This window comes from Mustela erminea, chromosome 11, assembly GCF_009829155.1.
Source record: "Mustela erminea isolate mMusErm1 chromosome 11, mMusErm1.Pri, whole genome shotgun sequence".
In the NCBI taxonomy this organism is placed as follows: Eukaryota; Metazoa; Chordata; class Mammalia; order Carnivora; family Mustelidae; genus Mustela; species Mustela erminea.
Genome location: NC_045624.1, coordinates 70277933 through 70566290, shown reverse-complemented (window position 1 = coordinate 70566290; position 288358 = coordinate 70277933). Strand labels below are relative to the sequence as shown.

The 288358-nt window shown below is 37.1% G+C and overlaps 4 protein-coding genes and 1 pseudogene across 15 annotated transcripts; 2 read left to right on the top strand and 3 right to left on the bottom strand.

Moving 5' to 3' along the window:
- Positions 1-18954: 18954 nt before the first annotated feature.
- On the bottom strand, positions 18955-19522 carry LOC116568914 (multifunctional methyltransferase subunit TRM112-like protein). Its single transcript, XM_032304743.1, has one exon. The coding sequence runs from the start codon at positions 19500-19502 to the stop codon at positions 19125-19127; it is 378 nt and encodes a 125-aa protein (XP_032160634.1). The 5' UTR covers positions 19503-19522; the 3' UTR covers positions 18955-19124.
- A 31776-nt stretch (positions 19523-51298) lies between these two features.
- Positions 51299-71655, bottom strand: LOC116568843 (sterile alpha motif domain-containing protein 9-like). Of its 3 annotated transcripts, none has more exons than XM_032304546.1 (3): positions 71414-71655; positions 67314-67511; positions 51299-56369 (listed from the first exon to the last, which is right to left on the bottom strand). In XM_032304546.1, the coding sequence occupies exon 3, from the start codon at positions 56351-56353 to the stop codon at positions 51596-51598; it is 4758 nt and encodes a 1585-aa protein (XP_032160437.1). In that variant the 5' UTR covers positions 56354-56369; positions 67314-67511; positions 71414-71655; the 3' UTR covers positions 51299-51595. The 3 variants fall into 3 exon arrangements, with proteins under 3 accessions (XP_032160437.1, XP_032160436.1, XP_032160438.1); XM_032304545.1 differs by having other exon boundaries at positions 51299-56373; positions 71414-71654; XM_032304547.1 differs by lacking the exon at positions 67314-67511 and having other exon boundaries at positions 51299-56373.
- A 14970-nt stretch (positions 71656-86625) lies between these two features.
- LOC116569241 lies at positions 86626-88080 on the top strand (annotated as a pseudogene).
- Positions 88081-97010: 8930 nt separating this feature from the next.
- Positions 97011-158760, bottom strand: HEPACAM2 (HEPACAM family member 2). Of its 9 annotated transcripts, XM_032304439.1 has the most exons (11): positions 152286-152577; positions 144200-144553; positions 140180-140464; positions 129458-129754; positions 117542-117667; positions 117430-117454; positions 117301-117338; positions 115925-115998; positions 112556-112665; positions 111370-111403; positions 108628-109259 (listed from the first exon to the last, which is right to left on the bottom strand). In XM_032304439.1, the coding sequence occupies exons 1-10, from the start codon at positions 152362-152364 to the stop codon at positions 111397-111399; spliced, it is 1395 nt and encodes a 464-aa protein (XP_032160330.1). In that variant the 5' UTR covers positions 152365-152577; the 3' UTR covers positions 108628-109259; positions 111370-111396. The 9 variants fall into 9 exon arrangements, with proteins under 9 accessions (XP_032160329.1, XP_032160336.1, XP_032160335.1 ...); XM_032304438.1 differs by lacking the exons at positions 108628-109259; positions 111370-111403 and adding an exon at positions 97011-97215 and having other exon boundaries at positions 144200-144550; positions 152286-152578; XM_032304445.1 differs by lacking the exons at positions 108628-109259; positions 111370-111403; positions 152286-152577 and adding exons at positions 97015-97215; positions 158711-158760.
- Positions 158761-158805: 45 nt separating this feature from the next.
- VPS50 (VPS50 subunit of EARP/GARPII complex) lies at positions 158806-287770 on the top strand. Of its 2 annotated transcripts, XM_032304436.1 has the most exons (28): positions 158806-158950; positions 165203-165271; positions 177532-177654; positions 178798-178869; positions 180858-180911; positions 181742-181812; positions 182479-182596; positions 182686-182721; positions 184053-184135; positions 195700-195742; positions 197177-197275; positions 198636-198776; positions 216956-217088; positions 220347-220435; positions 228543-228637; positions 228960-229058; positions 241248-241338; positions 244717-244893; positions 247674-247792; positions 249756-249862; positions 260633-260754; positions 269237-269317; positions 276029-276177; positions 277190-277286; positions 278276-278434; positions 282245-282366; positions 284400-284589; positions 287052-287770. In XM_032304436.1, the coding sequence occupies exons 1-28, from the start codon at positions 158918-158920 to the stop codon at positions 287169-287171; spliced, it is 2892 nt and encodes a 963-aa protein (XP_032160327.1). In that variant the 5' UTR covers positions 158806-158917; the 3' UTR covers positions 287172-287770. The 2 variants fall into 2 exon arrangements, with proteins under 2 accessions (XP_032160327.1, XP_032160328.1); XM_032304437.1 differs by lacking the exon at positions 177532-177654.
- The last annotated feature ends 588 nt before the right edge of the window (positions 287771-288358 follow it).

Genomic DNA, 288358 nt, shown 5'->3' with positions numbered 1-288358 from the left:
TAAGTGTCATAACCGTTAATGTCACAGACCCTTTCAAGAAACTGTAGGAAGCTGTAGACAATCTCCTTAGGGAAATGCATATGTACATATGCACAGAAAATCTTCACACACTATCTCAAGCATTTTATGGAATCAGCGAAGCCCATCCACGAAGCCCTTGTTAAGGATTCTGCATTAGGTTACAATTACTTCCAAAGGCAGAAAAGAAGGGACTAGATCTGGCTTGGCTAATGGCCAGTGCCTTCAGAGTCTTTTTCTCAGAGAAGTTCAGGGGTAAACAGGGTCACCTGGGTAGTCATGGTCTTTCCTGGAGCCTTTTATAAGAGCAACCTGAATCTTTTGGGTTTGGAGCTGGACGGTGAGACCATCTGGTACAGGAGAAATCAGATGCCACTCTGAAGCCCAGCAGGTCCCCTAGGACCAAGGAACAGGTCAGACCTTTACAGGGAGCTTCAAAGAACTTTTGAAGCTAGCTGTAGTCCAAGGTGAAATAAAGAAACAAACAAATAAACAAGCTAATTCATTCTGCAAACCCAAGCAAAGTATGCTGGAAAGGGCTTTGTGACTGAATGTGAACCATCTTCGGTTCTTGGTCACTGGATGTTAGCAGAGTTTGAATAGTTTCATGGGACTTTGTATGTTTGTGGGACACACTGACAAGACATTCTGAACAGTTGGTTGGTTAACGAAAATGTAACAAGATATTTTACTTATAGAGCAGCTGTTCCAATGTTTGGGCATTCCATGTCAAGCTGCTATGAGCTAATCTAGTCCAAAGAGGCTTTACTGAAAGTATGTTGTAATAAACAGTGTCCACTGGGTAAGTTTGCCTAAATAGTTTTTTGTGTATTATGTCTGTGGGAAAAGACATATGATATTTTGAAAGCTGTTTTACTTTGATTTCCCAGTGAAGTAATCCTTCTCTCACAAATTCTAATTGTATGACACCATAAGAACAGGCTTAATCTGGGTTGTAAAAATGTGTAGGTCCTACTGTATTAATCCCACTTTGGAGGACATGTACAATTCATTTCCTTAGATCTTTGTCATACATACTTTCCTCTTTAACTATTTGCATATCTTTCACTCCTTAAAAAACAACAACAGCAAAACTTCACAAACAAAACAACAAATATCCTGATTCTATTCATTTCAACCTCTACAATTCTATGAAGAACATAGTAACATGTTGTTTGCGGAGCATTTTCTCATATTTTAATAGCGAACTAGAATATTCTGGGGCAGTTGTTCTCGAATCCAGTGTGCAAAAAAATACCCATGGAGTATGTTAAAATGCAGATTCCAAGCCCCTCGGGGCTCCCATTCAGAGGACCCGCGGTAGAGTTGGTAGCTGTTGTGCTTTAAGACAGCTGTAGTTTGTATTATAGGGCCAAAGTCCCTTCGGATGAGAGGGTGAGATTATGGGCTTCGTTTATTTGATTCTTTCCACTGGAAGACCTTGGAACGCGATGCAAAAGCTTTGAAATAATCTTGTGCCAGACAATAATGGAAAGAGCGACATCAGGGAAAAACTAGGAGGGAAAAGTTTGGTTCTCATAACTGTTTTGCCTCTGTTGGGTACAGGGTGACATTTGACAGCACATGGGAGGATGTGTATGCCAGGAACGTAACTGATGCTCAACCACTGGGGTGAATCCTGAAGTACTCCATTATTGCTGCAGTGCCTCCTCAATACCAGGTCACCTGGGGATTTGAGAACACCCTTCTCAGACCACTCAAGTTATGACTGACTTGATGACAATATCAAGAACAGAAACTTAAGCCCTTCTCAGATACTGTCCCATCTGCTTCACGTCATAAACCCACAGATGGTCTCTTCTCTCTTTAGGGGACTTTAACATTCTTGTTTTACAATGCTAGGAATTCTAATATATACAATATGCTTTTCTGAAAGTGTCATTTATGTTTGTAATACACTGTCCTTTAACCTAGAAGCATGTATCATGTAAACTACAGATGTCTGTTTTTTTGCTTTTATGTGGAGGGTCTCAATTACTTGCTGTCTGCTTTCACTAAATCTTAGCATGGGAAGTTTTTCTCTATATGTCTGATTTCCCTTGTGAGAGGCAGGATGAAGTGAGAGAGAGGAATGGTGTTCCTTCGGAGAGGGGCCAGAGTAATCGTGGGGAGGGATGGAGTAATCCATAGTCAACAGTGTTCAAGAAAACGAAAGATCAAATTGGGAGAAGCCCAGTGCATCCATCATCAGGGAAGGACAGAGTAAGGACGGCCCAGGACAAGAAGGGCTGGGATGATGAATTTAACAAACCAAAAAACAAGCAGGTGGGATTTCAAACACTGGCGATGGGACAGGATGTGAAGTACAAAGCATCCCCTCTCACAAATCACTACACTTTATTTCATGGTTTGGTAGGGATGGTGGAGGAGAGAGCTTTAGGGGGAATTAGGAACAAAGATGGTGAATAATGGATTAAAAGAAAAAAACTAAATGAACAGTTTGAATTCTAAGTAAAAGATCATTCTGACAGGATGAAATAATCACATAATAAGCCACACTAATTTCATATCCTCTCTTGACCGAGATTCAAGATTGCACACTAGCTCTCCCAAAGTAGGTGGGTCTCAAATTCAGTCAAACACACCTTTATGACCTGCCTAAAGACTAGAGTCATTCCATAAAAATGAATATTCTGGAAAAATGGAAATTGGCTTGTAAGAACTTAACTGAAAAATTCTCTTCTCTGTCAGTAATCAAATGAATGCACTTCCTTTTTCCTCTCTTATATTTTAAAAAGATTTTATTTATTTATTTATTTATTTATTTGACAGAATGAGAAGGAGAGCAAAGGGGAGTAGGAGAGGGAGAAGCAGACTCTCCGCTGAGCAGAGAGCCTGATGCGGGGCTTGATCCCAGGACCCTAGGATCAGGACCTGAGCTGAAGGCAGGTCCTGATCCTAGGTTATATAAATATCTAGATAGATTTTTATGCTCATTTTATTGATAGGAAACTGAGGCTTAGAGAGGTTAAGAGAATGGCCCAAGGGGGTGTGTGGGTGGCTCAGTCAATTAAGCATCTGCCTTTGGCTAAGGTCATGATCCCAGAGTCCTGGGATTGACCCCATGTCAGCCTCCCCACTCAGTGAAGGGTCTGCTTCTCTCTCTCTTCCTCCCCCAACTCATGCTTGTTCACTCTCTCTCTCTTTCCCCCGCTCTTAAATAAATAAAATCTTTAAAAGAGAGAGAGAGAGAGAGAGAGAGAGAGTGGCCCAAGGCCATCTGCCTAGTAGGTGGGAGAACCAGCATCAGACCTCTAGCCTAGAGTTTTGTTCACTAGATCAAATGCTAGTACACAAGTCTCTGTAGCTAACAACTCTGGCAGTTTAGATTTTCCCTTCTATCTGAAAATGGCTTGTAGTTTATCCTCTGATGATTTATAATCTGCAAAGGATGTGGATGAAGTTATTCCATGGAAGCAATCAGTCCAGTTGTAAAGGGAGTTTGAACCACCTCTGTATGGCAAAACCATAAAATCCATTATGATATGAATCTTGGGTTGTAAGAAAAAAAAGAGGGAAAGCATAGGCAAAGAGCAACAGGTAAGGAGAATTCTGGTATAGCAGCAAGGAGTACGGTTCTCTGATTCCCATGAGAAATTCCCAAATGAATGAGTGAGAGACCTGTGCTTGGTCCTTCAGGACCTGGTTACTGGCCTAGTGTAGGCTCCGAAAGGCCCTATAAATTTTTACACTGAGTATCAGGACCCTTCACTGGGGAAAGAGTGGCATTAGAATTCAGGTACTTCCCACAGCAGGAGGCTCACTGAAATTTAATACTTTGTATTCATACTCCTACACAAACTAAAACTGCTAAACACACTAAGATTCTGGAAGAGTCCTGGAAACATATTTAACCTGTTAGTAGGTGCAAACTATTAGGTGCAAACTATTTAACCTGTTAATATCCGTATCTATCCAGTGCAGAAACTAATGTGACAGACCAATTTTATCTTAGATATATGTACAGACCTGTTTGGCATTTTGATAATGCCAAACACAACACAAACCAGGAATAATGATAAGCTAAAACCTACTAGGGAGGTATTTGAAGTCCTGTATCAGTATTTATAGTATAGAAATGATCCAGACTCCTGCATGACAGGTGATGGACAGTTAGCTAAATTTTAAAGATACTACCCTTTTGGGGCATGCATACTTTCAAATGGAGAAAAATATTAAATAAAAAATTGAATTTTTTCTGTTTAAATTTTTATTAAGATTTCAAACAAAATCTTTTTTTTTTAAGGTTTTTTAAAAAATTTATTTGACAGAGCACAAGAAGGCAGAGGGAGAGGGAGAAGCAGACTCTCCACTGAGCAATGGGCCTGATCCCAGGACCCTGGGATCATGACCTGCGGTGGAGGCAGACCTTTAAAGACTGAACCGGGCACCTGGGTGGCTCAGTGAGTTAAGCCGCTGCCTTCGGCTCAGGTCATGATCTCAGGGTCCTGGGATCGAGTCCCGCATCGGGCTCTCTGCTCAGCAGGGAGCCTGCTTCCTTCTCTCTCTCTCTCTGCCTGCCTCTCAGTGTACTTGTAATTTCTCTCTGTCAAATAAATAAATAAAATCTTTAAAAAAAAAAATAAAGACTGAACCACCCAGGCACCCCCCAAATCTTTTTTTTTTTAAACTATCCCTTTATTTCTATAAATTATTTGTAAATCATTTAAAAATATAAAAAAATAAATGAGGAAAAAAGATTCATTGGCTCAGATGGTGAATGGTGACAGCTTTTTCCTGGAGATTATTGAGCTCTATTATAACCTGATGTATATCAATCATTGAATGAATGAATTCAAATCGCTGAATAAAGGAATAAAGGAATGACTCTTGGCCCAATTAATAACGATGTGAGGAACTTTCAAAAAGAATACAAATTAAAAAAGGGTGGAATAGAGAGGATATGAAACTGGAGGAAAAGTAAATTGTAATTTTCAAGTCCTGGCCTTGAGAAATGGAGACAAATACACCTGCAGGTTGTAGAAAACGCTGGTTTTTTCAGCTGCAGAGAACGCTACGACTATTCTTGTCCTTCTCATTATCTCAAAGTTCTCTGGGGGAGCTGGTTCCACACCTCTGTTAGTTACAACTTTGGAGAAGAGCTCTGCATACCTACACCTACGTTATCTTGTGAAGATATGGTGAGAACAAAAAGCCTCATGACTATGAAGAATAATACCTTCCCCACCCAAATGCAACTTTCAGTGAATCTACTGTTTCTATAAGCCCTAGGCAACTCACTGCTCAACAGTGTCCAGATTTAAACCCGATACGATACCCATACTTCACTTCTTGTAGTTTCTTCTGCCCAGCTGACAGTTTGCTAGCACAGCCCAAGTGCATCCAAATATGCTATGCTTAAAACTGATGATGTATATGCAAGAACGCTTACGACAGCATTTTTGTGTTACTGAAAAAATCAGGATAACTTAAATAACCATAAATATAGGAAGGACTAAATAAACCACAGCACATTGATCTTCTGGAATATTACAGACCCATTTAAAAACGTATTTACTGATAAGAAAAGCTGCCCTGATATACATTTTTGAGTAAAAAGAAGGAAGTGACAGAATAATATGTTTAATAAAATCACATTGAAGAGAATAGATCCTCTCTATGTAGACATATTACATACCTATTTCACTTTACATGTAGATGTAACACATATACATTGTATATACATGTACATCATATATGTTCATGTATGAAAAGACTGGAAGGATACTCATAGATTTGTCATGATCATTTCTGGGGAGAAGGAATGAGGGTAAATTAATAGTGCACTTTCTATTTTAAACATTTCTATACTGTATTTTTTTTTACAAGAAAGTAATACATTTATAATTTAAATTCTTTTAAAAGTTAGAGCATATCTGCTGGCAAGATAGTACATTATGAGTGGATATCCACCTATACGTGCCTTCTCCAAAAGCACATTGTGTGTGAAACTGGGTCTGCAGTGTCTGACTTTCTATCGCTCGCTCGGCTGTTTCCTAGCATCTGGAATCTGCCACTGTCATTTCTATGGGAAGTGTAGAAAAGGCAAAAAAGAGGTAGAATGATTTTTTAAAATCATCATGCAAGCTCTTGTTCATACTTCAATATTCCAAAGGGCTATGCTGGCAGGCAGGAGTAGCTTTGGACTAACTTGCCAATGGATGATGTGATGCAATGACATGATAGCAAACATTATTACATATGAAGAGCCAGGACCTCATGTGGGACACAGACACGTACTACAGACCACCAGCCAGACTTCAGGGTCACTTCTGAGAGGTGCAGCACTAAGACCAGTGGGTTTTTCCACTGTCACTCTCATCCCCCAGTTACTGGGAACCCACTTACAAAGAAATATGCAAAGCTGAATTTAAAATTATTTCACAGGGACAATTTTTCTCCTTTTTTTTTCTCTCCTCACTTTCAAGCCCATCAAGGAGAGCTTTTGGGTTTACAGGTGGCTCGACAGCAAGATATCTTTATGTGAATTCCCCAAGAATGCAATCATGGACAGTCAGCTTATAAAAACACATCTGGGGCTGCTGCACTTCCCCAGATACTTGCCTTTTTCAGAAACGCGTCCATTCTTCCACCCTCTTTTGAAAAATTCACTCACTCCCAGGAATGAGAGGCACGGCACAGGGAAGAGAGTTGATGCGGTAGTAGTGCGCATGGGACAGTTGCAGTGATGCCTGTGACCAGCACCGTATCAAACACAGTTGGTGAATCACGGTCGCACACCTGAAGCTGATGTAACATTACGTGTCCACAGTACTTAAAAAAATCCATTAATTCATCCATTCATTCATTTCTGCCAAGAATGAGCCCCTTTATGTATGTATACACATGAGCTCACATATGCACACATGCATGTGCAAGCACACACAACTGGGCACATGCACACACGCACACTCACACACACACGCACACACATTCTCTCTCTCTGGTACTGGGATGGTGCGATAGGCCATGCAGTTAGCCACTTATTACAGACACCTCGCCAAGGAGAACCATGATCCTGTAGATCTATGGAGGAGCTCAGTGTGCCCCTGCTCAGAATCTGTGCAGGCAAACTGCTCTGTGAGAGTGAAAGGCCCATCTGTAAACTGATCTCCCCCCCAGTCCTCTTGCAACCGCAGCCCAGCCCTGGAGCCAGTGAGGCCAGGGAAGTGCCCTCCCCCGAAGCTAGTCAGGCAGAGGCTCAGGAACCTAAAACACATTCCAGTGGTTGGCATCTGGGAGCACAGCTGCCAGGAACAGCCAGTGTGTGGCCTTGCGGCCTTGGGGTGGGCCGGGGTTGGGATGGGGGAGGGCAGGTCCCAGACCAAGGCCTGCAGAAAGCTGCCTGTGGGCCAGTTTGACCCTGCAGGCTCCCGCCTTGTTACTGAGAGCGATAGTTTTATCTAGAAAGTGTGTTGTGGGAGGCTGGAATCCCCCCAGTAGGACAAGGGCATAGGGAGTAACTTTGGCAGGCCTGGGGCTGTGGAGCGGGGGAGGACTCCACGTATCTCTGTGCTCTTGACTCACGCCAAAGGGAAACCCCAGAATTACCACAAAGCCATCCCAGTTCTGGCTTGGCATCACCAATAAGCTCAAAGCAATTTTTGGAAGAAGGTTTCATCTAGCACTTAGGAGTGTATGTTTGTGTCCAAGGACGTGTGTACACTGTAGGCCTATTTTTAAGAATGAACTCTCTTGATTTTCATTTTTACAAACAGATGGAGGGGGATGTCCTAATGTCTGTTGGAACTTCAAGGGAGTTGGTTTTCAAACAAGAGAGTTTCAGAAATGAGAAATTGTTGAAATTATCTGGTATCAGCTTTTGAGGGACATTTACCATGTATTTACTTTTAAAATTTCAGTTCACTTGAAAGCTGGTATAGTTAAACTAACCAAAATCTAAATTAAAAAAAAAAAAATTCCTCGATTCTTCCAGACCTACTTCACATCATCAAACTAGGCCCCCGCTGGAGGCCCCATTAAAATGGCAGCTCCCACTGAGAGAGAGACAAAAGCCCCCTCTCTGAATGGGGATGCTGAAACAGTGATGGGCTCTCAGAACTGCTTTTTTTTTTTTTAATCCATTAAAAAAAAAAGTTACCTCTGCAATGACTGTGAGAGAGTATTTATTTAGCTCTCCACACTGTGGGAAACAGGGGCATTCTCCCTTATAAGGACCCCCAGACCTTCTTGGGAGAGGAGAGAAATATGAATCCGTAACATGGCTGAACAAATTCCTCCTCGCAACTGAATTCATGGAATGTTTTGGATGTGAACAGCTTAATTTTGGTGTGGTCTGGGACAAATTAATATGACTTAAATCCCACCTCACACAGGAAGCTTCTCCTGATGATGTGGGTGGAGTTAGCATTCTCAAGTCCCTCAGAATTCTGCCTAACAGTCCTCTCTATTACGTTTAAATGTGGCTCCCCATTTGCCCCAGAAAGAAAAACTTTAGGAATAGAGAAATCAAAAAGGAATGGAGAAATTAAGAACAAACCAAAAACGTATCTAAAAAACCTAACTGTGCAAAATGTTCAGGATATGACTGTGGTATTTTAGGTTACGTGAATGTTACGCGTCTTCATGCAACAGAATAAAAGCTCCTAGAGGGTGGTCCAGCACCTTTGTATCTGGGGAGTAAAGATATTAAACACAAGGACTGCCCTTCCAGCATTTCTCATGAAGCCCTGGGAATGGTTATTCCAGTCACAAAGGCTTAGGGACTAACAAGGAAGTATCATCCTCTTCTTCCAGAAGATGAACAAGGCTTTCATCTTAACCCTTAATCAGACACTTCTCTCATAGATAATTCAAGTCTCTTCAGCAGGAGGATGATTGCCTGCATCTTAAAAGGAACTTTGATGTCACCCTTTCCAGAACTAAATTTCTTCACTTTTGCACATTGGGAATAAAAAGAATTTCTACCTCATATGGGAGTAGGTTCTCAGGTGAAAGCTGCTGTAAATATTAGCTACGTGCTTTGGATTTGGGAACCCACTTGCAGATTGCTCAAACGCTTTACCTCCTTAGTTACCTTGTATTTGTTAAAGGGAGTAGTAAGAAAGATTACTTCTTGATTAGCAATAGAAATCACTTATATTTGGCTTTGAAACGCATCACATGCTTGTCTTTTCTGGAGGCATAGGCACAGGCACATAAAGTCTGGGTTCAGTTAGTGTTAAAAGTAGATTACTTTCCCCGAATAACTGATCATGGAGAGACGTTCTCCAAGTAGCAAGATGGGATGTTAGGCACTCATGGGTGGAAGCCCAGGCAAGATGCCATTTTTGAGATGCTCTTAGGCTAATGTAACCAGATGAGGGTGGTGAGACCTAGAGTCCCGGGAATGTTGAGCAGCTGAGACCACCATTGGATGGGACCAGTCTCTGTAGTGGCGAGGGGTGTAAAAGCCATCTAGGACAGGGCTCCTATGCCAGACTGGGCTTCTCAGAATGCATGTCTCTCTCCATATGCATCTATAATACATCATTTTTCTATCAGAGTAGTATTTTGCCCAAGAATAGTAGAAGACTAGTAGAGCCAAATAATTAATTATCACTGATAGATGCCTCCAAAAAATGCTTATCAATAAAAGGTACACATTTCTGCATTCCTTTTTTACTACAGGAATTACAGGCCTTTGGAAATAGAGCATCCTTGAGAATGGGTTTTTAGATGCCTTTTCCCCTACCAGGAGACTCCTTTAAAAAATAAGATAAAAAGGGGCACCTGGGTGGCTCAGTGGGTTAAAGCCTCTGCCTTTGGCTCAGGTCATGATCCCAGGGTCCTGGGATCGAGCCCCACATCGGGCTCTCTGCTCAGCAGGGAGCCTGCTTCCTCCTCTCTCTCTCTCTGCCTGCCTCTCTGCCTGCTTGTGATCTCTGTCTGTCAAATAAATAAATAAAATCTTAAAAAAAAAAGATAAAAATAAATGCAGGCCTACATGGAATTCTAATATGTAAAATAACACCAGGGCATCTTATTGAATGAGAAAAACTTTAGCGTTCCCGAAGCTTGTTTCAAAAACCACCATGTTAACATGGTTTTCAAAGTTTCTGAACAGGAAGCTGTACAAATCACCTAGAATGCAAAAGGACAGTAGCAAACAGATGCCTTCAAATATTAGGGAAATGTGGTCATTGTACTGTAAGAGAAATTAATACAGAGATGGAGAATGAGGGTTTGTAGCAAGTCACCAAAGGTTACACAACTACTTTGTGACAAGCTCAGGAACCAAATTCATTTTTTTCTTCCACTTGCAAGCCACCGTATGATGCTGTCTTTGGAGTCTGGAATGTCTTTGAAATCAGGCTCTATGACACTCTAATCAATTTTAATGATCTACAGCTTTTAGAAGTTGCTAAAAAAATTTTATAGCAAAGAACAACTTTCTACATTTTTCTTTGCTGCCGCAAAGCTGATCATGATTCTCAGAGATCTATTTATATTAATAATCATTTCTTATATTTCTTTGGCCTGATGTGCACAGTTTAAACACCGTCACTTGCATTCTGGAATTGGACATAGGACATGACATCTCTGACCAGTAAATCCCTTGAATGAGTGCATTTTCCCCCTCTGTGCATGTCTCCTTCTCGTCCATTGTCTGTCTTCTTTTCATGCCTGTCAGGCAGTGGCCATGACTGTGCACTTATAAAGGTCAGTGACCCAGCAGAGAGGGCAGGCCCTGCAGAAGGCCTGTTGATGAAGCATTTCAATGCACACTGAATTTGTTAGCTCTCTGGCTTACTCCCAGGGCCAGGGTACAATTGTTTCCTGTGTGGCATGGCACCCACCCGGAACTCTTATGGTATGGGCCATTCCAACCAGGAATCTCTAAACTACATCCTACAAAAGAAACACCCGACATTTACCAGCTTACTGGCTCTCCTTCCCCTAATTTGTCTAGTATACCCAGTAAAACAAATTAAAACAAAGGCTTTCCTTATTTACATAAATGGTCAGTCATAGAGATGTTTTCAAAGGATTATTTGTAAAACGGAGAGGCCACATGGACAGTTAAACACCCAACTTCCAGGCTGAGGAGTTTTAGAAGGCTACTGTCCTCAACTTCTCCCTATTACAAATACTAAATTAAACAAAAACAGACTTGGTATTTCTTTTGAGAGTGTCTCGAGGAAGGCAAGCATTTGTTTCTCTGTTTGGAGCATCTACCTTTTAATAAAGCAATGATGATATACAGGCGGAAATCACTGAAGGAAAAATGAAAGGCTCATCCCAAATTTCAAACTGCTGCAATCTTTGATGCAAGTGAAGAAGGCAGCTCTTACCTGGGTGAAATCAAATGAAAAAGTTATGGGTGTATGTTCTGGTTCTGGTCATAATGAGTACCATGTACTAGACTATCCTTCCTACAGATAGCAATTAGAAAGGCTAGACAAAAATATTGAAGAACAGCTATTTAAATGTATTAGATAGACACCAAAACAGGCAGAAACTGGAGAGAATTTTATCCTTGAAGTAAGAAACCATACTGGATAAGATTGATATGTTTATGGATTTCCCTGAGGATGCTCTAGAGCCCACTTTGTACAAGACAACTAAAGCTCATGCAGAAAGTCATAGTCTTATTGGCCTGAAGATTTGGAGAATACAGTTTGGGAGCTATCACAGTGACTGGAAATTGAGGATGTGAAAATCCCAGAAGGAGAGACCACAGAGGGAGTAGGCCCTAAAGCTACTTATAGCATCCTCTCAAATCCTTGGCTGACCCTTGAACTACACACATGCAGGGGAGATTCCAAGTTGCCCCATGAAAAACTACAGCTGGGAGGCTGAAAAAATAGAACAGAGATTTCAGCTCCTGTCCACTGCATGGAGACAGAGTAGAATCTGAATCATGCCAAGTTTGAGGAGCTTCGTAATTTTTCAAGGTTTTTACTTAAAACCATAGAAAGTCATACCCTAGATAAAAAGACTAGATATTATATTTCAGGGATTTGCACTAAGTGTAATGACAAAACTGAAATAGAAGCCATCAAAGCCTCAAACCAAGTCTCTCCAAGTTCAGGATGATTAGCCAGTAATGTAATTACCAACTAGAACAAAACTCAGTACTGTCCAGAGGAAAATAACAGAAACCAGAGTCTATAATGCATCCTCTACAAAGTCCAGTATATAATAAAAAAAATTACTAGACATATCAAGAAACAAACAAAAAAATGTGGTCAAATAGTAAATGACACGAGATGTTACAAAGACTTCAATGTAGCTATTATATATTTGTAAAAGGACTTAAAGAATAAGATAATAAAAATGGCCAGACATATTGGAAATTACAGTAAAGATATGAAAACTATAAAAATGAACCAAATGGAAATTCTATAACTGAAAAGATAATATTTAAAATAAAATTCAACAGATAGGCTTAAAAGTAATAACAAGGGTCAGAAAGTATGAAGATATCAATAGAAACTATCCAATCTGATGATTAGAGAAAAAAATGTTTTTCAAGTATATGGAAAGAAGTTCAGGGTCCTGTGGGAAAATATCAGTCTAAAAATCATTTTCACTGGGTTCCCAAAAGAAGAGAAGAAAGAGAAAAAAAAAGAGAAATAGAGGAAAATCACCCAAATTTGGTAGAAAACATCAGGTTATAGATCCAAGCAGCTAGGGAAACCCATGCAAGTAAGTTAAAAAAAAAAAAACCCACATCTAGGTGCATTTAGCCAACTTTCTGAAAACCAACGATAAAGAGAAAATCCTGAAAAGCTGTCAGAGGAAAAAGACATCACATAAAGGGACAGCGATAGAGATGATCACTGACTTTTCAACAGAAACAAACGTCTTTAAAGTGCTGAATGATAAATTCATGTAAATTTTACATCCAGCGAAACTTCAGAAATGAAGATAATGTCTGGCTTCTCTCTCTCTTTTTTTAAGATACTAATTTATTTAGTTGACACATACATAGAGAGAGAGACAGTGAGAGAGGGAACACACGCAGGGGAGAGGGAGAAGAAGCAGGCTCCCCACTGAGCAGGGAACAGGATGTGGACTCGATCCCAGAACCCTGGGATCGTGACCTGAGCCGAAGGCAGAGGCTTAACAACTGAGCCACCCAGGCACCTGAATATTTGACTTCCTGAGGATACACTGAAGAAAACTTTTCAGGCTCAATGGAAATTATAGCAGGTACAAACTCAGATCAATGGAAGCAAGAAAGAATACCAGAAATAGTTACACAAAAGTGGATAAATGTAAAATATTTTGTTTTCCAATTTAAAAAAGAGCTCACTGTTTAAAACAAAGTTTGTAATTTTGTATTTTGGTATTTATAGTACACACATATGTAATATATAACTTGGCATTAATGGAATTTTACTGTTGCTGGATTTTTACATTTTACATGTAAGAGTAAAATACTCATTCTAAGGCCTTGGTAAGTTAAGATTGCATAGTATAATTCCTAGAGCAATAACTTAAACAACACAAAAAGTTTAAATCCATAGAGAAATTAAAATGAATATTCTAAAAATGTGATTAACCCAAGTAGTGTAAGGAAGGAGAAACAAAGGGAAAAAGATGAGGCAAATAGAAAACAAATAGAAAAATGGTAAGCCTAAATTCAACTATATGAATATTAAATATAAATAAACTCAACACCAATTAAAAGATAGATATTGCCAAATAGCATAAAAAAGCAAGATTCAACCATATGCAGTCTATAAGAGCCATAAAAAGACCAGCAGGTTGAGAATAAAAGTGAAGAGACATTCATGCAAACTGTAAGCAAAAGAAATATGGTGTGGCTATGTTAACCCAAGCAAATGTGGACTTTGCACAAAGGGTATTATTAGAATTTAAAGGCATTCCATAATGATAATATGCTCAAATCAATGGGAAGACATAATAATCATAAATGTTTATTCAGTTAATAATATAGCTTTAATATACAAAGCAAAAACTGACAGAACTAAGAAGAAATAAACAAATCCACAATCACAGTTAGAGACCTGAACTTCATGGTTTCAGTAAACTGATAGAAAAACTAGGTGAAAAGTCAAGAGTATAGAAGATTTGAACATTATCAACTAGTTTGACCTAATGGACATTTAAAAATGTTACACCCCAAAACTTCAGAGTACATGTTCTTTTCAAGTACACATAGAATATTCATCAGGATAGACCATATGCTAGGCCATAAAGTAAGTCAAATTTCAAAGGATTGAAATTTTTTCCAAATTATTTTCTCACACAGTGGAGTTAAAGTAGAACTTAACAACAGTAAGATACCCTGAAGACTGCAAAAGGAACTGTGGGTCAAAGGAGAAATAAAAAAGGAAAATAGAAACTATTTCAAAATAAATGATAGTGAACATATATCGAAATGTGTGGAATGTAGCTAAATCCGTGTTCATTACATTAAATGTAATAAACATTACACTTATAACATGTATAAATGTTATACACAAATGTTATAAATAAACATTAAATGATTATATTTTAATAAAAGAGATAAACCAATGATGCAAGATTTCACTTTAAATTGCTCTGAAAGAAATTAAGACATATATATAATTTCCATATATAAAAATTTTTTAAAAGAGCAAAAATCGATAAAATAGAAAACAATAGAGAAATGTTAACAAAAGACAAAAGATGATACTTTGAAAAGATTAAACAAAATTTATAAACTCCTAGAAAAGCTGATCAAGAAAAAAAGAGAAACTCAAATGACCAATATTGCGAATGGAATAGAGAAGAAAACTATTGATCCTATAGATATTAAAATTATAATAAAACAAAGTAAGGGAGTTTTATGCCTTTATGCCAATGAGTAGTACTGGAACAACTGGATAAACATTGAAACCATAGGAATCTCAGCTCCCACCTCACACAGAAATTAATTGATATGGATTTTAGATCTAAACCTAGAATCTAAAACTTGAAAGTTTCTAGAAGAAAACATAGGAGGATATCCCTGAGACCATGAGTTGGCAAAGATTTCTTATGAGGAGACAAAAACATTAAACACAAAAGGGTAATTTATAAATTGAACTTTGTCAGAATGTTTAAACTTCTGCTTATCTAGAAGAGCCATTAATAAAATAAAACAATATGCCACAGACTATGAGAAAATACAATGCACATACCTGAGAAAAGACTTATATAGGAAGCACATAAAGAGCTTCCTATACAAGTCAACAATCAAAAACCAAACAAGAATTTAAAAATTGATAAACTACTAGAACAGATACTTCACAAAAGAAAAGATATGTGTAAGAATAAATACTCAAACAACACTGTCAGAGAATTGCATACTAAAGCCATAATAATATATAATTTCATATTTAATCTTGGTGAGACTGTGGAATACCTACAACTCTCAGACTGTGTTAGTGGGAATATAAATTAGTACCGATCTATACGGTATTATTTTAAGAAGTTGAATATACAACACTGCATCATTCAGTAATTCTATTCCTAGGTACTTACTCAAAGGAATTGAAAATATGTCCACAAAAAGATGTTATGAGAATATTCATGGAGTTTGGGATTTACTAGAAGTGGCCAATATGGAATTTTCTGAGGTGATACAAATATTCTCTATTGCAATTATCAAAATTCACTGAATTGTATACTTTAGATGTATGAGCTTCATTGTATATGAATTTAACTTCAAAACTTTTGTTAAAAAGCCAACAACATTGTCAAAATGTCAGTTCTTCCCCAACTTGATCTACAGATACTGTGTAATCCCCAAAGACTCCAGCAAGTTATTTTGTGGACACTGAAAAACTGATTACAAAGTTTTTATGGAGATGCATAAGATCCAGAATAGCCCACACAACATGGAAGAACAAATTGGAGGATGGACACTACCTGGCTTTAATACTCACTGTAAAAACTATAGTAATCACCATAGCGTACTATTAGTGAGAAAACATACAGACCTCTGGAACAGAATAGAGAGGCCAGGAGTAGATTCACATAAACAGAGTGAACTGATTTTTGATATAGGAGCAAAGGCAATACAATGTAGAAAAAAATAATCTCCTCAACCAATGGTGTTAGGACAACTGGACATCCACATTTAAAAAAAAAAAAAGAATCTAGATACACCCTTCACAAAAATTAACTCAAAATGGGTCAAAAACCTAAATGTAAAATGTGAAACTGTAAGACTGAAATTATAAAAGATAATACAGGAGAAAACCTGGATGACCTTGGGTATGAAGATGAATTTTTAGATACAATACCAAAAGCATAATCTATGAGAGAAATAACAGATAAGCTAAACTTTACAAAAATTAAAAACTTTTGCTCTGAAAAATTGAATTTTATTGAAAAATTTCATATTTATTTCAAATTATTTCATTTTATTGAAAAATAATGTCAAGAGAATGAGAAGACCAGCCAGAGATGGGGAGAAAATATTTGCAAAAGACACATCTGATAAAGAAATGCAAAATATGCATTATATATAACATATATGCAAAATATGCAAAGAACACTTAAAACTCAATAATAACGAAATAACCTGATTAAAAGATGGGATAATACTTGACACCTCACCAGAGAAGACATACAGATGGCAAAGAGGCACATGAAAAGATGCTCTACATCACTTGTCATTAGGGAACTGCAAATTGAAACAACGAGCTAGCATTACACACCTATTAGAATGGCTAAAATCCAGAACATGGACAACACCAAATGCAGACGAGGATGTGGAACAGCAGGAACTCTCACTGATCACTGGTGGGAATGCAAAATGATCCAGGTACTGCGGAAGACATTTTGGTGCTCTCTTAAGAAACTAAACATACTCTTAGCCTATGATCCAGCCGTTGCACTCCCTGGTAGTTACCCAAAGGAGCTGAAAACTTATTCTCACACAAAATCCTGCACAAAGATGTTTTATTCATAAGTGCTCGAACCTAGAAGAAACCGAGGTGTCTTTCAGTAGGTGGATGGATAAATAAACTATGGTACACCCAGATAATAGAGAATTACTCAGCACTAAAAATAAATGAGCTATCAAGCCATGAAAAGACACCGAAGAACCTTGAACGTATACTCCTCAGTGAAAGAAAGAGTCTGCAATCGACTGCACGCTATACGATTCCGACCAGATGGTATTCTGGAAAGGGCAAAACTATGCAGGCAATAAAAAGATTGCTGGTTGCCAGAGATTGGGGAGGGGGGAAATGATAATGGCGGTTATTTATCATTTGCTGAAGCCCATAGAATATACAATACTAAGAGTGAACCCCAATGTCAACTATGGACTTTGGGTAATTATAATGTGTCAATGTGGGTTTATCAATTTTAACAAATGTATATAATGCAGGAATCTATAGAGCCGGGAATATATAGGAAATCTATGTACTTTCCCCTTGATTTTGCAGAGAACCTGAAATTGCTCTGGGGGGAAAAAAGTATTTTTTTAAAAAGCCAAGAAACAAACCAATTTCATTCTTGCCACTCTTTTTCTATGAGATAACGTAACAATTTCATAAAATATTGAAAGAAGGATGTAAAAGGATTCTTAAATGATGATCCTTAAGCCTTATATATATATATAGAGAGAGAGAGAGAGAGAGAAAGAATATATTCTCTATTCATCACTTCTATTTGCTTGTTTTGTGGAAGAATTGTTTCTATTACACAGAAAGAATTAAAAAGATAAAAACTCCTAAACTAGTAATTGGTGGACCCATAACTTCTTAGAGACTTGGGAGGACACTTTGGCAGGGTCTGTCAAAACTGGAACAGCTGTACCTTTGAATCAGCTATTCCCCTTGTAAAAACCTGTCCCTAGAAATAGTCATATCAAGTGCAAAATGATATATTGGCAATGACCTCACCGTAGCATGGCTTGAAATAAGAACAAACTGGAGACAGTTAAATGTCTACCAGTAGGGCTATGGTTAACAAATTATGGCCATGTAGGTTAATAAATACTGTGCAGCTGCTACAAGAAAGTATAACTATTAGATGTGTATGAGATAGTTTCATGAGAAAGAACCAGGCTATAGAACAACATGAATAATATTATCTCGGTTTTGTAAAAATAACTCCCTTCTTTCTTTTTCTTTTCTCCTTCCTTTTTCTTTTTAAATGCATAGGAAATGCCATAAAGGATACCCATCAAACTATTATCAGTGGTTACCACCTGGAGAAAGGGAGTGGAAAGATGGCAGGTGAGATCTTTAATCTTTTTTTGCTTTCTGTATGCCTACATAGCTTAATTTTTCTTCTCAATGAATATATGGTTGTTTTGTAATTAACATTTTTTTTCTAATTTCTTGAGATGTAATTGCCATATAACATTGTATTAGTTTAAGGTGTAGAACATAATGATTTGATATATGTATGGACTGCAAAATGATTCCCACAGTAAGCTTAGTTAACACCCATCAACTCACATAGTTACAAACTTTTTTCCCCTCCTGATGAGAACTTTTAAGATCTGTTCTTTTAGGAACTTAACACATATACAACACAGTATTATTTACTATAGTCACCACATTGTACATTATATCCCCAGAACTTAATTTATCTTATAACTAGAAGTTCATACCTTTTGGCCACTTTCATTCATTTCTCTATCACCCCCTCCTCTTCCTGGCCCCACCTCACCTCTGGTTGTTTCAAAAAGAAAAGAGGAAAAGGAAAGGAAGGAAGAAAGGAAAGAAGGGAAGGAGGGAGGAGGGAGAGGAGGGAGGGAGGAAGAAGGGGGAGGGAGGGACGGACAGAGGGAAGAAGGAAGGAAGGAACGAGGGAGGGACACAACAGTTATCTGAGAGCCAAAGGACCCCGATGGTCAATGTTCATGACTGACCAGGACTTGGAAAGAATGATTTCAGGTAGGGGCAGATTCAATTCCAATTGCAAATATTTCTTATTTTTATTTTTATTTATATTTATTTATTTATTTATTTATTTTTGGTTTTGAACCTTTAATGAGAAAAAGAAATATATCGAGCTCAAGAACACTGTGTTTCGTGTGTCACTGGGTCAAGGTTGGGGGATACAAGACAGACCTAACAAACATATTATACATAAACAAAACCATTCGTGGTTACGGACTGAAAAACTAATGCCTGGCGCGGTTAAGTCTCGGTTTCCTCATCACTCGGCAGCGTGTTAGGGATTCCGCGACTGGTGGGGAACAGATGTCCCGACTCTGGGCACTGCAAAGTGCCCTCCAGCACATCCACCTCCAGCAGCACGTGGTGCATCTGCCTCAGGAATTTCTCATCATGCTCAAACCCTTCAATCGGCCCCTTGGGCACCTCGACCAGATGCAAGGTATCCGCCACCTCCAGAAGCGCCGCACATTCCACCTTGGGTATCACACGCGCCACGAAATCGGGGTTGAACTCCACCGGGTTGATGCGGACCTCGGTGGCCTGGAGGCGCAGTGGGAAGCCACCGGGCCCCACCCCCCGCACATGCGAGCTCAGCAGGTTGTGGGTGAGCAGCTTCATGTCGCCGCAAGCGTTCGCCGCAAGCCGGAACCGGAAGGAGGCAGAAAGTCCGTGGCCAATATTTCTTATTTTTAAAGACAGAATGGTAGATCCCACAACTTCACTTGCTAACCATTTTCATTTTTTAAAAAAATTTCATATATTTATTTATTTCAGAGTGAGAGAGAGAGATGGGACAGGAGGACAGAGGGAAAGAATCTTTCAGCAGACTCTGCTGAGCAGGGAGCACAGCTTGATCTCGCAAGCCTGAGATCATGACCTGAGCCGAAACCAAGAATCAGATGCCTAACTGACTGAGCCACCCAGGCGCCCTGCTCCCCATTTTCATTTGTAATGATCTTTATAATGAGAAATTACTTTCTTATATCTGATACCACTGTCCCTGATATAGAAACAGAACAGCCGATCATCACATATTAACACACACTGTTAATTTTCGATTACCCCTATTCAGGTCAAGGGAGGAGCAGGGACTCAGATAAGGAACCCCACCTCCACTTCCTATTTTCATGCATCCTTTTTAAGAGCCCAACACTGTAAGGTGTAAGGTCTTTAAGAATGGACGTGCAGTGGGGCACCTGGGTGGCTCAGTGGGTTAAGCCGCTGCCTTCGGCTCAGGTCATGATCTCAGGGTCCTGGGATCGAGTCCCGCATCCGGCTCTCTGCTCAGCGGGGAGCCTGTTTCCCTCTCTCTCTCTCTCTCTCTGCCTACTTGTGATCTCTGTCTGTCAAATAAATAAATAAAATCTTTAAAAAAGGAAAAAAAAAAAAAGAATGGACGTGCATTGCCGAGGCACTGCCTTGGAGTCCCCCACAACGGAAAGTCCGCACTCGGTCTCTTACTACCTGCGTGCCCTTGGGCAAAGTAATTAACCTTCCTAAACCCCAGTCTCCTCACGTGGAAGCGGCTATAATCATCATGGTACCGGGGATGGCGATCATAATCCCTCCTACCGCACAGGCCCGTTTTGAGAACTACCAGAATTAATGACAGCCTCTCACTCGCAGGAGGTGCTCAATCAGGATTATATCGAATCCAACCCTCTAAGGGAACCGAGACGGCTGGCGGAGTCGAGTGGAGATAGAAGCACACATCTCTTGAGGTCGAGGATAGGTCTCCTCAGGACAGGGTTTCTGGTAGCGTCTTTGGACCGCGTAACTTTCCGGCTACGTCTACCTTACCTGCCCGCCGCTCTCTGCAGCCTGCCGTCTGGACATCCACTCCGTGGTTCAGGAGAGCCTTACACACGCGAGTCCTGGCTTCTCCGCCGCTTGGCTTCTGTGCTTCGTTTCCCCAGGAATCCCCGCGACCACGGAGGGGAAGCAAACCATCCTCGGTCCGAGTCGCCGCGTCGCGGTGCCTACGTCATTCCCCCCGCTTCATCTCCTTACGTAGGCGTTTTACCATCTCACGTCATCCGGGGCAGAAGGGCAAGGACGGTATGATGAGATATTTTGAGAAAAGGACACATTTACTTAACTTTTATGACAATGTATTGTTATGATTGTTCTATTTTATTATTAGTTATTCTTTTTTAAAGATTTTTTTTTAATTTGACAGAGAGAGATCACAAGTAGGCAAAGAGGCAGGCAGAGAGAGAGAGAGAGAGGAGGAAGCAGGCTCCCTGCTGAGCAGACAGCCTGATGCGGGACTCGATCCCAGGACCCTGAGATCATGACCTGAGCCGAAGGCAGCGGCTTAACCCACTGAGCCACCCAGACGCCCCTTAGTTATTCTTTTAAATCTTTTACTGTGCCTAATTTATAAATTAAGCGTTACCATGGAAATGTACCTACAGGAAAAAACTGTATAAAGGTTCAGTGGTATCCCCAGTTTGTGGTGGCGGGGGTGGGGGATATGTGTCTTAGAACGTATCCTGCATGGTTAAGGAGTGGGAGAACTAATGTACACATGTTCCAGAATGTAAAGGGTTATTCTCCCCATGAGGATGGTGGGCAGTTTATTCCTTCAACCTCATTAGAAAGGTTCACGCTAAAGGAAATGGGATGATTTTCACCAGGAGGGATTTAGATTAGACGGAAGAAGAACTTCCTGACTGATGATTTCCTTCCCTGCAGTCCTTAAAAATAGAATAGTTGACCATTTTTTTCAGTTTTTAAGATGCAGGCAGTTAGAATAGATGGTTTTTCAAAATCTCTTTTAATATTAATATTAGTTTTGCCACAGGTTATTTCTCAGAGGGACTCATTTTCTGCACATCTATGAATGAAAGACTATAGAGAGGTATGTTTGTTCCCAAAGCAGTAGGAAATACTTTTTGTCTTGACTTTGTCTCTTTAAAGGCCTTAAAATTATACAAAACAGCTTTAGCAAGCCAAAAAATAATCCATGGGAAATACACAGGGATTTAGGAAGGTGTTGTGTGATAAAAATTTACTTTCGTATGGAACATTAGAATTATTTACTATAAATATTATTATTTATAGATATTTGAATGAAACCTTGAAGGGCTTTAGGCTGGGTCTGAAGCAAATCTTTGGACTGGGTGGTCTAGCTTGAAATTTGACGCCCCCATGAGGGCAAATGAAAACAAATATAAAGTAACACTGACATCTAGTGGGAGCCTCGTGTTACTGCCATTGTTCGAGGTGGAGCTTAAACTCCAATTTAGCTCTTGGAAACAGGACTGGGTAGGAGCGGAGACTTCTTTCTCCTTATTTTAAGACTACATTAAAAAAAAAAGTTTAGGGGTGCCTGGGTGGCTCAGCGGGCTAAGCCTCTGTCTTCAGCTCAGATCATAATGTCAGAGTGCTGGGATCTAGCCCCGCATCAGGCTCTCTGCTCAGTAGGGAGCCTGCATCCCGCCTGGCCAAGCCACACCTCTCTGCCTGCCCCTCTGCCTCCTTGTGATCTCTCTCCCTGTGTCAAATAAATAAATAAAATCTTTTTAAAAAGTTTCCAAACATATTAGTACTTAAGAAGTGTTATTTTATTAATTTGTAACTTAATTTTATTGTGGGAACAAAATGTGATCTGTGTGATGGTGACTTGGAATCTGTTGAGACTTCTTTTGAAAGCTAACCTGTGCTAGCTTTTTGTCATTGCTCTGTGTGCCCTTCAAAGAAAATATACTTTTATTTTGTTTGTTTGCATTTTCTGGGAGTTCTTATATATAACCATGCAGTCTATATACTAATTTGATTGTCCATGTTTTCTATACCCTAAGGATGAGGTATGGGGGGAGGTGAGGGAAGTTACTAAAATTATTTTATTGATACAAATAAGATAAAAATCTCCCTCCACGATTGTGATTTATCCAAATCCCATTACACTTTTGTCAGGTTTTTTGCTTTTTGTATGTACATTGTTAAGTGCACAATAAATTCATGGCTTTTAAACCTTAGTGAGGTGGTCTTTTAAATTATGTAGTGTATTTCTTTATCCCCATTATTGCCTTTTGCCTTAAATTCCACTTTATATATTGTTAGTATTGCTACAACAGCTTCCCTTGGGAAAGGGAAATAATTTGCTTGGTATTTCTTAAGTCCTTTTTTCATTATTGACCTTTCCATGTCCTTTTATCTAAGTTGTGCCTCTTGCAAGCCTTACGTGGCTGGCTTTAAAAAAAAAAATCTGAGGATTTTTGTCTTTCAACAGTGACCTTATTCTCTTTTTAAATACTGTGATTTCAATAGTGAGTTTCTTCTCTTTATGAATACTGATCCCTGATACAATTTAACTTACTTCCACCACCTTATTTTGTATTTTTCTAATTCACTGTTTTTTCTTTGTACTTTATTTTTCTTTTTCCAATGAATATATATATATATATATATATATATATATATATATATATATTAGGTATTATCTATCTATCTATCTATCTATCTATCTATTTTTTATTTTCTCTACCCTTTAGGATACATTGTACTATTAGTTTTCTTTTAGCTAGCTTTCTTTCTTTTCTTTTTTTAAAGATTTTATTTATTTATTTGACAGAGAGAGACAGCGAGAGAGGGAATACAAGGAGGGGAAGTGGGGGAAGGAGAAGCAGCTTCCCGCCTAGCAGGAAGCCCAACTTGGGACTCCATCCCAGGACCCCAGAATCATGACCTGAGCTGAAGACACTGCTCAATGACTGAGCCACCCAGGCACCCATCTTTCTTTCTTTCTTTCTTTCTTTTAAGTAGGCTCCATCCCCACCGTGTAACCCAGTTTGGGGCTTTAACTCATAACTCTAAGATCGGGACCTGAGCTGAGATCAAGAGTCAGGCACTGAACTGACCGAGCCACCCAGGTGCCCCTCTTTTAGCTCCTTTTATCATGAAATCGTTCAACTATAAAGATAAGTATATGACACCCCACATGCTCTCCTCCCAGGTTTAATAAGTTGTTTTTTTTTTTTTTTAAGATTTTATTTATTTATTTGACAGACAGAGATCACATGCAGGCAGAGAGGCGGGGAAGGGGAAGCAGGCTCACTACCGAGCATAAAGCTGGATGAGGGGCTCCATCCCAGGACCCTGGGATCATGACCTGAGCCGAAAGCAAAGGCTTTAACCCGCTGAGCCACCCAGGTACCCCAGGGTTTAAGAAGTTTTAATAACCCTAGCATTTGATTGTAACTGCATCAGGTTTATTAAATAAGAAAAAAATTACAGATTCAGTTAAAATCTTTGTGTATCCCTCTTCAATCTCATTTTTCCTTCTCTTTCAGGGATTCACCTCTATTATGAATTTGATGTTTATTAATTTCACATTTGCTTTAAAATTTTATTTTGTATTTTCTAGTTTTTTTTTATTTATTTTTATTTTTTTTAAATTTTATTTATTTATTTGACAGAGAGAAATCACAAGTAGAGAGAGAGAGAGGGAAGCAGGCTCTCCGCCGAGCAGAGAGCCCGATGCGGGACTCGATCCCAGGACTCTGAGATCATGACCTGAGCCGAAGGCAGCGGCTTAACCCACTGAGCCACCCAGGCGCCCTGTATTTTCTAGTTTTAAATGTTTTTTTAAAATCTCGTTTAAGCATCTATTTGAGTATCTTTCTTATCAACATTATTGTTTGGACATCCGTTGTGTTCATTGATATGCATCTGTTTCACCCCTTTAATTCCTATGTAGTAGTATTTCATTTGTTATATACACATTTTTGTTCTACCTATTCTCCTTTTGATGGATAGTTTTGCCCTAAGTTTTTCTTATTTGGAGCAATGTTAGAATGATGTTTTTTCACCTTTCTCCATGTGCACATGTGTGAGAATTTCTTTAAAGCAACTTTTTTGGTCTATTTACCCCTAAAATAGTTTTAGCAAACTATGTAATTTCTTGCACATTTTATTTTATTTTTTTCTAAATATTTTATTTATTTGACAGGGAGAGAGATAGAGTAAGAGAGAGAACACAAGCAGAGGGAGTAGGAGAGGGAGAAACAGACTTCCTGCTGAGCAGGGAGCCTGATGTGGGGCTCGATCCCAAGACCCCAGGATCACACCTGAGCTGAAGGCAGATGCCTAACGACTGAGCCACCCAGGCGCCCTTCTTGCTCATTTTAAAGATAGTATTTATACATTTTCATTCAAAATTTGAATAGTGGCAAATGATGTGATTTTCAGTTTACTGTAAATATCAATATTTTAAAATAAAACCGTTCAAAACATTCAGATGTCAAAGCAGGTTGATAAGCATCATCACCACCAAAATAAAGAAACATAAGAAGCTGTATATATAATCTGAAATTTCACATTGCTCCTTTTCCAACTTCAACTCAGGTGTCCAATGCACTCTACAGAGTCTTATTCTAATACATTTTTTGATGTTTGAAAATATTTTCTCTATTGCCCTATCATATTTCTCTACAACAAAAATACACATCAAAAACTTTTAAATTTTTTTCTCTGTGACTGAAAGACTCTGAATATTAAAACATTTGACTCTGAGTTGAGTTATTAGGACCATTATAAGCAGTACAAAATTGGTCAAGGCAACATAATAATTATTTTGGTCAATGGTTATGAAGCATAGATATTACAATTTTACTAAAAGCATATTTGATAAAATATATTTGAGTGGTTTTTAAATTAATTTATGTATCTATGAAAAAATAATTATTATTGCTAGAAAGTTATGAGTTCAGCATCAATCCTATTCATGCTTTTTATTTTTATAGCTGAAGCTGCTAAGAATCTTGTTCATATAAAAAGGTGGGGGAGAATGGAGTATTTTGCTAAAACTATTTCAATTATGTGAACTTCTGATGAGTTATACTGTAAAAATGAATATAATTATCTGTCGTAAATGTTAATGTCATATCAGCTGACAACTCAATTAGATTTGCCTTCAATTCTATTGAAAGCAAAGATTTGGAAATACCCTGACTTACAAAACATTTTGTCATACAGATATTATAGTCATTTATATTCTCAGATTCCAAGAAATATACAAGCAAGACTTCAGTGATCCTACGGAAAAATCATACCTGTTGCTGTTTTACCTAGAGACATCTTGTTTAAACCAATATAATCAGAAAGTTTGGAGAAAATAAATACATTGTTAATTTCAATACAGCTTCACTAATATGATAACTTTTTATAAACAGCTATAATTTCATGTTTTAAAGAAATTTTCATCAAAATCTTAGAAATGTAGATTTATCTAATTCAATTCATTGAAAATGGCAACCTGAAATATAATTTGCAAAGCTAATCAGTCCATTAAAGTTTCTGTTAGAAAAAATGTGACTTCATTTTTAAAAATTTATATGTGTGTTAATACACTTTTCAAGGTCTATTATAACAGCCAATGAGAACTAAAAATTCATCTCATAAAATAGACTAATAGAAGAAAAGGAGGTTAATGTGATATATATATATAGAGAGAGAGCGAGAGAGAGAGCTCTAATATAAATTATTCTTTTCATAAGTCATAATATAAGGTAGGACAGTATGTTTCTCATTATTTAATTTGAAATAACACAATATAATGTGTAGGCAAAATAACATGATATATGTGAAAAGGAGTAAGCAAAGACATGAGACTTCTTTAGGTAAGAAAGTATGTGTATATTGTGTTTGTGTGTTTGTGTGTGTATTGAAACTCCCATTTTTATCTTCTAGAAATAATTAGGAATCATGTGAAAAATTAGAAATAATTTTAATACTTCCAATAGACATCATATCTTTTCTCTCTATTTAAAAAATAAGGGTTGGGGACGCCTGGGTGGCTCAGTGGGTTGGGCCGCTGCCTTCGGCTCGGGTCATGATCTCAGGGTCCGGGGATCGAGTCCTGCATCGGGCTCTCTGCTCAGCGGGGAGCCTGCTTCTCTCTCTCTCTCTCTCTGCCTGCCTCTCCATCTACTTGTGATTTCTCTCTGTCAAATAAATACATAAAATCTTAAAAAAAAAAAATAAGGGTTGGGGTGCCTGGGCGGCTTAGTTGGTTAGTGTCTGATTCTTGGTTTCATCTCCACACTCAGTGGAGAGCCTGTTTAAGATTCTTTCCCTCTCCTTCTGCCTCTCCCCCTGCTCGCTCCCTCTCAAATAAACAAAATAATTTTTTTAAAAAAAGGGTATATTTGCTGTAAATACATTGAACCATAATTTAATAGGAGCAAAAAACATTTTATAGGGTGAAATCAGATCATTTTATATAATCTTACATAATTATCTTATAATTATGTAAGTGGTATACATACTTCATAATACGATTTGGCAAATATGCTTTAACTATCTTATGGAATAATTATTTACTAATTTATTTGTTGTTTAATAGAAAATAGTGTTTATTCTGTTCCAAGTGCTCTGTAAATGATAACTGATCGATCTCTCATAACAATCTTATGAGAGAGCTCTTGTATTTATCACCATTTTATAGCCAAGGAGACTAAGACACAGAGAATACTTTGAACACTTACACATAGTGAGAGTCACAGTAAGTTTATATCGAAGAATGTACACTGAATCTGAAAGATAGCCATTCAATTGTCATTCCTCATTCCATGCAGTATATTTTGAAATATTAGGTAGTTTAAATAACTTTCCAGTTTCTTGTAAATGAAGCAACATCACTAACTTGTTCTGCTTTAGTTATTCGAAGACTTATTTCTTTTCAGATGAAGGCATTTTAAGGATTTGAGGATTTTGAGGATTTTGAGACCAGCTGATGAGAGTTAATATGCGAGGCTCCTGGTGGCTCAGTCCATTAAACATCTGACTCTTGGTTTCTGCTCAGGTCATGCTCCCAGGGTCCCGAGATGGAGCCCTACTTTGGTCAGCATGCAATCTGCTTAAGATTCTCTCCCTCTCCTTCTACCCACCCTCCCACATGTTACACATGTGCATGCATGCTCTCTCAAATAAAATAAATAAAATCTTTTAAAAAAGAAAGTTAACTTCATGTAAATATGTGAGAAAACCCCTCTCGGCATTCACTATTTCTTACTAACGTTCTCCTTGCACTGCTCTTGTGGGACTTCCCTCAAGAAGGCTTGTGTGGTAAGGAGAGCGTGACTGAAGAGATGAAGTGGTCAAATGAATGTCATTTCTCCTGTCTTCCTCCACCACAATTTAAGTTCACAATAACCCAGCATGGGCCAAAATATCCTGTTCTTTACACTCCACTTCTCTATCTTAAGACAAATATTTATAAAGCACCGAAAGACCTTTGGGTTATGGTACATTAGTCAATCATTAAGGAAGAAAACTGTAATTCAAATTGCTTCTTTGTTTGGTGTCCCTGAGGTTTTTACACTGGGGGCCAGACACCATAATAAAGTTTAGAATGAGAAGAGGCATGCCTCTGTATCAGTCAGGATAGTCAATTTATGCTGCAGTAACAACCAACCCCCATATTTCAGTGGCTTAGAACAACAAAGTTTCATTATTTCTCCTCCCACATTCCATGTTGAAGGTTTGTTGGGCTCTGCTCCTTATTATCCCCAGTCTGGGCCCCAGGCTGATAGAGCTGCTTCCTTCTGGAGTGTTACCAGTTATTGCTGCAAAGGAAAAATTGCTCTGGAGTGGTTTACTCTGGTGAGTCAATGCTCCAGGCATTTTAAAATGGGAAGGGTTTTGTAAAAGGGTTGGAAGAACAGGAAAAATTAAAGGAGCCTTAGAGTGAATGAAATGGGCATTGTTTTTAGGTAGATCACTTTTAGGAAAGAATAGATATGAAATTGAAAGTCTAAACCTAATTTCTTTCCCATGCCCTGGTAGGCATTGAAAGGCTTCCATATACCCTCAAAAAACACAAGTACCCTGGATTGAAGGTCTACCGTTCAAGGGAATATAATTAGACATTGAATTGCTGGATTAGAACAGGCACATCTTCAACTTTGTAGTATATTGCTAAATGATTGCACTAGTGTTTGTTCCAATTTTCACTTCCATTGGCAGTGAACCAGTGTTCCCTTTGTCCTACATGCCTGCCAACACCTATTCTTGGCAGCCTTTCAAAATTTCTGCCAATCTGATAGGTGTGATTTATTCTCTCTTTGTTATAGGAAGATTCACATTTTTCTCCTTGCTACCGATTTGGAGCATCTATTCATGTGTTTATTGGACATTCAGATTTCTTCTGTAAATTGTTTCTTTTGTCTCTTTTTCTCCTGGATTTTTTTGGGGGAGGGGGTCTTTTTTCTTGTCAGTGTGTAAAATATTCTTGTGTTATACCTTTACATTCATACAAACTTATATATGGCTCATTTATCTCCTGCTTACCAGCATCTTCACTTGGATGTCTTTCTTTTATATGCATCTTAGACCTTCTATGGCCAACATGGAATTCCTGGTCTTCCTTCAATATCCCCTCCATCTGCAGTCTTTCCCATTTCAGTTCCTGGAAGCTCCATCTTTCCAATTTGGCTGAAACTCTTAGAATCATCATTTACTGTTCTTATTCTCTCCCAACCTGTATTGTATCTGGCAACAAATTCTCTTAACTATACTTTTAAAAAACACCAGAATCTGACTACATTTAGTTGCCATCATCTCTGGCCTGGATGATCACAATAGCCCATAGGCCATAGCTTGCCTCCTGTCTCTCTCCCTCCTTGTTCCTGCACACCCTCTCCTCTAATTCCAGTCTACTCTCCAAATAAAGGTTTGGGGAAATAAAAAAGATGGCTAATTTCAACAAAGGTTTGCTAATATGATAATTTTTTTTAAAAAAGATTTTATTTATTTATTTGACAGAGAAAGATCACAAGTAGGTAGAGAAGCAGGCAGAGAGAGAGAGAGAGGGAAGCAGGCTTCCCGCTGAGCGGAGAGCCCGATGCGGGACTCGATCCCAGGACCCTGAGATCATGACCTGAGCCGAAGGCAGTGGCTTAACCCACTGAGCCACCCAGGTGCCCCTAATATGATAATTTTTGCTAAAAGCAACCAGAGACTCTCAATGGTTTCCATCTTACCCAGAGTAAAATCCAATGTCCTGTTGTGGCTTATGCAAACTCCTCAGGTCTGGCCTCTGTCTACCATCCAACTTCATGCCCTGTCACTTTCCCACTTGCTTATTCTGCTCCAAATATGCTGGCTTCCTTTTTGTTCTTCAAATATGCCTGGTCTCTTCCCACTTCATGGCCTTTGCACTTATTGTCTCTTCTGCTTGGTAGATTCCACATGACCTGCTCTCTTACTTCCCTCAAAGCTTGGGTTCAGTTTATGTTAATCACCTTCTCAGTGATGCCTTTCCTGGACACCTTGTTTTAAATTGTAATAAACCTTCCACCCACACTGGCCTGCCATTCCTTATATCCTTTCTCTGCTTTAGTTTTCTCCTTAGGCTTACATTAGGTAATACTAAATAATTAACTTGTTTTTTTTCAGACTCCTTCTACTAAAACCCAGTCACTAAGTGGGTGGACAAGTTTGTGAGGGTTTTTTTGTTTGTTTTGTTGGTGTTTTTTTTTTTTTTTTGGAGATGACAGTGGTAGTGGTATCACAAGTGTATGCATATATCCAAATTCATCAAATTGTATACATTAAATCAATGTAGTGTTTCATGTACTAATTATGCTTCAAAAAGCTATAAAAAGACAAATATAATAAATAAGTTAGATTATATATATAGCAAACTATAAACCATAATAACAAAAAATAAAATCTTTATTTTTTAAGTGTTTTTAAAAATTTTTTTCTCCAACTTGGTTCTTTTTTAAAAGATTTATTTATATTTTAAAATTTAAATTCAATTAGTTAACATATAATGTATTATTAGTTTCATATGTAGAGTTTAATGATTCATCAGTCTTATATAGTATCCAGTGCTCCTTATATCATGTGCCCTCCTTAATGCCCATCACCCAGTTACCCCCATCCCTCCAACCACCTTGCCCTCTAGAAACCCTCAGTTTGTTCCCTATGACTAGGAGTCCCTTATGGTTTGTACCCCTCTCTGATTTCATTTTGTTTTATTTTTTCCTCCCTTCCTCTGTGATCCGCCTTTTTGTTTCTTAAATTCCACTTATGAGTGAGATCATATGATGACTGTCTTTCTCTGACTGACTTATTTTCTTAGCATAATACCATCTAGTTCCATTCATGTTGTTGCAAAAGGAAAGATGTCATCTTTTTGGCGGTTGAGTAATATTCCATTCTATATATACCACATCTTCTTTATCCACTAGTTTATCAATGGATATCTGGGCTTTTTCCACAGTTTGGCTATTATGAACATTGCTGCTATAAACACTGGAGAGAAGGTGCCCCTTTGGGTCACTACATTTTTATCTTTGGGGTAAATCCCTAGTAGTGCAATTGCTGGGTTGTAGGGTAGCTCTATTTTCAACTTTTTGAGGAACCTCCATACTGTTTTCCAGAGTGACTGCACCAGCTTGTATTCCCACCAACAGTGTAAGGGTTTCCCCTTTCTCTGCATCCTTGCCAACATCTGTCACCTCCTGACTTGTTAATTTTAGCCATTCTGACCAATGTGAGGTGGTATCTCATTATAGTTTTGATTTATATTTCCCTGATGCCCAGTGATGCTGAGCATTTTTTCATGAGTCTGTTGGACATTTGGATTTTTCTTTAGAGAAATGTCTGTTCATATCTTATGCCCATTTCTTTTCTTTTTTTTTTAAATTTTAATTAATTTTTTCCAGCGTAACAGTATTCATTGTTTTTGCACCACACCCAATGCTCCATGCAATCCGTGCCCTCTCTAATACCCACCACCTGGTTCACCAAACCTCCCATCTCCCACCGCTTCAGAACCCTCAGATTGTTTTTCAGAGTCCATAGTCTCTCGCGGTTCACCTCCCCTTCCAATTTCCCTCAACTCCCTTCTTCTCTCCATCTCCCCTTGTCCTCCATGCTATTTGTTATGCTCCACAAATAAGGGAAACCATATGATAATTGACTCTCTCTGTCTGACTTATTTCACTCAACATAATCTCTTCCAGTCCCGTCCATGTTGCTACAAAAGTTGAGTATTCATCCTTTCTGTTGGAGGCATAATACTCCATAGTGTATATGGACCACATCTTCCTTATCCATTCGTCCGTTGAAGGGCATCTTGGTTCTTACCAGTTTGGCGACCGTGGCCATTGCTGCTATAAACATTGGGGTACAGATGGCCCTTCTTTTCACGACATCTGTATCTTTGGGGTAAATACCCAGGAGTGCAATTGCAGGGTCATAGGGAAGCTCTATTTTTAATTTCTTGAGGAATCTCCACACTTTTTCCAAAGTGGCTGCACATTTCTTGATTGGATTATTTGTTCTTTGGGTGTTGAGTTTGATAAGTTCTTTATAGATTTTGGATATTAGCCCTTTATCTAACTTGTCATTTGCAGATATCTTCTCCCATTCTGTTTGCTGACTTTTGGGTTTGTCAACTGTTTCCTTTGCTGTGCAAGAACTTTTTATATTGATGAAGTCCCAATAGTTCATTTTTGCCTCTGTTTCCCTTGCCTTTTGTATCTAGGAAGAAGTTGCTGTGGCTGAGGTCGAAGAGGTTGCTGCTTGCTTTCTTCTCTAGGATTTTGATGGATTCCTGTCTCACATTGAGGTCTTTCATCCATTCAGTGTTTATTTTTGTGTGTGGTGTAAGGAAATGGTCCAGTTCCATTCTTCTGCATGTGGCTGGCCAATTTTCCCAAAACCATTTGTTTTTTTCCATTGGATATTCTTTCTTCTTCTTCTTTTTTAAAAGGATTTTTTTAAAGATCTTATTTATTTATTTGACAGAGAGAGATCACAAGTAGATGGAGAGGCAGGCAGAGAGAGAGAGAGAGAGAGAGAGGGAAGCAGGCTCCCTGCTGAGCAGAGAGCCCAATGCGGGACTTGATCCCAGGACCCTGAGATCATGACCTGAGCCGAAGGCAGCGGCTCAACCCACTGAACCACTCAGGCGTCCCTTAAAAGGATTTTTTTTTTAAGATTTTTTATTTTATTTATTTGGCAGAGAGAGAAATCACAAGTAGACAGATAGGCAGGCAGAGAGAGAGGGAGAAGCAGGCTCCCCACTGAGCAGAGAGCCCGATGCGGGGCTCGATCCCAGGACCCTGAGATCATGACCTGAACCGAAGGCAAAGGCTTAATCCACTGAGCCACCCAGGCGCCCCTAAAAAGATTTTATTTGTCAGAGAGAGAGAGGCAGAGAGGGGGGGGATACAAACAGGGAGAGCAGCAGGCAAAGGGAGAAGCAGGCTCCCCAGTGAGCAAGGAGCCCGATGTGAGACTTGATCCCAAGACCCTGGGATCATGACCTGAGCTGAAGGCAGGAACTTAACCAACTGAGCCACCCAGGACTCCCTTCCATTGGATATTCTTTCCTGTTTTATCAAAGATAAGTTGACCGTAGAGTTGAGGGTCCATTTCTGGGTTCTCTATTCCACTCATCTGATAATTTTGTGTTTTGTTCACTGTTATAATCCTAGCATCTAGAAGTAATGTAGAATAGGAACACAACAACCTTAGAATGAGTAAATTAAAAATACGTTGCTTTTATACAAGCAAATGTATAGACATTTTTCTTTTATAGCTTCTAGCTTCCTGTCTTAAGATTTTTCCCCCTAAAATCATTTTACCCTCATAATTTTTTACAAACATTTTTATTATTTTGAAATTCATTTTCCTAAATATACACCTACCATCAGAACACCTAAAGATACTAAGCAAATACTAATAGATCTGAAGGGAGAAATAATACAATGATAGTAAGGGACTTCAACACATCACTTTCAACAATCGACAGATCATACAGAGCATATGCTATATACTACTCAGCCATTTCTGAGAAGAAAATCCTGCCTTTGTGACAACATGGATGACCCTGGAAGATATTTTGCTAGGAGAAATAAACCAGAAAGAGAAACTCAAGTACTATATGATCTCACCTTTGTGTGGAATCTAAAAACAAAACAAAACAAAGTTAAACTCATAACAGTGGATATCAGAGGCTGGAGGAGGAAGGGATGGACAGAGGTAGGTCAAAGAGTATAAATCTGTGGTTCTGTAGGAGGAATAAGCTAGAGATCTAATGTACGAGCATGACAATTGTATCTAATAATACTGTGTTAAACACTGGAAATATGCTGAGAGTAGATTTTAATTACATTTATCACACACAATAAATGGTAACCATGAAAAGATGCTATGTTATTAGCTTGACTATCGTAATCATTTCACTATGTATATATACATCAACTCATCACGTTGATCACTTTAAATATATACAATACTTATTTATTTATTTACTTGAGAGAGAGAGAGAGATCATAAGTAGGCAGGTAGGGGCCGGGGAGCAGGCTCCCTGCTGAGCAGAGAGCCCAGTGTGGGCTCGATCCCAGGACTCTGAGATCATGACCAGAGCCAAAGGCAGAGAACCCACTGAGCTACCCAGGTGCCGCTACAGCTTTTATTTAAAATGATGCATTTGAAAACTTGTAAGCTACAGTGTCAACAATACTTGGAGAGAATTTATGGTCTAAATGCTTTTATAAATTTAGAAGAATTACTGAAAAGCCATTCAACTGAATGAACTAAATGTCAATTTAGTTGAATAAATAAATTTATTCTCTGAATAAATTCAGAGAAGAATAGAATAAACCCGAAGGAAGTAGAGAAAAGAGAAAATAAAGATTAGAATAGAAATCTATAAAAAGAAAAGCTACAATAGAACCAAAAGAAGCCCAAAAGTAGTTCTTGATAAAGTCTAATAAAATTGGCACATCTGTGGAAAGAGTAACCAAAAAATATAAATGACACAGCTAACCAGTATCACATGCTGTAAAAATTCCAAGGGTTAGAGGATATTGCAAACAACTTTAAAAACAAATTTGAAGACCGAGGATGAACTGAAAACATTCCTTGAAAAACAGAACTTACCAAAACTGACCAAAGAAGAAACGGAGAAGTTCCCACTTCCCTTCGTGATATCATAGGTCACAGCAGGCCACCAACACTCCCACTGCAAAAACTAGAAAAAAATCAGATAAATTACTTATTTTTGAAGTTATCATAAGTTGTAGCTGGACTTGATGACAAGGACTGCATGAGCTAAAATTCCAGAGAGGGGAGATCTCCACCTAGATAAGCTTCAGAGCTTTTGTTGACTCTGGGCTAGTGTTCAGGACTGGACTTGGCATACTGGGAGAGAGAGAAACCAGTGGGGGTTAGACAGTCACACGAGTGGATATAATGGATTGGAATCTAAAAGTGCTCCAAAATCTTTAACTACTATGGGAATGCAGAGTAAAACTATAATGAGGTAATACCACATACCCAGAAGAATAGCTGAAATTATAGACTGACAGTACCAAATGTTGGTAACAATATGAGTCAGTGGAACTGTCACATTGCTGGTGGGAATATAAATTGTTTCAGCCAATCTGAGAAATGAGTTGGCAGTTTTAATAAAGTTAAACGTACACTGACCCTATTTGAAATGTATCCTGACCCTACCAGCAATTAAAAAGATAAAGGTTAGAGCACAACAACATCTCACACAAATGATGTTGAGCGAAAGAAGCCAGTAACAATAGAAAACATATTGTAGGACTCCAGTTTTATGAAGACCAAGAATAGGCGAAATAAGTCTATTGTAGCAGAAATCAGAATACTGGCTACCTATTAGGAGGGAGATACTTTCTGGGAAGGGACACAAGGAAAATTGATATAAAAATATTTGTCTTGATCGGGTCAACACTGATGAAGACATACAAGTTTTGTAGAGCAGTACCCTTCAGATTTGTTCTTCTCATACACATTATACTTCATTGCAATAATACGTCCAAAATACATGATAAAATAAACAGATGAATAAATTACAAGAGATGTTTGCATAGAAAAAAAATGCTTGTGTATTAGCAATCAAGGATCATGATTAATGCAATTCTGGGCATCTGAAGGTTAAAGGTTTCCCTGGAGATTTGTAATCGCAGCCTCAGATTATACGCAGATATAATTGCAGAAAGATTTTGGTTTCACATGCCACTGTTGATTCATACCAGTCTTACAGTTGTCTTTTTACCCAGCCCTCCTCCAGTTGCTCTGCTATCTAAGTCGTTTTCATGGGTCCATCTGCGAAGTGCCTTCTCCTCCAGCCCATCAAGCACAGCTCACTTCAGTTGCACTCACACCACTCGCGGTAACACCTAAACCAGGGGCCTGACCCCTCTGCTGCCTGATCAGGCTCCTGCATTTGGAATGCCTCACCTCTTGACCCATCCCACCAGTACACATCTCATGGAGTTTCCCCAAGTTTCTTGCATGAGAAATAATATGAGCTCAGCCCTTATGCAGGAGTAGCATACCACCCACATGGAAAAATAAAAAGCCAGGTTCTCAAATAAGGGTTGGGCATTGGGGAGCTAGGCCTGAATGTTTGGTTGGGAATGTGAGCAAATGAAAAAGGAATGGCTTTCTACAATTTTCTCTACCAGATTAAGAATCTTTATATTCTGATCGAGCAGCTTTCACTCTCACGCTGCTTCCCCTATAGCCTTTGTCAGAGTCTTGATAGCCGTATGTTTCAATAATTTAACTTTTCAAAAAATTGTTTTCAAAAAAATTGTTGACCCTAGAAGAATGGCTGCTTTCTAACATCTGGGTTTTCTCCATTTATGCCACAGTTCATAGGTATTTCACATAGTCGTGATCTCTTTATCCCCTCCCTTGTCCCAAAAGGAGTTTTTATGTAATTTAGGAAGTCATATGGGATTGCACATATATGAAAACCCTTGGGTAATGAGATCAGGGGAAAGCTAAAGGGGGAAAGTAGGAAAGGAAAGAAAGCCATGGAGTAAAGTGAGTGCCTAAAATAACTGTTTTCAATTCTATATACTTTACTAGAAGGGGACTGAAATCTTGGGTCTGAACTCAGCAAACAGTATCAAAACAGGAAACAAAATTTGTTACACAACTGAACCCACATACATTTCTTAATTCTAGTGTTATTTGTAGGGTTTGCTGGCTTTTCTAAAGACAGTTGTAGATTGGGCGTTTATTCAGAAATGTAATCTTTTCACCCCCTTGCATTACCTTGTTCCTTGCTTTGGGGGAAGTTAGGCAGAAACCTAGGATTTTTTTTTTTTTTTTTTTTTTAAGCCGGGAAGAGGAAGCTGCCATAATTTCAAGGACTTGCTGTGGTAGTCTGTCTGTCTCTGCTTCTGCCTGTCTGTCCTTCTCTATATATTGTCTGATCCTAACATCTGAGAAGCTATTGGGGAGTTTTATTTTCTGGCAGCTGCCTACTCCTTAGAGTAGATGGTGGAAGATACATTTGATCAATGTGAAGTACATCTTTAAATTTTCATCAGATGTTTTTTCTGAAGATGCTGTTAATCCTTGGGCGATTTCATCAATAAAAGTGTCTCTAGTTTTCAATGACATCTTTTATGGAATGTTATGACTCATTTTTCAGCTAATGCAAAGCAGACTCCTGTCACAGTAATGAACAGTCTAGAATTTCGAGGCTTAAAATACTATTTTTTGTTTTGGGGTGTCTTTTAATCTTCTAGTTGAGAAGTGAACACCTTCCTATTCAATGAAATGTTGTAATAATAACAATAATATTAATAGTAGACATTATACTCATCCAAATTGTCATTAATTTCTTCTGCATACGTAAGGGGAAAACTATGTATGTCAGTGCAGAAAACATACCACATCTGTGTTTTCTTCCTCCTACAATGTTAGAGGAAAATATTTTCTTCATTTGAGTTTCTGCGAAAGTTTATTTATCCTCTGCTCCTACGTCAGTTGGCTTAGAAACTAGAGGGTGTGTCTCAGAAGTGAGTGTGCTGAAAACTGGCAGGTGGGGGAAAGGAAGCCTGCATCTGATTTCAGTTTTGGTTTCCTAGATCTGAGTTTACGGAAGTGACTTTTCTCTATGAAATGCTTTTTTAGTAAGTCATTAATTACTCTGTCACAGTCCGGTCTGTTTGGTCAACATCCTAAAGTTTAAAAATCTGTTCTTCGTGTGAGAGTTCTCAGGATCACAGAGAGCCATATTGCCTTGCCTGCAGACAAACTCCCAGATATTCTGAGTGGATCCCTTTGCAGATGGTGATTTTCCTTGCTGTTGGGAGCCTGCAGAGCTCCGGGTAGGGAACAGTAGATGTTGGTTTATCATTGGCCTTCCAGACTGGACTCATCATTCATCTCCGTTTTCAAGTGTAAAGGAATGTAAATGTAGAGGCTTTTGGGGAATCTTCGAGGTCCATGTACGTGCTGGAGGCCTCTGGGTTAGTTCTGTTGGGCAGACCAGGGTCAGATGGCCACACTGCAGGGATTTCTCTCTCTCTCTCTTTTTTTTTTTTTTTTTTTAAAGATTTTATTTATTTATTTGACAGACAGAGATCACAGGTAGGCAGAGAGGCAAGCAGAAAGAGAGGAGGAAACAGGCTCCCTGCCGAGCAGAGAGCCTGATGCCAGGCTCGATCCCAGGACCCTGGGATCATGACCCAAGCTGAAGGCAGAGGCTTTAACCCACTGAGACACCCAGGTGCCCCGGGATTTCTCTTTTTAAGGTCAGTCTCAGGCCAGGTAGAGAATGGCCTGAGAGAGAGTAATAAAACTAGTCAGCGTTTTAAAGACCAACATCAGGTGCTAGTGTTTATTGAGAATAGTCTTTTGATTTCCACCTTCCACTGTTGATTCATACTAGTGTTATATGTTTTTTAAACATTTATCTTGCACTTACTATGTACCAGGTACTGTTCCAGGTGTTTTATATTACCTTATTCGCTGTAACAGTTCTCTGAGGTAGGAGCTACTTTTATCTCCATTTTAGAGCAGAGGAAACTGAGGCGCGGCGATGTTAAGTAATGTGATTCTCTCTCTCTCTCTCTCTCTATATATATATATATGTTTAAATGTTTATCTATTTGTGTATGTATATACACATATATTTATATTTGTATTTATATTTATGTATCCTATGGGTTCTGTTTCTCTGAAGAACCCTAATACAATCAAAATTATAAAAATTAACATCTGCTCTGCTCTCCATACTGAGTTTTATTCCAGTAGCTTATTTAGTGGCTCAGGCTCCCTGTGAGGCCAGATTGTAGACCTTTATTACAAGTGAGCCACTTCTTCTGTCCTGTGATCTCTTTCCCGATGCTGCCTCTCTGACCACCAGACCAGTTCTCAATTTCTTTTTCTTTTTTTTTTTTTTAAGATTTTATTTATTTATTTGACACAGAGAGAGCACAAGCAGGGGGAGTAGCAGGCAGAGGGAGAGGGAGAAGCAGGCTCCCCAAAGAGCAGGGGAGTCGGATGTAGGACTTGATCCCAGGACCCCAGGATCATGACCTGAGCCGAAGGCAGTCTTGTAACCAACTGATCCACCCCAGGTGCCCCAACTAGTTCTCAATTTCTTAAAAATTCCATTAGTGCCCCTTTAAGGAACAATCTAGTGGTTCCCCTACTCCCTTGAAATTTTAATGCTACAGATACACTATATATCTGTGCTTTATACATAGAAAGGGCAACAACATATGTCACCAGAGAATAGCAAATTAAAACAAGATACCACTACACATCTATTAAAATGGCCAAAATCCAGAACACTGAAAACACCAAATGATGACAAGTATGTGTGGCAATGGAAAATTTCATTCATTGCTGGTGGGAAAGCAAACTGGTACAGACACTTGGGAAGGCAGTTTCGTGGTTTCTTACAAAACTAAATGTACTCTTAACCATAAAACCCAGTAATTGTACTTCTCAGTATTTAGCCAGAAAAGTTGAAAACCTATGTCCACACAAAACTTGTACACTGATGTGTATAGCAGCTTTATTTATAAGTGCCCAAACCTGGGAGCAACCAAGATGTCCTTCAGTAGGTGAATGAAGTAATAAATAAAATGTGGTGCAGCCAGACCATGAGACATTATTCGGTACTGAAAAGAATTGATCTGTCAAGCCATGAAAAGACATGGAAGGATACCAAGTGCATATTATTAAGTGGAAGAAGCCAATCTGAAAAGGCTGCTTACTATATGATTCCAATTATATGGTATTCTGGAAAAGACGGAACTATGTACAGCAAAAAGCTCAGTGGTTCCCAGGAGTTAGGGAGGAAGGGAAGGATGTATTGATGGAACACAGAGGATTTTTAAGATAATGAGATTATCCTGTGTGATACTATAATGGTGGATGCCCGTCTGTACATACACACACATACATATATACCTATATGTATGGTATATATTTGCCAAACCCATCGAATATACAACACTGACAGTGAACCCTAATGTAAAATATGGACGTTGGGTGTTGATAATGTGCCGTGGATGTTCCTCAGCTATAACAAGCATGCTGCTCTGGTGCTGGATGTTGATAATGGAGAAGGTTGTGTGTGGGGGTGGCGGGGGTGGGCAGACAGAGGGTATATGAAATCTCTGTACCTGCCTTTCAGTTTTGCTGTGGATATAAAACTGCTCTAAGAAGTAAGTATTTCCTTTATTATGACCGAGTGATATTCCTGTGTGTGTGTGTGTGTGTGTGTGTGTGTGTGTGTGTGTGTACATGACGTCTCCTTTATCCATTTGTCTATTGATGGATATTTGGTTGTTTCCACATCTTGACTGTTATAAATAATGCTGCCATAAACATAGGGGTGCATATGTCTTTTTGAATTTGTGTTTCTGTTTTCTTTGGGTAGATACCCAGTAGTGGAATTATTGGATCATATCATATTTATATTTTTAATTTTTTGATGAAACTTTATATTATTTTCCACAGTAGCTGTACTAATTTACATTCCACCAACATGTGGGTTCTTTTTTTCCCCCACATTCTTGTCAACACTTGTTGTTTCTCGTGTTTTTGGTACTAGCAGTTCTCACGGGTGTAAGGGGATTCTCACTATGGTTTGATTGGCGTTTCCCTGATGACTAGTGATGTTGAGTATCTTTTCATGTGTCTGTTGGCCCTCTGTATGACTTTTTTGGAAAAATGTCTATTCAAGTCCTCTGCCCATTTTTCAATAAACAAACAAAAAGCAGAGTCAGACTTATAAATACAGAGAACAAACTGATGGTTGCCAGAGGCGGGGTGGGGTGGGGGTGAGAGAATGTGAAAAATGGGCAAAGGCGTGTGGGAGATCAGGCTTCAATTATGGAATTAATAAGTCACTGGAATAAAAGGCAGAACATAGAGAATGTAGTCAGTGGTATTATAATAGCATTCATTGCATGGTAGCAGATGGTGGCTCTGCTGTGAGTATGGCATAAGCTATAGTTGTGGAATCACTATGCTGTGTACCTGAAACTAATGTAACACGGTGTGTCAACTATATTTAAAAAATAGTGGGATCCTTGGGTGGCTCAGAGGGTTAATCCTCTGCCTTCGGCTCAGGTCATGATCTCAGGGTCCTGGAATCGAGCCCCACATTGGGCTCTCTGCTCGGCAAGAGACCTGTTTCCCCTTCTCTCTCTGCCTGCCTTTCTGCCTACTTGTAGTCTCTCTCTCTGTCAAATACATAAAATCTTTTTTAAAAAAGTCTATGAAGAAAGGTACAATATTTTTTTGCTCCCAAGAACCAATTTTAACCCCCGTGAAGGTAATGGTACCCCAGTTGAGAATGGATGATCTAGACTTGCATATATCAACTGTTGGGATTTCTTATTATTTCGCCCACCCTGTTGGCTCAGTCCTGCTATTGCATATAAATTTCTTTTGGGCAATTGTTTCCTGAAACAATCCTGCAGAATATGGAAACCAGTGATAAAAGACATGTTCAACTTTTAATGTTTGTGGGCCCTGTCCTTGGGCTTCCAGGGAAGCTATACTTTAACATTTACCAAGGTTGGGATGACCCAGCAAAGCCTCAAATCATGGGCTCTTAATTCTGCCCCCAGCACACATTGAACATCTGCTTTATTAAAGAAAATAACCAAAAAGGATTATTCTGAAAACAAAAGATAAGAAAAAGGAATAAACATCCCTCCTTCCCATAAGATTAAATTCATACAGCTCTGAATATGCTAGAAACTTCAGATATGAACTGCAACTTTCTGAAATGTCCTTTTCTTATTATTTGCAACCTTTAATGTAAAACTGCATGTAACCTACACCAAATGTTCCCTTACCAGAGCACTCTCCTCTTTTTAAAAAAATTTTTTAAAGTTTAAATTCAATTAATTAACATATAATATATTATAAGTTTCAGAAGTAGTGATTCACCAGTCTCATGTAACACCCAGGGCTCATTACATCACATTCCCTCCTTAATGTCCATCACCCAGTTACCCCATCCCTCCACCCCCTTACTCTCCAGCAACCCTCAGTTTGTTTCCTATGATTCAGAGTCTCTTAGTCTCTTAGAGTCTCCTTCTCTGATTTCATAGAACATTTCTGTATTAGCATGCCCCTCCCCAGTTACTACTAACCCCCTGCAGAAGAAATTGGTCTTCTGATTTTTTTTTTCCCCACCATAGTTTAGTTTCCAGGTGTTCATATACATGGAAGCACATAGTATGACTTCTGTGACTGGCTTCTTTTACTCAATATAATGTCCCTGTGATTGGGCCTACTGTTGCATGAATCAGTAGTTTGCTTCTTTTTACTGTTGAGTATTATTGTGTTATATCAATATATCACAATTTGTTTATCAAATTGTCTTTAAATAGACATTTGAATTATTTCCATTTTTGGCAGTCATGCGTAAACAAGCTGTGACTGTTTTTGTACGAGTCTCTTTGTGGATGTGTCTTCCTTCTCTTATGTAAATACTTTGGCATGGGATTGCTGGACAAAATAGGCAAAGGTTTAACTTTATAATACACTGTCAAGCCTTTGTCTAAATTTGTACCAGGAGCAAGACTCTTTAAGACATGGTTTCTTTGTGTCAGTCTTTTGTATAAGTCAAAATGAAACAAGGAACTGAGGTCATCTCACCTGACAAATTTAGAAATAAAGAAATAATGATACTCGGCACATCTACACCAAGAGTCTAAAGCTGCCAAACATCACAATTTTAGCCCACCACATCTGTGAGTAACAGATGTTTTAGTTTAATTGGTACTCATAATACCTGGCCTGGTGTTAGAATTGTCTCTTACATTCTTACCATCTTACGAGTAGTAAGATCCGGCACCCATTAGCAAATGTTTATATTTTTACAGTATCTGTAGTGAGTATCATTTCAGAACTCCCAAGATGAGCCAGTGAAACGAATGTGTTTTAAACATGTTGAGTGGGCAGTTAGAAATTTAATATAATTGGTTGAAAGAACAAGGTAAAGTGATGTTATGAGGGTCATATATGGTATCCTTATATGACATCTATCTATCTATCTATCTATCTATATCCTTATATGATCCTTAAATGCTTGGTATCCTATCAAGCAGATATTATTCCTTTACACACAGTTGATACTTTTTAAATAATAGCAGATGACATGGATAGTGCCCATTCATTCTCTACCTATTACTAATTAGCCTTTCTAGATGGAACTATAAATTGTATGCCATGACCCATTTGTAATGCTTTCCACTTTTCTAAGACTGTAAGAACAAGTTGAATTTCCTGGTAGCTACTTATGGCCAAGAGACACCTTCAGTCTTTCAGACACATGAGGCTCCTTGAGGAGCTGACTCCTTTTAGGAACTGGCTTGTGCCCTGTGAGAGTCAGATTCAACATTGCCAACTGTCCACCTAGGAAGGCCAATTTTCCCATGGGGACAGGCATTTTTGGACAACAGAGTCTCTATTTTACAGAATGTTAAAAGAAAAAAAAATATTAGTTAGACCAGAGCATATAGGTATGGTTTTATTTGCCCAAAGGTTACTCAGCTTTAAGCAGAAAACTTCGACATGTGACATTGCTTTAAAAATTTCCTCCTGCTTATAACATTTCTCTTTGTTAAGAGTCAGTTTGGTAACTTTAAGTACTATTCACATGATTATAAATCCCACATTGGTTGTGTATTTCATAGCATAGGTGTTTCCAAGCTAATATACCAGTAATCCCTTCAGAGTGATACCAAGCTTAGTGTAAGTTTAATTTTCTCTAATCCGGCCTCTTTGTTTATCAAGTCACGTGTCCTGAGGAAATATGGAAAGTATTGCTTTTCATATTATTGCTTTCCATGTTACTGGAGAATAGAATGATTGTACCCCAAGGGATTTGGTGATCTGAAGGGTCAGCATTTATTGGCCCCTCGTGAGATAGTGTAGTGTGGCTTCACAGTGCTCAGTACAAGCCAAGCCAACCATGTTTAAAGACATTCTGCCTCTCAGATTACTCATATGTTTTTGATACTCAGGAATAGTATTTTCTCTCTCAAATAAAAATGAAAAAATAAAACATTTTAAATAGTCCAGGAGCACCTGGGTGGCTCGGTCGTTAAGCATCCGCCTTCAGCTCAGGTCAGGATCCCAGGGTCCTGGGATCAAGCCCCACACAATTCTCCCTGCTCAGCAGGAAACCTGCTTCTCCCTCTCCCACTCACCCTACTTGTGTTCCCTCTCTTGCTTTGTCTCTGTCAAATGAATAAATACAATCTTTTTAAAAACTCCAACATTTTAAATAGTCTGAAGAAACATCTGATGTATAATTTTTTTTTTCGTTCATACTTAACCTGGGTATGGGTAATGAACTATAGGCTTTTTTTTTTTCTGTTTTGTTTTCATCTAACTACTCAGTTCTTTGTTCCCAATGTGACAGCCTTTCCACTATTGGGGAAATGTTTTTATTTAAAATTATATCAACTAATATCCTGCAACGTACCTACTTGTGAAGGTGAGTATTGGAAAAGAGGTAAACAATACAATGTGAAAATACACGGGTTTTATGATTAGGGGAAAGGGCTCAGATTAGAGTGTCCTTGGATAAGCTCCATTAACCAAAGACAGACACAGATTGACAAAGATGGTTAGTATTTAAACTCAAGATGGGCTGGGGCCCCTGGGTGGCTCAATCTATTAAGCACCCAACTCTTGGTTTTGGCTCAGGTCATGATCTCAGGGTTGTGAGATCAAGTCCTGCATTGGGATTCATGCTGGGTATGGAGCCTGCTTAAGATTCTCTCTCCCTGAAGATATTTGCAAATGACATATCAGAAAAAGGGCTGGTATCCAAAATCTATAAAGAACTTATCAAACTCAACACCCAAAGAACAAATAATCCAATCAAGAAATGGGCAGAAGACATGAAAGACACTTCTGCAAAGAAGACATCCAGATGGCCAACAGACACATGAAAAAGTGCTCCACATCACTTGGCATCAGGGAAATACAAATCAAAACCACAGTGAGATACCACCTCACACTGGTCAGAATGGCTAAAACTAACAAGTCAGGAAATGACAGATGCTGGTGAGGATGCGAGAAAGGGAAACCCTCCTACACTGTTAATGGGAATGCAAGCTCGTGCAGCCACTCTGGAAAACAGCATGGAGGTTCCTCAAAAAGTTGAAATAAAGCTACCCTATGACCCAGCAATTGCACTAGTGGGTATTTACCCTAAAGATACAAACATAGTGATCCAAAGGGGCACGTGCACCTGAATGTTTACAGCAGCAATGTCCACAATAGCCAAACTATGGAAAGAACCTAGATGTCCATCAACAGAAGAATGGATAAAGAAGAAGTGGTGTATATACACCACTTCTTTATATATATATATATATATATATAATGGAATACTATGCAGCCATCAAAAGAAATGAAATCTTGCCATTCACAACAATGTGGATGGAACTAGAGGGTATTATGTTTAGTGAAATAAGTCAGTCAGAGAAAGACAATTATCATATGATCTCCCTGCTATGAGGAAGTTGAGAGGCAACGTGGGGAATTTGGGGGGTAGGAAAAGGATAAATGAAACAAGATGGGATCGGGAGGGAGACAAACCATAAGAGACTCTTAATCTCACAAAACAAACTGAGAGTTGCCTGGGTGGGGATAGGGAGAGGTTGGTGGTGGGGTTATGGTCATTGGGGAAGGTATGTGCTATGGTGAGTGCTGTGAAGTGTGTAAACCTGGCAATTCACAGACCTGCACCCCTGGGGCTAATAATACATTATATGTTAATAAAAAAATAAAAAATTAAAGTTAAAAAAAGGTTCTCTCTCCCTGACAAACCATTTTATTTATTCATTTGACAGACAGAGATCACAAGTAGGCAGAGAGGCAGGCAGAGAGAGAGAAGGAAGCAGGCTCCTTGCTGAGCAGAGTGACTGATGGCTCCTGAGATCATGATCTGAGCAGAAGGCAGAGGCCCAACCCACTGAGTCACCCAGGCACCCCCATAAGAGACTCTTAATCTCACAAAACAAATGGAGGGTTGCGGGGGTGGGGCACGGGGGGAGGGAGAGGGTGTGGTTGGGTTATGGACGTTGGGGAAGGTATGTGCTATGGTGAGTGGTGTGAATTGTGTAAACCTGGCATTCCACAGACATGTACCCCTAGGGCTAACAAACTTGTTATTTGGTATATTGAGATTAAAAACAGCAGATAACTTGGTTTAGATCAACCACAAATTCATAGAAAAAATAGCTATAAACCCAGGAGCCTAAACTTAGTAACTCAGAATTTTCTTTACCTACGGCCATACCACCCTGAACGCGCCCGATCTCGTCTGCTCTCGGAAGCTAAGCAGGGTCGGGCCTGGTTAGTACTTGGATGGGAGACCTTGTTTAAAATTCTGCTTCACTTAGAGGCACTTGGGTGGCTCAGTTTGTTGAGCGGCTGGCTCTTGATTTCAGCTCAGGTCATGATCTCAGGGTCCTGGCATTGAGCCCATGGCTGTCTCTATGCTCAGTGGGGAATCTGCTTGAGATTCTCTCTCTTCCTTTCCCTTCCCTTTGCCCTTTCCCCCACTTGCATTCTCTCCCTCTAAAATAAATGGATAGATTTAAAAAATAATAATAATAAAATTCTGCTTCACTTTAATTAAATGTATCTATATCAACTGTAAAAAACAAACAAAGGACAAATCAGGTTCTGAGTCACCTGTATACACTAACTTGAGGAATGACTGGCATCACAGGGCTTGCACTGAAAGCCTGTCTACTTTCTAAGTATGAGATTTTCCTGTTGGTGGTCTTGATTCATCAGTAGCTGTCTTGGTATCATCCTTCCAAGTGATAAGACCTATTGGGCAATCATTTGTTGCACTGCTATTAGTGGTGAGTTAATTTACCTATGTGGGTAGAGTTAGTGATTTATGAAGTAGGTGGGACCCTGAACAGGCAGGAGAAGACATGAGGGCACTGAGTCCTCGAAAGTAGGGAGCCAAGGAAACACGAAGTATCATGAACTGATAAGTGCTCCATCTAACAATGTTTTTAACAAATATTTTTGTTAAAAATGTTTAACAATTTTCCTCCTTCTACTGTAACTTTTTTCTTGTATGTCAAACTGTTTTCCCTGACATCAAACAGTTTTCCCTGATGACAATGTGGAAAGAGAGGCAAACAAACAAACAAAAAAGGATGTTTGATTTCTAAAAATGCTTAAAGTTATTGCTTTTATTTTTCAACAGACTTCTCTGAGCAGAAATTGAATCCCAATATATTTGAAACATAGATGGTAGATATGGGGTAAACTGGAATTTAACTGGCTACTATAAATTTGTGTGTGTGTGTTTTATTAATATATAATGTATTATTTGTTTCAGGGGTACCAGTCTGTGATTGATCAGTCTCATACAATTCATAGCACTCACCAGAGCACATACCCTCCCCAATGTCCATCACCCAGCCACCTTATTCTTCCGACCCCTCTCCACTCCAACAACCCTCAGTTAGTTTCCTGAAAATAAGCGTCTCTTATAGTTGTCTTCCTCTCTGGTTTTGTCTTGTTTCATTTTTCCCTGCTTCCCCTATGATCCTCTGTCTTGTTTCTCAAATTCCTCATGTTAGTGAGATCATATGATAATTGTCTTTCTCTGACTTACTTATTTTGCTTAGCATAATACCCTCTAGTTTCATTCACGTTGTTGCAAATGGCAAGATTTCAGGGTTTTTTGTTTGTCTGTTTTTTGTTTTTTTTTATTTATTTGATAGAGAGAGATCACAAGTAGGCAGAGAGAGAGGAGGAAGCAGGCTCCCTGCTGAGTAGAGAGCCCAATACAGGGCTTGATCCCAGGACCCTGAGATCATGACCTGAGCCAAAGGCAGAGGCTTAACCCACTGAGCCACCCAGGTGCCCCAGATTTCAGGTTTTTGATAGCTGCATAATATTCCATACGTACGTATGTATGTATGTGTGTGTGTGTGTGTGTGTGTGTATATATATACACACACACACACACACACACACATACATACATATGTGTATATATATATATTCTTCTTTATCCATTGAGCTGTTGATGGGACATCTAGGCTCTTTCCATATTTGGCTATTGTGGACATTGCTGCTATAAACATTCAGGGGCACATGCCCCTTTGGATCACTGTATTTGTATCTGTCTGGCAAATTCCCAGTAGTGCAATTCCTGGTTCTTAGGGTAACTCTATTTTCAACTTTTTGAGGAACCTCCATACTGTTTTCCAGAGTGGTTGCCCCAGCTTGTATTCCCATTATCAAGTGTAGAAGAGTTCCCCTTTCTCCAAATCTTGGCCAACACCTGTGGCTTCCTGACTTGTTAATTTTAGCCATTCTGGGGGCGCCTGGGTGGCTCAGTGGGGTAGGCCACTGCCTTTGGCTCAGGTCATGATCTCTGGGTCCTGGGATCGAGTCCCGCATCAGGCTCTCTGCTCAGCGGGGAGCCTGCTGCCTCCTCTCTCTCTCTGCCTGCCTCTCTGCCTACTTGTGATCTCTCTCTGTCAAATAAATAAATAAAATCTTTTAAAAAAAATTTAGCCATTCTGACTGGTGTAAGGTGGTATCTCACTGTGGTTTTGATTTGTATTTCCCTGGTGCCAAGTGATGTTGAGCACTTTTTCATGTGTCTGTTGGCCATCTGGATGTCTTCTTTGCAGAAATGTCTGTTCATGTCTTCTGCCCATTTCTTGACTGGATTATTTGTTCTTTGGGTGTTGAGTTTGATAAATTCTTTTTAGATTTTGGGTATTAGCCCTTTATCTGTTATGTCATTTGCAAGTATCTTCTCCCATTCTGTCGTTTATCTTTTGGTGTTGTTGACTGTTTCCTTTGCTGTGCAAAGGTTTTTTATCTTGATAAAGTTCCAATAGTTCATTTTTGCCCTTGCTTTTGGCAATGTTGCCAAAATTGCCTTTGGCAATGTTTCTAGAAAGAAGTTGCTGTGGCTGAGGTCAAAGAGGTTGCTGCCTGTGTTCTCCTCAAGGATTTTGATGGATTCCTGTTTCCCATTGAGGTCTTTCATCCGTTTTGAGTCTATTTTTGTGTGTGGTGTAAGGCTATGGTCCAGTTCCATTATTCTGCATGTGGCTGTCCAATTTCCCCATACCATTTTTTTAAAGGTTTTATTTATTTATTTGACAGACAGAGATCACAAGTAGGAGAGAGACAGGCAGAGACGGGGCGGGGTGGGGGGGGGGAAGCAGGCTCCCTGCTGAGTGGAGAGCCTGACACAGGGCTTGATCTCAGGACCCTGAGATCATGACCTGAGCCGAAGGCAGAGGCTTAATCCACTGAGCCACCTAGGTGCCCCTCCCCATACCATTTGTTGAAGAGACTGTCTTTTTTCCACTGGACATTCTTTCCTGCTTTGTCAAAGATTAGTTGACCATAGAGTTGAGGGTCTATTTCTGGGATCTCTATTCTGTTTCATTGATCTATGTGTCTGTTTTTGTGCCAGGATACTATAAATTTTCATAATTTTCTATAGGTAGAACACAAGTTCACCTTTGAAGGAAGACTAGGCATTTATTCTGGGGAAGAAAAACACATTTTAATGGGCTCTTTGATTCTAGAATGGTAAAGCAAAGAATCTGTTCTAAAATAGAGAGCTGAACTGCTCTATATAATCATGTAAAACTCTGTCCTCTTTGTGGGTGGGTGACATCTCTGCATATTATAGTTCTTTTCAGAAAAAACATAATTCTTTCTGGAGACTCAGATGGTTGGCATCCTAATCTCCAAGTCAATGATTCATGTTTAGGGGTTGTCTCATGTGGAAGAGCTGAGCAAGAGCCATCCTTTGATATAACTGTTGAAAGAGGACTGAAAAGAGAGAAGGCCCCTAAAAAGTCTCATAGAGGAGCTGGGTCTGTGAACTAGGAGGATAGTTACGAATAACAGGGATATTTAACAATTTTCCCCCTTCTATTTTAACTTTTTTCTTTTATGTCAAACTGTTAGTTTAGTCTTGCTAAATGCTATAGCTCAGTCTAAGCTGACTTGGGAAGGTTTAAGGGCTGGGCCTGTGTCCAGGGGGATGTGGCCATGGGGGACAGGCTGCTACCAGATGGACAGGTGGGCCATGGTAAAAGGAGGCTGCAGTTTGGAGCAAGGGCAGCAGCAGATATGGCTTCTAGCAATGGGACATGTTCGTGGGCCATATGAGCATTCCCCAGAGAGTAATAGAAATACTGGTGAGAAGAACACTGATAGGGAATAGGCATCTTGATGACAAGAGGAATTGGGTTTGAAACCTGAAATACCTAAGTTACTTATAAGGAGATATGAAGAAGTAGATAAATAAACATCTATTTGATAAGTATTTGAGTTAATCTACATTGGCATGTGTTTCGCTTTATAAGCAATGGATAGCTCTTAAAATCCAAGCTCTGGAACACTGTTTGATGCCCTTCTGGCTGGTTTAAGTCTAGGGGCAAGGTTCTGGGATGGCAGTCCTGGCATTGGAAAGTTGGGAATGCATACTGCCATGAGGAAGTTATCTTAGAAGTCAGGCATAGGTTATAAAGGCCAGGGAAAATTTTCTGGTGGAGCTGATTCAAACCGAGTTATGATGGACAAAGCAGAAGAATCATATGGAAAGTGTTGGATGAAAATAAGGGAATATTTGACAGAGAGAACAGCACATAGCACAGGTTGAGAAATAAAAAAGGAAAAGATGGCAGTGTAAAACAGAAGACGGGAGGGATGGGCTCTAAAGAACAGGTGACGATAAGACCATGTTGACAGGAAGCAAGAGTGGCCAAAGAGAGTTTTATCTGTAAATGGGAGGAAGAGGACAGAGGGAGTCCAAGCTTGTGACTACTTTGTTTTCTCTTCTCTTCCCCCTCCCTGAAGCAAGAAGTTGGGAGAAGGGCAAGGAGTCCAGGAATTGTGTATGTATATGTACATAGGGAGGGGTCGATGGAGGAAGAGAATGAAATATTTACTTCCCATACATTTTTATTGATACCAAGATGAGGTAAGTGGAACACTGGTGTGGCTCCCTTGGTTTGATTTCCAAAAACTGAGGAGGAGATTTCCTTCCATAATCATCTTATTTAAATCTCTACTTTCCCATTGAATAAAATAATTCACAATTCAGAATATTCAAGAGGGTGATAGAATTAAAACAGATTTTATTGATCTACAACCAGTTATGATATGACCAGTGGATACCAGCTGAATATGTTAGTCTGAAAATGCATTTTAAAACATTGAACAATCAACTCTACTGTGTGCCAAACTCCGTGTGTAGACACATTTCATGCCATCAAAAACCTTATAGTTCACAAAAGCAGAATCTGTTATTTACAGGTAAGCCAATGTTATCAAAGTGCCATAAGAATAGAGAGAGGGAAGAAAATCATAGATTATGAATAAAATATTTGAGTTAAAGTAGCTTCTTAAATTATTTCTATGTCATATGCTTGGGGGCCTTCAATGGAAAATCCCAGGTAGAAGGACACTCTTTCTATATTCCCACCACTTCTGAGTGGACCTGAATAAACAGGTATCACTGGTATTCTAATTTTGTTCTCTGTTCCGTACTCTATAGAGATCAGCTTGCCTTCAGCTTGACCAGTTAGACGACACAGAAGGTCTTTGACTTCTTTTTTTTTCCACGGGTCTCCACTTGGCGAGAGGGAATTTACATTTTGTGCTTTATTGAAGTATTGCTCTATATCAGTCTTACAAACAAGACTGTGGAGCCCCTTCTTCTTTCCCAGATAAAACAGAGTGCTTGCCTGCTTGGACCTGCACATGCTCCTGTATTGCCTCCTGAAGGTTCTGTTTAAGGAAGAAACATACTTTTCCATGAGTTTGGAATCTTCATCTAGTTCTTGACTTTCTGGCCAGAACAGAAGGCAGGCCAAAAAAAAAGGGTCTGGATATTGATGACTTGGTCCTATGGATTGCAACACTTCTCGGAGCTGTTTTTTCAGTATACTAAGTGGTTGGATGAACTTGGAGTGGGGTTTTAGGCACTTAAGAATAATGTTGGCTAAAATGAAATTTAGTTTCTCCTTTTTCAGCTGCTTATTTGGGTTTTTCTGCAGTAGGGAAGAATATTTGTTCACTATACTTTCCATGTTGGTTGCAGCATCTTTGCGATTTGGATGAAGATATTCCAGGAGTCCAGAAAACCTATCTGCTCTCAAAGCTTCTAGACCTTTCCTGCAAGTCTCCTCTTGGTATAACTGATTCTCCTTGTCTTTTAGCAAACCCAAATCCAAACAGCAGAAAAGTTCCCCATATTTCCTGAAAGAACGAGTGATTTTCTTGTTTAATGAAATTTCTCCTGTTTCTTTTTGGGTGTTCCTCATTTTCAAAAGAACACTATAATCTGCAAGAAAGTCAAAGCACCTTTTCAAATCTGATTGTAAATTTTCTAAGTAGGATGTGAACTTGCGAAGAGCCAAATAATATTCACATTTTGGATTTGTGGGATTCATCCCCTTTCCTGATAAAAAGTCTACCATAGCTGTTTTAGATAATCCATTTTCTCTGAGGAAACAGGGTGTGAGCTGGAGAATCTGAATAGCGTAAAGACCAACTTCTATTTCACCGACAAAACCGGCTGTGTTGTACGTGTCATATTTTCTTTGTAATTTCTGTCGTGTCCAGGCCTCCATTTCACAGGCTTTCCTCTCGGCTTGTTCTTGAGATTTTTTAAAAGCTTTTGAGGCATTTTCAGCGGCTTCCAGGAGGAATATTAGATCATTAACTGTAATATCCTTGGCGTTTTTCTTTTCATCCAACCACCACCTGATTTGACTTTTGTAGACTTGACCAAGGGTATCTAAGATATAGGAATTTTTAGGTGCTCCCTTTTTGGCCTGGTTTGCCCAATCCAGAGCAATGCTAAAATTCTTCTCTTTAATGTAGAAATATCTCGCTAAGGCCTGACAAATGAATGCATTTTGTGGGAATCGAACAGTTCCAGCCACCAAGACCTTTTCGATTTCTTCATTCTCTAAAGCTTCTATTAATGGGGCAAACAAAGTGTCTGTTTCATCTCCGTACTCCTTGCGCTGTCTTGTTAGCAGAAGAGTTTGCACGTCATGTTGAAATTTTTCTCTTCCTATTCCAGAAGTATAGAATAAATCCTGCTTTAAGATCTTTAGTGCAATTTGACATGTATTCAAGTTATAGCTTTTTTCCAGTTCTTTCAGACAGGAGATGGCAATCAAAGGATGGATGATGCGCACACCTGTGTATCTCCCAAAATCTGCAACTTCTGTGTTTATTAGAAGTGTAGAATAAGCTCCCATCTTGTCCTCTAGGCTTTCAGGTTCCCAGGGGGTACTAGTGTGTCTGATTCCCAAAAATATTTCACACTGTGATACTGAGATTGTAGAATCAGTAACGTAAGAGTTGAGTAGAGCCAGGAAAGAAATGAGTTGTCCTTCCTTGCTGTCCACATTCTGTCCTTTTAGGATATTCTGGACTACCTTTTCTATATACATTTCATTAAAACTTTTTTTCAAGATCATGAAGGAATAAAAGTTTTCACAGTTTTTGTGTTCCTTTTCAATTTCTTCCAGTTTGGCCTCAAAAGCTCTTTGTTCCTTAGGAGAAAGTTGGTAGGTTAGGGCAACACTGTCTGCTAATTTCGCAGTTTCATCAGGATTCTGGGATCTCATGCAGTTTAAGATAATTACCAGTGTTTTTTCATATCTCAAACCCTTGTCTGCTAAAATGGAATCGATGGCATTCTGCAGGACATAAACGTTTTCCTGGTCTTCAAAATCATCCACAAGGAGGAGTACAGGAAAGTAATCTTCATGGCTGGTTGCCTTATAGGTAATCAGCTTGGTCACTTGTTCTACAATTTCTCCAAAATCAGTTGTTTTGTTTTTTAACACAGCACATCTAAAGTTTTTCTTTAGGTCCCAGAGAATATTCATGGCCAAGGTAGTACCTCCACAGCCTGGGTGGTGATAAAGATTGATAAGTTTTGCAAATACTGGTTTAGGAGAGTCTGCCCAGCATTGTATCAGATCTTTAAGCTTTTCGTAACTATCCCTTTTGACAAAAGCTGAAGAATAGTTTTGAGAAGAAAAATAGAAGTTCCACCAGGATACTTTGCCACCTCGATAAAAGTGTTCTTCTTTTGATGTCTTAAATTCTTGGAATTTAGATTTATCTTTCTCTATGTCTGTGTCTTTACACTCATTTTCACAGAGGATTTCCAGTGCAGTCAAGATATCCTCTTCCTTTTTCTCTAAGATAATTGAAGAAAATCCATGGGAGGGCAAAAATCTTCTTGATGACTGAGTCACTGGTTTTAGTTTAAGGATAGTACTGTTTATGATTTCTAAATTTAAAGTGGAAATACTGTGGTTCGTTAATTCTTCTTCTGTTGTCAGTCTTGTTTGTAGCAGATCTTTCCATCGTTGATAAATCTGTGAGTTTACACAGATACACAATATATTTTCCATTCCTTTGAGAACTTGGTAGAAAGCCCAGAAAGTTTCAATGAGGGGATCTCCTGGGCTTTCCACTGGAGAGAATAATAGAAACACTACCAAAAATTTCCCCCTTGCCATTATATTTTCATCTGTGAGAAATAAAATCAGCTTTCTGACTTCAGAAGCTCTATCTCTGAACCATAAATGTGGTTCTAGAGGCTTATAGCTCTCATTTTTCAAGTCTGACCTGCCATTGCAGAAGATCCAGCTGGGCTGATCATAAAGATTCAAACTGGAAATTTTCTCTCTTATGTTACTTGTCTTTTCTTCAAACTGATTTGGAAAGTGAAGATTTGCTACTCGGCCTTTTTTGTAAGCTTTGACCACACCCTTGCTCAGAGATTCAGGGTCAAACTCCAGCACAGCAAACAATTTCATTTCCTTTAGAAAATCTAAGTTCTTTGTTTCGTTTGGATGGCATTTATTTGTTACAAGAATGTACCAGCTGTAGTATGAATTATCCAGTGAGTCTCGGTTGCCTATGAGAAGTTTAACCAGCTTTTGTCCTTCACTCTCTTTCTTATTTGCCTTCACCTCATATTCTTCTTCAGCCTCTTTTCTAGATGCTACCACTGACTTCAAATTTTGTACAAATTCTTTGTAAACTCTATCTCGTTGCTTGACATTGGCCAGGATATCCTTAGAGCTGGGACCGTCTCTCACAAACAGTGAAAGATCTTGGTTTGGTTTCCATGTTTCATTTTTACAATTTTGCATCCTAATTAAGAAATATTTTTCTTCGCATACAGAATGTTTTGGAATAACATCTACTTCAATGACAAATCTGTCTGATGGTGTATTGTTCTGCAATAGGACTTCCACAAACCTTGGCTCTCGAATGCACTTCTTGGCTTCATTGACCTCATTTCCTTCAAAGTATTGTCTGATCATTATATTAAAGTGGTCAATGAAGGCATCCTTATTGGTGACTTTTACACCAACAATTTGTCCGTGCGGTGTGTTTTTGACTCCAAAATGGATAGTGCCATTGGTGCGTGAATTCATACAAGCTGATGCAAATCGAAAGACTTCATTGCTAAATTTCATCTTAATGTCCTTTTCTGTGGCTGCTTCTGTATTTGTGAGGGCTTTGAACTCATGTATTGGGTCTATGAGATTGAGTGGGCCAGTTTCAGGTTGTAGAATTCCATGTTCTATGTAACGTTGGCTGTTATGGAACTGATCAAAAGGATATGGCATACAAGTCAAGTGCATTGTTTGTAGCTTATCCTCACTTCGGTCTTCAGTGGTCACTCCTTCACTTAAAGAATCTTCTTTCATAAGAATCGATTCTTGTTCTTTGGTATCTCTCGTCTCTCTGAGATCATGATCAGTATTGGATAACACTGATTTTTCCTCTTCCTTTTTCATCTTTTGTAGCTTTTTTGGGTGTTCTTTTTTGAAGAGTTTTGTATGATCTAATTGTCCAGAATCTTGATTGTTACTTTCAGAGGAACTGTTAGTCAATCTGTCATATGTACGTTTTATCAAAAGTGCTGGGCCCCGTGGTAGCCCCATTTCTCTAAGGTCATTCTCAGTTAATTCCTGCAAGACTAATCCAGTTATTTCTTCAGTGAGCAGAATCTGCCCATATTTTTCATCAATCTTAAGGTCTTTGGTTACCCATTGTTTCACATGCTCTTTGGTCCAGTCGTTTATAATTTCAGGTAGATTTACTTGTTCACTCATTTCAATTTGCAATTTTCTTCCTTGGGAAAAGTAATAGAATAAGTATTTTATTATTATAGTTTATCATGGAAATCACGCAGTGAATTACGTATGTAATTTTATATAAACAACATATACAAAACATTGTTCAAGGGTGACTTTTGAAACTACTTGATACTTATTTTTAATGTTTTATAGTCCCAATTAGTGCCCTTATTTCCAAGATATTATAATTGTGAAGCAGTAGCTTCTAACTAGGGTGACATATGCCTTTATTCATATAGTAATTTTCCTATTTAGGCTTAACTTCGTGAAAGTTGGGTTTTTATAATAAACCCAGAATCTTAAGTAACATAGGCGTTGGTTCCCATAGCTGAATATTGCAAATGAACTTTAAAATATAAAACTGGATAAGTAGGAGGTGCCTGGCTAGCTCAGTCAGTAGAGTGTGTAACTCTCGATCTCAGAGTTTTGAGTTTGAGTGCCAGATTAAGTGTAGAGATTAATTAAATAAAGAAAAATTTTTAAAAACTGGATAAGTAGAGGTGGGTTGGGGACCAGGAACCTCCTTTCTTGACTAGGAAGATGACCATCTTTATTACACAGTGATGAAGCAACCAATTAACTCATCACCCACTCTCTTTTGGAACTCAAACTGTTAGGCCACCAAGGTGGAAAGAGATGAGGCAGGATATGTCAAGATAATCAATTTGGTTGGCTAATTCTTGTGGCTCTCAGAGGTACCAAAAGAATTAGCTGTAGTTCAAACTGGCCTGGCCTGACTGAAATTAGGTAAGGAAAATAGTATGAATTTTTAACTTTGTTAAAACAAATTCAGCCTATGTAGCAACACTTTTCTAGATATGTTTGTTGAGGCAAGTGAAACAAAAGCAAAAATAAACTACTGGGACTCCATCAAGTTAAAAAGCTTCAGGGGGCGCCTGGGTGGCTCAGTGGGTGAAGCTTCTGCCTTTGGCTCAGGTCATGATCCCAGGGTCCTGGGATCGAGCCCTACATCACATGGGCTCTCTGCTCAGCAGGGAGTCTGCTTCCTCTCTCTCTCTGCCTGCCTCTCTACCTACTTGTGATTTCTCTCTCTATCAAATAAATAAATAAAATCCTTTAAAAAATAACAATAAAATAAAAAGCTTCTGCACAGTAAAAGAAACAATCAACAAAATGAAAACATAACCTGTTGAATGGGAGAAGATATTTGCAAATGACATATCTGATAAAGGGTTTATATACAAAGTATATAAAGAACTCATGCAACCAAAACCAAAACCAAAACAAAACAAAACAAATAATCTGATTAAAAATGGGCAGAAGACATGAATAGACATTTCTCCAAAATACACATACAGATGGCCAACAGACACATGAAAAGATGCTCATCATCATCAGGGAAATGCAAATCAAAACTATAATGAGAGGGACGCCTGGGTGGCTCAGTTGGTTAAGCAGCTGCCTTCGGCTCAGGTCATGATCCCAGGGTCCTGGGATCGAGTCCCACATCGGGCTCCTTGCTCAGCAGGGAGCTTGCTTCTCCCTCTCCCTCTGCCTCTGCCTGCCTCTTTGTCTGCCTGTGCTCGCTTGCTCTCTCTCCCTCTGTCTCTTACAAATAAATAAATAAAATCTTTAAAAAAAAAAAAACTATAATGAGAAAGAAGAGGAAGATGGCAGCAGAGTAGGAGCACCCTAGTTTTGTCACATCCCATGTACACAACTGGATAATTATCAAATCATCTGAAATACTGTAGGAATCAACCAAAAACAACAGAATACACATTTTTCAAGTTCACACATAACTTTCTCTGGAAGAGATCACATATTAGGTCACAAAACAGACTTCAACAAATACAAAAAGATTGAAATCATTCCATGCAACTTTTCTGATCACAGCACTATGAAGCGAGAAGTCAATCACAAGAAAAAAATTGGAAAGATCACAAATACGTAGAGGTTAAACAAAAAAACATATAGAGGTTAAGCAAACATGGGAACAAATGAAAATGAAAACACAATAGTCTACCTTTGAGATGCAGCAAGAGTGGTCCTAAGAGGGAAATATATGACAATACAGGCTTATTTCCAAAAGCAAGAAAAAATCAAAGAAACAACCTAACCTTATACCTAAGAAATTAGAAAAAGAACAACAAACAAAGCCTAAAGCTAGCAGAAGGAAGGACATAATAAAGATTAGAGCAGAAATAAATGCTACAGAAACTAAAAACACAATAGAACAGAATAATGAAACCAGGAGCTGGTTCTTTGAAAACATTAATAAATAATTAAACAAATCTCTAGCCAGACTTACCGAAAAGCAAATACAAAGAACCCAAACCATTCACCATGATCAAGCGAGATTTATTCCTGCATTACAAGGTGGTTCGGTATTTGCAAAATTAGTCAGCATGATACATCACCTTAGTAGAAGAATGGATACCTGGGGTACCTGTCTGGCTCAGTTGGTTAAGTGTCTTTTTCTTGATTTTGGCTCAGGTCATGATCTCAGGGTTGTGAGATCCAGTGCTGCATAGGGCTCTGAGCTGGGCATGGAGCCTGCTTAAGATTCTCTCTCTCTCTCTCTCTCTCTCTCCCTGTGCCCCTCCACCTTTCCCGCCTGCCCAACAAAAGAAAGGAATGGATAAGAACCATATGATCATATCAATGGATGCAAAAAAAAAAAAAAAGGCAGTTGAAAAAGTACAACATCTATTCATGATTAAAAAAAAAAACAAACAAACTCTCAACAAAGTGGGTTTTGAGGGAACATACCTCAACATAAGAAAGACCACATATGAAAAAACCACAACTAATATCATCCTCAATGGGAAAACTGAGAGTCTTCCTCCATGGTCAGGACCAATACAGGGAAGTCCACTCTTCCCACTGTGATTTAACATAGTACTGGAAGTCCTACCCACAGCAATCAAACACAAAAAACAAAAGGGACTCAAATCAGTAAGAAAAAAGTAAGACTTTCACTATTTGCAGATGACATGATACTCTATACAGAAAACCCGAGGGCACCTGGGTAGCTCAGTGGGTTAAGCCTCTGTTTTCAGATCAGGTCATGATCTCAGGTTCCTGGGATCAAGCCCTGCATCGGGCTCTCTGCTCAGCCTGCTCCCCACTCTCTGTCTGCCAGCCTCTCTGCCTACTTGTGATCTCCCTCTCTCTGTCAAATAAATAAATAAATAAATAAAATCTTAAAAAAAAAAAAAAAGAAAACTGAAGGACTCCACAAAAACAAAAACAAAAACTGTTAGAACTGATAAAGTCAGTAGAGTTGCAGGATACAAAATTAAACAGAAATCTGTTACATTTCAATATAGCAATAATGAAGCAGCAGAAAGAGAAATTAAAGAATCAATCCCATTTACACCAAAAACAATAAGATACCTAGGAATAAACCTAACCAAAGAGGTGAAAACCTTGTACTTTGAAAAGTATAAAATACTGATGAAAGAAATTGAAGGGGATACAAAGAAATGGAAAGACATTCCACACTCATGGATTGGAAAAACAAAGATTATTAAAATGTCTATAATACCAAAAGAAATTTACACATTTAATGCAATCCCTAAATATCCCTACCAATAGCATTTTTCACAGAACTAGAAAGAATAATCCTAAAATTTGTATGTAACCACAAAAGATCCTACATAGTCAAAGCAACCTTGAAAAGAAAAGCAAGCCTGAGGCACCATAATTCTGGACTTCAAGTTATATTACAAAGCTATAGTGATCAAAAAAGTAATGGCAATGGCACAAAAATAAACATGTAGATCAGTGGAACAGAATGGAAAACCCAGAAATGAACCCACAACTACATGGTCAATTAATCTTCAAAAAAGCAGAAAGAATATCCAGTGGAAAAAAGTCTCTTAAACAAATGGTGTTGGGAAAACTGGACAGCCACATGCAAAGGAATGAAATTGGACCACTTTTGTACAGTGAACAAAAATAAATTCAAAATGCATTAAAAATCTAAATCTGAGACCTGAAACCACAAACTCCTGGAGGAGAACACAGGCAGTAACCTCTTCGGACATTGGCTGTAACAACTTCTTTCTAGATAGGTCTTGAGAGGCAAAGGGAAAAAAGCAAAATAAACTACTGGGACTTCATCTTCTACACAGTGAAGGGAACAATCAAAAGAACTAAAAGACAAACTACTGAATGGGAGAAGACTATCTGATGAAAGGTTAGTATCCAACACATATAAAGAACTTCAGGCTCAACACTGAAAAAATGAACTATCCAGTTAAAAACAGGCAGAAGACATAAATAGACATTTCTCCAAAGAAGACACCCAGATGGCCAACAGTCACATGAAAGATGTTCAACATCACTGATCATCAGGAAATATGAATCAAAAATCACAATGAGATATCCCCTCACCCCTGTCAGAGTGGTTAAAATCAACAACCCAAGAAATAGGTCAGGATGTGGAAAAAGGGGAGCCCTCTTACAATGCTGGTGGGAATGCAAACTGGTACAGCTACTCTGGAAAATAGTATAGAGGTTCCTCAAAAAATTAAAAATTAGAACTACTATATGATTCAGTAATTCCACTACTGGGTATTTACCCAAAGAATATGATAACACCAATTTGTAAAGATACATGCAGCTCTATGTTTATTGCAACATTATTTATAATAGCCAAGTTATGGAAGCAAACCCAAGTGTCCATAGATAGTTAAATGGATAAAGAAGATGTTGTATGTACACACAATGGAATATTACTCAGTCATAAAAAAAAGAATGAGATCTTGCCATTTGCAACAACACAGATAAATCTAGAGGGTATAATATATAATGATAAGTGAGAGAAATCAAAGAAAAACAAATACAATTTGATTTCACTCACATGTGGAATTTAAGAAACAAAAGAAAAGGACAAGGAAAAAAAGACAAACCAAAAAAATAGACTCTTAGCTACAGAGAACAAACTGGTGGTTACCAGAGGGGAGATGGAGGGGGGAATGTGTGAAGCAGGTGACAGGGATTAAGAGTACACTTATCATGATGAGCACTGAGTAATGCACAGAATTGCTGAATTACTATATTGAACACTTGAAACTAAGATAACATTGTATGTTAACTACACTGGAATTAAAATTATATTGCAATTTAAAATGAAAAACAAACAAACAATTTCAACCTAAATTATTGATATGAGACTAAATGGAGCTCCCACAGTTATGTACTTTGCTGAATTTCCGGAACTGAATATCCTGGAACACCCTCGAGCAGGGATTCTCAACTCGGGCTGAGCATTAGAATCACCTGGGACTCCACATTCTGATAATTTAGTTGGTTGAGGGAGTGGGTGCAGAGTTCAAGCCTTAGTACTTTTCAAAATCTGTCAGTGTCATTCTCTTGTGCAGATGAGGTTGAGAGCAGTTCTCAAAATACAGCCCCCAGATCAGCAGTGTTAGCACCACTTGGAAGCATGGTAAAAGCGTAAATTCTCAGGACCCACCCCCAACCTCGTGAATCAGAACTAGAAAGAGATCAATAGAATGGTTTAAATAAGGGGAAACAGGAAGGTGAAAATATTATAAGGATAAATAGATTAAAAGCATTAAGTATCAAACAAAACAGAAGTATTAAACTATAAAAAATACAAACATTTAAAAAGATCTGTAATTTTTTAAACGAGATTTTAAGATCCTAGTTCAAAAAAAAAGAAGATTGTTTTAAATGAAAGATATGAAGATCCTAGGTTTTTATATAACAAGTCACAAAGTCTAGCCAAACTGTAAATTTGACCTTTCTATGTTTGGGGTTTCTTGCAGAAACTTTTCCAGAGGGTCTTCTTGAGGTCATATCTGAAGGATGAGCTAAACTGAAGCCCCAGCCTATAGCCTTGTGACCAGCCAGAGAAGAAACTCATGCCGGTCATTTATGGTATGAATACCATAAGCACTTTAGAATGATTTACCCTGTCTATAGGCAGCTGCCGCTGGGCACAGCAGCTTCTGCTTGCTTGCATAAAACTTTTCCTAGTGCCTTAGTATCCTGAATCCTCTTAGTCACTATGGCTTCATTCTGCAGGACACACCTAGTCCTGAGCCAATTAGCAGAACTATAAGCAACTGGCCAATGAATGTTATAAACATATTTTGGATTATCAGTTCCATTCACTTACAGTGTATAGATGGAAGAGGTCTTAGAATTAGCATACACATCGCAACCAGAGATAAATATCATTTGTTTATTCACTCGACCGATATTTACTGACCAATATTTATTGCTTAAGAAACTGGTGGTGACCAAAAGAGATGTGAAGTTCTTTCAGAGGACTTATAGTCCAGTGGAGAAAATTTTAAAAAGGAAGAACTGTACACACATATATTCAAGACGGCTTATCATGACAAACTGCGATAGCACTTTGTGTGAAACGCAATAAGGGGCAAAGGACTGTGGGATCTGTGAGGAGGAGAGGAGTGTCACCAGGAGGAAAGTGGGGACACTGGGCAGGTGAAGTTAAAGTAGAGCTTCTGGAGTAGGGTAGGAGGAAGGTGGAGGGAGCAAGTCTAGGGGACAGAGTGAAGGCAAAAAGGAATAGTCTAACTGGTGGGATTTCCAAAGCCCTATCCAGCGCGTCCAAGGAGTTGGGTGTGGTGGTGTTCTGCAGTGGGCTGTCACTGCCTCTGCCCCCAGAGCCAGGTGCTGGTCCTGTCACAGAGGGAATTACTGACTAGGAGATGACTCCTCGAATGCAGGAGCCTGGAGGCTCATCCCTGATCTTTCCTGTCTCCTCTGCAGAGTCCCTAAGTGTCATCTCAGATAAGACTGAAGGGAGAGATTCTGTCTTACCTCTTTACAAGTACTATATGGAGCCAATAGGATAAGCAGTTATTAATAAGCATATTCCTAATGAAAGATTTTTTTTAAGATTTTATTTATTTATTGGACAGAGAGATCACAAGTAGGCAGAGAGGCAGGCAGAGAGAGAGGAAGAAGCAGGCTCCCCGCCGAGCAGAGAGCCCGATGCAGGGCTCGATCCCAGCACCCTGGGATCATGACCTGAGCCAAAGGCAGAGGCTCAACCCTCTGAGCCACCCAGGTGCCCCCCTAATGAAAGATTTTTTGAAGTCACTTTGGAGAAAAGGCTGAATAAAAAATGACTACTTTATTATTTTTAAATTTATTCTTAAAATGTTTCATACCTTAAAAATTTGCTGAGTACTTGCTTTTTATATATTTTAATATATTTTGACCCCCTTTCTGTAAGCAGCTGAGGGGAAGAAGCACTCATACCCTCAGACACTATTCTCATCACAATTTTTGGTGGGTCCCTAGACACCCAGATGTTCCTTTAATACACTGGACATTCTCCATCTTGACTGCCTCTCATCCAATGACCTTGACCTCCCTGCATTCCACTGTTATGGTCACACCATTGACCTTAACACAAACTGTTATGGGTTGAATTGTGACTCCTCCCTTCCCCCCAACAAACTTCTGTGTTTGTGATAGGTGAAATAGGGTCACTTATGTCAAGGGGATTAAGATGGAGCCAGGAGGCCATTAAGGAGATGGCCTTATGCTTGTCCTCACTGGTAGAACCACAGAAAATATTCTAAAGACTCAATCCTAGCGCTTGAATTTGCTACTTGCTAGCAAGAGGTTTTGCTTAGTGATAGCCTTAGCAATCAATTATATTCAGTCAAGAATGGTTTTCTGCCACCAACACGAATCAAAAATTCTTTTTGTAAGCAATGTGTATAGGCATTCCGTTTATGCCTGACAAACCTCTGACTTTCGCTTAGTGGGACACCATTTGTGTGGCTACCCAAAATCTGTGTACCCCAAATTGCAACTCACTGATGTCAAATAAACTCTCTTGCTTAATGATCGCCTCCTGCCGAGTTTAGGTTGTTATGACAAAGTCCTAGCCCCAGTACCTTGGTATGTGACCTTTTTGGACATAGGGTAGTTGCCGATGTTAACATGAAGCCATTAGAGTGGGCCCTAATTCAATATGACTGGTATCTTTATAGGAAGGAGGAATTTAGCCACAGAGACACACACACACACAGTGAGAATGCCACATGCAGAAGAAGGCAGAGATTGGGGTGAACTCTAAGCCAGAGGTTGCCAGCAAACCACCAGAAACTAAAGGAGAGTCAGGGAATTCATTCTCTTTCATAGCCCACAGAAGGAACCAACCTCACTAACATCTTGATCTTGAATACTTCCAGCCTCCAGAGCTGTGAGACCTTACATTTCTGTGGTTTAAGCCACACAGTTTCCTGTGGTACTTGGTTACAGCAGCCCATTCAAACAAATAGAATCACCAATGACTACAAGCCTTCCAGCATCTCAGATTCAAATATCTCCCTCTCATCAGGATCTGCTGCTCCTTTGACTCACTACCTTTATTTATCTTATTTTATTTATTTTTTTGAGAGAGATATTATTTATTAATTTGAGAGAGAGAGAGATATAGAGGGAGCAAGGAGGAGCAGAGGGAGAGGGAGAGAGAGAATCTCTAGCAGATTCCCTGCTTAGTGGGGAGCCCCACATAGGTCTGGATCTCATGACCCTGAGATCATGACCTGAACCAAAATCAGGAGTCAGATGCTTAACTGACCAAGCCATCTAGGTGCCCGTAGACTCACTACCTTTAGTACTCAATGTCTAATATTTCTTTAACACCAAGACTTGTAACTCACCAATTCTAGATTCTATTACTTTCTCACTCCTGTTCCCCATCCTTGCATCTCCTCCTGTGTCTCCCCGGTAACTAGCTTGATATTTTTTCCCATTCATTATAATCACGTGCTTCCTCCTCCCTCCACTTGTACTCTGCCAATGTGAGGACCATGGCTGGACAATGACCCTCTATATCCCGGTTTCACTTTAAAGTCATGATCACTGTCCTCCAGTGGACTGTTAATGCTCTGAGCTGCCATACTGTTTCCTTGTTGTATTCACTCTCTCACTGTCCGAAATGGCTATTTCACACATTCTTCTCTCTCATCAAATCTCTAATACCTCCTCAGCGTTTTCACTTTCCCTGGTAACCCTACTTCCTATTGCAACTGGGAAGTTAAACCTTAAAACCGTATCTACCACGGTCCTGCTTTGTGACTTTTCTTCTGTTACTAGGTCCATACATTCTATTTTAGTTTCTGTTCTCTGAATGGACTGTCCACATCCCTTGCTCTGGAGAAGAGATCCACACATCACTCTTCACAGACTTGCTCTGTCCAGATCTGGGGCAATCCAGGTCTGTGGCAATATCTTTTCTTAGTCAGAGTCCTTTCCTACCTTGTCCCCTGGTCACACCAAATATTCTAAGGAAAAGCTATAGATTTTTCTCTTCTGATTTATTTTATTTTTTTTTAAGATTTTATTTATTTATTTGAGAGAAAGAGAATGAGAGAAAGAAAGCACATGAGAGGAGAGAGGTCAGCAGGAGAAGCAGACTCCCTGCTGAGCAGGGAGCCCAATGTGGGACTCAATTCCAGGACTCCAGGATCATGACCTGAGCCGAAGGCAGCTGCTTAACCAACTGAGCCACCCAGGCGCCCTCTCTGCTGATTTAGCTAGTGATTACAGCAATTCCACTAGATTCCAGCACTCTCCGAGAAGCAACACATGATGGGTTTCCTGCTTATCAGCTTATCAGCTACTAGATGCTCAGAGATGTGTGTGTGTGTGTGTGTGTGTGTGTGTGTGTGTGTGTGTGTGTTGTGTGTGTGTGTGTGACATGTGGATGGTGGGAGGGCTTGTCTTAATGCTACCTCCACGGAGATGGCATCCCCCTCATTTTCTCCTTTATTGTTTGACTTCTGTTAGGAACCACAGGGAGATGGGAGCACTCTTCTTAAATTGGAATGGCATTCGTCCTCCTCAAATCTGTCTTTTTATCTCTGTCCCACAGGTTCTCCCATTGTTCAAAGATGAAGACCCTTTATAACATCAAAGCATTTCTCAGCAGCTCACTGCTATGATGGGAGTTGAGAAGCTGCATAATGATTCGAAGTTACTATATATTTGGTAGCACTTTCACATGAATTTTTCATCTTAGTCTACGATCCATATTTGGCTAGAGCTATGTATTTAATTCAAGGTGACTATGATTTGGGCAAAAAATTTTTAATAATGCTTTGGTATAACTCTGTGGCCTAATCAGTATCTTTAAACTTGTTTGGGGTGATGATTCATTAATATTTATATAAAAATTTAATGTACTTCACTGTTCTGAGGCTTATAAAAGCCTTTCATGAACATTATTTGATTTGATTTATATCCTGGAGTGTTGGCATATTTTTTAAACACGAGGGACATTTTTGTTGGCAAGAAGATACATAGTGTAAGTAAAGGGGAAGGGGCCAGGAAAACAATATCATGATCAAATGTGCCTCCTCTCAGCCAACCTGTTTTCACTGTGTAAGACCATGGGACAAGAAGCAGTGTTGTCTTGGTTAGGTCTTTCTAGCCTCTAGTGTGTTCCAACTCTAGAAACACTCGGCACCACAGTTGCTGGAAGGTGTTTTGTTTTTTGGGGGTTTTGTTTGTTTGTTTGTTTTAAGATCTATGTATTCATTTGAGAGGGGAGGGAGGGGCAGAGGGAGAGAATGAGAGAAACAGACTCCTTCCTGAGCGCAGAGCATGACTCTACCCCATGACCCCAGAGATCACGACTTAAGCTGAAATCAAGAGTTGAACGCCCAACTGACTGAGCCACCCACTTTTAAAGAATTCTACAGTCAGGGGGCATCTGGGGGTCTCAGTGAGTTAGAGAATTCTACAGTCAGTGCAAGCAACATCTAGTGATAGATATATGTGAAAACAGAAAATTTCTCATTCCCTTAAGAATCGTTTCATTAAAAGTAGCTCATGTGCACTTGAAAATACATTCACTTTTGAAGTTCTGTTTTAGTTTTTAGAATTCATTTTTAAAGCAAGCTTTTAAAGCTTTTGAAGCAGGTACCTATAATGATTGGAAACTTACCAGGGGTTTTCTGAGAACTTCCTTTTTATATCAGCAACCTGAAATTGGTCTGTATGAGTTTTTGATGTCAAGCTATTAGAATAGTTGTCTTTTCTTGAAAATTTGCAAGATTCATGTCCTGGAAAGCAGCTATGTATGGAGTAAAGATGCAGGCAGAACCAATCTGGTCCTTTTCCAGTTTTGCCTTTTGTTAAGAACCTGTTACGTAAAAAGAAAAAAAATGATATCACAGAGAATTAAAATGCAATTGATGGGACTGTTGCTTAGGAAGTGTTAATGAGACAGATTTTCCCCCTAACTTTTTTTTAAAAAAGATTTTATTTATTTATTTGACACAGAGAGAAAGATCACAAGTAAGCAGAGAGGCAGGCAGAGAGAGAGGAGGAAGCAGGCTCCCCGCTGAGCAGAGAGCCCGATGTGGGGCTTGATCCCAGGACCCTGATATCATGACCTAAGCTGAAGGCAGAGGCCCAGCCCACTGAATCACCCAGGTGCCCCTCCCCTTAACTTTTTATTGTGAAGAATTTCAAACATATAGAAGAATGACAAAAAGAACAACCTCCACCAAGATGGCATCCCTTCCTGTATTTAAATACTTTTAATAAATTAGATAAACATCCAAAAATACGTTGTAGGCATTCTCTTTCCTCCCACATTCCACATTCAATGTGGAGCAAATCCTGTAGTTGGCCGGTCTCTTTAAAACGCGTCTGACCACCAACCACCACCTCCAGCACTACCAGCCGGTCCAAGCCCCTGCCCCTCTTCTGGATGACAAGAGTGGCTCCCTCACTTGTTTCCCTCTTGCTATTATTGATCCTGCGGGGGACTTAGGCAAAAGAGCAGCCAGAGTGGGCCTGTCCAAATGGAAATAACATGCCAATATTCTGTTCAGTCCCTCTAGTGGCTTTCCATTTGACTCAGAGTGAAAGCCCTGCTCCTTACGATGAACTGCCAGGCCTCACATGACCTGGCACCTGGCTACCCCTCTGATACCACATCTTACTTTCTTTTTCCTTTCGAAAGCTGGTCCAGCCACCTTGTTGTTCCTTGCTGGCTGGACCTGTCACTGCATCTGGCCTTCTGCTCCTTTCGTCTCCCTGGGAGGTCCCCGGATACTTGCGAGGCTCCTTCCCTCCCTCCCCTCGGGCCTGTCATCTCCACCTTCTCACTTCTTACGCTTGGCCAGCCCGCAGGCAACCTTAGTCCATCTCCAGTATTTCTGATCCCTCCTCTGGTTTCTTTCTTTCTCCTTTTCCCTCCCTTTATATATTCATACTTAAGATGGATTACAATCAAGTATTCCACATATTCTTACCCATTTATCTTGTTTCTTTTTCTGTCCCCACCCATTATTCTAGATACCACAAGAGGACAAGGATTTTGTACATTTGTTCATTTTGTTCACTAGTTCACAGTGCCTAGCAGAGTAGCTACTTAACAAATATTTGTTGAATGAATAACACTTTCTCAGAGTAGTTGAAAATAAGGAATTTTTGAAAACTCTGGAGTTAGCCATGTCTGTGCATCAAAGACCGAAGGACTTTGCTCCTTTCACTAGGGCAACTGGATCACTAGGGCAACTATTTCACTTGGCTTGAATCCCAGACAGAAATCTAAGAATATTTGTTTACTGTGTTGCTCATTAGGCCAGAACTAACTCTAGCTTCAATCATCTGGTCACAAAGAAGGGAAAGGAAATTTTTTTCTTAAAGATTTTTTTTATTTATTTGACAGAGAGAGATCACAAGTAGGCAGAGAGGCAAGCAGAGAGAGAGGGGGAAACAGGCTCCCTGCTGAGCAGAGAGCCCGATGCGGGGCTCGATCCCAGGACCCTGGGATCATGACCTGAGCCAAAGGCAGAGGCTTTAACCCACTGACCCATCCAGGCACCCCGGGAAAGGAAATTTTGTCAAAAGGAATGAACACTTAATAAGTATATGTCTCCTGCAGACCTTCACAACATCCTGTATCATTTCTGCTGTGTCACTCACAGTTCCCAAATAAGGTCATTTTTCATACTGGGCTAGGCCTCTCTTGTGGGTCCTCCGTGTCGGATGGAGCCTCAGTACCTCTGCCGTTCTCATTTGCTGCCAGTTCTCTGGAGAGCTGGTCTCTTGGGGAGGGTCTTACCCCTTTCCACAGATATGCTCTGTTCAGATCTGCTGCAATCCCTTCTCTTAGCCAGAGTCTTCTTTCAGTACTTTAACCACCTCCCCTCTCTCTGGATAACCTAAAGACTGAGAGGACAGAATCCACATTCTCTCTTTCCTTTTAGACAGTGATTATTTCCAATAAGGCCCAACATTCTACAGTTTTTGTTTTTGTTTTAATTTTTAGCGAGCTCTATACCTAATGTAAGGCTCAAAGTCACAACCCAGAGATCAAGAGTTGCATGCTCTTCCAACTGAGCCAGTCAGGTGCCCCTTTTAAATTTCTTAAAAAGTTTATTTATTTATTTATTAAAGCCTAACATGCTAGAAATGCAGCAGCACATCAGGAATTTCCCTCTGCAGTGCATCCCTTTTTCTTACAGCTTTCAGGCCTCTATACATGGCCAGGGACTCACTGTGTGGTGTTTTTGGTGTTAAAAGGGGGAATTTCATGCCACCTAATAGATGGCAGCTTTCTCTCACTTCTTTCTGTTCAGATTCTGCCAACGGATACCAGGGAAATAGAAACATTCTTCTCAGACAAGCTCACAGACATTTATTCCCCAAATTTGGACCCTTCTTTTGTTAAATGGAAAAATCAGCAATACTTTGTCTTAATATGATATACTAAACTCTAATACTATCCTTGGACCTAGTATAATGTCAAAAGTTTCTCAACCTCCCTCTTTGGCTTATAAGAACAGTAGTGCACATATAACAATTTGAAACTATTATATTCAATAATACTTTTTTGAAAGATTTTATTTATTTATTTGACAGAGAGAGATCACAAGTAGGCAGAGAGGCAGGCAGAGAGAGAGAGGAGGAAGCAGCCTCCCTGCCGAGCAGAGAGTCCAACGCGGGACTTGATCATGGACCCTGAGATCATGACCTGAGCCGAAGGCAGCGGCTTAACCCACTGAGCCACCCAGGCGCCCCTCAATAATACTTTTTAAATAGTTCATACTCTATCAATTATAAGAGCACCTGCATGCCTATTGTCAGAGCTAAGTAAAGATCAAAATGACTGGTGTGGACAACTTTTGAGATTGATTTGACATAACTCGGGCCCTCATCCTCCTGCTTGAAACAATTACAAACACAGATTCTATCAGTAATAACATTAACTATTGGTAAGGGAGCTAAAGAATGCCATTCTCTAACAAGTACTCCAGTTTTCTCTCTTTAGTATTGAACAAGAAGCACCAAATCATCAGAACACTTAGGCTCAAGCACTGGTGCCCACCCAGCCTCATCTCAGGAGGGTCCTCGGGGCCCCCCAGGTATCAATGCCCTGAGGAGTTCTGTTCTATAGGACTCTTGGAGCTGACCCCTGGGGAAGGATGCTGTAGAATCCTGATTCTAGTCTGGGAGGGCTCCATACACACCCCCTCTGTAGGTCTGACAAAACGAAACCACACACAAACAAGTTAAGTTTCATTTCCCGAAGTTAAGTTTCCGTTTCAGTTTTTAACCAGATTGCTGTAAAAAAAATGAATGTGAAGGAAATTCTTACAAGGCAAAATAACACTTTGGAGAGTCTTAAGTCTTAAGATTAGACTCTTAATAACATCTTAAGTTATGGAAGACAGAAATTTTTTTAATTGCACATGACCACAGGTTCCTTTACAACCTTTAATGTTTATATTCCTGCTTTTTCTCTGTTGTCTTTCCCACTAATATATACAGTCTGGAAATGACTGCTCACCACTCTGAGTACAAGTAACGGTACATTTCTTTTTAGAGGAGCATTTACAGAGTTAGCCTCAGTTAAATAAGTCAGTTATGTATTTAATCCACTGATATTTCTAAGTACTTTCAATATCTTTACAAACAATCATTTATCTAGGAACACATGTGTTCATATAAAAAGTACAGCTGGAGATTAAAAAAAAATAGCTGTCCCACTGGCAGAAAATATAAAGGTCTAACAATGCAGTAACTTACCAGGATTTTCCTGAAAACTTCCTTCTTTTTATGTCAGGAACTTGATTTAAACTTCGTTAAATCGCAGCTGATTTAGCCTTCATTTTCTTAATCCTTTCCTGACGGCCAGGAGACAAAATGACAAGGCTCTTTTGAAAAACTAAGCAGTTGTGGAGTTCTCTGGTCTCTGGATACTCTGACTCCTCCTTGGAGGGTGTGTAAGATATGCAGTAAAGAAACAGAATGAGGAAGTAGGAATGCAGGGAGTTTCGGTTTGGTTAAGAATGGTTTATTTGGATCTGGAAGGATGTAAAATATCAAAAAGCTAACATCACTGAGAATTATCAAAAAATTTGAAACATTGTTTAGAAACTGTTCATCAGACAGAATTTTAAATCATAAAAGTTAAGAAATCCCAGTGGGAGAATACTTACAGAAAAAAAAGTAAATAAATACAGGGGAGAACTATACTCCGTGTAGTCTAAGTGCCTGTTATGAGATGAATTTTCCTCCTCCAAAATTCGTACATTGAAGTCCTCACAGAATGTGACTGTATTTGGAGAAAGGGTCTTTAAAGAGACAGTTAAGTTAAAAGGAGGTCACTCAGGTGGGCTCTAACCTAACATGTCTGAGGTCTTTGTAAGAAGAGATTAGGACACAGACAAACACACAGAAAAAGAAAAGACCACGCGAAAATACAGGAATAAGAGAGCCATCTATAAATCCCAAAGTTGTCACACCAGTTTATACTCCGTTAGTAAAGTGGATTAAAAATTCTCCTTATTCTAAATCCTTGTTAACTTTTTTTATGAGACTTTCTAATTTTTTGTCATTCAAGTCCATGTGAAATCATATCTTGTTGTGCTTTTAATTTCCATTTTCCTCATTACTGATGAGGTAAAAAATATTTACAATGGTACAAAAGTGATATGTGTTCAGTAAAAGCCATACTTTGAATTTTGAAAAATTTCATATGTTTAGGGTTGTTTATGTTTCTTCTGCTATGAAATTCTCATTCATTTCTTTTATATATTTTTCTATCAGACTGTTTATGTTTTTCCTATTTATTTTAGGATGCTTTAATATTTCAATTCATACTAGAAAATTTCCAGTGATTTTTCCAGCTAAGATTTTGTGAAAAATTTCAAAGTATTTAAAAATACCTTATACAAAATTTCAAGATACTTATACAAAGATATTTACTGAAACATTTTGGTAATTCTAAAGAAAAATTGGCAATAACCTAATTGGCCATAAATAGGAGTTGGTAGTATAGTCATAAAATTGAAACAGCCATTAAAAATAATTTTAATACATCCCTATTGAAACAGAATGATTTCCAGAATCCAGGGGAAATAATTCAGGAGTAGAATAGGATATAGTGTGTAATCTCATTCGTGAAAAAAATTTTTTTTGAAAAATGTTACAGTACATACATATAGACTCTGCATACAAATATGTACACATAGGCTGGTATATGTATGAAACTTTTGAGAGATAACAGGAAATTACATGGTCACACCTGAGGAAAGAGATTGGTGCTTAAGGGTAAGAAAAGATTTACTTTTTTTCTTTAAAATATTTATTTATTGGGACACCTGGGTTGCTCAGTGGGTTGAGCCTCTGCCTTCAGCTCAGGTCATGATCTCAGGGTCCTGGGATGGAGCCCCGCATTGGGCTCCCTGCTCAGTGGGTAGCCTGCTTCCTCTTCTTTGCTTGCCTCTCTGCAATCTCTCTCTCTCTCTCTCTCTCTCTCTCTGTCAGATGAATAAATAAAATATTTTTTAAAAAAAAATTTATTTATTTTAGAGAGAAAGAGAGAAAATCTCAAGCAAACTCCACATGAAATGCAGAGCCCGATGTGGGGCTTGATCTAATAACCCTAAGATTACAGCCTGAGCTGAAATCAAGAGTCAGAGGCCTAAACTGACTAAGACAATAGATGCCGTTGGATTTACTTTTTTTCTGAGAGGAGAGAACTCATGTGTGTGAGAGGGGAGTAGTAGGGGAGGGGAAGCAAGGGAAGAGGGAGATGGAGGCAGTGATGAGGGCACAGAAGAGAGAGAGAGAGAGAATCCTAAGTAGACCCCAAGCTGAACACAGAGCCCAATGCAGGGGGTCAATCTCACCACCGTGAGATCATGACCTGAGTGGAAATCAAGAGTCAGAGGCCTGACTGAGCCACCCAGATACCTGAGATTTACTTTTAATTATATTTTTTTCTGTTCTATTTTTTTCATGCCATGTATTACTTTTATTTACATTTTATTTATTTATGAAAAATCTGTACTTGTTAGAATGTATGATTAGGTATATCAGTATGGAGAGAGGGAGAAGTCTTGGATCATTTCTAAATTTTTAAATTTGAGAAACAGGTTGAATGGTGGAACAAAAAAAATCAAGGAAGGGAATGCAGGGGAGAAGTATCTGGGGGGGTGTTGGAATTATGAGTTAAAATTTAAGATTATTTTAAGCCTGTGTCAATTGTCCTACCTGTTGCTTTTTTATACGTAATGTTCCCTAGAGAAAAATCTATCCTTGAGCTCATCTTTTCATAGCAGTAGCACTAGGGAAATAAATTGTGGGACTTCTTGCCCACTCTTTGTGAAAGAAAGTATAGAATTAATCATTTATTTATTTTTATTATTTTTTTATTTATTTAAATTGATTAATATAGTGTATTATTAGTTTCAGAGGTAGAGTTTAGTGATTCATCAGCTGAATAGAATCCCCAGTGCTCACTACCTCAAGTGCCCTCCTTAATGCCCATCACCCAGTCACCCTATCCCCTCACTGTTCTCCCCTCCAGCAACCCTCAGTCTATTTCCTAGAGTTAGAGTCTCTTATGGTTTTTCTCCCTCTCTGATTTCATCTTATTTTATTTTTCCTTCCCTTCCCCTATGTTCATCTGTTTTGTTTTTAAAATTCCACATATGAATGAAATTATATGATACTTGTTTTTCTCTGACTGATTTATTTTTCTTAGCATAATACCCTAGTTCCATCCATGCCATTGCAAATGGCAAGATTTCATTCTTTGTGATGGCTGAGAAATATTTCATCATATGTATGTATGGATATAATATTCCATCATATATGAGACATGTCTCTCTCTCTCTCTCTCTCTCTCTATATATATATATATATATATATATATATAATATCTCACATCTTATCTGTCGGTGGACATCTGGGCTCTTTTCATAGTTTCACTACTGCGGATGTTGTTGCTATAAACAATGGTGTGCATGTGTCCCTTCCAATTACTTTGTTTGTATCCTTTGAATAAATCCCTAGTAGTGTAATTGCTGGGTTGTAGGGGAGCTGTATTTTAACTTTTGAGGAAACTCAGTACTATTTTCCAGAGTGGCTGTACCGGTTTGCATTCCCACCAAAAGGATAAGAGGGTCCCCCTTTCCCCATATCCTCACCAACATCTGTTTTTTCCAGAGTTGTTAATTTTAGCCATAGAATGTATTATTAATGACAGTGTACATTAATTCTATTGGATCAGACAGAATATCAGTTCAGTTACTCAAACTGTTACCTAAGGTAGCAGAGGCTTAATAAGGGTGGAAGTTTATTTTCCTTTTCATGTAAAACTCCAGGCAGATGGACTAAGGCTGGTATGAAAACTGCATAACCATCATTTTCCAAGCTTCTTCCATCTTTTACCTTGTCATCCTCAATGCATGGCTTCCACTGTGGGACCCAAGTTGGCTGCTCTGACTGCTACCATACTGTCTATGTTATAGCTATGGTAGGTTGTATAAGGAAATGGCAGGCACTACTTTATTTTGAGAGCATAATAGAGAAGTACAGACACAGGGTCACATGTAGCAATGCAGCTAAATATTCTATTTCTATATATAGGGAGAATAGACAACTAGCCACGTCTTCCACAGATGTCTATTCACAATTCTCTGACTCTTAAATTACATGTATTTCCTTAAGTGACATTGAAGTGTATGAAAACTACCTTCCATATGTTTCAAGTTATCAGGTCCAATACACTTGTTTGGTGCAGTAAAAAGTGGGATGAGAAAATAAGAACACATGACACAGAAGAAGTTGGGGTTTGTACAATGAAGTCTTTGAGCATGTGGAAAGATATAAGAGAATAGAAATACTGATGGCTTCTGTGAAGAGGTTAAGTTGGAACAAAATGTGTGCTTAAATTTTTTTTAAACTTTTGTTATTCAAATATCCAAATATTCAATATTCAAGTATTGTTCATCTACAATGTTACATTAGTTTCAGATGTACAACATAGTGATTTTCCAAGTCTCTGCCTTAGGCTATGTTCACCATAAGTGTAGCCACCTTTGAACACCCTACAACGCTACTATTGACAGAATGTTTTCACATTTCACATTATGATGGGCCAAACTCAGACCCAAAAAATACAGTACCCAGAGGACCAGTAGCTAGAGTCAGGTTTCAATATAGAGTGAGCAGGTAAATAAGAGCCTGAGAATACATACCCCCAAAATATCTGTCATATTTACCATCAGAAATCAGGGTAACACATGTGATAGTAGATTGCAAGGGCATTGCATAGTGGTGTAAGAATGCCAGAATATAAGTGTGACTGGGGAAATCCATTGCTTGCTAAAGGGACACTTCCCTGACTCTAGATTTAATGTCCTTGTCAAGATATAATGTCTTATGCAGATAGAAATGACAGAATTACCTTGGAAGAATATTGAAAAAGAGATCACAAGTTTTACAGAGGAAATACATTTATTATATGATCCCAGAGAACCCACTGTTTGTTTATTTTCCTGGTAACTTGCCAGAGGACACTCCTTCAATTAAGGCAATAGGAAATGCACTGCTAAAGGTCGAACCAACATCTTTAAGAACTCAGTGATGGCTTTCTGCTGAAAGCCAACAATAATCAGAGGAGATACAGTCATAGAACTGGGCTCAAGAAAGGTGGTAGTGTTCTGGAATGGCAGTGTCCCAGGGAAGCACTTATATGGAGAAGCAAGGTGAAAAAAATACTAGCAAGCAGCAAGAAGAGAATGGTAACTGGGGTCTGTTGTTTGTTTACGAGATCACAGTGTGTTCCTAGGAAGAAGACGCATGAGTAGCCCCAAACTATGATAAATATGACAAGTATAACCAGACTTGCATAATCCAGAAGATAAGCAGCTAGAGAGCAGATGTCAGTCAGCACACTTGATAATTATGTTCCTATAGAAGTTTTGAGATCTAAGCCAACTTTTTCTTATAAAGGCCCTGCAATGCTGTAGCAAATAAATATGATAAATATTTTCTCATTTCTTCTCCACAGGGACCTACACACCTGAGTGTGCAGTAAATAAAGGTGGATTACCTAGACCTCTTGGGAATTGTTGGATATAAGTTCTGAGCTGACACTGATGTCAAGGATCCTAAATGCTGGTGCTCTGGGTAGAGTGGGGGCTTATGAAGAAAACAGATTAATAGAGGCACTGTACAAGTCCATCTCACAGGTGGGTTCAATGCATTTGCAAACTCACACTGGTTGTTTCTTCAGTCCCTGAGTAAATAACCGTGATATTTTTATCAGCTGGCAAAATTCTCACGTTGGTTTCATGACCTATTGAAGAAGAGCCATTACTTGGAAAGCACCAAGTAGAAGCTCCTAAAATTGCCCATACATCCTCCTGCCAAGACAGTGAACCAGAAGTGATATGTCATCCTGAGGGCAGTTGCAGAGTTTAGCACGCCTGTCAAAAACTTAACAGAAGAATGAATAGTGGTCTTCATTTCTACTTTTAAATCTCCTATATGATCTTGGCAAAAATAGACAAATGAAGCATATGGTACTGGACTATCATAAGTTTAAGCAAGTGATAGTCCCAAGCGTAGCTGCTCTGCCTGATTTGGTGTCTTTACTCCAACTGATCAAAACAACCTCTGGGACTTGATATACAGCTATTGATCTAGTTAATGTATTCCTTTCAATCTCTGTCAGTAATGATAATCAAAACCAGTTTGCTTTTATACTGGAGGGAGAGCAGTACATATCCATGCAGTTGCTCCAGCATTATAGTAAGTCCCTTAATGTAGTTTTAATATGACCTGTGAGAACCCAGATGATGTTGCTATTTTATAGAACATCACTTTTGTCCACTATGTTGATGACATCAACTTGATAACTTAGTGTTTGATAAATAACAAGTACTCTGGACTCCTCAGTAAGACAAATACATGCCAGAGGTGGAAGATATACCACACAAATTCAGGGCCCTGTAACATCAACAGTTTTAAGGGGTTATATGGTCTATGGAGTTTAGAGGAAGGAGCTCTGCAAAAGATCCAAACTGTGGTATAAGCTGTTCCACTTTTTCAGCCACGTGGCCCATCAGATCCCGTGACGCTAGAGGTATACATTGTAGATAAAAATGCTTTTTGGGAATGGAAAAATGTTCCATGCTCATGGATTGGAAGAACAAATATTGTGAAAATGTCTATCCTACCTAAAGCAATCTACATGCTTAATGCAATCCCTATCAAAATCCCCATCCATTATTTTTTCAAAGAAATGGAACAAATAATCCTAAAATTTATATGGAACCCGAAAAAAACCTCAAATAGCCAGAGGAATATTGAAAAGGAAAGCCAAAGTTGGTGGCATCACAATTCCAGACTTCAAGCTGTATTACAAAGCTGTCATGACAGTATGGTACTGGCACAAAAACAGACACACAGATCAATGGAACAGAATAGAGAGCCCAGAAATGGACCCTCAACTCTATGGTCAACTAATCTTTGACAAAGCAGGAAAGAATGTCCAATGGAAAAAAGACCGTTTCTTCAACAAATGGTGTTGGAAAATTGGACAGCCACATGCAGAAATATGAAACTGGACTATTTCCTTACACCACACATGAAAATAGCCTCAAAATGGATGAAGGACCTCAATGTGAGAAAGGAATCCATCAAAATCCTTGAGGCGAACACAGGCAGCAACCTCTTCGACCTCAGCGGCAGTAACTTCTTCCTGGGAACAACGCCAAAGGCAAGGGAAGCAAGGGCAAAAATGAACTATTGGGACTTCATCAAGATCAAAAGCTTCTGCACAGCAAAGGAAATAGTCATCAAAACCAAAAAACAACTGACAAAATGGGAGAAGATATTTGCAAACGACATATAAGATAAAGGGCTAGTTTCCAAAATCTATAAAGAACTTACCAAACTCAACACCCAAAGAACAAATAATCCAATCAAGAAATGGGCAGAGGGATTCACAGACCTGTACCCCTGGGGATAAAAATACATTATATGTTTATAAAAAAATAAAAGAAATTAACTAAAAATAAAAAAAATTAGATGGAAAAAGAGAGAGAGAGAGAGAGAGGCTACCAACGCACTGAGTGTTCTACACTGCAAGGGAAGGAACAAAAATCCAAGATTATGGCATCTTCGAAACTCTTGTCCTGAATTATGATTTAATGTAATATCTTCTTAGGTCTCAAGTTCTTGAAGGATGGCTCTTGCATCTGTATACTCCCTTACCAATTAGCAGAGCATGTTTGTGAAAATGTCAGTGACAATAAAGTCACATAAAATCACACAAAATAAGAAAAAAGAAATGGGCAGAGGACATGAACAGACATTTCTGTGAAGAAGACATCCTGATGGCCAACAGACACATAAAAGAGTGCTTCACATCACTCAGCATCAGGGAAATACAAATCAAAACCACAATGAGATACTACCTCATACCAGTCAGAATGGCTAAAATTAACAAGTCAGGAAATGACAGATGCTGGTGAGGATGCGGAGAAAGGGGAACCCTCCTACACTGTTGATGGGAATGCAAGCTGGTGCAACCACCCTGGAAAACAGCATGGAGGTTCCTCAGAAAGTTGAAAATAGAGCTAACCTACGACCCAGCAATTGCACTACTGGGTATTTACCCTAAAGATACAAATGTAGTGATCCGAAGGGGCACGTGCACCCGAATGTTTATAGCAGCAATGTCCACAATAGCCAAACTATGGAAAGAACCTAGATGTCTATGGATGAATGGATAAAGAAGAAGTGGTATATATATACAATGGAATACTATGCAGCCATCAAAAGAAATGAAATCTTGCCATTTGCAATAACATGGATGGAACTAGAAGGTATTATGCTTAGTGAAATAAGTCAATCAGAGAAAGACAATTATCATATGATCTCTGATATGAGGAAGTTGAGAGGCAACATGGGGGTTTTGGGGGGTAGGAAAAGAATAAATGAAACAAGATGGGATTGGGAGGGAGACAAACCACAAGAGACTCTTAATCTCACAAAACAAACTGAGGGTTGCCGGGGGTAGGGGGGTAGGGAGAGGGTGGTGGGGTTATGGACTTTGGGGAAGGTATGTGCTATGGTGAGTGCTGCGAAGTGTGTAAACCTGGCGATTTACAGACCTGTACCCCTGAGGCTAATAATACATCATATTTAATAAAAAAAATTTTTTTAAATGCTTCTTGGAGGCCATAGAAAGGCCTAATATGAGAGATGCATTGTAGATTCTCCAGGGTTGTGGACCAGTGGTAGGACTTTTATAGCAGAAAACTACTTGATGTTTAAAAAAGAGCCCTGGGAGACACTGAGTGCCTGACCACAGGATATTGAATGATTATATGCCCAGAGTTTCACAACAGAAGATATACACCATCAGATCCAAGGAATCATGAGGTTAAGCTGGTGAAACAGCACTCTGTCAGATGATAGAATGATACACTTAGATCATATCAGAGGAGGTCCAGAGGTCACAAGTAATTACAGACACAGGTGTATTAGTATCAGAAACAGGTCCAGAATTTCACATCATCTATCTCAATTGTGCTGTAACCTCTCCCTTAAAGTATTTTTATGACATCTTTATTACCTTTATGACATCATGGGGGATTCCCCATGACAAACTGAGAGAAAAGTTACAAAATTAGACTCCGTCCATCCACAAATGAGTTGGCTGAATATATTAGTGCTAATCATGAGTCAAAATATATCGGTGCTAATAAAAAATGGACTGACACCACCCTACAACCACACTCAATGTAACTGACAAAAAATAATGAAGAAATCCTTCCAGTGGGCAGAGCTATAAGCAGCACAGCTGGTCATTAATTTGTATAGAGGGGGAAATGATTTGAAGGATGGATATGTGTGGACTCCCCCCCACCCCCACCAGCAGTGACAAATGGCTTAGGTGGCTGTTCAGGGGCTTGGAAGAGCAAAGTGAATCTTGGAAACAAGAGAATTTGAGGAAGAGGCATATGGATGGATCTTTGAAAGAGACCAGAAACTCTGTGAATCCTTTTTTTTGGGGGGGGGGAGGGCATTTATTATATATATATATTTATTAATTTATTTATTTTCAGCATAACAGTATTCATTATTTTTTTCCCACACCCAGTGCTACATGCAATCCATGCCCTCATAATACCCACCACCTGGTTCCCCCAACCTCCCACCCCACCGCCACTTCAAACCCCTCAGATTGTTTTTCAGAGTCCATAGTCTCTCATGATTCACCTCCCCTTCCAATTTACACCAACTCCCTTCTCCTCTCTAACACCCCTTGTCCTCCATGCTATTTGTTATGCTCCACAAATAAGTGAAACCATATGATAATTGACTCTCTCTGCTTGACTTATTTCACTCAGCATTCTGTGAATCCTTTTGCCTTATGTTATGTCCACCAGGGAGCGTCTACTGAAGAAAAGGCACTAAATGACCAAACAGTCTTACTAGGCAGGGCAACTCATGTCAGTTCTTCTGTTCTCAGCCTTTAGAGTGCTTATACAATAGGCCCTTGAATAGAGTGGACAAAATGGCAGACTTGGAGGCTATTCATGTACCCAATAGTATGGACACCTCTTAGAAAGCTGGATATAGCTACTGCCCCTGCTTATTGACCTAACTGCGAATAGCACAGAGCAGTGCTGAGCCCTCAATAAGACACCATCTTTCAAGGATACCAGCCAGGCACTTAGCGATAGGTTGATTATATCAGAACTTTCCACTCTGGACTAATTCATCCTTTTGAATTTGACATCCCTTTGCATATGTTTTTGTCTTCCTGACTGAAGTGCCTCTGGAGTTCATACCATCAGAGTGATTACAGAATGTATGATTTACTAACATAGGATTCCACACAAGAATGCATCAGACTCAAGAGATCCATTTTAAGACAAAGAAGGTTTATTGTCCTGGAAAGACCTAGGAAGTTCTGACCCAATGAAATACTAGCCTTGTGATCTTGGCCAAGTTATTAATCTCTTTTTGTCTCAGTCTGTCCATCTGTTAAGATGAAGATGACAAGGATCCTGGTTAAGATCATGTGAGATGAGGCAATGTGTAAAAAGCCCTTCAGACACCATCAGATATAATGATAGGAATGCATTCTGGATGTGGAGCTGTGGTCTATAGGACGAGCTTGTGAGGGAAGTGGTATTACAAGTACAGGATTTGTCATCTGGTAAGGGAAGGAAATGTGCCGGTAGCAGTTCCTATGGCCCCGAGGCCCTGTGGTTTCTTTTAGCATGTTGGAGCAGATTCCAAGTGGAGGAAGCTTTTTGCTTTGTTATCTCAGGAGACTTTCATGTATAGTAATCATTCCAAGTTGGTGTGCTCCTTTCGTTTTCTCTGAATACCTGGACTCTGTCCAGTTTCCTGCAAAAGAACTGTATTGAAAGCTCTTTCTGTTGTAAATACAAACTTTCTCAGGGATTCAAGAATTTTGGAGCTTGAAATTGATTGGCTGAGTCATGAGCCCATGAGAATCAGTGTTCATATTTGAAGTTCTGCCTCATTCATATTGCACAGCAAGTAGTACTTCTGGGGGATCTGAGCCAGGTCTTCCAAAGGACACAGTCTCTGAGCACCAGAGGCTCCTAATGACCATACCCTTCAGTTTTGTAGCTCTTTAAATAGTCATACATGTGTCCTTCTTCCTGAATTATCTTTGAACCTACTGAGCAGAAAAGTGTTTGGTTAGATACGTATTAAGATTTTCATGTAAGCTTCTGTGTAGATTTTATTTAAATGGCAGAGAACAACTATGCAGAAACAAATAACTAGAAAAATAAAATGATCTGTTGTATTTTTATTCTTTGCATCATCCCAGCCAAATTATTATCTGTGGAGAAAAGAGGATCTCTTGTCACTGTTTTCTGAGGGCATATGTTGAGGGTAGTGGTTATTAGAACCCAGCAGTTAGTAGGTACTCCTCATTTTCCTTTTAGTATTCAAAAAAGTTCAATTTTCCTGTGCCATACCTTGAAGGACAATGCAGACCCTTGAGAATTTGAAAAAGACAGGATCAGATCAGACTATCTTAAAAAATTACCCTGCCCTGGGATCAAAGTTGGCTAGGAGTTTGGTGGGAGGAGGTAGTGCAGAGGTTGGAGGAAAGAGCCTGAGCTCAGTAGAATGAATAAAAAGTAGTGGGAAGCTCCTTCCCACTCACTAGGACAATAGGGGTGGGGTACAGAGTATGAGGATTGATAGCCAGGCAGGAATAGGCTCCAGTCCCCCAAGGATCATAATTTCAAGAGTTGTGAAGTGAGCTGGCAAAGGGTTCCATTGTATCAGCGCCATGAGGTGACTTGGTAAATTAAGAGATGACACTGGGGGATGAACTCAAATCACCCATAGAGAGAGGAGTTGCTGTAATGCTCTGAATCACTCCCACCAAGGAGCTATGAAGAAATCCCATGGGCCACTCTCTAGCCAATACAGAACCACTCATGCAGCAAGAACAGGCCACAATCATCGGAGAGCCACTGCACATTAGGCAGGGATGTGGTCAGTCTTTCTGTGAAGCTGGGCCTATTCGGGGAATTGGGAGGACCCAGACATCATCTCACAACCAGGAACCAACCAGAAACTGAAGTGATACAACTGGCTTAGGACTCTAGCAGTGACAACTTCAGTAATACAATGGGAATCTTGAATGTCACATGGAGGCAATTGCAAGTCTGCCAAACTGGGACTGGTAAACTGGTGAAGAGAGAAGAGAAATTCAGTGTTAAGAGAGTGAGAGTGAGAGTGAGGGAGAAAGAGAAGGAAGTCACTTGAAATGAGTTCACAAACCCAAATTCCACAATGCACCAAGCAGCTAATGTCATTAAGATAGACAAGAAAATTGACTATGAATTCATTCCAAACAAAAGTAACTAAAATTTTAACAAGCATTTTTTTTTTTTTTAAAGATTTTATTTATTTATTTGACAGACAGAGATCACAAGTAGGCAGAGAGGCAGGCAGAGAGAGAGAGAGGGGGAAGCAGGCTCCTTGCTGAGCAGAGCCCAATGCGGGGCTCGATCCCAGGACCCTGAGACCATGACCTGAGCTGAAGGCAGCAGCTTAACCCACTGAGCCCCCCAGGTGCCCCAAATTTTAACAAGCATCTTTAGGATTGTTAAAGAGATAAAGAAGAGATACTATCCATAAATACAACAACAATTTATGAGAAAGGTAGAAAAGATAGAGAAAAAATAGTTAATTGAAAATCTTGGAAATTAAATACATATACACACATATACATATATATATCAATACTTACATATTATATAAGTAAATACATAAATGTAATACATATTTCAATTTTGTTGTATATGTACATTTTATGTTATACATGACCTATGCATACATGCTATATACGTATTATAAATAATTGGATATGCACATGTATTTAATATGTATATAATGTATATATGTGTATATTCATATATGTACATAAACATAAATCCTGATTATAGTAAAAAAGAAAATCTGTGCATTGAAAGATACTTTTGAGAAATTTCTTCATTTGAAGAAACAATAAATTGAGAGATAAATTTGAGATAAATAAATTTGAGAAAACAATAAATAAAATACATGAAAGAACCATAAAAATACATGGTGAATAGTTGGAGAGACTTCAACATATATCTAATTATTCCAGAAAAACTGAAGAGAAAAAATAATGGCAATGTAATATTTACTGAGATAATGGCAGATATTTTCCAGGTTTGGAGAAAAACATACCATCTTTGGTTGAAAATAAAGAAAAATAACAAATAAAGCAGAAGGAATAAAAATGAATCTGTAGCTGGACATAGCATAAATGAAACTGAAAAACATCAAGTATAAATGCAAAAAATGTAAACTCCCAAAGGAAAAGTCCCAAATAATCTACAAAAGACTGGAGACAGAACTAAGACAATGGGGTAATATATCCAATATTTTGAGAGACAGTAGACATCATCCTAGAAATGTACACTCGGGGGGCGCCTGGGTGGCTCAGTGGGTTAAGGCCTCTGCCTCCAGCTCAGGTCATGATCTCAGGGTCCTGGGATTGAGTCCCAGGTCGGGCTCTCTGCTCGGCAGGGAGCCTGCTTCCTCCTCTCTCTGCCTGCCTCTCTGCCTACTTCTGATCTGTCTCTGTCAAAGAAATAAATACAATCTAAAAAAAAAAAAAAAGAAATGTACACTCGGGTAAACCATAATTCAAAGGAAAAAATGAAACTAAGACATTTTTCAGATAATAAAATTTCTAGAGAATTTGTTGCTAATTGATTCTTGTTGAAAAAAAAATGATTATATGGTAAATTGTAATAGAAGAGAAGTACACCTAGAGGGAACACACATGAGTTAAAAGGAGACACATAGGACATTGAGAAACATATAAAGGCACACAAATTGATAAAATATGCTGAAAATTTTGTTCTCTAACTAAAACTCTAGCCTGCAATAATAAGGTGTGTGTGTGTGTGTGTGTGTTTTCTGATAAAGGAATATTAAAGCTTTGTATTTTTCAGAGAGGGCTATAAAGATATGGATTAACTTCAATTTTAAAAAAGTGATTGAAAAAATATATAGGGTACCACTAAGGGAAAATAAATACATTCCAAAGCTTCCATGAAAGTGGGAGATATAAGAAATGTAGAAAACTTTATCAACTTAACAAAAGGCAGGAAAACAAAACAAAAAAACAAACAGAAAAACAAAAACAAAGAGAAAGCATGATAAGTAAAAAACATAAAATATGAAGAGAAAATGGAAATATATACTGATCACAGGAGAAAATGCAAATATATACCGATCACAGTGAATATGAATGAATTAAACTCACTTAGTGAAATTCAGTCTGTCATGAGAACAATATGTAGCTTACAAGAGACACAACTAAACTAAAAATCACACAAATTTTTAATAAATAAAGTATTAAATAAAGTATTACAATATACTTTAAAATAAAGTATTAAAATAAAATAAATACTAAAGTATTAAAATAAAGTATTAAAATATAGTATTAAATAAAGTATTAAAAAATATACCAAGAAAATAATTAAAGGATATATCAATGTTAATACCAAATAAAACAAAATAGAATGTGAGACAAAAGACTTTGATAGGAATGAAGAACATTCTACCCGGAAAATATAATAATGAATTTGTGGGCACCTAAAAACATAACCTTGAAACATATAAAGCAAAAAATAAATTACATGGTGAAATTGACAAAACACAATGTAGTTGAATTAAAAGCATGAACATGAAATGAGAGGATTTCAGAAAAATATTTAAAGCCTGGGACTTGAGAAAGGATTTTTTTGGTCACAAAACACTAAGACACAAACCATAAAGGAAAATATTACATTTTTGTTTACAATTAAAAAGCCTTGTTATAACAGAAGATGTAACTAATCTCAAGGGTTTTACCACTTGGGGCACATTGAATTGAACACAATCCAAGGAAATATTGAAAGCAAAGAAATTTTTTTTTTTATTAAAGATTTTACTTTTTTATTTATTTGACAGAGAGAGATCACAAGTAGGCAGAAAGGCAGGCAGAGAGAGAGAGAGGAGGAAGCAGGCTCCCTGCTGAGCAGAAAGCCTGATGCGGGACTCGATCCCAGGACCCTGAGATTATGACCTGAGCAGAAGGCAGAGGCTTACCCCACTGAGCCACCCAGGCACCCTGAAAGCAAATAAAATTTTTAGTACTTGTTACAAGTAAGGGGACAGGGAAATAGAAAATATATACCAAAACTATATAAAGTACCATTTCACATCTATTATATAGGAAAAATAATATAAAGAGTTGGTGCAACAAAACATTCATAGGTTCCTGGTGGGAATATAAATTGTAAGGAGAGCAATTAGTCAGTTTTAGAGAAGCCAAAGATTTCCATGACCCTAAGGTGGATTTTCAGTTTCTAAGTTTATACCATAAAGAAACTGCCACAGCTCGCGGCCATTTCCACTCCTCCCGCGCGACTTTCCGGCAGAGGCGCGCGCGCTCCCGCTCTGATGTCGCCGGCGCTCCAAGGGGTGACGGGACCGCGGAATCGCAGCTATGACTGAGGCTGATGTGAACCCGAAGGCCTACCCCCTCGCAGACGCCCACCTTACCAAGAAACTATTGGACCTTGTTCAGCAATCATGTTAACTACAAGCAGCTTCGGAAAGGAGCCAATGAAGCTACCAAAACCCTCAACAGAGGCATCTCTGAGTTCATCGTGATGGCTGCAGACGCGGAGCCCCTTGGAAATCATCCTGCACCTTCCGCTGCTCTGTGAGGATAAGAATGTGCCCTAAGTGTTCGTGCGCTCCAAGCAGGCCCTGGGGCGGGCCTGCGGGGTGTCCAGGCCTGTCATCGCCTGTTCTGTCACCATCAAAGAAGGCTCCCAGCTGAAGCAGCAGATCCAGTCCATTCAGCAGTCCATCGAAAGGCTCTTAGTCTAAACCCGTGGCCTCTGCCCCACTCCTCACTGAGTCCTCCCCTGGGGTTGCGTATCACACCGTCTGTGTCCGCATGTGGTTTCTCCAGCTCCCTTCTCGTTGTATTCTAGTACTAAATCTGGGGTTTGCATTTTTGTATTATTTTTGTTTTGTTTTATAGGTGGTTTTTCATATACGAATCCCTCACCTCACCCCTGGTCTCATTCTACTCTCTCTGCCGTCCCGTCCTCTTTTGAGAAATGAACTAATGCCGAAAACGGGCGGAGACAGAGTGATGATACCATTCAAAGGCAGGGAAGAGCCAGGATAGAGATCTGGTTCCAACATTCAGGCGCTCACTTCCTGTTGTGTGTAGGGCTTGATGGATGTACACGCCATTCACTTTGTATCCCTTGTGCCTGGAGTACGGAATCATTCCATATGTGTTTGCCCTCGGGGAGTTATGTATCATTTGGGGAGAAAGCATGTATTCCGTGAGGTTCTTAGGTGTATGTCCAAGAGTCATTTGCCAGTATACCCCTGCTGGCTGCTTTGGTCACGTGATGTTATTCCCCTTCTTCCCCAACTCCCAGCCATGCCCCGGAGGGTGGCGGGGCAGCAGCATACCAAAGAGATGTGCTGCAGAGTTCCAGAGGCTGCCTGGGCCAGGTAGACATGAGGCAGCTGACCTTGGTCTTGAAGGAGTCCAGAGGGGCTAGAAAAAAGAGGATCAGCTGATGCTGGAATGAAGAAGTCTGGGCAAGTCACAGAGACCTGACTGGAAGCTACAGCAGAGACGTTGGAATCAAGGAAGCATCCTCTCTGGTGAATGGAGATGTCTGCAGTGGACACTTGGTACTAGCTCTGAGAGCCCTGACTCCGGTTCCCTGCCATGACGTAGGTCAGATGTATGTATTCTTTACCACTTCAGAAGGACAGTGCTAGCGTGTCATTCTTGTGAGCATCCTAATAAAGAAATATATTCATATATAAAAAAAAAAGAAACTGCCACATAAGTTCATGAAATAAATGAATGATTATATTCATTGTTCTAGAGAAGAAAAGAAAAAATCCAAGCATCCAATAGAGGAAAGATAAATATATTGTGAGATGTTCATACAATTTAATATTATTAAGATGGATAAACTAGGCCTACATGTATCAACCTGAATAAATTTCCAAAATTTATTATTCATGATAAAAGTGAAAAGTACCTATAATATGGCACCATTCATTTAAAATTTAAAAACTTGAAAACAATACTATAAATTGCTTATGATTACTGTAAACAAAAATTCAACTGAATAAATTTTAGTATATGTGCTGCCGAAGCGAGCACTCAACTGAATAAATTTTAAAGATATAATTGGCTTTATTAGTTGATTCATGAATCAGGCAGTTTAAGTATTCTGTCTAACAAGTAAAGGGGAGTCTTACCATGCAGATTACCTCATCTTCCTTTGGAGAATGAAAAGGCCCATGTGATAAACTCATTGGCACCAATCCAAAAACTTTTGACAGACCAGTTAAGCCTAGATTTTGGGGGGATGTTGAAACTGAAATCAGATTGCTTATTAAGACCCAGCTTGGGGACTCAGTCAAAGAGACACCATTTTGGACCTGGGGTTTTCTTTTTAACATTATAATCTAAAATGAATGTAAAAGAAATTTTGGGTGGGGTGCCTGGGTGGCTCAATCAGTTAAGCATCTGACTCTTGATCTCAGCTGAGATCACAACCTCAGGTTTGTGAGATCAGGCTCCATGTTGGGCTCCACGCACAGAATGGAGCCTACTTTCCACCCCACCCCCCAGGCCTACTTTTTTTTTTTTTTAAAAAGACATTTTAAATGTTATATATTGTATTTAAAATATTATTCTGGGGGTCCCTGGGTGGCTCAGTGGGTTAAACCTCTGCCGTTGGCTCAGGTCATGATCTCAGGGTCCTAGGATCGAGCCCCACGTTAGGTTCTCTGCTCAATAGGGAGCCTGCTTCCCCCCAACCCCCGCCTTCCTCTCTGCCTACTTGTGATCTCTGTCTGTCAAATAAATAAAATCTTTTAAAAAGTATTATTCTGACTTCTGATTTCAGCAATGACATGTCTAAGGCTCTGAAGTAATTGTTCCCATTCTTACAATAAGAAAAATGTTGAATGCAATAAAAATCAGTGACTTTTTTTGGACCCATCAGAGAACTGGTCACAGAGAAAATTGCCAAACTGAAATCTGGACACACAGGCAAATACAGAGAATCATAGTTGAGATCTTCTTACCTGGAGCAGAAGTTAATGAAGCCATAAAATGATGAGTACACTTAAGTGGTAATTTGGATGAATTCTTGAAGGCTGAGTGTGGACTAACATGAGAATAAGAAACTCTTAGTCTTAGGAGGGACTCACACTTCCATAGGTTTTACCTCCATGTGAAGAGCCAAGGAAATTCTGATCTCTGCTCTGGCTGGGAGGGTGGGAGGTGCGTGGGGAGAAGAAAATCTATCATTTTGAAATACATCCAGAGCGCTCTTCGAAACAAAGGGCTACTCTCTAGAGGAAAAGACTCTCCCAGCATCTTACCCCACCTACTAGGAAAGGCCTTTACCCAACTCCAGCTCACTTTTGCCTTCCTGTCTTACCTAAAGGGGAGAAGTTAAGAAATAATTGTGAAAGGCCCAGCCAAGGAACACAGGCCCACTAAAAGCTTGAGATTTAATTACAGAATTATAGAATGCTTTCCCTCCTCCACACCTTAGCACCTCATTAACAGGGCTCCAGTATAATCACAGTGGATTATAGCTAAAGGAACTTAAAAATACAGACTTAATTCAAGGAGGATGCAAAATCAAGGACACTGGAGGAATTTAAAGCCTCCGAAACCTATATAGTTCATGCATTTTCAGGACCCAATATATTAATTTCTGGGCCACTGAAACAAATTAGCACAAACTGGGTGGCTTACAAATAACAGAAATTTATTATCTCACAGTTCTGGAGACCAGAAGTCCAAGATGGATATGTTGGCAGGGATGGTTTCTTCTGAGGGAAGAGTCAGTTCCATGCCTGTAGCCTAACTTCTGGTGGCTTCAGGCATCCCTTGGTTTGTACATGTTGTTCTCCTTGTGTCAAGGTCACCAGTCATATTGGATTAAAGGCCCACCCTACTCTAGTATAACTTCATCTTAACAAATTATATCTGCAATGACCTTATTTCCAAAAAGGTAAAATTCCTAGGTATTAAGGATTAGGACTTAAATATTGGAATCTTAGAGATGCACAATACAACCCATTACACAATTCAACCCATTAGACAGACTAATAAAATAATAAAGAAAACATGAATTGATAATATCAGAAATAAAAGAGAGGTCATCATATGCTGTAAGTTAACTAACTGAAATTAACATAAAAACTTGAAAATAAATAAGGAAAGACAGTGAACAACAACAAAAAAGAGAGAGGTCATCACTACTTATCTCACTGACAATAATAAGTTACCAGGAGAATACCATGAATAACTCTTTTGTTACTAATTTGGGATCTTTGATAAAATGGACCAATTTCTTGCAAGACAAACTATTGAAACTCACACAAGAAGAAATAGATAATCAGAATAGGCTTATATTTTTTCAAGATATCAAATCAATAATTAATAATCTTCCGAAAAAGAAAGCACCAGACCTAGACGGTTTTATTGGTGATTTCTATCAGATACATTTTAAAAAGAAACAATACTGGTGGGAAGGCAATCTTTTCCAGAAAACAGAGATTGAGGGAACATATCCTAATTCATTATACGAGGCTAGCAACACTCTACTAGCAAAACCTGACAAAAACATCATTAAAAAGGAAAGCTACAGACTGCTGCTATCTTTCATGAACATACATGCAAAAATCCTCAATAAGGTATTTGCAAATAAAATCTAACAGTGTTTGAAAAGAATTATACATCTGAACCACAGGGATTATTCCAGGTGTGGAAGTATGGACGGTTGTTTCAATATCTGAAAATTAATTAATGTAATCTACCACATCAATGACCTAGAGAAGAAAAATCATACAATTGTGTCAATCGATACAGTAAAAGCATTTGGCAAAATCTAACACCCAGGGGCACCTGGCTGGCTCAGTGGGTTAAAGCCCCTGCCTTCAGCTCAGGACATGATCCCAGAGTCCAGGGATCAAGCCCCACATCGGGCTTTCTGCTCAGCAGGGAGCCTGCTTCCCTTCCTCTCTCTCTCTGTCTGCCTCTTTGCCTACTTGTGATCTCTGTGTGTCAAATAAATAAATAAATAAATAATCTTGAAAAAAATCTAACACCCATTCATAATAAAAATTCTCAGCAAACTAGGTAAGAGGAGAAATCCCACTGCTCAATGAAGAACATGTACAAAAACCTACAGCTAACCTCATACTTTGTTGGTGAGAAACTAGATGCTATTCCCCTGAGATCAGGTACAAGGCAAATGCAAAGATGTCTGCTCTCACCACTCCTACTCAACATTGTACTTGAAGCCCCAAATAGAACATTTAGAAAAAAAAAGAGAAAGAAAATGCTGTACAGATTGGGAAAGAAAAAATAAAACTATAAGACTATTAAAACTAATAAGATTATTGGAGTAATGCAGATAAGAAATAATGGTGAAATAGATCTATACGGTGGTAGGGATGGAGAGAAGATAGAATTTTTTTTTTCCAAATTCTATCAGTTGTGTTAAAATATACTTCCATCAAGTAGACTTTCTTCTCCAAATGCTACAGAACAGTGAAAAATGTGTAGATATAAAAGATTTGTAATCTTTTGTCTTCTAAGGACACATGCTTCAGGCTGGATGCTGGATGGCTAAATAGATGCTTTAGGAAGGTCAGCCTAACAACAGAAATGACCAGAGACATAAAGCCATCCAGGATCAGCCATATTGCCAGCACCAAAGTGGCAGCGGGGCTACCACTAGAAAGTTTGGGCACTGAGCTGGCTGCTTGGTCCGCTACCTCCTTGATATCCTTTGAGCCTGGTCTATGGCAGGACCACAATCTTTTTCTCTGTCTTTATGGGGGGGAAGAGGAAATTTCTTATTATTTCATCTGGCTCTTCAAAGAACAGCTGCGCATGGAGCTTGGCCATGTCGTCAGGCTCCAAATGCACCACGTGTTCAGCAGGTCTTAAACAGCAGGGAATAGAAGTGAAGGAGCTTGAAGATAGATTAAGTGTGCATGCTGAGGGAGGTGGAAGCATTAAGAATGACTTTTAGGATTTGGTTTGCAAAACTAGATTGGTGATGGGGCCATTTATAGACCTGGAAGAGGAAATTTGGAAGGAAAAATCATGAGTTAGGTTTCGGTCAAATGGATACTGAGATGTCTTGGAGACTTTAAAGTGACAAAACTTAGGTGTTTTTATATGTTCCAGGAGCTCAGAGAAGCACTGGGCTAGAAATTAGGGTGTGTGAATCATTTGTGTATAAATGGTAATTGAAACAATAGCTAAGAAGAAATTGCCTAATTTCTTAGGAGTGGAAAGAGGGTTAAAGACTGAGTCATGATATATATTGACCAGTGGGAGGGAGAGGAACTGGAGAGGAGAGAGAGGAATGGCTAGAAAAGAGGAGAAAATTGAGAGTAGTGAGTGTTTCAAACATTGGTCAAGGGTATTGACTATGCTGAGATACTGCAATGAAGACTGAAAAAAAGCCATGAGTTTAGCAACATGGAGACCATTAATGGCTTAACAGGTGTTTTAATGGGGGTGGTGAGGCTATATACCAAACTGGAGTGAGTTTAGGGTTGAGCAGAATATATGAAAATTATGATAACAAATACAGAAAATTAAGGACACTATGAAGTGAGAGAGAGAAGACTATAGTTTGCTAGAAGCTGGGAGGTGGAGGACACGAGTTGAGAAAGGAATTATTATTTTAAATAACAGATACTTCAGTATATCTTAAAGCTGGTGGAAAATGTTCAGTTGAGAGGGAAGAATGACTATACTAATAAGAAGAAAAGGGATAATGGATAGTGTAAAGTTCTTGAGTATGAGAGGGGGAAAAACTCCAAGCAGAGGTGGAGAGATTAGATCCCTCTATGATAACTGGAGAGATGTAGACCAGGACAGAAACACAAGGGAGGTATGTATGTTTTATTTTAGAAAGACGAAGTCTCTATCTGATGACTGCTGTTTTCTCTATAAAGTAGGGACTTCATTTCATTTATCTTGACTGGTGTGTATGTAAAATAAAACAATCTCTTCCAGTGTATTTATTAACTCAAATTTTTAGGTACATAGTAGTTTAGTTTTGTGGATTATGGATTATATTATTTTTGGTATTATTTTTGGTGTCCTACTGCACACTGTAGAATTATATACATCTTTAGGTTTTTAATGGTTTATAAAAGACCTAAAATCTTTCTATGAGGAGAAAAATTATAGAAATTACTATTAAAGGTGATTTTTTAATATATTTTTAAATGGCTACATCATTTCCATCTTATATATGCATTATAATCATTTCAACATTAATTTTCTTAAATAACGCCATAATAAATATTCTTATAATGTGTCTTTGTCTCTCATCATGAAATTACTAAACATTTAGAAAAATCTCATAATGCATATTGTCAAATTGCCCTCCAGAAAGATACTCAGTTCATTTAGTCAAACTCCAAAGGCAAAATCTAATTGAGTGATAAGTATGCTAATTCAAAACCAGGATACTGTTTTTGGTCTCTAGAATTTATTTTAAATGAACATTTTCTAACTTGGAACCATAGGTGGCACTAAAGCATCAAGAAATGGAACCACTTCCATAATCCAAGGTTGGCAGGGATTACGAATGGACATCTCAGCCACCATTTTATAGCAGGCAAACTACATTTCTAAAATAAAATCCCTCCTGTTCTTAACATTAGAAGACCAAGTGGCTTCTTCTGATATAGATGGGACATGCATTAAATACTGCTTGCCTTGACTTAGTTTAAAATGAAAATCTGATAGTTGGCTTTCCCTCTGTAACTTCCTTCAGTGATGACAGTAGAAAATGGTTTTACCATACCCAATTTATGGTTGGAAGATAGGAAGAGAAGAGAAGCAATAGGAAGCATTTGTGTATCACAAAATCCTAACCCTTATTACCTTGCCACTTACAATAAAACTCCTTTAGATTCAAAGAACATAGGAATTGAGTCTACCCATTAAAACTGCTTTACACTAGTTTAAACAAGTACCCACTGCTTCAGAGATCATCCAGAGTCACATTAAATACACACACATCCTTCAGCTGGGTCTTCTTGTTTCTATATAAATAAAGATCTTACTGACAACATTCTGGGAGCAGCTTGGTATTAGAGATATAAATTAAAATTCTGGGTACTCAATTCTAGAACTTTAAAGAATACTGCCTTATATTTTCCTGTCTGCAGATAGAGTAGTTTACAGGTCTGCCTCACTGCAATGGAAACATTGCCTGAATACACATAAATATGTATATAGATGTATATATATTAAAATAAACATAATTATATGCATATATGTATATGCATTATATACATAGCAAGAGAGATATACTTTTTGATTATAGTTTGTTGATTCTGCTTAAAAGATTTCCACTTTTTCTCATTTCCTTCTGAAAAGTGAAAAACACCTGAGCACTGAACAAATTTAACAGTTGATTAAACAGTTCCACAACTGTTTAATTCCAGAATGTTTAGGGGTCTTACTTGGGGACATTTCAAATAGACACATGGCTTCATGAAGCCTCTCACACAATTTCACAGAACAGTCTTTGCTGGATTGGCTGAAAGAGACACAGACATTTACTCACCAGTTAATGCCATTGGATGGATGACCCAATTTCCCTGAGACTCAGCTTGTTCATCTATAAAGTAGGGATAATGTTATTCTGATGATTAAGGGAGTTATTCTGAATAAGGGATGATCATGATGATTAAGGGAGAAATATATATATATATATATATCTTTTAAAAATCAAAATATAGTTGACATACAGTGTTATATTAGTTTCTTTCAGGTATACGACATAGTGATCTAACAACTCTGTAGGTTATGCTATGCTCACTGCAAGTGTAGCTACCTTCTGTCACCATACAATGCTTTTGCAGTATCACTTACTATATTCTTCACACTGTGCTTTTCATTCTCATGTCTTATTCATTCCATAACTGAAAGTACCTCCTACTCCCCTTCACTTCTTGCTCATTTTCTTCCCAAAAAGGTTCCACTTGGTCATTTGTTTTAGTTTTTAGATTCCATATATAAGTGAAATCATATGGTATTCATCTTTGAGTTATTTCACTTAGCCAGTACCCTGTAGGTCCATCCATTTTGTTGCAAATGGCAAGATCTCATTCTTTTTTCACTGAGTAAAATGCAAATGTAAATATATGTACACACACAGACACACATATGCCCCATGTCTTCTTTATCTATTCATCCATGGATGCCCACTTGATCCATTCATCTATGGGTTGCTTCCATATCTTTGCTATTATAAATAATGCTGCAATAAACATAGGAGTGCATATATCTTTTTGAATTAGTGTTTTAATTTTCTTTGGGTAAATATCCAGTAGTGGAATTACTGGATAGTATGGCATTTCTATTTTTAATTTTTAAGGAATCACCTACTGATTTCCACAGTGGCTACACCAATTTACACTCATACCAATGGGCATGAGGGTTTCTTTTGTTTCACATAATCTCCAACACTTGTTATTTCTCATCTTCTGGTACTAGCCTTTCTGACAGGTGTGAGGTGATATCTCATGGTGGTTTTGTTTTGAATTTGGGGGGAAAATATATTTTAAGTAGCTAGCAGAAGTTGGCAGCTATTGCAACAATAAATTAATTAAGTGAATCTATGAAGGACCTCTTCCTCAGGTTAATCTTGTGGATCCCAATTCAGTGTTTCAATTCAATTTCAAATCAATTTAGTTCAATTCACTTCAATGGCATAAACTTTTAGCCATAAGAAGCAGGACCCCAGTTCTTTTATATCTGTATTTATATCTATATTTATATTATATCCATATAAAAATACATATATTTATATCTATATATAAATACATATATTTATATATATATATATCTATATTTATATAGTGAATATTTTATATTCACTAGCCCTCTGACTAACCTTGCAGTTGCCTTGGTAGTCAACAGCCCATCCTCTCTTGGTGACAGAAGCTTCTTTACTTCAGGTTTCACCCTTCTTCCTTCTTCTAGAGTCCAGTAGGAGAAATGGCCAGGCCATTAAAGCCAAATATCTATATATTCTGATGAAGAAAGAAAATTCTGGGTTTCAGCAACGAAATTTTGTTTTATATATCTTATTGCTGTGCTCTGAATCTTGATGTCCTTCTGTCTTGAGCACAGTTCCTCTCAGGTGGCCAGAATGACATAGTTAATTCAGAATCCTCCATTTGGGGAGCCCTCCGTGCCCAGAGGCAGCAGATGACACAAATATCCCCTATTCACACTTTCTGATTTCTACCTTTATGGGATCCAGTTTGGGAGCAGGGAGAAAAGAATTAAAGACAGGAATGAAAACAAGGAGAAATGAAATCATGGGGGAAAAAAAAAAAAAAAAAAAAAGGAAACCAGGAGGAAAGGGACAAAGAAAATGGAGAAAAAGAAAGGAAGGTAAATGAAAAGGACATAACAACGTTGAAGAAACGGAATTCCAGTCAAATAAATGATTTAGAGTGTTAGATTCTCCTTATGTGTTTTTATTTTTGTTATTGTAAACATATATATAAAGCAGTACAAATTTATGTAAAATAAAAAAGAAAAAAATGTAAGCCTCTCCATCCACTACTCTTTTCTTCTTTCCAATGGTTACTAACCATTCATAGTTTAGTATATTTCCTACTGAGTATTCTCTTCACATAAAGAAATAAAATTTTTTATTCACATGAAGAACTATAGCATAAAACTAACCAGTGAAATATTGTTTTTCAGCTAATAATATGTACAGGACTTTCCCCCATGCATTACATATAGATTTATCTCTTGCCTTTTAATGGCCACAGAGTACCCAAACTCTGGCCAGGATTTACTTGGTCACATACCTGACAAGTGCTTAGGCTGGTTTCTTGTTCTCTTCCTTTAAGCAGATAATCTAAAAAGGAAAAAAATCCAAAAATATTCTAAAAACATTTGAACATTTTAATGACATAGTAAATTTTTGGCAACACTATAGTGTGTATGATTACTTATCAGTGCCTCCACTAAGTAGTGGGCATAAAAATGATAAAGGTACAAGTGAGGTGACATGCTGAGTTTTCAAATGTGAAAACAAACCTTTTATGTCTAGTTCCTGCTTCAGTTATTTAAGCAAAGGCAGCAGTTTGGTTAAGATTTGGATCTGGGGGTGCCTGGGTGGCTCAGTGGATTAAAGCCTCTGCCTTCGGCTCAGGTCATGATCTTATGGTCCTGGGATCGAGTCCTGCATCAGGCTCTCCACTCAGTGGGGAGCCTGCTTCCCTTTCTCTCTCTCTCTACCTGCCTCTCTGCCTACTTGTGATCTCTGTCAAAAAAATAAAATCTTAAAAAAAATTGGATCGGATAGTATCTGTCTGTTAAGAAGATATAGATGTTTTTAATAAGTTAATAAAATCATAGGCTATAGAATTTAAAGAAATTAAAGAGCTTATTTGGTCCTACCCTATCACATTAGAGATTAGACAACTGTGACTAGGCACAAAAAAAAAACAGTGCTTGGTTTTGCCTGGACATATCCAATAGTATTTTGCTGATATCATTTCTAGGTTTCATTTATTTATTTAAAATAAATTTCATCCATTGTCTTGCAGGCGTAAGTAGACATATGACAAGGGCTCCAACCAAGTTCTGTGGGTAGCGCTATGGGCCTACATAATAGTCTTGGGTATTTACTGGGGCAGTTGCACAGCAGAGGTAATATTGGCACTGATAATCTTAAAAAATAAACAGTAATTTTCTAGAAGGACAAGGAATATATCATGGAGGTTTTCCATGTACAGTCATTATATATCTTATCATGGGACATTTATTGAGAGATTTTTGAGAGTAGACAGCTTAAAACAATGCAGTTTTAAGTGACTATCTTTGTCTATCAACATCCAATTATGATTATTTGGCAGGTTAGTCTCTACTACTGAGGGCCTGAAGCTATGAATCAGAACTCCCAGTTGCTAAATTTCTTAAAATGAAAAATCATAAAGTTAAAAAATTAAATAAAAAAATATTAAGTAATATGTTAATTAGACTAATAAAATTTCACTAAAATAGAATTGAGACACTAGGGACAAAAATACATAGGATCATCCTCTTTCTTAGATATTTATGGATACACAATGATAAAATTTGTGTCTAATTTCTTTCTCTCACTGTCTTTTTAAAGTGTGCCCAGATTAACCTTAATGTTTTTTTCCGAGGCACCTGGGTGGCTCAGCCAGTTAAGTGTCTGCCTTCAGTTTAAATCATAATCCCAGGGGCGCCTGGGTGGCTCAGTGGGTTAAAGCCTCTGCCTTCAGCTCAGATCATGATCCCAGGGTCCTGGGATCAAGCCCTGCATCAGGCTCTCTGCTCAGCAGGGAGCCTGCTTCCTCCTCTCTCTCTGTCTGCCTCTCTGCGTACTTGTGATCTCTGCAAATAAATAAATAAAATCTTAAATCATAATCCCAGAGTCCTGGAATTGAGCCCTTCATCAGGCTCCCTGCTCAGGAGGGAGTTTGCTTCTCTCCCTCTGCCCCTGCTCCCTTGGCTTATTCCCTCTCTCTCTCTCTCAAATAAATAAAATCTTTTTTCAGAAACTTTCTTCCTGGAGCAAGATGGTGGAAGGGTAGGAGGCTCACTGGAAAGTGTTACTTTTAGTCAGGAATACAGCCAGAAAGGTGACTTTGCAAAGAGGAGACCAGGGTGGGAAGCAAGATGACTGAGGAGTAGGAGACTGAAATATCAGGTCCCAGGAGTTCAGTTAGATAGTTATCAAACCATTTTGAACACCTACAAACTCAACAAGAGATAGAAGAGAAGAAGAACAGCAGTTCTAGGAACAGAAAATCAACCACTTTCTGGAAGGTGAGATGTGCAGAGAAGTGAATCCGAGGTGATATATAGGAAGACAGAACTTTTAGAAGTCTGCTCCACTGAGGGACTTTGCTCCAGGGCTAAGTGGGGTTGAAGCCCTCGCAGGGACAGTGTGGTCTCAGGACCCACAGGGTCACAAAAAGACCAGGGGTGTCTGAGTGTGGCAGACCTCCCAGGTATCAGAGGAGGGAAACTGCCTGCAGAGATGGAGCCGAAAAGTGGGCTCTCAGCTCAGGAATACCTTAAACTGTGATCCAAAGCAAAGTCAGGCCACTGTTCTTCGAGCAGGGTCCCCACAAGTGGCAGATCCAGAAAGACCCCCTCTTTCCTCCTCTGGGAGGAGTGGCATGGGAGTGTGCTGCAGGAACCTTCTGGGTTTGGAAACTCCAAACGGGGCTGTGCGCCAGAGATAGAAATGCTCAGTCACAGGCTGGGTGAGCTCCGAGTGTGGCTGGAAACCAGGGAGACAGGAGGGATTGACTGATTTTCTCTAAGGGTGCACTGAGGAGTGGGGCCCTGAACTCTCGGCTCCTACGGGGCCAGAGACTGGGAGGCTGCCATTTTCATTCCCATCCTCTAATGCTCTATGGAAAGCGTTCAGGTAACAAAAGCTCCTGAGAGCAAACCCGAGCAGATTACTTAGCTTGGCCCCTGGCAAGGGTGGTGCAATTCCACCTTGGGCAAAGACATTAGAGAATGACCACAACAGGCCCCTCCCCCAGAAGATCAGCAAGGACATCCAGCCAAGACCAAGTTCACATATCAATAAGAACTGCAGAACTCCAGAGCTAGGGGAAAGCAACACATACACTTCATGGCTTTTTGGGGCACCCGTGTGGCGCAGTTGTTAAGTATCTGCCTTCGGCTTAGGTCATGATCCCAGGGTCCCGGCACCGAGCACCACATTGGTCTCCACACTCAGCGGGAAGCATGCTTCTCCCTCCCCCAACTCCCCCTGCTTGTGTTCCCTCTCTCATTGTGCCTCTCTCTGTCAAATAATAACTAAAATCTTAAAAAAAAAAATTCATGGCTTTTCCCCCATGATTCTTTAGTCTTCCAAAATTAAATCTTTAAATTTTTTTCTTACTCTATTTTTAAAATTTTTCCTCTAACCTATTTTAACATAACTATTTTTTCTTATCAATACCTTTTTTAAAATCTTTTTTAAAATTTTCATTCTTATAGCGGCGCCTGGGTGGCTCAGTGGGTTAAGCTTCTGTCTTTGGCTTAGGTCATGGTCTCAAGATCCTGGGGTTGAGCTCCACATTGGACTCTCTGCTTGGTGGGGAGCCTGCTTCCCCCTCTCCCTCTGTCTCTCTGCCTACTTGTGATCTCTATCTGTCAAATAAATAAATAAATAATCTTTTAAAAGTTCTCATTGTTATATTCATATTTTATCCCTTCATTGTATTTATTTTTTGTATACAGATAGGGCTTTTTTCTTTAAAATTTTGGAATACAATTTCTTCTAATAGATCAAAATATACCCTAATTCCAGTGCATGGGTTTATTCTAGTCTCCAGCCTGATCACATTCTTTCCTCTTTTTTTCCACCAACTTCTTATGAATTCCTTCTTTAGAATCTTTTTAAACTTTCTTCTTTACAATCGTATTCCATCCCTTCATCATGTTTACCCATATATATATTTTTTTCTTTAAAATATTAGGAAGTAGTTTTTTTCCCAAAAGACCAAAATACACCCAAAATGAAGTGTGTGGCTCAGTTCTATTCACCAGTCTAATATATATATATATATATATATGTACATATATATATATATATATATATATGTACATGGATATATATATATATATGTACACATATATATATATATATATATCCCCCTTTTCCCCCCCTCTTCTTCTCCCCCGGTTTTGGTCTCTTCTGATTTGGTTAGTGTATATATTCTGGGGTCATTGCTACCCATTTAGTATTTTGTTCTCTCATTCATCTATTCTCATCTGGATAAATGAAAAGGTGGAAAAACTCACCACACACAAAAAAGAACAAGAGGCAGTACCAATGGCTAGGGACCTAATCAATATGGACATTAGTAATATGTCAGAACTAGAGTTCAGAATGATGATTATCAAGGGCATGGAAGATATCAGAGAATCCCTTTCTGGAGAAATAAAAGACTAAAATCAAACCTAGTTGAGATTTTAAAAGATATTAATGAGGTGCAATAAAAAATGGAGACTCTTACTGCTAGGATAAATGAGGCAGAAGAGAGAATTAATGGTATAGAAGACCAAATGATGGAGTATAAAGAAGTTGAGCAAAAGAGAGACAAAGAACTATTGGACCACGAGGGGAGAATTTGAGAGATAAGTGATACCATAAGATGAAAAAATATTAGAATAATTGGGACCCCAGTAAAAGAAAGAGAGAGAGAGAGGCAGAAGGTATATTGGAGCATATTACAGAGAAATTCCCTAATTTGGGAAAGGGAACAAGCATCAAAATCCAGAAGGCACTCAGAACCCCGCTCAAAATCAATAAAAATAGGTCCATACCCTCTCATCTAATAGTAAAACTTACAAGTCTCAGTGGCAAAGAGAAAATCCTGAAGCAGCTCAGGACAAGAGGTCTGTAACATCCAACAGTAGAAATATTAGATTGGCAGCAGACCTATCCACAGAGACCTGGCAGGCCAGAAAGGACTGGCATGATATATTCAGAGCACTAAACAAGAAAAATATACAGTTAAGAATACTATATCCAGGGGCACCTGGGTGGCTCAGTGGGTTAAAGCCTCTGCCTTCAGCTCGGGTCATGATCTCAGAGTCCTGGGATCGAGCCCCGCGTGGGGCTCTCTGCTCAAGCGGGGAGCCTGCTTCCTCCTCTCTCTCTCTGCCTGCCTCTCTGCCTACTTGTGATCTCTGTCTGTCAAATAAATAAATAAAAATCTGAAAAAAAGAATACTATATCCAGCTAGGCTGTCATTGAAAATAGAAGGAGAGATAGAAAACTTCCAGGACAAACAAAAACTAAAAGAATTTACAAACACCAAACCAGCCCTACAGGAAATATTGAAAGGGGTCCTCTAAGCAAAGAGAGAGCCTAAAAGTAACAGACCAGAAAGGAATAGAGACAATATACAGTAACAGTCACCTTACAGGCAGTACAATGGCTGTCATACCAATACTAATACTAAATTCATATCTTTTAATAGCTATCCTGAATGTAAATGGGCTAAATGCCCCAATCAAAAGACACAGGGTATCAGAATGGATTAAAAACAAAACAAAACAAAAAAACAAGAACCAATGATATGCTGTCTACAAGAAACTCATTTTAGACCCAAAGACACCTCCAGATTTAAAGTTGAGGGGGTGGAAAACAATTTACCGTGCTAATGGACATCAAAAGAAAGTGATATCCTTATATCAGATAAATTAGATTTTAAACCAAAGACTATAATGAGAGATGAGGAAGGAAACTATATCATATTTAAGGGTCTGTACAACAAGAAGACCTAACAATTTTAAATATCTATGCTCCTAACATGGGAGCAGCCAATTATACAAACCAATTAATAACAGAATCAAAGAAACACATCAACAATAATACAATAATAGTAGGGGACTTTAACACCCCCTCACAGAAATGGACAGATCATCTAAGCAAAAGATCAACAAGGAAATAAAGGCCTTAAATGACACATTGGACCAGATGGACATCACAGATATATTTAGAACATTCCATCCCAAAACAACAGAATACACATTCTTCTCTAATGCACATGGAGCATTCTCCAGAATAGTTCACAAATCACAAAAGATCCTGAGTCACAAATCAGGTCTCAACCTGCATATTTTCAGAGCACAGTTCTTTGAAACTAGAACTTGATCACAAAAGGAAAGTTGGAAAGAACTCAAATACATGAAGGCTAAAGAGCATCCTCCTAAACAATGAGTGGATCAACCAGGAAATTAAAGAATTAAAGAAGAATTTTAAAAATTCATGGAAATAAAAGAAAATGAAAACACAATTGTTCAAAATCTTTGGGACACAGCAAAGGTGGTCCTGAGAGGAAAGTATATAGCAATACAAGCCTTTCTCAAAAAACAAGAAAGGTCTCAAGTAAAAAAAAGTTTCTTCCCAAGTTCTTTTGCTTAACCTTCCTTGGCTTCACTTTAATTTCCTAAAGTTGGTCTTTCCAAGGGTGTTTCCCTCCTTGTTTGCTCTTGATCTCATCCTCTTGCATCCATTTCCATTTTTTCATTTCCATAAAAAACTTCAATTTTATTTGGATGTCTACTCTTCCTCCACCCAGCTATGTTCTTCTGGGAGTGTTGACTCCATCTCCAGGGGGTTAAATTCTGCATACTGTACCAATCTAATCTCATTTCACATAGCCAAGGAAAAACTACTGAAATTCTGGTGGAAGCTGCTGGGAAAAGTTTCTTTATGCATAAGAAAACGACCTAGGAAAAGGTGTTTTTTTTCCCCATGTTCTGGATTTTGTGATGTCTAGATATAATTTCTGCAACTGCTGTAGCCATCTGTAACCATGAGAGCAGAGTGGAGAAATGGAAGAGAACTTGGGTTCTTGATGATACTGTTGAGTCATTAAATGAACCAATCCTGGAGTCTACCTTGCATTTGAACTTCCTGTCATTTGGGATAATAAATTATTCTAAGTCAGTTTTAGTCAGAGTTTTCTGTTATTTGCTGCCAAAGGCATTGTAAGTATATAAAAATGATTCAAATTTTATTTCTTAAACCCAGGCCTGTCCTCAAAGTTCTCATGTTGGATATGCAACTGTTTATCAGGCATTTCTATTTGGAATCCTACACTAGTCCTGACAAGTGATCTGTGAGCCATAAACTAATTATTTTATAATAAGGATAAAATTTTGTAGTTACAGTCAGACCCTGATAACTTTTTTTTATTAAACAAAATATTTTGATAGGATCTCAGTGAACTTCAGGAAAAATAGCTCCCAAAGTTCTCAAGTGCCCTGAGAATCAGTCTCAGAGGAACTTGGTTATTGGAAACACAGTAATTTATTTGCCTCCTATAAATGGAGTCTTCATTAAATATACAGAGGACAGGTAATCTAATTCAGTACAGTTCAAAAAACATTATTGTCTGTGTTCTAAAGTGCTTATGCTGGGATGGACGCCATATGGGACACTCAGAAAAGCATGGTATCATGGGGGTCTCTGAAGTCCCCACCTCCTGGGACAACTGCTTTATGTAGAATTGAAGGGACTACTCTGAAGCTTCAGAAACCTTCTCTCATTAACCCAAGGTGGAATTCTGCTGCAGGGAAGAAGCAATCTGCCAGTTCCTGCCCTATTGTATGACAAGCAATTGAGCTGTCATGTTCCCTAGGAAGATATTAAGTGAGAAGGTTCTCAGGCACAAAAAACAAATAACCTGTTTTCTGGAGGCCCAATGGTATTTGAAATTAATGAAGCTCCTAAAAGTAGGGCTGACAGAAGAAAAATTGGTGTGAACTCCACTCCAGCGTGCCTTGTCCAGAGAAATCAATTGGTACATTGGAATAGACCTTGGCCTTGGAGCCAGAAGTGCAGTTTGGAGATCAGCTCTGACACTCGTTGGTTTGATGATTTTCGGAGTCTTTTCACTTTCTGAGTCTCTATTCGTCTATAAAATGGGCATGCTTCCTCTAGCCCCAAGGTTCTTGTGAAGATCAAAGTCGTTAATGGTATGAAAATGTTGATAAACCACAAGGCCAACATGGTAATACCAATAAACACTACCTCGAAGATGAGAAGGAAGGAGAATAACAGTGTTAAATCCAGGTGCTACGTATGATTTCCACATCTGCTTATGAGAAAGAAAACTTTGCTTTCCTACTGCCTCATGAAACTAAAGCATACACATTCATGTATACTGAAACATGAACTTTAGAGGAATATATAAGGACATAAAAATTCATAGGGTACACAGCAGTATAGGAACAGAAAGTAAAACCTTTCTAAAAATAAGTTAAATCTTTATAATATATAAAGTATTACCCATATTCCATGTTCTATGTTATCACCCAATTTTATTATTTTAACAAAACTTTGTAAGATGCTATGATCTCATAAAACTGAGTGAGCACATGGACTATCTTTGAGGATATGTATGCAATTTGTTTTAACTGAAATTGTCTTATTAACATGGAAGTGCACAAATGTCAGAAAAACAAGGGAAGCTGTTTTATTCACAAGTATTTTATTAATTTTTGTTTAAAACTCTATCAGTAGGATATATTATTTAATGAACACTAGGAATACAATTCTATTCCAAGTCAGAAGCAATTAGTAGAAAGTTAGAAATTTTAACAACAGCTTAGATAAGACTATGTTTAGTAATAAGGAAAGAACTTCAGGCTGGTTTTTAAAGATTAATTTGTTAATTAGGTAAACATCTGGATTTGGTCCATCACTTCCCTTGGAAACCTTGATTAATTTATGAGATTTTCATCCCCATATACTAAAAAAGCAGTGAGTCACCTGGTGTGACACCCCATTGACAGCTTTCACATCGCTCCCTTCAGCAATTCCTTGTTGCTTTGAGTGGAACCATGCTCTAAGAGAGTCTGTATATTTGTGTGTGAGAGAACAATACAAAAATGAGAGGAATTACAAGTGACTGAAAAGTGAGTTTGAGAAAATAAAAATAAACGTTTGTATTTCCTTTGGTTTGTGGTAAGGAACTCTGGAGGGATACACAAAATCAACCAAACCAAAACCGAATACAAACAGTTGTCTTGGCACATCATTCTTACAAGATTTTGATTGGGAAGCATGTGAATGTATTGTTACCCATGCAAGAAAAGGCTATGTAAGATGGTCCATGATTGAAAGAGTTCCAGGGTTGGGTCTTGGAAGGGGAACACAGAGACACAGCTGGAGCTCATGGGAGTTAATCTGGTCTCCCAGAGATGCAAGGACCTTAGGGAGGGAGGGAATTCGGGACTGAGGAAGGAGGGGAGGGGCAGATGGAACTTCCGTGAGTGGTGGCTGGGAAAGCTGACCTGCTCTTTTCCAACCCTGTGAGGGGATTGCAACCTTTTTTGGACTGAGAGTTACAAATTGCATTTGGTTTAGAAGTCCCTCCTTAGACATCCACCTGTATATGCTGTGTGATCCTGGTGGAATAAAACAATACTTGGAGATGAAGGGGAATTCATCATACTGGTTATTAGCCTCATTTCTGCTTTCAATGTGCCTTTGTAAACTCTCATTGTTCCTTCATCCTGTTTTCTTTATCAACTTCATTTTGGGGGTATATTTTATCTTGTTACGTTATGCATTTATATGAGCTCCCATAAATTCTTTCTGGAACTAGAAGGTATATGAAAGAATAAACGCATAACTAATCTAGGAAAATGTTAACAGGTTATTTCCGAGAGGCGAGAATACAAGTGATTTTATATTATTTTTCTAGCCTTACCGAGATATAATTGATGTATAATGTTGTGTAAGCTTAAGATGTGATTATTTGGTACATGTACATATTGGGAAATAATTTACCACAATAAGGTTAGTGAACACAACACATCCCATGACTGCAATTTTCTTTTTTGCTGTTGTGAGAATGTTTAAGATCTACTCTCTAAAGGTGTTTTAATTATCTTTTGGTCAGCTGTATGCATTTCCAAGTATATATGTATGTATATATATTATATATTTAGTAGTAATGGACAATAATTCCTTTTCTGATTATATATATAATCTATAGATGATCTAATTAGATTATATAATCTATTACATATATATGTATATATACATGTATATGTATACACCAAGTTTTATTTATATAGATAGATAGATAGATAGATAGATAGATAGATAGATATATCTGCATTATATCAAATGCAAAAGAAAATGTTTGTGGTAGGACTGGTAGACTTCTCCAGCAGAAAAATACGGAAGGTGTTAGAGAAAGAAGACCAGAAAGGGGTTAAATTAGTCTAAACTTTCCTTTAACCATGTGCTTCTGTGAAAAGATGGGAAGTACAGTGGTTCATTTGGAATAGTTGGAAAAAGAAATGCTCTTCTTTTGGTTTCTTTCTTATGTATTAAATAATAGGTCATGAGACATAGTTTAAAGTCAGTAAATATAGGTGTATATCTTTTTTTTAAAATAAAGATTTTATTCATTTATTTGACAGAGAGAGGTCATGAGTAGGCAGAGAGGCAGGCAGATGGGGTGGCGGCGGGGGAAAGCAGGCTCCCTGTTGAACAGAGAGCCCGATGCAGGGCTCGATGTAGGGCTCGATCCCAGGACCCCGGGACTGTGACCTGAGCCAAAGGCAGAGGCTTTAACCCACTGAGCCACCCAGGTGTCCCTGTATCTTCTTTTTTAATAGTTGGAGTGTTTGGGGGTGCCTGGGTGGCTCAGTGGGTTAAAGCCTCTGCCTTCAGCTCAGGTCATGATCCTGGGGTCCTGTGATCAAGCCCTGCATTAGGCTCTCTGTTCGGCTGGAGCCTGCTTCCCCCGCCTCTCTCTGCCTGCCTCTCTGCCTACTTCTGATCTCTGTCTGTCAAATAAATAAATAAAACCTAAAAAAAAAAATAGTTGGAGTATTTGGATGTAATGTCATTTAAAGACCTGTTGTTGAATATTTGGGTTGTTTCTACCTTTATTTGGCTAAAATGAAATCTTGAAGTGTGGTACTGTCAGGTCAGAATGTTTGTAGCCAATGTCATTAAACACAAATATTCATCTTTCATCTTCAAGATCTGCAACACTCAGATGACCATTCTGTGCCCACTCCCTGGGCCTCCTGTGTCCTGCACAGTTGCCTTGTGCTACTTCATACAACTGCTTCTCTCTAGGTCTCAGACTACTTTTCCTTCACAGAGTTTCTGCAACCTGATCTTTGGTCATCTAGTTTTATCTGTTATCATTTATCCAGCAGTCTTAGCTAATGATGATTGTGATCTGAATCAGTAATTTCACTTGGAGGTTGTAAAATGGTACTTTCTAATTCTACCATGGTCTCTTAACTGATTTTTTAAATACAGCAATATACAAGGAGGGAGACCTTTCCTAGAATCAGCAATTCAATCAAGTAAAAATTCCACACCTGAAAAAAAAATTAGCCATGCAAGAGGAAGATTCTTATTATTTTTTTTAAAGATTTTATTTATTTATTTGACAGAGAGAAATCACAAGTAGATGGAGAGGCAGGCAGAGAGAGAGAGAGGGAAGCGGGCTCCCCGCTGAGCAGAGAGCTCGACGTGGGACTCGATCCCAGGACCCTGAGATCATGACCCGAGCCGAAGGCAGTGGCCTAACCCACTGAGCCACCCAGGCGCCCCAAGAGGAAGATTCTTATTTTAGTAGTTCTCTATAATCTACATTTAATTGCACACTGGCAAATAAGGATAAAAAAATATAACTGTACAATATTTTATGTAAAAATTTTCTCTATAAGACAAAGAGTCAAGGACATATATATGCAAAACCAAAATAATTTATTTGAATCCATCTTTCCTTGAACAAAAATAAAAAATTCAGTATGTCATTTCCTTTAGTGTTTTATGTCTTTTCAAAAAAGCCAATGGTAATTGACAGTCTAGAGAGCAATCTTGCTGTTGTGACAGCCACCCTTATTGTGTGGTACAAATACCAGGAAGGAAGTTTGGGAATAAAATTTTAAAAATTAGTACAATAATTTAATGGTAATGAGAATTAATAAAACAAAACCTGCTGGAAATTTTTACAAATATAAAGTTCCCACATTTGTAAATTAGATAGAATATGCAATGTTGATGAAAGTGAAAGTATAGATTAGAACTAATTGAGCTTTTTAGAGAGACTTGATATGAGACTTGATTGGAAAGTCCCTTCTTTTTCTTCCTCTTAGTCCCTATGATAAAGACTGTCCACTATTTCCCTACCATCTTCCTCTACAGCACAATGCATTGTGCGTATGCTGGAAAACCTTCAGTATAATTTTTATAAATGACTCTATTCTGCATTTAAAAGGAGTAATGAGCAAGAGGTATTGGGCTTGATTTCTTCACTGATTCCAGATGAATATACATTTCCACTGTTTTTCCTCAAAATGTTCCTTCATTATTTCACTCCAATGCACTGGTTTATGAATGCTCACCTGGCAAAGAAATGTTACAAGATATGTAAAATATTCTACAGAGTTCCAGTTCCACAGGTAGAAGAACCTTAAATTCTTTTATTCCTTTCAATACCTGCAAATAATAGAAATGTTTTGAACTAGTTCAAGAAAATTACATTTATAAACCAATAAGTGTAAGGAATAAGCAATCACTAAATTCTGCAGATAATTTCCTTTTGAAAGTAAAGGTTTACTCAAATATCCTGAATTTAAAGATACTAATTGCCAGTCAAGGATTCAAAACAAACTGCCAGGAGCATTTAGTGAGGTCAACAGATAGCATTTAAATAAATGTAGCTACAAGTTCAATATCCAAATAAGTAGCCTGAGTATTAAAACGTGAAAACAGGTCAACTTACCAATTTGTTAAACACCAATCCAATTAGGTAACAGACACATGCACTAACGAAAACAACACTGTTAGAATAGTCTAAGAGCCAAAGAAAAGAATTTTGTTGGCTGTCTTTTCTATCTCAGAAGCAACTGTCAAACAGAGGTACAACAAAGCAGAAAGTTATTATTCTTTATCTACAGCTTGTACATTCACTATGGGAAGTGAGGAGGAGAGAAATTCACTAGCCACCTATAATACTGCATTAGTCATACAATTGACCTTTGAGTTTAACTGGACATAAAGAATAAAGCCATAGGCAATCAGGAGAGAAAAAATGGCCTCTACATGTTTAGGGAATATTTAATTATTGAGGAATATTTATTCTACCAAGTACCGCTAGTCTTAATTACAACAAGCAAACAAGAGCTCGCTAAACTATGGAATCCTTAGAAGACAGCCTTATTTAACCTCTATCCCTAGCAGATAATGTTCTGGAAATGTTTGCAGATTGACTGTAAATAAAGTAAGTGTAAAAAAGGAAATTTTTAAGAGATTTTAGAGAGAAGGGAACAGCCTTCCAGAGAGAGAAGGAAAAAGAAGGGAAGTTCAGAGAGGGCAGATATTGAAGAATGGAAGTAAAGACAGAGTCCTTAGAAGACAAACACACAGAAGGGAAGCAAGGAAAGATGAGGAGGACAGGGAAGGAGACGAGCCTAGGCAAGGGAGCGAGAGGACGGGTGGTGTGAACTGGGGTTCTCAGGCTGCTGCCCCTCGAGGGAGCGTGTCCTCAAGAACAGTTTTGAATAGCCCTTTATATGCTTGAAGAAGAACATTTCTGCCTTATATTCAACCTTCCAAGTTTATTTCTAAAATAAAGTTTTATATTCCCAAGAAACTCTAAAGATACTGCTCATGTCTGAAAGCAGTCTAGTTTCAGAGGGTGATTTTCTATTTTAACTTAGAGAATCACTTTTTTTTTTTTTTTACATGCGAAACCAACCTGATCACTTTATTTTGTGTTCTGAAATTACAGCTGCCATATTCTATAGCTTTGTAAATAAATCAGCATTTCCTTTATTATTGGGAGCTTTAAAAGACAAACCAAGTTTTCATTTGGCTTGTTTACAGTCTAAATAAAAAAAAAACAGATAATGCAGAATAAATGACATATAGAAAAACACATGAGCTTAAATAGGATAATATTCTTAATTGGGTATAATCTTAAAGTTGGGAAGCAGACATACTCTTAAAATTCTTTCTATTCCTTACATTTAACAACAACAACAAAAACAAATCCCTGAATTTTCTGCTCCAGAAGTAAAGAGAGTCAGGTATTATTTTAGAGAAGTTTTTTTTTTTTTTTTTTTTAACTGTCATGGAATAATATTTCGCCATTGTGTTCTACTAGATTGATAATATAATTCTTTTAAGAGATTTTATTTTATTTCTTTTTTAAGATTTTATTTATTTGACAGAGAAAGAGAGAGATCACAAGTAGGCAGAGAGGCAGGCAGACGGGGTGGGTAGGGGGGATGCAGGCCCCTGCTGAGCAGAGAGCCCGATGCGGGACTCGATCCCAGGACCCTGGGATCATGACCTGAGCCGAAGGCAGGGGCTTAACCCACTGAGCCACCCAGGCTTCCCTAAGATTTTATTTTATTTTTTTATTTGAGAGAGAATAGCATAAGGGAGAGAGGGGTAAAAGGGGAGGGAGAAGGACAAGCAGACTCTGAGGTGCCGAGCAGGAAGCCCTACCTCAGGCTCCTTCCCAGGACCCTGAGATCATGACCTGATATGAAATCAAGAGTAAGATGGTAAACTGACTCAGTCACCCAGGCGCCCCAATAATATAATTCTTTACAACATTTTTTCTTTTCTTTTCAGACCAGAAGTTCCTACCTCTGTCAGGGTCTGCTCCTAATTTACCTGACTCCCTTTTCTCCAGGCTCCCTGGGTTAAGAAGAGATGCACTGATGGGGTCCTCTGAGGTGTCCTGTCACTTAGCCGTTAAATGAGTGCATATCCGTCCCCCCAACCCCCCCGCCAAGACTGGGTGCCCTCCCCCTAAGATGATTTCCCATGCAGTCATCCACTGCTAACTGTTATTTTTGGTATCTATCCAGAGGTGTGCATGAATTACTTCTCTAGAACTGTTCCTTTTGCCAGAGGGGAAGTTCCTGCGTGTGGTTATTGATGTTCTTTTCAAAGTCAATAAATGACAAATAAAGAAATGATGGAAGATGATTTGTGGCAGTTATGCCCGCAGGCAGCTATAGCACAAAAGAGGGAAGTTCATTTCATTATTTCAAAAGGCTGTAGGCTTAGTTTCTCCACGGTGGGGAAGGGAGGGCAACTCCTTAGTGTCAGGCCTGAGCTTAACTGGTAAGTAGTTTCCTGGCTTTGGCCTCAGCTCAGATTTTATCCTCTCTGGCTGGGAGGCCAGTCCTTGCTGTGATTCTGTTCACTTAGAGTAGACTGCTTTGAATCTGTTAAGAGGTTGGATATTTGATGGTGATGGTGACCGTGCTGTGCATGTTTTGTGGGTTTTTTTTTTTTTCTCCCGGTCCTATTCCCAGTGACAGATCATTGGCTCTAAAATCACCACAGTCATGGGAAAATCATCAAGATAACCAAGATGATCAGGCTTGAGAACTGGCCTGAAAATCTCTTTCATATCCAGACTCACTGGGGGGTAAATACTAGATTCCAGAGCTCTGCATCTTGTCCACTAGCCCAAGGACACAACCCTGGAAGATACTTGTGTTTGTCTATTTTTTCCCCTAGAATTATTTTCCATTGGGGAAGTGTGTTCAAATGTACAGAAGCTACAATTTTCTGTTTTGGTATTTTTCTTCTGAGCCTTTCAATAAATTCTGGGGAAAGCTGGGGCTGAATACTTAGCCCTCCACAATAGTATCACCAAATGCAAGTTCATACTTACTCTGGACAGTCCTGCTGTTGGGCAGGGATGTGCTGAATGACTTCATAAATTGTACTGTGCAAATCTTGTCCTGATACACCATCAGAGGCTGAAACAGACCTACTTGGCATCTAGAAAATATGGCACATTAAAAACAATTAGCAGAATAATAAAGAGTATGTCTACTCTATTAAGTAGTTGAAAACAACTGGAAGTAGTAATGGTTAGAGAATTAGATCTGTTTATCTTCCCTACAATGTCCATTTTCTCCTCGCTACAGTTTCCTGCACTTACCCTATGGTAGTTTATGTGGCAGCATAGCTATGAAGTCAGAAGAGAAAAAGCTTGACAATGCTATCACTTTTTTTTTCTTCATTTAAGAAAAAATCTGGCAATACTGTAAAGAAAATATAATAGAAAGAAGAAAATAGCAAAAGAGAAGATACCAGGACAGCTTAGAATCAGAGAGCATATACGATTATCTTTTATATTACATCTCAATTAGCTTTTTGACACTGTTTGCCAATTATATGTGCAAGGATGGTTGAAAAGAAAGAATAATATATAGACAAAAGCCCTCATCACACTGCAAGTTAATATAGACAGTCCCAAGAAATACAGAACACACAAAGGGAGATGTTTGGTTTGATTCAGTCATGGGCTCTAACTAAAGGCTTGGAAGAATGTGGGAAGCACGGCAGTATATTTCTGCCTGGTAAACAACAGGTATTTTACTGAAACTGGCATTCATGTTTTATTAACTCCTCCTTCCTTTTATCTGATGATTTTCTTCTTGTAAACACTGCCTTCCAGTTAGTCAGCTGAAATCTGGTTCCCCTCCTCATCCCAAGCTCTTCCAATTTTCAACACACTTCCAACGGATCACTTTCAGTCCTTTGTATTTATAGAGCATTGCCTAGAGGACTCTTTGCCCTTGATAAATCATCTGAAAAATATGTTATCTCATTCCAATTTAATCTGCTACATTGTATTAGAACACCTTAGGCTTGTGTTTTCTTTGGAAACAGTTTCCATTCCACTTGCTAAAGTTCTCATGTGCAGCCTTATGATTCATCCTAACATTTTTGTGTCAAGGAGATTTTGGTTTAGAGTTTGTACAGTTGACCCTTGAACAAACCTGGATTGAACTGCACAGGTCCACTTATACATGGATATTTTTCAATAAATGCAGGACAATACTGTAAATGTGCTTTCTCTTCCCTATGCTTTTCTTAGCATTTTCTTTTCTCTAGCTTACTTTATTATAAGAATACAATATATAATACAAATATACATTAATTGACTGTTGATGTTACTGGTAAGACTTTTGGTCAATAGTAGGCTATTGTAGTTAAGTTTTGGGGGAGTCAAAAGTTATAGGCAGTTTTTTAACTGGGTAGCCTTGGCAGTTTTATTTTTAAAACTCCCATGTTGTTCCAGGGTCAAGTGTACTTGAGATCAACTCTTGAGTTTCTTTGGTATGGGGGTGTTCAGGGTCTATGACAAGAGCAAACTCTAGGTAATAACAAAGTTATTCACCTAAGTTCATATCAGAGCTGGCAACAAGTAATAAATTTGTTCATTTCATGCCATTGTTTTCTGTCCAATTCCCCAAAGAGGTACTAAATGGACAGTAAAATGTACAGCAATTAGAGGAGGAAGATTCCACGTGTTCATGTACCACAAGCTGAGAGATGATTCTTATTTTTAAAACTCAGAAGTTAGTTATTTATTTTCTTTCTTAACTTCAACTTTGAGATCTTGGCTTTATTATTATTTTTCCTTTTCTTCTCAAAGCCACTGCATTTGGCTGCTAATCTTCACACATAACTGTCATGCTGGCTTCTCCTAGTGCAGGTTCTCCGACACAGGTCCTGCTCCACATCCTTTTCCTTCTGTTGTTGGTGTTGATTTCTTACTTCTTCCCCGTGAAGAATCTTAGCTGATTCCTCAGGAGTTTTCAGCGTAGAAGATGGGCATGGCTCCAAACTGAGTTATTCTACTTATGACAGAAATAAGTAGGGCTTCTGATATGTAATCAGAGCACTCATTTCTCTGCCCCAAGTTCTTGAGGATTATAGCATTTTGAACATACAGGTTCCTCCCAGTAACATCTTGAAACTGGGTACTAATTAATCACAAGGTTAAATTTAAAGTTTCTTACATAGATCTCACTCCTTTCTCATGAATTCCTAGGAATAAAAACTGCATTATTTTAAATAAAGAAATTCTTGGCTTCAACAACTCCATTCCAAATCTTACCAGTTCTTCAGTTTCCTTCTCTCCCACTTAAAAGCCACACCTGAGAGGGGGCTTTCTGTTGTGGGTAGAAGCTGTTTGAAATAATTAATCTACAAATATTTGTTTTTGTCTTTTTCACTGTAGAAGTGAAAGGTGAGCCAGTTCTGTTTGAGACTGAATAGGGCAGTGCTAAGCATTGATGGTGGTGTTACCAACGTGCCCTCAGGAGGAGGAAATCCAATCAGTCTCCCTCTATTACTCACATAGCATTTGTACAAAGTCTGTGGCTAAGAAGATTACTGTATGAACCTTACTCATTGGTAGAATTCACTGAATAGGTGAGGTAACCAACCCCTAATGACAAATAGTTCTTTAAAAAAAAAAAAAAAAAAAAAGGAAATAAAAAGGCCCTAAAGCAAGTAGTGTGTTTATGGCCCCTTCCCTAAATGAACTATCTTAGGGAGGAAAGGCAGCAGAGGTAAGACTGTCCCTACAGAGATCTATAAAAATGCTAATGACCTGATGAGCTCAGAGAACATTCTTTAGGTCTGTTAAACAAAACAGATTGTTTTAAAGACCTTGTCTTTGCAAACTGAAAAATGTTTCAGATGGTGTAAAGGCCCCCCTTCTCAGGTCTCAAGCACCTTGAGGATGACAAATAAAGATGTGTACTTGCATACTTTGGGTTTATATGGTACCTTTCTACTGAAGAGCATAAGAGTATGATTCAGGGTATGATCAATTGTCTATGCAAGCTATGAGGGGAAGGGAAGGGAAAGTGAGGAACAGAAAGGGCGAATCAGTGAAGTGACAGGCTGTAGCCATCAAGGGGATGCAGAATGATTTAAATCAGGGTCCCCTGGTCCCCTATCTGTTCAGTTCTCTTAATTTCAACCTAGTTAGTTCTCTCTTTGCTGAGCTAACCAGGTAAAAAAATGTTTACGAATTAGTGTAACTTCCTAATTCGTGTTAGCCTTACTTATAAAGGCCAAGAAAGATGCTTTATTTAGCTCCTCAGATCTGGCGACATCATTCACTACAGAGCAAGTGAACTCTGCTGAGGGTAGCACAGCCATTCGACCACACTGCCCGAGCGCTTAACTGAAGGCCGCTTACACCTCTGGTTAATCAGCCACTAGGAAAACCAACCCTGGGAACACCAGAAGCATCTGGAAAAGCAACAAATTCATATATTCCGAAGTCATCCAGAGCATCTTCATGGCCTGAAATGTAAAACAAATACTACTTACAAATCAAACGTCTCAAACTACTATTGTAGCTTTTTTTAAGGCTTTGTAAAACTTATCTTTATTGTTGCTTCAAGTGGTATGAGTATCAAACCGATTTAAGGTTTCCTAATCCCCTACAGTCATATTGCCATTAAACAGTGTTAGAAATCACTCCTTCCGAAGCTGAGAATTGAAACTGACTTGGGACAATTATTCTTAAAGCCTGAGGTGGGAATGGCGTATTCTATATGCAAATGAACGTGTGTGGGCAGGCTTGTCCCTTGTAACTCTCAGTTACCAAAGAGCACACCGAGGTTTTTCATCCTGGGAGTCACAGCATCTCTTAACTACACATAATATGTACTGTACCCTGCCAGATCTAAAACAGATACCATCAGAACTAATAAGAATACGTAATTAAATACAGCTGCCCATGGGTCCAAAATATAATACAAGGCAATATCGAAATCACCCAAACTGTCATCTGTAAAATGATGGGAGTGGAGTGGTTGGGAGGAACGAGATGGTCTCTGGGGCTTGGTAAGAGGAAGCAGACCCACATTCACGAAGCATCCAGGCATATTAGGCACTCCACCCACAACATTGTATTTAATTCTCACAGCAACCTCGGTGTGTGTGTTTGGCTAGGGGGGGTAGTTATTATCTTTATTATATAGATAAGGAAGCTGAGGTCAGGAAAAATTAGTTTTCTCAAGGTGACACTGGGGAAAAGTAGCATATACGGCACTGAAACCCAGCTCCCTGTGACTCCCAGTCCTGAGTTAAAGCCCCATTGTTAGCTTAACAACAACTCTGTAGGGAGTCCCTAGTGAATGTCAATGAGGGGCACTGCTGGGGACAAAGAAGCAGCAAAACTGTCAAAGCTCCCTTTCCTCTTCTCCCTGGGCTGGCACTGCCCACATTGTATCTGCTTTAGGAATGAATAAATTGAGAGGGTCCTGGACATTTTCAAAATAATACAAGATCAATGGATTAGGATTCAAAAGAACTCAGTGATGGTGGGCAAGTGACTTAATCTCCAAGCTTTGGTTCTCTTGCCTGTAAAATGGAGTTGAGTGCCTTTCAGGCTTATTTTATAGACTTGCATGACTTAGATAAAACCAATATACTTTGTAGAGTGAAGGCAATATTCAAAGATAAGAGACTGTATTATATCAATATTAGATTACATGAATTCTCTTTTATCAATAGTACATTATATGTAATAATTAATATCAACAATATTAATTTATATACATTAACACTGATATTAGTCCCTTTCAGCATGGCCATTACCTGAAAATGTTTGAGCTTTCCTGTATTCTGTTTCTGGCCTGAAAAGACAAATGGGCATTTCTGTCAGTGAAAATAATTGAGGAAAAAGCATTCAGGAAAAAATTATTTTTGTAGAAACATATGCATTACCTGCCTTCTAGCTTCTGTTTTATAACTAAAACCAAAAGAAAAAAAAATAATAAGGTACTTTTTAGTATACATATAAAACAATTTGTAAATTTCCTTTCTAATTTTAACCCACCTTTGTAGGGTTGATATTTTTTCCACAGGAAGAGAAGACACATGGATATAATCAAAAAGAGTGATATTCCAGTTATACTTGCTAAGGGAGACAATGATTTCCCTTTTTGTGCAAGCTTCTCCAGTCCTAAATAAAAAGACATATTTTAATATTTTTATTAAAGATCAATAATAAATTACTCAAGAGTTTGATTTGTTTATGCTTTATCTGGGACATTACTGGACCTATATATTATATATATATTATATATTATATATTATTATATATTATTTCTTTTGTGTGTGTCTATGTTTGTGTGTGGAGACAGGGTGTTAGCAAGCGAGAATGAGAAAGTCCAAGCAGAAGGAATGCACTTATCAGAAAACACAGCCATTTGACCACAATGGCCCAAACTCTCTAAGGATATTTGTGGTTGGGAATGTGGTAAGCTACCCGGGATGATACTAATGTGTTGTACTAGAGGTAGCAAATAGCTTAGGTCTTACTTTCCAACAGTGTTCACTGTGTTCACTGCCATTAACTTACATCTGTTTGATCTCATTGTATAAAACATCCCCAGTTGTTGAGTTGTTCTCTTTCCTTCCACCTCACTCATACAGTAAAATTCAGGTACATGGAATTTCCAGGCAGGTAATACGTTATTAAAGTACCAGAGGGGAGGTGTTTACTTCAAATACACTCCACTAATTTTTTTTTTAAAGATTTTATTTATTTATTTGACAGAGAGTGATCACAAGTAAGCAGAGAGGCAGGCAGAGAGAGGAGGAAGCAGGCTCCCTGCGGAGCAGAGAGCCCGATGCGGGGCTCGATCCCAGGACTCTGGGATCATGACCTGAGCCGAAGGCAGAGGTTTTAACCCACTGAGGCACCCAGGAGCCCCCACTCCACTAATTTTTGACCAAGAAAGAAATTTTAATTCCTAAAATGGAATATGTGTGATTGTCAATAAAATATTTGAAGTCCCACATTGTAACTAGAATTCACTTTGCTTTACAAGTCATTTCTTTTAATATTCCTATATATTTTACTTATATATTTTATTAGAATTCCTATAATATTCCTATATAATTTTTCAGTTTTGTTAGTTTAATAATCCATAAAGCAAGTCAAGTACTAAAAAAAAAAAAAACCAAAAAAAACCAAACTGCTCTTTGCTGTGCAGACTTTTCTGAACCAGGTCTCCCGGGGGTGTGGGGAGCCCCCCACAGCAGCCCTGCCACTGCCACTTCAAGGCCCAAGACCCACAAATAACAAGGGGAAGCCCAGTCCTCCAGGGAAGGAAGTTCAGCTGGGCAGACAGGGCTGATGATATGCCAGAGAAGCCCTGAGGGGCCCAGGAATCCCTCTGACAGAAAGTCCAAGTCTCAGAAGGTGGAAGGTGGCCTGCTGGTGGGCGGTCAAGGGGCAGTGGGGGTCAGGTGGGGTCAGGGCCAGGGGCAGCCCTGTGAACTATATAAAATATGGGGTAATAGCTAACATCTGCCTAGCGCTTATAATACATCAAACTCTGTTCTAAGACTGTATGATATATATAACCCATTGAATGTTTGCAGCAATCAATAAGGAAGTATTATTATCATCTTACAGACAAGGAAGCTGAGCCTTGCCCAAGGTCACTCAGCTAATAAGTGGGCAGAGGCCACATGTGGCCCAGGCTCTCGACACTTTGTGCTGCCTCCCTTTGATGTTATTTTTTTTTTTAGAAGATTTTATTTATTTATTTGAGAGAGAAAGAGAGAGAGAGAGAGAGAGAGAGAGCAAGAGAGACAGCACACAAGTCCGTGGGAGGGACAGAGAGAGAGAGAGGGAAAAGTAGGCTCCAGGCTGAACAGGGACCCTGGGATCAGGACCTAAGCCTAAGCTGAAGGCAGTTGCTTAACTGACTAAGCCACCCAGTGCCCCCCTTTGATGCTATTTAAAACCAACAAATGGCTACCTTAACACCTCTTTTAGACTATATATTTAGTCACAGAGTTAATCTATATAGTAGGAAGTAGTTGTGACCTGCAGCTACTGTAAGTAATAGATGTCTTCCATAAATCATGTGAATCAAGTATTCATTTGGAAATGAATTGTGGAAGTTGCCTGTCCCAGTCCAGCTTTATGTAGGAGTGAATGTCATGGGATATTTCTTCCATCTTGGAGTGGTGAAAAAAGCCTGGATAAACCTGGGTACAGTGAAGAACTTGGTGGCCACCCAGCTCTGCAATAAATATCCAGGTGGTACTGTGTTGTCTTCCCCAATAAAGGCTCTGCTGAGGTCTCTAGCAGCAAAGATAGGGGAAAAAACCTTAGTATTCCCTTCTTTTACTGTGGCTGTATACATATTCTCATGGCTATCTAGAACACTTCCATCTTTTAATCTTCCCAGAATCTTCACATAATATAATATAGATCAGACATGACAAATTACAGTTAAAAAGTCATGGGAATCATATTATCTCTTCTAATGTTCTCGTACAATGCTGTTCACATATTCCCCTTAAGTCCTTAAGAGTTAAGCAAGGTTGTTTTTGCATTATCAAAAATCTTTACTATCTCTGATGGGAAGTTTATAAATTTCTGATACATACTCAGAGAACTGTATTCTTTTTTTTTTTTTTTAAGATTTTATTTATTTATTTGACAGAGATTGCAAGTAGGCAGAGAGGCAGAGAGGAAGAGAAGCAGGTTCCCTGCTGAGCAGAAAGCCCAATGCAGGTCTTGATCCCAGGACCCTGAGATCATGACCTGAGACAAAGGCAGAGACTTTAACCCACTGAGCCCCAGGCACCTCCAGAGAACTGTATTCTTAAAATGTCCTTTCTGTGGGATGACCATACTGGTGCAGTATTTATTGCTTTTTTTCCCCTCTTTTTAAGATTTTACTTATTTATTTGACAGAGAAAGAGCTCACAAGTAGGCAGAGAGAGAAAGGGAAGCAGGCTCCCCACTGAGCAGAGAGCCCAATGCGAGGCTCGATCCCAGGACCCTGAGATCATGACCTGAGCCGAAGGCAGAGGCTTAACCCACTGAGCCACCCAGGCACCCCGCATTTATTGCTTTTAAACACATTTTAAATTAAACTCAAACTTTGGATGGAAGAAATAAATGCAGCGCAAATTGGTTTAAAATGAATGAGAATGGTGATTTTGGGTTCTAGATCTCCCCTAGAATATCAAGAAACTTATTAGAAAGATTATTTTTCCTTCTTTTCTTTGTTAAAAATTTATCCACTGTTGGAAAGCTGACCTTTTAGCTTGAACTACTTTTGCATTTGGGTGATCTCTTTGTGAGGTTTAAGCCTTTCTTCAGATACTCCACTACTACTTGAAGGGTTTGTTCTTTTTAAAGAGCTGGGCATCACTGGGTGAGCCATTTGACTCTGACGGCCTTGATTCTCACACTAGTGAAATGAGGAGGTTAGAGTGAGAGGCCTTTTAGTTCTCTTTCTTCTCTAACATTCTAGAATTTGAGGCAGCCAGAGAGTTTACATGAAGTAATACTTCTTATCTTAAAAAATGTGTCTAGGGGCACCTGGGTGGCTCAGTGGGTTAAAGCCTCTGCCTTTGGCTCAGGTCATGATCTCAGGGTCCTGGGATCAAGCCCCACATCAGGCTCTCTGCTTGGCGGGGAGCCTGCTTCCTCCCTCTCTCTCTTTCTCCCCACCTGCCTCTCTACCTACTTGTGATCCCTGTCTGTCAAATAAATAAATAAAATCTTAAAACGAAAACAAAAAATGTGTCTAATTCTTATCTAGTTTGCCTAATACTAGTAGAGCTGTATCAGCTTTCTTTTGGCTATTTGTATAGTTTATCTGTTCATCCTTTTATTTTCAATCTTTCAGTATCCTTACATATAAGATGTATATCTTATAAAAATCAAATTGTATTTTTTTTGCATCGAATAGTATTTTTTTAATCCAATTTGATAATATTTGTCTTTTGGTTGGGATACTTAGTACATTAGCATTTAATGGAATTACTAATAAATTTGATTTAGTTGACAATCATCATGTTTTCTATATTTCCTCTACTTTTATCTCTCTTGTTTTAATTCAGATTAATCAGGATTTCACTTTATTCCTCTTTTCTTCTCTAGCTACTCATTAGTTGTACATTTTTCTCTGTCTCTTAGACTTCAAGGATTAAAAAAAATTAATCAAAATTAATACTTTTACTGCTTGCCACTTCCTCTGGCTTCCACAATACAAAAGTAAGTTCCATATTAAAGATGAGAAAGCTAAGACTTCAGGATACAAAGTTGAACTCAATAGTGTTTGACTATAATTCTATGTTCTTTCCACCACTTCCACCTGATCATTATGTAAGAAACAGAAGTCTTTCCACTCACTAAGCCCATATCTACTCGGTTCTACCAACTGAAATTACAACAAATAAATAAAATCTTTTTCTGCAAGATGCCCTCTCAGTTGTTTATTGAAACTCTCATATCTCCCCTGAGAATTCTCTTCTTCAGATTTAACATCCCCAGATGGGTTATTGTTCTTTGTGTGACTGATTTCCACATTCTCTACTGTCCTAGAGTTAGAATTTTGGAAACCCAACAAAAGCTAATCTATTTTACTTCTAAAATAAAATTCAGAAGGACCCATACTCTGGTGTGGTTGTCAATAAGATAAAGGCAAATAGAATACTCTCTTAAAACACCACTAGAGATAGAAAAGCAATGCAATAAAGAAGAAATACTAAATAACAGAATGGCATAATTTAAGATATAGTATATGATTTGGACACCACTTTTAGCAAATAAATATCCAATATTAAAATAAAAACTAGCCAATTTTCAGATATGCACACTTAAATGTATAAGCATTATATGTATATAAAACAAAATGTACATTTGTTTCCCACTTATTTGCTACAGATGTAGCATATCAGTAATAATGTAAATAATTTAAAAAAATTAAAGTAACATTTACTAGGTACAGACAAAGAAATAAGTCTCAGAGAAACTAAAGTATTTGTCAGGAAGTCATAAAGCTAAGATAGAACATAGGTTTTTTCCTACTGCAAGTTCAATTTTTTCCTGTTAACTCATGGTCAAGAGAATGGTTTTGTAATACAGGTAGGCTCCTATATATCCAGTTTTACCTCTAACCTTTTCTGATACCACACTTGGTGTGTTTTAGCTCTTTCACTTGCTGATAGTTAGAGTGCCTTCACTAAAATTCCCAACTCCTCAAAAAAAGTATCCAGTGATGGGATGCCTGGGTGGCTCAGTTGGTTAAGCAGCTGCCTTCGGCTCGGGTCATGATCCCAGGATGCTCCTTGCTCGGCAGGGAGCCTGTTTCTCTCTCTGCCACTCTGTCTGCCTGTGCTCACTCGCTCTCTCTCTGACAAATAAATAAATAAAATCTTAAAAAAAGAAAAAAGTATCCAGTGCTAATTTATTCTTGCCAAGTTTCTGCTATGTACTTTACCATGAGAAAAACTACAGAAAAGTATTTTGGTATAGTCTCATTTGTTTTCCCCCTTAAGCCTGAAAATATGCTAATAATTATTACTTCCAAGTACTTCTCATTCTAATGGTGAAGTTACACTCCTGCATATATCAGCTCTTCGCCAGGCACTTCTGTGATTCTGAAGCTCAGCTATTGGTTTACCATGCAATGATTGGACATCTTCCATTTTAATAAGACATCTTCTTGCCTCTCCTCCATTTTTAACTTTTTGCCCCCCCCCCCACTTTTAAAAGATTTTATTTATTTATTTGACAGAGAGAGAAACAGCAAGACAGGGAACACAAGCAGGGGGAATGGCAGAGAAAGAAGCAGGCTTCCCACTGAGTAGGGAGTCCCAGGACCCTGGGATCATGAACGGATCTGAGGGCAGATGCTTAACAACTAGCTACCCAAGTACCCCAACTTTTGTTCCTTTTGATTTGTGTTTCCTAAAACGATTGAATTTGCACATTCTGTCCTACAGAGGATCTTGCTTATTCCTTTTACTATTACTTCCTTATCTCTCTAATTAATTAACTAATTAATTATTTTTAAGTAGTCTCCATACCCAACATGGGACTCAAAGCCATACCCTGAGATCAAGAGTTGCATCCTCCACTGACTGAGCCAGCCAGGCACCCCTACTTCCTTATCTCTTCAAGACTCCTTCCTCATTGCTTTCTTGTCTCTTTTCCTCTTGGCCCCTGTTAGCCCTACATCAGAGAACCACCCTGTAGTGACCAGTGTCTGTACCCCCATACCTTGGTTATGGCAAAAGCCAAGCATCCTTTTCCTGGAGAATGAGGAATAGGGGTAATCTTTTTTCTAAGAACAAATGATCTTCCCTCTTAGGCCCCCTTCTTCTCTAGAGCATTCTGAGTCTCTCCTCTCCTCTCAACATTGATTCTCTGTCTCAGAACATGAAATTTACACCCTTTCACAAAATAAAAAAAAATGCCAAATAGTCAAGGATCAAATCAAGGGCACAGCTGCTTCAGTCTCAGCTCTAGGCAAGTGTACTTTGGAGAGATGGACTTCCAGACTCCAACTTAAAAATATGGCAGCAGGGAAATTCTGATCCTATTGCTACGAAGAATGTATAGGAATTCTTAATGCAGTTCTGGACACCGGCAGGAGTCCCGTTCTTTCTTTCAGACAGTTTTCTACTGTTTAGCTCATAGCATGCCATTCTCTTCATTATTTAAATATGACTGACTCATTTACCAAAGCCCTAGTGCAAATGCTATTTGCCCCCTCCTTAGGCAAACAAATAAAATGAAATAACATATTAAGTGCAAATATGGGCAGGAGGTGTGGTATCCATGGTATCACAGCCCTGCTGTTTGAGAGACTGCACCCAGAACAGGACAGCCATATGCTACCAGTCTGCACATCTATTCCTAGATCAGAGTGGAGTTCTGAGATCTCTACCATTCAATCTGTTTGCTGATTATGGTAGCTGGTTCATGTCCCTGTGGAGATGAAAGCACCATACTGGGTGTGTGCTATTTCTATACTCCTCCAAGGCCCCACCAGACAGACAGTTATTCTGTGCTAGGTGCTCATGGGGATGTCACCTAAGGTCTTAGGGTGTGGATGTCAGGGCTGTAGGTTTTCTCAGCCATTTTCTCCAGTGTCCCAAAATGTAATATAGCTTCTTAAGACCTTAAACAGGAGAAATTTCTAAACAGAAGAAATAGTCAATTCATTTTCCTGCTTTAGGTCATTTTCTTTTTGTCTTCTATATGAGAAGATGTAAGATAGAAATAAATATAAAAATGATAGATTTCTCAGGATCATGTGCAAATTCAATACATTTCTATTATATCTAAATCTCAAACCACAGCCATGTGGCTCTTGGGAACTCCATAATTTATATATTTGAATGTCTTCATTAAATGTGAACACTTGAATCCTGATCATAAATATTTTCATTTTCTATATATGGCATGTTACAGTAGTGATCTAGACCCCACTAAAATTTAAAGCATGGACACCTGCTTTCAAGGAAGTCCTTAATCAAAAAAATAAAATCATTGATTTTTTTTCAAAATACAAGTGGCAATTGATTATTTGAATTGCTAGTTTTTCCTTGAAACTTATATTCTAGATATGATTTTTAGTTACAGGTTTCATAATTTCCCATTAATATGAAAGCATACATGTGTCATGGATAATGAGAGTATCTCTTTGTATCCAGCACAAAATTAGTTAAGGGGGTGAAAAAATACACACTATCCTATATATGTGATCTATCTTTTAGAAAGACCATAGTCTTGTTGATATTCTCAATCAAGAATGTCAAAGGAGGCAGTTTATATAGTGATTAAAACAGGGGATGTGAATTCAGATATTATTTTACCACTTACTAGCTGTGTGACCTTGCCCATTATCCCTGTTTTCTTTGGTGTATCTCCACTGAGATAGAAAGGCCAATTAATATTTCAAATTAGTTGTGAATCATAACCCATGAGGTGGAAGGCACCATCTGGTTGAGTCCTATCCATATATTGGAGACAATCATCATCTCCTCTAGCTTTCCTCTCCCAACCACAGGTACCTAATAAAACTTGATTATACCCTGATCTTATTTTCTTTCCATATTTGTGGTCTTGGAGTCATCTCTGGCTCCTTTGTTGCCCTCTACAGCTCATTGCTGAGACTTTTTGGTTGGCCATATCATTTGCCTCAGTAAAAACAAAGAAGCTCCTCTATTTCTTACTACTGGACTCTGGTTACATCAAACACAACTTGGTTCTGAAAATTTCTTAAAGACAGGTATTTATCCCTCAAAATTATTTCAAATTCTCTACCAATCTTTTTTTTTTTTTTTTAAAGATTTCATTTATTTATTTGAGAAAGAGAGAGTGTGTGGGGTGGAGAGGCAGAGGGAGGAGCAGACTCTGCTGAACAGGGAGCCCAACGACATGGGGCTCAATCCCAGGACCTGGGTCCATGACCTGAGCTGAAGGCAGATGCTCAACCAACTGAGCCACCCAAGTGCCCCATTTCCACTGATTTTTTTTTTAAGATTAAAAAATAAAAATTATTTGACAGAGAGATTACAAGTAGGCAGAGAGGCGATGCAGGCTTGGATCCCAGGACCCTGAGACCATGACCTGAGCTGAAGGCAGAGGCTTAACCCACTGAGCCACCCAGGCACCCCCCATTTCCCCATTTCCATCTTTTAAAATTTTTTTTTATTTCTTATTTTTTATTTTTTATATTATAATATTATATATAATATTATATTTTTATTTATTTATTTATTTTTTTCACTGATCTTAATATAGATTGCTCGCTTATCAGAGTGGATGGTCAGTCAGTGCTCAGTTGGTGATGTTCATTTTTTCACCATAGGTTATTGTACACTTAATCTCTATTGCAGAGATTCATTAATTTGGAAAACTTTTAAGAAATCAGATACTTAAGACATACTACTCATTTACTTTGCCATTTCCTGCTGTTTGAGTTAAAGTTCTGTGGACATATGGGGGTTGAAAAATAGCTCTAAAAACCACAAAGAGGTCACTAGTGTTGACAACTCTGAATCCCTCTGAAAAATAAGCACCTGCTCTTCTTATTTACTATAATAACAAATACCTGGTCTCTGTACAGGTCAAACAGGTTTTTTTATATTTTGTAAAAGGCAATTATTTGATATAAAGACTGTATCTGTCTTTGGGCTTTGGTAATAAGATCTTAATCAAATATTGGGGGCTTCTGTTATTATGAAAATGCTTTGGCTAAATATTAATGGGGAAAGTTCAGGCAGTGTGAAAGGTTTCAATGTGATATACAAGTACATATTGTAGCCATGTCTTCATTAGCAAAGAGCATGAGGAGCAAGTCTAACATGACAACCAGATTGCTACGAAATTATTTTGTATGCTTAATTATGGCTTACTTTAAAATTATGGTTTGGTTAGCTGCTGAAGTAAAAATCTGGTTAAACCTATTAAAAATTTATTATAATAGAAAGCAAAGGATGCACCTTTGACATGCCTGCTACCCATAGTAGGTTGTGATCATTTTGTTAGCAGGGATTTTTTTTTCAATTAGCATTCTCAATGCTTACTCCAGTATTTGGCCCATAAGACATGCTAAATAATGAATAAATGAGTGTCTGATTTATAACACCCTGAACAATAAGGGTAATATAGTATCTACTGCCCAAATGACAGAATTCAGGTAAAAATTTCAGAGATGCATTGTCCAATATGGTAGCTATCAGACACACGTGGCTATTTAATTAAAATTAAAATTAATAAAATAAATTCAGTCCCCCAGTTGCATAGCTAAATTTAAATGCTCAAAAGCCAGATGAAGGCAGTGGCTACCATATTGGCTAGTGCGGATATCAAATATTTCCTTCATTGAAAAAAGTTCTGTTGGATAGCACTTTTTTTTTCTTAAAGTTTTATTTATTTGAGAGAGAGAAAAAGAGAGACTGAGCATGACTGGGGCACAGAGGGAGAAGGAGAAGCAGACTCCCTGATCTGCAGAGAGTGCAACACAGCGCTCAATCCCAGGACCCTGGGACTGTGACCTGAGGTGAAGGAAGACACTTTACCAACTGAGTCACCCAGCCACGCTTGAATAGCATTTTCTAAAGAGTGTGGTATTTTCTTCATATAAAAAAACTCCAAAACCTCATTGTTCCATTATATAAATTCCAATATATTCAGATGATTTCACAAACATGAATATTCTCAATATATGTCTTTGTCAATTTGTAGTTTGTTATATTCTTACAATTCTTGGTGGCTTTTTAATAGGGTCTTATAATTCTTGGTGGCTTTTTAATAGGTTCAAAAGACTAGAGAGGAGCAAAACAAAACAAAAAAACCACTTTAAGCATTTAGTAATTATCACACTTATGCCTGTTAAATATTCAGATTCCTAGATCCTGCCTTCAAGATCCTGACCCAATAGGTCTGAGGTATCTTAACAAAAATACATTATTAGATCTCCCCAGGTGATTTTGATGTGTAAGGCCCAGGGGCCACATATTAAAAAATTAAGCCTAAGAATTACAAGGATTCTTACTTCACTTATTCTTACTTCACTGATTCAATAAAACATATTAACTCTCTCTATATTATGGGCCCCGATCTAGGCACTAGGGCTATAAAGACAGAGAAAGAGAAGATATCAATGGGGAAAGTATCGATAGGTGGTACTTTTTGCACATTTGCCCCTACACCACTAATAGGCACCCTAGCTACCCCTCTAAACCTGCTCTCAGGTATTCTCCAGGTGGATACTGACTTGTCTTTGTATGCAAAGCTGAGTCCAGGAAGAACTTGATACTAGCAGTAGAAGTAGTAGTAGTCGAGCAAGCAGAAAAAGGAGAAAAAGGTGGAGGATGAGGACAAGGTGGAAGAGGGGGATGAAGAGAACAGGGAGAGGGAAGGGATAGGAAGAGGGGAAGAAATTTAAAAAAGAAGGAGAGAAGAAATGGGTTTGAGAGGTAGAAAGGAAAGAGAATGGATAAACTTGGTGACTGGATGTTGGACAGGGCAATAAGCAAGAGAAAGGGGTCTGGAGTGGCATTTAGCTATCTGGTTCAGGTTGGTAGATAGTGAGGCCATTCACCTAAATATGGAATACAGAAAGAATTGTAATTTGGAGGGAAAGAAGATGGTTCACTTTTGATATGCTTGACTTAGATGCTGCTTCTGGCATTTCAAATTAGAGACACCCAGAAGGTAACGGGGTATACAGTTTTAGAGCTTTAATGATACAGATTTGGGATGCACCAGTGTTACATGAAACCATGGGTGTGAATGAAATCATATAGAAAAATAAAATTATACTATAGAGAGAAAAGAGTAGGCTCAAAAGGAAGGGAATTTGGTGGACATACATTTTTAGATAGTGACACTTAACTTGTGGGTTGATGAGCTTTCTGAAAAATCAGATGATTTCTAGAGAATGTCAAACATCACAGACTTAGAAAATGTTACAGTTTCCAAGGTGTTGAGACTCCTTTTGAGAATTTCCATATTTCAGGAGTTTAAAATGACCAAAGAGGAAGGGAAGCCCATGAAGGACAGTGAGAAGAGGAGTCAAATTAGTAGGAAAACCAGATTTCCAAGTCATGGAGATTTAGTCACCTGAGCTAACACAATAGCAGATAGAAACCAGGTTAAATGAGTAGCCTGCTTCTCTTCTATTCCTGATCTTAAAATCAGGAAAGTAAATTCATATTTAAGTCATTTACTGAATTCTCTTTTTCTTCATAGTCCCTCAGCGTTAGCAATTGAATTCTCTGTCCATTCTATTTTGGGTTTTCTTTCTTTGACTTATAGAAGCCATGGATTCGTTAACTCAGGAAAGAGAGTTTCTCAGAGTTTATCAGCAATCCATAGTAGTTTTTTTCTCTTCCACACAGGTATAAAATAGGGCTATAGCAAGGCTAGCTTGAATTTGTGTTTCCTTGGGATCCTTGCCTTTTATGTCACTCTTACCTACAGAAGTGATGATGACTGTGAAATGAGCTTCATCTCGCCGTCCAGTTACATTGTTGTAAGCACAGCACATATAGTCAGTTGTCTTCTGGGCTACCTTCTCAGATGCAACTTCCAAGCGAGGCCCGTGCTTAATGACATATGTTGTATTGTCAGTCCTCCGGATCCAGGAATAGGTATTGGGGGGATAAGAATCAGCAGAACAATAAAATAAGATGGCCTCTCCAATGTCAACAGTGAACACTTCCCCTACTTTTAGTCCTTTGTCAGAATTAACTCGAAGTCCATAAGGTCCATCTGCATTGATTAAAAAAAGAAATAAAGGGATGGCATAAATAATCACAACATAGTTATAGAGTTTGGGAGAGCTCAGCAGCATTTTACTTTCCATGAAAGTCTTCAAGTTAAACTTGGGCAAATAGGTACTCATTTAGATTCGCAATAAATCATGAGGACCTAAAAATGTGTTATTCTGATATCCATGACAATGGAAATTATTTGAGATGTGACTGAACTTATCTGAAATTATCTGAGATGTGACTGAATTTATCTGAAACTTGGTATGTAATATTAAAGACACTGCCATCATAACCGTGTGCTAAGATTTTTTTTTCAATTAAGCTCAGCTTTTTTTATCATCACTTTTTAAAAAAATTTACATTCAGTTAATCAACATATAATGTATTATTTGTTGTGATTCATCAGTCTTATATAATACTAGTGCTCATTACAACACACACCCTCCCCCATGTCCATCACCGAGTTACCCCATCCCTCCACCCCTCTCCCCTCCAGCAGGTATGCTAAGCTTTTGAGTAATTAATGTATTGATAAATCTGTAATTGTGCCAGACAAGTACCATCTTTCTGAAACCATAATTGCACTTGAAAGCATGTTAGAAATAGATTACGGCCATTATTTTCTCATTAACAACCATACTTTGAGTATTATCTATTTTTCTTTTTAGTTCTAAGGGAGGTCACGCAAATATTTACAAAACACAGTTTCACATGGAGCACAGATTTGTGCAGACAGATACAGAAGTGTCCCATATTTTCATGACATATTAGCAATTAAAGAATTTTAAAATTTTTTCCCTGCAAACCAAACTTGGAGTCCTCTTTGGAAAAAATACTTCTTCATTATCATTAACAAATATTCATTGATTGGGACACCTGGGTGGCTCAGTGGGTTAAGGCTCTGCCTTTGGCTCAGGGCATCGGGCTGTATGCTCAGCGGGGAGCCTGCTTGCCCTCTTTCTCTGCTTGCTGCTCTGCCTACTTGTGATCTCTTTCTCTCTGTCCAATAAATAAATAAAATCTTAAAAAAAAAAACAACCCCAAAACAAATATTCATTGATCACCAGCAAACTAATCATGGATATCCCATGGTGTTTTTCCTTATTGCAATTTTCTTGTGGCACTTTGCTATGTGTATGTATGGTACCACATTGCCTATAGACAAAGACATATTTCCCATTGCTTTCTTCAGAAAATAAAGACAGAGATGGAAAAATTTCCCAGCTAGATAAAGTCTATCTTGTTCAGTCTAAATCCTGGTTTATATTCTAAAAACTTAAAGGTTTAGATAAGATTGTATTCAGTTTTCAGCTGATCATCACCAACATCTATTGGTTTACCTCCATATGAGAGCACTTTAAGTACTTACACAACAGCATTTAATTTTTAAAGCAACCACATAAGGTAGATGTTATTATTCCCATTATAAGATGTAGGAAGTGACATTTAAAAATTAATTTTCCCATGGTCCAAAGTTTTTAATAGCAGAGCTGGAACTCTAAAATATATGCATTTGATCATTCACATTACAGCCCCCAAAATATATATCAGAACAGTTTCTTGTTATGTAACTATAGTATTAGCTCTAAAATAAGTTAAAATTGTCTCATTATATATTAATTCTGTACTCAGTTCATCAAGTAATCAGTCAACAAATTCTTATTTGAGAGATACTATTAGACAATATATTTAATACAAGAGAGAAAAAATTCATAAGATACAGTTCTTACTCTCAAGGAATTAATAACATGGAAAAGGCTATAGATGGTTTGCTCAGTAATAACCTGATCTCAAAGGTTCTGATTTTTTTTTTCAAAAAAGTACTATTTATCTCTCATTATAGGGAATAATATGATATAATGATTACACAGTAGTCATTATCAGTTATCACTATGTTAAATCCTGATTTTGTCAATAATTAGTTAAGTATTCTTCAGAAGTCATTTAAACTTTTAGGTCTCACTTTCCTCACCTTTGCTACAAAAAAGTTGACTAAATGAATGGTCACCAAAGTTCCTTCTTCCTTTGAAATACCTTTGAATGACTGATACCATGCTAAAGCTATTTTGGATACTGGGAAGCCAACCTCAAATTTTCAGTTTCCCAGAGTGGTTCTCTTTGATGTCAGTATTTTCTGACCAATGAAATGTTGGGGAAACACATTTCCTAAGATAAAACAGAAGGTAAATATGCAAGACAATAAATTATATTTAGCTAGGGAAAACAAACTTTACACATATTTGCTTCCTAAAGACATAAATATCTGCAGGGAAGCTACAGATTAACGTTAATATGTACATGTGAGATGATCCTGATTTCAAAAGGCAAATAAAGACATTAGTATCTTCAAATTTGAAGTAATCAGGAACTGGAGATGGAAGATTAAAGGAAGAGAAATGAATGCCCTTTCCAACACTGTACTAGCTATACTAGAATGCCATTATATGGCTCTCTCATTTCAGGCTATGATACAATCTCTGGAGAAAACCACTCCTTCAGAACTGTGGCTAAGTGGAACCCTCTTATTCTGAATTCCACCAAATGGTAGTTTATGTAAGGGAATGAAGAGTTGTTTTCACTCACTCCACCAAAATAAATACTGAGATGTTACTGTGTGCATAAGTATTGTCCTAGGCATTATTGGAGAATCCAAGTATCACAGAAATGGTTCTTGTGGCTATTCTCCCAAGCCCCATGCAGCATCAGGGTCTTCAAGTTGTCAGCATTGGCAGAACATTAAAGAAGCAAAGACCACCAACTGGTATTATTCACATGGTAGGAAACCAAGAAGAGGAATCAACTAAAGTTTGGAACAAGATACCCAAGTCTGTGCACAAAACCTAAAGTCTGAGAGGGCTTTTCTGTGAGCACTGATTAAACAAATGTAGTGTAGTTATAAAAATATACCCATTCGATTTAAGTTTGTCTTCACTGGCTTTCAGGGTTTATAGAATGTGACTATAAAAACAAATTGCTTGATAATTTGACACACATAAAAATGAGTAATATTCTGTTCAGTGCGCTGACACTTCTCAAAACTTTTTTGAGAACTCCTCCATTGGAATTGCCTTACGACCCTGGAACATGATGGAGTATTGTCAAAAGTAGTAATTCGTTCATTTTGGCGAATGGGCTCAATTTGTAAAGGAAACCCGTAATCACTTACAGTGAAATTTGGTGAATAAGGTTGATTATCTAATTTAATAATATTGTTCTTGTTTAAAATAAAACATGCTTTTAAAGAAAGGACTCTTGGCTTATCTTCCCTATATGTACACATATTTTGATCTTGCTACTTCCCCATTTGTTGGGTTTCATGATTGGCGTAAACTTTTCTCCTCTGTCTTAATTACATGGTATATCTAGTTCTTCAGAGTTAGCTTCAAAACCTCTCAAACTTTCCCAGCCCCCATACAAACATTTCTCCTAGTTTTTGGAGCCTGACACCTTGAAGCATTTAAATTCCTTGCTTCTGATACGAGTTCTTAAAACGCAACATTCTTTATCTTATTATATAAGAAATCCACGTTTATTGCAGGAAATTCAGAGAATCACAGAGAGGGAAAGAAAACTCATTTGTAATTTGACCATTCGAAGAATGAATGATCATATTCATTCTCCTTCCTCCCTCCTTTCCTCCCTTCCATCCTTCCTTCCTTCCTTTGCTCTTTCTTTCTCTCTCTCTACACTGCTTGCAATGTTTTATTCTTACTACACTATGATACTATTTCCTTTTTAGCACTTCAGCCTGACCATCTTTTACTTTGAGGTGCAGCCGAATGCATTATTCATGAGAATGGGCAATCCAATTGAAGACATTTGGAGTGATTCAACCAGTGTGGCCTCTGACATTGAAAATGAAAGCAGAAGGATAATTCTATTTTGACTTCGGATTATGCTTCAGTTTCTTGCCTGTGGCAGAGAACTCCCAATAGGAATAAACCCTTTGCCTCAGAAATGGCTGTTTACTAAGTGACTTGTAAAATCACATATCATCTGTTCTCTTTAACAATTTATGGCTGGGTGGGAACAGTACCGAAATTTCCATCATGATGCTGCTTGCCACCCTGCTTGGGAGCAGATGGTAAGTATTTACTGTGAATGACCTTTTTTTTTTTTTTCCTTTAATTTTTATCACTTAAAGTACTTCCCTGCAGCAGTGCCATATGTTGCACACAAAATGCAGTGGTTACTGGGTTATTGTTTACAACAGAGCTGGAAGGCATATACATTTCATGGACTACAAGTAGGTATCTGTCTGAATTACTGACTTGACATTATATTCCAAACAAGTCCATTACTAGGTTATGACATCATAACCTCATACATACACGGCCAGTCTTGACAGATTCTGTTAAGCTTTTTCCTGCCAAAATAAAAAATAATTCCTGCTTTCATGGAGGAAGCTGAAACAGAAAGAGTGCCTTAAGAAAACAGAGCTGTTGATTCATGCTGAAGTTCTAAATTATGATGCGGACCTCCATGGGGGAAATATTGGAATATGACATTTTTATTGAGAAATTTTGCTAAAGATCAGAAACAAAAACAAAAACAAAAAATAAAACAAAAGGCCAAAGCACTATAATTAAGAAGCTGTTACGGTGGGAATTTAAACTTACATCATCAAGTAACACTGGAATCTGAAAGGGATATGAAGTAATATCATCTGTTCCATTTTAGTCAAGTTCAAGAAACTTGTATTGAGTTCTTAATCCGTGTCAAGTATTACCCTGGGGATAGAAAGATGAACAACACAGAGCTCCGATTTTGGGTTGGAGTGCCTATGAGTAGAAAGACTCCAGTGCAGTGAGTACCAGGAGAAAAGGTGCTGTGGGAGCACGGCGAACCTCTTAGTCACACTGAAGAGCTGAGACAAGGTTGGGGCAGGTGAACATTTCTGGAAAAGATGATTCTATAAAGGAAGATGAGGGTGTAGCCAAGTGAAGAAAGAGAGGTGGGAACATAAACCAAGGCATATATTCCCAGTTTGTATAGAATGATAAAGATCGCAAAAATGTTGATGCTACATCAAAAGAAAAGATAAATGACAAATCCTCACATTATATACTTTACTTATTGTAACCCCAAATAAACCAAACTGAACAAAAAATAAAAACAAATGATAAAACAGGGCTAAAATAGCAATAGAAAGAAAAATGTAGAAATTAATGATTCTGGAAAGAAAGTTAGTGAGTCTGGGTTGTGTTTCTATATGTTATGTGATAAATAATAATTGTGTAGCACAATTCAGACCATGATGTTTGATTTTTGAATTAAACAAACTATGAATGAATGAGTGAGTAAGTGAATGAATGAAGGTCAGTAAGATGAGAATGTTGACTAAGTGAAGAATTTTGCATTTGAACATGAAAACTGTCAAGAAAGCAAATTAATAATACTATATTCACAATTACCACTTAATAAGAGTAATAACTGCTAAGCCATCTAGATAATTTATCTTTACAAGTAAGGGGAACATACATTTGTAAATTTTCCAAATGTACTTCTTCGTACTATCTACCATTAGTCTTACTCATGACTGACCTTTCTCTGTGAGATTTCTATAGACTATGCCTAAAAGAATGTAAGGAAAAAAGTTTAGTCCATAATAGAAGACATATTCTGTGAAGTTTGAATTTATTTGGATGGGATGTTTTCATTCTTTAAAATAATACAGGATAAGAAAGAAGATTTTGGAATTTAAAGCATAATATTTGGGCACCTGGGTGGCTCAGTGAGATAAAGCCGCTGCCTTCGGCTCAGGTCATGATCTCAGGGTCCTGGGATCGAGGCCCGCATCGGGCTCTCTGCTCAGCAGGGAGCCTGCTTCCCTCTCTCTTTCTCTCTCTCTGCCTGCCTCTCTGTCTACTTGTGATCTCTCTCTGTCAAATAAATAAATAAAATCTTTAAAAAAAATAAAGCATAATATTTATAGGCATGATTAGGTTTTTTCCCTCATTTTTATTCTTTACATCCTGTGTATCACCACGTTCTATGACAATAATGAGCTTGGGGCATGAACTTGTACATGTTAAAAAAAGAATCTGGGGTGCCTGGGTGGCTCAGTCAGTTAAGTGTTTGGCTCTTGATTTCAGGTCAGGTCATGTGATTTTAGGGTTGTGACACTGAGCCCTGCATCAGGCTCTGGACTAGGCATTGAGCCTGCTTAAGATTCTCTTTCTTCCTTTCTCTGCCCCTCCCCTTCCCTGCTTCTTGCGCATGTGGGTGTGTGTGCATACACACATGTACACACTTCCTCTCTGTCTCCAAAAACAAAAAGAAAAAAAAAAGGGGGTGCCTGGGTGGCTCAGTTGGTTAAGCATCTGCCTTTGGCTCAGGTCATGATCCCAGAGTCCTGGGAATGAGTCCCACATTGGGCTCCCTGCTCCATGGGGAATCTGCTCCTCTGTCCCTCCCCTGGCTCATGTGCTCTCCCTCTCAAATAAATAAATAATCTTTAAAAAAAAGTCTTAATCTCACTTTTCCAGATTAAAATAAACTATATAGCCAAATAAAAGGGTATTTAAAGATGCAAATGATATTTTCATGTGCCTGTAATTGTTTATGGAATTTCCCCCAGGAATTGTTCATTTAAATCTATGGCTAGAGTTTAAAAATAGGCAAATAGATGGAAAGACAGATGTTTAAAAAAAAAACTGACATAAAGAAAATATTTTCATGTAAACAAAATAATGTTAACCACTGGTAATGTTTGGGAAAGAAAATGTTCTTCTCAAGGTATTCTTTCAGTTTTCTCTTTGCAGGCATCTTCTTAATGGTCCAGGCTTTCCATAACTTCTTGCTGCCATGTTCCCAATTATGTCAGGATAGTTTTGGCTCACAGGAAAAGAAAAAAAAAAAGGAAAGGAAAAAAGGGGTGTGGGGAGAACTAAGGTAATTGGGCTCTTCCTAGGTGCTACTCACTGATTTCTTTATTCATAAAATCTCACCTAACCCTCCCCATCCAACTTGAGGCAGGTATTACTAGCCTTATACCAAGGACAGTGGAGATAAGGAGAGGGAGGACACTGATGCACAAAAAAGGGGTCACTTGCATATACTGCTAATGGCAGAACCAAGGCGTTAGCCCAGGCAGTCTCAGTTTTCAGCTCAGGCTCATAACCACTCTTCTCTCCACTGCACTCCCCAAATAACATGTTAACTAGAATTTAATGTGGTTTAAACAAAAGAACATCAGTTAACAAGAAATGTTTCAGCACAAGCTCACTTCCTGCTGTCTCTCACCACACTGAATGATGGTTCTTTAGGATTAATATTCAGTAGATGATATCTGGCTACTTTAGTATCTTGTTTTGCATTTTGTACCTTCTATGTGAATGTAAACCATTTAGACCAAGTAATAAAGAATAACGTAAAGATGTACCTACATAGCCCTAGATTTGGTTCACTTTGCCTGCTCACATTTTTTTTTTTTAGGTCTTGTGCTACTTGCAGTTGAATGGAAGTGTTAATTCATGTCAGGATAAACTTATTCAGTCAAGAAGATGACTACACTTATAAAGAGACCATACCAAATCTGAATTTTTCACTCCAATACAATGTTAGTCATGCAGATAGGCACAGTTTATACTTACTTTGTGAATCTATTTCTCAGTCTATGCATTAAGGCAGACAGAATATTTTCACAATGTCATCTGAATATAAAATTATATAAAACTATAGCTAAAAGTTCTGCTATAAAAATAATGCCATTGTTAAACATAAAGTAATTAATGACTGTAACAAATCTCAAGTAAGTTGCTTGCAGTGTGTGTCGTTTTGGTATTTCTTGGTGAAAAACTGTAATTTCCTCCTTCTTTGGTATTTTTAATATAATTTCTTCTGTTTTTAAATATGTTTAAATTGCTTTTAAATATGTTTAATCATTGTATATAGTTCAAAATGGTGACTTTTCCTTTCTGTATTATTGGCTTAATAAAATATGTCCTACTTCCCTTTTTTTCCTTTCCTATATATACTATTTCTATAATTGTATGATGTTTGTGATCTACCTTGAAAATGTGTTCTCTTGACAAACATTTTTTGATTTAGCCTAGAATAGGTATGTCTAAGTTTTAGCTTACAAACCATTCTCCAGTCTTTTTTTTTATTTGAACCTTTGTGTAAAAAATAATTTTTCCTCATTGTTTACCATATAAAGCCTGGGGTTCTGAGCGCCCCATGGTTTAACTCAAACATACCTATCTCACCATCTAGTCTACTATACCCCTTGCTGTATCCTTTGCGCTAACTAAACTGGACCATTTGCCTAAACTTTGACCTCTGCTTTGGGTTTGGGTTCCTGCTGTCCTCATTGACTGAAATGGTTCTTCCAGACATTGTTACTTGCCCCAGTCATGCTCATTGTTCAAGATTCATCTCAAATGTTACTTTCTACAATAACAGTTCTCTCTAGCCAGAACTATTCCTTCTCTGAATTTCCAGAGCCTCATAATATTATAGTGATAATAATGGCTAATAGTTGTAGAGTACTTACAATGGGTCAGTCACTGTTCTAAGCCATTTGCATGTAGGAATAGATTTAATCCTCACGGTGACTCTATGAAATAGGTCTTACTTGGTATTATAATGGTATTATCACCGTTATATGGATGAAGAAACTGAGGCACAAAGAAGTAAGGTAGTAGATCTACAATTTGAACCCAGGCCTCTGGCTCCAGAGTTCTTATTCCTGGCCATTACAGTCCTTTGTATACTTCCCTATGGCATTTATGATATTCTATTTCACACACTTTATTGTGTACATTTTCTCACTTCTGCTTAACTCTAAGATAGCTTCCTCTTTCAAGATTCAATGATTCCATTTCTCTTGGCTTAATTTTGCTGGATCAAGCAAACCTCACTGGATACCTGAATCATACTATTTCACTCCTCTCCCTGCATTTGCTCTTCCTGCCCCAATGCTGGAGCTCAGTTTTACTACTGAGCTTTATCTGGTTGGAAAAACTGACATTTTGTACATATGCTGGTGCTTTTTTCCAAAAAGTTAGTAAAACTTCCTGAAGAGGACTCCATCAATTCTGTATTGAAGAAAATAGATTCAATAATATAAACAGCCTCTGTTTACTGAATGTTTGCTTTGTGTCAGTCATTGCCTATTTTTCAGACACCTTATCAAGTCACAGCAATGTGGTGAGTTAGTCTTGACTATCTCCATTTTACATAAGAGACTCAGAAAGGTCAAGGAATTTCTTAAGGTCATATAGGTAATGATATAAACCATCTCCTACTTAGGTTTATCTACTTCCTATAACCTAAACACTCGGTTTTGGAGCCTCTCCTAGTATTATTATACAAATAATATGTGACCAGTAAGTAGACACAGTTAATTCTTCCCAATGATTCAACTATCTGGAACCTCTACCCTCATGCCACAGGGTTGAGAAGTTTTCCTTCCCCATCTCTCACTCTTTTTGTTACACTGCTGTTGTGTCTATGCTTTAAGCTACATAGTAACTGAAGAGAAGACTTCCCAATGTGATAGGTCATTGGTTCTCAACTAGGGGGAGATTTTGCAACCTTCACAACAGGGAACATATAGCAATATCCAGAGACATTTTTAGTTGTCACAGTTGAAGGTGGGGAGACCAGGGATGCCATTAAACATCCTATAATACATAAGACAGCCTTCACAACAAATATTAGTCCAGCCCAAAATGTCATTAATGTGGACCCTGAGAAACCCTGTGTGAAGCCGAAATTATACTGCAAAACTAAACATATTAGAGGTGGCTATAAAGTAGAGGGGACTGGGAAAAATAATATGATAAAGAAAGAGGGATCCTGCTTGGGCTAGGATGATAACATGACAAACTGAAGAGTTTGATGAACTTAACTCTGTGTATAAGATTAAATGACAATAACAGCAACAACAACGAAAAAAAAAACAAAGAAAATTGAGATCTGAAATAATTTCTGATCCTCTGGGAACCTCAATACCTTACTGCAGAATAATTATGTTTTCTCTAAAAATGGAGCTGAGAAAATGGGCAGAGAGGACAGCCCTCGGATGTAGTACCCATGCATAATCTAGGAACATTCTTTCTCCCTGTGGTCAGCTAGAGTACCCCCTCTCCCAGTTTATGATCACCAATTCTTTGATCTTAGGGTAAATAAATAAGTGTCTTCTGAATTGGCCTTTGTTTCTTAAAATTGAGGTTCCTACCTTGCACTGGATATAAGGTCACACAACGGACCAAGTCAGAAAATGTATCCTGAAATGCTCACAGCCAGTATCTCACCTTGATCTTCAAGAAACAGGGTCATACTATTGTTATATTGTTATATTTCATACTATATGTTATATTTCATGACAGACATACTTCATAGGTCATGGGACCTATGAAAAATAATAAACTTCCCAGAAGAAACGTCATGAATATATATTTGTTTAAAAACTTACAGTATATGGTAGGCATAATGATGTCACTTTCCATTTCACTGACGGGATTCTTCACCAGGCAACTGTAATTCCCAATATCTTCTTTGGTCACTGGAGCAATATGAAGGGTACTGTTTTGCAGAGAAAAGGAGGTGGTGGAGCTGGTGTGGACAGGCCTTTCATTTTTTAGCCACTGGTAAACCAGCCGGGTGCCCCCCTCCACGAGGCATGTCAGGGTCAAGTTCCCCACATACTCCACAGCTCCAGAGGAAGGCTGGGTCTGCACCACTGGTTTTGTTACAGGATCTGCAGTATCAAAAAAGAAAGAAATGGTTTTTGCCACTACAGAATTATAATACAAGTCTGTGTGGTCTTTCAAATATCAAATCCTGGGGAAATGATTCTAAAATTTGATATTTTTGTAGATGTAGACAGTTCAGAAAATAAAGAAAAATTCATGGAAAATGCAAAATGATAAAAATATAAAAATATCATTTATAGCAGAGATAACCAAATTCTGGAATGTACTCTTCAAGGATTTTCTTTTTCTTTTTTTTTTTTTTAAATATTTTATTTATTTGCCAGAGAGAGAGAGTACACACAAGCAGGCAGAGAGGCAGGCAGAGGCAGTGAGAGAAGCAGGCTCCCTGCTGAGCAAGGAGCCCGATACATCAGGACTCCATCCCAGGACCCCAGGATCATGAACCGAGCTGTAGGCAGCGGCTTAACCAACTGAGCCACCCAGACGTCCCCTTCAAGGATTTTCTAATGAAAACCTTTACTCTATTAGATAATATAGTTAGTTCAGACAACACCAACTTCCTTATTTCCTGTTCATTGTGCTTTTTCCCACACCATAAAGGTACATTCTCACGGGCAAAGTTTACATGGCATTTTCCTTTCTTGATTTGTCTTAAAGTCCCAAGAATGGCTGCTTAGGTAGGTGAACCTAAATTTTTATCCACCGTCTGTAAAATATAAAACTCTTATATATTATACTTGTGGGATATTGAGGGAAAGTTTTAGAGAATCACATTTTCACTGATTACTTTTCTTTTTATGTAAGTGAACTACTTATATGTTTTAATTGCTGTGCAATTGCAACATTATGTTAGCCACTTTACAAACCAGAGCCTACATTTCAACACTGATTCAATTCGAAAACAGGATAAAATGTGTTATTGTGATTACATCCCATTAAAGATATAAAAGACAAATCCAATAGTAATTCCTGTTGGAACTTCAAGTAATGGGAAAATAGTTTTGTCTCATGAATCTGGCACATTATGCTATTTGTCAAATGAACAAATCTTCAAGAATGAGTAAATATTTCCTCCCTGAGTTTTAACTATAAAATTGTTAGGTAAGGGTTGGAATTATGTAAGTATCCACAAATAACTTCAGCAAACTTTGTTAATCTTTGAGGTTCTTGGTTCTGTTTGATAAAGGACAGTGACTTGACTAGAGTTATACAGCAGTCAGTGACAAAATGAAAAGGGCTTTATATCTGGCAATGTTTCTCTCCAGCATTTTGGGAAGATATGTTTAATAATCTCCTTCTAGACACCATCACAGAGAGAGTGAGATGATAGGTAAGTGAGAAATGATTGGCTCACATATTCGGATTTCAATTTCCTATCAAGTTTTAAATTGGGGTTGATGCATCTCTGAAGGGAAATTCCTCTTGACTCATGCACTCGTTTTCCTACATGGAAAACTGTGCATTGGGGAATGAAGAGACCCAATCCTTCAGCCCAGAGAATATAGGAGAAAATGAAAAATAAGAAAGGAAACTAAAATAATTTGCAGAGGACCAAGTAGTTCTGAAGCCTCCAGTTTCTCTTAAGATGGGTACAACCAACTTGTTCATTCAATTTAATCTTTTAGAGTCCCTGGCAAGAATAAAGGATGTGGAATAGCTTTTGTTTACATTATTATGATTTAAAAGGAAAAATGAGTTGTCTATGCTTATTACACAGGAAAAGCTTATGTTTCAAATATCTCTCTGTGTGGAAACAGATGTGGTGTGGGATAAGTCAAATAAGTTAATATCTAAGGTCTTCTATGGGGAGAACCAATCAGAATAGGCTATGATCTGGGGCGCCTGGGTGGCTCAGTGGGTTAAGCCGCTGCCTTCGGCTCGGGTCATGATCTCAGGGTCCTGGGATCGAGTCCCGCATCGGGCTCTCTGCTCAGCAGGGAGCCTGCTTCCCTCTCTCTCTCTCTCTGCCTGCCTCTCCATCTACTTGTGATTTCTCTCTGTCAAATAAATAAATAAAAAAAAATCTAAAAAAAAAAAAAAAGAATAGGCTATGATCATATACGTGCCTTAAAGTGTGACTTACAGGTGGAAGATTCCCAGGAAGATATTTTACACAGGTCCTAAACCCCTATTAAGACTTTTTAGTTGCATTTCGCCAAATAGATCCAATTTTACTAGATATTAACATGTAATGAATGATCCATTACATTTTGGGGAGAGATGGGATACTACCCAGGAGAATTTCATGAACATTTTCTCCTTTTCTCTTTTCATAGTTGCTCTATAGTCACCTGCTTCCACATCCTATGCCTTTGTTCCTCTCAATCTCTCTGGTCTCCACTCATTTACTTCACACACACTTACTGAGTGCCTATTAAAGGCCAGCATCAGCTTTTAGGCACTGCGGACAAATCAGCAAACAATACAAAGTTCCTGTTCCCATGGACCCAACAATCAAATAAAAATATATAATACATCCAGGTGGAAATAGTGCTATGAAAAGAATAAAGCAGAACTCAGAGAGTAACTCTCTCTATATATCTATTTGGGGGACTCTCTCTCTCTTTCTGTTTGGGGGGAATGAAGTTATACTTTATAACGTGGTCAGGAAAACCTTCACAGATAAAGTGACATATTGGCTGAGACCTAAACGAAATAGGTGTAGGAACCATGCTATCATCTAGGAGAAAAGCAGACTAGGTAGATTGAATAGCAAGTACAAAAGACCTGAGGTATAAATGTGTTTGGCCTGTTCTAGGAAAAGCTAGGAGGCCAGTGTGGTCAGAAAAGAGTGAGTGAGGGATCAGGGAGATAGGAAATGGGTCAGAGAGAAGCTGGGTATGTTGGGAGGGATCATGTGGGGCCTTGTAAAATATTGTTAGTACTCTGGCTCTTATTCTAAATGAGACAGAAAGCCATTGGAGGGTTTAAAGCTGCAGGAGGTGGGAGTAGAAGCAGAAGACTGGGTAGCAGGCTATTAGGGACAGGCCAGGCCGGAGCTGGTGGTGCGGTTGAGAGAGCAGACAGAGGAGGTGAGAAGAAGTGACTGAACTCTGTATTTTGAAGGTAAAGCTGGCAGTGAATACTTGTAGACTGAATATGGGATACGAAAGAGTGGTCAATGGTGATAGCAAAGTTTTGGTCTGAGTAACTGATGGAATGGAGTTGGCATTTACTAAAAACGGAAGAAATTTTAAGTCATAACCTGTTAAATAATCAGGTTTAAGGGGAAAAAATCAGAAGTTGGGATTTGGACATAGCATATTTAAGGCATGTTACTTACATACCTCAATAAGGGAAATAAAGGTCTGAAATTTAGCTGACACCATAATCCCTCAGAGGATACTTCCAGCAACTTCTATTGTTATTTAAGTACAGTCCTTGAGCAAGTCTCATCCTCCCCCAAATGATGTATCCAAATAAAATTATTCATGTGACAAATACTGACACTGAGAAAATAAAATTTCCTCCATCTTATCGTATTTTATCCTTTATCATATTTTATCTGCAACTTTATCCTTGATAGTTTTCAGGCGAACAAGTAAGTTCTGCTTATTGCTTGATTACCTTTTGTTGGGCACTATGCATACACTTTACATGCATGTCTTATTTAATATTCAGAAAGCCTAATAAGGTACATAATGTAATTTGTGCAACTGAAAACACTGAGGCTTTGAGGGTTAATTAATCTGCCCAAAGTTGCAGAGCCAGGACCTAAAGCTGAGCTGTTACTAACTGCCATGCTCCCCAGTGGCCCAGGTCTCTTATAGTGGACTCACCATCAACGGTCACTTGGATCTTCTGACTAGCTGAGAGAGTTCCATTTCCCTGAATGTTGACCTTCACGATGTAATTGCCCTCATCAGTGAACTGCAATGGGTTGATGAGCAGAGAAGCGTTGGGCGGCATCATGGTGAACTTGTGTTGATATTCCAAGTCGGGAACCACAGACTTGTTCACGGAGCCCAGTAAGTATTTGGGCATCGTGTGGAGTCTCTCAAACAGCCATATGATCTGGATGTCCGATGCTGGTGTGTGGAATCCATAGTGCACGGGGAGGTAGAGGGCCTGACCCCTGATGCCATGAACAGTGTGTGAAGGCACGGTCACTTTTAGTCCCGAGCAAGCACCTGCTACAAAGGAAAGGAAAGGTGTGATGACGCTGAGCCACATTTCATAATCTAAGGGACAATACAGAGAGAATCTGAGCGTGTGATAATGCTTACAAAGGAGAAAGGCTTCTAGATACTGACCATTCGAGTACCTGCAGAGGTAAATATTTGTCTCTGAAACCTTCTGCATTTTAAAAACTCCACCCAAAGATTATGTTGATTGAATGGTTTCTTTTAAAGGCAAGATGAAAAGGAAAAGCAGAAGTTATTATCTATGGCTGTTAAAGAATAATGGGAAAAGAGAAGTGGGAAAGATAATTAGTTCTAAAGTCCAAGAAACCTCTAAAAAATATGAAATTCTTTTTGAATATATCATACCCCAATTAAACTCTGTGATTTGAGAAACACTGAGGGCTACTTCCTCCTCAGAATCTCCCTTCAAAGTCTTCTGCAACGGCTTAATAGTCCATTATTGGAAGTCTTTCCCTTAGCCAACGACTTGTTACATGGAAATATCCCAAGGAGAATGGCATTGAACCATTATCATTTATGATCAGTCATTCCTGCCCAGAAGCAGGAATTGGTGTATTTAAGAAACAGCAAAAGGAGTAGACTGAAGGAAGGGGAGGAGTGTGGTAAGACAGGTCAGCAAGGTGGCTGGGGCCAGATCCAGCAATGTCTTAGGGTCATGGCAAACACTTTGGCAATTTTACCCTGAGTGCAATGGGGATGAAACTGGAGTTTTGTGAGCAGAGAGGGATATGATTCTTCTTCTTCTTCTTTAGGTATACTCTAATGACTCTGAGAATAGATTGAGATAGGGGTAGAAGCAGGGAAACCACTAAGGAGGTGACTGCAATAAAGTAGGCAAGAGGGGGTGCCTGGGAGGCTCAGTCAGTTAAGCATCTGCCTTCAGCTCAGGTCATGTTCCCAGGGTCTTAGGATCAAAACCCACACTGGGCTCCCTGCTTATTGGGGAGCCTGCTTCTCCCTCTATCTGCCTGCTGCCCCCCCCCCCTTCTGCTCTTACTCTCTGTCAAATAAATAAATAAAATCTTAAAAAAAAACTAAAAAAAAAATAAGGTAGGCAAGAGATGTTTATACCACAGACCACTGTGGTAGTAAAAGATATTGTAAGAAAGGCTGACGGTACTAATAGAATTTGATGACACATTGGGGTGAAATACAAGAAACAAAGACAAGTCAAGAATGATTCTAAGATTGTTGACCTGATCAAATGGAAGAAGGAATGTCATTTATTAATGGGCAACTAATAAATTAACCATGGGAAGTACAGGGGTAATAGGTTTTTGTGGGGCAGATTAGGAGTCGTTTTTGGACATGTTCATTTGAGATGCCCATTTGACATCCAAGGGACAATACTGAAAGGATATACTGGGTACGAAAGCCTGATTAATGTGGACTTAGGACAGAATGAGAGCCTGGAGGGCCTTGGGGCTTGGAGCTCTGCCCAACGCATGGTCCTGGTTCCCAACCTCCTGCCTCCGTTGTTTGGATCCATATAATCACCGCTAGTCTGTAGGTTTCTTCCTATTTTCTGGCACCTGGAGATTTCCACATCTTTACCTTGAGCCATGATATATATTTTAAATTTTTATTTAGCATTTCTATGTATTTGCAATTAAGAGACTCCTCCTTAGTTCAGACTACTATGTTCTGGAATCCTAATTAAAAGCCCTTTGCTTTGACATCATTTTAAAAGGGAGCAATATACTATCAATAGCATGTGAATATTTAAAATAGGGAGAGACTAGAATTCAAATATGAAGTATTTTAAACATTGAGGGGAAAAAGAAAGAATGGAAACTGTAAACAGTGAGTACAGACAATACTTATGGGGAGTTTTGCTGTGAAGGGGAGTAGAAAAGTGTTCTTTTCTTTCTTGTTTCTTTGGATAGATGCTGAACATTATGTTTGTAGCTACTGAAATGATCCACCAGAAAGAAAAAACCTGATGAAGCTGAATACAGATGAGTGAAGGTGGAATAAAATCCAAGGTAAGAAAAGACAGAAATTTGAGCACAAATAGAGAGATCTTACGATTTCAATTTTCTCATGTAAAATAGTTGTTTTCTTTGTTTTCCCTTTTCACCTCTACTAGAAAGAGGATATTTAAGCTTTATCTAAGTGATTAGTTATAAATCACCATCAGTATTAGGAACGGGAAGGTATAAAGGTCTGTTTGTGTGATGATTTCTTTGGAGAAACTGAGAGATGTAGTCTGCTACTATGAGGAATTGAATTCTACCAACAGCAAATCTCTCTTACTTCCCAGGCTAGAGGTGAGAGTAAAGATTTCCATCATTTTGGTCCTCAGTTAGCTGTTGGTAGAGACTGAGACTGGGTCTGACAGACAAGTTAGTGAACTCAGGAGAAAGCACGAAGATGAAGATCACAGGAGGTTAGAGGGAGAAGGAGCTCCTAAATATTTCCCTAAAACTGACCATATGGAGTAAGAATTAGGTGACTCTATGGGCAAAATAAATATGTCTTATAGTCTCCTTGGGCTCTGTGTGTATTTGTGATGGCCTCTGTATTTTTTTCTTTTCTTTTCTTTCTTTTTTTTTTTTTCTGATAATGGGCTGTACCTGCACATTCATTTTAGTGATTTGGTTTGTAACAAGAGTTACAAGGTATGAGGACTTGCATCTGTTTTCTTTTCTGGCAAGGGCAACAATGTTAAATTTGTAGTTGTTTCTAGTTTGAATCATTAGAAAAAGAAGGAACTGGTACTGGGAATTCTAAAGAGGAGATAAAGTGGATTTCAGATAAGGAGTAGTAGTTTCTGCAAGGAAATCATAAGCAAGAAAAAAGAAGAGAAGGTAAATCTAGGACTTAAACCTAGTAAAGTCTGTGATATGTGAAACTGGGGCCAACAGAAAAGAGTGAAGTTCTTCAAGTCACAGTTTGAGAGAGACATTGGGCATTTGGATGGGGGACCAGTAAAGGATGATTGCTCTTAGTGTATTATTATCTGCATAGAACAACATGCATGTCAATGCTTTTCATTGAACCTGGGGATAGGAAGCTCCTGACAAATTCCTGGTAAGCAATAAATAAAAACTTCTTTTTTAATACCCACTATTACTAACTTAAGAAACATCAAATGTAATTTTCACTCTATTTACAAAGTGTATTGCTGTCTCCTTTTATATTTCAGTGAATATGAAAGTATTTATGAGGTTTCATGGTTCACTCTTGATCTTGGACCTCCATGTCCTACTCTCACCATTTAGTCATAAATTCATCACTTGCAAATTGCCTTGAAATATCTCTAAATAAAACGCAGAGAGACTTCTGTATTCGACACTTCGATAAAGTTAAAAATTGACTGAAATGCAAGGTCTTAGTAAAGCACCCTTGGTATAAAATGGTGATTGGCCAGTCGAGTGGCCTTAGAAAAGTCATTCTAATTCTCTGGACCTTGATTTTCTCATGTGTGAAAGGAGGGTAATACTAGATGAGGTCTAAGTTTCTCTCTACTCTTTATGTTTGTTCTTGATGTCCTGAGGTGCTTTTCTCAGGCAGCAGCTACCTTACTTTTGAAGGTAAAGGGATCATATTTAATCGAAAGGGCTCCCAGAGCTTTGAGGTAATGAGTCTCACGTTTTAGTCCGCTTAAGTCACAATCCCTGGATGTCCTTTACTAAGGTGGTGACCCTATGTTTTTTTACCAAGGAACCATGGGCGATGGTGGGAATCCACATTATTGTCTTGAGAATGCACTGGTAAAAGCTGCATGGCTGCTGACTTAAAATTCAGTAGTTGACTTTGACAGTGAGCTGTAGATACAGACAGCCTGAACGCAATTCTGGACAATATGTTCTTGTTTGAGGGAAGTCAGAAGTACTTGTTTAGGGCTGTTTTTTTTTTTTCCCCTTCCTCTTTTGTTTTATTTATTTATTTTTATTTATTATTATTATTATTATTTTTGGAAAAGGGGAAGAACTGTTTTTCATCTACATTTTTTTTGGTAGTTGCTGTTTAAAGATTAACTAAAATTTTAGTAGTATATGGTTGGGAGGCACTTTACTACTATGGAGTGCTAGTATGACTAGAATGGAAATGTTGGTTACTTTTGGATCTTGAATCAGAATGTTGAATCTTAAGTATGAAAAGACTGATTGGAAGGTCTATGATTTTGGGAAGCAAATTTTATTTAATGCACGGTTAGCTACAATACAAACATTGCAGCCCAGGAATAATGAAACTACTTTAGAAGAAATAACATTAAGGACATGGATGGAACTAGAGAGTATTATGCTGAGCGAAATAAGTCAATCAGAGAAAGACAATTATCATAGGATCTCTCTGATATTAGGAACTTGAGAGGCAGGGCAGGGGGTCGTGGGGTGTAGGGAGAGAAAAAAATGAAACAAGATGACACTGGGGAGGGAGACAAACCATAAGAGACTCTTAATCTCACGAAACAAACTGAAGGTTGCTGGGGGGCAGGGTGAGTAGGGATAGGGTGGCTGGGTGATGGACATTGGGGAGGGTAGTGCTATGGTGAGTGCTGTGAAGTGCATAATCCTGATGATTCACAGACCTGTGCCCCTGGGGCAAATAATACATTAGATGATAATATTAAAAAAAAAGAAAATAGCACTTTATATGGCACTTAAAATAATTGTTTAAGTCGGGTGAACTAGTTCTTTGGTTTGTTTTATAAACTGTATCATGTAATAATGCCTTAAATAATACACTGCTATCAGTATCTCTGAATGTGGGGTGCCTGGGTGGCTCAGTGGGTTAAGCCTCTGCCTTTGGCTCAGGTCATGATCTCAACGTCCTGGGATCAAGCCCCGCATCGGGCTTTCTGCTCAGTGGGGAGCCTGCTTCCTCCTCTCTCTCTGCCTGCCTCTCTGACTACTTGTGATCTCTCTCTATCAAATAAATAAATAAAATCTTAAAAAAAATCTCTGAATGTATTCAATGTTTATAACATCAAATCATATGAAATTGTATCATTTTTTTCAAATATATATGCTTTTTCAAATATACGTATGACAGTGAGAGATAGCACAGCTATTACAATAGCTTTTTCCTTAGATTGCCTATACCATTTTATCAGCTAAATTATAGATTGCAAGTTATAAGAGTATCAGCAAAGAATGTAATTTTCTTTATACTGTGTCTTATCTCAGCTACTAAAATTTTCTCATTTTGTAGGAAAGAACCTATTGATATGATGTAATCCTTACTTGCAGTGAACTGTGGTAAATGAACAGATGATTAGATATCTCCTCTACATCTTAAGAACACTCTCTTGCCCTGCTGTATTTTACACTACAGATGTGATGAATCTATGCTGTCATACAGTAGTATATTAACTTTAAAAAAATTAGCTTCATTTTGAGAATTTTTCAAGCTCTCTTTTCTAGTTGTATGAGAAAACCTAAAGAACCAAAACTATTGATTTTAGGAACTCAACCTCTGTAGGAACAAATAAACCTTAAGGAAATTAATTTTAAAAATTGATGAAATTCAATTTCCTTTAGATATTCCAAATAACTGGACTTACATAAAAATTCTATTTTATTATTAGATTCACTCGTACCTACTTTTTAAATATAAAAAAGAAAAACTTTTAGACTTTCTGCATGTAAGGCATTATATTAACATGGAGAAATATTAATAATCTAACATACAACTTTGTAGCAATAATTTCCCTTTTAGAGACCCCCTTCAACTGTATAACAATAGCACTATAAAGGAATGTCCAGTGTTTAGAAATACTTGGAAGTCATGTTGTAGTTCATCTATATTTCAGAAACAAAAGACTCCCTAGACCAGTTTCACTGTATTGAATATAAACATCAGATTTCACAAAGTGACCTCTAGCTGTACCTCAAAATAGTTGGCATTTACTTCCCCTTTATCAGGTATGATATTAGCAAGCATAACACAACTATTGTTGACTGAAAATAAACTCCTGCATCTTTAGAGAAAATGGAAATAATGAAGTTGTACTTTGAATAAACTTTACAAACTACATTTTGGGCCTCTAAATTTATTTTAAGATTTTTTTTTTCAATAAGAAAATCAGATATCCAATATTCTAAAAACAAAAAGATTTCCACATTACATATGGTCTTTACAGCATCCTCTCAATGGAGAAAAGTGAATTTGTGTAAGAAAGACTGAAGGGATAACCATTTTAACTACTCAGGAATAGTCTATTTCTATGTATTAGTAATTTTAATTTTTAGTTAAATTCTCAAACAAATTGTTTTTAAGTTCTTCTTAAAGCCAGCTTCAAAAATAGTACTTATGAAATGACAGCATCATTGTTGTTATAAAATTAAAAATAAAGTGGGGGCACTGACACACAGGATACTTTCAGAGCCCAGAAAAATGCACAAAGATAAAAAGTCCGTCATGGTAATTGTTGGATTTTTTTTCTAAAAATTTCAAAAACTAAAAATCTAGGTAGGCTTGAATTTGACAATATAAATACTGGAACAATCACCAACTACAGGAAACTCAAACACTTTTTAGATAAAATTACAAATCAACATTTCAAATACATTGGACATATACAACGTTACATATACATTTGAGTAATATAGTAATATTCACATTTACAATGAAAACTATAACAAGGTACCAATGAAAGCAAGGCTCTAAACTACTACAAAAGACTAAGACTTAAATTGCTTATTTGGCTAATCTGTTCTCAAAATTTAAAGAATAAAGACTTTTTTGAGTCCCTGTTTACTATAGATAAAATAAGAAACAAACTTGACTTTTGTTTACTTATTTATTTTTTTAAAAAGATTTTATTTATTTATTTGACAGACAGAGATCACAAGGAAGCAGAGAGAGAGGAGGAAGCAGGCTCCCTGCTGAGCAGAGAGCCTGATGTGGGGCTCGATCCCAGGACCCTGGGATCATGACTGGACCTGGGATCATGACCTGAGCTGAAGGCAGAGGCTTTAACCCACTGAGCCACCCAGGCGCCCCCAAACTTGACTTTTAAAACTGATAAATAAGAAGAATGAAAAAGAGAAAATCTGGTGAAAAAAAAAAGATGACATAAAAATAGTGGACATGTTGGAGAAAGACAAACTCTAAGAATGAAGAGGAGAATGAGGAGAAAAGACTAAAGTCAAGGGAAAAAAATGGAATAGGACTAACCACAGGGCAAAGAGAAAGAAAGGCTAAAGTTATTTTGGAGAGATAATACTTTTTAACACATTTCTCCCTATTGTGTATACAATATTTTTTTGTAATTTTGGAACCTTACCTTTTTCCACATTTCATGAAAGTTAATTTAAAATGAAGCAGAATTGACAGTTTACCACAATATCTTTAATTAAAACCATTTTCATAAATTGTTAAAAAGTTTCACTAGAAATGGTCACAAATTCATGGCCTATGTGAATATTTGCCAAAATAAAATACATTAAAGACTGTTAATTTACACGTAAACTCTGTAAAGAAAAGAAATTCATTAGGTTTTTAGAAAGTCTTCTTTCTTTATGAGTGCTGTTGACAACAATTGATATTCTAAGAAAACCACAATTACCTGTTTATTGAACCTCATTCCTCCTGCTTCTTTGCTGGAACAAAGTGTGTTATTGTTTAAAAAATTCTGAGCTGTTCTTCAATTATTTGAGTGAATCTACTGCTTAAATCAAATATTTACTTTATGCCCACAATTTTTTAAAAAACAAAAAACAAAAAAAACAAAAAAAACAGCTGAAAAATAATTCATGCAATGCCTTACCTAAGAGAAGGAGGTATATTTTGCACTGAAAGCCCCCAACCGTGTTGCTGAAGGACTCCATGAAAGCATCCTGTCCCATGCATACAGTGCCCTGTTCCCGGTGGCAACTTGGTTCATGGACCAGCAGCTGCTGGTTTATTTGCTAGGGAAATTAGCAGTGAGGTAACAGACCCTATCCTGTCTCTTGCTTCTGTGATTTGAATACAGAATGAGTGTGTATATACAAAGGACACAGGGAACACCTGTTATATACTCTGCAAGAATACAGGCTTATGACTTTAGAACAGCTTCTTTGCGATTATCAGACTATCAGTGATTGTCAGTATATCTCATGAATCATTCTTCGTTATTAATAATCACATGAAGGAAAACATCCTTTTAGGTGACATTATTGAAAAACAGTATGCTTTCATAATGACAGCATATTGTGAAACTTCCTGAAAAAAGTAAGTTGGTTTCCTATCATGCAAAATTATGCCATTATTTTGAAATTAAAATTGTTTTTCTATGAAAATTGAACTATTTCATATATATGCTAAAGTTACAAATCATCATGAAGTCACTAAGTAACATGTAAAAGTTATATCAAAGAATCAAAACAGAGCAACTGAGTATCTTTAAAAATGTATTTTTGTGTGTATTTTCTATTATAAACACCTGGCATGGTTTTATTCAATCTATGGATCCTTGTTATTTTTAAAAGCAAACCACAGGTGTGTTTCCTAGTGACAGTGAATCATGGACCATGCATAATTATAATGAAAACAGATAATATCTGAAGCCCCATTTTCACAGCTGAAGCACAGAGGAAGTAAACCAATGGCCCAGAGAGGCTCTTGTCTCTACTGTGGTGCCTGGGCTACAGCTTTTCAACCTGATCTCTTCACTGCCACGGGAGCAGGCAGTCTTAGTACTTCCACTTAATTTACTAAGAAATAAGTTAACTCCCATTTAATTTCACTTATTGCAAGAAGGCTCTAGTCTAAGGCTGCCACTATGTAAAGTATGCAACAAACATACTAACACGAAGCATATAACATAATCTATATAATAAAATCTGCATCAAATCCAGCAAAATTCTTTGTCTAAATCCTTTTAACAGTAAAGGCTTACTGAAGGATTTCAAGGATAATAGGAAAAAAGACTATTCCTCAAGTGTAAAGTCAAAAAAACAAAAGGGATGGTAGTTATTTTAGAATCTAAGTTTGGGAAATTTTTTTTTTTTTTTTTTTTTTTTTTTGGCAGCAAGGCTCCCAACTCTTCCAGAAGTGCAAAGAGAGTGAGTGACTTTTGGAAAACCTTAGGCCTCTTCAGAGGCCACTTTATAATCTCTCCATGATTCAGAAAAACAGCAAGAACTTCCAGGTGATTACTATCCCACAACTTTCTCTGTGCTATCTCTAAATCTTGGACATACATCTATTGCAGCACTTACCTCATTAACCTCAATTAATTCTGCTGAATGTTTATTTTTGCTCTGGGCAACTCAAATAAAGAAACTGTTCTAATTAATTATGGATCCTTAGCACCTCACTAATGTTTAACTAGTGTTTTTGTTAAGTTGTTCCCCCAGAAATAAAACCCAAATGCTCCTTGGCCACTGTCTTCTGATATTCAGTTGATGTTAAGAAATGCATATAAATTTTAACAATGGTTTGCACAAAACCAATATTAATATATTAAGAATTATAGACATTCTACAGACACCACATAGATTCCACTCACATCTTTTATTTTTTTTATTTTTTTTTTTTAAAGATTTTATTTATTTATTTGACAGAGAGAGATCACAAGTAGGCAGAGAGGCAGGCAGAGAGAGAGAGAGGAGGAAGCAGCCTCCCTGCTGAGCAGAGAGCCCGATGCGGGACTCGATCCCAGGACCCTCAGATCATGACCTGAGCCGAAGGCAGCGGCTTAACCCACTGAGCCACCCAGGCGCCCCCACTCACATCTTTTAAATCAATATTAATTTCTGATTGCCCTTTTAAAATAAACTCTTTCCAGGGTTTTTCAAACCTAGTGCTGGCTCATGATAAAGTTTTTAGGTCCTAGGAAAATTCACGTTATACTTAAAATGTACTTTCTTTTATAACATAGGTGAGAATTGACACTATGTAAATAAATGCCCAAATGAATCATAGCTGTGATCTTTTCATGTCATGGAAAACATGAAAAAATGACAGTATCCTTACCAAATGCCTTGGGAAAGTGCCACGCGGCACAGCCACAACAAAGCGCCCTCTAGCGGCAAGTGGTAGGCATTAAAATCTTACCTGCTGGTGTAATTTCTGAATTCAGGATGTTTACACAGAAAGACATACAAGGTAATGCTAAAATAGAACTTCAACTGTTGTCAGTTTTTTCACGATTGCTAATGATGGCTTAAAGTGTTTTATTATTATATGAGAAATTTCCTACCATCAATATCTCACATCTGACTTGTAATCTACAGAGGGGTTCTGCTCTACTATACTCTTTTGGAGCCTGTTTATTGATCTTAGTTATATTTACATTTAGAGTGAAAAGACTGATTAATTTAAGCAATCCATATCCCTGGTGATTAAATTTCAAGCAATGAAAGAAGCCACTGTGTGTGAAGGGGAAAGGTCTTTTGTGGGGAGAAGGATGGGCTTTTTTGTCACTTTTCAAGTCACACTATTTATTATCTAGTTTGTTTAAATTGTAAGATTGGTCTTGTTTCATAAGGCAAGCGGTGCACTACATGCATTTTAAATACCTGCATTCATTATTTATTAGTAGCATATGAATATTTTGGAATGGTAAGAAGAACTGGAAAGGTGGCAAAATGCCAATGCCAAGGTCAATGTAGAATAGTGAGGACCTAGAACTGGAGAGAGAAGCACTGTCTTATGTTGTAATTAGATAGATCCTAGGAAAGGTTACAATTTACAGGTTACTTCAAAGAGCAGGCCACTAGCGGAGATCATGCCTACACACCTGTGCTGGTGTTCAATACTTAGGTCCACAGTGCTGCCTCTCAGATGCCTGGATCTACTTATGTGGCTGCTAAATGACTATGCGGCAGTCTTCCTTCCTGGGCTCCTCTCCAGGTCACCGCTTTGCCTTCAGCCTATGTTTTGGTTTCTGCTACTGCTTGCTCAGAAAGTGTAGTTACCTCATTCTGGAGAGGCCACAACTTTGTGCTGCTTTGTTATTTATGTATAGGAGGATTTAAAATGTATCTTCCTAATCAAACCAGCTTTTATTTAAGTTTCCAGAGGTTCCTCTAGTTTGGGCCATCAGCAATATGCTCTTATTCTGTTTTATTGCTAAAACTGTTTCCTTGAATCAGAACAACTTCAACTCTTAGCTCTGACACTTCAATCTGCAAAAGTGGGGCTGGCAGTCCTTTACCAAGGGACTATCATCCAGCAAGCTATCCTCAAGACTCGTTGGCAGGCCGTCCAATCTTTCTGCTAGTTGCTCTGGTCTATCACAACAGCCTTCAGTCAAATGTAAAAGTCCTAAATAAGCCTTATGTACATTTTTGAAAAATGGAAATGAAATACCATGCTTCACCTTTTGAAAAGTATTCTTTAGGGTTTTAGGCTTGTTTTGTTTAGTTTAGTTCAGGAAGATAAAAATGCATCATGTATGGCTCCATTATTTTCTATAATGCTAGTTGTATGTTGAATTAGAAAATACAGTTTATTTAGACAATATTATAGGTACAGTTTTTGAACCTTTAGAAGACTGGATTGTTCATTTATTTTTAGTTTATATGAAATAAACTAAAACTCAGAGTATTAGAGTAAAACAAAGTTGTAATGCTTTCTTGACTTCTCAGGGTCAAATAGATACAGAACATATTAATTTTCCCCATTAGGCAGGCTAACAGAAAAAGATAAAATATACATGGAATAAAAAAGCTTTCTTTTGTGTCTTGTAACTTTGTGTATTGATTATATTATGAGGGGGGAAATTCTGAATTTGGATCTGGATTCTAGTTCTGATTCAAGCTCTAATTTTAAAAAATGTGTGACCTTGAAATCTTAGATGAATCAATTTTCTCATTTCTAAAGAATGGATTTGAAATGCTAGAGCTTGCTGCCCGTAAGAATCACTGAAGATTTTAAACAAAGAACCTAAAAAACCTCCAGTAACAATGGTATACTCCTCAGGTGCATTTGAATGGTCAAGTTTGGGAACTACTTGTCTTGGATCAGCTCTAATATACATATGCTTTTCAACCAAAACTCTGTTACTACTGTAAAGTGCATAGTACAGCGCTGCCTAGTGCCTAATAACTAAAAACTGAATTGGGTTTCATTTTATATGCTAATAGTCAGCAGTTTCTGTTTCTTTTGATGCTTTCACGAACTTCTTTTTAAAAAATATTTTATTTATTTATAAACAGAGAGAGCGAGCGAGCACGCATATCAGGGAGAACAGCAGGCAGAGGGAGGGAGAAGCAGGCTCCCAGAGCAGAGAGCCTGATGCAGGGCTTGATCCCAGGATCCTAGGATCATGACCCTAGCTGAAGGCAGAGGCTTAATGACTGAGGCACCCAGGTGCCCGAGGGACTTCTTCTTTTTTTTTTTTGTTTTTAAAGATTTAATTTTATTTTAATTTAATTTATTTTAGAGAGAGAGAGAGTGAGCAGAGGGAGGAGCTGAGGTGGAGGGTGGGGGAAAGAAGAAAGAATCTCAAGCACACTCTGCACTGATCACAGAGCCTGACAGCTCCATGGGGCTTGACTCTATGATCCTGAGATCATGACCTCAGCCAAAACCAAGAGTCCCATGCTTAACTGACTGAGCCATCCAGGCACCCCTTCAAGGACTTTTAAATATTTTCACATAATAAGAACTGCCTGGCAATAAAGACTAGAGCAGGTAGAGAATGAACTAAACTAGGATTGCCCAAAAGTGCCTGGAATATTTTATGGGGTTAGAAATAACAGAGAAGCATATAGGTAAACATATAATTTCAAAAGCGATTGTTAAGCACAATGACAGAAGAGATAGAAGAGATACATCATCTCATTTATCCTTATGAAATCTTAGGTCAAATATTACAAACTCATTTGTAAAAATGAGACAAAGACAAAAGACAAGACTATAGTTCGAATGACAGAATTGCAGAACTGGAAATAACCTCTATATAATATCCTCCAAACTTCAATCATTTGCAAACCACTTTTATTATTTTGGCCAGATCTTACTATGACCGATACTATGGTTTACCTAATATTTTTCATTAGTTTGACACTCTTGAACACTTTTTCAGTTGTCCAAAGACAAATATTTGAAACCATGGGTTTTCTAACAAACATTAATTAAATGTAAATTAATAAAAAATATTGGCACCATACTTCACGACTTTAACACCATACATGAGACCCTTACTTAAAACAACACCCGCATAATCACTCCCTTAGTTTCTGTTTGCATGTTGCAGTAATCACAGACATGTTACTTGGTTTCTCCATACCTTTGTTTCCTCATCTTTAAAGTGGGGATCATTGAAAAAAATAAAAGAAAAAAATTAATTGGGAATAATTGTACAACCCTATAGGATGCTTGTGTGGCTAACTAAATGAGATAATATATGAAAAGCGATTAGCACAGTTCTCCACATGTAGTAAGCGCTCGATAAATGCTACCTGTTGTTAATTCTGGATTGCTTTTTGTCCCCCTAGCATTGTCATAATTGGAAAGTTGTTTCTCTTTCTCTCTCTCTCTCTTCCTTTTTAGAGATTTTATTTTTTAAGTAATATTTACAACGAAAGGAAACTCGAACTCACAACACTTGAGATCAAGAGTCGCACGCTTGACTGAGCCAGCCAGGCGCCCCTGGAAAGTTCTTCCTTAAATCAAACCCGGAACACCTCTCCTATTACTTTCCCCAATTTAACTAAACTGCTAAATGCTGAAATCAGAACTTGAAAGTGTCCTGTATACTTACTGTTATATTTTCTATCTCAACTTGCCCTAGATGAGGTGCGGGTTAAAACCTTGGGTTTTACAGTTTTTTTGCAGTGGATGTCAAGACTGAGGAAGAACAGCCCTAGCCCTGGACACACGCCTATTGGGCCGCACTTTTGCTCAAAGCTCATAGCCAGTTGGAGCGTCCCAGGTTCCCAGGTCACTTCTGGGAGAGCGCCTTTCCTTGAGTTCCTGTCACGTCAGTCCCACATCCTCCCACCCCGCCCAGGTTGGTTTTCCTCCACTGTACTCTGAGGGGGAAATCACGTCAGTCCGGTTTCTAAACTGTCTTCTCAGTGCTTCGTCCTGTCGCTCAATGCCCGGTCACCTATGAGTTAAGTTTTCGCTTTACCGAAGCGGGGTGACCAAGAGCAAGTACCTCTGTAAAGACGGGCGGTCACCGTGGTCACCCAGAACAACAAGATTCGCAGGCTTAACGGAAGCGTCCGCTATTTTGCTTCCTGGGAAATGTAGTACCTGAACGGTCCTCCTCTCTTCATTGCCAGTGTCCGCGGCTGCCGGGAGACTACAATTCCCAGCATACTCAGCGCAGGAAAGGATGACCCGAGTCAGCAGCTCCACGTGACTACTCACTATGGCTTCCCTGTGTCCGAGCCAGCTGTCTGGTGGTTCGGCGTGATATGTTAGTTTTTTGAGGCAGGGTACCACCGTAACGATTTCGACATGCAAAAAATAAAATCTCTTATGACCCGACAGGTAAGTCGCGGAGGCTGAAGCAAAGGCCTCCTTCGTCTGCGCTGGTAGAGGAGCCTAGATATTCTCTCTCTGGGCTGGGGCTGGCGGAGAACTTAGGTATGGCTGGTGGCAGGTATCAGGGGCACGGGGAAGCCAGGGCACACCCTAAAAAATTCACCGAGCCACCGTGATCTGAGCCATGCTCAGGCAGGTAGCGGCGTCCCAGAAACATTCCTTTAGATAAGGTCAATGAGCAAGTTTCAGTAAGGGCTATCTTTGTCTCCCTTCCTTCTTGCCATCGTTCCAGTGACAGCCCCCGCTACCCTGCAGGGCTCCCTTTTTCTAGAATATGTGTCGTCTGTGAGCAGGTGGCTTGAGTAGGGAGGTGAGGTCTGTGCAATAGAGATGACTGGAAAGAGTGAAAAAAACGGATGAGTTGAAGACAGAATGGGTAGCTCCATGACTTTGGGCAAGTTCACAAACCTTGTAGCTTAAATTTCCAGATGTGAAAATGGGAATAATAATTATTTTTCTTAATCTTATCTTACAGTTCTAATATGAGTTGCCAATAAGTTAATGCATGTGAAATGATACTTTAAAAAAATCATTGTTATGGCAAAATAGTAGCCTTTTATTTTTACTGCAATGATTATTCATTAATAAAAACTTTGGCTGTTTTTTTTTTAATTTCATCTCATAAATGTTAGGGACTTCCTAATAATGTCTCAGCTTCCTTCAAGGAAGAAGGGACAGCATTTCCTTTAACACACTTACTGGTTATGACTTGGTTTTAGATACCTTTATTTATTCAACTCTAATATTTCACCAGAATTGGCCATTCTTTATTATCTTTATATGAGAGAAGTATAATTTAGAGTTTTAAATCAGAAAATTTTGAGAACTTTGGAGATACGGGGTAAAATCTTTTAGTGAAAGGTTTATTTTGAGTTTTCTTCTTGTTGACTAGAAGGAGATTACAAATTCCAAATTAAACTCTTATTTGAGATATAATCTGAATAGGTTACAGATGGTAGATATCTTGTGAAGAACACATGAGTCCTACATGATTATTTTACTCCTTTTAAATCATATTGTTAATGTCATGGAACTAAAATTTGAAAGTTCTGTGAATAATAAAAGATTTAAGTATGTGACAATCCCTCATATTTGTTGAGACTGGAGTTAGGGTTTATACCACTTGTTACTTGAGGATGTTTAGGTCCTGCTCCAGCCTGCCATAGCTATGTGACCTTGAGGAAGTCACCAAACTTTTTAGAGAATTTGTTTCTACATCTTTTTTTTTTTTTAAGATTTCATTTATTTATCTGAGAGACAGAGATCACAAGCAGACAGAGAGGTAGGCAGAGAGAGAGAGAGAGGGAAGCAGGCTTCCTGCTGAGCAGAGAGCCCGATGTGGGGCTCTATCCTAAGACCTTCAGATCATGACTTGAGCTGAAGGCAGAGGCTTAACCCACTGAGCCACCCAGGTGCCCCATGTTTCCACATCTTTAATATAGGAATACTAACATGGATCTCATGGGGTCAGCCTGGTGCTGATGTTCAAATGATATGATGAAGATAAAAGAGATAAAGGAGTTAACACACCTGGGTCTTATCAAGGAAGTGCTTGATCACAGAGGTCTCCTGAAGGTAGTGGAATTGTGAAAATGGTGACTCTTCAGCCTCAGTCAGTTGCTTATTGGACTTGAGAAGGTCGAATCAGTGCTTAGTTGGTATAGAAAAAAACCTAAGAACACATCCAGAAAGCTGGAACCATACTGTGTAAAAAGTGAGATAAAACTAGGAGTTTTACACAGATTTTTTAAAAGGCTATATTTATTTATTTTACAGAGAGAACGAGAGCTCGAGTGGGTGGGTGGGGGAGTGTGGAGGAAGAGGGAGAGAGTCTCCATGTTGATTCCATGTTGAGTGCAGAGCCCGGCTTGGGGCATGATCTCATTATCCCAAGATCATGACCTGAGCCAAAACCAGGAGTTGGATGCTTAACTGACTGAGCTACCTAGGCGCCCCTACACAGATTTTAAAAGTCATCCTCGTTATGTTTGTTTATGGCTTGACTTCCACATGTTTAATCATTACTAATACACATTTCATTAATCTTTGAGATATGAAAGTAGAGTACTGCCTAGAGTAACACTGGAGATTTTTATTTAGTACTCTATTATTGGGTTAAATATAGTAGTATTACAAATAAATATACACAAAGATTTTTCTTTTTTGTGAGGCTGAAGAGTTTGCTGATGATATCATTATGGTGGAGCGATATGAAAAGTCTGTGCAACTGAGGTGTTTTGGCATTTCAGCTCTGCAAGGATCTTGGTTTGGAAAAGAGTGCGAGGGTGGGCTTTGTTAGCACTCTTTATTTAGATCAGTTCTGTTGTTCAGCCTTCTCTATTATGCTGGCCTCTGTTCTTTCAGTTCATTCAACAAATGTTTACAGAGCACTATGTGCCAGGCACTATTCTAAGTTTGGGGGTGCAGCAGTGAACAAAACAGACAAGTGCTCAGGCAAACATAGGGATTAATGTTTAGGAAGAAGAGGAGTTAGGGAGGCCTGGGAGTTGTTGGCAAGTTGGGATCGTTTATAACCTTAAATAGTGTGGCCATGGAAGGCCTCACTGAGAAGGTGACATTCAGGTAAAAACCTGAAGGAAGTGAGGAAGTGAACCGTGTGGATATTTGGAAAGCAACATTCTGGGTAGAAGGAAGAGCAAATGCAGAGGCCTTGAGGCAGAAGCATGGCTGAGGAACAGCCTGACGCCAGTGTAGGGGGAGTAAAGTAAGTGAAGAGAAAACAGTAGGAGTTGAGGTCTGGATGAGGTCACAGGGCTGAGAGCAGGAAGCCAGATCACCCAGGACCTCATTTTGACCTCATCTCCTACTACTTTTCTTCTCACTAGTAGCAAAGCCAGGCTTCTATTTTTATTGAAATAGCAAGCAGGGGATTGATCTCATTTTACATATATGGGCTTCAGAAAGATCTTTCTGGCCTCTTTTAAAAGGACAATTTGAAGAGGGAAAAAGAGCAAAACCAGGTAGAACAATAAGGATGCTGTTGCCATAATCTGAATGAGAGAATGTGTGGGCCTTAACCAGAGTGTTAGTTGTGGAAGGGTTGACAAGAGGCTGGATCATGGGTATACTGTAGATACAGAGTCGACAGTTTTTCTTGACGGATCGGATTTGGGCTATGAGAGACGGAGAAGCGTCAGGGTTGAGTCCAGATTTTTTGGCCTCAACAATTGGAATTGCCATTTAATGAAGTGGGTAAGGCTGAGGAAGGAACAGAGGAAGGCAGAAAGTTTTTAGACTTACTCATATGAAGGCCTCTTTTAGACATTTAAGTGGCTAGATAGCATAAGTAGTTGGCTAAGAGTCTCAATTTCTGAGGAGAAACACAGGATATAGATACAAATTTGGGACTTACAAACACATTGAACTGGCTAAGATCACCAATGGAATGAGTATGGATATAAAAAGGAGTTCACACTTGCAACTCATGAGATACCGATTTTAAAAGGTTAGGGAAAGAGGCAGATCTAGCGAGGCTGATTGAGAAGGAGAAGCCAGTAAGGGAGGACTGCAGCATCTCATAGATCACCTGTCCCATATTAGATGCTCAGTAAATATTTGTTGGATACATAGTGGATAAAGAGAACCACCAAGTAGACTGGGTCCTGGAAGCCAAGTAATTTAAAAGAGAAGGGAGTGATCAGCTGTGTTAGGTGCTGCAGACAGGTGGCAGAAGGTGAGAATGAGCCTTTGGACTGAGCAGAATGGAGGTCATCTGGTACTCGACAGCGGCACTTTTCATGAAGTAGTGGGGGAGGAAAGCCTGATTAGGGTTCAAGAGAAGTTGAGGACTGAGAATAACGACTATGTTGAATTTTGCTGAAAAAGAGAAGGAGGCAGAAACCACCTCACATGCTCCTTTTGATCTTTGGGACATAAGTTGCTGGTCTCCTAAATGGACATAGAAGATTCATGTAGGCATAACAGAAGTAGTCTGAAGTGTTACTGTGCTTCAAGCAAAGAAATAAAGTGCAAAGGCAGGTATTATGTGTGCTGAATTTTGTATAAATTTAAACTGGAGAAATTTATTAAAACAGATACCAAATACCAAAGAACATCAATAATGTTTAAGGATTACAGTGAAAGTTTCAGTTTTGTAAATGCAGAGTACCACAGTTTTAACCATGACTTAACTGCTTTAGGGAAGTGAGGATAAAAATTGTGACTTCATTTTTGTCAGTAGAAATTTATAAAATTGCTAATCAAAGGGTTCAAGATCTATAGTCCTAAAATACACATGTCAGATATGCTCTGAACATTTGTGTAATTCTTTATTTCTATCTTGACAAAAGAGAAACATTTCTCTGTGGTCACAGTAATAATATTCAGAATAATGGTTAGCCCTTAAAGCTTGCCATATCCTAGACACTGATTTTGGCCTCTCACATACATTATCTCTGTTATTACTTATTATTGGCCTCTGCATTATTGTTATATTCATTAGAACATAAAGATAGGCAGGTTAGACAAGTGGTTCGAGACTACAGAGCCCATTCCCTGAATCACTGAGCTCCCCTACTTCCTAACATGTAATACGGTTTCCAGTTTTTACTACTTCTATTTTGTACATTTGGTGGAAAATTGCCATATGCAAGTAGCAAATTATTATTGTATGGGGTGACTCATTTGGAGTAAGGCCTTTTCCTATGTATTGGCATACATTACTTCTTTACATTTCAGGCATTGGTTTCTTTATTAAGTAGCTCTGGGGAGAAAGAAAATTATAATCCCCCAAGAATTTCTATTAGATTGGTCAAACACATCTATAGTTTTAAAAATGTTTGTTCAAAGGTGTGGCAGGGGCACCTGGGTGGTGCTGGTAGGTTAAGCATCCTTGGTTTTGGCTCAGGTCATGATCTCAGGGTCGTGAGTTTGAGCCTTGTATTGGGGTCTGCACTCTGTGGAATCTGCTTGGGACTTGTTTTCTCTCTCTCTCTCTCCTTGCTCCTCCCCCTATGCAGGCTTCCTCTCTCTCAAATAAGCCTTTTTTAAAAAAGGGCATGGAAGTTATATTTAAAAAAATATATTTTGGGGTGGTCATGATTTTGAATCAAATTATGAAGTTTGCACTCGTGTGTGTACGTATTTATGTGTGTGTGTGTATGTGTGTATGTGTTTGTGTGAGAGGGAGAGGAAGAGGGATAGAGAGAAAGAATACGAGAGAGAATGAAAGTGAGAGAAACCTGGGTGGAGTGTCCTGGGAGTAATGGAATACTTGGGGGTGAGGCAAAGCACCTTGTCTTAAAAAATTGTAGTTTTGACTGGTCATATCTTGTAATAGGAAAGATAAAATACATAGCTCTATAATTTAAAAATAAGCAAGTTCTGCTATATGTCTCAAATAGTTAACCTAAGTATGCCCTATGTTTTGGTTACTGAGGACATCAAAGGGCCAATATAGAGTATCTAAAGGACAAAAAGGCTCTTCAAATTTATGTACCAGCTAATTTTGTTTACAGACTAATATTACAGGAACTTTAGGTATCTGCTTTGAATAGCCCATATTTAAAAAGAGGCTTTCAAAGAAAACGAGATTGGTAACTTCTTTCTGTCTTGATAACTTTCCTTGGTTCAAATGAGAGTTTCACAATTCCTCAGTTGATTTGAATGTAGAAATTATTGGGTACCAGGAACTAAAGAATGGTAGAAAGCAGTAAGACGTGAGATTTAAGTTCTAGTTATGCAGTTAAATTGGGTATATTGGTGAGAAATTATCTGGTAGAATCAAGGGTATTTATGTATTAATTAAACAATTAGCATTATTTAAAAGTCTTTGATTATCTCAGCTGGTTGGTGTATTTATTAGAGAATCATGATACTTGGTCCTTGTTATCAGGTTAATTTGATAATGATTAATATATAAGTGCTTCCATAATGCTTTCTGTCACCCAATAGTCTTTTCTTTTGGTTGTTTTTAAACCATGGTTAAGTTAGACTTAAGTCATTAGTTGTGAAGCTGCCATCTAATACTTCTGAAATTCCAAAAGTAGATATTTACTTGATTTAATAGTAGTACTATATGTATTAAGTGACAGTTGTTTTTAGAATATATGTTCTGTATATTTTAAAGCTGGAAATTTTCTATTTTTAAAATAGTGATTTCTATTTTAATAAGTATGTTCTGTCATTTTACAGTTCTGTAGCATAATTAAAATTCTTTTTATTATTACTTTTTTTAAGGGTCTGAAAAGCCCTCCAGAAAGCCTTAGTGATCTTGGTGCCATTGAGAGTCTCCGGGTCCCTGGAAAGGTATTGATCTACATGTGTGAACGTGACTTTTCACTTCCTTAAGAAATAATATTGCCTTTGGATAATAATTGATTCACAGAAGCTTTTCCTTCCCACTGGCAGATGGTAGTTATGATTAAGCTAAGTAAATTTTTATAGTATAGTAGGCTTGGGGCTTGTTTTTGCTTTCATTACTCATTGGGATGCAGTATGATTCTTTATAGTGAAGCAGAAAATGCAAAATTGATAAATTTAGAGTTTATTATGGTATCAGCTTCTTAGCCTGAAAGCAGTTTTTTACACACACATATCTATGTATGTATGTGAAACTTAATTGATTTTTCTGCTGTGATTTGGAGAAATAAAATGAAATAATACACTTTTTATGCTGTAACACCACGAGTCAAAAATCATCATTAATCATGTTTTTTATAGAGCAGATTTTTAAGTAGCTAAAGCTAATTTATACTAAATTGTAGATATCTTAGATTTTAATTCCCTGATTTATGTTCATTTCTCAGTTTACAAATTTAATAGATTTATTTGAAAGCTAGCTGCCTTTCCCTCGGGAGAATTATTAACCATTGTTAAAAAAAAAAAAAAAATCCCTGCTGTTTCTCACTCTGGGGTGTTGCCACTTGGAGCTACCTCCGCAAATAGCAGCTCCATCACAGATCACAATGTCTTCCTCTGAATGTCTGCTCTTGTGATTTTCAATTTGAGGATCATATTTGGAAGTACTGTTTGTTTCCTGCATCTGGCATCTTAATATATAGGGCTTGTTTCTTTTAGTCAGAATTATAAGTCCTGAAATGATGTCTTAGTGTCTGCTGCTCAGGAGAGTGATCTCCCACCCCTATGAGGAGCCTTACCCCCTAATGCGAATTTTGTATTTATAGCTTAGCTTTAATTTTGGGCCAGACCCAAACATATTCTCCAAATGTGGTAAAACTCTAACCAGCCCATTTGCATGAAATGACTCAGAGAAAAAGCTTAGAGAGGCATTTTGAACAGTTTTGCGTGATGTTATAAAAGATTGTTGCATCTGATGAAATTGGGAACTAAGCAATAACCATAAATCCTAATTGACAAATAATTCTTTTTATTTCTTTGACTCAAGAAAACAGATCATGCATTATGAACATGCCTTGAATTAGATTGCATTTGATGTTTCAAAACCAGTGTAAAATTGATGAGTGAGGCTCTTTAAAAAATACATGAACGTATTGCATAAGAACTTACTGTTGTTTTTAAACCTTGGGTGAATTTTTGTTGCCTTTAAACCAGGCACCTTGATGTTTTCCAGTAGGGGTAAGTAGTGAATTTATAATGATCTCATTACCCAATCTTCTCGCTGTCCCCCAACCGGCCTGTAGTGTGTGATTGGAGATGACTGGCTCTTGATAGAGGCCAGTTTGGGATTACAAGGTCAGCAAATATAAATGCTTCAGGTGATGATTAAGCTTGGGGCGTTGGATGGGTTAGCCTGGTGGTGGGTAAGTGGAGGGAAGATAGGCAGTAAACAAGGTGATTGCAAAGTATGACAGATACCATAAAGGAAATAAGATGATGAATTGAACTCCAAAGCTAGAGGCTCTTCATATGGAGTAGTCAGTGTAGGTTCCTCTCTTCTCCCTTTCTCCTTTTTCAAAATTGGTATTGAATTCTCTAAATTATTCTGAAGTTTGGGATTTAAACTTAGTAAGGTGTATTGCAGAGAAAATGCTTACAGTAAAATACTAGGTTTGAAAAGCAAGCTACCTAATAGTTTCGCTACGGTAGATATTTTTTTAACTTAATGTATACTTGTTATGTTGTCTGTTATCTAAAAGACAAAAAAGTAGCAAGTTGCTGAGGATATGGAGAAAAAGGAGCCCTTGTATGCTGTTAATGGGAATATAAATTGGTACAGCCACTATGGAAAACAGTATAGAGGTACCTCAAAAAATTAAAAATAGATAATAATATAGAGAATTTAACAGAAAAAATTATAAATATAATTACCATATGACCCAGCAATTCCACTTAAAAAGAAAATGAAAACCATAAGTTGAAAAGATATATTCATCCCCATGTTCATTGCAGCATTATTTACAACAGCCAAGACATGGAAATAACCTAAAGTATTTATAGATGGATGAATGGATAAAGAAAGTGTGTGTGTGTGCGTGCGCGCTTGCTCCCATGCATGCACAGACAGGATAGACCTTGAGGGCATTTTGCTAAGTGAAATAAGTCAGAGAAACACCGTATGATCAAATACTATATGATCTCACTTACATGTGGAATCTAAAACCAAAACAAAACAGAAACCAGCTCATAGATACAGAGAATGAATTGGTGGTTACTGGAAGCAGTGGGGAGGGGACAAATGGGTGAAGGGGTCAAAAGGTATAAATTGCCAGTTACAGAATAAATAAGTCATTGGGATGTAATATACAGCATGGTGACCATAGGTAATAATACTGTATTGTATATTTTATTTATTTATTTAAAAGGTTTTATTTATTTATTTGACAGAGCACAAGTAGGCAGAGAGGCAGGCACAGGGAGAGGGGGAAGCAGGCTCCCCATTGAGCAGGGAGCCAATTCAGGGCTTGATCCCAGGACCCTGGGATCATGACCTGAGCTGAAGGCAGCTGCTTAACCAACTGAGCCACCCAGGTGCCCCTCTATTGCATATTTTAAAGTTGCTAAAAGAATAGATCTTAAAGTTCTCATCTAAGAAAAAAGAATTCTGTATGTGGTGGATGCTAACTAACTTATTGTGAGGATCATGTATACAAATATTGAATCACTATAAACTAATATAATGTTGCAGTTGTACCTCTCAATAATAGTAATAATAGGGGCGCCTGGGTGGCTCAGTGGGTTAAAGCCTCTGCCTTTGGCTCAGGTCATGATCCCAGGGTCCTGGGATCGAGCCCCACATCGGGCTCTCTGCTCAGCAGGGAGCCTGCTTCCTCCTCTCTGCCTGCTTCCTCCTCTCTGCCTGCTTCTCTGCCTGCTTGTGATCTCTGTCTGTCAAATAAATAAATAAAATCTTAAAAAAAATAGTAATAATAAAAGCCTCACTGTGTTAATTTGGGTTCCCCTGATATTCTAATGCAGGAAGTAAAAAATAAACCCAACTTTCACTATTTAAGTGGTCAGTGTAAATACTTGTATAGCAAAACTTTTAAACGTTAACTTCATCTAATAGCTCTAACTCACTCAATTATATGTATATAGAACATTTTTAAAAAAAGGCACCCTTGGTCTTTAGGTATGGACCCATTTCTTCCCTTTCTTGTTATAATGTCTAAGTTGTAAATAAGGAATTGAGATTTCAGTGGGATTATCAAGAAAGAAATAGTTTAGTTTGGATTGTGTTATGTTAAAGGTTCTGGTATAGGACACCTGGGTGGTTCAGTTGGTTAAGCGTCTGACTCTAGATTTCAGCTCAGGTCATGATCTCAGGGTTATGGGATCAAGTCGCAAGTCTGGCTCACACTCAGCAGAAAGTTGGCTGGAGATACTCCCTCTCCCACTCTCTCCCCTTCTCTCCCCCAGCTCCCCCTCTGCTCCTACCTCTGCTTGTGTGCTCTCTCGCGCGCTCTCTCTCTCTCTCTCTCAAATCTCTTTCACTCTCAGATAAATAAATATTTTTTAAAAGTTCTGGTATAAAGAATAAATAGAAGGGAAATATTAGGATGAATCATGGGAAATGGCTGTTTCTTTAGGTTAAAAATAATCTAATATTGGCAAATTTCATATGGGTGCAACTCACTAGAAAGAGGAGGATGGTGAAGGAAAACTGAAGGGCATTAGGTGTGATTGAGAATCCAGAAAGGACTGTTGATTGTTTTTTGTTTTTGTTTTTGTTTGTTTTGTTTTGTTTTGAGAACTATATAAATTCTGAGTGGGAAGAAACCTTGGAAATCATCTGGTACAATTTCTGCATTTTATGGACAGGATGATGCTCTCTCCTATTTTAAGACGTGAGTTGAATAATGATCCATATGCTGGAAATTTGGAATTTTGGTGGAGAAAATAGGAAAAAAAAAATCAAGAGTCTTTTTAGAACTTTCTGTAGAAAAGGAAACTTTGAGAGTTGCAAAATCTTAGCTTAAATTGTTCAGAGCCCATGTTAGTGGTGTACAAGCTTTGCTGCATATTAGAATCACTATTAATCAGGGCTTATCCAATTCTAATGAAGTCAGAGTGTGTGGGGTGGAGCCAGGTGTCTGCATTAAAGTTTAGTGATCCCCATGTGACCCCAGTGTGAGCAGTGTTTGGGAACCGTTTGCCAAGTGGAGGACATGATGACAAGAACAGAGAAAGGGGAACCACAGGAACTGTTGTAGACAAAAAAATTTGAAGTTTTTTGAACAGTTTTTGTGGGAAATAGTAAAGACTTAGTGATGACCTAAAATTTCATTCCTAGGAAATGGATTATTTTGTATTTCAGATTAATGGGATTTCCATGCTGAGGTAAGGATATAAGAAATTAATCTATATAGTATTTACTGACTAAATGTGTTACCCATTTAAAGAGATTTGTAGTTTTTGAATGATGTAAAAGGTTTTTACTTAATTGGTTATAAGACTTAAGACTTGAGACCAAAATTTATTATTATTATATATAATAATCACAATAGCCACAGGGTTTAAGTTACAGAACTTATTAGGATTGTATTCGAGAGTGTATGTTGAATCCTGATTTAAAATATCAGTATTCAGGGGCTCCTCAGTAGCTCAATGGGTTAAGCCTCTGCCTTCGGCTCCGGTCAGGATCTTGGGGTCCTGGGATCGAGCCCCGCATTGGGCTGTCTGCTCAGTGGGGAGCCTGCTGCCCACCCGCCCCACCTGCCTGTCTGCCTACTTGTCATCTCTGTCTCTGTGTCAAATAAATAAATAAATAAATAAAATCTTAAAAAAAAAAATCAGTATTCAGAACCTTATGTTTGTATTTTGACTTTAAGTAAACACTTTCCATAGTTCTCTCATAATGGTTATATATCATAAAAAGAGTACTGATAAAAAGAATACTAATAATATTTTATTTTTTCTGAGCCCCTGCCTTCTCATATTATTCTTTAAAGATAAAGTTTGTTTGTTTCTTTTTAAGACCCTAATTTTACTAACTCATAAATACAAATAGGATTCAGCTAGGTTTGGTATTACGTGATTGGTTTAGCTATGCCTTTGATTTTTTTTTTCATTAAAGAAAAATATAGGCCAAGGGAACAAAAGGAATCTCTGTTGCAGTCATATTTTTCTAAATATAAGGAGGTATTTTTGTTTGCATACTTAATGCATTCCACAAATATTATCGAGTCCCTTCTCTTATATAGCATTCTGGGAGTTTGTGCAGAATGTTTTCTTGCTTATAAAATGCTTCTGTGAAGTAAGATAAATGGATTTGACTTGACGTCTTAGCATCCATGGAAAGAATTCCTAAAACCACACACTAACTACAGAGCTTGGTTTTCAGAACTTTACCAAGATATGAGGAAAGTGTGCTGGAGTCAGAGTCTGGAGAGCTAGGTTCAGGTGTTGAGGTAAAGATTGAGCTTATGAAAGGGAAATTGCTTTAACTGTGGGATTGAAAAGAAGATGGGAACATGAAGTTTAGGAAATGAAGAAGGGTTAAATTTGAGAGAGGATTTAAAAGCAGAATTTAGGACTGAGGATTTTATTGGACGCGGAAGGTGAAGGTATTGGAAAGACTGTGGTTTCTAGACGCTGAGTTGAAAGTGTTGTGATATCTTTTCTCAGAATAGATAATATTTCTTCTTTTGGAGAGTGGGTCTGATGAAGTATTTTTTTTTTTTTTTTTTTTTTTATATTTTATTTATTTATTTGACAGAGAGAAAGATCACAAATAGGCAGAGAGACAGACAGAGAGAGAGATGAGGAGAAGCAGGCTCCCTGCTGAGCAGAGAGCCCAATGCGGGACTCGATCCCAGGCCCCTGGGATCATGACCTGAGCCGAAGGCAGAGGCTTAACCCACTGAGCCACCCAGGCGCCCCGAGGTATTTTTAAAACTGAAATAAAAACAGGAAAACAGAATCTAGACTGTTCACTGGACTTCTCCCTCTTTACTTCAGTTTGTGACGTGCCTTTCTTTAGTATTAACGTCCAAGTAGACAGGCATGTGGCAGACAGCTTAATGTTTCTCACTGAGGTTAAGAAGTCTTTTAAAGACAGATTTAGAAAAAAAAAATTTTGATGTCTCTTAAGCTATTATTTTTAATGTTTTCCTTTTCATAGAAATAAATTTAGAAAAATACCTGTTAAAAATATAACTGTTGAGTAACGGAAGTAAATAAAAATATTTGGCAGAGTACCACATATGAAAGATTTGCTTTCTAATTTTGTGTTTTTAGTATCTGTTAATAGGTATATTTCTATTTATAAAATCAGTTCTTACGATCTGCTTCTTTAAAAACAAATGTGTTTATTTAGATGATTTTTTGCATAAAAAGTGATTAAAGTACATTATTTCTATCACTTAAATATGCTATAAAGCTGGATTAAGAGAATTCCACTTTAATAACCTTCTAGAAAAATCTGTAAATCTTTTTATGGAAGCCTCAAATTGTAACCTCGCCAATATTCCAGTAGATGGCACTGAAAGCCTAAAACAAAAAACAAAAAACAAAAAACAGAAAACAAAAAAAACCAAACCAAAAAAAAAAAAAAACCCAAAACAAAACAACTGGTTGGCTTTTATTTAAAACACACAAACAAATGGATGATGAGCCGGGTGCTTTGATGGATCATTATTGTTGTTCTAGTGGAATTTTAAGAAAATGTACCATTTCCCCATGTAATCTGACATCTGGCAATTCATTACAAATTTATATGTCGTGTGTATGGTTTTAGGGTATCTGATCTTGAATCCTGTTTCTTTTGGAAACAAAACCTATTTTTGTGTAGTGATTTATGATTTTTATAATACTGATTGAATATTGAAAACTTCATGTTTTTGTGCTTCTAACTATAGATTTTGGTAGTTAAACATTTTTTGCTCTCATTTAAATCTCTAATGTGATAGTAGCTTTGATAAGACTGTAATTATTTTTTGCATTTATTATAGCAGAATAGCTTTTTTATGTTGATTGACAAAGAAATGCAAACAGTAAGAAAAAAAACCTTTGATAAGATTTGCCTTGGCAAACCCCAATCCATGTTTTAGAAGAATAAAATTTCTTTTTTTTTCCTTCCTCACTCCCTCGCAACACAATGCGTTCTGCCATTCAGGACTGTAATGTGAACTGTAGTCTGATAAACTATGTACAGAAATGGAAATTGTTTTGCATTTCTTTTTTTTTTAATTTTATACATTTTGGGGGGTTTTAAAACTGGACCTATGAAATGAAGATTTTTGCGTTTATCTTTTTTGTTTGAATAAAAAGCCTACTATTGTAGATAAGTTTCCAAGCCATTCTGTGATTTAAAAAATTCAGTTAAATTGCTTTTGAAAATTAAAGAGAAAATTGAGTTTAGAAATGGTAAGAAGAACTGTGACGTTGTCATAACTCACTTTTTACACTTACGAAAGTGAATAGAATATTTAAAGATTTGAACTCGAATTAAAATGCCATTTTAAATTTGTGTGGTATTTTGTATAATTTAAAAGTAGTGGTTAAGTGCAAAATTTGTAGTCTTTTTTTCCTTTTTTTGTTCTGAATTTGAATACATTCCCTTAAGAGCTGAACTCTTAAATGGGAAGTTGCTTTGCAAAGTTATAGCCTAGTTCCTTAGAAACCATAAATACACTGGAAATGTTTTATAACACCTTACAGTTGAGGGCTCCAATTGTTTTATAGACTTGAATTCCCAGTTCTCATAAAACCTTTTGTTGTTATGTTGAGAGGAAAAATTACTTGGCTAAAACAAAGATGTTCACTTAAATTTCTGTTATGATTGTTTTTCTTCATTTTTCGTAAAGTTACCTTGATGATGTGCATTTAGTATGTATGTTCATGCAGCTTTATCTGAGAGCTGATCAGAGTGGAAAAAAATAGGATAGGTAGAATTAGATGCAATCCTGCAGTGTATTGTGACTGCTGAAAAGACAGCCTCTAAAATATTGACTAACTTCTTTGTTTTCTACCACTTGCCTAAAGTAATCCTGCTTGGTTTATTACGTTAAGAAAATATTGCATATTTATGCTTACTTTTTTTCATATAGCATCTGGCACGGTGATATGTGTTAAGATATATCATTTTTAGTAAAGGAAAAATATGGTTCTAGGATATATAAGAATATATTAGATTAAAAAAACATCTCTTTTGTTGCATTTTATTGCCTCTTGGTATACATGTAGATGCTCCTCCTGACATTTTGCTACCTGGTGAAGCCACCTTCTGTCATTTAACCTGTTGTATGCTTTCCTGCTACAGTTCTTACTTGTGCTTTACTTCGTATTTGTTACCTTATTTCCCCAAATTTCTCAAATTTGAAATTTCACCTGTTCTCTAAATGGCATCTCTTCATCTAATGTGAACTCACTGCCCTTTGATGCTGTGGATTTTGTTTGTTCTCCCTTGTGTTCTGCCTTGCAGGGGCATTGCTTATTCATTTGAACTCTCTTATTACTTCAGCTATTTTTTTTATTCAACTTTGTTTCTGTATGAACTAGTATAGGGAATTCTTACATAGTGGGAATTTTTTAAAAATGTGAAATCAAAATACGTGATTCATTTGAGAAAGGTATGATGAGAGAGCTTTGAAAGTAGCAAGTTATTTCCTAATGGTAGTATGGAAGAGAGACTTGATTTGTTCTTTTTTGCCATTGTATTTTTATTTTTATCCCCTTTACATTTAAATTCATTACCTTAATTGTAGTTTTTCTTCAGTTTTAATTTTGGAGTAAGCAATGTACTTTTTATTTTAAGTATAGTTGATTACCATTAATGAGAAAGTTGTGGCAAATTTTGATGATCTATACTATATTATTTTTGGATTTTCAAGTTTTATAGAGCATTAATACCACATTAATGATAACATATATTTGTTAGTTACTATGTGACTTAGAATTTATTGTAAAATTCTTTAAAGGCTTTTTATAATAGCAGTCTGTAAGACTGAAATATTTGATTCTCAAACTTGGCTTATTGAATATTTTGTAACTTTAAAAGAAATCACATATTTTAATATAGTATAAGTAATTCCATTTGTTATCCTGGTCCCCTGATTTTGCCTTTTAAAGTTTTTTATAGGAAATCTTTTGTTCATTTTATGTAGAATTTTGCCTCATACATATATATTGGCTTGCAAAATTGGTTTTAGGTGAAGAATTATGTATTTTTCTGCATCTCCAATTCAAGGAAACCAGTTTGTTAATGCCAAAATGATGGGGTAATTGTGGTAAGAATATACAATCTTGCTGTTTCTGTTTATTTTTCTAATTTACATGCTTAAAGTATCCCTAAAACCACTTAACATTTTTTGTTATTTCTAGTTTGAAGAAAGAGATCTTTTATTAGGGGTTTGTGGAAAGTTTTGACTATCAAAACAACATAATGTCTTGTCTTTTTGTGTAAATTAATTTTTTTTAGTTAGATCAGTGATTGTTACCTACAGTGCACCTTGGTAGTAGAGAGCATAATGATGGAGAGTAAGGAGAAATCTCAGTTCTCAAAAGGTGTTATTGGATTGAGCAGGGAGCACTAAAAGTGAAACATGTGGAGAATGATCAGGTAGAGTCTTGCAGCCTTCAGGTGCCGCGGGATTAAAAGGAATAAGGTGATCAGCATCTAGTTAGAATGGAGTTTGTCTAAATGAGTTCAGATATATATTTTCACACAGGAGCTACTAAGTTGTCTGAAAGGAGAGGATATTTTATGGGGATATAGTTTGGGCATTTGTTTTGGATTGAATTCTACTTTGTGTGCTATGTTTCTTTCTCTTCCTGTCTTGGTGTTATCCCTCTCTTTAGTCTAGGTTACTTAGGGTGTCAAGTGTTATGTGTCTGTTCTTGGAAATTATACGGGTTTATCTGCTCACGGTGATATAATTGCTTAGTTCTCCAAGAAGGAATGGCACTTGACCTTTTCTATACATATACAGATTGTACTCTTTTTACAGATTCATTACATTTGTGAAATGTACAGTTGTGAGATATTTATAAATGCAATCATGTTTTCCTTTGACATTCTTAATAACTTTGAATATTTGTTTTACTGTCACTGTGTGTGTGTGTTTGTGTATATGTCCTTTACAGGCGAAAAAAGCGAGGCACAGAGAGACTAAGTTGCCCAAGTTAATACCAGAGTCACAACTAAAACCTTTATCTTTAGATCAGTTAATTAGGTAATATATGGAGAACCCCAGCATGGAGTTATATATCATTGGCATTTCTATATTTAAGATGAAAGGGTTCATTCATTGCAGTCTATTTGAATTTTTTGCTTGACTTTGAACTTGATATTTTCAATCTTAGAAATTTTTATAATCTTTGTTTTTTTTTTTCCTTTTTGTGGAATGGTACCAATTACATTTGTTTGTTAGTGGTGCTGTGAAATTCCTAAGAAGGCAGCATTGCCATATCCCCACCTGGGTCTTTTTCCCTGCCTCAGCTTGCAGCATCTGAAGCAAGTATTCTGAATGCCTGTGGACTCTTAGGGAGGGAGATTGCCAGGAATTTCTGATCTCATTTTCCATTTCATGTCTCACTCATTTCAAACTTTTATTAAATGCTTGGAGGTTACCCATGAGTAGCCTACTCAGAAACCTTTCTGTAAGTGCTGTGGTTTTAGCCCAAGTCTGTTCTCAGTGTCATTGTCCAAGGTGCAATGCAGATTAGTGTGTTGTCAAGATAACCCCCTTCTCCCTGAAGTCTCGCCACACACACACACACACACACACACACACACACACACACAGAGGAATGCAGCTCCCACTGTTAGGATGCTGTATTTCCTACTTTTCTCATAGTATTTGGTTGCATGCTAAATCACAGATGACTGTGTGTTTGACCTTTTAATTTTATAAGTGAGTTTTGGTATGGAAGAGGCATTTTCTTTCCCATGCACTTTTAATTCTGTAGATTTGATTTTTGTATGACTTTGCCTTCTCTTAAATTTATTGGCATTTTAAATATAAACAGTTAACTCTTCTCTTGAATTTCAGAGTTTTGCTCTCGTATTTTCTTTTAGCTTGAATCTAAGAGGAGATAATTTTATAATTAATAATTTTACATATTTAAATTATAAATTAAAGTTTAAAACATATATATGCTGTTTTTTTTTTTAATAAATGAAAACTATGCCCTGCAATAAAATAATCTAGAATATTTCCGTTTGGAGAACAATGTTCTCTAATTGACATGATAACTTCTGTGTATTTAATTAATGATTTTATTAAGGATTTTTGTTAAGTATTTTAATGACTATAAAATTATTTTAAATATGAGTTTCTTTTGTGTTCTTAAATGTATTTAAGATTAATATGAATACAGAAATCAAAGGACTAAATTGTTAATGTCTGTAATAACGTGTTGATTAATTAGTATGGCAGAATTAATGAAATTTCTCAGTTAACTGAAGGTTTATTCAATTATGCAGTGAAATTGTGTACGATGAGGATGCAGACATTAGGGGTAGAGATTTGTCTGTCAAGCTCTTTTTAGTTGTGTAAATCCATAGAAGCTTCATTCTGTATCATTAGAAAGAAAGCGTTTTATCAAATACAAAGCTTTAGATTCATAATCAGATCATTAGTTACATTATCAGCACACTTTGAAGGAAGCCTCATAGGATTACAGAGCTAAACTTGGGAATCTTTTCTGGAGCTGGTGTTTCTTAGCCGAGCAGTGAGATTTCCAGCACGGATGTCTGCTCTGCTCAGGGTTTTAATGCTGACTGTGACCTCTAAGTCATTGAGATAGGCTCTGGTTATCTGTGCCGGGACAAACTTTAGAATGTCAAATGATGAAAATATGTATATATGTGTTATGTATGTATGATGATACTACATAGTCACTTTGGTTTTTCCTTTGGTTAAACTTCTTTCACTTCTTTCAGTTGGCACACACAGAATTGAAAATAAAATCTGACTTTTCAAACTGGCTAGGTTTCTTTTTTTCTCCAGTAAATGAGTAGTTTTTAGTATTTTAGTGTTTTAGTAGTCCTAATTTTCCATGAACTTTCCTGTTTCCTGTCAGTTTATCTCCTTGCTTGGAATGGTTCCCAGGAGATTTGTGACTGTTAAAAAAAATGATTATTTCCATGCAGGTAGAATTATAACAGGTACAAGTACTCTAATTGTGATTTTTTTTTCTTAAAGGAGGAATTTCGAGAACTTCGAGAACAGCCTAGTGACCCTCAAGCTGAACAAGAATTAATTAATAGTATTGAACAAGTATATTTTTCTACGGACTCATTTGATATTGTTAAATATGAGCTGGAGGTAAAACAAAATTCATTAAAACCTATTTAAACCCAGTCTTGTTCAGTGACTGAATTTGTGGATGAGATTTGAATGCTTTTTAGGGGTGTTTGTCCCTCCTTTCTTCCTTCCTTTCCTTGCTTAATACCAGGACTGGTTTATGATGACCATATAGTAATTTATTGAACTGTCCACATTCTTTAATGATGAAATTTTAGAAAGTGTAAAATTAAGTGCTGCTCTAGAATATTGGTCTAGCAAACATTTCTGTATTTTTGGCTTTTAACTGTTAGCGTACAATATGTTGGTATGATGCCTCTATCTTATATCGTCAAAATATGTTTAGAGAAACTTTGAGACTTTTTTTAAATTTTTTATTTTTTATAAACATATATTTTTATCCCCAGGGGTACAGGTCTGTGAATCACCAGGTTTATACACTTCACAGCACTTACCAACTTTGAGACTTTTAACCATGAATGTATCTTTATATATAGCCATGATGCCATGATAAAGACTCCTATGCTATGATGTTTATAATATTGGCATTTTAAATTTATAGGAAATTCAAAAAAGAACAGTAAAATCTTGTTTTAGATGCAACCAAATGCAGTATGCATACATGCTTTATATGCACTGTGTATACAGTCAGCCCGCTCTCATTCTCAAGTTTTATCAATCCATTGACTGAAACTTGGAGTTTCTCATATACAGATAGGTATGCACTTTTGTTAGTTTCTGTCTTCTGAAAGCTGATGTGGAATCTAGAATGTACTCCTGCAACTGTCACTATCACACTGTAGTGCTTAGTTCCTAGTACTTTAGAAGGGAAGTATGTTTTGAATTTTGTCACAGACAAGTAGGGATATACCTGTGGTTTGTAGAGGGGGAGGTTAGGTTGTGGGACTTTCTTCTCCCATTCTCCTGTCCTGTAGGGCTGAGTGAAGGATGGAACTTGAGCCCCAGAGGGTTGGGCAACAAACATGTGGCAGTTTTGTGTCTGAAATCTAGAGGGGATAGTGGGGAGGCCAAGAGGAGTGTATGGGAGTGGGATGAGACATTGTTTTACATGCACATATTATAGTTTGTAAGTCAGAGATGCGCAGATAAATGAAACCAAGTTAAACTATTTTTTACTCTTCATTTATGGGTATTTTTTTTTAGAAACTCCCTCCTGTTCTCAATTTGCAAGAATTAGAGGAATACAGAGACAAATTGAAACAACAGCAAGCTGCAGTAAGTAAAATCACCTTTCTTTCTGACATAACCAAATGGAACCTCAGGGAGGTGTAATGTCTGCAGATTTTAGGTTTAACTTAACATGTTAAACAAATATTATTGAACATGACTCAGACTCAGTGATACATTTATTTAAAAGTATAATGCCTATTCAGTTTCCCTCATATTACCTTGATACAGATTTGCTTTTAGAACTGAGGGGTTTTTCCTCCAGAATCCCGAATGTGATCAAAGAGTTTTGAACTTTTTTTAGATTGTTAAGTATCTTTAGGCTCCTTGTCACGCATGCATGACTTCCTTACTACAGTTTCTTATCTCAAAATAAAAGTCCCCACTTCTAGTTGAAATAGGCCTGAAGACAAGAGAGCTAAGATTCAGAATGTTACAGTTGTAGTCACTGATTAATTGTCTGGCATTGGCCAAGTCACTTAGCCTTGCAAAATCTGTGAAGTGTTAGCCTGCATTTTCTCGGGTGCTGTAAAATTCTGTGATTCTGTGATTTTCCTAGCATTAGGCTGATCTCCTTTAATAAAACTCAGACTATGCTGTAGAATATTAAATCATGTTAGTGTGGAATCTTGTTAATTTTTTAATACTAAAGGAGCAGTAGTTATTTATCTGTTTGAATTTAAGATGTGATTTTTAATAATACATCTGACAAATAAAGGAAGATCTACTTCTCCTTTTGTACTACACTCAAAGGTCTTAGTGGGTGCTGGGATCTCCTTGGGGGTAGCAGCAATGGTGTGGGGAAGGGACTTGACCAGTAGAGGGTTGTGTGGTAAAAGCATATTGTGCTTTTGGAGAACTAGATTCCAGTGGATGGTGGCATTTTTTGCCTTCTGCTGATTTCAGCAGGTTTATATATGAATCTGTCTCTGTACTTGATGTGATAGTATTCTTTAGGGAATGAGCCTCATTACAGGGGCCACATAGCACAGTGACCTTTGGGATTTGGTACACCTGGGCTTGAATCCCAGCCTTACTGTGGGGGATGTGGGTTCATTACCACTATATTTAAGATCGTTCATCTGGAAAATGAGAACCAATTTTAATTGATTGTACTAACTGAGATAATACAGGGAAAGCACTTAGTACACTGCCTGACACAGTGCAGACTAAAAACTATACTATCTGTTTTAAACTGTTTTTAAAAAAAAACCCCAGTTTGATAAAAATTAGGTCATTTTCTGTCTAAACATCTATACAAATTCATATCTATAGAAATTCAGAGCAGCTGAGAAAATATAGAAGGATTAATGCAATAGTTGAATGTGTGTGTAATGCTTTGTTCTCAGTTGCTTGGGGAAGAGGAAGGGAAACTCAGCTAGTTGAGTTTTTTGAGCAAAAAATTCACTAAATGCATGCTCTGGGGTATCTGTAGTGCAGTCTAGCAGATACCCCTGAAACTGAAATAAGAGCCTCGTAGTCAAAATCATTATAATTCTTACTTACATACACTAATATTTGTCATGGAATTGACCAAGGAAACCTTAGGTATGTTCATAGAATTCCAAAAAAAGCCGCCCCAAAAAACAGGTTTTCAAGTTTTCAGAAGTAGAGGACCAAATTACTGTTTGTCTTTTTATGTGTTACAAAGAATCTCAGCAGTACAGAATGTTCTATGATTCCCATATACTGTGTCCATAAAATCAACTGATTATATATCCTACAAGTTCATCTTTTAAAAAGCAAATCTTATGCCCTTGAGGATCTTATACCCTTTTGCATGTTAGTAAATTAGATGATTTTCATATTATTAACAGTCATAATGGCCATTTATTGAGTTTTTATTAAGGACCAAGTATTATGCTCTCTGTTATATCTTTTTTACTAATTTCATAGCCCAGAGCATGCCAATACCTGCTGTAGAAGTTATTGGGAAGACCAGTGGAATATTCTTACAAAAATTTAAAATGTAAAATGAAACAGGAAGTATGTGGCTTTTTCTTTCACTTGTTTTGTTTGATTGCATGTTTTTATAGGTCTCTAAAAAAGTAGCTGATTTAATTCTTGAAAAACAGCCTGCTTATGTAAAGGTAGGGTGATATTTGTTATTTTTAATAGTAAAATTTAAAAAATGCCTAAGTGACTTATACTTGAAATTGTTGAAGTAATTTATCCTCTTGTCTGTAGTTCTGTAGTAACATATTGGCTCTGTTTGGTGTATGTGTGTGGGGGGGTATATATGTATTTTTTTTTTCTCTCATTTGAGAGAGTCTACCTAACTGAAGAAGTGAGTTTTTATAACTGATTTTAAAGTAATGTAGTTGGATTTTCCAAACTTTTGAAGGCCCAGTGAAAATTCCTTCTGTTTACTTTGAAACATGTAGATCGTTAATAATGACTGCTCAAAAGCACTGTAAAAATCTGTCTTTAAAATATAATAAAATTGGAATCTTATAACTGAATCTGTCTTTGAATCAGAAAATCAGAGACTCCAAAATCCATTGAAATACCTACCAGTGTTCAAATGAAGACATTTGTTGTCAAAGCATCTTAGCAAACAGAAATCATACTTGTCATATCCTTATCTTCTGAAGTTCTGTTGAGTAGAAACATTTCAATGGATGTATTATTAGTATTTGTTTATGCCTGTATAAAGCAGGTTGGATCTAGATTTCCTTATAAGCAATACTGACTAAATATTTTATCATATGTCATTGTGAAAATCATTTGAAAGTAGTCATTTTAAATTATTTTATGAAGGATATACCAATAGTTTTCAATTTTAGCTATCTTTGTTGCTACTTTGTTTTCCAAGCAGACTTTCCTTTGAAACCCACTAACGTTTTTTGTTAGAGTATCATACGAATAAAATAGAATAATAAAATGCCTCCACAATAACCTATACCTAATTTTTTCATAGGAACTTGAAAGAGTTACCTCATTACAGACAGGTCTTCAGTTAGCTGCTGTTATCTGCACAAATGGGAGGAGGTATTGCATTTGATGAATATTTTGTTTTTTGAGCCAGAAAACATTTCAAGAAAAATTGTGAAACTGTCATTGATAATTGATTTTTTTTATTATGACTATGGTTTCTAGAATACTGTTCATTAACTGAATATATATTATGATCTAAAAACTGCACTAAGAAAGTATGTGTGAAATGAAATATCTGTAAATCTGATTATGACTTTAACATGTTACTGTTTTTATATTGTTTTGAATAGTGGTTCTCATACTATAAGGATATGATTTTTTTTCTTTTTTTAATTTCCAACTTACTACAGACTATTTTTGTAAAATGCAATAAAAACAAAATACCATAGAGAATATAGTCCCAATTTTATTATTAATTCATCAAACTTAAAATTATTATGTCAATTTTTCTGTAAGTGGTTTTTTAGTATTTATTCTCCATTTCTGTACTTTTCTTGGGATAGATCAGTAACAGTTTGAGGATTGGCACCAGTCCACCTACCATGCTCTGAGTAATGCTGATTGAGATTGAGCCATTGAATAAATTTGTCAAATAGCAGTCACAATCCCTGATTTCAGGAGTAATTGAGGATACCACCTTGTCAGTTGCCTAATTGATCTGTGTGAACAGTGTTCTTAATATAATAGAAAAATTTAACTATTTATTCTTCTTTTTTGCAGACACTTGAATATTGCCAAGGAAGGTTTTACTCAAGCTAGTTTAGGACTTCTTGCAAATCAAAGGAAACGTCAGTTACTGATTGGACTTCTGAAATCTCTGAGAACTATAAAAACATTGGTATATACTGGTTACTATTTAAAAATTAAAACTTACTTTTATGGTTGAAACAGATTTTACCTTTGTTTGTTTGTTTGTTTTTTTCCCAGCAAAGAACAGATGTGCGCTTAAGTGAAATGCTGGAGGTAAGTTTGGAATTTTGGTTTGGAAACAAAGTTTGGAAATTTGGTGATCCTGATACTATTAAATGGAAAAATTATGGTGGAAGATATTCAGATGTGCATTTTTTTCCAAATTGCTACATGGTATAAAGAACATTTTTAGACATTATGTAAAGGTACTTGCTGTAGAGCATTTTTCTATTGACATATTTCATTGTCAGTAGAAAAATTAGATAGAAATTTCAATTTAATTTAATTAGAAAAATTAAATAGAAAAATTTATTTGGGGAAATGTTTACTTTGTAGCAATGTGGGAATGTTTTCAGTATGTTGATTGTATTTGCACCCAAATGGCAATAAAATTATCTTTTGTATCAAACAAATAGGAATAATTTAAGGAATATGTCATATTTGAGTTGTATTTGGTATCTCATATATTAATTGGTTTTCTGAGTGAGCCATCTATTTTCTCTTTGATGCTTTTTTAGCATTTTCTATCTACTTGTTTTTATAAAGTGTAACGTAATATGTGTGTTTCCCATACATGAGGTCCTTCAGGTAGCTACTTTGTCATCATCTTAACATCCCCACTGGTTTGAATACATTTGTCCAATTACAGAGAGGAGCATAGGAAATTTTTTTTATGGTTTTTGGTTATCACCATGTTACTTCTTAACTTAGACTTTAGAAGTGCATATGAAAATTTCATTAGGCATTAAATTACTGTTTAGACGATAAAGACATTCCAAGGCTATTAATAAATATTTTACTTTCTCCCATCCAAGCACTAACCAGGACTGACACTACTTAGCTTCCAAGATCGCACTAACCAGGACTGACACTACTTAGCTTCCAAGATCAGTTGGGATCAGGCACACTCAGGGTAGTATGGCGGTAGATGTACTATTTCACTTTCTAACAACTTTATTTGTTTTAAAATATTTATTGATTTCTTGGTGGTAGAACTCCTGAGTGTTGATTACAGCGGATCTCATAGTGGTTTGTTACATTTCTATGTAAACATTATTGAAAGAAGATATATTAACGTTTAAAGAACACCTTCCCTGGGAAGCAGCTTATTATTTTGTATAGGCTTTATTGTGGTCTTAGGGGGCTGTTACTACGTATATGATGGAAAAGAATATTTTTTCTATATGTACATTTTAGGCTTGGAGCTAGTGGTCTCTTTATATTTTATTATTTATCTATCATTGGTATTCTAATCCTTTTGTAAGAGGAATTAAAATTTTCTGGTTCTGTAACTTTTGGATGGAGTATGAGGAGAGATTTATTTTTTTCAGGGACTTTAGGAAAAATGTTTCCTGTTTAATGACTTCTGTTGTTGTTATCTTAAGGAGGAAGACTATCCAGGAGCTATTCAGTTGTGCCTGGAATGTCAGAAAGCCGCCAGCACTTTTAAACATTACAGTTGCATAAGGTAATATAAAAATTGTAAGGTGACTCTATTGTCAGTTTTTAACATATGAGCTGTGAACATACAATGTTAACGAACATTGAAAATAAATACTAAGTAGTGTGTTGTAGTGAACATTCTTGTTCAGAAATGGGCAGTACAGTGGTATTATAAGTAATAATTTGTAAGGTGTGAAAGATCAGATACTTTTTTATCCTACCCCTTCTTTTCACCTCATCAAAACTCTTTTTTCATATTCTTTCCAATTTATAGAGTGGCAAAGAAGAATAAATTTATCTGTTTACATTTCTCTTGCATCTCTTGGGAATTTTTCCTCCTTAATTTGGCCCAGCTCATAAATATTGAGAGTGTTACTGCAGTTTGTTTTCGGATCCAGACAATTCGAGTGTTTGGCCCATCCTGATAAGAATTTTTTTTGAAAATTAAAGTGTGATTTAATTTTATGTAATAATCATCTTTACCATATTTTAAGTGATTTTGTATTTGATGTGTTACATCTTTTATTTAGTTATTTATAAAATGTACAGTGTAAAAATGGCCATGGCAGCCTTTGGTATTAATAATGGGTTTTTGGTCTGCTTAAAAACGAAGGTTTTGCGTTACTGGCGGCAGTCCCTTGGGGAGGCTCAATCCCCAGGTGTAATTTCCATCATTCCTCTAAAACCATCTCAAGTAAACATACAATCTAAGTTAAATCGTGTGCTTGCCAAGCAAACCCAGTTTCAAATTAAATTCATACCTATCCTAGGACATAGCCGCTCAGTCTCGCCTGTATGGAAATTCTGGCAGTCAGTGAGCACGATGCACCCATGTTGTAGATGGTGATTGTTAGTACCTGAAAAATAAAAGGATTACAGAGGACCAAAACATTAATACAGATTTAATTAAATTTTTTTCTTTTAATATACTCCCACATCATGGGTCTCTGCAGGATGTGGGATAAGAGCTAGCCATTTTCCCACTAGAGATGCTGTTTAATATTTATGATATTCTTTTCTTTAGGATCATACATACTGACTGAAAACTTTTTGTTTGATTAAGAAATGTGTCTTTGTGTAGCTCCAGTGATATTTTGTTTTTATCCATTGTGACACTGATTAACTGTCAGCCTTAAAGACTTGATTATGTTATTTGGATTTTTTAAATTGAATAAAAAGAGATTTAGTTCTAATATGTTGAATGTATTTGAAAATTTCTAGCAAGGGCTCTCTGGGTCCTGAAGAGGCCTAGTATGCATTTAGTTTATTTTGTGGTGATAAATAAGTTACAGTGAGAACAGCTTATGTATGATTGGGTGAACATAATTCAGGCAGTTTTACATTACTGAGTGTTTATTATATGCCAGATGCTTTGCTTTAGAACTGGCTGAATAGTGTTGAACTATACATAATGTAATCATTATAATTCCTGTTTTTCTAGATTATCTAGGTAATCTATCAAGAAGGGCTTGAATTGAAGAAGGTATAGTGAGATAGGGGGATGGGGTCTTAGAGAGATGAGTGTTGAGTGTAAAGGGAAGTGTTGGGCTCTAAGTCTCCTTTGGGGTCAACACTGAGGAGGACTTGAGGGAGGAGAGTTAGCTAAAGCAAGGTATGAGGGTTGTGGATAGGAGATTATGGGTATCACGATGAAGTCTGTGTTGCAGAGGTAACAAACAAAATAAGGGCTGAAAATATCTATCCATTGGATTTATAACGAAGAAATCATTGCTGACTTTGTTGGGACATTTGCTTGCAGTAGAAGTACAGGATGAGGGAATTTGACAAAGGGGGAGATGTGGAATTGAGGGGGCAATTTGCATATTTGAAAATCTGTGGGAAAGTGAGAGGTTGAAAATAAAATAGAAGACATAATATTATGCTAAGGCTTTGTAGGGATTATAGTAGAGTTGACTTTGAAAAGGTCACTTTCTATTATAATAGGAAAAATGGATGTGGAGATTTGGTGGCAGGAAATTGAGGTAGCACGTGACCCGTGTTGGCACTTTGTTTTCTCTCAATAATTAAGAGTTTTGGCTGTGCTAAAGTAATTATCTACTTGATGAGAGTTAACTATACAAAATGTTTTTTAAAGAAATTTTACTTGGGCTTTTTAAAGTTAGTGTGAAGTGGCTTCTAAGTTCTTTCTCGTTAAGGTATATAGTGATATGTGGAGGAGCTGTAACTACAGTTCTCCGACCTGGTGAAAAGATCGAAATTAAAGATCTGTAATGGTGACTTAAGTAATAATTGCTTTATTTTAGGGAGCACATTCTATAAAAAGCGTCCTGTGTTTACATATGTGAATTATACATGTAATAATGAGAGAAGTTTGTCTTATTCTCCGAAAACAGGTAAAAATACATACACAAATGTATTAAAATGTCCCAAGGAGTTAATTTTACCCTAGGCTTTGTGGGACCTCTGTTAGAGTTGTGTTTTTCACTTGGTGATGTAGTGACAATGTCAGCATGGCTCAGAGAGCTTTGCTATTGGTTGGAATTGTTTGGTGGTGATGCCAGGCCTTCCACCAGAATTCTTCCTCACATACCTGCACTGCTGCTAGACACCATTAATCCTGCTTAACCCAATCTCCTTTTCCCTTGTTTTACACTTTTGTTCCTACTTGGCAGAGCGTGAGAAATTTGCTCACTTCTTGTAGATAATGGGATATGAGATATAGTGATAGAGTTAGTTGACATGTAGATCAGGTTGAGTCCACAAAAATGAAAGGAATTTTGTTCTGTTTTCCTTTTTTGCTTTTATTAATTGGATGTACCTTTTTTATTTTGTGCATTTACTTTCCTTTCTTTTCCTCTGGTTTCTAAATACAATGCTGTACCTGTCCTTGAGCTCTCTGGTTGGGACTGTTCAGACATGATTCATCAACACTTTAAAGATTCATTTTATTTACCTGGAGCTGTGGAATTTAACCAAAGGCAGATTTAATCTTTGCTTTGACCTAAGTGAATCGGAGTGAAAAATGATTTTACACACTGGTAGTCCTAGAAATAATAATTAATTTCCAACTGCTTATACTTTCATTTTCTTTAACATTTAAATTTATTTTCATTTCTGTTGGTGGCTAGAGAATCACAAAGTATATTCCCTTTAGAAATGGTCGTGAGATAACAACCTGTGATGCAGAGCATTTCTGGATTCTGGTGTAATTTTTTTTTTTTAATATACTTTAGAAAAGTTCATATGCACCATATACCTGCTTGTCCACTTCTTAATTTTTCCTAGGGAGAGTGTATGTTGGTTTTCTTTGCTAGTCACATTATAAGGGTTTTGGTAGATGGCAGAGACCCTGTTGCCTTAGAAGTAGATTACATGGGGCTACTGAGGGCTGACTCTTAAGATTCTGAAACCAGGAAAAACAGAATTCATGTATTTGCTTCTGCATTAAGAGCCCTTGATTGTATTGTCTCAGGTTATATGACTTTGTGGTTTAATACATAAAAGTACCAAGTAATATGATGTACCCAGTTGATTGAAACTGAAAGAAAACTTGTACCCCTTCAGCACCTTGTATTTTCCTTGAGATACGGTGTGTTTCGACATCTTTAATAAAAGATAGCGTAGCACCAGTTTTGTTCACTTTTATAACTGACAGGGAACATTTTTACATTATTTGACATTTCTTGAGTTGATCGACAGAGTCATATATTTGGGATTTACTGGGAATAGGCATCAGAATGTGTTTTTGTTAAAGTATGTTTGTGAGTGAAGCATTTAATTTCTTTTTCACGTGAAATTTATCTAAATTAGTTTCAAGAAAAGTTATGTTTAAAAGTCAAAACTGCTTTATTTTTTTTTTATTTCATTTGAAAGAAACTGCTTGAGGGAATCTGAGAGCATTCTGGATCATGCATATACCACCAGAACTAGAATATCTTTTTTTGAGTACTATACTTTGGCATAGGTACATGTATTTAATTTCTCATAATCTTCAAAATACCCTTTTTTTCCCCTCAGAATATGAACTTGGCAGTGGAATGAAAATTGCAGGTTGTAGAACTTCTTTAAATCATAGAATAATGAACATAGCTTTTTGGTACAAGTACAGCAATATTAGGGACCATGCTTCCCCTCTTGCCCTTGATTCCCTTCTAGCAAGAGGTCATGCTCTGTCTTTGTCTAAGTTCAGGCAAGGGGAACCTAGGAACTCTGCCTGGGATAGTGTTTGGAGCAGTGCATGTTTCAGCTGGGTCACCAGGCCAGCTACCCAGACCCATGAGTAGATCTGGAGTCCTTGTTGCTCCATCTGTGTGGGCTAAGTTTTTGACAGTGTGCTATTCGCATACTGCCTGCACTTTTTATCTTTTATTTTAATTTGTTTCCCTCCGTCTCCCTCCCCCGTGCTGTGCCATTTTGAAATAATGTAAAGTAAAATCTACTGGTGGCAAAACACAATATTTAAACAAAAGGTAAAGGTTTCTTTCTGCCTTACTGACCATTCTCTTTCCTACTCCCTGGAGTAAACTGCTTATATAGCTTATTAGGTTTTTTTTCCAGTAGATTTCATTATAATTTAAAATTCTATGTTAAAATATCTTTTTCCTGATTCATGACTTTATACAGTTGTTGATTCTCTGTTTACTCCTCCTCTTAAAATATCAATAAGAGATAGGAATTTGGTATACTTTCTTTTACTTCTCTGTCTTATAGGATATTTTAGTGAAACTCTTATTTTTACTTGGTCAAATTTATAACATTTATATTATTTTTGCAGCTATAATTAAATCTTCTGTGTTTTCTCAGTAGTTTACTTCCAGAAAAATTAACATAATAGAAATTGTATTTATTGTATCATGATTATATAAATATTATCTGCAGGACTAAGTAGAGTGAATGGACTTATAAAAAAAAAGTAATCTTTTGTCTGTACAGAAAATCAAAATCCATTGGTGTTTGGTGTTTTTGTTATTTGTTGAACATTTTTTTACCTCTTTCAATTACTATCATTTCTATGTTCCCTATATCCCTTTGTCTTGTTTTGTTAGAGTTTTGTTACAGTTATCCCTTTGAGAATTTTTTTTTTTGATATGGAGTATGTGGGAAATCAATTTTCAGACTTTGAAATGATGTTAATTTAGTCCATATGCATGATTGAAAGAAAAACTATTTTTTCCTTAGAAAATGGAATGCATTGCTCAGTTGTCGGACAGGGTCAGATGTTTTCCTCATGAAGAGTGCCTTTTCTTTCTTTCTTTCTTTCTTTTTTTTTTTTTAGGAACTTTAAGGATTTTTCTCTTTATTTGGTGTTCTGAAATTTCACCAGTTGTGTAGGAAAGTCATCTGTGTTAGATTCTTTACTCCTAGATGATGAGACAAGAATGAGATATTATTTAATCCTTATCTGCATGAGATGCTGTGTTACTTGTTCTACTAAGAGCTTTTGAAATGTATTTGTTCTCTAGGAGCTTATTATAACAGGCAGTTAACAGGCAGGACAGTGAGATAATAGGCCAGTTAAGAACACAGAGTACGTAAACAAAAGACCATCGGAAATGTTCATGCTGTGAATGGCTTGCTTCTTATACCCCTACAGAAACAGAAATATTGACATGTATAAGAGTGTGAATAGAAGCTAGGCAGTGTTAGCTTTGACAGCATCAACTGTACAGTAATTCTAACTTAGATTTTAATAAGGTTTTTTTCACTAACGCTTTATTTTTTAGCTTTTAAAAATTGAATCATGATGGTGGTGCTAGTGACGATGGTTGTGATAACATTTTTAAATGTTAATAAAAATATAATAAATATGATATAAATTATGTTTATTATATATAAATTTATATATTTATATATAACATATATATCATGTTATATATAATATATGTGTTATATATAATGTGTTTATGTATTTATAAAATATAAAATATAAATATAAAAATAATGTTAATAAAAAATAAAAATATTTTAACATTTTTGGACTTTTCTATGTGTCAAGCACTGTACTAATCATTTCCCTTGCCTTTTCTTATTTGGTATTGACAAAATATTCCACAGAGCTATTATTATTTTCTCGATTTTATAGATGGGGAAATTGATGCTTTGTAAAATAAGTGGGAGAATCAGGATTTAAACTTCAGTCCCTGGAACGCAGAGTTTGTTGCTCTTAACCACTATTACACTATACTGTCTGATAATGTAGTAACAGTGGAAGTTCATGGCTAGGAGGCCAATTTTTATTCCTCTACTCTAGTAGCTGAGTTAATTGTACTTTTTTTCCCTAAACCTCTTTCTACCAGTTATATTTGTTACCAAATTTATGTTGTTTAAGTAAATAAAATAATGAAATGAAACAGGTTTTTGAAAGTAGATGAGACAACTCATAAAAATTGGGGGATATAGGTGACTAAATGTGATTTGGCATTTGAATTGTTTTGCATTTGTCTTTAAGTTCCTACCTTATCACAGAGAAACTGAAACTTGATACTATAAACAATTTGTGTGTGATTTGGCTCCTATAAAACCAAGAAGTTAAAGCTCCACTCAAATGAGAAGATTTGGGGTCTAAATCAGGAATGGATAAATGAAGTGTGGTTATACAATTGTACTTAAAACATTCAATAGACCTGTGAACAGACATGCACACACACATCGATATATTCTAGTTTTAACTTTGATCAGTTGACCAACTGAAAGGTCTGCTCAGCTTTAGCACAGGGTAGGCAGACTTTGTTTTTAAAGAGCCAGATAATAAATATTTTAAGCTTTGTGGGCCATCAGGTGTCACTTGCAACTGTTCAGCTCTGCCCTTGTGGTCTGAAAGCAGCTGTAGACAATATATAAGTAATTCATGTGGCTGTGTTCCAGTAAAATTTTATTTAGAAACATAGGCTATTGGCTAGATTTGGTTCCTGGGCCTGATCTCTGCTCTAGAATTGAATTCATAAAGTTTGGAGATGTTTTGAACATCTGTAGTGTTCTTAGTAGTGGACTCTGATTTTTGAACAGAGTGAGGACAGAGATCTGGGTAGATTCAGAGTGATTTCAGGAGTTCTTTTCCAGTCTGAACATAGTTTGAAGGACCATGTGGACATTTCATAGTATCTCACCATTGGGGTTTAGCTTCACAGTGTTTGAAAGTCAGGTTTTCTCTGAAGAATGTTAATAAACTCTCTGCCACTGGAACAGATCTCTGATCTAAATACCTGGAATATCCAGGGGCAAAGGACATACCATATAAACTTGCAAGTATAAATTTTACTTAAGCTAATTTTGTAAGTTTTGGCACTCTACTAAATCATATACAAAGATGTAGTAATTGGGTAACTGATGTTTAGCATGTAATGGGATCTTGAAACTTTAGAGTGGGAAGCAACCCTTTGGATCTAGGACACTTTTGTATAGGAAACTAGTGCCCAGGAATATTAAGAAACTTACATCATATGACTCATTAATAACAGACCAGGTAAAGATCATTAAGATGGTAATTACTTCTGTATCGTGTTGCTTTTCTGTATGGCCAAATTGGTACAAAATTCTGATTTATATGCAGCCTTTCCAGGACTCATTTTATGAGTGCATATGTCCTAGATCAGCTATTTAAAAGAATAAAAGTTATTTTTGGATATCTTATGTTTAATATCTTCTGTAGTGATGGTAAAAATGCCCCCCAAAATTGTTTGCTTCTTTCTATTCAGCTTGCAGATAACCTTTATTAGCTTTTAGCCTTCCATCTTAGAACTGGTAATTTTTTTTTTTTTTACCATAATGTAGCTTTTATTTATCCAAATGTTTATGAGTATATCCTTTTAGCATACTTTGATTAATTGACTAAAATGACTTGAATTCATGTTTCTAAATGATGGCTAAAGCTTTCCTTGAAGGTTGTACACTTAATATATACACTCCTTAATCACATAATTTTAAAATATGTATTTTCAATTAGTAGTAAATTGTCAAAATGCAGTTGTAGATTTTGAAAGCATTTTTTTTTTTTTAAAAGGAGGGAGTGAGAGGTGGGGGAGGGAAAGAGAGTCTTCAGTAGGCTCCATGCCCAGCATGGGATCTGACACAGGACTTGACCTTAAAACCCTGAGATCATGACCTGAGCCAAAATCAAGAGTTGGTGCTTAACTGACTAAGCCACCCAGGCACCCCTTGAAAGCATTTTAAAGTCAAAATGTTTGATTTACAGATTTTATATTTAAAATATACATACTGTTGGGGCCCCTGGGTGCCTCAGATGGTTAAGCATCTGCCCTCGGCTTAGGTCATGACCCCAGGGTCCTGGGATGAGCCCACATTGGACTCCCTGCTTGGCTGGGAGCTTTCTTCTCCCTTTCCTTCTACTGATCCCGCTGCTTGTGCTCTCTCTGTCAGATAAATAAAATCTTAAAAAAAATACTGTATATACTATTTATGTTACTATGTTTTCTTTAACTCTTAATGCATAGGAGGATATAGAGTCATTTTAACCATAAATAATAGAAGCAGTGAAACCATCCAGACTTAAGATAATTTTATTAATACTTAAGCCCATTTTTTCCAGTTGAGGAGTTGAGGAAATCATTACTCTCAACTGTGAATGAGCCTAGATATATTTCTTTTTCCACCGAACTCAAGATACTACCTTAAGAATATAGTTACCAGTTCTAACCTAGTTACTGTTCCAGGTATTCTTGCCTCTGTATCTGTGTCTTCAGCCTTAGGTGAACTTCTGAGCCCTCTGTGATAGAGGAGTGGAACTGCTTATTTCTGCTTATTTCTCTTTTCCTCTTGCTAAGGCACCTGTAGACCGAGAGTTCAGTGCCGTTCTTTCTTCTCTAGAACATGCTCTCTTTTTCTGTCTCTGTCGTTTTATTTGTTGAGGTAGAAAACAGGGGCTAAAGGAACGTGATGGGGAAATTTTACCCTTTTTGTTTGAATCATAAATTTGATTGAGCAGTGAATCAGGCAGTGAGTTTAGTTAGTCCTGGGGAATCCTGGAGAATAAGCCACAATCTCTGCTTGGGAGACAGTCACAGGTACTCCCTTCTATCAAGTAGGATGCTGGAAATAGAGCATCGAGAAGCTGAATGAACAGTCAACAGGGGACGACTTCCCAGAAAAGATGACATTGGGATGGGCCTGAAAAGACAGATAGGCATTTGTGAGTGGGAAGAAGAGAAAGTATGTTCTAGTTCTTATTAACATTATGTATAAGAACAGGGGTGTTAAGGTCTGGAATTCTTAGGGGAATTGCCCATAGTCCACATGACTAAAATGTAGGCACTGAAAAGTGAAGGGCAAGTTCATTTTTCATGTCACTGTTAAGAATCTTACATGCCATACTAATTTGGGGCTTAATCTTTGGTTTATTGGGGGAGGCACCAAAGGCTGTAAAGTAGTGGATTAATGTGAATTTATTTCTGCTTTAATTAAGGAGCTGCAAACTCAGATTTCTGTAGGGACCAGGCAGGTAACTTACACAAAGCTGGCAGATGTGAGATAGCAGAAAATGGTCAGGCCCCCACAAGACTGATCAGGCCTTGTCTGAAGCCTTTCATGTATAAGCTAGAGGAAAAACTGTGTCTGCCAGGTCAAACGGAATATTGAGACCCCTGCTCAGACCTATCCCTGAGAGCTTTTTAGAGGTTGTTGTACAATGTTTGGTATATAGTAGGTTGATGGTGTTTGTCAAATAAATGGATGATGGATTGAAGGGTGGGTGTGGGTATTATGTGCAGAGATTTATTAGGAAACCATTAAGATAATTCCCACAAAAGGTGATAATGCTAGAGTTAGTTTACACAATTGAGAAAGGAGAAGCATAGGCAAATATGAGAAATACTGAAATGGTAGAAATAGGATTCACTTATCAGATAACACATGAAGAGAGGGAAGAATTAAAGATGACCTAGAGATTTCCAGCTTAGATTGAATGGGTGGGGATGACAGCAATCAAAAGAGAGAGAATGCGGGAGAAAAAACAACTGCAGGAGAAGATACTGATTTGGGGGGAATGTGGGAGAGCTGAGGAACTTTTTAAATTCTAAGTGCCAAGGTACTTATCATGACATTCACTTTTGGTGTATTATTTTGGGGCCTTTAAGTCTCATTTTCATTCATTCATTCATTCATTCATTCATTCATTATTCTTTGAACAGAAATTGTCCCAGAATCTTTTTTTTTTTTTTTTTTTTTTAAAGGAGAAGCTCAGCCTTGCCTACAAGTATTCCCTTAACCTATGTCTGTGGCTGTGGCTATTTTTCAGGCATAAATCCTGGTTAGAGACCTTAATTTTTCTGATAAGATATCAAACCTATATTATTGATTGTCAAAGTCCATAGTTGTGTTCACTCTCAGTTTTTACTAGAGTAATCTCCAGTGATACATTTTCATTGCTGTAGTATTTCATCATCTAAATATATCATACTTTATCCATTTAATTATTCATAGACAGTTGTGTTGCTTTAAGTTTTGCCTGTTACAAGTAGCGCTGCGAAGTTTGTGTATGTATTTCTGTAAGATATGTGTCTAGGACTCCTGGAATACAGAGTAAATGGATGTTGTTTCAGTAGATGTTACAGCCTTTCAAAGAGATTGTATCAGTTTCCCCTTCCTCCGACATTGAATTCAGTGTTCCATTTGTTCTGCATCCTTGCCAACATTTGTTGATGTCATTTTTTTTATTTGTAAAAAATATTTTTAGCCATTCTGGTTGTTTGTTATGTTGTCTTACTGTAGTTTCAGTTGCGTTTTCTAAATGCCTACTTGGGGTGCCTATTGTATGTTAATTGGCCAGTCAGCTATCTCCTTTGTCAAGTATCTGTTCAAGCCTTTGCCCTTTATTTTTATTCTTGTTCTCTTGATCAATTTATGAATTCTTCTGATTGAACCATGCTGTCTTATTGCTGTGACTTTATAACCTTTACCTATTTTAGTGTATCTCCTCCAACACTGTTCTTCAAGATATTCCTGCCTATTCTTAATCATTTGAGTTTCCACATAAATTTTAGAAGCAGCTTTACAGTTTTCATATACCCAAAGAAAGAAAAAGAAAGAAAAACCTGCTGGAATTTTAATTAAAATTTCATTTATTCTAGAAAATCATTTTTGGGAGAACTGATATCTTAATGATATTGTAGGTTATAGTTTGTTTCCACAGTATATATCTTTATGTATTTCAGTCTTCTGTATTTTAGCTCAGTTTTATATTTGCCTATTTTTTATTAGATTTTTTCCTAGGTATTTGGTTTTTTGAAATGATATTTTAAAAATTTTCATTGTCTAATTGTTTGTTCCTAGTACATAGAAATTGATTTCACTTTTAAAATTTTACTTTTTATCTATACTATACTTTTTAACCTTTAAAACTTGTTATTAATTTTGAATTCTTGAACTCTTAGTTTTTATCTATCAACTCTTTAGGAGGTTCTACCTGTACGGTTCTGTTGCTGCTAGTTAAGACTCTTATTTTTCTCTACTTTTTATTTTTCTGGCTTTATTGCACTATCTGTAGAATCAGCATATCTTACTGCTCATACTATTCATCTGTGAATTTATGAATTATTTATTTAGCTAGTATTTATTTATTGAGCACTTAGTTTATCTCTTTTAAAGATGGTCACATCTAACTGTTTTATTTAACAGTGAATTGAATTCAAAGCTTCAAGATACTTTAGAACAAATTGAGGTAAGAAGGATTACATCGTAAGTTAAGTGGTTTTCTCTTTTCAGAGAAAAGAGAATAGTTCATATACATCTTGTGTTTTGATTTTTGTGTGGATTACTGGCGCTCTAGATCACAACACTTTGTTTTTTTATTTGCGATATCTGTGCATGGTTGAGTTAATGTTAATCTACTTGTAAACTCAATAATACTTTTGGCTTTATTATTGAGTTTCATTACTTATTATATTTACTATTTATTATTGGTTTTATTGTTATCTTTATGGGATCTGAAAATATTTTGTATCTGAAGATACCATATCCAGAAAGATCCCAAAACTGTTAGTCATAGATATGTTTTCATGTAAATTATAACCAAAATATTTACCATTTATTAATTACTTTATTATTAACTTTTTTATTTCAGTGAGTTAATTTATATAAGAATAATTATTGGCTGATGAACCCTCCTAAATTCCAAACCCTTACAATATTTTATACAGTTCATCAAAAATATAGAAATGGAAAGGAAAAGATACGTCATTATGAGCAGGAAGTCTTGCCTTTCCTCTTACATTTATTTAGAGTTCATCTCTTTCCTTGGCAATCTTTGCAAAGCAGGGTATTCATTTTAATAAATGTAATAAGAATTATTTGTTAATTTCTGGTATTTTATTTTTTCGTTTTCCTGATGAGAGTAATTATAAAAATTGAGGCTGGACTTTCAAACAACTTTTGTGACAGTAGGTTTTCATCATAAATGCGGTCATTTACTAATTGTAAGAATGGTAATTTATTTGATAAACATAAAGATAATGCTTTGAACATCCTGTAAGTAAATAATCTCTTGAATATTGAGGACTTAACTTTTGAAAGCTCAATATTTCTTTACTCTCAATGTACAATATTATTTGGTACTTAGGTAGACAATCATTATTTTGAAACGAAATCACTGAAATAGAAATTCTTAGACAAAGTTGGTGCAATTATATATAAAAGTACATAGCTTGAGGTATGTTCTTTTAAGGTCAATGTAGTTTTGTTGAGAATTAGTTTTTCAGTGATTATAGAAGGACTTATTATTTTTTAATAGTTCTACAAATTCAGTTTGTGTAATTGTAAGATTTTAGCAGATCCTTGAGGAAAAAAGTAAAAATAAATAAAATTCTTTTAGTAACTATTATACTTATTTTGTGTCCCTTGAAGCACTAGGCATGGGTCTTTAGATTACTCATATATTAATGGCATCTTAGTAAACTTGGTTACAGTTGGTAATATATGAGAATTACAATCTATTTGTATTTTTTATTTAAATTTGTTTTTGACTATTAAATTTAGTGTCATAGTAAGTGTCTTTAGATATTAATTAATAATGAAAAATTAGTCTTAATACTTTCTAATCATTGCCTTGAAAACAGAATTCCTTAACTGCCTCTTGCCTCTTGTTTTAATTCCATAGGAACAGTTGGATGTTGCTCTTTCCAAAATCTGCAAGAATTTTGACATTAACCATTACACCAAGGTTCAGCAGGCTTATCGACTTCTTGGAAAAACACAGGTTAGTTTTGAAAGAATGTTTGCTTTTTTCTTAATCAGGAATCTGTTGATCTTTAGGAGTGCTCAAGTCTGAATATTACTTATGTAGTGTCCTTAAAAAGTTTCATTTAACAAAGTAAATTTTTATGCCATATGAATATAGGTTCTGTGTATGGAGTGTGATTAAAACATGACAGAAATTTGTTTTGAGCTATGAAAGTGTTTGTCAGGCTTAGTGTTTGCACACTTTTTTGTAGTTTTTCTTTAAAAGTGTTATTATAAGATAATTCAGTTGGAAGGGATGTGTAGTCTTTTACTTTAGCTCCTGATCCTGAGAATTTCTTAATGTGGAGCTTCATGGTTCTGAGATGGGCCAGCCTGTTTCCCTCAAAGTGGTATGTAAACTTTTGTGAAGTATGTTTATCTGAAAACAACTCCATTTCATTTATCAGATTTTTCAAAGGATTCTCTTGCTCTCCGAATGATGTCACTACTTCCTTGGTTTTACATTCTTTTAATGCTCAAGGAATTCCTTGAAAAATTTGCAACAAGGGTCATTGTTTGAAAAGTTAATTGTACCTTCTGCATGTGCATTTATCTATAAAAGAGCTAAAAGTGATAGATGTAAATGTTTTCTTCCCTTTAATGGTGTCCTGTCTTAGATGGAGATCTAAGAATTTACCAAACCATTGAAACTCTGTTTACATTTTAAAGTCTGAATAAAGAAATTTGATTGTTTACTGTACTTAATTAATTTGTATGTCTTAAGCTACCAAGGAGAAATTACAAGATGATAGACACTTGGTAATTTTGGACATGTTTAAAGACCTTTGAAGATACAATTATAACTTCTAATTACCCTTATTAGACTAATTATTTTACTCCTTAAATATTTAGTAGCCCCTAACGTGTGCATTGCTCCAGGCACCTTGATATGGGCCCTCATCTATTTTATCGTCTAGTAAGGGAAGCAAACATTAAAGAAATAAGTGGACAGGGTGTTGGGTTGTAACAAGTCCCATAAAAAAATAACATATCAGGGTAAATGGATAGAGACATGGAAGGTCCCAATTTGTGCAGGATAGTCAGGAAAGGGTTCTCTGAGAAGGTAACTATTGAGAAGCATCCTGAACAATGTAAGGGAATGCTGGCAGAGGGGATCCAAAGGTGTGATTATATATGACATGTCTAAAAAAGAGCAGGATGGATACCAGTCATAAATACAAAGCAACAGAACAGTGTTCATGATGAATAATAGTGATCTTTGTGTTATATCTATAGCATCTATAATCTTTAAAGATTTTTTTCCTATGTTTTTCAAATCCTTTGAAATACATTTATTTTAATAATATGAAATTATATATATTTTTTTCTTTCCACAGACAGCAATGGATCAACTTCACATGCACTTCACTCAAGCCATTCATAATACTGTGTTTCAAGTTGTTCTTGGTTATGTGGAGCTATGTTCAGGAAACACAGATACAAAATTCCAAAAGCTGCAATATAAGGATCTCTGTACCGTATGTAGTAATTTAATTCTGATCATATTGCCTCTCTTTTAGTTTTAAATTCATATTCCATTTTTCATAGCATCTATTATTTGAGGATGCTACTGAAATAAAAAAGAAGTATGTTTGCCAAAAGTCTTTTTTTCCTCCCATATTGTTCTTTTTCTCATAATGGAAGATTCAGTCACACAAGTGATGAGATGGTACAGATTGATGGAGTGCAGTTGCTTCTATAGGACTCTTTACTCTGTCATAGCTTCTTTTATCCTTTTCTTTTGGGCTCTTAATTCTCTACTGTGATTGCATCTAAGGTACTGCTAAGCAATCATCTTAGCTGGTTTCCTGTATACAATTCCCATCAGTCTTTCCATGTCTATAAATGCTGTTTCTGTCAGGATCTGTAACCAATTTCTTTTCATTCTTAAAGAAACAGAGGTCTGTAGGAAATATAACCACAGGTGAAAAGTGAACTGAGTTGGGCTCTGTTCTAGAATTGGTCCTATTGATGGATTGATGTAGGGTGTGAGGAAAAGAGAATGATGAACAACTGGGAGAACAGTGAGTGGTGTCATTTGTGTTTACAAAGAAGACAGATTTGTATTGGAGGGTTGTGAATTCTGTTTGATAACTATGAATGTTCATGGGGACTTGTGGAGGCAGTTGGATAAAAGAACTTAGGGAGATGAGAACTGAAGTGATAGAGTCATCAGAATCTAATTGTACTTAAAACCGTGATACTTGATAAGAAGACTGGGGAAAGGAGTGTAAATAAAGGAGCCATGGGGCACTTGGGCCTTGTGACATTCAGGGATTAGGTAAGGAGGAGAGACTAGGAGAGGGTCAGAGAAAGAAAGAAGCTAGTGGGGGAGGGGAAGACTAGGAGATGGTGGAACAGCCTACAGAAGGAAGTATTTCAAGAAGAATTGACTGTAAACCTATGTCACTTGCTTCTGAGAGTGTCCATATGGTGATTATTACAGAATTGATCACTTGATTTGACAATGTGGTCGTCATTTTTGACCTTGGTCTCTTTAATTCTAGTTCAGGAATGTTTTGTGTCTCTCACTGGACACATTCTTGAATCTTTTGTAACATCAACTGAGAAAATAATAGTTCTGGAAAGTAGATACCTATTTTCTACTGTAATTATGTCCAAGAATTAGTATAAAATTAAGCTACTCTTCATTCTTTAGTGAGTTTGTCAAAAGTGTAGGTTTTATGTTCATTGGGATCTAGAGAATCTAAGATCTTACTTGAGTTACAGTAAATATTCAGGAGGATGTGATTATATATGATAGATGAAGGATTAAGTTAATAATGGCAGTGGATGGTTGTTAATATAGCTAAAAAATGTCTTAAAAATCATTTCATATATCACGAGGACTCTTTCACAAATTTAATGATTATTAACTTAAAGTGGGATATAGTTTTATAATTCCGTTTTTGAATATCCAGTTTTAAGTATAGCCATCATTTGTTAAATTTCAATGATTTTGAAATGTTATTCTTCTTTTATATACATACATATCTTATTTATATCAACCTAAGAAATTAGGTTGATAGTATATATTTTAAATTAAATATATAAGCAATCAATTTCATTTTTTTATTTAGTTAGTGTTGCTGTCATGAAGAGATGGTTTTATTAAATGGTAAAGCAAGGGTCGCCCGAGTGGCTCAGTCAGTTAGGCAGCTGCCTTCTGCTCAGGTCATGATCCTGGGGTCCTGGGATCAAGCTCCGCATCAGGCTCGCTGCTTAGCGGGAAACCTGCTTCTCCCTCTCCCACTCCCCCTGCTTGTGTTCCCTCACTCGCGCTCTCTCTCTCTCTCTCTGTGTCAAATAAATACATAAAATCTTTAAAAAAAATAGAAATAAAAAAAAGTAAAGCAGTTTATTACAAGTAATGATTTCTCTGTTAAGCAGAAAATGACTTTTAATAATTGAAACAAACATTTTAAACAAATGACTTTTGTCTTTCAATCTTCTTTGGTTAAATCTGGTGTGTGTTTGTGTATGTGGGTAGTGTACTTTGTTACTATTAAACTTTTATGTGTTTTTAAAAGTCAAAGACATATTCGTGCTCCTGTTTCTTGAGAAAGTCCTCTGTACATTTATGTAACACAGAGTTGGAAGTTGTAATTACAAATGTTTATGAACAAAAATTCCTGCTTAAAGTGTTTACCACGGGTTTTTTTTTTAATTTCTTTCACTGTTTTTCACTGACTACTGAAGTAGCTGTATGTATATTTAAATGGTCAGATAACAAAGGGTTTATCTTTATTGATTTTATTTTGAGTTAATGCTTGTTAAAATGACTCCAAGAAACATCTGGTAATTCTTTATAAAATTATCCATCTATGTGTGATAGTAGTGAGCTATATATAATTAAATTAAGGAAACAAGTGATTTATTAGTATACTAGAGCTGAGTCATAGACCCCCTTCTGCCCCAGAACAGCCAGAACGTATGTTATTTTTCATCGAATGCACTTGGACACTTCTGGTTTATATTCAAGGTGTGCTAAAACATTCGTTGGTGGAGTTTTGAAGAGGTGAGAAGAGTAGCAAATGTTGACAATGACTTCGTGGAGGAATTTCTTTTGAGGAAAAGATTTAACAGAATTAGGTATGGTGGGCTCTTTATGTTGAGAGAACAGACTTAGGAGAGCTGAACAGTGAGGTGAAGAATATGATGTGTTTTAGGATGGCCTGTTTTCTCTGCATAATTCTCAATAAAATTAAAGAAGTTCAGAAATTACCCCAGGCTTCTTAGAAGTATTTAAGTCAGTGCTGCCATAGGCAGACGGGGATGTGGATATCTCCTTGAAACCTAACTTAAGTTTTAATTTGTTTTATAATATTGAATCCTTGTTGGGATGTTTAAGCCAGGGAAGATTAGGAAGAAATTATTTCTCATCAGATTTGTTTATTTATTAGTTAGTTTGTTGAAAAGATGTAACCTTTCAGTAACTGAGTTCTATAAAGGAAGACGATTATCTCAGGAGAGGAAAATGGAAGCAGCCCTTAGAAATTTAATAAATAAACTGATGAAAGGAAATTAAATACGTTTTCCTGGTGACAACACATACAAAGGAGCTGGTATGGCACAGCTCAGGTGAGGATGATGAGTTGTGAAGGAGCCTTGTATTAGAATGTAAAGTTCTTGATTTTTCAGTATGTGACAATTGGGAATCATTTCAGCTCTGGTTAAAAGTAACTGAGAAGTGGCGCCTGGGTGGCTCAGTGGGTTAAGCCGCTGCCTTTGGCTCAGGTCATGATCTCAGAGTCCTGGGATCGAGCCCCGCATCGGGCTCTCTGCTCAGCAGGGAGCCTGCTTCCTCCTTCCTCCTCTCTCTCTGCCTGCTTGTGATCTCTCTCTGTCAAATAAATAAATAAAATCTTTAAAAAAAAAAAAAAGTAACTGAGAATACTTATGGAGGATGCGTTATTGGGAGAGTACATGTGGCAATGGAATGTCAGATAAGAAAGAAGCAAGAGCCCTTAGGAGATGCATATAAGGTGTTGACTGGTAGATTTTAGAAATGAGAAAAGAGTTTAGGCATTTGGGAGGTTGGTTTCCTCTATATAATAGCAATATTTTGAAGGAAGTCCTTAATCATAGATAGATAAATATAAATATATAAATATTTATATAAATATAAATATATAAATAAATATAACATTAAAAAAATGAAATACATGAAATAGTATACTCATCAGAGCTGAGAGAGGGATGGAGTTCCTGTAAATGGGAACAATTGTGTTTCCTTTAAATGGAAAGAGATTGGAAATGAAGCAATCTTGCCCTTGTTCATAGTATTATTTTAAACCACTCATACCCATCTATTACTAAGTGGACTAGAATGAAATTGAACTAAAGTTTTTTGATATCCTTTTACAAAGAAATCTGGGGCAAAATTAGCGTTCTGTTCCTGTTTACTCTGGTAAATCAAGAACTTCAGAGTTCTTAAGGACAGCAGCATCCTGTCCCATTAGGAGATTTCTGCCATTTGTGTCCTGTCAGCCATTGCTTCTGCGTTTAAAAAATTAGTTGGCTTTGAGCTTTTTGGAATTATTTTGTAATTGAATGTAATTACTTTACTTTCCTTACTAAACAATGTTTTCTGAATGATTTAATTAGAAGCACAGTTTTTCTTTTTATAGTTTTTCAGTCTGGTTTTCCTGTTTTTCTTGAAGGTATTGGTGTACAGTTGTTAGATCAGTAATTTAGGCTCTTTTAAAAATGTGTACAAATTTTTTGAAGCTCAAGTAAATGATAATTAGGAAAATCTTCAAATGAGAATTAAAACTCATTCATTTCTGGAAAGGGCCAACGTAAAGGGGCTTAGTGGTGATTTTATTCACTTAAAAAAAGTAAGCTTTGTTCATGATTGCATTTACATCGATGTCCCCCTCCCTACATATTGATATCAGTCTATGGAGAGATTTACAGACACCAAGTGGATGCTCTTTATTTAGTGACCTTGTAGAGGAACTTTTTGTAGGTTATTTAAAAGTTTATGAAGTATGCACCAATTAAAAAAAATTTTTTTTTACTGTCTTTCGCAGGCTGTTGGATTTCCTGGGGAAGCTTATATTAAGATGTTAATTAGAATGTTATTGATTAATTTTATGATAATAGAGCTGGCTAAAGCTGGCTGAAATTTTCCCAACCATTTTTCAGGTTTTCATTTCCAAATGAGCTTAATGAGTTTTGAGTTCTGTGTTTGAAATGAACTTCATGATGTAGTAGTAACTTTGGTGAAAAGCGGAGTTTTTTTTTAGAAAAAAGCTTTTTTTAAAAAAAGATTTTATTTATTTATTTGACAAGGGAGAGAGAGACAGAGAGAGAGGGAACACAAGCAGGGGGGAATGGGAGAAGGAGAAGCAAGCCTCCCACTGAACAGGGAGCCCTATTCACAGGGAGCTGGATTCCACCTGGGATCATGATCTGAGCAGAAGACAGCCACTTAACTGACTGAGCCACCCAGATGCCCTGAAAAAACTTCTTGATATCATTTCCGTATGTGTTTTCTCAGAGTCTGACACATGGGAAGTGTTTAGTAAATGTTTCTTGCATAAATTGGATTGCCCTTTTTGTCTCTAATTGGTGTGGTGTTGACACAGTTTAAATTTAAGTATGAGGGAAAGAAAACCAACATTGTACCCTTTTTGTGTGCCATGTGGTTCTTTTTGAGAAGATTTTATTTAAGAGAGTGCAAGCGGAGCGGGGTGGGGGGAGATAGGGAGGCTGTGGAATGGAGGGGCAGAGAGAGAGAATCTCAAGCAGACTCTGTGCCAAACATGGAGCCTGACCTGGGGCTCGATCTCACAACCCTGAGATCATACCTTGAGCCGAAATAAAGACTTGGACACTCAACTGACTGAGCCACCCAGGCACCCCTATGCCATGTACTTTCACAGGTGCTTTATGTGCATACATCACAGAAAGACAAACTGACTGCTGGCCTAACATTCTTCTAAGCTTTAAAATTTTCTTTTCTTTTTTTTTTTTTTTAAGATTTTTATTTATTTATTTATTTATTTGACAGAGAGAGATTACAAGTAGGCAGAGAGGCAGGCAGAGAGAGAGAGAGAGAGAGAAGCAGGCTGCCTGCCGAGCAGGAGCCCGATGCGGGACTCGATCCCAGGACCCTGAGATCATGACCTGAGCTGAAGGCAGCGGCTTAACCCACTGAGCCACCCAGGTGCCCCTAGCTTTAAAATTTTCTTATAAGTAATATCTCTTGATGCTGAATTCAATGTCAGTTTTTTTGAGGGTTAGTAAATCTCTTTAGTAAGATCTCTGTTAAAGATATAGTTTATTGGGGTGCTTGGGTGGCTCAGTTGGTTAGGCGTCTGCCTTCGGCTCCAGTCGTGATCCTGGGGTCCTGGGATTGAGCCCTGTGTCGGGCTCTCTGCTTAGCGGGGAGCCTGCTTCCCCCCCCCCCCCCCCGCCTCTCTGCTGCTTGTGATCTCTGTCTCTCTCTGTCAAATAAATAAATAAAATCTTAAAAAAAAAAAAAAGATATAGTTTATTTTGATGTTCATATAGAAACCTAAAAACAAATTCCTCTTTTTGGTTAAAAGCATGTTTCTATTCCTAAATTCTCAGAGTTTTTTCTGTTATGAAGAATATACTATCTCTCATCAAACAATCATATTTTTACTTCTCTATAGAATTAACTGCCTCTTTATCCTTTTGATGACTGTTTTCTGACTTAAACTAGTCTGGTATTTGTATGTTCTTATATTATTTGGAGTCTTTATGGAGTTAGAATGTGGGTTATATAAGTAGTTGCACAAATTAAGCAGTCATTAATTAACATGTTTACTCTTAAAAATATACATATTTGAAATCATACAAATAAAACACTAATTATGGAAAAATATACATAAGCAAAAAGAAAATAAAAATTAGTATTTATGCATGCAAAGCTGGTTCTTTTAATGTGTATGTAAGCAAATAGCTTTTAAAAGTAGGATTATGCTGTCCACACAATTTTATAACATTTTTTCCCACTTTCTATGTTATAATTTTTCATTTCAGTAAATATGCTACCCACATAACTTTTAATAGTTTTATAGTATTTCAGTATAAGATCCCGTGGATTAATTAACCAGCTTCCTATTCTTAGATACTTATTTTATTTCTAGCTTTTGTCATTATGAACAACACTGTAGTAAATATTCTTAAAGCTAAGTCTTTGCACATGTCTTTATTTAGGATAAGTGATGAGAAATAAAATTGCATTGTCGAAGACTTTGCATTTATAGGGCTTTTGGTTCATTTTTCCAAAATTGCCCTCTAGAAATTGTGTTTTAATTTATACTCCTCATCAGCGATGTCTGCTTTTATCCCTTTCCCTGTACACATGAATGCTGATTATTTTGTATTTATTAGCTTAATTGTCAGATACCAGAAGGTAGCATATCGAGAATAATTTATATTGTTTCTCACTCAGGCATATTTAGGATGTGAAGGAAATTAAATTGGGACATTTATTTGATTGTTGGGTTAATTTGGTTGATTTGTTGGATAGGTAAGTAGACCTTTTCTCTTATTGGAAGGTACAAATTTGAATATTTGTTCAATGAGAGAAGTCTTTTTAGTTAGAAGAGTAATACTATACATTTCCTTGAGTTGCTTCCTCAGGTCAGTTTTAGAATACTCCAAACAATAAAGCTGTCAGATTTATTATCACATATTTGTACCACCACCACCGCTCATGTATTTTCATATATATGAATATATATTGATTTCTGTATATTTAAGATTAAAAAAAAACCTAGGTTTTGGTAATATTTTAAAATTCAAAACTTAATGATCGAAACATAGGTAAGGAACAGTTTTCTCTGTTATTTACTCTTTGGATTATCAAGAGCCATGAAGGGTCTGAAATTTATTCTACTTAGAAACTGACAAGCTTGCCCCTTACCCTTTCATGGATGCTGGCATAGGACACAAGACTCCATTTTCTTAATAGTCTGACTTGCTAAGCATAAACCAGTTCCCTTATCATCACTCAGCATTTGTTAATCAAGTAATCGGTTCAGCTCAACAAGGATAGATAAGGTTTACAGAATTTACAACCCAGTAAGGTGTCACGTTAATTATGATTGTTCAAGTGTGAAAGTTCAAACAACATAAAGTGTTATTGGGGTCAACACAGTTCTTTAAGGGATCTAAGGAAGGCAAAATTGTATCTTATTGTTAAGAGGAGCCTGCAAGTTCTGAAGGTCTTGGATTTCAACAGGCGCAGTGAGTTGGCTAGGTCCTGGGGGTTGTTAGGAAATAATCTGAGAAATGACAAAAGAGGAGGAGAGCATGGGCAGGTGAAAGGAACTATAGGTTGTCTGGCTTGGTTTAACTGGATTTTCAGTGTGCAGATTTGGTTGTTTTCAGCGTTTTCTGGGACTCCGTGCCTCTGGAGTGCATGCTTCGGACTGTAGTTACCTGGGTATCCAGTCTTCCCTCTTTGGGTGGAAATGGAAGGGTTTCTTGGTTACTTGAAACTGGCTCAGGTGTGGCAAGGCACCTGGGCTGCCCATGTCTAAGACCCTGTCAGTGTAATGTAGATTGCTGGGCTGTGTGTGTATGTGTGTGTGTATGTGTTGTAGGGGAGGGTTGGGAGTAAATGTTAAAGAACCAACCTTTTTTTAGAGCATGGCATGCACTGCCAGCAGAAACAAAAAAGAACTTACGGGTAGAAAGCCATTCTTGAGATCTGTCAAGAAACCCTATTTTTAAAATATATATGTTATTTATTTATTTACTTGAGAGAGAGAGAGGGAGAGTGAGAGAGGGAGAGAGAGAGAGAGAGAGAGAGGACGAGCAGGGGCAGAAGGAGAGGGAGAAGCAGGCTCTCCACTGAGCAGAGAGCGGGCCTGAGGCCTGACATGAGGCTTGATCCCAGGACCCTCTGATCATGACCTGAGCCAAAGGCTGATGCTTAACTGACTGAACCACTCAGGCATCCCGAGAAACCCTATTTTTAATTTGATGGTTTTTACATTTTAATACTTTTTGGTGATAATCTCAGTTTAGGGGTTCACAACATTTTTTCAGTTGTAATTTGGGAAAGGTAAATGATGTGTTCTTATTATACCTGCTTTGCTTATTTTATAGTATTAAGCTGTCTATTTGATTCAGGCCATTTAATGGAAATTTGGAAAAACCTAAGAATGGGTTAAAGGAGACCCTTCTGTTGCACAGTTTAGCACTTCCCAAGGAATTTTGCTCCTTAGTTCCAAGGTGATAGTTACTTAGTTACTTACTTAGTTCCAGTGGTTTAAAGGAGACCCTTTTGTTTCACAGTTTAGCACTTCACAAGCAGTTTCACAAAGTGCTAGTCACTTAGTTCCAAGTTAGCATCATTTATATTATTACAGATAAATACGATTTCATGGGTATATGTAATTTTAGTATTAATGATAAAGTGCCTGGGAAATGAGAGTGACTTTTTTTTTTTTTAAACCATGAAATGCTTGTGTTTTTAAATCATGAATGGATCTAGTTTGGTACAAGGAAAGTTTTGCTATAGCTTATGTGTATTATTGTCTTTGGAGAATCATAGTGTTTTTTTAAAAATTTTATTTATTTTAAAAGACTTTATTCACTTATTTGAGAGAGAGACAGAAATGGTGATAGAGAACATGAGTGGGGAGGAGAGGGAGAAGCAGGCTTCCTTCTGAGCAGGGAGTCCGATGGGGCTCGATCCCAGGACCCTGGGATCATGACCTGAGCCAAAGGCAGATGCTAACCAACTAAGCCACCAAGCTGCCCTGAGTCCTAGTGTTTAAAGCTTCAGAGAGAATGTAAGTTATGTGCTTTATCCCTAGGGGTGTTGAGATAAATGAAACCATATTATAGCATCATAACCAAGTAAGTCACAAAGTTGGGTCCCAAACCCAAACGTGTGCTATCCACTCCACTATACTGTGCACATCTCTGGCTTCCAATGTCTGTAAAGTACTGAAGCTGTTCATATTTTGTCCAAGCTTGGCCCTTATTGAAGTAATTAGAGGTTGGAAAGATCTTGTAATTGCTTGGCCCAGACACTTATTTAGGTCCAGAGTTCAGCCTCCCTAGAGATGTTTTTGGCTCCTGGGCCTAGTGCCGACTGGATCTGCAGCACATTTCCTGAAGCCTTTCCCAGACAAGCAGTAGTCTTCCACCAGCTTCTGGTGCTAGAGCGCACAAAGCTAACAGCATTCATCTGAAGATACTGCTAACTCTTTGTTGTTTTTTTGAAATCCATCTATCAGTGTGTGTATGAAGTTGGGGATGGGGGATGGCAGCGCTGGGAGTTTTGGATCCCTGTGAGGATGCCAAGACATCTGTTCCCTTTATGTTTGTCAGGATGTGATTAGAGTGCTAAATCAAAGTGAAACAAGAACAAAAAATACCTTAAGGATACTCCTTAAGAATTTTTATTTTGACGTTCTATTTTAAAAATCATCTAACTGAAATTTTTGTAGGTATTTGGTAATAGAGGTTTCTGATGAGTGTATAAGCAAATTAATAAGTATTAAAAAGCTAAATCTGTCGTCCTCCTTTTTTTCATATGTACCACTTACCTCTGCACTTAAGCAACTTTTAAAGGATGGCATATTTTTTCGTTGTGTGCTTCAGATTAGAAAAGGCTGCTCATATTTGTTTCACGTTCTTTGGAAATGGCCTCTAGATTTTTTTTTTTTTAAGATTTTATTTATTTATTTGACAGAGATGACAAGTAGGCAGAGAGGCAGGCAGAGAGAGAGGAGGAAGCAGCCTCCTTGCTCGATCCCAGGACCTTGAGATCATCACCTGAGCTCTAGGCAAAGGCTTTAACCCACTGAGCCATCCAGGTGCCCCTGGCCTCTAGATTCTTACTTATTGTTTATAATTAAGGCTGAGATGTTGCTGCTTTTACTTAAGCTGATTTCATCCTTTTTATTTTGACCAGGTAGGTTGGTTGAGGTGGCTAAACAGCAGAAGTGGAGGGTGCAAAGTGTTATTCTTTGCCAACATTGAAATAGGATATCATATCTGTGGGTTTTTTGAAAGTGTTAAGATTTGATTAAGAAGCCTATTTTGATTTGAATAGTGAAGCAGAGTGGAAATGCTGTGTTGGACTTTTTACATTATAACATCCCGATTTGTGAATATTCTCCAAATCCTGCCCCCTAGGATATTTGCTACTTTTTATAATCCTCAGAGTTACTAGACATGGATGTTATCTGTATAGAGGTTATATATTTTAAAAATTATATTACTTAAAATATTCTTTTCTGCATGTTTTTTGAGATATTTCTAAAATACTATACTTTTTTTTTCTTTCCCACTCACCTCACAACTTTTGCTAAATAAATGGACACTACTAGTTTTTAGCTAAAAAATAGCAGTGGAAAATAGCTCTAGAGCACAGATAAATATTTGATCATTAAATTTCTATTTCCTGTATATTCTTAGTTATTAAAACAGAACTTAAAGACATGTTGTTTTAGTTCGTTGGGGGTGTCTCACTGTGAATATTTTCAAAATGGATCAATTTAAGACTTTCATTGCTATTATTGATAAGTGACATGGACATGGTACTGGATTTGATTAGAGCATGGCACTCCCCTGCCTTAGTATTTCTGGTCTTATCCTAAACAAATCATCCCTAAATGGGGACTTGAACTGAGATGAAGCATTAGGTGTTTAGTAATTGGTGGGTGGATTAAACTAATGATGAGGTAGGCAGATCCAGGAATCTCTAACTCTGTTTTATGAAAGGTGAAACTTTGGTTCCCAGTGGTTTATTGTGTAAGAGCATGTGACCGCTAAGTTGTGGAACTAGTGCTGCCTGGATCCAGGGCTTCCAACTCTTTCTCTAGACTTCTATTATGCCCTGCTGGTATGAAGAAGGATAGATGCCTGAGGGAAGTTTCATGGGCTGTTAATTCAGAAACTCAGATTCTCTGCTTGTTCTTTTATTTTTTGATAACTTATGCAATTATTGGCTTATTTGCCTTTTTTTTTGAATTTCCTTTGTTATAGTTATGATTCACCCGTGTCCATGTGATAAGACTCTCTACTTGAAGTTTAGAGGTGATTTTTATGAATCGATGAGAGAACACTAGTTGTGAATGATTTTAGTAATAAGGTGTTAAAAGCATGAGAAGCATTTGTAGCTTTGAGAGTTCATACCAGTTGGTTGCATGGTACAGAGGGAAGTGGTTTTTGGATTCCAGTTTTAAAATGAAATGACACTTTTAAACTTATTGCCAGCATGGTCTTCACATGCAGCAGTTAGTACATCTGGGCTTAAATGTTTTGAAAACAGTATTTTTTTTTTAAATCTATTCCACCTTGTCCCCTTTCTTCAAACTATGTATTGTGTATATATTTAGTACAATGAATCTCTACATTTGTTTCTATCTTAGAATATAAATTTAGGCAAGAGTCATCTTATCCGGTGCTCAGTACATCATAGTCTTATGTTTGTAGACATGAACATATTTGTGAAGATAATATAATTTGTATTCTTTTGGAAGACTTCTAGGCATGTATAGTGGTGTAGCTAGATGTGTGAATAATTTACACTTGGATCCGTTCGGTGAGAAAAAGCTTGCTATGATTTCAATAATTTCAACTTTTTTTGGAAAAGAATTTACATATACATCTTTGTGTATCTCATCCAAACCCATTAAATTTGAGCAAATCATCAAGAGGTAACATAGGAAAGAATCTCCTTTCCTCGAATAAATAAGCAAATAATGTAGCTAGACAGTGGCTGAGTGGAAAGTAGAAGGTAGTAGTAGTTCTAAGATTCAATTTTCTGGTTTGTTAAACTGTGACAAGTATAATAAAAATTAATTGGTGAACTATAACACAGTTATTTGTATAGTCAGAATTTTTCTTTGGGAAGAAATAAGATTAACAATGTCTTCCTTTTATCTACCCAAAAGAATGTTGGGATATAGTTAGATTAAATTTATTTGCATAATATAAATATAAATTTATGTAAAGTTGATTTTATGAAGGTAAAAATAATTGACTTATAGAAGAATACCTTTATTCAGTTGAATGATTGCTGAGTTGCAGCCCAGAACTTTTTTGTGATTTTTTTTTCTTTTCTTTGCCCTCTGCTTTTAGCTTTTTCCTGAACTCATGCATCATTATCAAGTTTTTATTATATGTATGTGCTATAAAAGATACATAATGATGAGATAAAAATAAACCAAGGCGGCGGGGGGAGCAGAAGGAATCAAGACTGGTTGGTTGTAAAGGTGGTAATTTAAAAAGTAAACATGAAGTGTAAACATAAAAAATTACTCCAAAATTATGACATAAGTATGGGAAATATTTTATATTAATCTCTGCAAGCCATGTGTACATCTGGATGGTCATTCTAATTCTTCTGTGGATACGTACCTATAGCCAGTGTGGTAAGTTTAGAGAAGTGTCACTTCCTCTTAATGATTCTTCCATTTCATCCCCAACCCCACCTGGTAAAGGTAACTAACTTCAGTGTTTTCTTGTTTATTTTCCCTCTGTTTATTTTTGTCATGATATCAGATATATGCATTAAATTTTTTCTATTTCTTATATATATATAATTTTAAATACATATGTTATATATGTATTGTTTTACTTATATGTTATACATATAATTAAAAATTTTTCCCTTTCTCATATATGTGTATCATGAAGGTAATTTTATTACATTATCATTAACATACAAGGTGGTATTAGTTTCAGGTGTACAATATAGTGATTCAGCAATTCAATACTTAGTGCTCATTAAGATAAGCGTACTTTATTTATTTATTGAGAGCAGGAGGAGGGAGGGGGATAGGGAAAGAGAGTCTTAAGCAGGTTCAATCTCATGACCTGAGCCGAAACCAAGAGTCGGATGCTTAACTGACTGAGCCACCCAGGCGCCCCCAAGATAAATGTACTCTTAATCCCCTTCACCTATTTCACTCATCTGCTCACCCACCTCCCCTCTTGGATGGAGGTAGAGAATATAATGCTAAGTGAAATATGTCTGTCAGAGAAAAAAATTTATGTGGACTATTAGAAAAGAATGGATGAACAAAGGGAAAAAAAAAAGAGACAAACCCCAAAACAGAACCTTAACTATAGAGAACAAAAAGATAGTTACCAGGAGAAACTTTTTTTTAGTTAAAAAAATTTAAATATGCATGTATCATTTAAATATGCGTGTATTATTTTTCATAGTTGTATAGTACTTTTTTGGTGTATGGACAGTAGTTTATTCAGCCAGTCTCCTGGTTGGACATTTAGATAGATTCCAGTATTTTGCAGTTACAAATAATTCTTCACAATGAATAACCTTGTGCATATATATTTTTGCCTTGTTTCAGATGTATCTTCAGGATAGATTCTTAGAAGTAAGATTGCTGGGTCAAAGGGAACATACAGATGTAGTTTTTTGAAACAATGCCAAATTCCCTTCCATAGGATTATATCATTTTTCATTCCCACCAGCAATGTATGATGGTACTTTCTCTCAGCTTTGACAACAGAATATATAGAGTGTCAAAGATAAACAAAGCCAAATACTAAATCAAAGTTGTTTTGTTTTTTGTTTTTTAAAGATTTTATTTTATTTATTTGTCATAGAGAGAGAAGCGAGAGCAAGCACAGGCAGACAGAGTGGCAGACAGAGGCAGATGGAGAAGCAGGCTCCCTGCCAAGCAAGGAGCCCGATGTGGGACTCGATCCCAGGACGCTGGGATCATGACCTGAGCTGAAGGCAGCCACTTAACCAACTGAGCCACCCAGGCGTCCCCTAAATCAAAGTTTTATGGACAGATTTTCAACCCCTAATATACTGTTGAAATAGGGCAAAGAATCCACTGTGAACCAGGCTCAACTACCATTTGTACAGAGGTGACTGAACATTTTAAAGGGAGAGGGATGAGGCGACGCTCAGAGTTAGGGAATGAAAAATTACAGAAAACAGGAATTGGGACTTAGTCCCTGTGAAGCCCATCTTATTACACTTTTCTTCAGTCTAATTGCATTGGCTAGTACTTTCAGAACATTGTTAAATAGTGGTGGGGATAGTGAGCAGCCTTGTCTTATTCCTGACCTGGACCATAGTAGGTATGCTGTAGTTTCCTTATCTTAAAGAAATATCCATCCATTTTAGTTTTTTTATGAGTTATTATGAGGAACAGCTGTTGAATTTTGTCAGAAGGTTTATTCCAGTATCTATTAGGATAATCATTTGGTTTTTCTTCTTAGACTGTTAATATGGTGAGTTATATTAATAGATTTGTTGGATTGAACCATACTGCCATTCTTGGCATAAACCCAACACAGGTAGTCTGGCTCAAAGCTTAACAACTCCTTTATTTCACTACTTCCTAGTTGAATTTCAGAAATTTGACATGTTTGCCCAAAAGTGAACTGAGCCATACAAGTTTATGTTTTTATTAATTGCTTGAATTTTTTTTAATTTTTAAAATTTATTTTCAGCGTAACAGTATTCATTGTTTTTGCACCACATCCAGTGCTCCATGCAATCCGTGCCCTCTCCAATACCCACCGCCTGTTTCCCCCAACCTCCCACCCCCCGCCCTTTCAAATCCCTCAGATTGTTTTTCAGAGTACATAGTCTTTCATGGTTCATCTCCCCTTCCAATTTCCCTCAACTCCCTTCTCCTCTCTAACTCCCCATGTCCTCCATGCTATTTGTTATGCTCCACAAATAAGTGAAACCATATGATAATTGACTTATTTCACTCAGCATAATCTCTTCCAGTCCCGTCCATGTTGCTACAAAAGTTGGGTATTCATCCTTTCTGATGGAGGCATAATACTCCATAGTGTATATGGACCACATCTTCCTTATCCATTCGTCCGTTGAAGGGCATCTTGGTTCTTTCCATAGTTTGGCGACCGTGGCCATTGCTGCTATAAACATTGGGGTACAGATGGCCCTTCTTTTCATGACATCTGTATCCTTGGGGTAAATACCCAGAAGTGCAATTGCAGGGTCATAGGGAAGGTCTATTTTTAATTTCTTGAGGAATCTCCACACTATTCTCCAAAGTGGCTGCACCAACTTGCATTCCCACCAACAGTGTAAGAGGGTTCCCCTTTCTCCACATCCCCTCCAACACATGTTGTTTCCTGTCTTGCTAATTTTGGCCATTCTAACTGGTGTAAGGTGGTATCTCAATGTGGTTTTAATTTGAATCTCTCTGATGGCTAGGATGATGAACATTTTTTCATGTGTCTGATAGCCATTTGTATGTCTTCATTGTAGAAGTATCTGTTCATATCTTCTGCCCATTTTTTTATATGATTGTCTGTTTTGTGTGTGTTGCATTTGAGGAGTTCTTTATAGATCCTGGATATCAACCTTTTGTCTGTACTGTCATTTGCAAATATCTTCTTCCATTCCGTGGGTTGCCTCTTTGTTTTGTTGACTGTTTCCTTTGCTGTGCAGAAGCTTTTGATTTTGATGAAGTCCCAAAAGTTCATTTTCGCTTTTGTTTCCTTTGCCTTTGGAGACATATCATGAAAGAAGTTGCTGTGGCTGATATCGAAGAGGTTACTGCCTATATTCTCCTCTAGGATTCTGATGGATTCCTGTCTCATGTTCAGGTCTTTTATCCATTTTGAGTTTATCTTTGTGTACGGTGTAAGAGAATGGTCGAGTTTCATTCTTCTACATATAGATGCCCTGTTTTCCCAGCACCATTGATTGAAGAGACTGTCTTTTTTCCACTGTATATTTTTTTCTGTTTTGTCAAAGATTATTTGACCATAGAGTTGAGGGCTCTCTACTATCTGGGCTCTCTACTCTATTCCACTGGTCTATGTGTCTGTTTTTATGCCAGTACCTTGCTGTTTGGTGATCACAGCTTTGTAGTAAAGCTTGAAATCAGGTAACGTGATGCCCCCAGTTTTATTTTTGTTTTTCAACATATCCTTAGTGATTCGGGGGTCTCTTCTGATTCCATACAAATTTTTGGATTATTTGCTCCAGCTCTTTGAAAAATACCGGTGGAATTTTGATCGGAATGGCATTAAAAGTATAGATTGCCCTAGGCAGTACAGACATTTTAACAATGTTTATTCTTCCAATCCAAGAGCATGGAATGGTCTTCCATCTTTTTGTGTCTTCTTCAGTTTCTTGCATGAGTGTTCTGTAGTTCCTCGAGTACAGATCCTTTACCTCTTTGGTTAGGTTTATTCCCAGGTATCTTATGGTTCTTGGTGCTATAGTAAATGGAATCAATTCTCTAATTTCCCTTTCTGTATTTTCATTGTTAGTGTATAAGAAAGCCACTGATTTCTGTACATTGACTTTGTATCCTGCCACGTTGCTGAATTGTTGTGTGAGTTCTAGTAGTTTGGTTGTGGAGTCTTTTGGGTTTTCCATATAAAGAATCATGTCATCTGCGAAGAGAGAGAGTTTGACTTCTTCATGGCCAATTTCGATACCTTTTATTTCTTTTTGTTGTCTGATTGCTGTTGCTAGGACTTCTAATACTGTGTTGAACAAGAGTGGTGAAAGTGGGCATCCTTGTCGTGTTCCTGATCTCAACGGGAAGGCTGCAGGCTTTTTCCCATGGAGGATGATATTTGCTGTGGGTCTTTCAAAGATAGATTTGATGAAGTTCAGGAATGTTCCCTCTGTCCCTATACTTTGAAGTGTTTTAATCAGGAACGGATGCTGGATTTTGTCAAATGCTTTTTCTGCATCATTGAGAGGACCATGTGGTTCTTCTCTCTTCTCTTATTAATTTGTCCTATCACATTGATTGATTTGCGAATGTTGAACCATCCTTGTAGCCCAGGGATGAATCCCACCTGGTCATGGTGGATAATCTTTTTAATGTGCTGTTGGATCCTGTTTGCTAGGATCTTGTTGAGAATCTTAACATCCATATTCATCAGTGATACTGGTCTGAAACTCTCCTTTTTGGTAGGGTCTTTGCCTGGTTTGGGGATCAGGGTAATGCGGGCTTCATAGAAAGAGTCAGGAAGTTTTCCTTCTGCTTCAATTTTTTGAAACAGCTTCAGGAGAATAGACGTTATTTCTTCTTTGAGAGTTTGGTAGAATTCCCCAGGGAATCCTTGATGAATGTTTTAATATGCACGGAGCTTAGAGGAGGGCAAGGTCATTATGGAGAGAAAAAATGTTTTGAAAAAGAGAGGATTGCTACCAATATGTGCTCATTTGCTGTGTAGCTTATTTCTACAAGCTGTTTACTTTGGAGAGCTTAATATATATCTGTCTTACTAGCCTTTCAGTGTTTTATTGGCATGATTGGTTATGCTAGTTTGATTACAAAAGGAAGAAATGTTATGAAATCTCAAATGATGAACCAAATGCTCCATTATGATAGAAAGAGCAAATGGAATGGAGGTATCACTCTCTCTATAGAAAAAAAAGGGCAGAGTAACAAGCTGGTAGTTTATACAAAGAATAGAGGGTAAAAAAAATCTACTCATTTTCATTAGGGAGATTTGAGACTACATATTGTTTCATGGCCATGTTATGTAAAACATTATTTTTAAATGTTATTAATAGATATGGAATATCTATAATATCCATGTGATTTCTAGAATTTAGGGATTGTCAAAGGTACTTAATTTACATAAATGACATAATGGATTGATTTCCTTTTTGCAAGTTGTGATAATTTTTAAAGGTGACTTTTCTCATTTTCTTCAGCATGTTACACCAGACAGCTATATTCCATGCCTTGCTGACCTGTGCAAAGCACTGTGGGAAGTTATGCTCAGCTATTACAGGACTATGGAATGGCATGAAAAGCATGACAGTGAAGATACTACTTCTGCTTCTGGTAGGAAATTATTTTATTTTAAAAACAACTATAAATATGCCATATTTCTGGAATAAGGAGAAAAAAAAGGGATAGCCATTTCAGGAACTTGAGTGACCCATAGGTTAAATATTCACTGAAGAAAGTCATTCAGCTTCTATAAAAGCTCCATTACCTTCAGGGATTAACTGGCCCAAAGGTCTTCTTAAGTGATAGATACTACCAGTTTTCATGAATATGTGATGATGGCTTTAGGACTAAATTCTTAACAAAGGGCTTTTAAGAAAATTAATTGCAAACTAAGTTAGACACTGGTGTGTCCAATTTTTTTTTATTTTTTTATTTTTATTTTTTTATTTGACAGAGAGAGAGAGGGATGACAAGTAGGCAGAGAGGCAGGCAGAGAGACAGAGGGGAAAGCAGGCTCCCTGCTTCCGAGCAGAGAGCCCGATGCGGGACTCGATCCCAGGACCCCGAGATCATGACCTGATCCGAAGGCAGAGGCTCAACCCATTGAGCCACTCAGGCGTCCCTGGTGTGTCCAATTTGATGTAAAAGTAATGCTAATGTTTAATATAAAGTCTGTTTGCTAATTTTTAAGTTGTACTCATAAATCTGGAGTCTAAGAATTAATAATTATACTTTCCTGGGGTGCCTAGATAGCTCAGTCAGTTAAGCGTCTGCCTTTGGCTCAGGTCATGATTCCAGGGTCCTAGGATCGAGCCCCATGTTGGACTTCCAGCTCAGCAGTTGGTCTGCTTCTCCACCTGCCTCTTCCCTCCCCTTCATGTTCTTTCTCTCTCAAATAAATAAATAAAATCTTAAAAAAAAATTTTTTTTTTAATTATACTTTTCTTCCTACGAAAACACAGCAGGACTTACAATTTCATAAAAACAAGGTTTTAAAATAGTAATCTTGGAATGGAAAACGCAACTTTAAATGATTATGGTATAATCAGCTACATAAAGAACAGATCTTTGAACAATAATATTAACTAGACATATTTAAATTACTTCATTTGTATAGTTATGTATCTTAAGTGGTTATCCTTGAACAATAGATTAAGTATTCAAAATATGTTAAAAAGTGAAAAATGTTTTTATCAGCATTCTGTTTAATATGGGAAAAATAAATTACACTGCACAAGTTTTTTGTGTTGCATGCAATTTAATGTAGCTAGTCAATCAAATTAGTAACTTGTAATTTCTGAGGTGCTTGATTTCTGTGTTTGGGTGGGTGGAAGAACACAATTCATACTGTAGGATTCTGGTAGTATAAAAGAGGTAAGTTTAATGTTTATCTTGACTCATAAGAAGCTTATAAATATTGGTAGTAGATATAGATGGCAAGAAATAGCAGAAAATAGCAAGAAGAAAATTCTATAGAAGGATTTTCATCCTTTTAGAAACAGTGCTGGGGGAATGTAAAGAAGGGGAAGGAGGAGAAAGCAGAGAAAAGGTGTGGGCCCTGAGCCAGGTTTCTGCCAGACTGTTTTTATCCAACTCCTGTACTCTCATCCTTCTGCTAGCAGTCAAGAGACACCTGGCTTCAGATTTTGACTCCCATTTTCCAAAGATGAGAATGTAAAGAAGGGTATCTAGGCTCAGCTTCCTTCTTAAAATGGGACATTAAAAAATCAAAGCAAACAAACAGTTCCATAGAGTGGTGTAACGCATCTACCTGAAAGTTTGCTGTCAAGTTTAGGGGTAATGTAAAGTGCTTACACTGCTTTCTGCTGATACCAAAGGAAATGGGTCAAGAGATAACGATGATGATGATGATGAAATGTCCACAGGCCTTTACTTTTCTTTTCTTTTCTTTTTTTTTTTTTTTTAATCTCAGGTTACTTAGGGAATTGCTGGGCTTCCTGGGACTCCAGACCTTCACAAGTTTATCCTGTTTTGGCAACCTTTATTTTTTTCTAGGTGTAGAAACTGTTAAGACATTGCAATACCTCTTTTCTCTTTTCTAGTACATTATTTAAGGAGAAACCTGAGAGAAAGTTCGGAACAAATTAATATACACCTTAGATATAAGAGTTTAGGGGATGATACGTATTCATCATAATGAAGTTTGTTTTTTTGCTGCAGGCTCATAGTTTGCAGGAATTTTTTTGTATATGTATGTATTTTTCACTGGGGTATACAGTCAAACTTAAAATACTGTTTGAGCCCTATATGCTTAGTGCTCTTCACTATAATTCTTTGACCTGATTCTGGGTATCTTAAGAATATTCAGGACTCTGATTAGCTTAACATCTGACAATATATTGAACTAAAAAAAAAATCATTTGTTCACCTGAAATTGTTCCTTTCATATTCACATTAAGGAATACAATTGTAGGAGTCAGTAATTTGAACCTTTTTCTTCACACAACTTCATGAAGATGATAGGGTCTCAAGATGCCGTCTGCTGTAGTTCAGTAGTGATACTACTGGTATCCTAACACTGTACCATTCTAAAAGAAAACTCTGAAGCTGTCATCCAGGTGCGCTTCCCTGAACTACTGGGTCCCTGATAGCCAGACCATGCAGATAATAAGGCTTAAGCTGTAGAAGCGGTCAGAGGTACAATAGGCATGAATATGGGGTCTGGCCTAGGCAGGGGCCTTTTGCTGGTTACCAGTGCTCACCCTGCTAGCCTAAGATGAAATAATATCCTCAGTTGTTCTACACAGTTTATTCACAAAAAGGCATAATCTGTTTAATATAAATGTATATACATGTATTTTTAGTCGCTTTTAGGGAGAAATTTGTTTTCAAGCAGGTCATGGCTCTCACCTGTTGAATTGGACTTTGTTAGATTATTTGTCTGGAATGGATAAGACTATTCTGGATCATGAAAAATATAAAGCATGTGCATCATTACCTTACTGCATGAGCAGTTCTGCAGTCTGTACTCTTGTTAACATGCATATTAACTGAAAGTTATGTTAATGGGTCCAGTAATGCCCCAGCAGTAGGCAGTATAGAAGTCACTGAGAACCCCATCTCTGGGATCACATTATTCAACTTGGAATCTGGGCTCCAATTGCATATGTACTGAGTGATCTTAAGTTTAAAATACTTAAAATTTCATGGTCTAAGTTTATATAGCTTATCAAGTGCTTTTAATCCAAACACCTATTTTTGACATTGTTTTGATTGTATAAATATTGAACATATTTTCTATATTTTACATAGGCTTACAATATATGAGAGTTAAAATGATTTCTTTTTTTTTTTTTGGAAACAATGTTGTGAAGCAAATCTGAAATGTGTATCCTCTTTTATTTTCAGAAGGGAGTAATATGGGTACTGAAGAAACTAATTTTGATCGTGGCTACATAAAAAAGAAATTAGAACATGGACTTACACGAATATGGCAGGTTTGGGTTTTTTTAATTATTTTTTTTTACAAAAACAACAGAAAGTTTCATGTCTAAGCTGTTTTAGAAATTCAGTGTTTGAATTTTATGTACTTATTTGCATTCTTATGGAGTTAATTCTGTGTTTTTCTTTGGACTAAATCTGTTCTTTAATTTCTTTAATTTAGCTCACAGTTGTATTTGACTGTAAATCTTTTAATTTGAATATCACCATTGGAAATATGCATAGATTTCTTTAATACATTTTTGCTTTTAGTGTCCTAGCAAATGTATGCTTTCCTAAAGAAATTGCTTCCTTATTGAGATACTCTATTTTTATTTCATTCATTTGTGTTTTCTTTCCTTTTCTATTAATTTTAGGAAAAGGATAACTAAATAGGTAACGTAATTGGGCTGAAATCTAGTATAGAATGAAAAAAATTTATCTCAGTCAATGACTTTTGTTCTTTGAGGGCATCTTATGTATTTCTTGGCTGAATGTACCTTCTGTAACTTTTCTTTTGCAGTTTAGTAGCATAATTGTTGTTATCAGATAAATTTGTTAATTTGTTAAAATTTATTATTTCATAGATAAAAGTGTAATTTCTTTGAAGATAACTCTTTTTTGTTCTTTATGGACTGCTCTTTTGGATCATATGATAACTATTTTTAATTTTTTGAGGAGCCTCAATCCTACTTTTCACAGTGGCTGCATTGATTTACATTTTCACCAACAGTGCACAATCCTTTATCACATCCTCAACACTTGTTATTTCTTGTCTTTTTGATTTTAGCCACTCTGACAGTTATAAGAGGATAGCTCATTATGGTTTTGATTTGCATTTCCCTAATGATTAGTGACATTGAGCATCTTTCATGTGTCTGTTGGCCAACTATATGTCTTCTTTGGAAAAATGTCTACTCAGATCCTCTGCCCGTTTTAATTGGATTATTTGGGATATTCAGTGTTGAGTTGTATAATTTCTTTATATATTTTGGGTATTAACCCTTTAAAGTTTGACATAAGCTTACAATACATGAGAATTAAAATGATTTTTTTTTTAAACAAAAATGTTGTGAAGCAAATCTGAAAGTGTATCCTCTTCTATTTTCAGAAGAAAATAGCATGTATTTGCAAATATCTTCTCCCATTCAGTAGGTTGCTTTTCCATTTTGTTGATGGTTTCTTTCACCATGTAAAGTTTTTTATTTTGGCCTAGTCCCGATACCTTATTTTTGCTTTTGTTTCCCTTGCCTGAGGAGACCTATCTATAAAGATGCTAATAAGGCTTATGTCTAAGAGATTACTGATTATGCTTTCTTTTAGGAGTTTTATAGTTTCAGGTCTCATAGTTAGGTCTTTAATCCATTTTGAGTTTTTTTGTTTTTTTTTTTAAGGTGTTATTTATTTGAGAGAGAGGGGGGGCAAGCAAATGGAGGGAGAGGGACAAGCAGACTCTGTGCTGAGCAGAGCCCAATACCCGGCCTGATCTCAGGAGAGATCAGGAGATCATGGAGATCATGTCCTGAGCTAAAATCAAGAGTTGATTGCTTAACTGACTGAGCCACTAGCTGCCCCTATTTTGAGTTTGTTTTTGTGTGTGGTTTAAGAAGGTGGTCCGGTTTCATTCTTTTGCATGTAGCTGTCCAGTTTTCCCAGCATCATTTATTGAAGAGACTGTCTTTTCTCCATTGTATATTCCTTTATCATACCATAGAAGTGTAGGTTTATATCTGGGCTCTCTATTTTATTCCATTGATCTACGTGTCTGTTTTTGCACCAGTACCATACTGTTTAGATTAGTACAGCTTTGTAGTGTATCTTGAAATCTGGAACTGTGATACCTCCAGTTCTGTTGTTTTTTTCTCAAGATTGCTTTGGCTCTTTGGGGTCTTTTTTGTGGTTCCATACACATTTTAGGATTATTTCTTCTACTTTGGTAAAAAATGCTGTCGGTATTTTGATAGGGATTGCATTAAATCTGTAGTCTGCTTTGGGTAGTATGGGCATTTTAACAATATTAATTCTTCCAGTCCACAAACATGGAATATCTTAGCATTTGTTTGTGTTGTCTGCAGTTTCTTTTGTTATTGTTTCATAGTTTTCAGAGTAAAGGTCTTATACCTTTTTGGTTAAGTTTCTTCCTAAGTATTTTATTCTTTTTGGCACAATAGTTAAGTGGAATTATTTTCTTTCTTTTTTGTTAATATTTTATTTATTTATTTGACAGAGAGAGAGATCACAAGTAGGCAGAGGCAGGCAGAGAGAGAGGGGGAAGCAGGCTCCCCGCCAAGTAGAGAGCCTGATGTGGGGGTCAATCCCAGGACCCTGAGATCATGACCTGAGCTGAAGGCAGAGGCTTTAACCCACTGAGCCACCCAGGTGCCCCTGAAATTATTTTCTTAATTTGTCTTTCTGCTACTTTGGTATTAGTTTATAGAAATGCTACCAATTTCTAGGTATTAATCTTGTGTCTTGCAACTTTACTGAATTCATTTACTACTCCTAGTAGTTTTTTGGTCGCATCTTTAAGGTTTTTTATGTATAATATCCTGTCATCTTCCAGTGACAATTTAAGTTCTTCCTTACAAATATGGGTGCTTCTTCTTCCTTCTTCTTGTCTTATTGGTGTGGCTAGGACATCCAATACTGCGTTGAATAAAGTAGCAAGAGTAGCATCTTTGTCTTGTCCCTGATCTTAGAGGAAATGCTCTCAGTTTTTTTTTCAACACTGAGTATGTTAGCTGTGGGGTTTTTATGTATGGCTTTTGTTATATATTAAACTACTTTTTATTTACCATTAATTATGGGTTTGGGCTGACTTTTTTCTGAATATTATGTTTACTGGAAAGGGAAATCTCATTAAGTATACATCTAAAGTCAGATATGAATTGTTTCTGATTTAATCTTCTGATTTAGTCTTCTACTAATAGACACTAGTCATACTTAATTGAAATTGTAGAATCCATGATAGAATTTCTGGTAACTCAGTGTGCTTTGAAATATTGGCCTGGCATTTTATATAGTCGGTTTCCATTCAGTCTGGCAACTTGATTTCATTCTAGGTAAAGGAAAATCTGCTAAATAGGAGAGTTGTTTTTTGTGGGTTTTTTTTTTTTTTTTTTTTTTTAAGATTGTATTTATTTGCCAGAGAGAGAGAGAGGGCATCAGTGAACACAAGCAGCGGGGAGTGGTAGGCAGAGGGAGGAAGCAGGCTGTCCACTGAGCAAAGAGCCCAATGCGGGACTCGATCCCAGGACCCCCGGATTATGACCTGAGTGGACGCTTAACTGACTGAGCGACCCAGGTGTCCCTAAATATGAAGTTTAGTAAAACTGTTCTCATTTAAGCATTTAGCCAGTTAATGGAAGTGATCATGCTTTTGAGTATATACTGTTGTGTGTAGGTTTCAGGCTTCAAAATATCTTCATCTCCATCACTCCAAGTCTCCTTTGCCGCCCTCCCCCGACCCAATTCTCAATAGTTCTGAAACAGTATTTGCATACTTTGGGAACTCATTGAGTATTAATTGAAATTATAAGGCTCAGTACAATTGAAAAAAGCAGAAACTCTGAAAAACAAATGTTTTTTGATAACACATTCAGCTGGCAAAACCTGACCTGATTTGAATTCATTTAGTAGCAGAACCAAACCTGTATTGTCATTAAGGTTTTTTGTAGCATTTATCTCATTAAAGTGAACATTTATATGTTACAGGAATATTAATGTGTTTTATTTTGGGATACTGCCTTAGACTCCACTTGTGGGTGTTAAATATATATGTTATATACATTTCTAACCATAATACATTTCTAACATCTGAAATGTTGAATTCCAAACCACAAATTAGCATGTGACAATTTGTATACATTTATTATGAATTTATTATAGAGATAATGAAAAGTGAAAAGCATAAGAAGATAACTTTTTTAACATAAAAACTAAACTCAAAATCAGAAAGACTGACTTTTTGATATGAAAATTTTTAGAATATTTTCCATGCGTTTAGACTCAAAAAGAAAATTTATAAGAAAAAGGTCATGTCAGTTGTACAATTTGGCAGACACTGTGGATTTAAGAACATGTTGGTGAACCCATGGTACTTGACCTTTTGGAGCTTACAAATCAAACTAGATGAAAGTCTCAATATTCCAAGATTTTTATTTTCATCTTTAAATATTTGATATGTAAGAAATTATTCATATTATTCTTATGCTTCTTATTTATTTTTACAATAGAGCATTGGGATTGCAATATTTTTACTTCTTGTGAATTTGAGATTTTCTTTACATCCTAGAATGTCACCCATTTTAAAAATTTATGCCTGGGCATTTGGAAAATAACCATGTATTTCTTCTTTGTGGTAGGAGTTAATTTCTATGTGTATATTAAAGCAAGCTTATTATTAATTTTATTATTCTAATCTATATCTTTATTTTTTCTATGTTTCCTTGGCCTGTGTAATTCTGAGGGAGGAGTTTTAATTTTCCAGAAGGATTGTAATTTTGTCAGGTTTTTATCTTATTTCTAATGTTAGCTTTTGCTTTTTATACTTGGATGCTATGTTGATTGATGCTGCAGTGCTAATAACCACTTTACCTACCTTCTTTGTATGTAATTCCCTTCATTAATTTAAAAAAATACATGGTTCTATTGTCCTGAGGCATTTTGCTGTGAATTCTAGCTTGCTTTATTATTACCATCGCTATGTTTATTTTGTTCATATTTTCCTTTGACTGTCCCTTTATTTTAAAGGCTTTTAAGTCATGTTTTAATTGTGTCTTTTATAAATGTAAAAGAAATATTTTTTTGAGAGAGAGACTTTATCTTTTAATTGGGCAATTCAATCTGTTTATATTTTTATTGGTGTTTAATTCATAGTTCTTTAATTATTAGAGAAGCTGAACATTTAAAAATCGATTAATTATTGGTTTGTGAGTTATTTGCTCATTTTTTGCTTATAGGTTCTAAGTGATGTATGTGATAATGAGTAATCTCCTATATGTCATTTGTCTATTTTCACTCCTATATGTCTATTATCTATTTTCAATATGCAGATGATCAGCATTTTAATGAGATCAGATCATTAACCTTTATCCTTTGTGACTTATGCTATATTTCTTCTCTTTTTTTAAAAGTTAAAAATTCCTTAATTTTTTATTCCTGGTACTATTACCACTGTTTACAGGGCTATATACCTGATGTAATGAAAAGGAAAAAAAAAGCGATACGAGATGAAAGACTTCAGGAATGTACATCTAATTGACACTATATTGCATTAACCAGTACCTGCACTTTGTTGTAAACTGTGGCTATGACAGTCCCGAACAAGCAGGCTTTCCTGTTTAAGCTGCAGTAACTTTTCTGACTATGGATTATCGTTCCTTCCGTGGCAGATTTTTACAGTTCCTCTAATGCATTCGGGATGACTATTTCAAAGTAATCTGCAGCTTTCCTGACAACTTCTTGCTCTCTCTCCTACGATCTGTAGTCCTTTTCTTCTGAATTGTTTTAGAACCTTCTGCTTCCATATCCACCACTTTTACCACCAGAACCATAACCATCACCATAGAGACTGCCCAGGTTTCTTCCACCAAAACTGCCTTTTTCACTGAAGTTTCCACCACAATACATAAAGTTGCCAGATCACCTCCACGATGTCTTATGATCCAGCAGATGGCATTTCTTGTTTAGAAAAGGCCTTTTTCACTTCACAGTTAAGCCCATGAATAGTGTGGTATTTCTGAACAACAATTTTATCAATTCTATCATGATCATCAAAAGTTACAAAAACAAATCCCCCTCTGCCTGTCTTCCATAATTTTTGTGGTTTCAATCTTGCCATACATTTCAAAATTGTCTCTCAAATTATATTCTTCTGTATCTTCTTTAATAACCCCAATCAAAGTTTTCTTCGCTGTGAATTGGGCACCAGGCTTTACAGAATCCTCTCTAGAAATAGCTCTCTTTATTCTGGTAGAGGCCCATCAACCTTGTGTGGTCAGACACATGTTCTGCATCCACGTCTTCAACACAAGTATAAGTCACAAAACCAAAACCCCAGAAACATTTTGTGTGCGGAGGAGGGGAGTCTCTCATCACCACATGATCTGTAAGCGTGCCCCATTTTTCACAATGTTCTTTTAAACTGTCGTCTGTAGTTTCAGAGCTCAAACAACCAAAAAAAGTGTTCTCAACTGCTCTGGTTCCTTTGGATCTTGTCCCTCTTTCCCCAGTGGCAGTGGCAATGGCAGTGTGTGTGGGTTGGGCTGGTGGGCGACTGGGCAGCAGTTTTACCTGTTTTGAGACCAGATTTGCCTCTTCCTACTTGAATTCAATATCTGTGTTACATTTATTCTTAAAATAATTCTTGTGTAAAGCTCGGGTTAATATTCATCTGGTAATTATAGATATTTATCTAAACTTTATATTAATTGCTATATCCCTAATACCTAGAGTACTGCCTAGAACACTTAGTAAGTACTGCCTAGAACACTTAGGAAGTACAACACTTAGTAAAATATTTTTGCTTTATTGCATTAATTTTTAATTTTTTGAAAACATATAAAAACAGTTATCTAATCCATTTGTATGTCTTTTGATATGTGACCCAAAGAGAGGAGAGAGGAGTTTTTCCCTCCAAATGTAATTTTTTTTCCTCTGCTACCTTCTGAATAATCTTTTTCCTTGTCTCTTTTATGTGTGGTGCTTCCTTGTAGCAAGGTCTAGTGGAAAGAGGAGACTCTGAAGGTAGAGAGAACCAGGATTCAACTCTTAGCATTGTTATTCGTGGGGCATGTGAACTTAGGCAATTACTTGACCTGTTTTCAGTTTTTCTTCTCTTTGGAGGATAATAAATGCCTGCTCAACAAAGCTGTTATAGAATTAAAGATAATATGTAAAGTTCTTAGTATAATGCTGATAAAATATAAACAGTCAGCAAACAGTAGTTTTTACTCTTGATCATTAAGGTCTTGTGTATATACTAGCACTAGTTCTGAGTTGTTTGTCCTGTTTTGTTGATTCTTTGGATTTTGGCAGTATTCTTTTTTAAAAAAATAGTTTTTCTACTTCTGATCTCTTTCTGTCAAATAAAGAAATAAAATATTTTAAAAAATAGTTTTTAATATATTTAGTACAAGTAGGACAAGTCCTTCAATATCACTTACAACTTTTATTCCATCTTTTCAGCTTTATATTTTTAAAAGAAGTTATTGCTTGTTATTTCTGGTGAATTTTAGAATGATTGTTTATTGGAAAAGTTTTTTGTGATTTTGGTTAGAATTTCACTGAACCCCTACATTAATTTGGAAAAGGTGACATCTTTATACTCATTCAGTCCCTCGACTCTCATTTTATTTAAATTTCTTTTGAGTCCTATTAGGGTTCTTAGCTTTTTCTTACAGGTCTAATGCTGCCTATTAAAATTATTGCTAAGTATGTTATATTTTTAATATTTATTTAATTAATTAATTTTTTAAAATTTATTTTTTAAAGGTTTTATTTATTTGACAGAGAGAGAGAGATCACAAGGAGGCAAAGAGGCAGGCAGAAAGAGAGAGAGGAGGAAGCAGGCTCCCTGCCAAGCAGAGATCCCGATGCGGGGCTCGATCCCAGGACCCTGAGATCATGACCTGAGCCGAAGGCAGAGGCCTCAACTCACTGAGTCACCCAGGCGCCCCTTTAATATTTATTTTAAATGGAGTCTTATTTTAAGATACTATAGCAGGAATACATGAAAACTTAATTTTTATGTATTGCACATAATCACTTCACATAGTTATCTTATTCTAATTATTTTTGAATTTATTATTTTGAGGTTTCTAGCCTAGCAAGCCACTCATAAATGATGATGATTTTGATCTTCATATCCAAAATGAGGATATAATTTTTATCTTACATATATGTATGTATTAATAGTGATGGTCATTATTGTTATTTTTATATCTGATGTTTATGGAATTGTCTCTGTGATATCACTGTAAGAATATTGATTATTGGCCTAAATATATATTCTTAAGAATGTATTCCTGTATAATTTCAAGGTGTAACTATAGAATAAATGGTTCTTGGAACTTACATTTTATATTTTGGGTTTACTTGAAATATTTTTTGTTTTTTTTTCAGGATGTTCAGCTAAAAGTAAAAACCTATTTGCTTGGAACAGATTTATCTATATTTAAATATGATGATTTCATCTTTGTTTTGGATATAATCAGCAGGTACTTTGTGAGATCTTGTTTTATTCTTTAGTTTGAGTCATTCAACCATGATAAATCATGAATCAGTGAGTTATGTATAACTTTTTCGTGGAAATGAAGACAATTGAACATTCATAATCCAATTTCTGCTGGGTATATGTGAATGTGTTTAAATATTTCTGCCCTTCAGATGTCTGTAAACCATAATGAATTTGTGAAAGTTAGAATTTCTTTAAACTTCCATTTTTATGGTGTGTTACCTTTGAAGAAAGATGACCTGGACTACTTTTTTTCTGTAATAAGGATGTTGCTGAAATTTATGTAAGTCTTTTTATCCAACTAGGTTGATGCAAGTTGGAGAAGAATTTTGTGGTAGCAAATCTGAAGTTTTACAAGAGTCCATTAGAAAACAGAGTGTCAATTATTTTAAGAACTACCATAGGTAAGAACTGTAATAAAACATGAATAGACTTATTTAGGTAATGAGAATACTTTGTCTAACACTTAAACCTTATAGCATTAATTGGTTTAAAACAGTTACTTTTGAATTTGAAAGAATTCATTCTTTGTAGCTCTTTTTGTGCTGGTTAAGGACATTTTTTTTTTTTTTTTTGCCAAAAATACCATAAAATATTCTCATTTCTTATTTATTTTAAATTTTGATAGATTGTCCTGAGGCCTCAAAATGTTGAACTAAATATTGAACCAATTTCTTTATGGGTGAAAGATGATTATTATGTTGGAGTTCACCAAAAGAATTTGACCACTATCCTATATCTGCATACGTGGTGTGAGCTAGTAAGGAATTAGATCAGTAGAGGTAGCAGTCAGTGAGGGGTACTTGAAAGCATCTGCCTTTTAGGGGTAAGAAGGCTTCTGAAGAAGGCATGATATTCAGAATCTAGCTATAAAGTCAAAATTATGTATTACAAGATGGGATTGGGAGGGAGACAAACCATAAGTGACTCTTAATCCCACAAAACAAACTGAGGGTTGCTGGGGGGAGGGGGTTTGGGAGAAGGGGGGTGGGGTTATGGACATTGGGGAGGGTATGTGCTTTGGTGAGTGCTGTGAAGTGTGTAAACCTGGCAATTCACAGACCTGTACCCCTGGGGATAAAAATATATGTTTATAAAAAATAAAAAATTAAAAAAAAGAAAGAAACTGCAAAAAAAAAAATTATGTATTACATTGCAAAACAGTAACTACTGACTTTAGAAAGGGTGATTAGGAATGGTTTTGGGAATGGTGGAAGGTGGGATAGAGTGTTTAATTAGCAGTATGATTGTATGCTTAAAGCAGCAATAAATTGAGAGAGCTGTTTATTAGACCTTTCCTTATATAAGGTGGAAACTATACTATATCCCTTATATATTTTATCATTTGAATTGTTAGATCTTACTTTATTCCACATTTTAATTTTTGAAATTAAGTTTTGATTTTGTTGTTCTTTGGTGCCAGGGAAAGTAAGAATTTTATTTATTTATTTATTTATTTATGATTTTTTATGATATTTTATTTTATTGGGTTTTTTCCTGTCTCAATGATACACACACACACACACACACACACACACACACACATTTATTTATTTAATTATGTTCAATTCTGCTTTTTCTTCTTGGTCAGAGTCAATACCTGGTCATAGTCATAGGTGCCATGTCAGAAGAGAGATTATTGAACATCAAATCAATGATTAATCATTAAATATATTTAAGCATAAGTGTTCTTTATTATTATGAACTATTAAATATGTTTAAGATTTAAACCGAAGCAGAGAATTTGAGTTTTGTAGTTGAATTCAAAGAATGTTTAGAGGCGTCTAGGTGGCTCAGTGGGTTAAGTCTCTGCCTTTGGCTCAGGTCATGATCCCAGGGTCCTGGGATCAAGCCCTGCATCAGGCTTTCTGCTCAGCAGGGAGCCTGCTTCCCCCCACCCCTTTGCCTGCCTCTCTGCCTACTTGTGATCTCTCTTTCTCTGTCAAATAAATAAATAAAGTCTTTAAAAAAATGTTTAGAAGATTTATTTATTTTTTATTTTTTAATTTTTTTAAAGATTTTATTTATTTGACAGACAGAGATCACAAGTAGGCAGAGAGGCAGGCAGAGAGAGAGAGGAGGAAGCAGGCTCCCTGCCGAGCAGAGAGCCCGATGCGGGGCTCGATCCCAGGACCCCGAGATCATGCCCTGAGCCGAAGGCAGAGGCTTAACCCACTGAGCCACCCAGGTGCCCCTGTTTAGAAGATTTAGAAAAAAAAATTTTTAAATTTTTTTTTTTTAAAATTTTTTTTTTTTTTTTTTTTTTTTAAGATTTTTTTTTTTTTTTTTTAAGATTTTTTTTTTTTTTTTTTTTTTTTTTTTTTTTTTTTTTTATTTGACAGAGAGAGATCACAAGTAGACAGAGAGGCAGGCAGAGAGAGAGAGAGGAGGAAGCAGGCTCCCCGCTGAGCAGAGAGCCCGATGCGGGACTCGATCCCAGGACCCTGAGATCATGACCTGAGCCGAAGGCAGCGGCTTAACCCACTGAGCCACCCAGGCGCCCAGAAAAAAAAATTTTTAATTGACTAAACTTCAGGAGAACAGTGGTAAGGGGACAACATGAAACCTTAATGCTGCCTTTATTTATATATATATTTTTCCCCGTTAAACTTAAGCCCTCCTGAAACAATGGCCTGGCTTGTACACATTGCTGTACAAAAGGAAGAGTTTTAAAATCATAAATGGGAAAGGATAAGGAACTATGAAGGCCCAAAAGGCTCACTTACCTGTCACAATGAAAGCATGACAGGTGTCCATTTCCCAAAGATTACTTGTAGTCAACTGGGAGACCTTTTGGTGTTCATAGTGACTGTACAACATGTGCAATGAAGAAAAACCAACTCTGATTTATTTAATGGGTCTCCATTCTGCTTTCTACTTCACTTATTGTCCAAAAGTGTCTGTCATCTGGGGCAGCCAGGTCTGGGCATTTCTAGACTATGACCATGATGGAGATTCCTCTCCAAAGTTTACCTTAATGAAATTAGACTATAGAAATGAATTATTGAGGGACACCTAGGTGGCTCAGTGGGTTAAAGTCTCTGCCTTCAGCTCAGATCATGGTCCCAGGGTCCTGGGATTGGGAGCCTGCTTCCTCCTCTCTCTCTGCCCGCCTGTTTACTTGTAATCTGTCAAACAAATAAATAAAATCTTAAAAAAAAAAAAATGAATTACTGAATGTTTCCAAAACACTCAACATTTTAATGGACCTCCCTTAGAAATATGTATGAAATTTCTTTCCTGTTGAAGAGACTATACAGTACTTTTAGAAGGAGAGCTGGACGGGGGAGATAGTAGACTTGGGTTCTTATACCACTTTCAGTGCTTGCCAGCTCCCTGACACTGGACAAATCATTTAACTCTCTGGCTGATTGCTCTGTCAAACTGCAAGAAGGGGTGGCTAGACGAAAAGATCTCCATAAATGATGCCTGTAGATCTTGCCCTTTTTTCTTTCTGTGTTGTATATTGGAATACTGGAATAGGTTAAAAAGTAAAAATTTAACTTTTCTAGAAGTACTCTTTTCTATCCCCAGTATCAAAATGAGTCTAGTTAATATATTGGCTATGGTCATTCTCTCTCCCAGCAGCTGCCATTTGGAAAATTATAATAAAAATCATTTGGTAAAGTTAGTGCCAACTGTTAATGGGTTCTGCAGTAAATCTTTTTCTTTAGAAAGCAAGATAAACTTAACAGTTGGTTTAGAAATGATGCCAATGTACATAATACTGAGTTGACAAAAGTCATTACGTTAGTTAGTGATGAATCTATTAAATTCCAATTTAATATCTTCTTCACCAAATCATATTACATAAATATTTAAAAGCAGTATGAAACATGGTGAAATATAGATCAAGTGGGCTTTAATTTTGTTAATAAAAGTGTTAAAACATCCTTACAATTTTTCATAGTCTTCTACTGCCAAATAGAGCTCCTGAGAATCAAGAAATTCTTAGACCAAATTATTCTGACTTAGAGTCCACTTAGGCTATTAGTATAAGATGATGGCATAATAAAAAAGTGAGAATAGAAGCATTTTACTCTGTGGGTGGAACAACTATTTATATAAAGTGTACGCAGTTGCTTGTGGTAGTTGTATAAAAGTCTGTATGTCATTATCTTTTTCTAGGGCAAAATTACATGAGACTGTGGGGGACACAGTCTCTATCAATGTGAATTCTTCTACAAAAATATAGTTTTATTCGCACAAATTCCTTAATGTTCAGTGTTAAGTTTGTATACATCCAATACTATCATTCTTCTGCCAGATGTGATAGAAGTCCCAAAAGCACAAATTATCTGATTTAAACAGTAATGTCTTAGAAATTATGTAGTTTAATTGCCAGAACATTCTGTTTAACAAGTGCATGTTAATTTGTAATTACTCTAATGATCAAATCTTATAAAATGTTTTTAAGGATTCTAAAGGTCCAGCAACTGGTGTTAAAAGAGGAGAGAGATCATCTCTCCTTTTAGGGAGAAAAACTTTCCCATGATCTGAGGGTTTATTTTTATAGTATTGAAAGTATAGAAAGTATCAGAAGTATAGAAAGGTTTTTATTTAAAGTATCTTTAAAATGTCTGTTTCTAGAATCAAGTTTATTATCTATATAATTCTTTTTGTTTTCTGCTTGGACTAAGTGATTTAATCTTTTTTTTTTTTTCTAAAGATTTTATTTATTTATTTGACAGAGAGAGTCACAACAAGAGAGGGAACACAAGTAAGAGGAATGGGAGAGGGAGAAGCAGGCCCCCTGCTAAGCAGGGAGCCTGGGGCCGGGCTTGATCCCAAGACACTGGGCAGCCTAAGTGATTTAATCTTTTTTTTTTTTTTTTTTTTTTATTTTGTTGAGTACTGAGCCTTATATCTTCTAGAACTCACTTGCTTTTTCTCCTCCTCATATATTCTCTGCCAAATAAGCGTTTTTGGCTAAGGTTTCAGAGAGGGCAGTAAATAAATGTTCAGTAGTTTTAGTTTTTTTATGATAGAGTTCGAGATTTTTTTTTTTTTTTTTAAGGAAACAGTCTAACAAACGTAAAGGTTTAAATCTGTAAGTGCCCAACCTGTTTTAACTACTATTGTTGTGTAACGAACTATCCTGAAACTTAAGGGTTTAAAACCACCATCATTTTGTCATGATTTCATGTAATCTGTGAGTCAGGAATTTAGGAAGAGATGAACTGAATGAATCTGTTCCTTAGAGGATTGGCTGCGGTGACTGAGTAGTACTCAGCTGACGGTAGGGTTTGTCTAGAAGATCCAGGACGGCTTTGCTTGCACCTTGGTGGAGGTGGCTGGAAGGATGTACATAGTTGAGTTTGTTAGCCAGAGTGCCTGCATGTGGTCTTTCCAGTATGATGAACTAGGGGTGGTTGGACTTCTCTTATATGGCACCTGGCTTCCCACAGTACTAGTTTTCCAAAAGCCCCAGGTCGAACCTTCATGGCCTTTTCTGATGTAGGCTTAGAAATCATGCAGTCCTTCTACCATATTCCACTGAATACAAGCATGTCATGAGGCTACCCAGATGCAAGAGGAGGGAAATTTGTTGGGGAAGTGGTAAGGTCATGTTGTATAAAAGAATGTGTGTGGGATATGAGGTAATTATTGCAACTTTCTTTGCTATGTTCCTTAGGAAAATAGGGGCAATATTTTTAGAAAGCAAATGTTCCTGGACTTGGTGGTAATGGTACCAATAAATTATCTTTAATATTTAAAATACTATAAATTAGATTATTTAAAAGTAAAAACATACAGGTTTCTAAACTGTACAATAGGGCTTAAATTTTAGAGTTAAAATGAGAACAAAGTCTTAATGGTATCTTTCTGATGTTAGACTAACTCCCTCTGCCATAGTATATATAATAGTGGTAGACCATTCTTAAACTCCTCTTAGTTTATACTGTTGTTATTGATTTCCAGTATTCTTCCTGTGTTTGGGGCAGTGTGGTGTTATCAGTGGTCTTGGGTTCCTACCTCTGTACTAACTAGCTTTACCACCTCTATAATTTGGTTTTTTTATTTCTCTGAGCATCAAGTTCCTTCTCTTTAAATGTGACAGGCTTATAGCAGAACCTTTACCTTCCTTGAAGTGTGTGATTTTATCATTTGTTTTTGGAACCTGCCTTTTACTGCATCAAGTCTTTTATCAGGTTAATTACAAGATCTGCATTTCACACAGTTCCAATTCATGGATTTTTTCCCCCTTTAATTAGTAGGTCAGCATATTTGAGGTGCTTCTTAGATTGGTTATTGTCTTCTTTACAATATTTACCCTTTAAAATCTTTTAAATTTTATTTGAATTGTACCTGTTCTTTTGTACACCATGGAGCTTCTTTGTATCCTATTTGTATCTTGTTTCTTAAAGACATAGGGGGCACATGAACTGCTTAAATGGTAATAATTAGGTTTGCTTTTGACATAATATGTCAGCATTCATTTGTTATTCAGCATTTGATTGCAGTTTGTAGTTTATGTACTCAATGCTTTTTCATCGTAACTGTTATTCTTTATGTGTATTAGTAGAGTCAAATAGAAGAAAAAAACAAAAGGCAGATCTTCCAATTTGTGTAAAAACGTTCTTGGGCAAAGAGATGTAAAGGAAGTTTTTCGTAGCTTTAACGAATCAATTTGGATAATATTAATGAATTTATCATTCACAGTCACAAAATAAGTAACTATGTTTTTGACTATGTTTTTTCAACAGTGGTGCAATGAAAAGAACAAGATTTGGAAATTAGGGTCCCTCTGCTGTCTACCTATCGTGACCTTGTGACCCTTCACAAGTGGATTGATATTGCCTAAGGCCCTCTGTGGCCATATTTTTAAAACAAGCCTGACTTTATTGCATACAGTTTAGTTAGGGGAATGAGAGGATTGTTAAGATTTTTTTCTTTTGGAAAAAATTTATTACAGTGTAATGTAAAATGTACACATCTTAATGTACAACTCCATAAATTTTAACATATATGTATACCACATAAACCACCTGGGTTAAGACACAGAATTTTTCCACTGCCCTGGAAGGATCTCTTCTGTCCCTTCTCATTCAGAACCATCCTTAGAGATAACTGTTATTTTGGCTTCTATCACTATTGATTAGTCTTGCCTGCTTTTAGCATTGTATAAATATTTTTTATGCCATTCTGAATTGTTTTTCTTTTTTTTGTTTTTGTTTTTTTGCTTTTTATTTAAAGTTTACAGTTATTTCTTGCACATACTCATACATGTATACACATACACATATATGCATATTTAAGCTGATTTAGGATATTGACCTGAAATTCCTGTGATCTGGTGGTTAAAGCATTTTATTAAACCTAATAATTAGTTGGGAGATTCTTTTGAATTTTCTATATATACAGCTATGCCATTTGTGAATAATGATGGTTTTATGTATTCATTTCTAATCTTTATACTGGTTAGGACCTCTGGTACGCTTTTGAGTAGAAGTGGTGACAAGGGGTATCTTTATTGTGCAGTGCTTTGTCAATAGGTATGATATTTGTGGAAGGCTTTTATAGATACTCTGTGTCAGATTAAAGAAATTCCTAAGAGACAAAGTGTACTTTAAGTCAAGAGGTATTGCTAAAAATAAAGAGAATACTTTCATAATGATAAGAGAGTATTCATTAGTAAGATAAAACAATCTTAAATTTGTATGCCTATACTGACATAACTCCAAGACATATAAAGCAAAATATGTAGACTAAAAGAAGAAATAGATAGTTCTATAATACTAGAATATGTTTGTGTGCCACTTTAAGTGATTGATAATGGAAGCAAAAAAAAGTCACTAAGGATATGTGTTTGACCAACATATTCAATAACATTTGCCTCTTTTTTATGTGTATGTGTGTGTGTGTATGTGTGTGTGTCCTTGCCTGTGTGAGAGACAAAACAATTGCAGAGTAGATATTTTTTTCAAGGGCCTACAGGAGTTTATCAAAATCAATCATCCACTGTGCCATAAAGCAAGTTCTTTAAAAATGTCACAGGATTGAAATCACAGAGTTTACATTCTCTGACCACAGTGAAATTAAACTAGAAGTAAATGACAGAGATAACAAGAAAATGCACCCATATTTGGAAATTAAGCAACCTATTTCCAGTGATCAAAGAAGAAAACATATAGGAGTCAGAAAATCTTTTCAAATGAATAATAGTAATAATAAAACCATGGCATCAAAGTTACGGGATTCATAGCAGAAGGGAAAATTTCTAGCTGTAAGTGCACTTTTTGGAAAAGAGAAAAGTTTGAAAATTAGTGCCTTAACTTTCCATTTCAAGAAGTTACAAAAGTGACAGTGAATTAAACAAAAGGAAAGAGAGGGAGGAAAATTATAGAGCAGAGATCAATGAAATAAAAAGCAAATATGTAATAGAATTCTATACTAGCAAGACTGAACAAAAAGAAAAAAAAAGATACAAATTACCAATATCAGCAGGACTTTATCTATAGATCCTATACATTAAAAATGTAATAGTATATCAACTGTTCCTCAATTTAAAAAAAAGAATGCAGTAAATGTGTAGTGATATAGATACATCATAAAATGATAGGAACAACTTTATGCTAATAAAATTGACAATGTAGATGAATTGAACAAATTTCTTATAAAACCAACTTAAGAAGCTGACAAAAATAAAATACAGAATATCTGCTAGACTGTGTCTTCTAAAGAAATTAACTCTATACTTATTTATTTATTTACTTACTTTTTTGGAATTTATTTATTTATTTGACAGAGAGAGATCACAAGTAGGCAGAGAGGCAGGCAGAGAGAGAGAGAGAGAGAGAGAAGGAAGCAGGCTCTCCGCCAAGCAGAGAGCTAGTTGTGGGACTCAATCCCAGGACCCTGAGATCATGACCTGAGCTGAAGGCAGAAACTTAACCCACTGAGCCACCCAGGTGCCCGACTCTATACTTTTTTAAAAAAAATTTCATCTCTAGCCTGCTGCCTTCTGTGGTAAATTCTATACAACATTTAAAGAGAAATATCAATGCCAACTCTTTCAGAGAACAGAGAAAGAGAGAATGCTTCCTAACTTACTTTATGAAGCCAGCATAACACTGATACCAAAACATAACAAGGACATTACAAAAAAGAAAAATTATAGGGAAGTATCTCTTAAGAATGTGGAACACTACATCAAAAACTAATGATGTACTGTATGGTGACCAACATAACACAATAAAAAAAATATATATAATCACCTAGAAGGTTTTTTATAGGCATTTGATGACTTCCAAGTGAATAAACGTCGTATGCTAGTGTCTTGGAAAAAAAAAAAAAAGAACATAGATGTAAAAATTCTAAACAGATATTAGCAAATTACATTCAATGATATCTAAAAAGGATAATGACATCACAAACAGTAATAGTATAGGAGAAAAAGGTTAGCTGAATATTTAATATTAATTTAATTTACCAGTTAGCAGAAGATAGGGAAAAAATCCCATAAGGATTATCATAGTAGATGAAGAAAAAAATTTGATAAAAATTCCACCCTGTTTCATAATTATAAGAAATCATGCTTGTAATTTTTACTTTCAAATTATGGCCTTGTATTTAAAGTGTGTGTCTTACTTTGTTGTTGTTGTTTTTAAATCCAGTCTGATGTATTTTGTTTGAACTAGTTGGTTTTTTTTTCCTGTTTCTATTTAATGTATTTATTGGTATAGTTGTGTTTAAATCCATCATATTGCTGTTTTATATCTACAAGTGTTAATCTTTTTACATTTATATTTTGTCTTCCTTTATTTTGGATTGATCATGTATATTTTTTAGTTTAATACTATTTGGTTTCTCAGTTAGCCTTTTAAAAATAGATTCTTTGAAAAACAATCTGAGGGGTTTGAAGTAGCGGGGGGGAGGTGGGAGGTTGGAGTACCAGGTGGTGGGTATTATAGAGGGCACGGATTGCATGGAGCACTGGGTGTGGTGAAAAAATAATGAATACTATTATGCTGAAAATAAATAAATTTAATTAAAAAAATAGATTCTTGTAGTGGTTACTGTCTTTTCAGTATGCACCCCTATTCTGTTATTGTTGACCATAGGTTAGTTTAGTGGAATAGTGCAAGAACTAACTTTGTAACTGCATTTATCTTTTCTTACACTTTTAGTGTTTATATCATATGCTTCCACTTTCCATCTTGTTTCCTGTATACTCTTTATCCAGAGGGTTCACTAAGCTGCTTTTGTCTGTGAGTTGGTGCCTTTTATCACTGTAATAGTTTTATATTATTATGTAATAAATGGACATGAGCTTAACAGCTTAAAACAAAACCCATTTATTATGTCACAGTTCTGAGGTTAGAAGTTTGGATCAGCTTGTTTAGGTGCTCAGCTTTTAGGTATTTCACAGGGCCAAAATCAAAGGACCAGCAAGGCTGGTCTCTGATCCAAAGACTTTGAGGAGGAATCCATATCTGAGCACATTCAGGTTGTTGGCAGAATTCAGTCCTTTTTTTAGGACTGAGATATTTTCATGGTGGCTGTCAGCTTGGGAACATTCTCAGCTTCTAGAAGCTTCTCTCCAGTACTTGTACATGACTGTTTCCAAGTTAAAAGCCAATAATGACACATAGAGTTTTCTCATGCTTTAACACAGACAGGGGGATTTGACACAGACACAGAGAAAGAGATACACACAGAAGAAAGTAATGAGAAGACTGGCAGAGATTAGAGAGCTAAGACCACAAAATGCAGAATGGTGGTAGCCGCCATAAACTGAAAGCTGCAAGGAATAGATTAGATTGGTAGATGATGTGAGAGGGTAGCCCTGCTGACACCTTGATTTCACTTAGTGATACTGGTTTCAGACTCTGGCCTCCAGAACTATAGGAGAATAAATTTCTATTGTTTTAAGTCACTCCATTTCTGGTGGTTTGTTACAGCAGCCACCGGAAACCAATACAAAGTGGAATTGCAGGGTTAAGTGGTAACTTTATGTTTAACAATTTGAAGAACTACCAAACTGTTTTCCAAAGTGATTCTATCATTTTAAATTTCCATCAGCATTATATAAGGACTCTTAATTTCTCCAAGTCCTTATAGACACCAGTTATTGTCTGTCTCTGATGATAGCTATCCTAGTGGGTATGAAGTGATGTCTCATTATGTTTTTGACTATTGATACTCAGCATCTTCTTATATGCTTATCGGTCATTTGTCTGTCTTCGCAAAAATGCTTATTTAAAGCCTTTGCCCATTTTTCAGTTGGGTTGTTTGTCCTTTGTTGTTGAATTGTAAGAGTTGTAAACGTTTGTGATTTTAGTTCTTGCATTAGGTCTGTGGTCCATTTTAGTTATTTTTTGTATATAATGTGAGATTCGGGCATAATCACTTTTGGGATACTCTTAGCCATTACCTCTTCAAAACTGCTTCTGTTCATTCTATGTTCTCCATTCAGTTGTGTGCATACTAGATATTTTGACTGTCTCATTTATCTTTTATGATCTTTTCTGTTGCTTCCATTTTTGTTTTCAATTTGTGCTTCATTTTGGATAGTTTCTATTGATCTGTCTTTGAGTTCATCGAGCCTTTTCTGCTTAACCAATTTTTAATTTGAGGTAATTTTTTTTTTAAGTTACAGAATGATTCTGTTTTTGTTTTTATTATTGCAGTTGTTTGAACTTCTCCTTTCTTTCATTTTGTACATGTTTTTTCTGTATTTTATTTAACTTAATTATAATAGTTATCTTAAAGCTCCCTTCTGTTAATTCTAATGTTTGAAGCAGCTTTTGCTTTTTTACAGAATTACCCATTTATTACCTCTTTACTTTAGAAATCTGAATTTTTTAAAAAAATCTAGGTTTTGTGTTTAGCAGGTTAGTAGTAACAATGAAGCTGTTATAAGACGGGGAAAAGTAGGACAGGCACTGACCATTTATTTCCTGGGTCAACTGGAAGGAAGTAGTGACTTTTCTGGAACTGCCTATACAATGTACTGATTACTCAAGATAGATAGTAAACCATAATAGCATTAAAAAAAGAGAGAAGATATCAATGTGATGTAAGTGATTAGTGCAGTGCTGGCTCTGGAAGTGCTATACTTGGTAATTTAATTTGTAAGTGCTGTGTAGAGATAGGCCCTGAGCTAAATATATTTAGAAAGTGATAATTATCTTGATCTTGTGGCTTACTAAGTATGATTAAGATCTTTGCTATTTAGCATAAAGCATTTATTAGTATTAATGATCTCATAAACTTTGTAAATTATTCCTCTGTTTTTTGGCATTGATAAATGATTAGCTAGGGATGTTTTAAGTATGTGAGTTGGGGAGTAGCTTTTAGTTTCATTCCTTAATAAAAATATCATTTCCTGTACATTCATTATTTTTGTAATATAGTAGAGATATTATGAGTTTAGTAAATATTTGAGAGTTTTTTTCTCTTAAAGATGATAAAACATTAACAAGTAAAATGTGTTTGCTTTGTTGGTATGAATAGATTCTCAAAGTTGATTATGATTGTGATGATTATTCTATAATTAATATTTTATTTTCTTAATTCTTGTGTACAGTGGACTTTTCCTCTAACTTCTTGGAGTGTTTTTTTTTGTTTTTTGTTTTTTGTTTTTTAAGAACACGGCTTGATGAACTGAGAATGTTTCTAGAGAATGAGACCTGGGAGCTTTGTCCAGTGAAGTCAAATTTCAGTATCTTGCAACTTCATGTGAGTGTCTCTTAGAAACAAATGCATCTATCTTTTATTTAGTTGTCTTAAAAAAAACCCAGATATTAAAAAATCTTTTATAAAATCATTTAATTAAAGAATAGCACCTTTCTTTCCTTGCTTAAAAGTGCGTAATAGCCACCTTTTATGGATGTGAAAATCTGTATCTTTTTACAAATTCAGTTTATATACTTGAGGAAAACTCTTTTGCCTAATCTTTTTCTTTTGATTTCAGAAAGAGATCTGCTTTATTTAAATTTGGCAGAAAATTAATCAGTTGTATTTTGATGGTCTTTAATGAAAAAGCTTATGTTCGCAGAATGCTTGAGATTTTTTGTCATTTCTTTTTTTTTTTTTTTAAAGATTTTATTTATTTTTTTGACAGACATAAATCACAAGTAGTCAGGGAGGCAAGCAGAGAGAGAGGAGGAAGCTGACTCCTTGCTGAGCAGAGAGCCCCATATGGGGCTCGATCCCAGGATCCTGGGATCATGACCTGAGCTGAAGGCAGAGGCTTTAACCCACTGAGCCACCCAGGCACCCCTGTTTGTCATTTCTTAAAGGAACTAAAAGGTTTTTAATTTATGTTGCAACTCACAAATGTGCCTGTAGTGAGACAGGGCTTCAGAATTAAAAGCGGCATTTACAAAATATACTCTTAATTAATTTTTATTAGTTAACTAGTTCCTTGAGTCCTCATAGGATATGTAATCTGTGAAAATATTAACTGATTTGTTTTCCCTTGGTTGAAACAAATTACACATGAATACTCCTTGTGTGACAGATGATGTCCTACAAATACCAAATGTCAAAATACAATGTAGAAACTTAGGTCCATGTATAGAAGGTCCAGTATGTTCAGATGTTCAGATTTTGCCTCTGGAAGGAATAGCTTTCTAGAAATAATTTTCTTATTCTAGATAAATATAAAGAATACATGATTAAAAGTCTTTAACAGGCACAGTCTTTGTGCTTATATTATATAATAGCTTTCTTACCCAGCTCTATCATTTTCCTTTCCTAATGTGGAAATACTAAATACACGTCAATTAATAAATGCTTTAGGGACAGCAAAATTAACAATGATTGTAACATTGCTTTAGATCTTTCTTCCTTCCTTCCTTCCTTTCTTTCTTTCTTTCTCTCTCTCTCTCTCTCTCTCTCTCTCTCTTTCTTTCTTTCTTTCTTTTAGAGAAAGCTAGCATGTACCGGGGCTGGGGTGTGGGTGGAGAGACAGAGGGAGAAGGAGAGAGAAACTGAAGCAGACTCCACTCTGAGCTTGGAGCCTGACACAGGACTCAGTCTCACAGCCCTGACATCATGACCTGAGCTGAAACCAAGAGTCGCATGCTCAACCAATTGTGCCACACAGGCACCCCAACATTATTTTAGAATTCTTAAATAAGGTGATTCCTTAATATTATTTAGAATTCTAACATTGATGTTAGAATCCCTATTTAAATAATTTTATTTGAATTTTTATTAATCATCAAATTATGTCTGTGTGTATGAGCACGTATACTTGGTGTAATTACCGTTTTTTTCAAGATACATTTGAAATATTTACGTCCCAGTGAGCATTATCTCCTTTAGTTACTTTGAATTTTACAAGATTTTGCCTATAGTAACAATACCGTATTATGCACTTAACATTTTTTTAAGAGACCAGATCTTGGAGCACCTGGCTGGCTCAGTCAGTGGAGTATACAACTCTTGATCTTGGGGTTGTGCGTTCCAGCCCTACATTGGATGTGGAGATTACTTAAAAATAAAATCTTTTTTTTTAAAAAGAGGTTAGATCTCATGTTAAGTATTCTAGCAACAATTTTAAAAAGTAGTTACTTTGAAATTATTCACAACGGAGATAGTGTTCTCTTGACATGTGTTCCTATAGATCTGGTTTTAAAAAAATCATTAATTTATAGTCACCCCTTGTTTAGAATTATAAAAATAATGGCATCATTTTTGAGCATTATGATGGATCTGATTTAATGTGTAGCTGCACTTTAAAAAGAAAATAAACACATCACTTGAAATTTAATAGATGTATGTAATTTTTAAGATTATCTTCGAATATGAAAGATTTTTAAAATTTGAGATTAATATTAAAAAGATCAAAAGATATAAGAAAAATGTGTACCAAATATTTGTAAAAAAAAATCAAGAATTTTTTTTTAAATTTTATTTATTTATTTGACAGACAGAGATCACAGGTAGGCAGAGAAACAGGCAGAGAGAGATGGAGAAGCAGGCTCCCTGCTGAGCAGAGAGCCCGATGTGAGACTGGATCCCAGGACCCTGGGATCATGACCTGAGCCGAAGGCAGAGGCTTTAACCCATGAGCCATCCAGGTGCCCAAAAAAAATCATCAAGAATTTTGTAATTCAAAGGAACTTTATTATTTTTTTTAGAAGATTTTATTTATTTGATAGAGAGAGAGAGAGAGTACAGCAGGTAGAACGACAGAGGGAGAAGTAGGCTCCCCACTGAGCAAGGAGCCCAATGCGGGTCTCGATCCCAGGACCCTGAGATCATGACCTGAGCTGAAGGCAGACACTTAACTGACTGAGCCACTCAGGCGTCCATCAGAGGAACTTTAGAGATTATTCCATCTCTTCCACTAATAAGCAATGTGGTCTTAAACTTGGCACTGACTCCCTTTGGACTACTTTGGTTTCCGCATCTGAGAACAGCTCTTTAGTTTTAGCATTGTGGTTCTCATACTGGAGGTTGACTCTCTCATTTTACTGATGAAGAAATTGAGGCACAGAGAAGCCAGGTGACAGTCCCAACATTATATAGGAAGTTAATGGATTAATGGCAAATCTTAGGTCTAGAAGACCTATTATCTGACCTCGCTGTGTGTGTCTGTGTTGTCTACCTCCAGGTGTATGAAAAAAAATAAATGAAAGCTTATGGACATCAGCATAACAAAGAAAGATTCTGATGTCTGTAAAACGTATAATTAATTAAATGGTGCAAACATATTAATTATTAATATTGATTTATTTTATTGTGGCCTTTTTATTGCTTAAAACCATATTTTCCTGGGTCTTTGATGCTATGTTAAAATTTTTAGAATTATTCAAATATAAATTATTTTCAAAAATTTTCTGTGCAGTTCTATAAACTAAGCCAAGAGTAACTTGATGCAGATAACACTTTTAAAAGTGATATCAGCAGCTGAGTTGTCTTTAGGAAAACTTTTGAGCACATATTTTCAAGTTTGTGCCTTCACACAGCTTCCAAGATTTAAAAGTGAGTAACCTGAAGAATCAGGATTGATTTTTTTCACTAACTACATTTACATTGATGGAATATGTTGTGTACCTGAATTTTAGTGTTGTTGCTAAAAGGTATCCTTTTTTTAATGTCTAGGAATTTAAATTCATGGAACAGTCACGTTCCCCATCAGTTTCCCCTAGTAAGCAGCCAGCCTCAACATCCTCAAAAACAGTGACCTTGTTTGAGCAGTACTGTAGTGATGGGAATCCGTTTGAAATTCAGGCCAACCACAAAGATGAAGAAACAGAAGATGTCCTGGCTTCTAATGGGGTATGTAGTGTTCTTAAAACATATTTTGGAACATAAGTTAGATTTTCTTATTGAAAAGTGTTCTACCCAGTGAATTAGCTAGATTTATTTATCCATTTAGCACCCACCTTCCTACCTATATGCTTATATACCTGTGTTACCACTTGTACAGTAATGGCTTTACAGCATGCTTTGTTGAAAATGTCCTTTTGAAAAATACATTTGGGCTTTATGTTTACTTTGTGCTCCTGTTAGGTTGCTGTGTGTTCTTACTAGATTGCTAAATTGGGTAGGGGTATAGTTTCTTCACTGCTTATTTCTGTGATTCATTGAATAGATGGATGAGGGAATAGATCATCTGCATTTAGTTCTCAGCTTGGGTATCCGAATCATTTTGTTCCAAGTCCCTTTACCTGAGAGAGGGTAATGTCTTACCTGGTTACCCAGCAGGGATGTTTTTTAGGATTTAGAAGTACAATGTTTTAACACTTTGAGTAGCTCAAAACACACAATATAAACTTCAGGTTGTGTGAGTTAATGGAAAGGATTTGAAGGAGTTGAATGAATATCACCTTTATTATTTATTAACTGTATGGCCCTTGCCAATCTATTTTACCTCTGTGACCCTCAGTTTCCTATATTTACAATGAGTGAATGTTTAGTTCACAGTTATCTGTGTTTTTACAGTATTTAATTTGGATGGGTCCGTCTGATCGTCATTTCCAGAGGACCCTGTATGATTTTTATTTTAGATTTGATGAAGCTGAAGTGAAAACTGTTCAGAGTTGATGAAAATCTGTTGAATTTGTGTATGTATTTCAGTTTTGGCATTTTCTTTTTTGTTTAGTGAAGATACAATTAAAAAAAATATTGCCATAAAAGTAAGTGTTATCATGTAGAAATTATTTCATAGTAAGCCATATTTACAGTTACAATTTAGTGATTCTTATTGATCCTTTTCCTCTCTAAAGTACACTAAACTGGGAGAATTAAAAGTCTCTTCAATATTTTTAAAATAATATATCCATCTGTAATGGTGATTTGCTAATTTAAATATCTTATTATTCTTGGCAGTTGTGTTCTATAAAGTCCCTCTGAACACTGAATTAACAAATACAGAACCATTGTTCTGAGTGAAATACAGGATTAGGTTCTTGTGAACCTTTGTTCACATTTTCACCAACTAATCAGTGTATAACCTTGTTTTATTGGGGTTTTTGCTTGAAGGCATCTAAATTAATATACAGTATTGGACATTAAACTCACAGCTAACAGCACTAGAATTCCTGCCCAAATGAAGCTTATCTAACACATGTATTTTTGCCATAAAACATATTACAGTCTCGCACTTAGGAACACTAGGCAAAACTTTAGTCCTACATTTAGGAGCCTTTCTAAATAGGGAAATCACCATCAAAAAAAGAACAATTTTTTTTTTTTAAATGTGGCACTAGACTATGAAAAGTACATTTGTTAAGTAAGCTGAAGCAAGAGGGTAGAGCATCACCTTGTTTGCACTCAGCTAGGAACGTGCATGTTGGATAACTCAAAAGTTTCTGCATACTCTGTACATATCCATGACTGACTGTGAAAGTGTCACTAAGTATTAGTGTTGGGGTTACAAATAAAATTTGACAGGTACAGAAATTTGCAAAAATACGGAATCCTCAAAAATAAGGCTCTCTTGTACTGTGGAATCACGAAGCTTTTTGTATAGCCAGAAGAGCCTGCTGTCTGTGGATTCCCTTTCTGAATGTTATCAGGACAACAGTGTGTACAAGTGGATGAGAATGTCTAGAATACTTGTTTCCAGTTATTAATGTGTGATCTACACATAAGTCCTTGAAAGTCAGGGTCCACATCTTGCTATGACCTGTCACACTGCTTTAAGCTCTCAAAAAATAGTTTTTGAATTAGGGGACCGACTTCCTTTCATGTTGTCTTCATATTCATCTCTTCAACTGGCATGAGGGAATAAAACTTTGTTATAGAATTGCTCTGAAGATTGAGTGAGAATATTTATGAAAGCACTTAGCACTTAACATTCAAGAAATGTTAGCCATGATTTAATCATATTCATTTATAATATTAAGTGATAATGCTGCTGCTGCTGCTTTCTATCCTGTGCATGGATGCCACTGTCCCCCCATGCTGGCACAGGGCCATGTTGCCATAAAGATTGTGACAGTGTTAGGAAGTCACCCTTCCTCTCAAGAGGAAATCTGCTATTTTCATCCTTGCTCTCAGTAGTCCCTCAGTGCTCAGTGTGATTTTCTAAGGCTCCCTTGGAATTAAATCTCATCATAATGAATTAGGACATTAGCATGTGTGTTATAAGAGTTTATTACACTGAATTAACATTTCCACAGTGCCAGAATTATATACTCAACCTCTTTATGGTGAATTAGCAAAATGGAAATAAGTATATTGAAACCACTTGGGGGAAGAGAAGAGGTTTTTTTTTGGTTGTTGTTGGGGTTTTTATTTGGTCAAATGTACACTCTTTTCCTCTCGTAAAGGCATAGCATGATATTTGTGTTTGTTTGTCTTCTTTTTATAGAGATTTGACTTTTGGGGGAGAAGTCTTTGTAGGCATAAAATGTTTATATTTTCTTTTTTTTCTTGGATGAAGAAGAAGTAAATGGAAAGTTAATATTCTTGATAGCAAAATTAAAGATGAGTTATTAAGAACTTTCTTCCCTAAACTACTTCTTAAAAATTGGATACTCTTACTGTGTTGAAAGACTCCAAGAAAAGTTGGCTGTTCATACTCATTGTTGAATATACTGTGTTTTCTTCAGTACGAATCTGATGAACAAGAAAAAAGTGCTTATCAGGAGTATGACAGTGACAGTGACGTTCCTGAGGAACTGAAACGAGATTATGTGGATGAGCAAACAGGTGATGCACCTGTGAAAAGGTAAATGTTCTTAGATTGTATGGTATTTCATATTGTATGTTATGCATTTAAATAAAGATTTATTTAAATAAACCTTTTTAAAGGTTTGGAAAAAAACAAAAGTTAAACATTTCTTTAACTTTTGATGTCATGTGACAAAAACGTGTATGTTTTAAAATGATTGCTGAAAGGTTGGAAATGTAGTTTTTTCATATTGGGCATAATCAAAGAGCTCTTAATGTAGAGAGCAGTGGTTTTTGCAGAAAAACAAACTTCTAGTTTATACAATCATACTACCTTTGGCGGCAGTTCCAGCTTCACATAGGTTAGAAAACCTCAAGGAGGAGAGTAGTTATTTGTTTTGCAGGGGGAATTCCTCCTACCTCAGTCTCGTAAATACAGAAAGTCTCCACTCATCTTTCCAAGGTCAATTACAATCACTGTTTGGGCCTTCTGTTAAGGTACCTTCATCTTCGTTGTTTTGTTTCTGTCATAAACTGTTCTCTTCAAAAACTATCATAATTACATAAGAATGTTTTGTCGCCTTCTCCCTCTTAATGGACCTGATTCTTAAATGTAAGTGAGTTAATTTCATGACTAAGTATCAGACATTTAGTGACCACAGATACACATAATTTTTAATGATAGATTTAAGTATATTTTGCCCTACCTTTTATCCCTAGTAAGTACCTAGTAAATTCAAAACCCTGACTGATACACTCTCCTCAGAAAATGAGCAACTCATGTGATTGTAGATATTTGAATTGGAAATAATTGTTTCCATTGGTTTTCATATATGTGTGATATTTAAATCCATCTATGGTCCATTACGAACAGAATAGAACTGATTTGTTGGACTTCTTCATTGGGTGTTATGGGTCTACTCTGGCTGAAAGAAAACCTCCGATTGAAATGAACATGTAAGATAGTATCTTCTGGTATATGTGTATATATTTGCATTTTTGGTAAGGCTATGCAGACAGTTACCCTCCTAAACTGTCCTAACTTAACCACTCACTAAGAACTATGAATAATATAAACTATGAGCTTCGTTCAGTCAATTAGTATCAATTCCAACTTCAAAGTGTCTCTTGAATTTTCAAAATTTCTTCTATTTCACTGCTACCATCCAGGTTCATGCGAAAATCATCTCTGTGTCAGATTATTGGCACTGCCCTCTGACTTTGGCTTTCTGTCTCTAGTTTTGTCCCCCTCCTCATCCCTCTTGGATGCAAATTTAGGTGTTTTTTTTTTTTTCTTACATGCAAATTTGTTCATGTCATTTTCCTGATTAAATTTTCTTTCAGAGTTAGGTTCATACTCTTTAAGTTTGATTGACTTAAGTGGTCTGGCCCTTCCTTACCTTTTTTCCTATCACTTTTCCCTCAGTCCACTCATTCTCCATGTGAACTCTTTCTGCTTCTCTGAGCACACTCAGTTCTCCTACTTCTGACCTTATTTTATATTATCCCCCCCTTTTTTGTGTACTTAACCATATATCTTCAATTTTTTCCTTGAACCTGGTGTCCTCCCCAACACCAGACTCTGTCATGTGCCCCTATACTTTAGATATTAGATTTAGATTCTAAGGAGAGTGTTTTTTCGTATTTATAAGTCTGAAATCCGAGTACTTGGTACATTTGATATATAGTTTCCCTGGAACCTCTGGGTTTTTTTGTTTGTTTGTTTGTTTGTTTGTTTGTTTTTTATTAAGTGACACAGCTTCTTTTAATGGTTGATAATGACTGTCTTAGAATCAAAGAAATACATTATAGTACTTTATTTCTTTGCTTATAAATCTCTCTTCCACTCTGGACTATAAGCTCTCTAAGGACAGGAGGATCATCTCTATAACCCCACCTGACACATGGTAACAGTTTCAGTAACTAATTAGTGAATGAAGGATAGATCCTAATTGGAATAGCTTACTGATTTACTAGTTGACAACCCTAACTGCAACTCTGTTTTGTTTTTCCATATTAAGCGTTTCTAGAGAAACTCTAAAAAGCAGGAAGAAGTCAGATTATAGTCTAAATAAAGTGAATGCACCCATCTTAACAAATACAACATTGAATGTAATAAGACTTGTTGGTAAGTAGCCACCTTTTTAAAAAAACATTATTAGTTAAATTAGTCTACTTTTGTTACTTGTTGGGGCTTTGATTGTACACTCCAGTGCCTTCCACAAGGAAGGTTTTAAGAGTGTCCTATGTCAGTACTTTTCATCCTAATTGTTCAAATAGTGTAATACCATCATTAATGTTAGTTTTTCTTTTTCAGTTAACTGCTTAGTATTTATGTTTTCTACTTTTTCTAAAAATCCCAATTAATTGAAATGTAATGAAAAATTTTCTATGTAAGTTGTAGGTATATGTAGGATGACGATAGTGCCCATTTTACATTTACACAATATTTTGTGCTTAATTGTTTCATTGATCTTCACAATCTTCCTGTCAGATAGGCAGAGTGAATAGTGATCCTCTGGCATTTTCAGACACAAGAGTTCTATAAGCTAAATGCTCACACCATAGGAAGAGTTGTTTTTATTACAGATAAGACCTTTATTGATGATTTTGTAGAAGGCAAGTAACATGAAGAAATGCCATTTGAAATATTTAGGTTTGAAAACGATGTGGAATTTTTAATGTCAGTATTTCTGCATTTTATATGCCATCTTAACCTTTATATCTCACAAGTAAGTCTGTACATTTGACAAATAAGTTATAGAGATATCTTTTCAAATTAATTAAGTCATCTATACCAGTCAGGAATTTTAATGTGTTCTATTAAAAAAAAAAAAAAAAACTCTGTATTCTGTGTATATGGAGATGATAATGTCCTGCTGCCTGGTTTGATTACTCTTGGCTCTGATAAAATGGTCTGTGTTCTTGAAGATAATTTCTAAATTTCATTAATGAATAGGATAAAGTAGACAAAATGTTTCTTAGAAGTCCCACTTCCTTTAGGAAAAATAGTGGAAAAGAAGTAATGAGTTGGAAGGAAAAGAAAAAGGATATATTTTCATGACACACAGAAAAATGACAGATTCTGAAAAGTGTTTTTTCGCTAGTCATTGCCAGGGAAATTAGCTTTTCTTCTTTATCCAAGAGAGCTAACTGAACATAGCATCATGAGTTACTGTATGGAATTTATAGAACCAAAACTTGAAGGGTTCTGAGAGCTCATCTGGTGTAAATTCCTATAAAACTAGGATTTGCCTAATGCCCCTAAGTTGTGGTGGCCAACTAGCCTTTGTTTCATGTCTCATAGTCTTTGGATACAAATTATTTTGCAAGACTACTCATTCTACTATTAAACTGATTTAGTTGGTAGAAATCTCCTCCTTATGATGAACCAGAATTTCTTTTTCTCTGTAATTCTTTTGGTCTCAGTTATATCTTTAAAAGCAAAAAGAGCAAACCTGTACTTTGTTTTCCTGTTCTTCCCTGTGGTGACTGTTCAGGTATGGGTGGTAGTTACACTGTCCTTCTTCCCTTATGCTCCCCCAGTTCATTCTTCAGGGTTATTGTGCTCATTTTCCTTATGTGGTTCTCACAGATAAATATTCCAAAATCCTGGTCGTCATCCTCAGCCTTTTGGACTCACTGTAGTTTTTGGTTTCTGAACACACTACTTGAGATGTAGCTTAATGAATTCATCTTTTGCCTGGTTATGTTGCGGTAACAAACCGCCCTAACACCACGAAAGTTGACATGATGCATATTGGCTCCTAATCACCTTTGTTCTGTTCCATGTGTCATCCTGAGATGCAGACTGAAAAAATAGTACCAGTTTGGGTCATGGGGGAAAGAGCAAGAGCCAAACCATGTTATGACTCTTAAGGCTTCCACTCTGATGTGGCATCCCGACTTTTTCTGGCAACTCACGCTTGACTGTTGGAGAGAGAAATACACTTCTGCCCCAGGGAGGGCACTACAAGTTCAGGGCATTGGATAAGGGCATTGGATTCCTACAGGGAAGGGGAGTGGGTAGAGATAATTGGGGAAAATAGTATTGTGAACCCCATGGGAGTGGTAGTTTATAATTTTTATCTCACCTAGTTCAAAAAGAGCTAGAGGTCGTCATGTTACTTTTATTCTAAAAGACATATATTTAGTAGCATCAAATCAAATATAAGACTAAAACAAAATCGAGGAGGGGAACTAATGTTTCATTCAGTTAAATGGAGAGAACAAATGCAAATCTTCACTTCTTGGTAGACATAAGAAACAGTGCATTCTGCTCTTCTCATTATGCAAGAAGGGGATTGAATGACAGTAGAAATGTGCTCTTGGTGCTAAATTCAGAAGTCAGTAACACAAATTCTACCTAAGGATTACTCATAGACATAGTGGACATTGTTTTCTAATAGTGGATTTAAGTAACTGAGAAAACTTGTATTATGCACCTTTGGTATGTCAACCCTATAAAGTAGAACAGTCCTGAATAAAACCTTACTCAGTGAAGAGAATCTCACCATTGTAATTTCAACCTTTGCCACCACCAGATCTTTTATTGGAATTGCAATTAGGTAACAATGCCTAGTATGCTTTTAACTCTCAGGTCTTCCCATTTAAAGATGGGATTAGGTGCTTCCATTATTCCCTCCAATAGACTTTTATGCCTACCACTTTCTCTCCCTTGGAGGTCTTTATCTTCAGTTTGTACATATTCATAAAATAGAACTTTGAGAGAACCACTCACTAAGGGGTCTCCAACCAGTTAATGCTATTCTATCCCCTGTTATTGCATTGAGGTGCTTGAAGATAATAAACTGGCAAAGGTAATGTCTCTTCTTACAAAGCCAGAAGTACAGTTGGGTAAATAAGATTGATTAATTTTGGGTGCCCGGGAAGATGAAGGAACTAATTATTCAGTAGTTGGGAGGCACATTTCAGAACATTAAAGGCATATTTAAAATGTCCTTTTCAAGTAGTATTTATTTGGCAGGTAATTAGGAGAGATTAAACAAAAAAGTGTTAATGGGGCTTCCCAGCCCCAGGTGGTACCTAAATCTGTTAGGCCCAGGGAGCCCTTCACAAGTGCAGAGAACTAATCAGAATGCTTGCTTGTGTAAAGAGAAAATTCTGTCAGCCTGACAGTTTCCTGCAGACAGAAGCAGAGAAATTTTAAGGAATGTGTCTCATCACTGAAATAGCCTTGCTATTCAAGGTTCTCTCTCCTGGAGGCAGCTCGCACATGAGTAGATATGATAGGTCTGAGAGGGGCAGAAGATAGGTTGCCAGAATCCATGCTTGTAAAAACTACAGACCATAGGACAAAATTACTACTTTAGCAGCTGAAAAAAAAAAAAAGACACCAGCACATCATGCATCCAGATTTAACATAAAACCAGAATAAAGTTATCTTTTAAGAAACTTGATATTTTCATATGCAGTGTTTAAGAAAAAAATTTATCATTGTTTAATTTAGATTACATTCCTATATATTTGTTTTTCTAAAAATACTTACATTTTATTGGTCATTTATAGGTAATATTTTTAAACAATTTTAAAACCCTTTCTGAGCTGGTAGCTGTATATACAATATGGTATTTTGAGAGAATGTTCCAAGAAGTGTTATCCTTCAGTACAATGTACAAGAAAATGATATTAGAGATGTGTGGGGGGCTAATATAGAATATACAAACAGTAATAAAAATAAATAACAGAAAGCAGTGATAGAATAACAGAGTAAAATGATAGAATAAAAGCTCTCAAATGGAATAAAAGCTAAGGGCTTAGGTAACAGACATATTGATTTTTTACTCTGGTCCTCACTTCATTGTTGAGTGCATTTTTCTAAATTGTTTGAACTGAAAAATAAATAAATAAAAATAAATTGTTTGAGCTGAACTGACTTTTCCTTCCTTTCCTTTATGCCTCATTTATAGCATGTCCAGTTAACTTTTATGTGCTATTTATGTCCAATAATGATGTCTCCGCTTAGTGTACTGTGATAAGAATAATGAACATCCTTCCAGCTTGGATTCTGTTCTTGCTCTTCCCTGTCAGATTCTCAGCTCCTACAGATGAAAACATCTGGAGTTGGAGTCACCTTTGCAGCATATAGAGCATCTAACCAAGCACTTTTCACTTTCGTAGGTGCCCAGTACATTGGACTGACACACCTTAGTTTTTAACATCCTGACTATTGGAGAAACATCTTTTCCTCCTCTCTTGTCCTGATCCACAGCAGAGGAACACACACTTACAGTGCCTTCTCTGTACTCTTGTATTTACTCCTCTGCAGAGGTGTGGGGGCTCACTAATTGAGTTCCCCCGGGCCACCTTTCAGGGTGTGACCCCGGTTCTCTGTGCCCCCTGCTAATGAGCTGGGTAAGACAGGCTCACTGTTCCTCTAGGTTGTGGTTCTCCTCTGTGCTGTTCGTTGGTTGCTTTCCCTCTGTGGCTTCTCCCCATGAGAGTTCTGGACTCACAGTCCAGATTTTAGGATAATAGTTTAAACAGTGCTTCCCTTGTGAAGCTTTTCCTCAACAGGTTTGGTTTCTTTTACATAGCACTCTATACTTCTCCCTCATTGCATTCATCGTAATTATAATTACTTAAAAATAACAGCAGTAGCTAAGATTTCTTGCTCCCTTGCTAAAGGCTTCGTAAACACTTTGTGTGCATTTTCTTATGAATTCTTCACAGTACCCTTTTTATACACCAAATCATTAAAGTCCAGAGATAAATAACTCGCTTAATGTCATGCCAGCTTCTAACTGGTAGAACCCAGATTGTCTGATCCTAGAGCCAGTAAGTTCTTTTCATGCTTCACAACCAGGAGAGGAAATCAGGAAAGTTAATTCTTATATCCAGGCGAAGTTCAGAGAGGTTACAGTATAGGTTGGAAGCAAGAATAAGAACTTCTCACTAGTGATCATTTGGGAGGAGGTTCTTTTCTCAGTTATCTTGAGGCAGGAGGGAAGGGGGGCTTGGAAGACAAATTCACCAAAGTAAAGCCATTTTGCTGAACACAAAAAGTCAGTAGGTCATGAAGAATCATAAGATCAGACTCATGGGAAACCACAGGACACACTCCCTCAGGCAATAAGAGCCACACAGCCTGGACATGCTTAAAATTGCTCCTATCCTTAAAATTGCTTCCATAACCTTAAGATAATGGAAAAACCAACTGCCCAATGTGAATGATGAACCCAAAGTTAAAGAGTAAACCCCTCTCTTTACCATTAGCTAACTTAAATAAAACTTACAAAACCCTTCCTTAGAGGCAAAGTGGGGGTCCTCTTCCTCACCAGGTAGGAAAGACTGCTACCTTGCTTATGAAGGAGTTGCTTTCTTACTTCTATGCTTAATCTTTGTCCCTTCCTCTGAAGGGCTTGCTTCTGAGTTCTTTCTTCCATGAAGCTGAGAGCCCTTTTTGCAAGGGGCCTGAGGCCCTCCCTCCTGGAGTGTTGGCCAGTCTGGCGTCAATCTGGGTATTCCTCCCTATTCTCAAAGCACACTGTGTCCACTCCTTTCCCCTCTCCTCTCTAGGGAACTCTAGAAGGGAAGAAAGGGAAGGTGAAGTGCAGCTCAGTGAACCACATCTTAATCCACTGGCCACGTTGTTTTGAACCAGGCAGGCTAACTTCAGAGCCATGCTGTACTTTTTTTTTTTTTTAATTTTTTTGTTTTTTATAAACATATATTTTTATCCCCAGGGGTACAGGTCTGTGAATCACCAGGTTTACACACTTCACAGCACTCACCAAAGCACATACCCTCCCCAATGTCCATAATCCCATCCCCTTCTCCCAAACCCCCTCCCCCCAGCAACCCTCAGTTTATTTTGTGAGATTAAGAGTCACTTATGGTTTGTCTCCAATAATCCAATCAAGAAATGGGCAGAGGACATGAACAGACATTTCTGCAAAGAAGACATCCAGATGGCCAACAGACACATGAAAAAGTGCTCCATATCACTCGGCATCAGGGAAATACAAATCAAAACCACAATGAGATATCACCTCACACCAGTCAGAATGGCTAAAATCAACAAGTCAGGAAATGACAGATGCTGGCGAGGATGCGGAGAAAGGGGAACCCTCCTACACTGTTGGTGGGAATGCAAGCTGGTGCAGCCACTCTGGAAAACAGCATGGAGGTTCCTCAAAATGTTGAAAATAGAACTGCCCTATGACCCAGCAATTGCACTATTGGGTATTTACCCTAAAGATACAAACGTAGTGATCCAAAGGGGCACGTGCACCCAAATGTTTATAGCAGCAATGTCCACAATAGCCAAACTATGGAAAGAACCTAGATGTCCATCAACAGATGAATGGATCAAGAAGATGTGGTATATATACACAATGGAATACTATGCAGCCATCAAAAGAAATGAAATCTTGCCATTTGCGACAACATGGATGGAACTAGAGCGTATCATGCTTAGCGAAATAAGTCAAGCAGAGAAAGACAACTATCATATGATCTCCCTGATATGAGGAAGTGGTGATGCAACATGGGGGCTTAAGTGGGTAAGAGAAGAATAAATGAAACAAGATGGGATTGGGAGGGAGACAAACCATAAGTGACTCTTAATGTACTTTTTTTTATTAAGGTAATATTCTCACCGTAACACAATAAATAGTAGAGAAGAGGTCATGATGAAAAGCAGCATTCTCCCACCCCAGAGCCCTCCTGCCACTAGCGTGCAGGAAGTTTCTTGGTCTGTTTCTGTTTACCTTTCTTCTAGTTGTAATTTCTCAAAAAAGGGTGATGAGCAATAAATGTTTTGAATTCTTGTTGGTCTGAATATGTCTGTATTCTGCCTTTTCTCTGAATGGCAATTGAGCTATGTATAGAATTGTAGATTAAAAATTATTTTTCCTTAGAAAGTTGAAACCTCTAGTATTCTATTTTACTGTAGATGAATTTCTTTTTTTTCTTTTTTTTTTTCTCTTTCTCTGAAAGCTTTTGGTGTTTATTCCCTTGATATTTCAGAATTCTCTAGTGATCTGTCTAGGTGTGAGTTATTTTTCATTAAATGTGTTGGGTAGTTCATGACCCTTTCAGTCTGAAGGCTCTTGTGCTCCTCAGTTGTGACTAATGCTACTATTTATTTGATGATTTCCACCTCCCCATTTTCTCTACCCTCTTTATTCTTTGATTTCCTGTTGGTCAAATGTTTAGATTGGCCCCTTCCTGTCTCCCATATTTTCTGTAATGTTTTCCATAGTTTTGTCTTTTTGCTGTACCTTCTATAGATGTCATTTTTTTCAATTATTTTCTTTAATTTTTAATTTTAAAAATCACTTTTAAAATCTTCAAGAGTCCTTCCATATTCTCTGTTTTTCCCTCCCATATTTTTCTGCTATACTGTTTTACATAATTATTATATATATGTAGCTTGAATTAGTTGTTTTCTCTGGGATCAGCTTTTCTTTTTGCTTTTACTCTCTGAGTTTTCCTCCTGGGCCTGCTGATTTTTGATGACCTATCCATATCCAAAATAGAAGGCCAAGGCAGCTGTGGTGCTGCCTGGGTGTCCCCTGCTGAGTAATGAGAGCTATGCTCTCCCTCTCCCTGCCCCCTTTCTTCTCAGTAGGAATCCTGAGAGTGGACTTTGTAAAGAGCATGGCAGGGCTGGGTGGATTTACAAGTAGTCTTTACCTTAAGGGGACAGATCCTCAAATTTCTCGAATTAAGTAGATTTTCATCTGTGGTGCCAACATCTACCCTAGAAGCCTTCATCTTTGTAATTTATTATTTTTTTAAGTTTGCTCCATTTTTTTGTTTGGTTGGTTTCATATATATATATATAAAATATATATATATATATATATATATATATATATATAAACCAAACAAAAAATATATATATATATAAAATAAAATAAAATCTTTAAATATATATATTTAAAGATTTTATTTATTTGAGAGAGAGAGAGAGAAGGAGCAGGGGAAAGGGGAGAGGGAGAGGGAGAAGCAGACTCCCTGATGGGTGGGGAGCCCTATGTGGGGCTCAGTCTCCAATCTGGCTGGGATCATGACCTGAGCTGAATCCTGAGTTGAAGGCAGAGAGGCTTAATAGACTGAGGCACCCAGGTGCCCCTGTTTCCTTCTTTTAGAGAGAACTCTAAAAATTGTTTTGTTTTCTTTTGTTTCTGTCTGTGGGAACAGCCTGGCAACCTGTGCTCTGATGTTGGTGAGGGATAGTGGTAGAGGAGGGCATGCTGACTGGTAGTTTATCCCATACGTGGGCTTCAGATATCCATCCTTTTTCAGCTGCATTTCTTGTTTGCATCCTCTTGCTTTGCCTACTGAATCTAAGCAATAACCATCCTACAAGAATAGCTTTCACCTCCTTCATGGTCATCTTTGCATTTTGCCATCAGTCTGCTCCCATCTCTTCTCTGTCATCCACACAGGGGTTGGGACACCACAGCATGCAGGTCGAATCGCTTAGGCTACCTGTTTTTATAAAATAAAGTTTTATTGGAACACAGCTATGATCATTTGTTTGTATGTTGTCTGTGGCTGCGTTTGTGCTACAGAGGCAGAGTTGAGTGTTTGCAACGGAGGCCAGCAGAGCTCAGTAGTTGCCACAGCATGCAAAGCATAAACTCTGTGCTCTGTTCCCTTACAAAAAAGGTTTGCCAACCTTTGGTTTAGAAATTTTTTGAAATTTCTAATTTTCTGATCATGCCTGCTCACCTTTACTTCCTCATCCCTTTCTCTTCATAAATACAGGCTTAATCCACTGTAAAATTGCTTTAATTCCGTAATTCTGAGGAGGACCATAAGCGTCCTCAGGCCTACGAAAGCCTACTCTGCCCTCATGAGCTGGAGAGACAGAGTTCCTATTCTTACACCTTTTAATATGCCAGCAGCCTGATTATCAATGGCTGCCTTCCTTGTGCGACCTTTTAAGGTGTGAGAGCAGAGACTCTAATTCCTTGTGTCTTAACAAAAGCCAAGGACATAGTAAGACTCCAGAGAGTCTTTGTTGAATATTAGATGAATAAATGAATATAAATATGTTTAAAAATTTTTTTAGAGTAGTGGGTTTTTAATCTAGTTCTTTTTCTTTTGAATGCAACATTTAAAATAGCTTTTATCTGTTAATAATTCATTTATATATTCTTTAAAAATAATTATATGAACAATGGCTTATCTTATTATTAATAATGGAGAGAAGCCTTGTGTTCTGGATATTTATCAATGCAGATATTTGCATTCTACCTCATTTTACTTATATCTCTCTTTTTTTCTTTTACAGGTTAAAATAATATAACACAGTATTTTTTTCTTTTTTTTTTTCCCCACAGTGTCACATTATTTTATATGTATGTAGTTGCAGTTTAAAAACTGTATGTTTGTGATTGATAAAATATCTGCTAGTGAACCAGAATGTTCTAGGAGCATAATTTTCAAATATTTTTCATTAGTGATTTTTTAAAAATGTGTGAAATAAAAGATGATTCTGAAACAATAGACTTGTAAATAAGAGTAAGAATAGAATCTGAGTTGGAATGGTTTCTACTTTTTGGTATGTATATGTGTCTTCCTGACTATCTGAGTATTATTTAGAATCATCGCTCATGTAAATTAAGACAGCTGTATGGAGTTCTTAAATAATAAAGAAATGGTTTTGCTAGTAGACATTTCCATTAGAGTAAATTTGTCATTTTTTTTCTACTGCAGTTAATGTGTTTCTCTTGAGTCATGGTGTCTTCAGTAGTACCAATTTAAAATTTATAACAGTTACATTAAGTAGAGCGAGCACCTGAATTATTTGCTCATTTGGAAATTAGGCAAATGGCCTGTTTTAACATCTTGTGCAGAAGAGCATTTTTTTTATGGATGTGCTCCTTTCCCTGTTATTTCCCATAAAAGAGAAACACAATTAGGGACTTGTTATTATTGTTATTTGATTCAGCCCATCTCCCATGTACCCTTCAAATACATCAACAAATTTATAAATGCAGAAATTTTGGTTTTTAAATTTCTTTTCCCTAACTGTATCATATGTTTAGAGAAAAGAGATTGTAATATTAGCATCTCCCAAAGAAGGGACTGAGGAGGACATTTTCTTAGCACTTTGAGAGTACTGAGCTCTTGAATGCTATAATGATAAAGAAATGTCCTTGGGGCATCTGGGTGGCTCAGTGGGTTAAGGCCTCTGCCTTCGCCTGGGGTCATGGTCTCAGGGTCCTGGGATCGAGTTCTGCATTGGGCTCTCTGCTGAGCGGGGAGTCTGCTTCCCCCTCTTTCTGTCTGCCTCTCTGCCTACTTGTGATCTCTGTCAAGTAAATAAATAAAATCTTTAAAAAAAAAAAAAAGAAAGAAAGAAATGTCCTTGACCTCTGACACAAGATTTCACAGGGCTAGGATTCAGGGGAATAGGAAGTGCCTTCCATGTATCCTTTTTCTTGCTTTTTTACTTTTGCTGTGTGTATATAAGCTTATGGGGAAAATGCTTTATCTCAAGTACATTGTCTTTTGTTTTATTATACCTAAACATTTTTGAGAAAATTATTTTAAATGGAATCTCCAAGAATGTGGAACTGTGTTATGTGTTTGGGCAGTGTCATTTATAGAGGAGCACAGATTCCATGAATATTTGACAAACAGTAAAATATAATGATATAAAAACATTTTTATAGGTAGTATATAGATCCTGCAGTTCTTTCCAAGATGATGAACCTGTTCTGTATCTGTGCTGTCCAGTATTGTAGCCACTGGCCACTAATGATTACTGACTACTTGAAACACGGCTAGGAACTGAGGAATGTAATAATTCATTAAAAATATATGTATTGGTAAAGTGGTTTTTTAAATTGTCTCTTTATAATAATAGACTGATAGATTTTAATTTTTTTCTAAATTTGATTTTTTTTCTTTTCAGGTAAATATATGCAGATGATGAACATTCTTAAGCCAATTGCCTTTGATGTTATCCATTTCATGTCTCAGCTATTTGATTATTACTTGTATGCAATATATACCTTTTTTGGTCGGAATGATTCAGTAAGTCACCTTTGGAGGGAAAGTCTGTTACTTATAAAATTTATTTATTTTTAAAATATAAAGGTTTTCATTCTCTTCATATAAAATACACAAATAATATTATTTTGAAAATTATCCATCAGAAATCTAACAAACTTATTGCTATCACCTTCTTGTCTACCTAATTACCTTATTTATATATTAATTTTACTTCAAAATGATAAACATATTTTATGTTATTCAGAGTTTTGGCAGAAAAAGTGCAGCATCTGTTTTTAACCTTAACATATTTTGGCAATGAAAAATGTGTGGGTTGCTTTGTTTAAATCTGGCCCAGTGTATAATTACTGCACAGTAAATGAGACATTTTAAATATTGGCTTATAAATCTTAGCAGATACTACTACATCAGAAGATTATGGAAAATATTTATTAAAATAATTGAAAACCTTTGAACTGAACCTTCTGTGTGCTACAGAATTACTTCCTGTACCACCTTTTTGTGTTTCTGAAGCTCTTATTGATTTTATCTTTCCTACTCCTAAAGAGAACAACACAATATTAGGCAGGTAACTTATCTGCTATTTGGTAATTATTATGTGGCTCACCTAGATATTTTATAGATTTCTGTGTAAAAGGATATTGTTGGGTCCTATGACTATATCACAATGCTGATTTTTCACATAATATATTTTGTATCTTTTTAAAAACGTGAATTTTAATGGTAATTACATTTATTATATAAATTTTGTATCCCTGCTGTAATATATCAAAGGCATTTTTAAAATACATTTTATTTATTTATTTATTTAAGAGTGTGTGAGTATGGGGAGGGGCAGAAACAAGTAGACTCTGTGCTGAAGCCTGGAGCCCAACATAGGTCTCAACCTTATGACCCGAGCCAAAAGCAAGAGTCAGACGCCTAACTGACTGAGCCACCTAGGTGCTCCAAAAATATGATTTTTTTTAAAGTTTTATTTATTTATTTGACAGAGAGAGATCACAAGTAGGCAGAGAGGCAGGCAGAGAGAGGGGAAGGGAAGCAGGCCCCCTGTTGAGCAGAGAGCCCCATGCGGGACTCCATCCCAGGACCCTGAGATCATGACCCGAGCCGAAGGCAGCGGCTTAACCCACTGAGCCACCCAGGCGCCCCAATATGATGTTTTAATAATGGGATCTCAACTTCCTATTCTTAATTCTCTATAATATTCCTTAGAAAGAATGCTAATAAAATCAGAGTAAGAGTGTTGCTGCAGAATTTAGGTCACTATAAAATGGGTACTAATTCATTGCTCTGAATTTGGAAACTCAATAACTAAATATTAGAGAAGAAAGACATTCTAGAATTTTAGCTAATTGTCAGAATCTTTAATTCTTCCAGATGAGCCTTTCTCTCTCTCCTGAGCTGAGCTTCCATACCAGCATTGTCCAAGAGAAGTTTTACAGTCAAAGAAATACTCAAAATTTCTGCTATTAGGGTAGCCGCTGGCCACATGTGACTTTTAAGCACTTGCAATGTGATTAGTGTGACAGACTTTTAAATTGTATTTAATTTTAGCTAATTTATCTCTAGGTATAAATGGACACATGTGGCTGCTGATTGTCATATTGGGTACTACACTTATGGACCACATTGTTGATAAGATGTATTAAAATAGGGTCCTTTGGAAGCTTTTGGGAACTAATTCTTTTGGACATGACTTTCTAGCTGATTGTATACTGGCACAGATTTATCTACAGTGGAGTTCACTAGGACCTGAGAAAGTTAGCAAAGTATATTTAGGTGCTTATTGTAAAAAAGGCTACGTATTTTATTGAAAACAAAATATGTCATGTTCTAAAGGACACATTAACCTCATGTTTTGTATTAAAAGCATTTTCAGTCTTATAAGACTTAGTAACAGCTATTTCACTGTATTGAAATAATTAGCTGCCAGTTATAAGTATTTCTGTCCTTAACCTGGGTTTCTACACATACATCTTGTTAGAAACATTTAGTATTATATGAACTGATAAAAGGTGCCTATGAGCGAGGATGTATGAATAAATAGAGCACTCACTCTACCTCTTGTATTTTTAAGAAAGATTTTTCCTATTGTTAGAGTATGCTTAGTAAACTACCTTTTATCTGCCATGTGAATATTGGAAATATGTGCATCTTCAAATAGAACAATTTATAATTCAGACCCTATTTTTGATTCTGCAAAACTGAAGGAAACACTATTTAAAGCACAACAAAGACTGACTCTCTATAAAAAGGGGTTTTACAAATTTATAAAAAGAACCACTCCATTTTTCTATCTATATTTTGCTTTGTAGTTTTTTTTAAAGATTTATTTATTTTAGAGAGAGAGCTCAAGTGGAAGCTGGGACACAGGGAGAGAGAGAGAGAGAGATTCTCAGCAGACGCCCTGCTGAGCATGGAGCCCAATGTGGGGCTCCATCCCAGGAAACTGGGAACACTGAAAAGAGTAGGGGGGAAAGTGCAGAAGAAAAAGAGGCAGAGAGGGGTTCCCCAAAATCTTTTACCCCTGTATTTGATTAACTCATAACCTCTTTATATGAAACAGATTGACTGGAGCCAAAGAAAAAAACATCTGAACAGAGAATGAAGCTGTTGCATAAGAGACAGTTTGTAGTGCAAGCCCAGCCAAGAAAATTACATAGTGAAAACAAAGGAAACAGTGCTCAGTGGAGAAAAAACAAAATCCCAGATCTCCAGAATTAAATTGGTAATGCAGTCTAACTTTACCCAACATACATAAGTCCAAAAAAAGTGGAGTACATCCTTAAGTAAAAAGAAAATCAATTTAGTTTGACTCCAAGATGTTGGAACTAAGGGATAAGAATTTTAAATGGACTATCAGAACCATCTCAAATAAAGTAAGACAGAAGAGGTTTTAAATGTATGAACATCTCAGTAGAAAAATAGGAAGATCTGGGGCACCTGGGTGGCTCAGTGGGTTGATGCCTCTGCCTTCGGCTCAGGTCGTGATCCCAGGGTCCTGGGATCGAGCCCCGCATCGGGCTCTCTGCTCAGCCAGGAGCCTGCTTCCTCCTCTCTCTGCCTGCCTCTCTGCTTACTTGTGATCTCTCTCTGTCAAATAAATAAATAAAATCTTTAAAAAAAAAAAAAAAAAGAAAAGAAAAATAGGAAGATCTAATAGAAACATTAATTAAAAAACCTAAGTGGGGACACCTGGGTGGCTCAGTGGGTTAAGGCCTCTGCCTTCAGCTTCAGTCATGATCCTAGGTTCCTGGGATTGAGCCCTGCATTGGGCTCTCTGCTCAGTGGGGAGCCTGCTTCCCTCCCCTCTCTCTGCCTATTTGTGATCTCTGTCTGTCAAATAAATAAATAAAATCTTAAAAAAAAAATAGTTTGAAAGTGCTATTTTCTCTGCTTGAAAGCACTTTCATAAAAACAAACAAAAAAAACACCAAAGGGGAATCCTAGAACTGCAAAACAGAATTTCAGCAATTTAAAAAAATTTACTGAATGTACTTTACAATGAAATAGACATGGCAGAGGAAAGAATATGTGAACTTGAAGACCGAATAATTCAAATTATTCAAAATGAAGAACATAGAGAAAAAAGATTGGAAAACAAAATGATCGAAGCCTTAGGACCATGTTAAGTTATAGCAAATGATCAAATATACATATATTTGGAATACCAGATGGAGAAGAAAGAGAATAAGGTAGAAAAAAAAAAAAACTTGAAAAAACACTGGTCAAAAATTTGCAGATACAGGATAGTAAATGAGTAGCAAGCAGAGTAAGCACAAAGGAACATAACAGCATGATACCTCATGGTGAAACTGTGCCTGGAAAACTACAAGGACTATATAGGACCAATGATCTGATTCAGCTGACTCCTCTTGGAAAACTGTAGAGTCTAGGAGAGAGTTAATAACTTTAAGGTACTAAAAGAGAAGAAAACCTTGTTAATCCAGAATTTGTATCTAGCAAAACACCATTCAAGAATGAAGGTGAGAGGCCCCTGGGTGGCTCAGTCAGTTAATCATCTGCCGTTGGCTTGAGTCATAATCCCAGGATCCTGGGATGGAGCCCCATGTTAGGCTCCCTGCTGAGCTGGGGCGGTGCTTGTACTCCCTCACATGATCTCTCTCTCTCAAATAAATGTGTAAAATCTTTAAAAAAAAAAAAAAAGAAGAAGAATGAAGGTGAAATTAAGACACTTTTCGATAAAAAGAAAAAAAAAAACTAAGAGAACTTGTCACCAACAGACATATAATACTTAAATGCTGAAGGAACTTTTTTTAGGCTGAAGGAAAGTGATAACCAGAAAACTTGCATCTTTAGGAAAGAGTGAAGAGCATGGTAATGGAAGCTAGTTGGGAAAATACAAAAGATTATTTTTTTCTTTTTCTAACTTCTTTGTAAACTATATTGCTGTTTAAAAATGAAATCATAACATTACTTTCTGGAGTTCATAATATATGTAAATGTATTTCATATAACAACTATAAGAAGATATGTACCTATAAGATGACAAGATTTCTATATATTAGGTTAAATGGAACATTTTTAACAGCAAATGGATTGTGAAATATCAAGAATGTATATTGTAATTCTTTGGACAATGAAAAATAATATCGAAGACTTAGCTCTTTTGCCAATAGGAAGATTATATTAGAATTCTAAAAAATAATATTCATATAATCAGAAAAGGCAAGAAAAGGGGAACCAAGGAACAAAAAAGAGATAACCTGTAATGATGGTAGCTTTAAATCCAACCAGTAATCAGATTTAATGTTAATGGACTAAGCACTCAAATTAGAAGGCAGAGATTGTCAGAATGATTAAAACAAATAAAAAAATAAATATTTAAAAAAATTTTTTTTGGCAAAGATTTATTTATTTATTTGACAGAGAGAGAGAGGCAGTGAGAGAGGGAACACAAGCAGGAGGAGTGGGAGAGGGAGAAGCAGGGAGCCAGATGTGTGGCTCAATCCCAGGACCCTGAGATCAGGAACTGAGCCCAAGGCAGATGCCTAATGACAGCCACACAGTCACCCAAAAGAAACACTTTAAATATAACAAAAACACACCTAGGTTGAAAGCAAATTCATTGAAAAGTTGTGCCATGCAAACAGTAAGTGTTTGCTTTCTTAAGAAAACTACAGTAGTTTGGGCACCGGGGTGGCTCATTTGGTTGAGTCTGCTTTTGGCTCAGGTCATGATCCCAGGGTCCTGGAATGGAGCCCCACCTTCCGAACATCAGGCTCCCTTCCTTTCCCTCTGCCCCTCCTCCTGCTCATGTGAGCACTCGCTAGCTCTCTCGCTTCTTCTTCCTTCTTCCCTCTCCCTCTCCAATAAATAAAATCTTTAAAAAAGAGTTGCATTAGCTACGTTAATATCAGATAAAATATATTTGAAAGCATAATGTGTTAAGAGAGATAGAGGGATTCATAATTAAGGGTCAGTTCAGCTGGAAGGAATAGCAAGCATAAATATGTGTGTGGCTACTTAACATAGCTTCAAAATACATAAGACAGTAATTGACAGAACTCAAGAGAAAACAAAAAAAGAATCCATGATAGCTGGAGATTTAAAAACTACACAGTAACTGATACAACAAGTATATAGAAAATCAGCAAGTACGTAGAAGATCTGAACAACAGTTTCAACCATCTTCAGTTAATTGATGTTTATGGGACACCACACCCAACAGTGGCAGAATATATATTCTTTTCAAGTGCACATGATATGCTCATCAGGATAGACCCTATTTTGTGGGCCATTAAGTATGTTCTAGTGAATTCAAAATCATGTAGAATATATTCTCTGATGATAATGTAATTGAATTAAAAACATTAAGATAACTAGGAAAAATCTGTTTGGAAATTAACACACTTAAATTAAGATTGGTTTAAAGAAGAAATCACAAGGGGCACCTGGGTGGCTCAGTGGGTTAAGCCTCCGTCTTCGGCTCAGGTCATGGTCTCAGGGTCCTGGGATCGAGCCCTGCGTCAGGCTCTCTGCTCAGCAGGGAGCCTGCTTCCCCCCCACCCCACCCGCTTCTGCCTGCCTCTCTGCCTACTTGTGATCTCTCTCTTTCAAATAAATAAATAAAATCTTAAAAAAAGTCATAAGAGAAATTGGAAAATATTTTAAAGTGAATAATAATGAAAACAGAATATATCAGGTTGTGGAATGCAGCTAAATTAGCACTGAGAGGGAAGTATCAAACTTCAAATGCCTGTAGTAAAAAAGATGAAAATCTCAAGTTAATGATAAGCTTCCACCTTAATAAACTAGAAAAAGAAGTGTAAATTAGGTGCTATGTCTCTCCTTCAAAGGGCACCAAATCTATTTTGGGGACCCTACTCTCATGACCTCTTCTAAACCTGGTTACCTCCTAAAGGCCCCGTCTGTAGGTAGCATCACATTGGAAGTTAGGCCTTCAACATATGAATTTTGAGAGGACAAGCATTCAGTCCATAAATGGAATAACTAGAATTTACTTACATTGCTTGTGGAAATGCAAATTGGTACAGCCACTAGAAAATAGTATGGCAGTACCTTATAAGCTTAAAACTATGTCTATTGTATGAACCAGAAATTCTACTTCTAGTTATTTACCCAAAAGAACAGAAAATATGTCTTCTCAAGGATATTTACACACATATATATTCATGTTCATAAAATTAATGACATTATTGAAGTAGCCCAAAACTGGAACCCAAATGTTCATCAACTGACGAGTAAGATACTGTGATATATCCCTGTTACAGAATACTATTAAGCAATAAAAGAGCATGAATTACTAATAGGCTTACAACATGGATGAATCTGAAAAGCATGTTAAATACAAGAAAGAAGTCAAACATAAAAGAATACACATGTATGAATCCATTTATATGAAATTTTAGAAAAGACAAAACTACTATGACAGTAAGATTAGGGATTAAGGGTGGAGGGAGAGAATCAGTGCAACGGGCATAAGGACATTTTTAAAGGTAAGGGAATTTTACATCATGATTGTGCTGGTCATTGGGCTCTAGAGTTATCAAAATTCATCACACTGTATACTTGCAATGGCTGAATTTAACTGTACAAAAATAAGATCCTAGTGAAAAAAAGAGGGGAAGTGAAGTAATAAAGTTTATAAAACCTAATGAAAGTAAAATGTATTTAAAATGGCCATATGACATGAGTTCATGTTTTACTACACCAGGCCATCACACAGCTATTTTAGCTTGAGGCTTTCTGTCACGTGTTGTGTAAGTAATTCAAATAGGAAAGGATGAGGAACAATAAATGCGTGTGCGTGCCATATATATTATAATTGTCTATGAATGAATTAGTGAGACTATATATTTTATAGTTTACTGTTAACAATGTTTTAAATGTTTTGGCCCATACAGAAACTTTTCACATTTTTCCAGATATCTGTATGTGTCTATGATTACCTCTAGATTAAATTTATATTCATCAATTGAGTCATCACCAACTAAGGAGCCAGCTAACTGGGTTTTCATGTCTTTTTTTTTTTTTTTTTTTTAAGATAGTGTTCATTTACTTAGAGAGAGGAGCATGGACAGGAAGAGGGATAATCAGACTCCGCACTGAGTGTAGAGCCTGTAGAGCCCAGTGTCAGTCTCTGGATCTCATGACCTGAAATCACCACGTCAGCTGAAACCAGCAGTCTGATGCTTAACCCACTGTGCCACCCAGGCACCCCAGCTTTTCATTTTAACAGTCGAGTGTCCCTTCTCATTTATGTTCTTATGTGAGGATGTTTATGAGTGCTTTGGCTCTGATGTAGTAAAGCGAATTCTATACTATGAAATGTTAACTGAGCCTAATAAAGTTTTTTTCATAATTTTTGGATAAGGATTTGGGTTATCTCTAATTTGTGTTAGAAAATTTCAAACAGGGGCACCTGGGTGGCTCAGTCATTTAAGCGTCTGCCCTCAGCTCAGGTCATGATCCTAAGGTCCTGGGGTCGAGTTCTGCATTGGGCTTCTTGCTCTGGGGAGCCTGCTTGTGCATTCTCTCTCTCTCTCTCTCTCATTATTTCTCTCTGTGTGTCAAACAAAATCTTTACAAAGAAGAGAAAATTTAAGACAGGCTGCTTTATTATGCTTCTACATAAATATGACATAGTGCATTATCTTTAAGTATCTGATGTCTTAAGTTTCAGAACTAAAAATAATAATTTGTGGGAAAGAGAAATATTGGCGAACTCTCTCCTGATAAATTTATTAGATTGCCAGGTGCTAGTGTGACCTATAAATACAAATGTGAAGTAGTTTTCTTGTTCCCTTAAGGGCTAAGGTTTGACTAGTATGCTTGATGTTTTGAAACTTTTAAATACAATTTGGAGACCCTCTGAAGGCTAAGTATCTGAGTGAAAATTCATCAGATTCTTTTTTTTTTTTAAATTCATCAGATTCTTAACCTTGGTTAATTTGAGGTTAATGTATGAAAGATTATCTCCAAGGTGATGTAGCATACCTTTCTTTCTCTTTTTCAGCTGGAATCAACAGGACTGGGCCTTAGTAGTAGTAGACTAAGAACAACTCTTAACAGAATACAAGAAAGCCTTATTGATATGGTAAGTAACCAATTAGAATTAATTCTTCTGGGCTACAGAAAATAAAAATTAGCTATCCAGTCAATTATAAATAAATTTTGCATCCATGTGTATGTTGAGTGTATGAGTCCTCAGTATTACACTGTGTGTTTGTAAGGAAATAAACGCAGGTTTCTTACAGTCTGATTGGAGAGAAGAGACTGGTGTACACGGGAGAGTCTGATGTTGGTTATACATCCAGTACAAGTTCAAGGGGAGGGGAGGTTCATGTGGAAACGGTATTTCAGAGAACGACTAAAGGAAGAAGTGAGACTTGTGCTAGTGTTTGAAGAACAGGCATGGGGTTAATGGGAAAAGGAAGAAAGACTGGCATTCAAATTAAGGTTCAGAAGCTGAGAAAGGGCCTGGAGATGGGAGCAGGCCTGGCCCACAGTTTGGCCATCTTTGTGATAGGGACACTGGTATATACTGAAGAGTCGGGTTGCAGGGAGTGTGTAGGGACCACTTTATAAATGGCCTTGAAAGTCAAGGAAGAGGTTTGGATGTAGCTGTCTATGCAGGAGGGGTTCTGGATTCCTGACTGTTGTGTCACAGGATGTAGTGTATTTTCTAAGAAAATAGGTTAGGCAGAAAAACAAGGCTGAGACTTTTCAGTGTTTAAGCTAACGCAGGCATTTAAAACAACACAGTTTTTTTCTTGCGATGGGCCACTGAAGTCAGAGATTGCTGTTTTTCAGCACGTTCCTCTGCACTTACATTAAGCCAAAAATCCTCTGATTTTTCTTCACCTACCCAAACCAGCAGTCATTTTCCTCTTTTCTCATAAGGTCTGTTATTATGTACATCTGCTACTGAAGTTTTAATAAAGCAATGTAATCATTCTTTTAAGAAATACTAATTGAAATAGGATTTGCGCGGTGTGGTAGTAGTGCTGGCCATTCATCAGTGCACGGAAGAGGTAATTCCTGTCTTGGAACTTACATTTTATCGAGGCAGAGAGACAAATACGTAATATAGTGTCAAATAGTGAGAAGCGCTAAGAAGAAAATAAAACAGAGTGAGAGACCAGTGGCCTTTGAGCAGAGATGTGAGTAAGATGAGAGAGGCAGGTGTTCATATCTTGGGTGAGCACTCTTTATACAGAGGAAATCACCTTTATCCATATCATCCATCTCCCTTATAATATGGACATCTTTCTGCCCAGTACATGTATATGTAATTTTCATAGCACTTATCTCTCAGCAAACTGCATTTCTTCAGTAAATTGTTTGTTGAACAAAGGAGTAAACTCCAGTCCCTGAGTTTTCTTGTCTACTGGCTTAACCTGGTTTGTTTTCTTGGCTTTGCTATCCATTTAATTCTGATCGTGTACAAAGTCAGGGCTCCTTGTTTGACCTAGCCACTTATTTATATATATTTTTTGTCTTTGTTTTTGTAAACTCGATTGGCTTTCAACTCCATTAGAAGTTATCCATGTTTCTGTTTTGCTTCTCCTTGTTTGATACTTAGCATAACCTTGATCATCACATCTTGTTTTCCAGATCTCAGTCCACAGCTTAAGTTTTTCTTGTTTCTGGCTGAAAGCCTTGAAATTGATGGACTGAATGGTCATAATCAAAAAGTCCAGAGTCGGGTATAGTTACATAGTTACCTCTAGAACCCATTACTCTTAACTTAGTCTGGGCTTCATGACAGTTGGAGCCATAGATGTCCTTAATAATAAAATAATAATAATACAGTTAAAAGGATTGATAGGTCAAAATTTACCCTAAAGTCATTCACTCTGATGTCTTTGGCATCTCTGGTAGTTACTGACTGGTGATTGTCAAACCACAGTTCCAAATTTGACCCTTAAGGCATGGATTTGTTGCTTCGGATTCTGTGATAACTAATGAAATACCATGACCAGGTAAACAAACTAGCTATTCAAACCAGCTGCCGCCCATCTGGGGATAACAATGTATCTGTAGCATCTGTCTGACCAGTTCTGTGTTCACTGGGTAAGTTTTTCCCAGAACTGGTAGTCAGATTTAGAAATGTTTTTAAAAACCCCTCCCCCAGTAAATGGATAGAAAGATATGCCTGCTTTTTTCCTTTGGCACCTGGTCTTTTAAAGAGATCTTTTCTTTATTTAAATCCTTATGGTTACCATCTCTTAAATCAGACTGCACCTTGGATCAGAAGGCCATGAGAGCAGTCACTCTTTTCTTCAGTTTTTAAGTAGTGCAGACCTTTTTGACAGGGTCTCTCCATAGTCCTTATTCCTCATACAGCAATACAGAAGTTTTTCTCGAATTTTCTGTTGGTTTCCAGTGTTACATGTTACATTATTACTCATACTGATAAGCATTGGTTTATTATTTTAGAAAATATATTTGTCATTTGCTAGACCTTGATCTCAGGTTCTTGTAAGTAAGTATATTCATTTTTCTTCACCTCATTAGTTTGCATCTACATTGGCAGAGAACATTAGTTGGTTCTTGCTATTCAATACAGTCTTTGGCTGTTTAAGTAATTTATAGCCTAATCAATCTGGAGCCACTAAATGAAAGTTGTACTTTCTCTTGTATTTCCTTGATATGTTGGTTAAAAGTTTAATAAGCACATTTTTGGTTATTGTGTTTTCTCCATATATATCTTCTAAATTTTGCTTCTAAGCTGTAAAAGGTATTGTGGAATTATTATGATCTTAAAAATGCCACCTGAAATTTTTTATCATATATATTCAAGTTAAATAAAATTTGACACATCAAATAGAAGTTCAAGAAAAGGAGCCTACTCGGGGAAGGAAGAAAGGGAAGCTGGTATAGGTCATAGTGATATCAGAACTGTGAATTTTTAGTTTTACACTTGGTGATGCTAAATTGTTGGCTTTAAGATCTTTGACTAACTTGAAATCATTGATAAGAAAAATATATTTTAAATGGGTCTGGAAAAGTCAATAAAAACAATTTCTCTTTGTAGTAATAAATTATTAGTGGCAGGAGAGGTTAAATATTGTGACTTTCACTGTGAAACTAAAGATTTTGGTTAAGGTTTTATTTCTCAAAGTCTTCAAAGGGTTTTATGTCTTTTTCTTATTGTACTGGTGTAATCTAAACACTGATCCATCCTAGAAGCTTTTCCATTCAAGTGTGCAGTAAGCACGTGCCGTTTATTTAAATCAGCTTGACATTTTTGTGATTCTCTTGCTCTCTTCAAGCTTATTTCCCCAAACGTAAACACAGAACTTTAGCCTTTAAGCAGATAATTACTATAATTTTTATGCCCCAAATGCCAGTATTAACTAGGAACAAAGAACGGTATCCAAATGCAAACCCTTTGAAGTGGGAGCAACAATTCCAGTGATGACTGCAAGAATGTTCATGTGAAAGAGCTCTGTGAATTAAAGAGGGAGTTCAGCACATTTGAATGGCAGGTAGGTAAGGAGTAGTAAGGATGGAGTAGGTGAGTGCTTGTGGCCTTTCCATATACCCAGAGATAAACTTCGTTCCTCTCAGGCCACAGATCCTTGCCTTCTGTCACCTTTTAGCACCACCTCCCTCTTCTATCCTAAATTAGCTAGTTAATATCTACTACAGTCACAGGAATTTTCCAGTTTTTAAAGATATTTTTATTTTTTAGTATACATATAGTGATACCTAATCATAAAAGAATGAAATTCAGAAGTAACTCTGCTAGTATCAATGTGTGGTATTCATGGTGTACATGGTTATGCTGGAGCTATTTTGAGTTTGAGATTGTGCAGTATTGGCAGAAAGTTCACGTCAGTTTTTGTCAGTATAATTACAAAATATTTTAAAAGTGGGTGTGATTGGGGCACCTGGGTGGTTTAGTCAGTTAAGCGGCTGCCTTCAGCTCAGGTCGTGATCCCGGGGTCCTGGGATCAAGTTCTACCTCAGACTCCCTGCTCAGTGAGTGGGCAGTCTGCTTCTCCCTATTCCTCTCCCTCTGCCCCCTCCCCACTGCTTGTGCATGTGTACTCTCTCTCTCTCTCACGCTCTCTCTCAAATAAATAAATCTTAAAAAAAAAGAAAAAAAAGAGGGGTGCTTGATGCCTAGTATATAGTTGTGGAGTATAATTCTCCAAGTTTCTACTTATAAAGCCATAGAAGGAAACTTATCTGTGCTCCTTTAACCTGTACAGTTCTATACATTCTGAGTAGCTGTCAGCTTCTGATTGAACCTCTTTCCAATAAGAAACTCATAACCCTCCCTGCCTTATACTTCTGTCTGATAGAAAGTGCTTTGTTGTGATGCAGCCAAATCTACCTCTCTGGAACTATTTTCTGTTATTCCTCTTTCTACTCCATTGGGCCACTTGGTCTAGCTTAGCCATCTGGCCCAAGTGAGTTATCTCTTCCCCTAATTCCTTTATTAGTTTTTGTTTGTTTGTTTGTTTGTTTCAAGGTTTCATTAAGTCTTCTTCCTCACCATCCATTGACTTTCTGTGAGATGGATATTCACAAAGAGAAAATACAGAGTATTATAGGAGGTATTGGAAGTATAATATTGGAAGTAGGTAGAAGACAAGGAGCTATGTGAGGAGAGTATGAGACTCATGGGGTGCCTTGGTGACTCAGCGTCTCAGTTGGTTAAGCACCTGCCTTCTGTTTAGGTGATGATCTCAGGGTCCTGGGATTAAGCCCTACATCAGGCTCCCTGTTCAGTGGGGAGCCTGCTGCTTCTCCCTCTGCCACTCCCCTTGCTTGTGCTCTCTGGTTCTCTCTGTCAAATAAATAAATGAAATCTTAAAAAAAAAAAAAAAGACTCAAGGGATATGCAATAGTTGGATAGCTATCTTTATTATTAATTCATTTGACAACACATTGAGTGCCACGGTACTTTATGGAAGACCAGTGGGTGGTCCTTCTGGTAGAAGAGGCAGATAGGAATAACGAATATCCATTTTAATGTCCGATTGTGTCAGGAATTACAAAAAAAAAAAAACTAGGAAAGGATAGAGAAGAGAAGGGGTATGATTTTGTTTAGGTGATCACACGTAGCCTCTCTGGGAAGGCAACATTGAGGTAGATCCCTGAAGGAAGAAATAGAGGAGTGAGTCACCTGAATGAGAATTCATTTATTTAACAACATTTATTTAGTGCCTATTTATTGAACACTTTATATATGGTGGTAGACCCTGTCTGGGAGTTGAGGATACAGTTTTGGTAGGGAGAGAGCAGTCCGACAAAACTCCCTACTCATGTGCAAGTCGTTTGCTAGTAGAGAGGGAATATATTGGAGAGAAGTGTCTCAGGTGGAGGAAAGAGGGAATGCAAAGGCCCTGAGATGGGACCATGTCTGACCTATTCCAGGAACAGCACAGAGGTGAGGATAACCAGAACAAAGCAAGTAGGTGAGGATAACCAGAACAAAGCAAGTAGGAGATAAAATCAAAGAGATAGCCAGAGCCTAGATCCATGTAAGGCCTTTGGATTTTACTCTGAGGAAGACAGGAAGCTGTTGGAAGAGCTTGAGCAGGAGAGTTGACATGATCTGCCTTAATTAGGTAAAAGGGAATTATTTTCACAGGAAGAAACATAGGAGAGGTGTGTGCTTAGGCATGATGGAGTGGGGAGGGAAAGGGGAGACACAAATGATTCCAGGGTTCCTCACTTAGATAGTCTGGTAGATGGTGATTACATAAACACTGGCATTAAATGAAATAGCACACGTAGCCATTTAATGCTCTGTGTGTGTGTGTGTGTGTGTGTGTGTGTGTGCAGGAGACGGGTGATTATTTTCCTTTCTAGTAGAAGAAAATAAATAATGGAACTGTGACTTTGATTAACTTGCATAGTTTCCTTATCCCGATTCTCCCTTAGAGAAAGCACAGTTGTTCCCAAAATAACTTTTAAATGCTAATTGAGTAATTAGAGATTGAAGAGAAACAATATCTTTTGTGGAAGATAGGATACAAAGAAGAACTAAAGAAGAATAAAACCATTTTCTAACTTGGAAGGTTTTATAATGTTTTAGTTCCATTTCGCTAAATTTATAAACCTGTTATGCTCCCAGAGTCCTTTCATTCATAAGGCAAGTGTTGGGAGATTTGTGACTATATAATTCATTTAAGAAGTAATCGAGATTTATATTTTGTACACTTTTAGATTTGTTTGTATCCAATTTTTGTGCCCTAATTTTCTTGGACGATCTTTTAAAATCAATACACCCTGCTCTTCGGGCTCCCTTTCTTTGATTCCCATTAGCCACCTTCCTTCTCATCAGTAACGTGACTCCAGACAGCTACCAACACAGTTAGCTCAGTTTCAGTTTATAAGTGCAGTCTAGTCCTGCCTGCTTGAGATTATACCAAGGTTACCTTGATTAAAGTGTGGATGTAAAATGGTTAACCACACCATAATTTTGGAATGTGCCACCTCAGTCCTCCAGAGGCTGTCTCTCTTTTCTCATTTACAGGCTCTCGAAGGGCATCTTGCTATTGTCTCTATGAAACATCTTCCAATTCATAAATATTGCTTGTGTTGGCCGATTTTAGGTCACATGCAGATAATAGCATATGGGGTTGGATCATTTTCACTTAGTATAAAAAGGAAATTTCCAGTAGTTAGAAAATATAAAAGAAGGAAAAGAAAGAACAGAAACTAAATGTGATTAATATGCATGCCTACGAGTATTCTAATTACAGGTCCAGTTTTGTAAAACCACATAGTTTATTACTATTAGATTTGATTTCAGGCTGTGTGTGCACATGTGTTGTGTTTTCAGGAAGTTTCAGCTGATCCTACCGCCACCCTCACAGCAGCAGAAGAGAGAAAGGAGAAAGTGCCAAGCCCACACCTCAGTCACCTGGTGATTTTGACATCTGGGGATACGTTGTATGGACTGGCAGAAAGAGTGGTAGCCACAGAATCCTTGTAAGTTGTTAAAACCCGTTGCTTTGCCTTTAAGTATTTAAGAAAAGTTATAGAAGTAAGCACTGTGTGATTAGATTTCTAGCTGCATCCTTCTCCTACTTCTGAGTGTCACTTAATTTATTTCTGAGAAGTCTTTCCTGAAATAGATCACCAGTCGATCTTTTAAAACTACATGGTTGGTGTTCAGTTACGTCAGTGGAAAAAGGGAAATCTTTTAGGTTTCAGTCTTGAGCAACATGATCCTTGCTTTAAAGTAAAACTTTTTACAAAAAAGTAACCACATCATAGCATACTCTATATTTTTCTATCAAATCGTGATTCTAGAGAAACTAGTTATAGCATCAGTTTAGTGTTAAATATAGTTAGCCCTCGACATCAGCAGGAATGCTTCCTGACCTTTATAAATCCCCCATTTTTAATACAGGTAAAGCACATGACTTCTATAAAATGTTGTCCAGCATCAGTCAAGAGTTTTTGCGTACATAACAAAAAATAGAGAAAAACAGGGCCGCTGCTGACAAATCTCAGTGCAAATGACTCCACTCCTGCACACCAGCCTCCTGACCTGAAGTTCACGTGTATATCTCAGCCAAGCTACAGTTTGCTGCATTAGGAGATGTGCCAGTCAGATGTTAAATCTGTGAATTCAACTCTCTGTTCTATATAATTAAATGGGATCCTTACAGGAAATCCTTTAAAAAAAAAAAAAAAAAGCCTGTTAAATTTTTTTCTTCCATCTCTCCTGTGATCTGTGCTTCTGTGTCACATGCAGAGCAGCCTGGCAGTTTATTTGAAGTCTCCTTCTTCCATCTCTGCTCGCAGTCTGTGATAATCTCAACAGTAACTTTTGGGTAGGTTGTAAAAGAGCTAATACAAGGTAGTTCACTCAAGTGGAGAGGAATTTTAACGGCTAAACTTGTGCTTAGAGATCTTAAAGGTGACTTGCACGAAAGTCTTGACAGGCCATGGATCGCGCCCTCTGCTTATGCAATGCATTCTTTATTCCCTTTAGGGTATTCTTGGCTGAACAGTTTGAGTTCCTTCAACCCCATCTGGATGCTGTGATGCCTGCAGTCAAAAAGCCCTTTCTTCAGCAGTTTTACTCTCAGGTCAGAAACACTCTTGGATGTCATTTCAGCTGGGAGCACATTATTTGGGGTTTTTTAACTGGTGGCCAGTCTCCAGATTCCAGGAGAGCAGTTAACATACATTTATTCACTCATGAATTCCCATAGTAAGTTAATACTTACTGAGCAGCTCCTATACCTTTTCATCCAATGCGCATTACAACTGTATTTACAATAAAGTGTGATAAGGGGAAAGAAAATGCAGCAGGGTTTTTAACGTTGGCTGGAGGAGGAAAGGAGGTGTCATTGGGAGAAGGTTTTCTAGAAAGGCTGTCTGAGGGAGGGTTGTTTAAACCAGGGCAGGTGGCTGCGATGGGAGTATATTGCAAGCTAAGGGAATGGCTCACAGGAGACCAGCCAGTGAGAGAGAGCCTGGAGTGAGTCAGAGGCCGAGAATGCAAAGACTGTCAGAGCAGGGGAAGGGGCCAGTGGTGAGAGAGACAGCTGGAGTAAGAAGCAGGAGCCACATGGTGCATAGTGCTCTCAGCCCGGAGGTGGGCTCTGTTTGCAGGGTACTGGGAAGGGACCAGAGGATTTGAAACCGGTAAGTGGCCTGTTCAGTATGTGTTTTAGAAAGAGGGGTTGGCAGCAGTAGATGGCAGGCCTGTGGGCAGGGAGCCTGGCTTGTAGGCTGTCACGAGTATACATTTGAGAGATGACAAAATCTCCTGATGGGGCAGGTAGAGTGGAAATGGACAGAAGTGCAAAAATGGGAGATATTTGCTCATCTCCATGAGAATCTGTGGTTCTTTTATTGTTGTGCATCAGTGACCTCAAGTTGATTGTATGTCTCAAAAGTGTTTTGAGTAAGTCCTATGCCAACGAACTGAAGTGTTTTCATAATTTAAATATCCAGTTGTGTATGTTTTATTTTTAGATGTGATGTATACTCGAAATAGATACAAAATATTTTTTATAAACTTGATACTTTTAGAAAAGGTTTGTTTTCCTTTCTATGAAATGTATTTCAGACAGTCTCAACTGCCAGTGAACTACGCAAACCAATTTATTGGATTGTAGCCGGTAAAGCTATTGATTATGAACAGATGCTGCTCCTGATGGCTAATGTGAAGTGGGACGTAAAAGAAATTATGTCACAGCACAACATCTATGTAGATGCACTGCTGAAGGCAAGTATGCAGAAACACCTTTGTTTAAAGATGAGTCTGCCGGGAGAACTGTTCCTGTCATTGTACTTGCTCTGAAGTAGTGGGATTATCGTTATTACCACATTTCTAGCATCATGGTATTAAAGCCCCTAAATCAGAATGGACTTGTTTTTGAATTTTGTGTTCTTTTAGACCCAAGAATTCTTCATAGATTTTTTTGTTTTTGCTCACTAATTTCCCATCTTGAATTAGAGTTTGATTGGGATGTCTTGGCTGACTTTCATTTTAAGTAATTTCAATAACCAGGACTATGGTGACAAGAAGATATTTCTATTTAATTAGATGTTTCTGTAGTTGTGTAGATTTATTAGCAAGAGACCAAGCCCCTGATTATTTTGTATTATCGTTGTTGTTGTTTTTCCAGAAATTACATTACCTTTGCAATGTGTCATGCAAACACCTTTGCATTTAAAACTTACATTTAAAAGTTTTCTGGAAAGAATTGTACACCTCTTGTCATTTATGCATCAAGAGATATTTATAGATCACCTACATGTGCCACACACTGATCTAGGTGCTGACAGCATAGCTGTGATTTTTTTTAAAACATCTATTTATTTATTTGACAGAGAGGGAGAGATCACAAGTAGGCAGAGAGATAGGCGGAGAGAGAGGAGGAAGCAGGCTCTCCACGGAGCAGAGAGCCCAAGCGGGGCTCGATCTCAGGACCCTGAGACCATGACCTAAGCCGAAGGCAGAGGCTTTAACCCACTGAGCCACCCAGGTGCCCCAGCATAGTTGTGATTAAGGAATTTACATATCCCCAGGGAATTTACATGCCAGTACGGAGACAACAGTAAAGACCTAAATTAAGATAAAATATGTCAATTAATTAATAGCTCTGTGAAAAAATAAATAAGCAGCAGAGGAGGGATAGAGAGTGCAAGGTGTGGTTTGGGAGCAATATTGTTTATTTATGTGTGGTCACAGAAGGGGATACTTATCAGGAGATGAAGTGAGAATTGGGGAGCAGCCCGAAGGAAGCCAGGAGATGAGCCATGTGGATAGCTGAGGAGAAGCAAGGGCATTTGAGGAAATGAAAAAAGCTTTCAGAAAAATCTCGTTTTTCATATTTGTTAGTGAAAAGAAAATTGGCCCTTCTTAAGCTCCTGGCTTTTCTCTCATTCACACAAACTTTCTTACTGCTTAGGGCAACAGATGGTAGCCGGGACACTTGTAAACCAGTAAGCAAAGCCAGAGATCAGAACAGAGATAGTGGTGGAATTCATCATCTCTCTGCCTGGTGACCTCCTAGAACTCTGTAATGGAGATTGCGAGACCATCCCAAGACTACTCCAGAACTAAGGGTGGGAGAAAAGTTAGCAGTGTCTAGGGGTTACTGTCAGGTCTGAGGGTGCTCTGTAATTGCCTCCCTGGGAGAACTTTGATTTCTAGGGTTCCCATAAAACTTCAGTTGGGAATCTTAATTTGGAATATGTTAGTCAAATGTATTTTGTAAATAATCTCAAACCCTTTCTTTAAAACAATTTTGTTTTTGAAAAGTTGATTTTATTTTTTTTTATTTTTATTTTTTTTTTATTTCCAGCATAACAGTATTCATTATTTTTGCACCACACCCCGTGCTCCATGCAATCCGTGCCCTCTATAATACCCACCACCTGGTACCCCAACCTCCCACCCCCCGTCCCTTCAAAACCCTCAGATTGTTTTTCAGAGTCCATAGTCTCTCATGGTTCACCTCCCCTTCCAATTTTATTTTTTATGGCATGCCAACCATGGTATTCATAGGGAAGCAAGAAGACAGAGAGTTCTGCACTCAGTGAATATATATATTAGAAGGAGCCTTAGTTCTTCTTGTTTTTTTTGTTTGTTTGTTTGTTTTTTTAAGATTTTATTTATTTGAGAGAGAGAGAGCATGTGTACCATGAGCAGGGAGAGGGAGAGAGAATCTTGAGCAGATTCAGCGCTAAACTGGATATGACACTCGATTCCATGACTGAGATCATTACTGACCCAAAACCAAGAGTCGGATGCTCAATGGATTGAGCCTCCCAAGTGCTCCTAGTTATTTTTAATTATAAGAAACATTAATACTGTAAGAAAGAACCAAATGCATTAAGATTATTAACCTGAACCAGTTTTTAGCAGCTTAAAACCTCTCCTAAAGAAGTTCTTATATAACTTTTATTTGTTCTATTACTTTTCCAAATCCAAACCTTTAGGTAAAAAGCAATCTGCATTTGTTGCCCCTCAAAAATCTTAAGTAAAATGAAATGGTTTTATTGTTCATTTAACAACAAACATTCTTGAACATTGAAGTTAGCAGTGAGTAGAATGACATTGTTTACAGTTAGCGTATAACTTTTTTTTTTTTTTAGGTTTTTATTTATTTATTTGAGAGCAATAGAGAGAATATGAGCAGGAGCGGAGGGGAAGAGGGAGAGGGAGCAGCAGACTGCCTGTTGAGCAGGGAGCCCAAGGCAGGGCTCCATCCCAGGATCCGGGGATCCTGATCTGAGCCGAAGGCAGATGACCAGTGACCAGGCTACCCAGATGCCACAGCATATAACTTTATTTTTAAAATATTAGTGAAAGCACTGAATCGTGACTGGAAATCTAAAGCAGGGTTTACTGCAGTGAAGCATAAATACAATAGCAAATACTAGTGTTCCGCTAGATTCATAAAATGGAAAGGATGAAGAGCAATTATTTATTTAACTTTGAATTTCAAAAAGGAAGCTTGGTGGATTGAAAATTCACTTTTTCATAAATAATTAAAAGCAGTTAACTGTCAAAAATAAATTTTAAAAATTGTGATTAACAGAAAAGCGAAAGGATGATAAGTAATCATGTGGTAGCTTGAGTGGTAATGATTAGATTTTTTTTTTTTCCCCTCCTGTGTGTTATTAGAGAATTTGAACACATGTCACTCTTGACTTGTTAAGCATTATGTACCTGCTGTCTTGAGGAAACTAAAGAAAAAAAAATGCCATTTTAAATCTTGTTAAATTCATTTGAAATGTATTTTCAGGGAAGGAGCGATAGCATTTATTTTTGTAAATGAACATATTTAGGTGACATAGTCCAAAGAAACTAGAAATACTTTTATTGAAGGGTAAACTGTTTGCTTTCATGAAATTGTTAGAATTTGTCTAAATTAGCTACATAAATTTTTATTTTTAGTAGAACGGTATCATGAAAGTTCCTAATAAGTAATAAAAATACTCAGTTTTTCTGTAGGAAATAGGAAGTATTTTATGTTTTATTTTTTCCTTTGCACTAAAAATTTGCAGCTATTCATTGCTTTCAAATCATTTGGAATATAATAACTAATTTACTTTTAAAGAATGTTTAAGATAGAGAATAGTTTATTTGATTATTCTCTAAGGAGTATAGCCTCAAATTACAAAGGGTTCACAGTTGACTCTGAGTTGAAAGCTTATCAAAATACTTTTTTAAACTGGGTTTCTTGAAGATCATTTTAAAGACATATTAGGTTATTAAACTCTTTTAATCCATACTGACGTGACTAGAAAAATTTGAGATGAAGAAGCATTTGAACATTGTTAGCATTGCTTAATCTATTAATGACACTTATTTCCTTGGAGATGAAATGTCGTGTGCTCTGTATCACAACGTATTTTATTCAATGTGAAGTACTTGAAAAGTCCAAGTTATATTTGTATTCTCTTTTTGTATTACTTGGTTTGATTCTGAGTTTTTCTAAATCTTCTTCTTTGCTGGAAAGATGGGAAAGCAATATGGCATTATAATTATATCCTCATATGGCCATAATTTTTGTCTTCTTAGGAATTTGAGCAGTTTAACAGGAGGTTAAATGAGGTTTCTAAGAGAGTTCGGATACCCCTGCCTGTGTCTAATATACTTTGGGAACACTGTATACGGCTGGCCAACAGAACTATTGTGGAAGGGTAAGTTTTCATGAAAGTATTATCTGATTCTTCAGTGACAAATTGTAATGTACAGATCACATTGTATGTTGTCATTACCAGATAGAATAGGTAGAGAAAGTCTTGGCCAGCAGACAATCTTATAATAATTCAGGTTTGACTTTAGAACATTATTAAAGAAACCTTAAATCCTACTGTGCCTCTGCTGTCTGTGCTTTAGAACCAGCTAGTAGGAGACAGTGGATAATAGCATCTCATGGTGATCTGAAAGTTAAACTCATAATAGTTATTATTGCCTAATGATATAATTATTATGATGATTATGCATAACAGTTATTGAGCACTCTGTGTCATTTATTGGATCAAGCACTTCACAGGATTATATCACCAAATCCTAACATTAGCTCTTTTTTTTAAAAATTTAATTTAATTTTTTAATTTTTTTATAAACATATAATGTATTTTTATCCCCAGGGGTACAGGTCTGTGAATCGCCAGGTTTACACACTTCACAGCACTCACCATAGCACATACCCTCCCCAATGTCCATAACCCCGCCACCCTCTCCTGACCCCCCTCCCCGCAGCAACCCTCAGTTTTGTGAGATTAAGAGTCACTTATGATTTATCTCCCTCCTGATCCCATCTTGTTTCATTTATTCTTTTCTTACCCTCCAAACCTTCCACTAACATTAGCTCTTTGATAGAACCATTATTCTCTCTGTTTTATCAAGGAGAAAACCTCAGAAAATCAAGAAATTAAATAAATTGCCCAGGTTCACACAGTTTTCAAACACCAAGAAAGTTTATGAACTTCTGATGGCAAAATCAGGTCTCATAACCACTATGTCTGTTAGTGGTATCATTATTATATCATTGTAAACTGTATAAATCTTCCATATGTTGAGTTTGAAGATCTATCAATACTAATTTTCCCACTTACTCAGAGACGATGCTTATGTCTAGAATATAAACTATGTTTGGGAAGCAAGCTGCTGTCTCAGAGACCATGCACGTGGTCTGGAATTGCACATTTCCACACTCTCGTTTATCTGATTTCTTTCCATTTCTTCTTTGATATAAAGAAGAATGTATTAGAGAGTGGGAAGGTGACAGTGACAAGCTGACAACGGTTTTGGCACTCTGTATTGAAACCAGCCTTGCTGGAAATCACAGAATGGCTCTGTGTCAACAGTCACAACTGAAAAGTATTTTTAATAAATTTGTTTAATAAAGTAGAAAAGTGAATAGTGTTATATTTCTGTGCAAAACACTTTTTATTAAAACAAAGCAGTAAAGCCTGGTCACTTCTAATAATCTGTGCTTCAGTGTCCTTGTAAATTTCCTTAGGGGAAGTACCGCATTCCTGCGGTTGGATTCTCCACATTTTGTGTTATTGAAGGAATGAGACACTGACTTACGAGTAATAACATGTTGTACTCTTAGGGTTAATACATTCTTATTACTACCCCACCTTAGAATACACAGGTTTCCAGTAGTGTGGGGTGTCAGAATAAGTCTATAAAGTTCATGACAAGTATGTATATCCTTTTTTTGCTTATATGCTCACATGTTTCTTAGGTTCAGCTGACAGTCCATGGGGGAATTACTGCTTTTGTTTCCTTTATATCTGGTAGTTAACAACACTGAACAGTTTTATGAAACTAAGATTCCTTTGGAGTATTCATAGCCCAGCTTAGAAATAATTCTTGGCAGCCAGATTTACTGGAAGACCAGTTTAACTTTCTTACAGATGATTATGTTTATTGACCGGGGTGGGGTGGTAGGCACTGTAGTCTGTTGAGTAGCAAAAAACTTAAGAAGTTATTCAGTCTCTTTGCTTTGCGGATGAGGAAGCTGAGGCCCCATAGGCAAAATGACAGCTGATGGCTCCAGCGCAGCTCAGTCTTTCTGACAGAAGGCTCATGTGCTCTTTCCTAGAACCCTCTCGTTTCTGGAGAATCTGTCCAGACACAGGTTAACGAAGAGTTTGAGTACCTACAGGTTTCTTTTTCCATCGCTTCATTTCTGGTTTTTTATTATTGTGTATCTTAGATATGCCAACGTCAAGAAGTGTAGTAATGAGGGTCGTGCCTTGATGCAATTGGATTTTCAACAGTTTTTAATGAAACTTGAAAAACTAACAGATATTAGACCTATTCCTGATAAAGAATTTGTGGAAACCTATATTAAAGCCTACTATCTAACCGAGAATGACATGGAACGCTGGATCAAAGAGCACAGGGTGAGAGCTGGAAAACAGTTAATTAAGTTTTTATTCCTTTTCCTTTGTGCTGTTCTTGTCTGGTGTATTATATAATTCAAAATCATGGGAGTGAAATATAAAGCATCAGCTGATTCTTTACCATATTCACACTTTGTCTATGCAGTGCCCTTTGCATAATCAAATCCCTTCGAGATCTTTCTGAACTGCAACAGTAATTATCTGGAAAGGTAGCCAGAATCTGAACTTCAGCTGTGTTTATCCTGCAGCTGTGTTGTGGGAAAAGGCTGAAGTTGGTTAACATCAAGACAAATTGAAGACAGCAGCATTGAAGTGATTCACAAGCTAATGTCTATTATATAACTTAAACCTTATAGCTCTCAACAGTGAGTTGGTGTCATCCTGACCACACTGACATTTATTAGTGATGAGTGACTATATTAATATTGAAATGGCTACATTTAACTTCCTCCTTCATTAGATTTTACCTTGAATATAGATACGATCGTTTTTCTTTTGTGTTGATATATAGATAAGTAGAGAAAAGGTTCATTTATTTATTTATTAAAGATTTTATTTATTTATTTGACAGAGATCACAATTAGGCAGAGAGGCAGGCAGAGAGAGAGAGAAGGAAGCAGGCTCCCCACAGAGCAGAGAGCCTGATGTGGGGCTCGATCCCAGGACCCTGGGATCATGACCTGAGCCGAAGGCAGAGGCTTTAACCCACTGAGCCACCCAGGCGCTCAAAAGTATTATTTATTAAGTGTTATTTAGGATGCTGCATTTTTGACACAGTTCAACTCAACATCTGTCACCAGAAGATGCTGAGTATGGGGGCTTTCCTAATATGATTGTTCTACCATTCGTCTAGGTAGGCAGTATGGGAAGACAGACTTAATGAAAATATGGGAAGTATTAAAATTATCACCTCGTTTTATTCCTTCAGTAACTCTAGTGATCACATTTACTTAAGCTATAAACATCATGGGTAAAAGCTAAGTAAATTTTTATTTTATTTGACTGGGTAAGGAAATAAGGAATTATTTATATTTACTTTATCAGCCTCATCCAGTCTGGTTTCAGTACTCTAGAAAAAAGAAATGAATATTAGCCTGAGTTTTATGGAAATGTGCCCACCGTGGGTCAGTTTCAGATCTTTGGGAGCAAAGTAGAAATGTAATATTATTTTCAGTGATTTTGATCGGTACACCAGAATTGAGAAAAATGTCGTCCCTTTTAGTCCCATTGACTTCTGACATTTGAAAACCAGAATGCTAAACCAGGAACAGATGGGCTGCTGAATGTTGCTGGAATCTATTTAGTAAAGTAAGCTATAAACACTTTGAGGTTGCTACTGAGGAAGGTGTTTATGGAAAGAGTACAAGTAACTAAGAAGAAAGGCACAGCTCCTAGATATCCATTATTTGATATAAGAATGATACCTATTTTTGAGTTTCCTGTTTTAATGTAGTGCACCAAAATTTTAGCTTAGCATTTTGTGAGAACCTCAACTAGCTGATATTTGTAATTCAGTGAAATTTTCTCGGGAGCCGACTATCCTATCTTCTAGGACAGTGCCTACCTAGCTCAGTGCTTGATGACAGTGGATACTTGTTAAATATTGGCTGATTAAAAGAATTTACCAGATGCTAACAGGTGCTCCCAGAGCTCAGATACACAAACTGAATAGTTTGCTGAGGTTTTAAAATTAACTCTTTCTCATATTTTGAAACTCTTTAGGTGGTTACGTCCTGTGAAGACAGATGACTTTTCTTACTAGATGGTAGTATAGGGCTCTCTCTCCTTATCTGAACTCCTGTTATTCATCCTCCAGAACCAGATCAGTATACAAACCTTTCTAGTGAATCCCTATTCATTCTTTTCCTAGGAACTCATTATCTGAAATTCAGGAACCAAATAGATTTCTACAGCATAAGAGACTTACAGTCTTAATTTTACTTACTGGCTATAATGACAGTATGAAGGTTTAAAAGCCGGTAGCTTTCTGATCCTTGTTACCTTACTCATTCATCATAAGTCAGAAAAGTTGTTCTGTGGTTAGAGACTTTTTTCACTTTATAGAAAAAAGAGTGCCAGAAAATAGTTATTTAGTAGCATTTTAAAAATTTGAGAGGTCTGTGTATTTTAGTAACTTCATAAATAAAGACCTCCACAGAAACAAGCATAAAGTATGTGGTCTTAAAAGTAACAAAAGCATAGGCATGTCAGATTACTCTGTCATATTGAAGAGATTCTAGTCCTTTCTGTTTCGGTATATCATGCAGTGTCCTTATTATTATTACGGCTGAGTAAATAGTTCATGTCCATATCTCAGACTATAATTTCCTCTGCTTTTCACTGATTTGTAGTGCTCAGTCACTATCCACTGAAAACTGAGTATCTGCCTGTTCTTTCCTTGCATTGATCAATACATGTCTTTCAGCATACTAAATTTGGATCTTTTTTTTCCCCCCGAGCAGGAGTATTCAACGAAGCAGCTGACCAATCTGGTAAATGTTTGCCTGGGATCCCATATCAATAAGAAAGCAAGACAAAAACTTCTAGCTGCTATAGATGATATAGACAGACCCAAAAGATAATGAATACATTCTTTTTTCTCAATGCATTGATCTTCTCTCAACATATATGACATGAAAGCCAATTTTTCATGCACTCCTGACTGTTGTCTGCTAAGAAATCTTTGTGCATGTTCTTTCCAACTGGGAAGTGGAAAACACTGAAGTTTGTGTGGTGTTCTCAAATGACTTTTATATGCTCTGATCTTTCTCCTCAACTTTTAGTCTCATTTGTTGTATTCTTTTTCTGAAGTGATATCATTGCCTTGTCATAAGTATTGTTATGTGACTGCAGTTACACTTTTTACTGAAGAATGCACTGTAAGTATATAATTAGAAGGAACAGTGATAATACATCCATGGGCAGTTTTCGGAGAATGAATTTATGTTGGTATTTTTTTTACCCTCTCTACTTGGTTCTTAATATATAAATGGGAGGGTTTATGTATAGTATCTCCTAATTATGAGCACTGCATGGGAATTGAAAAGTATACATAAGCAAAATAGCTGAAAAATCAGTATGTTCTCTGTGTTTTTAAATGTCAGAGTTTATGTCGGGGCTAATTTGGTTATAACAGTGATCATAAATGATGAAATTGAATAAATACTATACTCTAACATGATCCGCCTATGTGAGACTAAATTTTGATACTGTTCCATGGCAGGCAGAATTTATGAAACAATAATGAAATTTTTCAGTGTGTTCTAACAATTTTAATGATCTTACATCTTGGTACCAGCGATGAAAAGTAATTTTATTGGGTGTACATTTTCAGAGCCTGAGTAGCACCCAGAATAGTGATTGTGGCTTTTTTTTTTTTCCCCTATCCTTTCCTTTTCTTTCTATCTTTCTTTTTTTTTTTTTAATGTGGGACATTTTTTCACATAACTGTTGTTCTCTTTGAATTCTGCTTTTGTCTTAGGGTGGGAAAACCTGGCTTAGCTGACTTAGGAAAAGAACTGTTAGTAGTCAGGCATAAGTTTATGGTCCATATTCATCTTTCTTAGATACCTGCTTTGTGTCACAGATGTAAAATAATGTGAACTAGCTAGGGATAAACTTTGGAACTCAGTCTTTAGTAACTGTGTACTTTGCTTTGAAACCAGAGCTCTTCTATCAACATATACAATGTAAAAATCAGTATCCCATGCACTCTTGCCAATTCCTGTGAAGGAATTTTTTGCATGTTCTTTGTGACTGGAGAGTAGAA

What these genes read in the sequence shown, in the direction of transcription:
- LOC116568914 (XM_032304743.1), bottom strand. Translation starts at nt 19,502, where the DNA reads ATGAAGCTGCTCACCCACAACCTGCTGAGCTCGCATGTGCGGGGGGTG.
- LOC116568843 (XM_032304546.1), bottom strand. Translation starts at nt 56,353, where the DNA reads ATGAGTGAACAAGTAAATCTACCTGAAATTATAAACGACTGGACCAAA.
- HEPACAM2 (XM_032304438.1), bottom strand. Translation starts at nt 152,364, where the DNA reads ATGGGACAGGATGCTTTCATGGAGTCCTTCAGCAACACGGTTGGGGGC. An exon ending in AAAATATCAACCCTACAAAG is followed by an intron (nt 117,455 to 117,541) that starts GTGGGTTAAAAT and finishes TTTTGGTTTTAG; the next exon opens with TTATAAAACAGAAGCTAGAA. An exon ending in GAAAGCTCAAACATTTTCAG is followed by an intron (nt 115,999 to 117,300) that starts GTAATGGCCATG and finishes TTTACATTTCAG; the next exon opens with GCCATGAAGATGCTCTGGAT.
- VPS50 (XM_032304436.1), top strand. Translation starts at nt 158,918, where the DNA reads ATGCAAAAAATAAAATCTCTTATGACCCGACAG. An exon ending in AATATAAGGATCTCTGTACC is followed by an intron (nt 198,777 to 216,955) that starts GTATGTAGTAAT and finishes CATTTTCTTCAG; the next exon opens with CATGTTACACCAGACAGCTA. An exon ending in TTTTTGGTCGGAATGATTCA is followed by an intron (nt 260,755 to 269,236) that starts GTAAGTCACCTT and finishes TCTCTTTTTCAG; the next exon opens with CTGGAATCAACAGGACTGGG.